At 38.8% G+C, this 288358-nt stretch overlaps 2 protein-coding genes, 2 long non-coding RNA genes and 1 pseudogene across 6 annotated transcripts; 2 read left to right on the forward strand and 3 right to left on the reverse strand.

The window, feature by feature from the left end:
- Positions 1-8089: 8089 nt before the first annotated feature.
- On the forward strand, positions 8090-115150 carry DPYSL3 (dihydropyrimidinase like 3). Of its 2 annotated transcripts, none has more exons than XM_081293265.1 (14): positions 8090-8688; positions 84233-84321; positions 88265-88449; positions 90675-90839; positions 93362-93423; positions 94309-94389; positions 98027-98095; positions 101245-101365; positions 104837-104993; positions 105643-105784; positions 107393-107563; positions 108639-108818; positions 109960-110122; positions 111741-115150. In XM_081293265.1, exons 1-14 carry the CDS (start codon positions 8308-8310, stop codon positions 111827-111829), a joined length of 2055 nt encoding a protein of 684 aa, XP_081149391.1. In that variant the 5' UTR covers positions 8090-8307; the 3' UTR covers positions 111830-115150. The 2 variants fall into 2 exon arrangements, with proteins under 2 accessions (XP_081149391.1, XP_081149392.1); XM_081293266.1 differs by lacking the exon at positions 8090-8688 and adding an exon at positions 58755-59195.
- On the reverse strand, positions 28613-51984 carry LOC308648526. Its single transcript, XR_014021847.1, has 3 exons — positions 51839-51984; positions 34133-34346; positions 28613-29915 (listed from the first exon to the last, which is right to left on the reverse strand). It is a non-coding gene; the product is annotated as an uncharacterized lncRNA (long non-coding RNA).
- On the reverse strand, positions 57928-62224 carry LOC308648519. Its single transcript, XR_014021844.1, has 3 exons — positions 59605-62224; positions 59166-59393; positions 57928-58726 (listed from the first exon to the last, which is right to left on the reverse strand). It is a non-coding gene; the product is annotated as an uncharacterized lncRNA (long non-coding RNA).
- A 6088-nt stretch (positions 115151-121238) lies between the features above and the next one.
- On the reverse strand, positions 121239-235223 carry STK32A (serine/threonine kinase 32A; the record flags this gene model as incomplete). Its single annotated transcript, XM_081303817.1, has 12 exons — positions 235157-235223; positions 205858-205913; positions 204665-204816; positions 180359-180532; positions 152249-152286; positions 144909-144998; positions 135112-135209; positions 126682-126798; positions 123970-124095; positions 122449-122577; positions 121756-121820; positions 121239-121332 (listed from the first exon to the last, which is right to left on the reverse strand). Exons 1-12 carry the CDS (start codon positions 235206-235208, stop codon positions 121239-121241), a joined length of 1191 nt encoding a protein of 396 aa, XP_081159943.1. The 5' UTR covers positions 235209-235223.
- An 8856-nt stretch (positions 235224-244079) lies between these two features.
- Positions 244080-244729, forward strand: LOC308654130 (GTP-binding nuclear protein Ran-like; annotated as a pseudogene). The gene has a single exon. The product of its transcript is annotated as a GTP-binding nuclear protein Ran-like (transcript).
- Positions 244730-288358: the final 43629 nt, after the last annotated feature.

Genomic DNA, 288358 nt, shown 5'->3' on the forward strand with positions numbered 1-288358 from the left:
TGAGTGAATAGTTATATTGATATTTTTTATAAGAAATAAATAATTTAGCAAATTAATGTCCTACTTTAAATATGAAAGCAATTCTTAGTGACCAGACAACATTAAGAATTAAATGAATTGTTAAACATCACAATATCAAAGCTGAATAAATTTTAATATGATCTCTGTTTTAAAAATGAATATTTAAGAACAATTTCTACCTTAAAATTTTAGTGTATGTTTATATAATAAGGTTAATATATGCATTTGATTATATCTTTGATCTAAGTATACTTTCAAGGGACAAATGTCTAAGAGTTTTATGATTAGAATAGAAAGTAATCTGATTTGTTTTCCCAAAACATATTTATCACTTTGGTCATACCTAAGACTGATTAATAATCAGTAGCTACACACTATACTCTGTTCTACCACTGAAAAACAAAAATTACAGATAATATTAACTCAACAGATGTCTATTGTTTTACTTATTAGATAAAGAAACTGGGGCCACTCTCCAAAGACAATAAAACAGTAACATTGTACAGAACAATTGCAACTTAGCAGGAAACTTCTCAATTTATTTTTCATTGCTTTTTTTCCCATTTTGATGATGAAGGAACCAAATAAAGTAATTTATGTAATTCCTCCAAATTCACTCATCCAGTAGTGCACCCAGAATTGTGATCCAGATTTTCTGACCTCAAGTTTCATGCTTTTTTAAAAGTCATATCACACATCACATAAATGCTGTGATATATCTTTGTAAGACACGAAAATTGTATCTAGATGTTTAGACTACTTGTCTGCATTTGTTTTTCTTCATGTTTCCAGTATGAATTCTGAAAGCTGGGAAATGTATAGGGGAGCCTGTTTCCTATCCATTCATCTTAATTATGACAGAACTGGAGGAAAAAACATTCAAGGGAGCTGCCTAGACAAGGCATTATTTATTAACAGAAATATGAAATCAGACAGAAGTACTGTGGTGAGAGGGCATACCGATGCATTTATGTTTTCTGAACCTACACATAACATAAAATTCTCAATGAAGGAATTATTCACCACTTTTCTATTTTTTCTCCCATATCTTTAGTGTCTGTCATTCATATAGTTGCCTGGTTTTTGCTGCTTGTGTTTGAGCCCGGATGTACCCTAATTTGGGGGAGCCAGTGAGTTTCTCTCTGAATCCAAAGAAGCTCTCCTTTCAGGAGGTCCTACTGTTTGACTACTTTTCTTTAAGTATAACTTATTTTAGGCTCCAGGAAATATGAAAAATGAAGGTTGCCTTTTTGAATGTTATATGTAACTCTCATGTCCAGGTTCCTTGAGCTTCCCCAAAGTATAATAAAAGAAAACATGTCCCCAGTAAACCTAATGTTATTGTTGCAAGCCTCGGTGTTCTAGGAGGGAGAGACTTCTCTACACCATCCCTGGCCAAAGATGATACTCAAAAGCAAATAAACTAAGATATTTGATTAAGTGGATAAAGAAAACAAGTATAAAAATTCTAATTAAGGGACCAGCTTCCATGAGAGAGCAGACTAAAGGAAAATATCAGCTATCAATATAAGTTCTTTTTTTATAGAAAGTGAGAGAGGAGAGACAGAACAGCTAAGGGATGCCTAAGGTGCATGAATTCTGTAATGTTTCGTCTCTTAAAAACATATGAGCAAAATACCATGAAAAGTTAGCATTTATAGATCCTAGACAGTGAGTACATGACTAAATTACTCTCTGCCTTTCCATATTTTTAAATTTTCATTGAAAAGGAAGGAAGGGAGGAAGGAAGTAAGGGGGGGGCAAAGAAGGGGGAGAGAGATAAACAAGGGATTCACTGTTATTTTTATCTTTGAAGAATAAAAGCTAAGAGAATCATTTTGTTTCAAATAATCAGAACAAAATTGTTATAATAATATTGTAAGTCCAATGGGATCGTTTTGTAAAACAGACAAAAAAATATGAAGAGGAACTGGAAAAATAAACAAAATAAGCACATTTTTTTCAAACGCTTGGAAGCATTGTGAATTATTGTGAGCCATTTTGACTGGCAAAGAGGTTGGACAGGTTTTTGGTTTGGGTTTTTTCTCCCCCATTACCTCCTGTAACTCAATTTACTGTCTGACTTGTTCTTAGAGATCTTCATTTAGGAGATTTAATTGCATCTGTGAGCAAGGAAAGTAGAGCATTAAAGCATTTGAAGTGAGTATCTTTTTTATGATATTGCTCAGCAACTACTTTAACATTTGTCTCCTTCCCACTTAAGGCAAAAGGAAATTCTGTTTGGAACTGGCTCTCAAATATTCGAGAATGATAAAATCAAAGAGACACACTCAGCGTAGAACATTGGAAAGAAAACCCTACCACTCCCCACCAGGAAGGTGATTATGTCATGTCCTATTAACTAATCCTTTGGTGGAAAGGATTTACCTCGAGGACATTTGTAAGCCCTCATTTCACATCCTCGTCATAATGGCCCTTCCCCACTCAGCTGTCCAACTGCTGATGTGTTCTGCATGAGGTAGTGACTCAACTCGGATGAGGGAACTAATTTTATTTTTATTTTTTATTTTGAATAATAGGACTTCTTGATACAGCAGGGAGATAACAGTTTGGTTCAATAATTCTTCATCAGCAATTTTTACCAGATTCAATCAATGTATTTTTATCTAAAATAACAACTTAGACACATATTTGGAAAGAACAATGTTTGTGATTATAAAAGTAAACTCATACTTAATATTTTGAAAATGGATGGAACTAAAGAGCATCATATGAGGTAAAATAAGCCAGACTCAGAATCTCAGTGTCTCATGTTTTCTCTACTATGTGGAAGTTAGAGAGGCAAAAGACATTAAAAAGGGATCTCATAAAAATAAAGGGGAGACTATTAGGGTACAGGAAGGGAGTTAGAGGAAGACGGGGGAAGGGAAAGGGAAGGTATTGGGTAGTGAAATTGATCAAATTATGTTATAAGCATGTACAAATATGCTACAATGAAACCCACTATTTTGTACAATTAATGTGCATCAATAAAATATATATAAGGCAATTTTAGGAAAACATAAAAGCACATAAAGGAAGAAACAAAAATTTACAATTTTCCTATGACTTATACTCTACTAATACAGTGTTTTGATACATATTCTTGTATGTTTTTTCCTTTACATGTGTATATTCATAAAAGAGGAGGGATTTTTATCTGCATGTGCAATTAGGATTACTGAAAATATTTTATAATCTAGTTTTACTGTTTTGCATCTATTTGGAAAATACCTTGTTTTATGTTTTTAATTAAGTCTTCAGTCACCAAATATTGAGACAAAACTCAATGGCAATCTGTCAGGAAAATTCAAAGGTTATGATGAAAGTATATGGAAGACAGCAGTCATTTTTATCGTCTATCCCAAACATTATTATAGTCGGTATCAATTTGTTCATAAAATTCTGCCAAATTAAAATTATAGAACACAGTCAAGCTCATTGCAAACTCTGTGTGAGATTAATGATGTATATATACCCTAAGGAAATTGGAACTAGGGTTTATTGAGTCCCTACTGTGTGTCAGGCAAGGGGTTGTCCATTTTTAAAACATTGTCTCATATGTCCATGGGTGAAAAACAAGGCTTCTAACTTTGGGGTCCATGAAATGGGGGAAAAAGATGATGTAGGTTCAAATTCCTGTAATCCAAGGAAGGAAAACAAAAAGGATGAGTTATGATTAGAAACATTAACATTAACTGTTAAGACAGAAACCACTGTCACCTGGAGCTGCTGGTTGCCAGGGGTCAGTCACGTTCCTCCACATAGCTGTCAACAGCGGGCCCTTAGGCCACCAGCTGCTTCAAACTGTTTGCAGCAGACCAAGTGCTAAAGGCAGCAGACCATTTTTGTGCTCTGAGCACTGAAGACAAAGGATTAGGCCATAAGTTTTCCTGGTTTTGCAGAATTATTCAAGTACATTTATGTGCTGGGATAGTGACTTCACATGCCATAATGGCATGGGAAGTTCATCTATGAGAAGAAGAAATTTGAGGATTAGAACTTTGTCCTGAAATATATAGGTCCTGGCATCTTGTTCATGGCAAATGTTAGGCTGAGCACAAATGGTTCTCATTTTTGATCTGTACCACCAGAACTCAGTGGTTGGACAGCAGGCAGATGACCTTTAGGACTGAGGAAAAGGGAATGGATGTGATGGAAGTCATGGTGGATTTTGGGTCTAGGAATGGCAAGACCAGCAACAAGGTCACCATAGATGACTGCGGACAACTGTAATACATCTAATTCATTGTTTTATCTCAAACAATAGACCTTCTGTAGCTCAGTAGAGCACCTCTTACTCTACCTGCTTGAGATATTCTATATTCTTTGTGCTTTTGATACAGTTGTGCTTTAGTTTCCAAATTTTGCTTATTCCTCTTCATGTCTAGCTGGATTGTAGAGTTAAGTTTATGATTATGAAATAGAAATGAAGTGACAAAAATAAATTCACCGTTGAGTCAAGGTAAACTTTATAACTCCTCTATTTCCCTCTTATTTTGAATATGGCAGCATGACCTTAGTGAATATTAAAATTTTAGCTTCTGATGGGTCAATTTTTCTGCCTCATAAAAATGGAGTGTAATTTGTTTTTACATAAAATACATTCCATGTGCTGGCATATCAAGATTGCCTGGTGCCACTGCTTACTGTCTAGGATTCTCCGCTTCCGCTGATCTATAGGTAATAGAAGATGCCTCCGGAATACATTTTCTCATCGGATATGCTCTGGGTTTCCATCACAAGTCATCTCAATGCAATGTGGCATGTTACTGCAGAGTTACAGGAAATGCAAATTTGATCTGGCATGTGACAAGTTGAAAACTCTTTTTGCTGCCTACGTTACAGAAATAGTTTGCTGTTTGAGCATTGTTTTATGCAATACCTTCCTGGCTAGTCTCAGTTAAGGAATCTATAGGCATACTGTTGCTCTTGTGCTTGTGAGTGACACCTTTATTCTCTAACTTAACTAATTTACATGACAAAATTGTTGTGTGTTTGTGAGATTAATACCTTTGAGAGTGTTAGGATATTTCTTTATATGAGTGTTTGTCTTAAACTTCTATCTAAGAACAACTTAAGTGCTTATTTTATTGGTTAACATGTTACCTTTGGTCTTCCCATGTATCATTTCTCTAGATTTTCATGAAAGAGCTATCAGAGCTCTGAACACAGGCTCTGAATCAGAAAGTAGAGGTTTGAATGTCAATTTGAAGTGCTAACAGTGCTACTTTGAACAAGGGACTTTACAGGTCTAGGCCTTGTTTTCTCCACTGGTTTATAAAAAGGAGGGGAATAATCATCACAGTTTATGGAGTCCTGATGAAAATTAAGTCGATGCATATAAAATTCTTTGCACAATGCCTTGCTCAGAGAATGAAGTCCTTAATAAACCTGTTAGGTAGGTGAGGCAAATACAAAGAAGAAAGACAAATAAATTAAGTAAGTCACTTGCCTAAGGCCACATACTTGCAGAACTAGGGTGAGATGAGCCATTCTTATTTCAGTCTTTTTTGTAATAGGCTGCTTTGCTTTCTTAATTTATCACATATGTGAATATGCAGCAGTTGACTTTTAAATGTGATGTTTTGTCAACAAATATAATTGTTGGGCATAGCTATAGCATCATATAGAGAGTAGTGAGGTAATGGAGCTGTTCCTCTAACAACAAAACTGGTTGTGTATCCCATACACCCACTTACAATAGCACTTGCATGCATGCACCAACATTCAGAATAGGCCCTTTCAAGGAACTCTTAGACCCTTCATACATATCTCATTTAGGTTATGACTCTGCCAAAAGTTATATAAAAGTTATAAAAAGAATAATAGTACATGATCTGCAGAATTATAAAAGCTAATAAATAGACTGCATGGTATGCCCTTTACACAGAGTCGGACACTACTAAATTCTTGATATATCTTAGCTAATTATCTTATTTTCTTCATAGCTTTTTATAGCTCTATGACTCTCTGCCTTGATTTTTTTCTCTTTTTTTGTTTCCCCCCACTAGAATTATGTTCCACAGAGGAGAGGACCTGCAACAGCAGTGGACACAAAGCAAGTGTCCTCCTACAAGCCTATAATTAGTTAATGACTGGAGAAGAAGTCAATAGCAATTGAAAAGGTGAAGGAAACCATTTATGTCAGCAAAGATGGAGGAAATGAGCTATATTACCAATTTTCAAGTGAAATTCTAGGTTTATCACTAATCAGCATTTGTTTAAAAGGAGAGGCTTCCCAGAGGAAGTGAGCTTAAGAAATCATGGAATAATTTTGATAGAGTGTAGGCTGGTTGGTGAATGCTTTTTTCCTCTTCACTGTGGGTAGGTATAACTTTTGTCAATGCACCTGTCTGTGCTGAGTCCAGGTCGACTTCCATGTTCCAAAACTTTGTGGCTGTCACAGGGATTCATAGTGTTATAATTCCTAGTGTCCTTGTCTCACTCCAAAACTGGAATCTAGAATTTCAGGTCATCAAACTCAGCTCAGATGCCTTCAAAGACTGTGCCTATAAGCACAGAGAAATGAGTTAGTATATATGAAAGAATTACATTTGCGATTGGCACATTATCAACAGCTTCTTAAATGTTCCTTGTTGTTATCATTTATTCAAAAAAGATTTATTGAGTACCTATTATGTGCCTGAATATGTCCTATTCACAAAATATATAAAGGTAAACTAAACAGACCAGATCTCTATCTTTGTGGAGCTTAGAAGAATGGGGGGAGTAGGATTCAGGGAATAAACTCAGAAAATAAACCCTGAATGATGGTGCCTAGATGGATGGCTACAACTACACTCTTGGTGGTCAGACATCATTTGCCTTTTTAACACTGTTGTTCCAGTATTTTGTGATGAGCAAGTGGGCCAATGAATCACTGGTTCTTGTTGGCTGAATAAACAAATCAATGCATACATTTCTGAGAGGAGATTCAGTTAAATTTGGGCAGCAAAGGGCAGCAAAGATTCTGGGCTTAGGCTATATGCACTGATAGGATTCAAGTTTTTCAAGTTTGTGGATTCTGTGTTCATGTGGCAACAACTGGGTCAGACAGCACGTATGGGTAGACATGAGGATGGGAATGAGATCATGAGAGCATGTATGCACATAAGTCTTTGTATGTTTAAGGTAACATGGAAGGCAAAGTTCTTTGGTTGTGTATTTTTTGAAATAAATCTAATTTGTGTGTGAACTAAGTGTAAGGTTCTAAAGGAGGTCCTAAAGGAGTCTCTGTGTGAGGTATAAGCCTGTAGTTTGTTGTATGATGGACAGATCATTTTGCAATGCAAAATCTATGCAGGTATGCATGTCTGTGATCTATAGGGTAATTTTGTGAGAAAAATTAAGGTTGGGTAAAAAGCACATTCTAGGATAGTATGTATGAGGTAGGAATGGGTTTATGTGAGTCAATTCTGAGTTTTTGTGAATGTCAATGAAGAAAGATGGTCTTCCCCTCTTCTGTGTGTGTTGTATTGGGTATGTGTAATTCAATTCAGGAATTTATCATATGAAGGTGCAGGTTTGCTAGGCAGATTCTGGAACTAGTATAGTTGTGAGACAACTCAAAATCAGGAGAAGGCCATCGGGGGTTGTGGGTAAGACTGTGAGTCTGTTCTAAATCCGAATTTGTATGTGTTTGTTGTAAATCAGGACTTGGCTTTGAGATGAACACACCTGGATCAGTTTGGATTTTGTGCATGAGAGAGTCAAAAAGATTGGTGTTTGGGAGGCAAACTTGGGAGCTAATGCGGGGAAAACAGTTAGTTTGTGTGCATATGGGAGTAAGTTCTCCGAGTGTGAGCATTTTTAAGACATCTGAATTGTGTCTAAGTATGAAACAAGTCTGGAGCTTCTTGCGTGAGGGGGGGAGTGTGTGTGTGTGTGTGTGTGTGTGTGTGTGTGTGTGTGTGTACGTGCGCGCGGCGCGCCAAGTTTGGATTTGTGTTTGTGATGGGCACCAACACTGCGCCAGCCCGCGAGCCCACGTTAAGGCTGGGGGTGCCTGGGGAGGTGCAGCAGGCGGTTTCCTCCCGGCGGGCGGGCGAGAGGTCCCCCCCGGGCGAGCAAGGGAGCTCCGGGCCCCTGCGCCGCTCGCACGCTCGCTGGCTGGCTGGCTGGCTCGCTGGGGACAGACAGGAATCGGAGCAGCACTGCCGCCTCTGGCGCGAAGGCTCAGGCGCCTCCTCCCGCCCCAGTCACTGTGGCTCGGTGCACGCTGCCGCCGGCTGCCCTTTCCGTCTCTGGGGAAGAAAACCAGCGGGCCGCTGTCGCGCTTGAACCATGGCCTCCGGACGACGAGGCTGGGACAGCTCCCACGAGGATGATCTGCCCGTGTACCTGGCCAGGCCAGGAACCACCGACCAGGTCCCACGGCAGAAGTACGGCGGCATGTTCTGCAACGTGGAGGGAGCCTTCGAGAGCAAGACGCTGGATTTCGATGCCCTGAGCGTGGGGCAGCGAGGCGCAAAGACTCCCCGGAGCAGCCAGGGCAGCGGCCGCGGCTCAGGGACCCGGCCCGGGGTCGAGGGGAACACCCCACGCAGAGTCCAAGCCCGGGAGGAGAGCAGTGAGCCCGCGCCCGAGTCGCCCGAGCCCGCCGGGGTGGAGATCCTGAGCGCCACAGGCAAGGAGGTGTTGCAGAACCTTGATCCGAAGGACAAGGTAAGGGGGCCCAGTTCCCTTCTCTGCCTGCCCTGTCCCCTTCACCAGTTCTGGCCGCCATGGCCGGGGCGCAACTTTCTCGCGCTCACTTTCCAAGGGGATGGGCGACTAGAGGGAGGAAAAGGGCATCCTGTGCTGAGCACATCGTGACCTTCTAGTCCCATCCCTGGGTTCGCACGTGCAGCATCTTCGTAAGCTCGTTGTAAGGGTCCCAGCCCCCCTGCCCGGCTCTGCTTCCCTACCCCTGCTTCCCCGCTGGACCGCTGGGCCATTAGTTCTGGGTGGGTGTGTCAGCCCAGTTAGCCTGGGCAATCTTGGAGATTTCAGACCTTCTCTCTGTCTGAGTAACCAACAGCACAATTGTCTTGGCCCACTCTGGTCCCAAATTAAATCTCAACCCAGGTCTTTAGGGCAGAGGGCAAACTGATTCTAGGAAATGGGGTCATCTCCATAGTGCCCGGATGAAAGTACAGGATGGGCGGTCTCCCCTTTCACTGTTCAAACATCAGCTCTGTGCCTGAAACTTTTGGGTGTGGAGCCACTAAACACTGGAATCTTTTTTGCCTCGCTTCTGTCATAGCACGTTTCACATCTGTTTTGTAAAGAGTATATTTGTACACAGCTTGGCACAAGACTGGGTATCACAAGGATCCAGCTGTCTCTGCAAGAATATTATTGTATTTTTTAAAATAGAAGAGGGTATTAAGGGTGCACGAGCTGTAAATTCCCTGCTGCTTTTACACGTGCTAAAGCCAATTTCTTCTGTATGTATTTTAGAGACACTCATGCCATACCAAACTGATGGGAAGGATGGCATTGATCAGCATGCCCTGATTTTTGTGACTATTTCATAGAAAATCAGAGCCATGATTCAGAAAATTTAGGGCCCAGGCAGGGCTGAAGGATTCAAAGTTAAAACAGACACTTTTGAATTGAAGAACAATAGTCATCAGATGCCCTTACCAGTGTCTAGGTAATGGCTGCAAAATCCATCCACATATATTATTCTGCTTTAATACAATCATGAATAATAACCTGAAATGGAAATGTCTCCCTCAGAACAATTACAGTTAATGCTTATCCAGTTCTTAGTTGTTTTTCCATTAAAAGGCAGTGAGCCAGTGAAAGGGTAGTATCTCTCCCTGATTGATTTTCAAAAGTTTAAAAAAACAAACTTTTAGCTACTGAGATGAAATATGGAAATCAGTACTGTTTAAAGGTACCGTTTGTGAAACAATAGCAGTGTCTCTTGGAATCACTCATTTAGTTTGAGATTTTCACATCTTCTTTTGAATGTGGCATTCCTTTAGGCCCTGCCCACATACACTTTGGGGAAAAGTTTTTGATATTTTGGAAAGGCTTTGGCTGACATCTTAACTGAAGAATAGCTCTTTATAGAAAAGTGATTGCCTGTTTTGGGGTGTGAATTGATCAGCACCAAAATGTTCCTTTCCTGTCTCTAAGGGGTGGGAGAAGTGATGGAAAAGGTCAGTAACAATTGCTGTGAGTCAGTCTATTCCCTTTGCTGGAACACCCCTGATGTAAGCCAGATAATATGCCTGGTTTGCAAGATTAAAGAATGGTAACTAGAGAAAGGAAAAATGTTTCTCCTTTAAACCCAGCAATTCTCCCGTTTTCCTCCCTTTTGTAAACCCTATACTTTTGGCTTCTAATTGAAAAATAATAATACAACCTAAGCATCAGCAGGATTTCTAGTGGTACATGGTTATTTGTAAGTTGAGGCTTGCTGTCAGCTTTATCCTGGCCATGTTATTATGTCTCATTTGGCTGAATCACACTGTTAAAAAAAAATCAGAGGTTATCAAGTTCTGAACTTGATTGCTATTTCTTAGAGGATAAGGATTGTGTGTTTGGATTTCTCTTTGTGACTGGAATGCCTGGCACACTGCAGGTATTCAATAAATGTTTGATACCTTGAACTCCCTTCATTAAGACATCTGTTTTGTATATAAATGTAAAATGATCATCTGGCCTCTCATCAAATACTGCCATCATTAGGGAGCTCACCACCTCATGAAGCAACTTTTAGATAATTTTTATAAAAAAAATTAAATTAGAAAGCCCCAATCTGCCCATCCATAGTTTCTACAAATTATTCTTTTAGTTCTGAAAATAGAATAAATATGTTTCATTATTCTGAGATATTCTGATGACTTTTTTTTTTTTTTTTGCAGGGGGTGGTGGGGGGGGGTGTGCTGGGGATTGAACTCAGGAACACTCAACTTCTGAGCCACATCCCCAGCCCTATTTTGTATTTTTTTTTTTTTAGAGACAGCATCTCACTGAGTTGCTTAGCGCCTTGCTTTTGCTGAGGCTGTCTTTGAACTTGCAATCCTCCTGCCTCAGTATGCTGATGATTTGAAGTATGTGGGCTCATGTGTGTGTCTGAAGGGGAGTGATGCCCTTGTAAAAGAAACAACCCTTGAACCTCAGTGGCTTAAACAAACAATAACAGACAATTTCTTGCTCCTGCCACTTCTCCCACATGGGTCAGCAGGGAAGTTCTGTTCATCATTGTCCCTCAGAGACCTCAATTAATGGAGGCTCCATCTCTGCACATCTGCAGTTGGGAGAGTATGTGGCAAGCTGTATGCAGACGCTTAAACTCTCTTTTGAAAGTGATGAATATGATGTAAGCTCACATTTCATTGGCCAAAGCAGATCATGTGACCATACCCAACTGTGAAGAAACAGGGGTGGGGGTGGGGGTGCGGAGTGCCATCTTATCATGATCCTATAAGACTACAAATATTTGGCAAATAGCTCTAATATCTTCCCCAGATTTGGGGATGGGCTACTGGGGGACAAGCTGGCCTAGCCCTTAGGAGTTGCAGCTTAGTTTCCTTGTGCCTCAGTTTTTTCACCTGCAAAATAAGGATAACTGTGTCTATTTTTTACATGATCAGTATTCATAATATATTTGCTATTAGAATTACTATTCAGTTTTTTATAGTAATTCATATGTTTGAAGCAGTTATCACATTTTTCCTAAATTTTTCTGTCAATCTTATTCCCAGTGTTTTTAACTCTCTTTCTTTTTTAATTACAACTTTTTTTTTCATTGTCAATGGATCATTATTATTTTTTTTTTATATGTGGTGCTGAGAATCGAACCCAGTGCCGCACACATGCTAGGCAAGTGCTCTAACACAACTCCAGCCCCTTCAGCAATCTTTTGAGCACTTCATCGTTCTGATTTCCATTTTAGGTTGTATTGTTTTGTAAATATTCTTCTGAAAATTCAGTGTCTAGAACTGAACATTATGCTCCAGATGGGATGTGTCCATGGCAAAGTGCACTAGGCTACTTAACTTTATGGATTTACATATAGCATATGCTTATGTAGTACAAAATTATACCCAATAATTAAGTATCTGTGGCCTGCTACTATTGTCCCCATAGTAAACTCCCTGTCAGTGAAGTTTTCAGAAAATTTTTTTCACATAAGCTGCTTTTAAGTCAGGATGGTCTCATTCTATGCTGGTACAAATAAATTTAAAGCAAAATCAAAAATTTAAAGAGAATTTAACTATGGGATTTTATTTTTTCTTCCCTCTGTATTTGTCACTATCTAAGCTTATTTCTCTAGTCCATCATAATGTTTTTGAATCTTCTATAATACAGCTCTTATCCTCAGTTTTGGATTATCTGCAAATTTGATAGTAAGTACCACTTTCTGAGCACTTTCTACATGCCTATTTTGTGTGTGTGTGTGTGTGTGTGTGTGTGTGTTGTTTTCCTTGTACCTATGTGGAAATTAAAACCCAGTGACTAAATGTTTAGTCCCAAGTCACATAGATGGTAAGTGGATTTACCTAATTCTGAAGTCCCTGCTCTTTGCAGATGGACACATCTTCATTATTGTAATTCAACCAGCCTGACCATTGTGTCAACTCCTGACATGTTAATATAACACAGGGCAAGGAGGAAGGTTCTTACCCCAACTCCTCTTGAAACCTTCTGCTATCTTGCCACTAGCCTGTTACTCAGAGAAGTTTTGAGACCAGTTCCTCAACCTGTGAAAACAATTGGTATGAATCTTTATTCTTCCAAGTTGATTACAGAATTGTCAGAAGAGATTTTTAAAAAACACCTTGATAAAATTTTAATAAACTTCAGGTCTGGCATACCATTTATTACTCCCATTTTAAGGAAATGGGTTTATTCAATAAATTATTTTTATTGGATTATTTTTGTTTATACATGATAATAGAATTTATTTTGATATAATTATACAAGCATGGAATATATCTTATTCTATTTAGGACCCCATTTTTTACTGAATTTATTCAGCAAATAATGAAGAGGTTAAATAAGTAACAAAAGCATTTGGCAAAATAAAAATGTAAGAATGTCTATGATTTATACACCAAATGCCCGATTTCAGGGTTTAAAGTATCACTAGGAGCTAAAACTGTAGTTCTGGACCTACCTGTAAACACTGTTTAAAAAGTAATGGATTTAGATTTTCTCGACGAAAGGCATTGATATTGGCAAAGTCCTCCACAGTTGTTTGTTTATAATTTTGACAGCTATTTGTTTACCATTTTGACACTAATTGCACAGAAAAGCATTTCTAAGCATAAAGTAAATATTTTTCATCATTTCTCAAAATGTTTTTCTGTGCATGTAGACTTTTCCAAGCAGCAAAAAAATTACTAAGAGGAGAAAATTTGTGATAAATGGTCTGTCGAGAGAAAAATGGTACTGCAAAGACTGACATCCAGTGAAAACAAAGTAATGACATTATGATTGCATAGATTTATTGATAATTATCTATCAGGAGCTTGAGTCATTTCTAGTTTCCTGCTTCCTATTTGGACCACTTTTGCACAAGATCTTTCTTTGGTGAAATCTGTAGGGACTCTGTGTAGAGGGAGACTACTTGAAACAAATAAGATGTGGCTCTTGCCTTTTTACCCTTTGCTATTTGTCTGCTTTTATCCTGGGCTAAAAGTTTTCAAAATGACTCTGAGAGATCAATGTTCTCCTCCTTACCCTGCATAGTGAAAGACTGCAGTTAATAGAATTCTAGGTTTCTCAAGGCCTCTCCAACCATCTGAATCCAAGTCTTGTAGTGTAAATGAATTTCACAAGGCTGCTCTGACAAAAGAAAGTTTGTATGTTGTTTTTAAAAAGTGCTCCTGCTTTCCTAGCTTACAGACACACTTAAATCTGGAAATGTGTTTCTTTACCCAAACTTGGAAGTGTTTGAAACTTTTCCGAACTTTGGTTTACTTTGACAGTAGGCATTTGAGGAACATAAAAAAAAGGGCCTTCTAAGTAATGCTGTGATTGGCAGAGTTCCCATCAAGTAATGGTCCCTGGAGACCAGATTTTGCTGACGGCTCTTGTAATGTTTAAGACCGCCAGAGTGCTGTCTGTAATGCTTTCTGTCAGTGACTCCCTTAGCTGATTCTCATCGTGATTGATTTCCAGTGGGCAATCCACCTGCAATAATGTTCCTGTGAGACTGGATAAAGCTTTCTAGGACCGGGAAATCTGGCTGAAGAGAACACAATCTGTGACAGCAAGCTTAGCCCCCCATTTTCTGGAGGAGACAGAAAGTCTTTTTAGGAGTACAAGCACTTTTAAAACTAAATGTCTAACAAAATCTAATGTTAAAAATGCATCTGTACTTTTTTATGTGGAATTATATGGCATTATAAAAACTGTTCTACTCCATCAAAGAACAAAGAAGCAGAGAAACAGTAAAGCAAAACTGGATGAAGTATGAGCAGTCTCAGCTTCCAGATCTGACCTTGAATCTGCTGTACAGCTTGAGCAAGTTACCTCCCTTCTCTCAGAGCCCTGGTTTCCTCCTTTCTAAAAGGAGGGTGGTGGATCACATGGTCACTATGGTAATAGTCTTTAAACTTATTTGATGGTTCAGCTCTATCAAAAAAAAAAAGAAATTGGACAAGCTCCATATTCCGTGTGTGTGAGTATATGAATATATGTGTATACATATGGATATATGGGTGTGTGTATAAAACATAAAATATTATACTAATATATTATGAGAATTAAAAATGCAAGTAAAATATAAACTATAAAAAAGAGATGTCATAAAAATACAAATACAAATTCTGTTATTTTTTTCCTATATCCTAATGGTTTGTCTTAACCCAACCATTTGGGTGAGTGCTTGGGTCTTTGATCTCTGGACCAAAGACATAACTGTTAGTGCTTTTAAGACAGTCATTAATTGAGTTCATTGTTAGTCTGAGTTATGTAGTGATATATGCCCATTTATTGAACAGTTTAAAGGAGAAAAGTTCAAAATTAGATGTGGTTATAAGGGTATAGATAAGATACTGGTATTTCCTTTTTATAAATATATGTGGGATCGGGACAATGGGGTATTGATTACTAGGACACTGTAAATGTAAGGAGGAGTCCTCAAATCTCCCTTTACTCACTGATATTTTTTCTTTATTTATTCATTCAAAACCAATTTATTAAATCACAATCAAAACAAAAGTTGGAAAAACAAAGATGAATTCTACAAAACTGTGTGCTGTGGTACTCAACTGTGGTCTCAGCTACTTGGAAGGCTGACATAGGATTGCTTAATCAGCCTGGTCTACAAACCAGAAACTACTACTACATGTCTCCACCATTGTAGTATCTTACAGAAATTTCACTGTACTAAAAAATCCCCTGTGCTCTGCCTGTTCAACCCTACCTCACCTGCATCCCCTGTCAACCACTAATCATTTTATTGCCTCCATTGTTTCACCTTTTCCAGAATGTCATATCCAGGTCTTCTCTAGTATCCTCAGGGGATTTATTCTGGACTGCCTGCATATACCCAAATCCATGGATGCTCAAGTCCCTTAAGTCTGCCTTCCATATGCATTTATATGGAATCCATGGATATAGAGCACTGACTGTAGCTGGAATCATATTGGTTTTCATGTTGGTTTCTTTCGTTTTCTTCGATGTCTTTCTATGGCTTGATAGTTCATTTCTTATTAGTACTGAATTATATTCTAGTGTCTGGATGTATTATAATTTATTTATTCACTTAATTCCTGAAGGTCATCTCAGTTGCTTTTAAATGAATAAAATTGTGAATAAAGATACTGTAAACATCCATGTGCATTTGTGCAGACATAAATTTTCAACTCATCTGGGTAACTTACCAAAGAGCCCAGTTGCTGGATCATATGAGAAAAGTATGTTGAGTTTTATAAGAAGCTACCGAATTACCTTCCAAAGTGGCTGTAGCAATTTTCATTTTCACCAGCAATGATTGAGACTTCCTGTTGCTTCACACTTTCAACATCAGTTAATGTCATATTTTGGACATTCTAATAGTTGTGTAGTAGATTCTTATTATTTTAATTTGTGATTCTTCAGTGACATATGATATGGAATATCTTTTCATATACTTAATTGTCATCTGTGTATCTTCTTTGAGGAAGTCTCTGTTAAAGTTTTTGGTCCAGTTTTAAAATCAGTTTCTTTTCTGGGTTGGGGGTTTTAAAAATTAGTGTATATTTTGAAAAACAGTCCTTCATCAGATGTATTTTTTGCGAATATTTTCTCCCACTGTGGTTATTCTTCTCCTTGTCTCGACATTGTCTTTCACAGAGCAAAATTTTTTTAATGTCAATGAAGTCCAGTTTATCATTTAGTTTTTTCATAAATTATACCTTACATACTACAAATAAAAAACCCCATCACCCTACCAAAGGTCATTGAATTTTTCTCTTATGTTATTAGAATTGGCAGTTTTACATTTTACTTTTATATCTATGTTTTATTTGGAGTTAATTTTTTATGAATGTTAGTTTAAGGTCTCCATTTAGATTTTTTTTCACGTGGATGTTCAGTTGTTTTAGCACCATTTTTTGAAAAGGCCATCTTTTCTTCATTGTATTGCCTTTACTTCTTTGCAAAGATCAGTTGACTATATTTATTTTAGTCTGTTCCTGGGATCTTTATTCTGTTCCATTAATCTATATATCTTTTTTCCCCCAACACCACACTGTCTTGATTTCTATAGCTTTATAGTAAGTCTTGAAGTTGGGTTGTGTTAGTCTTCTGATTTTGTTCTTCTTCATATTGTGTTGCCTAGTATAAATCTTTTATCTTTCCATAAAATCTTTATAATGAATTTCATAATATCCACAAAATAACTTGCTTTGGATTGTAATTGAATCTATAAAGAAATGACAGTTCAAAAAATTGAGTCTTATCCATGGACATGGAATAAATCTCCATTAATTTAGTTCTTCTTTAGTATCTTTCGTAGGAGTTTTGTAGTTTTACTCACATAGATCATATATATATATATATATATATATATATATATATATAGTTAGATTTGTTCATTAGTATTTTGATTTTGTTTGTGGGTTGCTATCGTAAGTGATAATGTTTGACTTTGAAATTCAACTTATTTGATACTGGTATATAGGGAAGAAGTCAAATTGTATATTAACCCTTATGTCCTAAAAGCTTACTCTAATCACTTATTAGTTCCAGGAGGATCTTTTTTTAGTCAGTCATTTGGGGTTTTTTATATAAGTGATCATATTATTTGTCAACAAAGATTTTTTTTTCCTTCTTTCCAATCTATATTCCTTTTTCTTCTCTTTTCTTGTCTAATTGCATTAGCCAGGACTTCCAATTTAATGTTTAAGAGCCATGATGAGAGGTTTTATCTTGCCTTGCTCCTGACCTTTGCAGGGAAGTTTGAGTATCTCACTATTAAGTGTGGTGTTAGTTGGAGGGTTTTTTGTACTTGTTCTGTGCCTAGTGGAGAACACTTCTATTAATACTTTGCTGAGTTTTTACCAGGAATGTGTGTTGGATTTTGTAAATTTTTTTTTTCTTTCTATATAATAGATGATTGTTATACTCATGCTATTTTTCTTGTTTAGCCTGTTGAAATGATGTAGCACATGAATTGACTTTAAAATGTTTCAGGCCAGCCAGAAGCTGTGCCACATGCCTGTGATCCCAGAAGTTTGAAAGGCGGAGGCAGGAGACTCTTGGGTTCAAACCCAGCCTCTTAGCCAGGCCCTAGGCAACTTGGCCAGGCCCTGTCTCTAAATAAAATATAAAAAATGCTCAGTAGTTAAGCGCCCCTGGGTTCAATTCCTGGTACCAAAAAAAAAAAAAATTCAAGCCAGCTTTATATGTCTGGAATAAATTCTGTTTGATTGTGGTATATAACTCTTCATACATTACTGGATTTGATTTACCAATATTTTGTTGAGGATTGTTTTTTTTACATCTATGTTCACAAGAAATTTTGGTATGTAGTTTTCTTCATAGGGTCTGTATATGGCTTTGGTTTTATAATGACATTGATTTTATAGAATGAGTTAGGAATATTTCTATGCTTCTATTCTTGGATAAGATTCCTTTATTTTATTTATTTATAAGTAGTGCTGAGAATCGAACCCAGTGCCTCACACATGCTAGGCAAGTGCTCTACCACTGAGCCAAAATCCCAGCCCCGAGTATCTTTTTTTAATTGGTTCTTTTTAGTTATATATGACAGTAGAATCTATTTTGATATAATTTTTAAAGTATGGAATATATCTTGTTCCAATTCAGTCTCCAGTACTTCTCCTTCCTCTCCTTTCTTCCACTCCCTATTCTCTTCCCTCTGCTGATTTTTTTGCTACCTACCCATAGTTATTTTTTAATTGATTTTATTTTTAAATACATGACAGCAAATGCACTACAATACTTATTACACATATAGAGCACAATTTTTCATATCTCTGTATATAAAGTATGTTCACACCAATTCATGTCTTCATACATGTACTTTGGATAATGATGTCCGTCACATTCCACCATCATTGCTAACCCCCTGCCACCTCCTTTCCCTTCCCATCCTTCTGCCCTATCTAGAGTTTGTCTATTCCTCCCATGCTCCCCCTCCCACCCCACTATGCATCATCCTCCTTATATCAGAGAAAACATTCAACATTTGTTTTTTGGGAGGATTGGCTAACTTCACTTAGCATTATCTTCTCCAACTCCAACCATTTACCTGCAAATGCCATGATTTTATTCTCTTTTATTGCTGAATAATATTCCATTGTACATATGTGTCACATTTTTTAATCCATTCATCTACTGAAGGGCATATAGTTTGGTTCCACAGTTTAGCTATTGTGAATTGTGCTGCTATAAACATTGATGTGGCTGTGTCCCTGCTGTATGCAGTCCTTTAGGTATGGATGGAGGAGAGGAATAGCTGGGTCAAATGGTGGTTCCATTCCCAGTTTTCCAAGTAATCTCCATACTGCTTTCCATATTGGCTGCACCAATTTGCAGTCCCACCCGCAGTGTGTGAGTGTACCCTTTCCCCCACATCCTCGCCAACACTTATTGTTGTTTGTCTGGAGAGAGATGATATCTTAGAGTAGTTTTGATTTGCATTTCTCTAATTGCTAGAGATGATGAATATTTTTTTTCATATATTTGTTGATTGATTTTATATCATCTTCTGAGAAGTGTCTATTTATGTCCTTGGCCCATTTATTGATTGGGTTATTTGGTTTTTTGGTGCTTAGCTTTTTGAATTCTTTATATACCCTAGAGATTAGTGGTCTATCTGATGTGTGAGGGGTAAAAATTTGCTCCCAAGATGTAGGTTCTCAACAGTTATTTTTATTTTTTGTGGATGTATATAATGGTGTATTCACTGTGGTATATTCATAGATGGGCATAGGCAAGTTATATCAGATGCATTCCACTGTCCTTCCTTTTCCCATCTCTTCTCCCTTCCCTTCATTCCCCTTTGTCTAATCCACTGAACTTCTATTCTTTCTATAAACCCCACCCCCTTATTGTGGGTTAGCTTCCACATATCAGAGAGAACATTCAACCTTTGTTTTTTGGGATTGACTTTTTTCACTTAGCATGATAGTCTCCAGATTTCTAATTTCTCCCTCCCATTCCTTGTATCTTACTTTCATTCATTTCAGTTATCCATAAACTTACATATGTATATATGTGTACATGATCAAATACATTATTGCTATTATAATTTTAAAATGTATCTATTAGACAAATTTTTATTTTACCCTCACTTATTTGTTCTTTGATACTCTTCCTTTATGCAGATCTGAGTTTCTCATCTATATCATTTTACTTCTCTCTGATGATTTTTTAAAAAAATATGTATTAATTAATTTACTGTGATGCTGGGAATCAAGGCCCAAGGCCTCATGCATGCTAGGCAAACATCTACCATTGAACTACACTCCCAGCCACTGCAGAATTTCTTTTAACATATCTTATAAGATTAGTCTTCAAGAAATCAATTTCCTCAAGTTTTGAAGTTTTATTATTATTATTATTATTATTATTATTATTATTTGAGGAAGTCTTCATAGCTCCTTCATTTCTTTCTTTCTTTCATTTTTTTTTTTTTTTTTTTGCCGAGGGTGTGGGGTACTGGGAATTGAACTCAGGGGCACTAAACCACTGAGCCATATCCCAGCTCTTTTTTTGTACTTTGTTTAGAAACGGTCTGAGTTGCTTAGTGCCTTGCCGTTACTGAGACTGGCGTTGAATTCATGATCCTCCTGCTCCTGCCTCCCGAGCTGCTGGGATTACAGGTGTGCATCACCATGCCCAGCTCTCCTTCATTTCTAAAGATTAATTTTACAAGATCAAAATTGCAGGTAGCTTTTTCACCCTCACTGATTTAAATATTTCACCCACTTTTCATTTCTGAGAAGAAAACTGTTATTATTATGTTTGATTTTCTATAGGTAAGGTGTCTCCTTGCTCTGGATTCTTTCAAGATTTATTCCTTGTCTTTAATTTTCTTTTTTTTTCTTTTTTTTTTAAAGATAGAGTGAGAGAGGAGAGAGAGAGAGAGAATGTTTTAATATTTATTTTTTAGTTCTCGGCGGACACAACATCTTTGTTGGTATGTGGTGCTGAGGATCGAACCCGGGCCGTACGCATGCCAGGCGAGCGCGCTACCTCTTGAGCCACATCCCCAGCCCCTTGTCTTTAATTTTCTAAAGTTTGAATAAGATAGACCTAGCTTTAGTTTTTTGGGTTTTTTTGGCGGGGGGGGGGGTGGTGGTGTGTGCATTATTGTTCTCTTTGTTTCCTGAGTCTGTTTGATTCCTGAGGAAATTCTCAGTCATTTTTGCTCTAAAAATTGTTCTTTCTTTCTTCTCCTTCTGGTATTCCCATCATGCATACACTATACCTTCGCAGTTGTGTCACAGTTCTTGTTGACCCTGTTACTTTTTCAGCCTTTTTCCCTTCTTGCTTTTTAGGTGTGGAAGTTTCTTTTGTCATATTCTCAAGCTTAGACTTTCTTTATCCACAACTAATCAGCCCACTAAAAACTCATTTCTGTTGTATTTTCATCTCTAGTGTTTCTTTCTTGATTCCTTCTTGAAGCTTTTATTGGTCCATTTATCTTATTTCTCTGTTCTTGCATGTTGTATACTTTTTCTATTTAAAATTTTTAAAATAAATGATCTGATAATTCCCAAATTCCTGCCATATCTGACTCTGGATTTGGTGCTTGTTCAGTCTCTATGCTTTTGCCTGTTAGTTTGCCTTATGACTTTTGTTCAAAGGTGAGCATGACATACTGGGTAGAAGGAAATTGAGGAAGTAGGTCTTTAGTAACAGAGCAGTAAGGTGTGGGGGAACATAAATGATTTATAGCCCTATGAGGAGGCCTCAGTCTATGGTGAACCTGTGCCCTTGAACTGTGAACTTCATCAGGGTCTCTTAGATTTTTTTTTATTCCTCTTATGGGATAGGGTGGATGGAGGGTTTGGGATTTATGTTTCTTTTCCCCCACTGGAAGTTTGATCTGGCTGGAGCTGGGTATTCCCCTGTTCCCCAGGTAGATTAGGCTTTTGTAAGATCTCAGCAGGTCAGCTCTAGTAAAGTCATTTCTCCAAAGGCAGTCCTTGTTATGATGAACAGAATGCTCTGCTGTACTTTCCTGCCAGATCTAATAAGGGTTATTGATTTTTCAGTTCATTCAACTTTTTCCTTATTGTTAGGATGGAATGATGACTTCTAAGCTTCTGTGTGCTGGACCAGAAACCCTAAACCGTTTTTTTAAACTTCAGTAACTATGACATCATCATGGAACAACAAAGATTTTCTAAAGTATAATTTCAATGGATATATGGTGTACGAAGTGTCACACACTTAACTACTAATTCTTTGTAATTTGATATTTCTATTTTTATTTTTGATTTTATGTTTACTTCCTCTTCTTTTGTTTGCAAACAAGAAGGGGTAAGCCTCCTTCCTGATAAACTATTGTGCCATTCATTTTATTACGATTTGTCAATGTAAAATTCCTGTAAATGACAGTGTGGGGTTAGACTGACGCCCTTTCTTCTTTCCTTTCTTTGTGTTTTCTTTCTTGATTCCTTCTTGTAGTTTTTATTGGTCCATTTATCTTATTTCTCTGTTCTTGCATGTTGTAAACTTTTTCTATTTAAAATTTATTAGCATACTAATTGTAGTATTTTTAAAATAAATGATCTGATAATTCTTTCTTCTTTTGTCTTGGATTTAAACGAGAATCTCATGCATGCAAAGCACATGCTCTACCACTGAGCTACATCCCCAGTCCCTCTGGTCATTTATGCACTGCAGAAACACTGGGCATGGGATGGATGCATCTTCCTTGTAATTTTAGGGGCAGGACTTGAGAGTGTACAAAGCAAAGGAATCTTGTGTATAAACGTTAAAAAAGAGAAGCCAGTTAGAGGCAACAGTAGATAAGATTCAGGAGTCACAAGAGCCAGGTAAATGGAGACAAAGTAAAACACATGGGAAGAGAAAAAAAATTTGAATCTTAACTGGAAACTAAAACATAAAAAGAAAGCTAAAATTGTAAAATGAGATCTAACTAAAATAAGAGAATTTTTCTCTGCCAAAGTAGCTCCCTCAGTAATCTCTCAGAATTTTACTTTTCCCTGAATCTGGGAGCACAAATGAGGTCCAACAGATAAGTTCTACTGGAACATTACATTTATGGAATGCTCATTTATTTGAGACAATGATGACCCACATCATCCTCATAACTTTTCATCCATAGCCCCATAATCTAGAAGAGAAACTGAACATCAAGCATCAAAGAGGTTACTTGAGTTTTTATAATCTTACAGCTAGGAGTGGACAGAGTTGGCATTGAAGCCCAAGGACTCTCTACTGCTCTCTGTGTGCCACTGTGCTCTTCTTCTCTGGTATGGTGGCAGCTACACATCAGAGCTGAATGGGATCCAGCCTTTGGGTTATTCAAAATAAAATCTGAATCAAAATAAGAAGCAGAATTTGCTCAAGTCCACAAGGTGAACACAGTAGCTGTGGCAGAAGACATCAGAAGGTGTAAGGCCCAAGGTTGGGAGGTAAAAGTAAGACATGGAAAAATGGAGAGGGACTCAGACCTGATAATAATGTTTATTGGGGGCTGATGCGATGGTCTGATTGAAAGGCATCCACTAAGGACAGATCAACCCAGGTCCATATGATCTTGGAGCCCACACACCACTATTCTAAATCATCTTCATTGATGCAGAACCATTTGGTTTATTTCCAAAAAGTTAAATTATGTCTAAAAATATGTAATACTTATATTTTGTTGGAAATGGGTTAGGGAGGAGTTCTTTTCCTTTGGGTAATATTCCCATAATCTACCACTAAGAGAACAATAAATACAACCAATGTGATGGAAAGTTGCATAACAAATGGGTATTGAGTGAGAAGGAAAATATGCAGTTGATGAATGTTATCTCATAAATTTGTTAGGGAGGGAAGACTATGTCCAGATATATAGTTTTCTCCTACTCACCACCCAGGGAGGATCAAGAAATAAGAATGTGGTACCCTAAGGGATATTTTTACTGAGATTACAGGATGAGGTGAAAAGTAGGGAATTTGAAATGGGTAAGAGGGGGTGGTAATGAAGGCAGTGTATCTGGCAATACATCCTGTCAGCTGAAAGTTTGTAAATAAATGATGAGCGCTCTCTCTCTCTCTCTCTCTCTCTCTCTCTCTCTCTCTCTCTCTCATTTATCTAGGGTAGGAGTGGGTAATGTTTTTTTTTTTCCTATAAAGAGCCACATAGTAAGAGTATTTTAGACTTTGCAAGCTGTAACATATTTGTTCCAACTACTCAACTCTGTATAGCAAAAGCAGGCATAGATATAGTATATCAATGCATGTGTGTGGCTGTATGCCAATAAAACTTTATTTACAAAAACAGGTGGAGGCTGGATTTTGCTCATGGGTAGTTTGCCAATCTTTTTTTTTTTTTTTTTAATACAAGAGAATGGGCACGTGTGTGTTTGTATGATGGACTGGAGTTCTAGAGTGAGTGGCAAAGTAAGACATAGCAATTTCTCAATGAAAAGATTTAGACATTTGAGGTAAGTGTGGTAACTAAGCAAGACAATCGGAAAGGCCCAGACATACTTGTTCCCCTTTCAGGATGCCTGAGATTGGAGGAGGAAATTAAAAAGTAAAAGCATATCTGAAGTGGAAGAGGAGAACAATGCAGGATATTTAGAGAAGGCAAATTTATGAAGCGGAGGCAAGGCTTGTTGAAGAACAAAGACAGGAGAAAGGAGGAGGTAGAAGAAGGTAACCTGGAAATGATAGTGGGGAGTCAACAATGGAAGTCCGAGGGATTAGGAAGAAGGATGTCAACCTGAAAATAACGTTTGCTGCTGTGCTTGGAGAAGGAGCAGCAGGAAGACAGCAAACAACTTGCGGCTGCAAAGGGGAGAGATGATGTGGAAAGAAATCCGCTTGGGGTTGTTAAGAGGATGTGACATTATTAAATGAATAGGGAAAAGGCTGGGCTCACTCACGCCTAGGACCTGTCGACAGTTTAAATATATGGAGACTGAGGAGCTGAAATAATGGCTTGTTTAATAAAAGTGTGGTTAAGAGTTTGCAGAGCATGAGTTGATTCCCCATTGCAAGGTGTGTTCTCACTGTTCAGGAAATATGACTTAGCGATCAGGAATTCAGCCAGGGCTAGGTCCTCTTGAGACATTCAGTGGAGCCAACGGCTTCCCCTGTACTCTTTCTTAACTTCATTTATTCTTTCATCCTTTCAGGATCCCAACCTAGATTTATTTACTGGGTGTCTACCATGAGCCTCTTCAGGGTCACCAGATGTCCATCATGAGCTCGAAGGGACTGTGTTGAAGTGATGGCAGCTTTCAGAACGAGCACCTGAAGGGCACTGGGCTCCTTCCGGCCAGAGGAGGGAGAAGGAAGGAAATTGATGGCCATGAAAATTTTCTTTATCAAGAGGCAGATTTGTCCAACTAGACAGTAGACTCAGAACTAGAAGCAATTTCAAAGAGCTTTATTTTTCCCCTCTCACCTTCTACTCTACAAGGAAAGAAAATGAGGCCTTGAGAAGGGAATAAGGTTGAAAAATAAAAACTGAGTGCTTAGTATATGGCAGGCCCTGTTTTTTAAGTTTGATAAAATATGCGTAAGGTAATACTTCTTACCTTTTTAAATGATTTTAAAGTACAATGAATGGCAAAAAGTACCTCTACAAAATTGTACAATCATTGCAACTGACTAATTCTAGAACTGTTTAATCTCTCAAAAAGAAGACTGTCAACGGGGTGTGGTTCGGGAAGCTGAGGCAGGAGGATCTCGAGTTCAAAGTCAGCCTCAGCAAAAGTGAGGCATGAAGTAACTCAGTGAGATCCTGACTCTAAATAAAATACAAAATAGGGCTGGGGATGTGGCTCAGCGGTTGAGTGCCTCTAAACTCAATCCCTGGTATACCCCCACCCCCCAAAATAGAAGACCTTCCCGGTCAAGCACTCTTCATTCTTCCCCTCCCTCCCCAGTCTCTGGCAATCACTGTTCTGCTTTCTCTATGGATTTGCGTCTTCGGTATAGTTTATATAAATGATCATATGGTTTGAAAGCTTTGGACTTTGGGTTTACTTGCTATAATGTTTCCAAGGTTCATCTCAGTTCCCATGTGTATCACTACTATTCCTCTTGATGGCTGGATAATATCCCATTATATGGATATATCAGATTTTGTTTCTCTACTCATCAGTTGAAGGACATTAGAATGTTTCCACTTTTTAGTTATTTTGAATAGTGCTGTGCCAGGCACTCTAAAAAATTTACATTTATTAATTTAATCCTACTCATAAAAATCCTCAGAAGGCAGTACTATAATTTTATCTATTTTACAGATGAGAGAAGAAAAATCAGGTCACTTGCCCAAGTTACAGCTGGTAGAAGGCAATTGGGAGGAGGGAGCCAAGACCCAGGTTTCTTCTTTCCCAGCAGAGTGCTGTTCCACTGTCTCTACCCACTCCTCCCTGGGCAGGAGACATGCTCTGCACTGCTTTTCCTCAGTGTGCACCACAGTCACAGGTGCTCATTATGTTCGATCTAAATTAGTTGAATCAAATTCATTTGCTGAATAATACATAGAAAACACAAGGACTGGTGATTATTTTTAAGAAGTACCCTGTGTGTTTTATTTAATAGTAAATATATAAAACAACTGAATATGAATAAGATATGGTAAATAAATCACAGCATATTTGTGTGATCAAGTACTATAGAGTTGTTAAAGATGATGCCGGAGAGGAATAATGTTGTGACAGACGTACCCTTGGTTTATCTAGTCCCTCAACCCTCTGAAGGTAGACTTTTTCAGTTCCTTAGGTAGAAAAACTAAGGTTTAGAGGTTCAACAGCCTGCACAAGTTCAAACAGCTTGCAAAGCCAGAATTCTTTCTATTCCTTTCAACCCACATTCTTAGTCAAGTCAAAAATGAAATGAAATAGAAATTTAACAAAACTTAGCAGGGGTGTATTTCTAAGCAGAGGGATAATTGGTAACTTGTGTTTTCTTCTATTACTTCAGTACATTTTCCACATTGTGTACAATGCTTTGTACTACATTTGTAATTGAATAAAGGCAGTACAATTTCTCTTACAAAGAAATCAATGTCAAGACATATTTGAGTAAAAAAAAATAATAAAATAAAAATTAAAAAAACAGATCAAAAACCTGTAATGGAACACAGCAAACTGTAAAAGTATAAAAAAAAAATAAGAGCCACACAAAAAGTCAGAAGTAATGCTGGTGGGGAAATCTAAGTGGAGCTACAGTTTTATGCTTACTTTTTTCCCATCTCAGCATTTGGAAACTATTAATGGGCGCTGACCACTCCTTTTCCCCAAACAAGCTTCGTGTTTCCCAGTTTCTTCTGCTGATTTGAGACAACAGTTAATAAACATTCCGAATCATAAGCAGTTGCAACCTCTCTTGGGTGACCCAGTGGAGATCTGAAGCACTCAGTTACTCCATTCTCTAACGCTTATCTAGAATTTTCCTTGGCTCTCATTTCTGAATATTGCTGTAAGCATTTGCACAAGGCCTGATTCTATCTATACTGTGTCATCTAAACAAAGGGTTTGAGAAATAATCTACCTTTGTATGATAATATTAGTTTGTTATTGTTTGTTACTGTTGATAGAAACAACTTGATGAAAACTAGACATTGTCTCTAAGGACTTAGGTTGTTGATATTGAATTCCAAATTTCCCCTTTCAAGTTCCTTCTTATTCAATCAGCAGTGATGTGGCTCCACAATAGCTGAAATATTGTCATAATTTCCATAGAAACCGTCTGTAATGCTGCAACACAGGATTACACCCTCCCTGCAGGCTGAGACAGGAAGGCCAGATGGGTTCTGAAGAGGAAAAGGCCCTCAATGAGACATAAATCACTTGGTGAGGGAAGAGGCGATGGGGGAGGAAATCACTTTAGGAGAAAAATTGTGTTTGGTGCCGTCTTTACCACAGGGTGAAATTCCCGAATGAAGTAGCCAGCACTGCAGGCGCCTTTCCAAGGCCAGTGTATGGACCAGGTTATTTGCTGGATTCTGGTGCTAGTGAAGCTGGAGACAAAGAATACTTCCTCTTTGGGCTTTTAGTTTCACGGGTCATCAGCTTCAGGCTGACAAACACAGGTCCTGGTCAGCTCCTGTGTGTGTGATGATAGACACAGAAAGCAAAGTCCAGTGCCTACCCTCGTGTGCTAGGCTGGAACTTCCTTGTGAATATCTCTCATTGCACCTTCAAGGTATCCCCAAGAGTAAGATAGCGTTATTCCCAATTTACAAGTGAGGTACTTGGACTACCCTCGCTCCCTTCCTTCACATTTCTTTTTCACTTTTAGTTCTTCCAGGGACTCTCTTTCCCAGGCTCTCAAGGCTGAATGCACCTCTCTTTGATAATTATTACTCTTAACTAAACACATTTGTTAACCTCATTTTCACTAGTTTGTAGTCCTTTGAGAGCAATATCCTTAGCACCTAACAATGACCTTAGCACCTAACTAGCACCAACCTGGCATTGACTCATAGTAGGTACTTAGTATGTTTCTGAATAAATGGATGAATAAGAAAGTTCCAGTAACCTATTCAAACTCCATCATTTTTGCAGTTGTATTCCCAAGAACTGAAACAGTGCCTGGCAGGTACAAAGCCTCATTAAATATTTTAGTGAAATAGTGAATGAACCATTGAGCTCCTTACCTGGTGTGTCAGTGACACTGAGGTATTCTGCATTTAGACACTGTGTTGCGTTGATCTGGCCAGGCAATTCAAAGAGCACAACTTCATGCTAGTGGTTTGGTACTGCTTGCTTTGGGAAGTACATCTCCTGATCTAACAGTTCTTACATTTAACAGAGAGCCACCCCCAGCGTGGTTGCAAATAACACATGTCTGAAAGTCAATAGAGCAAGGGTGAGACATGGTTCTGTTACTCACTATGTAAATTTGGTAAAATCCCTTTACCTTTCTGTATCTTAATTTTTCCAGTTTAGATTAAAAATCAAGTTAAAGATGAGACTGTTTTATTTTAATTTATTTATTAATTTAATTTTGGTATTGGGGATTGAACTCAAGAGCACTCAACCATTGAGTCACATCCCCAGCCCTATTTTGTATTTTATTTAGAGACAGGGTCTCATTGTCACTGATTTGCTTAATGCCTCACTGTTGCTGAGACTAGCTTTGAACTCTCGATTCTCCTGCCTCACCCTCCCAAGCCTCTGGGATTACAGGCATGCACCACTGTGTCCAGCTTGTTTTGTTTTGTTTTTAAAGACTGAGTCTTCCTTTGGTGTCTAGACAGGACTCAAACTTTTGGGCCATCCCAGCCTCCTGAGTAGCTGTGAACAACTTACCCTTCCCTTTTAGAAAAGCATCAGTAATAATCTTATGCATACCATCTCCCCGCAAAATTGAGGTGCGTGGACCATACATGTGTGGCAGTACAAAGTCTTATTAAATATTTGAGTGAAAACAGTGAATGAATCTCCCTTCACTGCCCCAGCCCCATTTCTTGGTACCCTCTGAGGAAGTTCACTGGGAAACAGGGTCCTTGGTGAGAACAGTGTGGTGTGTTCCAGTTCTGTCTAGTAGAATAGGTTATATTTAGGGTAATTCTGACTCTAAATTTCAAGAGTTCTGAAAAGATGGGAAAAGCCCCACAGATTATATATCCAGTCTGAGATGATAAATGTACCACTTATCCTTGCAGATAAGTCATCTTGACAGTGGAGATGAATGGGCACGGGATTTGGGGCATGATTTCTGAGGTTTGAACCCAGAACCACCACTTCCCCAAAAGTCATTTCACTTCTCTTAGCCAGTCTTCTTACCTAAAAAATGGAGGAAGGTACTCTTTCATGATTGAGTTTCATGAGATTCATGGTAATAGCTACCATTTCCTGTATAATTCGTAAGTCCTTGGTAAATTGCTTGAGGAGAGACAGTCTCTCAGGGCTTTGAATATGCTTGCATGTTTTTGCTAGTTGCATCAAATTGTGAGGCTCTGATGGCTCTTTATCTAGATCATTTCTCAAGGTTATGTTTTCAGTGAGCAATCTTGAGAGATGAGGTAATATTTCCCCCAGACAAAGAGCAGTCTTGTTACAGCTTACTAGAAAGATGGTGCATCCACAGGCTTTGTGGTCTCCTCCTGTAGTAGAACCCACCATGTGTGCAGCCATCTATCATGGGCCTTTTGCATCATCCTGGGAGACTTGGGAAGCATGGATGACCAATGAAAACCAACAGGAAGATCTGGCTAATGCTTTTGTCTTGAGTGATAAAGCCCTTTGTTCTTGATCCTGGTGTCTCCTTCCTTCTGCCAACACCTATGAAGTAGTGACAGGATAGCTGGTTAGACTGCAAGTAGTAAAACAATCTCAGACTCTGCCCAGTTCTTGATATACCTATTATGTTAATTAAATTATTATAGCAATCCTATGAGTAGGTAGTTCTAGTAACCATGTTTTATAGATAACAAAGCTAAATTTCAGCAAGGTTCAGTAACTTGTCAAACATCATACAGTCATTACATAGCAGAACTAAGCTTGAGCTTATATTTCTTCAAAAGTTATACCTTTAACTATAGTGCATTTCCTTCCAAATTATATCAAATGACTATTATGAAAACATACATGTTATTATTTTTTATTAAAATATAATTAAAATGTGAGCTTTTGGTTCACCCGGACCAGATGCTCATCAATAGATGAATAGATTAAGAAAATATGGTATATATACACAATGGAGTCTTACTCAGCCATAAAGAAGAATGAAATGATGGCATTTGCCCATAAATGGATGGAAATAGAGAACATTATGTTGAGTCAAATAAGCCATACTTAGAAAATCAAGCATTTAATGTCTTGTCTCTTATGTGGAAACTTGAGCAAAATAAGTGAAAACAGTGGGGGGAATCATACATAAAGATCAGTGGAGTATAAGGAGGAGATTGATAGGAAAGGAGGAGGGATGGGGAAAGGGAGGAAATGAAGAATGAATTTAACAAAAATCACATTATGTGTGCATATAAATATACAGTAGGGAATTCCACCTTCATAATTTGTAGAAAGCACCAATCAAAAATAAATAAATGAGTGAAAGGAAGATCAGGTACCGAAATGCAGTCAGTCAAAGCCCATGCATGTATGATTTTTACTATGTATAAATGTAATGCTGTAATTAAAAAAAAAAAAAGGAATTGGCTCATTTCAACAAATGTTGTTGGTTGTGAACCTTGCTTTCCACAGTAGACAAAGCTGTCTACTTAAACCTCTGTGGAAAACAGAAGTTGAGCAATGGCCATGCTGCCTACTAGCTGCAGGACACTGGACAGGGTATTGAACGTCTCTGTGACAGTCCAGATTCTGTCATAAGAACAGTACTACTAGGTACTTCAGTTAGAGGGGTCTAATGCAGAGAATTGACTGTATATATGTTGGAATTTGAAAAGCAACGAATGAACATAGAGGAGTACAGAGATAATAACTACAGGAAGCAGCAGCCCCCAAGGCTGAGTGAACAAAGAGGTGGGGCTGCCCTGCAGAATCTGCGCTCAGATATCTGAGGATAGATTGTGGCCCAGCTGCTCCTGGTCCTCCTGAGAGAGTATGACAAAACCAGGGGAGGAAGGTCAGAACTAAGCTGCAGGGGGAGACAACTGTGCCTACAGGGGTGATGCTCATGGGACAGAGGGACAGGAAAGAATTCTGCTTTCATATCTTTGGCCTTCTGTTCCCCAATTTCTGTCTTCTCTTTGTAGAAGCTAACAGGAAGGTAGCTGGTAAAGGGCCCTGAGCCATGCAGTTTATACAGTCCCCAGCCAAACAGAAATTAGAGAATGTAAAATAAGGGAGGATGGGCTTGGAGCTGAGAAGCAGGAGGCAAAACCAGGTCCAGTCACTGTCCGTGGTCCCATATCTGTGAAATGGGATAATATCTATCACATTAGATTCTTCTAGAGGAATCAATTAAATAACCACTCAGTTGCTTGAGACTCATTGCAAGTGTCCAGTCAATGTAAGCCTTTCTCATTATGCTAAGCTTGCTTTCTGTATAATCTGTGGCCTTTGCCTGTATTCCAGCGGGACTCGGGTGTTAAGCCTGCTGCAGCGATTATCAGGCCATCTGGGAAGCTGGCCTTCCTAAGCTCCATGTGGGGAACAGACTTCAGGACACAGCACTTGCCCTTGTGAGTCAAGACGGGAACCCTTTCCCCAGAGAGATTTAATTAGCTGGTTGTCAGAATGGTGTTGATAGATGAAATGCCTGTCTTAGACGGGATCTGTGGTTTTTCTGATGTGGGATTCTCAGTTTATTTCATTTGACATCCTGCTTCCTCTCTTCCCCCAAATAAAGCTCCCCTCGCCTTTTGCTTCTCTCTTTTCATTCTATCCTCAGATGAGATAAAATGCCCTAGATTCTCACTACCAAGCAGCTGTTCTGTGCTCTGGCACCTCATGCTGCACCACCTTCTCAGAATACACAGCCAAACGGGCCAAAGCTTGTGTTTCAGCAACACAGCCCAGGGTTCAGAATGTAGATTGTGGTGTAGACACAACCAAAACCAGGGTTCGGATTCTTTTTTTTTTTTTTTTTTTTATTGTTGGTCGTTCAAAACATTACATAGTTCTTTTTTTTTTTTTAAAGAGAGAGAGAGAGAGAGAGAGAGAGAGAGAGAGAGAGAGAGATTTTTTAATATTTATTTATTTAGTTAGTTAGTTCTCGGCGGACACAACATCTTTGTTGGTACGTGGTGCTGAGGATCGAACCCGGGCCGCACGCATGCCAGGCGAGCGCGCTACTGCTTGAGCCACATCCCCAGCCCTACATAGTTCTTAATATATCATATTTCACAGTTTGATTCAAGTGAGTTATGAACTCCCATTTTTACCCCGTATACCGATTGCTGTATCACATCAGTTACACTTCCATTGATTTACATATTGCCATTCTAGTGACTGATGTATTCTGCTGTCTATCCTATTCTCTACTATCCCCCTTCCCCTTCCCTCCCCTCCCCTCCCCTTTTCTCTCTCTACCCCCTCTACTGTAAATCATTTCTTCCACTTGTATTATTTTTCTCTTACCCCTCCTTTCCTCTTATATGTAATTATGTATAACCCTGAGGATCACCTTCCAATTCCATGCAATTTCCCTTCTCTCTCCCTTTCCCTCCCACCTCTCATCCCTGTTTAATGTTAATCTTCTTCTCAAGCTCTTCGTCCCCACCCTGTCCTTGATTACTCCCCTTATATCAAAGCAGTCATTTGGCATTTGTTTTTTAAGGATTGGCTAGCTTCACTTAGCATAATCTGCTCTAATGCCATCCATTTCCCTCCAAATTCTATGATTTTGTCATTTTTTAATGCAGAGTAATACTCCATTGTGTATAAATGCCACATTTTTTTTATCCATTCATCTATTGAAGGGCATCTAGGTTGGTTCCACAATCTTGCTATCGTGAATTGTGCTGCTATGAACATCAATGTAGCAGTGTCCCTGTAGCATGCTCTTATTAGGTCTTTAGGGAATAGACTGAGAAGGGGAATAGCTGGGTCAAATGGTGGTTCCATTCCCAGATTTCCAAGAAATCTCCAAACTGCTTTCCAAATTGGCTGCACCAATTTGCAGTCCCACCAACAATGAACAAGTGTACCCTTTTCCCCGCATCCTCTCCAGCACTTGTTGTTGTTGGACTTCATAATGGCTGCCAATCTTACTGGAGTGAGATGGTATCTTAGGGTGGTTTTGATTTGCATTTCTCTGACTGCTAGCGATGGAGAGCATTTTTTCATGTACTTGTTGATTGATTGTATGTCCTCCTCTGAGCAGTGTCTGTTCAGGTCCTTGGCCCATTTGTTGATTGGGTTATTTGTTATCTTATTGTCTAATTTTTTGAGTTCTTTGTATACTCTGGATATTAGGGCTCTATCTGAAGTGTGTGGAGTAAAGATTTGTTCCCAGGATGTAGGCTCCCTGTTTATCTCTCTTATTGTTTCTTTTGCTGAGAAAAAACTTTTTAGTTTGAGTAAGTCCCATTTGTTGATTCTAGTTGTTAACTCTTGCGCTATGGGTGTCCTATTGAGGAATTTGGAGCCCGACCCCACAGTATGTAAATCATAGCCAACTTTTTCTTCTATCAAACGCCATGTCTCTGATTGCTTTGTGACCTTGGGCAAATAATCTCTCAGAGCCTCACTGTTCTCATCTGTACTGTGACCACAACAATCATTGGTATGTTGTAGGTTCTTGGAAAAATAAAAGAAGAAAATCCCTGTTCCCTGTAACCTTGTAAATCCATCATACTTCATGCTTGTAAACCCATGTTGAGTCATAGGTGTTTTCATTGCATGGGTACACCATTTTTCCCTTTTATAAATGCTTGGTAAATTTGGAGTCAAATTTACTGATTTTTATATTCCATAAATATTTATTTCTCCCTTATGGATGCCAGATACTGTATACATAATTGGCAAAGAAAAATGAGCAAAATGTGAATCTGACCCAATTAAAATAGAATAATTCTTGACTTCAAGTTACTAACCGTTTGTGAAGCAGAGAGAGGGAGCACAGTAGACCCTAGTAGCTCAGAGACAGATGGAGAACTGGACCGGGACTTGGGGATCAATGAAGACTCCCCATGACCTTAATGCACATTTGAGATAGCCTGGGAAAATGTGTGTGCAAGTCATGGTGATGGAAATGTGTGCTGGTTTATGTGGATTGTGGGTGGTTGAAGGAAGTTCCAGGAAGAGGATCTATAAACGAGAAAGAAAGACATGGTCAGGAACCTCTCTGTAGAGTAAGGGCATAAGTGGAGCAAAGATCAAAGCCAGCTAGGTCAACAGGGCCAAATCTTTCAGGATCTTGTAGAGTGGGTGCTGTGCCCCATTTCTTGGGAGACATCTTGGATCCCTTGACAGCCTTGTTTCCAGAAGTATCTGCTTCTTAAACCACTCTTCTTAGATCTTATGGGCGTTTGCCTCCTTCTTTCTTACTAAGGCACCTCTGATTTTGTTGAGGGAGGAGATATGCTCAGATAGAAAAACTAAGCTTTTCAGTCTCTCTTACAGATATGATTATGCACTGCTAAGTGGAAATCCTAATTGACATTGATTTGTGCTGACTGGAGATGGAGTAAAAATTTAAAACTCAATGTGTGTTGAGAAGCTCTATGGAGATACTGTGTTATGCAGGGTGTAACCCAAGGTAAATCCTTTATTGAAAAACATTTTTTAATAAAAACAATAATTAAAAAGAGAACTGAAAATGGGAGGGCATAAGAAACATGAATTCTGATTCTAGTTTTGAAAAGTCTAATTGTGATTCCGGATGAGCTTTTAACTCTCAAATGATAGAATATCCCTGGAAAATGGAAACAAGAAAACTGGACTGCAGATCCCCATTGTGGGGATCCAGTAAACTATGGTAATAATAATAATAGCTGACACCTGTTGAATCCTGAATCTCAGGCAGTTTTAAGCATTTTTACATGTATCATTTTATTTAAACACAAAATATTATAATGTTAGCGCTACCATTGTGTAGATAAAGGAAATGAGACAGAGAGATGAACTAACTTGCCCAAGGCATGAAGCTTCTAGCAGTTAGAATCCCTGCCAGCTGAATCAGCTGCTAACCGATCAACTGCTCATGACTCAGTTCATCATATGGAAGAAATTTTGAAAAGCTGTAAACGACATACAAGGGGAAGGCTTTTAAAAATCATTTTCATTTTCATGGATTACTGAGAATTAAAACACAATAAGCCTTCACTTTGTACTGGATGATGTTTGATATTTCTTTAAAGATTCCAGGAGTCTTTCAAAATCTAATATGGTTTTAGAATTGTTATGGCTAGGTAATTCTAGGTAATTATTCTTTCTTTCAACTTGCATTTAACGTCTTTTTTTTTTCTTTCATTAAAGTTTACCAATTTAGTAAAGGTCTAGTTGGTTTTATTTTCCTTCTTTGAACTCAACATACTTGCCATTATCTGAGAATTCCATCTTTCAACAAAAATAGCCCTAAGTGATCCTGTGAGTATGGTCTCTCTCTGTTACCTCTCCTTTCATACCTGGAGATGCTGTCCACTTTGTGGTGAGCCGTTTCTCTAATGTCCAGGTGTTTTAACCTCCACACTGTTTTTGCATCTCTACCTTTGCCATGATAAGGGCTAGTTCACCATATTTATATTCCAACTCACAGATTTTCTCCTCAGATGTATATCATGTGCTGTTGAACCATTTGTGGAGTGTCTAATTTCACTGGGTCTCATCTTTTTTTTTTCATTTCTAGACATTATATACTTTTCTCTTTTAAAAATCTGCATTTTCTGTTTTGATATTCTCTTATTCTTACTTACATATTATTTGTTTTGGGAATTTCACCAATTTTAACATAACTGATTTTATCTTATCTACCCAACTGTTTTATTTTATGAAAGTTTGAGAGACTTCAAATACTGTGTTTGCCCCATCTTGCCTGGGGCAGATTTTTTAATGTATTTGCAACTCATGTAAGCTGGTGGTTTTTTTTTTTTTTTTTTTTTTGAAAGGGTCTCATGACCCTGGGTCAAGGGTGTCTCCTGTGGTTCTTATTTTGCTGGATATTCCAGAGTATCTTTGCTGTGGCTGTTGTTAATATTAATACTTCACTTCAGAAGCTGAATGGTTTGAAATAACACCCAAACTGAGGATCTTATCAGTGTTAAAAATTCTGAGACTTCCCTCACAACATATCATCCAGAATATGAGTCAAGACAAAAAAAAAATCTCCATGACATCACCTAATGTCCATGATAGATCTTCCTAGTTTCTTTTCTTTTTTAATCAAAAAACTGGGATTTATATGGAAGTCTCCTTTCCAATCCCTCCTTATTTGGTATGGACCTTGTCTCTCCTCCATATTGCTCACTCGTCATTATGAACATCAATTATTGGTGGTTATAAGAAATTGTCCTCTGATTGAACCTCAGATAACTGAATTTTTATGTTAATTCAAATAAAACCAGTTTGTTTCTTCTTTTAACCAGGTGATTGAGGAAATGATTAGTATTAGGGCTTAATTTTCCTTTTAAAATTATAGATTAGTATAATCCTTTATTTAGTTTTAAATTTCAAAATGGAATTTATGCCCATTTGTGTTTATATCAACTGCAATTCCAGCTCCACCAAATTAACTTGCTGTCTAAGCTTGGTCAAGTAATATAAAATCATTGTGTCTTAGTTTTCTCATTTGTAAAATTGTCCATAATGATCCTATGAACCACAGCAGATTTTTTCTTATTTTCTTTTTTTTTTTTTTTTAAGAATTAAATTACTTGATAGGTGTAAAGAATTCAGAAAAGTTCCTGGGTTTATAGCACTAGTAATTTGACTTATTGTCATTATTTTTTTTGGTCTATACAAGTAGTGTAATAATCATACATTCATTTTTGAGAATGTGTACATTGTTGCTACTTTATGATTATATTCTTAATCCAAATAAATTAACTTCAGAGTTTTTTTACTACAAATTCCCCTCTAAAATATTAAAGAATGTTTTCCTCATTATGATAATATGTTAGACAGTTCTTTACATGAAATTACTTTTCTACTTTCTAATTACTTTGGTTTTTGCACTTTTCATTGGGTAACTTTTCTTTATTCTTTCATTTAGTTTACATTCATATACTAGCTTTGAGGCTCTGTTTGTATTCTTCCAAAATGTTTTTTTCCATTCTCTTAAATATTTTTCCATTATTTTAGGATTTTTGATGTTTCTAATTAGGTCTTTCACAATGGTGATCAAGCTGTCTTGATCCTAAGAACAATCTCAAAAACCATATACTTGCCAACTTTCAGGTCTGGACATCTTCTTCAAAGCTTGTCTCAGCTTTGCTTTTGAAATGCCATTATTTTAACCTTTTAATTTTGAAAAGATTAGAGACTGACTCACAGGAAGTTGCACAAATAGTATATAGGGTCTCCTGAACACCTTCCCTCAGCTTTCGCTATTGTATAACAGTAGTACCACACTGTTAACTAGCTGGCATGGCCTTATTTGGGTTTCACCATTTTTTGAATGCATTTTGTGTGTATTAGTGCATCATGAATGTGGGTTGTGTATGTATAGTTGTGTGCAGATTTACCCCTTGTATAGATATGTAGCCACCACTATAATCAAAATACAGAATTGTGCCATTACTTCTAGAAGTCACTCATAGAGTATCTTAATCATCACACCCACCCTGTCCCTGTTCTCGGGCAACTACATCACTACATCATTTCCCATTACTACAGTTTTGTCATTTCTCAGGATGTTATATAGGTGGAATCTTACTCTGAATAACTTATTAAAATGGTTTTTATTCATTAAGCAGAGTACCCTTAAATACAAATCCATGTGATGATAGTATTTTATTTTCTGTTATATTGTGTGCATGCATCAGACTTCACTTATCCTTTCAACTATTCAAGAACATCTTAGCCATTTCCAGTTTTCAGCTACTATGAATAGACTTGCTATGAACATTCCTATGAAGGTTTTTGTAGGAATGTACATTTTCATTTCTCTGGGACGAATGCCCAAGAGTGCAAGTGTTAAGTTGTATGATTAGTACATGTAGAATCTTATGAGAAATTGACAAATTATTTTCTAGAGTAACTGTATCATCTTATATTCTAGTGAGCATATATGGAGAAGTATCATTTATTGAACATATTATCTCCTTTAAAAGACCTAATCTATGAAAATTTAGATCTTAAAAGTAAAAGATTGGGGCTGGGGTTGTGGATCAGTGGTAGGGCACTTGCTATCATGTGTGAGGCACTGAGTTCAATCCTCAGCACCATATAAAAATACATAAAAGGTATTGTGTTCATCTACAACTTAAAAATAAAAGCAAAGGTTTTTTTTTTCAGGAAACAAAAATGTTTCATCCTTTGATCATTGTGATAATTGTACAAATTTATAAAGACACTTAAAAACTTAGTGAATTGGACACTTTAAAGGGGTGAATTTCATGCTATGTGAGTTCTATCACAATAGATAATATGTTTTTAAAAACAGGATCTTACAAGAGAAGATCTAATTGTATTACAACACCTCATTCCTTCACTATTATTTGTAACTTATTAAGAATTATTCATGTGGTATGCATTATGTACATTGTTTTATATGTACATTACTGTTTGCAGTATAGTCATTACCTCCAAGCTATCATAAACAGTACTATGATAGAAAATAGTATAGAATGGTTACAGGGTGAGGTATGGCAGAGGACTGCTTGAATCCCAGTCTTGACCCATCCACCAACTAGCTAGTCGTTTTAACTATTGTATGCTTCCAAATCTTTTTCTGTAAATAGGAATAGTGTAAGTACCTCCCTTTGTGAGGATTAAGTGATATAATGCATATAAAGCACTTAGAATGCTGCCCACATAGTATCATTATCATTATTATTAAATCCATGAAAAGACATTTTCCTTTTAGCAGTTGATAATTGCATGGTAATAGTGTTATGAGAGAGTGTGCCATGTGTATTAATAAAAGATGACAGATTTCACATTGTGTATCTGGGAAGGCAAGGGAAGCAGCTGACATTTAGTGATCCCCTACTAGGCACAGCCACTATATTGGTCACCAAGATGTATATTAAGTCCAAACACAACTATATGATGAGTGTTATTTAGCCTCATTTTATAGAAGAGGAAACGAACTCAAAAAGGTTAAGAAAATTTCCCAGATTTATAAAGCAAGAATTTGATGTAGCCCAGATAGAAAACCAGGTCTTTCTGTGTCCAAAGTTCATGGGCTTCCTCTTTCACAGATGAAAGGAATTGATTTAAATGAGACTTTTCCAAACACTACAATTAATTTAGGTTATTAAGATATATGAAGATTTTCTTTCTTGTCTATTCAGGAGTTACATTTCAGCACTTCTAAGGTTGTGTTTAAAATGTAGACTAAAAAGAAATTTAAAGGTCTCAACTGTTTGAGATCTCAAATTTTAAAATTCCAATTGTTTAGATATTGAATCACAATTTAATTACAAAAAGGAAATCTGGGGGTGGGAAAGTCCATTACCAGGAGTGCTGGGAAAGAAACAAAGACATTCTAGAGATCAGAAGATGGAGTACCCCATGCCAAGCTCAGTTTAAAAACAAAAAAATAAAAATGAATTCCAAACTAAGAAAAGAAAATTGTTTCCAACAATACCTCATACAAACCATTTCTCAAGTTTATTCACCCATGGATCAGTCCTTGTGTTCTTTCACTTTTTTCTTCAAACTCCTTTCTCTCTAGAAACTGCCACGTGTTGAAATATAAGCAAAAAAGGGACTCTAATGCCAGCCAATTTATTATTAAAAACAACAAAGAAAGTTTTTTTTTTCTTTTGTAGTGAGCCTCAAAGTTTATGCATCCCATTCCTCAGGTTCATGGAAGAACTTGGCTGCAAGTCTCGACTGGAAAGAAACACAAGTATTTGGAATCCCATTTGGAAACCTTAGATCTTCCTGAACTTTGGATCAACGCAAAGATAGTATCACAGTGAGCACTCACACTGATGTGAGCAGAGAACTTTGGACAGGAACCTACTAATTTATTGTTAGGACTTTAAAAGTACCCTGCTTCATGGGCAGGCATTCTATTCTATAACTTATTTTACTTTCATTTTATTTATTTTACTGTGAGCAAAAGAAACAAGTTCTGGTTCCCATATGGTTAAGAAAAAAGAATAAAAGGGAAAAAAAAGACTCTTGAGTCATGTTAGAAGATTCCGTGAACCATGAGAAGTGACCTTAAAATTGTCTTCAAAACCCACTTGAGAATGAAAAAAGCATGCAGCAAGTTCCAGGAGGATGCTGCAGAGATGAGCTTCAGATGCATTTCATTTCGCATTGTTATTAATGGCTTGGAAAGAGGCCATAAACCTATTATGGCAATTATATCTGCAGATGAGGGTAAATAGGATGGTGTTACAGACACCAGTAAGGAAGAGACATAGTACAGAGCAGCCGAGAGAGATTAGAAATATGGACAGGAAATGAACAAATGAGATCAGCCTGGAAAACTGGAAACATGCATCTGGAGAAATATATAATTTGAAAAACAGAGAGGTACTTAAAGGCAGGTTCATACTTGGAAAGCATCAATTGTAAATAGGCCTTGAGTGGGTATCAGTCCTGGATATGTTTCTAACATGATTAAAAAATAATACTAAGGGCCTGGTGGTGTTCATGTAGCCTTTTAGAATGAAGTTGTTTTTTTCAGAGACATTTCCATTATCTCATTTGATCATCAGCCCAAAGAAGTTGGAAGCAAATAATGTATTCTTCATTGAAGAGAGGAAAGGTTAACAGAATTGCTTGAGATCAAACAATTTGTTAATAAAACAAACATGGTTCAAACCTGGGTCTTGTGATTCCTTTATTCCTTTCCTTTTTTTTCACTACAACACCTTGGTGTTATGTCTTGGATTTCACAAGAGTGAACTGTTTCTGCTTCATCATTCACCCATCTTTTCTCATATTGTGCAAAATTTTATTTCATTTGAAACTGACCTTAGTACTACTGAACCTTTGGACAGGGGAGGGGCTCCCATCCAGCTCTGTTTCTGCCTCTCTTTCTAGGAAGAAGTGAAGCAGAGTGTGATACAGGATGGATCTCTGAATTTGAAGCCAGAACCCTGAACTAACAGGGAGCTAGGGGTGAGCAAACCACGTGCCTTCCCTAGTCTTACATGCTGAACTGAATGCGTTGATTCCTTTGGCTTAATGGAATTGATCTGTTTGAAGATCTAAGAGATGAATGATGCTGGGGTAAATAGACAGAGACCATGATGCCTGAGGGAGAGGGAGAGAGAGATGTATGCATGTGAACATTTGGACTAAAAACATTTCTTAGTTTATGGCAAACAGATAGATCTAGATTTTCAAGAATAACCCTTATAAATTTTATCTCAATTTGTTTTTATGCTGTTATATAGTTTCTGCTATATAGTTCCTTGATAATGACATATGAATTTCTATGTACCCATATCTGCTCCCTTTGTTGGGTAGCAGGTAGGACACTGGACACCAGGTGTCTCTTTTGGATTCCTCCATCATCATAATGGCAGAAATGTCATTGTCTTTACATAGGTGACACCATACAGCTGTTTGTCATGTGATTCTACTATTGCTTCCCAATAGGTAATTAGATTGTAGATTCACTGTCCCAAGTAGAGACAATCAGAATCTTTCCAACTGGAAATTGGAACCAAGAGATATTAATTTTATTTTCTCAGAATGTGATTAGAATAAAGAAACATGGAATGGACAAATGTGTAGACAAAAAAGTAGCTAATGTAATTAGAGGTGTGGAGAAAGTGACCATATAGCCTCAGTGGGTAAAAAAAAGGACTGTGGCTGATAGATCCTGATTCCAGCCTGGCTGGATACTTACACTTGAATCTTTTTAACATACTTCCTCCTTTATTTTCCATTGTTTTACTGGGATTGTGAACTTAAACTTTTTAACAAGGTATTTTCACTAAGAGAATAGTCAACCCAGGTGATACCTCCAAAACTTTCTTTCACCCTGACCCATCAGTGCTTCAGAATTCTGCCTTCAATGGGCTTTGGTTTGAGTGTGTTTATATATGTTTGCCTCTGTATATGCATGTGGTGTAGATGTATGTTTGTTTTCATTCAAGGCAATCACTCAACTTGCATCTCATGAGTGTCATCTTCTACAGTCTAGATACCATGTGGGGCACAGGGGAAGCAATAAAGAGTAAAAAGAGCTGGACGTGGTGGTGCATGCCTGTAATCCCATCCACTTGGGAGGCTGAGGTAGGAGGATTGCAAGTTCAAAGCCAGCCTCAGCAAAAGTGAGGGGCTAAGCAACTCAGAGAGACCTTGTCCCTAAATAAAATACAAAATAGGCCTGGAGATGTGGCTCAGTGGTCAAGTGCCCCTGAGTTCAATCCCTGGTACCAAAAAAGAAAAAAAAAAATAAAGAGTAAAGAGAACCCCCTGCTCAAAGAACCAAGGGAGATGGTAACAAAACAGATAATTGCAACATATTTTATTAGGGCAGTCCTGGAGGTCAGCAGAAGCTGTCAGAAGCATCAGGGACATTGACAAGAGGTCAGAGAAAGCTTTCTGAAGGAGATAATGCCTGAGTCTTAAAGGATAATTTGGAGTTTCCCAAGTCAAGGAGGGTTAAACCGTTTTAGGCAGAAGGCATGACTTTGCAAGAGCTTGGAGACAAGAAACAGCATGATGAGAAAGAGGAATTCTTAGGTCCTGGGGTTTCTAGTACATGAAGGCAAGTCAAGGATAAGGGGGATAAAGCCACAGGGATGATCAGGGGTCAAGGCTGGGCAGCCTTGTACATCATATTAAGAATCCTGGGCTTTAACCTGAGGGTATTGGGGAATAATGGAGATTCACATACAGGTAGGTGAGAAGGTGAAGTTTCAGATAAGATCTGAATGATGAGAAAGAGCAAAACTGGTTAAGCATGATCTAGGCAGAGGGAACAGAGAGAGGAACAGCACTGCAGCCTGGGGATCAGGTTTCTGCTTAGGGTGACCAGGCAAAAGGAGCTGTCACCAGCTGAGCTGCACGGCCCTGCAGGAAGTGTAGGAGGGGATTCTGGAAATCTCTTAGATGTGTTTGGTGGTCCAGCAGCCCTGGAAACAAAAGGTTTACCAGGGACTTCTTTTAAGGTCAACACCAGTAGAGGGAAGGAAAGGAAAAAGGGTGGAGAAGGAACACAGCCTCAGCAGAGACTTCATCTGGCCCTGCAAGTTCTAAAGAGAGGATGAACCTTCAGCTCTGTCTTGAGTTGGGATAGGAAGGGCCGGCCTTTATGGCTTTGGTGTACATCATTGGTATCACTGGATGCGTGTCAACTCCCAAGGCTGTGTCATCTCAGGCAAGGTAGATGTCATTAGAAGAAGAGGTGTCCACAGATGGCTGGTGGCTGAGATCCTTTTGCTAGCAGCATGTGTGGAAGCTGGAGTCATAGTTCTTTATTTCCCAAAGGGGATCTGGGCTGTGCACATGGGGTTGAGCACTTGTGGTTCACTCTGGTAGAGATGCCCTGTACACAATTGGATTATGAGCCTGAAGCAGAGGCAACAGGTCTGGTGAGAGATAAGGATTAGGAAGCAATTTACATCAGTGGTGAGAGAATGCATGACGTTTTTGGGGTCTTTGAGAATCTGAAGCAAACTAGAAATGCTCCTCCTCAGAAAGATGTGTAGAAATAAATACCATGTAATCTCTGGAGGTTTGTCTTCTTGGCTCTTCTTTGACAGATTTCACTCAACAACCCTCTGATCCTGAGCAACATTAGGTAATATCTTAATTAATTTGATTGATTGATCGGTTTCTAGGAGGATCCACAAAATATCAGGACCTCTCTGTTATTCCACTGTGTGCCATATAACTTAACCACAGTCCCATTCTATGGAGGAGAAAACTGAGTTTCAAAGAACTTGTCCAGAGGCAACACAGGACACGTTCATTTTTGTCACTACAGGACAAAGCTAGAGTTTAAGCACATGTCATCATGACCAGCAGAGCTGGACTCCATTTCTTAGTTCTGTGGTTGAACCCATTGGCCCTATCAAGGCAAAAAATGGCTGCTTGCCAGGTGGGGAGGAACAAAGGGGGCCCAGCACTAGCCAATGAGGTTTATTGATATCAGTGTACAGCAGTTGTCAGTGATGTAGAGTAACGTGGGGAAGGAGAGGATTGTTGGCATCAGGCAGTTTCAGAGCTGGAGGTGGCCAAGGCTATCAGGGTATGGTGGTAGCTTAAAGGCATCCCAATATTTATTGGGGTCCCCCACTCTGTCCCTGGTGATGGGTGATAGGCTATCTCAGACATTTTTCTCTTGGTGTCATCATGGAAAATAGAAGGTCTGCATTGTGTTCTCAAGTTAATTGGCTTGTTGTGTTCTGTTACATGTTAAATGTCATGCGACTATTATTCATTCTGCCTATCTACTCTTACCATCTTCTAATACTAGTTAAAGAGAACTCAGTTAACAAGGTCATCATAAAATCGTCATCAGAAAGTTAACGAGTCAATGAACTTTCTATGGCAAACAGTTTCTACGTTTATCTGAGAATCGTTTACAGCAAATATTCTGACCATCTAATTTCTTGTGGTAAATTTTTGCAGATGCTTGAGCCTATTAAAATGAACTTTCACTAATGCAGGAACTTTCTCTGCAATTTTTTTTTAATTAGAGGACATAGAAACTCAACTTTATGGTGACAAAATAGAGAATATAGATTCAGCTTAAATTCTATGGACATGCATAAATGTTCATTAATCTTTTCCCCATCTTCCTAAACAAAGGCAAGTTGCTAATCCAGGGCATTGTATTTGTGAAATCACGTGTGACAGTGGTTTCTTAAAACTAGCCTTACAAGTGATTTCCAGGGTTCCCGCTTAGAAAAAGACAGTGGCCCTCTGATCTTTAATTTTAATTAGGACTGAATCAAAGCTATAGGGGTGTTAATGAGAATTGCTTTCCACAGTGACTTTAGTTTAAAACTCTCATTATAACAGAACCACTGTTTTAACTAGCATCTTTTTATGCTTCACTTTCCCTTGGGCTATGGAGTATCCCTGCTATGCTCTGAATATTGGTGTCCCAACCCAAATTCATATGTCAGAACCTAATAACCCATGATAAAGCATTAAGAGGTGAGGATTTGGGGGAAATGATTAATCATGAGGGCTTTAACCAAAGGTATGGAATTAGTGCCCTGATAAGAGGCCAACAGGAGCTAGCTTGCCCACTCTGCCCTGTGCGGTCACAGAGGGCACCATCTCTGGGGAAAGGGTCCTCAACCAAACCAAACTTGCTGGTGCCTTATTGTGAACCTCCCAGCTCTCAGAACTACAAGAAGTAAATTTGTGTTATTTGTAAATTACTCCATCTCAGATATTTTGTTATAGTGGTAGGAATGGACTAAGATAATCCCCATAAAAAGTAAAAACTAGTCAGGTGTCAATAACACAAAATGATTCATCCCTTTCAACATTACCTTGGGGTTTTAGGAAGTCATTGTAAATTAATTTGTGACTCTAAGGTAGTGAAAACAGGACCTGGTTGCTTGTTTAAATATGCATTAATTGGTTATGAATATTATGGCTTTTTGGAAAATGCTCAATATACTGTACTGCAAGTTCAGAAAGTCCTTATCTAATTTGGCATATGATTATAAAAATGAGTCACTGCTGGCTAGGAAGGGCAGGGGTCCTTCATTTTTTATTCACTTGGGCTATAGAGACTCCAAAATCTTTTCTCTTAATCACTCTGTGATATAATTATATATATCAGCAACTCCTTATGAGTGAATCAGTCCATAAGACCTTTCCCCTCATGATTGTGTCAGCATATCCACTTATCTATTATACTGACCCATTTTATAGATAAGATAAGTAAGCCCCAGTATTTCTTGAAATTCCAGTTGCAAATACTTTAAATGAATTTGAAAAATTAAGCTGTTTTTGTTTCCGTCTGGTTTTTTTTTTTTTTTGATGCTTATGTTCATGTTATCGATAAGAAATGAATGTTTAAAACTTTAAAACTATCCAAGTATTCTGGGGGTCTGGTGAGCATTTGATATTGGGCCTCCTGGTCAGAAGCAAAGGGTCTCATTTGGGAATCATAGTGTAGAGGTGACCAGTTCAATCAAGGAGTCCTCATTTCTTGGTGTGTCAGTTATGTGCAAGAGATGCCTGTTTCTCATTCCATGGCACCCTTGGGAATTTTCTCAGTGCAACCTGTGACATAGAACTCAGGCATATATCTCTGCCATTACTTCTTCTCTAAAAGGTAGGGAATCAGAGGCTGATGAGGCCCTGTGGCCTTGGAGCGATTGCTGTAGCTATGTACAGGAAACCAAAGAGAAACACACACACACACAGCATACAACCAAAGTTCCTTCCTGGAGACAGATGGGAAACATGGAAAATATAAACTGGAGTTGTAGCCTAGCACTTTGGGATTGGCTTGCTCTTCTGAGCCTTGATCCAGGAATGAGTCTCACATCCTTCATCTGGGAGTAAGCTCTTGTGCTTTGCAGGGGGAGGTCGGAAGCAAATCACATGTGTTTCCATTCACCCAGGGGGGAAATTGATTGCTCTTAACTGAAGATTCAGCAGCTCTACAACAAGCTCTCAAATAGGCTTTTAACAAAAGGTCTGGGCATTTAGAGATTCAATCTTGTGGTTTAGGGCTCAGTATGGGTGGGGTGGACTGGGGAGGAGGTAGTTCCCTGAGGATAAGTCACTACTACTTCCATTCTGAACAGGTACCAAAGACTTCTTTGGATTTGAACAACCCTCACATTTTGAGACACAAGGTCCCTATTCTATAATTTCTAGGTAACTCAGAGTCTTCAGTTGGTCTGATGTCAGAAATTCAAATGGCCAGAGACCATGCAGGTGACATAAGTAAAAGGAAGTCAGTCCTATGTAAAAGAAGAGGAGGCAACAGGATTTCTGGCTGGTTGGAGAATACATGTGCAGTCAGAAGGCAGCTGGTATTTGCCTCTCAATGATGGGTACTAATTTGTGTCCGTAAGCCTAGAATTGCCAGGACCTTTAATTTTTAAAGAAATCTAAACGTGAGTGTAAAAATCTATAAAATTTTAAATCCTGGCTAAATAAAAAACCTTTGTCAAGGTTTAATGTCAGTCTCACTGTTGCAGGTTGGATTTCCTGGGAAGCAGATAGTGAGATGGAGAAGCGGGTACAGGAAGTTCACTAGGGAGTGTTCCTGGGATCCACATCTGTGCAAGGGAAGGAAGGATCTGGCAGAAGGACAAGTTGAGCTGTGATGTGGTCTCATCAAAAACTTGAGCTGACTGCACAGGTCTCCTCACTGAAACTGGACTGACCCATAAGAGTTGTCGCCCTTTCGTGTGAGGAAGCAGGCCTTTATCTGCTCATGTTAACAAAGGATTGGATCAGGCTGCTCTTTGGGTGAGCAATTCCTAAATAAGGGCACTTGCCAGAGGGGCTAAGGCTAAGAGTTGAGAGCACCTGAGGGTAGGCTCTCCAGTCCCGACAAGGATCTGGGTAGAGCCCCACAGTGTCTAATGTAGACCACTCCTGGTACTGTTCAGATTCACTTCTTTGGGTAACTTCTGGGAGCAACTATTCTGGGATTTGGAATGTCTTCTCCTTTTAGGTCTCTAGGCTTCTTTTCTCATGGCTGATCTTAACACTAACCCCCTTTATTTATGACCATTCTGTATTCTTCTCATTCTTAGCTAGGAACTCTGCTGGTCCAGGTAATTTACCTGGGGTTGGGAAATGGACCCTTATCTTGAGGATCAGAGCCTGTTGGTGCAAGCCCAAAATGCCTATAGCTAAGCTCCCTCGCCAGAGGTTCCAGTGAGCCATGTTATAGTTTTAGTATGTAGCTAAGGTCATGAATCAGCTCTATTATGGTTGGTGTGTAGTCAAGGTCATAAAAACTCTGATTCAGCGTATGTACTCAAGGTCGTAAATATGTGTCCACTTATGGAACCTAGTGGCAGTGTGCCTTCTTTGTTTGCTTACATATAAAAACAGGCCTGTGTAAAGGACTTGGGGGGCAAAGTGGAACTGAATGGGGGCTGAAGCTGGAGTTGGGGGCTAGATAGGGAATATTGCCACCCCTGAATACTATCCCAACTGCATCTTGCGTCTTCTTCCTCCTGCTGGGATCCGGAATCTATTTCTTGGGTCTGAAATCTCATCTGACAGAGCTCCTGCTAGGGAGAGTTAGTACCTACAAGAACCCATGTGGTTCACAGGGTGTTGTGCATAATCCTCCCTGCCCTGATTGTGTAATAACAGTCCTACCTCCTGCCAGTCAGGGTCCTACAAGAATGTTGACTCTCTTTGCCTGATTATTTCCTGAGTACAAGAGCCCAAAGTACCCAGGTGGCTGCTGCAACTTGTGGTTCAAGGGTACTCCTGTGGGTCATGCTCCCTGATGAAAACATTTTCCCACTGAGGAAAAGGCACAAAATAACCCATAATTACAGAGATGGAAAGCAAGCATTTCCCAAGTTGGGTCCTTGGGAGTGAAGGGGAAAGGGTCAGTCATTCCTGCTTCTTCCCCTTGGTTCTTTTATTCATCCTTCCTTTTAAGACCAGCATCATATACAAGGCATTGATTTAAAATATACAGTGAATCCTGGAGGATGGTATTCTTCCCCTTACACAGAATCACCTTTACCTCAGTGCTTCAGTTTGGCCTTAAATAGGCCATTCCTTCACATTCAGGATCATAACTTCTGATTGATACGGTATTTGATATAACTCAATGAGAAGGGCTGATGTATCACTTTCATCTATAATGAATTGCTGATAGGCCACCTGATCATATAATCTGGGGAACCTGGCTCATGATGGGCATTTCTGGTTAAATGTTCACTTGATGACCCTGGTCAGGCTTCCTTTCTACCAGGGTCTAATAGCTCTCAAGGATCTATTTTAAAAATAATGCACAATTCTCTTGTGAGAGGAGTCTAAATTAGGATTCTTCTATTAGAACTTGCATAAACTCTATGTGGCATCTTTATCCACCACAGGTATCCCTGATACCATAGGTAATATTGGGTTTTATGGCCCATGTGGCAGGGCAATGAAACTGGATTAGCCACAGGGCCCATTCGGCTAGACACTCAAAAGTTGACAGCTTTTTATGTATGCGGGCTGGAACATGTTTTCAGGTGTGGAGTACATTGTCTTTAAAACTTGAAGAAGCCTTCCAGGTTTTTTTTTTTTTTTTTTTTTGCCTTCCAGGTTTTATGCTTCCTTCTTTGCAGAAAATGTTGCTTAATGCAATAATTTATCTTTTATTTTGGAGAAAATATCCCAGAGTACTCTAATCCACTGGACTCCTAAAATTTTACTTAGGATTGGGCCCTGAATCTTTGTAAACTCAATCTCCCACTCTCTAGAGTTTTTGTGTCTTACCAAAGTCTTCAATGAGCTTGTTATTTCTTGCTCATCTAGTCAAATTTATGATATCATCAATAGAATGTACCATTGAAATGTTCAAGCTGTATAGACAGGTCTTTTAGACTATGTTGTGATAAGGAATAATAGTGAACATATGCTGGGCTTGGGACTATTCATGTGTACTCTTGTCTGTTCTAAGTATGTGCAAAGTGCTTTGGATCCCCTTTTCTGATGGAAAAGCACTTTTTTCGAGACCAGTGGCTGTATGCAGTGTATGCAAGGCCATGACAGTCTTCTCCAGAAAAGTAGCTGTTTTAGACCATTACTTGATCAAGTCACACTTTGGGATTTGTCTGGCATTTATAGTGTGTAAATCAATGAATTAAATGGAGATACAATGGAGAACACCAGTCCTGAATCTTCATGTCTTTAAGTGTGCTATTTTAATCTCTGCCACTCCTCAGAATAAAAATGTTTTTGATTTACTATCTTAGGTTAGAATGGGGGTCAGTTTTAAAGTTTTCTCAAGACTTCCTTGTATGATAGCTCTTACCCCACAGACTAAGATAACGAAGTGGTGTTTTGCTACTTACCCTTGTCTGTCTATTCCAATTAATCAATGGCAGTCTGTGAAAATGACCCTTAGGTGCATACATGACCACAGAGGCCAATAGTAAGCCACATCTAGGCCAGGAACCCATTTATTACTTGCCTCCACATGTTTCCATTCTGCAAGTGATCTATGCTAATATTTCAAGTCTCTGAGTATCAGTGTCACTTGGGAACCTGTATTGTCAGTCCTCAAGATGTTTGATTGTCCCCTTTCCCAGTTAAATCACATCAGTGCGTGGCCTTTAGGATCTGTTGTGCAGGGAATAAAGGAGTCATTACCCTTTGTGCTGGGCATGGCATTGCAGGCTACTTCCTCCTGATGACTCAGCTTTGCCTTCACTTAATGGACTACAAGCCTGAAAACTAGCTCAGATTCAGAAATTGGGCCAGGATTCATGACTTTTTAGTGGGGTGACTACCCTTAGTCTCTTGATCATTCAGTGCTTGATTTACTTTTATTATTCCTTATAATAGTTTCTCATTACTCCTATAACAAATGACTACAATAGAGGCTGAAAACAGCAGTTATTCTCGTACAGTTCTCAGGATCATAAGTCTAATATGTGTCTATGGGGCTAAAATCAAGGTGGCAGCATAGCGTCTATCCTACTTGAAACTCTAGCAGAGAATCTATTCCTTGTCTTTCCCAGCTTCTAGAGGCTGCAAAATTTCCATGGCTCATGGTCATGTCTTGATGTCCTTGGCTCTGGCCCTCTCCTCCTTCGTCACAACTCCCTCCCTTCCTCTCTCCAACTCACTTTCCATCCCTCATAAGGCCTCTTGTGGTTACATTGGGCCCCCTCAAATATTCTAGGATTACTTTCCCATGACAAGATCCTTAACTTAATCACAAAGTCCATTTTACCCTGTAAGGTGACATCTTCACAGGTTGTAGGGATGAGAAGGACATGGACATTTATGGTGGTGGGGAGGGTCATTCTGCCTACCATCATACTTATCTGGGCAACTTCCATTCATCTTGCTTCTCCGACTAGTAAGTACCTATTAAGTGTCTTCAAAATTCTTCAGGTCATTTGTTCCTGGATACCACTGTGACCTTGGGGCTTCAGATAATTGTATCCACCTGGCTTTTCATGGTTAAGTGCTGCCACCTGCCTCTGTTGTGGCAGAAATGATTTCTAACATTAATCCTGACCTAAAAAGGGATTAAACAATATTTGCTAAATTTTATCATAGGTAAATAAATGATAAAAGTATGAATTTATATTGAATTCCAAATTCAAGTCCCACCACTTCTCAAAAAACATTCAGATATCAACTGAGCAGCATAGTTCAAAAGTGGGTTTAATAGGAAAGGAAGCTATTGCTCTAGGGGCAGTGAATGTTCCTACACTTATACCCACAGCTGATCTTAGATATTAAGAATGATATGCCAGGCTGACTTCTTTCCCAATGTCATGAATATAATTAGTCCAAAAACTGGGATTCTTTGATGAAAAGTGTCTCACAGCAGCAATTCTGGCAAAATAACATCTTAAAAATTCCTAAAGTTTAAATAAATCAATCAGATCATAGTGTCTCCCCCTATGATCTTCAAAGCAAAGCTTCAAGTTTTTTTTTTCCCCATTAGAATGAGTAGCTCACCTGTGTGTCTAGCATGTGCTGGATCAGATACAGAGATCAACATACAATAATTTATTCCTCCCACCAGAACTTACCCATAACCTTGACTTGTGGCTTTGAGATGAACTGCTATCGAAGCTCAGGGATCAGGCCAGAAGCTTCCAGAATCATTGTCTAATTGAAGAAAGGAATGAAAAACTCTATGTAGAGGCTTATACACTTTTGCCTGAGCTGGAGTGACCTTGATCTTGATTCATACCTTTTTGTGACTTACAATTTTTTTGGCTTCTGGGTATCAAAGGCAAGGTTGTTTGTCAGTTTATTTCCGTATTTAATATGCAACATCTAATAATAGCAGTGAATCACCACTTTGATTTTCATTCTCTAACACTGGAATTATATGACTAAGATTTCCTTTGTTTGAGTTGTAGGTAAATTTAATGACCCCAAATGACTTAACGGGCAGTTCTAAAATTAAATATTTATTTATATAACATTATAGTAGCTTGTATATTTCACAGAGTCCTGGTATGTAGATTTTCCCCCTTCAGTACTCCTCCATATTTATTTTGGAACTCTTTTTTTTTCTCTACTTTCAAATTAAGACCATGGGGAAATGTTTACCCATATTAATATAGCAAAATATAAATGTGTATATTTAAGAGTAGAAAATATTATTAGTGGTCAAAATTATAAATTATTGAACACAAATTTTTGACATTAAAACAATGAATTTTCTGGACTTTTCTATCTATGCAATTAACTTTCCCCTCATTGGTTTTATTCTATTCCAAACACTATAAAAGAACTGGGGACTGTAAAAATAAATAAGACATAGTCCCTGACCACAACAAGTTCAGCAAGTAATAATCAGAACATTAAAAATAATGGTAGGAACAACTGCCACGTGATTAACTTACTTTATTCTAAGAGCTTCATGTGAATGTTTATTTAGTCATCAGTGCGTCCACTGTCCTTGACTCCCTTATGCATGCGTGTCCTCCCTTCTGTTTTAACCAGCTCTGATCCTGTTCTTCATCCTCAATTTCCTTGAAGTTCTTTCTCCCTTCTCAGCACTCAGCTAAGGGAACCCATATTAAATTCTACACCCTCCCTACTCCTGACCTGCACATATGCTGCTACAGTGGCTGGAGGAACAGTCACAACCAAGTTTATCTATCTCCATTTAAATTCATGGCCACTAACTGAAGGGACTCCTGGGTGCTGCCAGATAATCTTGCCATTGCTTTCTTAATCCCTTTACTCTCCTGGAAAATAATTTCATGCCAATTCTTCTCTAACTTCCAGTACCTTCTCCCTCAGACTGCTTTACCTGACTGCAGAGAAGAGAAATGCAGTCAGAAGACAAATTCCATAAACTCCCTCCATGAAATTAACCTAGCTACTGGCCTCTGCCAGGATACTTTGAGTTACTACTGTGCAGGAACCATTCCTGTTCCCAGCTAAGAGGAAGCCCTGCACTTGAACACTAGATGTCACCTGTGTTGCCCATTCAAGAACTTCTATATAGCAGTTGTCTAATTTCTCGGCTGCCTCATGCAATTTCTTCTCATCACTGAATCACCCCCATTGACACACAACTGTGTTATTATTTCTGTGTCATGGGGTGACAAGCTACTGATCCATTGCTCTGTTTATAATAAAATCCTTTGAAAGAATTGTCTAGGATATGTTTGAAGTTTTCACCTTGATTTTCTCCTAAAAACACTCCAATGAGGTTTTTATCCCACAACCCCATTAAAACTGCCTGACATACATAGTAGATATTCAGTAAATGTCCCTTGAATCACTTTCTACACACACACACACACACACACACACACACACACACACACAATGCCCCACAAAACACTATGAGGCAGATATTGAGATACCCATTTATGTATATTCTGGTCAAGGTCTTTGTGACCTTGAGAGCACTTTCATCCAGTATCCATTCTCATCTTATTTTGCCCTTCTTTACAAAGTAAACACTGTCGGTATGTCATACTCTTATGGTCATGTCACTCCCTCACACTCATTTCCTTGGTAATTTCATCCACAATTATTGCTTTAAATGATACTCGTAGTTTGACAACTTCCAGATATTTATCTCTGGTCTAGATTCCCCCCTTACCTTTTTAATCTCAGATATCTACCTGCATGTTCAACATTTCATTTGCATGTTTAGTAGGAATGTTCACAAACTCATTCTGACCTTTTTCCTAATCCCATTCCTTCTTTGAATTTCCCATGAGTAGGGGCAAAGGGAAATCTTCCCCTTACCCTCTAAAGTTCGCTGGAAGAAGCTGACAAAGACAGATTAATTGGAGAAAAAGACACACAGATGTATGATGTGCATGGAAGCCATCACATGGTATGATTACCCACCAGCCCATCATGACTCAGAAACTTGTATACCTTATTCAATAGAAGAGAGGGAGAATGGAGAATGGAGATAATTTTTAGGGCCATAATAAGTGATTTTTTTTTGGGGGGGGGGACCATTGTGCTTGGAGAATACACAGTGGCCTGGGTTCAAGTCTGTTTGGCCCACAGGAAATGGATTGTTAATGGTTTTTATGGGACTGAATTAGATGACAGTGGTGTGACAAAAGAATATCCAAGTGTAGACTTCACTGAATCACCCCCATTGGCATACAACTTTTCTTCCCCTGAGGACTTTAGTCCTTGGTTAGTGAAATTTTAGTTTGAAGACTGAAGGCAACTGCATTTCTTTTGGCAGAGCTCCTCAGGTAGATAAGGGAACTTTGCAGAAAGCTGCTCTCTGTGCTAAGATGGGGAGAGACAAACAAAGGTCAGAGGGACCTTGATTCAGAGGTGGGGTCTAAAACTTCTTAGCATGTCAAGGCACAGGATTTGAGATCCCATTTTCTGAGTCCCAACAGCACTTTCACCTCCACTGAGATGCTTAAGTGAAAAAAAAAAAATTAAGTTTGGCCCTTGATTGCTATTTCTCTCACACTCCATTCGAATCTATCAGTAAACACTGATGGCTTTACCTTGAAATACATCCAATATGTGACTTTTTTTTTTAAACCACCTTCACTGTTACCATTTGGTTCAATCTACTGTTATCTCACCTAGTCTTCAGTGACCCCTGTGAGTAAAAGTCAGCCTATTCTCAGTACACATTGAAGACCATCCCCTCCCCTTCTCTGCTTTATTTATCCCTAGGCACTTACCACCATTTGAACTCTTTTATCTTGACTCATCTCTTTGACTAGGATATAATGTAAGCTTCAGAGAATCAGGGATTTTACCTGGTTTGTTCAAATATTTGTATCCTTAGTGCTTTGGTACACATAGTAGATATTCAATAAATATTAGTTGAATGAATTAATAAACAATCACAAAAACACTGTGAAGTAGGTAATAAAGTCTCTATTTTAGAAATGAGGAACCCAGCCAGGGCTCTGAAAGTTAGAGTAGTCTGCTGAAGATCATGGACAAAGGAAGTGGTTTGGAATGTGGACCAAGGTTCCTTTCACTCCCCAATCCAGGTCCTTAAACAGCACATCCTTCTGGATTATAGTCCATACTTTTTCCTTGGGATTCAATATTATTTCTTTAAAGAAAGTCTTTAACATATAATTTTTGATCTTCCCCATAGGCTTTGTCGGCAGCTTCTTTCAAAGCCACAGCCTTCTAATCAGTGCTCAGGTACTAAATATATTCTGCTGGGTCATTCTTTGGCCTATATGTTGCCTTGCAATTTTGTAATTATCATACTAGCAAAGTGACTTGTCACCATCTTGGATTCACCTGCTCTGAAATCTAGAATCAGGAAACCCAGGAAGCCACAGAGGAGCAGAAATAGATATTTTAAAATCTAGGTTCTAATTACCTGCTGTTTAGTTACAAGATGGCTCTTATTCCACTTAATTACCTTTTCTTCAGAAACAGATTTTTAAATTTTTACATTCACTCACCTAATAATTCTCAATTCTATGCAATTTCTATGGGCAAGAGGCCTACTTCAGGTGCTCAGTGAATAAAACCGACGTATCTCCTGACCTCAAGGAGCTTGCATTCTTGTGAGGGGAAGAAAGATAATAGATAAAACCCAATAATATATTAATATGTCAGGTGATAAACATTACTGTGAAGATAAATAAAGCAGGAAAGTGGGCTAGCAAATGACAAATGGTACTCTTTTGACTAAGGATATAAAGGAAACTATGAGATATGGGACATTTTCATCGTCATCATTATTATTCACCCTTGCGACACTAGCACTTAGAAAAAATAATGGCACAAGGTAAATGTTATGTGAATGTCATATGTCATGAGAATGCATGAATGAATGAGTGATGATGAAGAAAACAGCCCAGTTAGGAGGTTATACAGCAATCCAGTAATAACAGATGGTGGCTACGCAGGAAGAACTTTGCAGATGCAGAGATCATAGTATGGATATATATTGAAGGGACAGAACCAATAACAGTAGCTGAAGATTGGATATAGAGTGTAGGAATGTTATGGAAGGAGAGAAGTAGAGAATGGGGCCAAAACATTGAGTAACTAGCATAGGGTAGCCATCAAGTCTGGGAGAATGGCAGGTTTAATCATCAAAATCAACTTTCTTTGGGAGCTAAGTCAAGTCTCTGTTTCTCTGTGTCTCTCTCATATTTTCCTGAAGACCTAAAGCCAAGCACTGCTGTGTATCCAAGGAAAACCATTCAGAGTCATTCTACTGTGGAAAACATCCATAGTGGTTCCACTTCTCTTTCCCTTGGCCAGACACAGAGGCATCCTGTGTTGACTGATGGCTGCCTTTCTTATTCCCGGAATAGGAAAAGCATAGCCAGGGAAGGGTTTTTCCTTTAAATTCATCTTAGAGACTTTATTTTTATTTAAGAAAGTAAAAGATGATTGAAGAGAACAAAACAGGGAGAAATTGTGTGTTGTATGCTTCTGATGATGGCAACAGCTTGAACCGATTAGCTGGCTATTATGTATTCCAGTGCATGACTTGTCACAACAGTCAGATCTGAGGAGCACATCAGAATTCCTGTTCAGAATAGCCTCTTGTGGGCAAATATAACCTCAAAAGGTTTATCAAGTCTTGTAATTTGAAAACACACACACAAAATTATCAAGTGATTAAAAAATATATAGTATTAAGATATTTGGTAAAGAGTTTCTAAATTATAATGACCTTTTAAAAGAAGAGATAACTCAGATGTAAGTAAGGCAGATACACTCATGAAATTAAAGGGCAATTAAAAAAAAAGATGCAATGGTATTTCTTTAAGATTGTCAAAAGTCCAGTACATAACTTCACTTTTCTAAAGCAGAATTTGCAAGCTCCCTTCCAGCAAGTGTGGAGCAATAAAATATGTGGGAAAGAGACAGAGCTCTGCAAGGTTTCATAGTATGTAGCTAATTCTCCTTTTACTCTGCTCTAAATATAATCCTGCTCATTTGCATGCCAATCCCAGAATGCTTTGTAATTTCACAATTCCTGGCTAGTGGTCTCAGCGTTTATGCGTTAAGAACAAAGCAAAATGTTTAGGGCGTGCCTTTGGCCCAGTCTTTTCTTTTTTCCCCCCATGCATATTGCAAAAGAGTACAGGGAGGTGACCTTGCTTGGCATTCATCCTCCTTGCCAGACTATCACAGAAATCAAGTGGAGACTGCTGTGGACTTTTCCTGTGAAGACACATTAGTCCAGTTAACCATGACTTACTGGAAGCTTGGATTAACTCAGCACAGAGAGGGAGTGCTTAAGGGGGGTTAGAGTGCCCTTTGATTATGTCACCAGGCTGGCTCATTTCAAGTTTGTGGAAGGCCACACTATTGCATTCTGTACCCTCCTTCTGTGGATACCTTATATAGCTTCTCTACTGCAAGTGAGCCTTCAACCTATTGATAAGATGTCCACAACTGTGACCAGAGGCCTGATTTAACAGAAGTGTGCATTCAAGATCCCTAACAGATTTGGTCATGCTAAATGGCATTTACAGAATTTGTCTTTAGTAGGATGTTAGGATTGACAGTTGGAGAGTGGGGATGATAGAGGATTTTATAAATTTTGCATACACAGCCAAATTTTTGTTGTTATTTAAATTGTATGTTTGGGATTATTTTTCAGCAGATCAAAGAAAGCCCCCACACCCCAACCACCACTAAGACCCCCACCTATAGTGGCCTCTCCAAATGTTTCCTTTGAATGTTTCATTTTAGCACATAGATAAAGAACAATATATCTCAGTGCTGAAAGGCCATGTTTTGAGTCCTATAATCTCTATCAGCACTAAACTCAGAATTTTGAATAGTGCACATGGTTGATCACTGAGTGGCAGCAGTAGTTCTAATCACAAAATCAATGGCTGCACATCAGAACATTGCCCAGGCTTCTGTCTTGACACTACAGGTGTTTTCTACTTTTTATCCACAGAACACTAATGTTTTCTCTTGAATCCAACAATGTAGGCTTTTTTTTTTTAAATATGGCTGAGAATATTTTTTAAAATACAGAGAATAGTTAATGAGATACTGTGCCCCTCATCGCCCCCTGAGAGCAAATAACAGCTTTACGGTTTCTCAATATGTATTTTCATGGTCTCAGGATAACAGCAAATCGACCAGGCTGCATAAAGTCTGACCAGGTCTCTGCTTTCTAAAGGACTGCGCCTGCTGTTTACACACACTGCGACTAGCAGAGGCGGCGCCCAGCCCTTGGCTCTAACAAAGACAGCTGCCGCCACAGTCAGCCCGCGCGAGGATGGAGAGCGGGTTCCGGGAGGGAAGTCCAATGCCATCTCTTTGCTGAAACAAGGGTTGGGACGACGGAAAATCGGTCTAAGGGTTGTTTGAGGCGTTGGAGCGTCGAGGGGCTTGGCCCAGGAGGCTAGGGAGGGCGACGCTAGTACTTCTTACACCCGGAGCTGCAGCATCCCCGCCCGGAAAAGCCCCTCGCGCCCCCTGGTGGCTGTGGAGCAGGCTGCTCCGTTGCACTAGCCGGTGGAGGGAGGGGGGAAAAAAAGGAAGAAAAAGAAAAAGTGGGTGAGGCAGATGCAAAGAGGAAAATCAATAGGGATAAGAGAGAAGAGGGAGGAGTCGCAGATCAGCCATTCTTGTCTTACGGGGTCCCAGCTGGCACCACAAAAGAAAAAAAGACACAACAAAACCCGGGCGTGAACGCGAGTGGAGGAGGGTGTGTGTGGCGGGGGGGTCGGGGGTGAAAGGGGGACCAGGGAGATTTACTATTGTCTCTGGCAGCCACCGCGGGAGCCCGGGAGGGGGGCGGAGGCGAGAGGAGGCGGCGGCCGCGGCCAGCGCACCATTCGCTCCACCTGATCTCGGGGCGCTGTGCGCTGAGCAAGGCTCAGGCGAGCAGGAGCAGAAGGAGGGAGGGAGGCAGCTGCTGCAGCCACCGCCGCCACCATGTCCTACCAAGGCAAGAAGAACATCCCGCGGATCACGGTGAGTCCAGGCGCGGGAGCCGCTGCCACCTCCTCCCCGGTTCACTTGCTGCCCACTGCGCCGCGGGCGGGGCGGTTGGTCCTGCCGGTTTCCCTAGCCGGTCCCGGGGGAGAGAAGGGGACCCGCGGTCCGGTGGTGGGGAGCGGCGGTCAGTCCAGCCGGCGCGGCTGGCGCCACACAGACTGAGCGACCCGGGGGCTTGGGGGAAACAAAACAAAGAGGAAACCCAAACAGTGGCAAAGAGAACTTTGGATTATTTTTCCTCCTTTCCCACTGCCCATAGATCCCGAGGGCGCACGGGCTCTGCGTGGACTCCCTTTCCGCCCGGGGCTCGGTGCGCCTGCCCAGGTTGAGGAGTGTTGCTTGTTGAAGGATCCTTTGGATCGGACTGGGGTGTGAGAGATGATACCTTTCCTCGGGGGCCTGACCGCGCCCCTCTCCTGGCTCCAGTCCTAGGGCTCTGGCCCCCATCGCCGCGAGGGTGGTGGGGTGTCTGGACCACCAGTCCTTGCGCGTCGCCTTCTTGCCTGCATTCAGCGCGATTCATGTTTCCGTGTGTCATATTGGGGACCGGACAGATAACGTGGCTGCTGCGGGAATGATCAACTTTCTTTTCCCTTCGATTTATTTTATATTTTTTTTTCGTGTCATTTCTTTCTCACATCCCAAGAAAGGATGAGTTTTTAGTGATTTTAGTTTGTGGTCGCAGGCACAGGCTGTGTACATGTCGTGTCCTACTGCCATTGTGTGCAAGACCCAGCCACCCGGGGCTGGAGGGTGTCAGATGTGCTGGGCGTGCACCTAGGGCGGGGTGGAGAGGGAATGTGGCATTATCAGGTACAGAACCCACATTTTCAGCGGCGTCCAGAAAGGTGCTCTTCTGAGTAAAATACCGCGCCCCAACGTGGGATTCCTCAGTGGTGTGCTGCAATGATGTCCCTGAATAACACGGCCATATGGCAGTCTGGGATGGGCACTAAAACAATCAAAAAGCAAAAGCCACTGACATTTGTTAGTTTAGTATGAAACAGCATGGTTATGCTTTGTCTATAGTAAATAGGATTGTGTGTGTGTGTGTGTGTGTGTGTGTGTGTGTAGTGGAGGAATGGGTGGCTACTCCATCTTTGCAGGGCGAACAAAGGAAGTGATCTGCTGGCCCCTGGGAGGTTCTGCAGCTGCCCCAGAGCAGAGCTTTACCTGCCACCCCAGTTAATTTGCCAGGATCCACCAGGTTTTGCTGTGGGCTGGAGTCTGTTTGCTCTTGTTCCTTATTCTTGGAACACCCTGTGTGTTTGCTATTGCTATGCAGTACCTTACTCTCCACAGGCAGGAAGATGCCTCTCTTGCCTCTAGTGAGTGCACTTTATTGTCAACTGGTTTATTTCCATTGCAGCATCATACCTTTTTCATGCACCTGAGCTTCACTTCACACAAATACACCCCAACCCTACAGGCTGGTCCCAAGAAAGAAACACTCCAAGGAAAAGAGATGAACTAGGTAGGGATCATTTTCCCGGGGAAGAGGCTTTGGATTTGCCACTACCTAATATCATTCATTTTTCATTATCGAGGGACCATTGCTTTTACTGTGCAAAATATCTTTTCAGTGCCAATTGTCTATGCAAAGATCTGTAGAAGGTAACATCCAAATTCTTTAAAAGCTGATTGGGACCAGAGCTCCATTTTTATACTTATTTCTCTAACTCAGGAGATAGAAACACAGCTCTCATGCTATTACATCCTGGAGGTATGCTGCATGTATATTCCACTTATTTACATTTAGTAAGCATTTGCCAATTTTCCTTTTTGGGATATACAAAGAATCAATTGGTTGTTTTTCCTCCTAGTCTGAAACTGCAATGGTTCTTCTCATGGAAGATCTGTGACATGGCTTTGTGGGCCACGCCCATTCTTCTATGTATCATTTAAGACACTTTAAAGAAATATAAAGAGACTTAACCTTGATATAACTTGCTTTAGAAGCCCCAGGAAATGTAGCGGTGCCCTAATCTCAGGACCAGGTTTGCAGTGGGTTCCCTTTTGTTTCTGTTTGGATGATCTTCCCTGGGGTACATCCTTCATTTTCAGTGCGGCTCCTATCCTTTCTCTGGGCGTGGGGCGTGGTGCTGCATAGCAGCCTGTGCCTCGAAGCTGGGGCAATGTCTCCAGCAGCTTTAACAGGAGTGGACAGTGGTTAGGAATTTCTTCAAGCCAGGTTGCTTTACATTCATTGTTAAATCCAGAGGGATGACAAGGAAGGGTATGGCCAGAGCAGTTGGTCTTTGGGGATAAGGAATCTATTTGTAGATTTTTTTTTCTTATGCTTTGTGTTTGTATTTTCATGAGCAAGGATTCTAGTTTAGAATAGATTATTTGTGTATTTTTTGCATGTCTATAGAAGATGATAATTGTCTACGTACTATAAGGGTTGAGATACTGTATTAAGTATAGTTAAAAACATTAAAATATGGTCTCAGAGCTACACATAGAGAAAATGAGATTAAAGATCCAAATGTAACATCCATCGCTTATTGTCAATATCAGTCTAGTTAAAAAATGGTAATGTTCTGCAATTTGAATTAGATTTCCTACGCCCTCTCTTCCTTTCTGTTTAAGCTGCCCCACCCAGTTGCTGAAGTGTCAGTGTAATCTGAAGACTGAGGGGGGCAGTCTTTCCTGACCCTGTCCCCTTTTCCTCTCTAGTCACCACTTTCTGCCACCATGTTTGGTCCAAAGAAGGATTATTTTGTCATTTTTTTGTTTGTTTGTTTTTCTCCTTCCACTTATTTTTGCTTCTCTCCTGAGATTAAAACATGCCCACTAGCCTATGTTTATGGTTTCCTGGGTGCAGGGAGAGGAGACACAGTTCTCTGTCACTGGCGGAACTGGCTGGGCCTTTTCCTTTGAGTAGCTCAGGCCTCTGATCTTTTTTGTTCCCTCTCAGGGTATTTTATGGGTCATCTTTTCTACCTCCACACTAGTCCTTGCTTCTAAATATCAGAGATTGACCATTCTGGGTGGTTCATCAGATCAGGACAACAGACCTTGCATATACACTGTCTGGTCCAGTGCTTGGCACATGGATACCTAATAATTTTCAGTTAAATGACTGCATGATTTAAAAATAATTTCTAATAATAAAAAGTCATATCTATTGAATGTTAATTGTGCATCAGGAGTTGTGTTAAGTGCCTTACATGCATTGTCTCATTGAGTCTTTGAATCAATATTGACAGTCACTATAGCTATCCCTATTTCATGGATTAAAAACTTAGAAAATATCTTTTACCTTTTATGTTAAGTAAAACATAAAGACAATATTTGGGATGGTAGCCACCATATCAAGTTTACAGGGGGACAATTTTGGTAGTTGTAGTCATCGGTTTCCTCTTATATAAGCTATAACTTGAAGCTGACTGCAAGGGTGAGCACTTCAGTTCCAGTGCTTTATGAGTTTTCTAATTAGTTTTCCTAATTTCTAATTTCTCTGAAGTAAATCATCTCACAGTTAAGGAAATTGAAACATAGCTAGGTGAAGTCAGTTATCCAGTGTCATTCAGTGAGAATTTTGAGGCAAAGCTGGAGATCACACCCAGGGCTTGCCCAGCAACAAAGCTGAAGCTTCCCTGGTTCAACTCTGCCTCCCAGAGCCACCTGCAGCTGAAGGTTTTTGAAAGGTGTAGATGAAGAGCTCCAGAATTCCCTCTAGAGATGAAGTATAGAGGACTGACTGTTTGTAATTGGATGCTAATTGGATGTCTATAAATATTGTCTTTCAGATAATATGTTTCAATTGCATTTGAGGTTGAGTTGTGTGTCTGTTATTTGGGAACTGCTGGAAGAAACATCCTTAGTTAGGAATTCCACCTGGAGAGTTCAGTCTAAGGTGTGCAGTCAGAGCTCTGTGATCTTGCTTAAAAGTATTTTAGGTGCTATAAGGTTTTGGTTTTGTTGTGTTTTGTTTTTTTAAGAAGACAGTTCTTATGAATTGGAGGAACACCCAGCTCTTTGAAGCTATTGAGTTGGGGACCTAAAACTAGACTAGAACCTAAGCAAGTGACCAGGGAAGCCCCATCCTTGAATCTATACCTTCATTTTTGCTTCTTAGGGTATCACTTAAGAATGGGAGAAAATATTAGGAGATGAAGGATTAGAGTTGGAGAAACTAAAAGAAGGAGTTACCCCAAACCAGCTCTATCCATGTAAGGCATCTAAGAAGGGAAATTCCAGAGTAAAAGACAGAAGAAAAATACCAAACTCTGAGGAATGGAAAGCATCTTAGATATCTGATCGTGGAAATCTTGTCCAGGCCCTGCCTGGGGTGTTCACTGGTTACTTGATATTTTGAGCAGGTATGCAAGGGTTGCCAACCAGGTTTTCCTCTTTCCCAATACTAGCAAAATGCCTCTGGTGTATAAAGAGCTCTGGACGCTAGTAGCTGTGACTGAGCCAGCTGGGCACTTTGGAGAATTCTAGAGAAATAGATTTACTGAGAGAATTCAAGTTTATGGGGCAGAACCATTAGCTTATAAATAAAAATCCCCCTTTATTATCTCACTGGGCTGTTGGGAGACTTAAATGAGGCAGTGACCTTGAGAGTGGTCTGTGAACCCGGATGTTTTTATTTATAAAATCTCAACTTCTTTGGAATGTGGAAATTAATAAAAGACTTGGCAAAGGTCTGCTTTGGAAAGAAACTACTTGGGAAGCTTCTTTTTTAAAACAAGTTTTCACAAACAAAAATGAACGCGGTGTTATATGAAATCCGAGTTTTTTGCTTTGGTTATGTTACAGTGTTCTGCAGAATTGTACTTGTCATTTCTGACAATCCAGTGAAGGCCGTCAGTCTATTGTGAAGTTTGACCCAGGGACTCTTCCTGAACTTAAAGACAGGACACTTTCCTAATTTAGTTGAACTGTATTGTTTTTCAGTCCCAGTTGGCTTCCATCTTAGAGTGACACAGGTTATAGATGTTCTTTCTAAGTAATTATTCACAACAAGACTTTTAGTTGTTTTTCCTCTGTCCTTTTTCCTCAGTTGGAAAAATAAAAATGAATTTGAAAAAAGAACAAAAACCCTCTATATTCTAAAGGACCCTGTTTCTTTACCTACTGGCATGTTTTATAGAACCATTTATGTCTGTTTATTACATTTGAAAAGTTCAAACATTTTTATAAAAGTAAGGATGTGTTCCTAGGATGCAAATGTGCCTCTGTTTGTTTAAATCAATGCTTCTAATAAGAAGGGGCTTGGAAATTCGGATATGTTTTCAGTCCCTGAGTGATGTTAATAGGAGAGCCAAACTTCTCCCTGGTTACTCTCTCCTCAAATCTATGTGCAACTTCACCCTTTATCTCTTTTTCCTTAGGCCAATGGGAAATGAATGAAAAGACCTTGGAAAACCCAGAGAAATTGGCTTCTTTGCTTTTAGACTCTTCTGTGAAATCCTTCTTCTATTGAATCACACTCAACACACATCTATTCCAACCTATGAAATAGAGTCTTTCCCAAATCAAACCAAACTAGTTTAGTGGAATAGGATGAACCTCTCTGTCTGGCCTCTTTTGGTCCCTGTCTCTTCATGGAGTCTAGCATACTTGACTTGAGGAATGCTTCTTCTGTTAATTAGATTGCAGGGAGCTCAGTAGTTTGAAAGACGGAGCCACGCACAGTGGAGCTGTTACTAATATCTACCATTTACCGAGTGCCAAGCACAAACTATTGGGATTATTTAGTTCAACTCATAACAAACTATGTGGATAATTTCATTTAACTCACAACAACTCATAGGTATGATTATGAGCCACCATTTTGCATTCTGGAGAGAGGCTCAGAGAGATTAAGTGACTTGCCTAAAGTCACACAGCTGAAAAAGCAAGATCTTAGGATTGTTCCTAGGATGAAGTGAGTTTCGTAGGTAAGAAAGCAGTAGGTCCATATGCACAGGTGACTACTCTCTCCCTCTATCATTTCCAACTTCCCACACTTGGTAGCTCACAGATGTGGGCCAGTGTTCAATGGAAGGAAGTAGTGAGGAAGGTCTGACTGAGCCTATCACACATCACTGTTGGAACCACAATTGAGTGTATGTCCTCCTAACGGTGGTTCATTAATTTCTTCTGCCAGCTGTCTGCCTTAGCTTCTGGGTTTTGTCCAGGAGCACATGTGAATGCAGGATGGAAAAGCAGATGCTATTTTTCTGCCTTGCTTAAGTGTGGATCTGGGCTCAAGGCCCCTTCTCACTCTCTACCCTGTCCTTCTCCCAGACATAGGAGCCAGGCTCCCCATTCCCATTCAGCCAAGCAGAGACACACCCAGTACACTAAGCCAGATGGCGGAGCTCCGCAGCAGAATGATCCAGCAACCTATTTGGGACATCTGGAATTCAAGGACACATTTATCATGGCTTAATCTCTATTTTTTCTGTGAAAGACTAGACAATGAGATATGAAGGATGAAACGATATTTTATTTTATTTTGGTACTGGAGATTGAACCCAGGAGTACTTAATCACTCAGCATCCCCATCCTTTTTTAAATTTTTTCATTTAGAGACAGGGTCTCTCTAAGTTGCTTAGGGACTTGCTAAGTGGCTGAGGCTAGGTTTGAATTCTGCATCCTTCTGCCTCACCCTCACGAGTTGCTGTGATTACAGGCATGCACCAGCACGCCCTGCTGAGATTTTATTTTTTTTTTAAGAGAGGTGTCCCTGGGACTAGTGGAGCCAAAGCATCTTCTTGCTTTATGATGCAGTGCAAGAGAACTCTGGAGGAGAGTATCAGCATGTTGTGGTCAGACGTGCCCTTGCCTCTGATTGACTTGTGACTTTGGGGAAACCCGTATTATCCTTCTCAGCTCCTGCATGGATATGGTTTGAACTAGGTGATCCCAGAGATCCTGGCCAGTTCAGATGACCCTCTGAGCCAGCCCAACCTCAGTTTATTTTAATTTTATAGAGAGGAGTTACAAGTCCTTGCTGTGAGGCAAGAGTGAGCTGGGAGAAAATGGATGAGAACTGCAGTTGTTGGCTTGAACTCAGCAGGACCATCCAACATCTGTGTTGGATATAAGGGGCTTTGGTTGCTTTTTACCCTTAAAATTCCAGCCTTTTTCTCATTTAGGGAGCAGACTTAGTTAGCAGATTGTGTAGAAGAGAAACAGAATAAAGATGATTGATAGGTTCTTTCCTTATCAGAGCTCTAGTATTAATTAAAATGAGCATTTTTAAAATGATGCCATGATTCATTTGCAATCACAGACAGTCTTTCTTTTGCAGAAGGCTACTATTGATAAAGTCATAAAGGCCACAATCGCCTCAAATCTAGACGAGTCAAACAAGCAAACAAACAGAAAACAACTCTGAGTCTGTATATGTTTTCTTTTCAGCTGCTCTTGCCAATATTTTAAGTATGATGGCTACTCTCCATGGAAATAACCTACCTACCCACAAAGACCCAGTAATACCATGAGTACTGCATGAGGTTACCAACCAAAGGGAATCTCTTGCACTGAAGTCTTTGCCTGGCCCATATTAGGTCCTCTGTCACAATTTGTTGAATGAATGTATATAGCTAACATTTACTTGCAAGAATAATTCCAAGGAAAAAGATAACCTGAGAGTGCACACATTTGTTCTTGAACATCATCTTCCCTTTCATTGATGACTTTATAGAATATGAATTTTAAGACTTAAAATGAAGCCTATAAGAAACTGGCATGGGATCCCTGTGCCAAGAGAAACATTACAGCACTTTAGCAGGACAAACAATTATTATAATGCAGGTCGTGCCCTGGGCAGATGTGCCAGGGAGCCTGTCCATCATTTGTTCTTCTTTATTCCCTGGCCTCCTTTCCTCTCCTTCCAACTGCACCTGGGCTCATTCTGAACGTATTTCAGGGACCTACTTAGGTGCATCTTGCTTGCAAACAGTCACATCATTTCTCTTACTACAAACAATATAAAGAAGTAACATAGACCTTTAAGTCTCATTTCAAATAGAGGAAATTGTCACAAAGACTGTTTGACTAAGATGCAATGTAGATCTTAATTGAGGCCTCTTTCTGCCTTTGTACATAGATCACAAAGTCATGGGGGTTATTAGCAGCAATTAGATAGGCCAGTCTGCATTTGTACAGCAAACTTGGCCTTTTAGAAATATTGGCCAAGGAGCAGCTCATAGATTTTTGTTTGTTTGTTTCCATTGTTGGCCATTTAAATGGAATGTTTTGATGTTTGTGTGTGTGTTCTTTCAAAGATTTTTCAGTCTCTCACCCCACTGCATCTGTCAAATTTCTTTGGGCTTTTATTTGGAGCTATTCTTGAGAATAGCTTTCATTTTCATTCATTCTTTGCTTTGAAGGGCGGGGTCAGTTAAAACCAATTCTGCCAAGTTCATCTCAATATAAACCATATAGTTTATGGTCTCAATGTAATAATAATTCATTAGATTCTTTCAAAGAAAGCCTCTGAAAGGGAAGGAAAATTCAGTCAAATGTATTCATGGATGTAAAACCTTTGGTTAGAAATCATCTGAAGCACTATATGTATTATAATCATATCATATAATAAAAGCATATGTAATAAAAGCATTTTTTCTATTTTTTAATTGAATTAAAAGTGTTTATTGACCACCAGCTCTGGGCCTAACAGCGTAAATATTGGCATGGGAAAATCTAATCTAGATAAATACACAGGGAAAATTAGTTTAATAATAATAAGAATTAATATTTATTGTATTTTATTCAGAATCTCAATCCTCAGAAAAACATAATTAGATTTCCCACAGAAGTAATTTTCTTTAAGTCACACCAGCCTTCAGTGGTGAAACCAAAATTCAAACTTAAGTTTATCAGATTCATAGCCCATGTTATTTCTTCTTTTTCTTTTTTTTATAAGTGAGAATATAAACATTTATTTAAAGCAAGAAAATAAAGCATAACTAATTACATATTTTGACCATTGTCATATACCACAAATATCATGATAACTAGTGTTTTTTTTAAATAGATGACCACTCATGATACAGATGTATAATACTTAATTTCTTGGCAACATCATCTTTGTCTATTCATTAACCCCACTACATGGTGCTGTATTAAATTCTGCCTTCTTTTATCTTCTCCCACTTCTAGAATCCCAAAGCATGGGGTCCAGTCTGAGTTCACGTCTAGTCCAGGGCTTACTCCTCTGCGCCTGTTTCCCATCAGGCTTAAGTGGTTTAGCTGATGGGAGATGTGAAGAGCGGCCAGTTGCTGCCCCTTCTCTGCATGAGGGTTGGGCATGGGGAAGTTTTTCAGCCTTGCTGTTGGGTACAGTCTTGCTTTCCTGCATATCCATAGCAATTCCACACTGTTGGACTTACAGGAACAACTTGCTAGGGAGATGCCTCTCACACTCAGCTCCAAAAGCCGCTTTACATTGAATTAACAAAAATACCAATAAAGGATTTCTTAACAATTTGAATGCCAACTTCTCCAAACCCAACCTTGCATATTCCATCCTCTGAAATAAACCCTAGGCAAGATTTTGCTGAAGTTTGTCTTAATGTGATCTGAAAATTTATTCTTAAAGATTTTTTTTTTAAGTTCAGTCTCCCTTTACAGACAAGGAAACTGAGGCCAAATGAATTAGGTCTTTTTCTACTGGCTGGTTTACTGTAGCACACTGAGATTTTAAAAGTTAACTGAGACTCCCTCCCCCCCCCCATTGCAAAAAAAGTACAGTGGCTGTAGGAAAATTTACCAAAAAATGTAAACAAATTAATAAACCACAATGAAATTACTCAGAGACAACCATTGTGAATCCAATTAGTATCCTTGCTGAGAAGTTTTTTCTTATGACTGTAGGTGCTACTTATTAAAATAGCACCTCAAATTGTTCATGCTGTTTTATGTCCTTTTTTTCAATTCTACTATATATCATCGACAGCTTTCCATGTCTTAAACATTCTCCCGTAACATAATTTCAACTAGCTGTATATCATCCCATTGCTTGAAGGATGAAGGTAAATGAATCCCATTTGGTTTGTTTGAATAGTCTTGGTTGTTTCCAGGATCTTTGTAATAACAACAAAAATGAAATAAAAGATTTATTTTCAGTTGAAGTTTTTCAGTTAAAGTCCAATTAAAAGCCACCCCAAGATGAAAGGTTGAATAACTTGCTCAAAGCCACTCAGTGCAGGAGTCTCCGACTGTATGTAGACTTGCATCCCAATGTCATGTCTCTGGAATGTCTCCATGCAAGTTACTTCATCCCTTGTGCCATTTTCCATGGAAAACCGCTTTCTCTCTCTGCTTTCTTCAACTCTCAAATGAGCACATTTGTTTCCTCCACCCTGCCCCTGCCTGCCTTCCTGCCTTGTTGAGGCTGTCGACATGTATACAGGGACACAGTGTCCTGAGACCTGAAGCTGCACAGCTGGAGAGGAAACATGGCCGGGTTTTCTATTCCCTCTCTCCTCGTTGGCTTAACCTATAAGCTTGGAAGCTGGTTTTAATCTTACATCTTCTCTCTGTATGTGTGTTTGTTTTTAGAACTCTTCTCCCCTTAATTCTTTCAAGGAGACCTTTATTTGAAAACATGCTCTCTTTCCCTCAAAGCCAATCTGGGTCCCAAATCTTGATGAGGTTACTTTGTTTACGGATATTGATAAATTCAGAGCAGGATTTCTGGTTTATCTAACTAAGTAGGTTTAAATGATGGCCTTATAAAGAGAAAAGGCTTTAAGTAATTAAGAAGTTTGTAAAGCAATTGAATGTAATCCTCTGCTTCTAGAGACTTCATCCTGGGTTTATTTCACAAAGAAGATAGGTTTGTTTTTGTTTTGGTCATTTCATTGTGTGCTCTAGCATAGATTCCATTTTGCTATGAGAAATCATGGGGAAAACTTACCTTTGCTAGGTTAAGGGCAGGAAGAGAAGGACCTGTTATTCTGACCCCTTCATTTATATGATTAAGACTATGTGGGTCAAAGAGGAAAAATAATTTTGCCAAGGTCAAACAGTAAAATAAAGTTTTTAAAAAGGGGGCGGGGCTTATAAGATTCATCATCCCTTGCTTTGGTTCATGCTTTCCCTCACGCTTTTTTGAGGGAGGAAGACAAGAGAATGTTTGGGACAAATCATTCCCCGACAAGCCCCCTGAAGTTCATATGTTGAAGTTGTAACCTTCCGTACCTCAGAATGTGACTGCTTGGAAAGAGGGTCTCTAAGGAGATAATCGTGTTAAATGAGGTCATTAGGGTGGGCCTTACTCCAGCAAGAGTCTCATAGGAAGAGGGTTAGGTCACTGACACCCAAAGGGAGACACGGAAGGCACAGGGATAAGAGAGCCCCCAACAAGTCAAGGAGAAGGGCTCAGAGAAACAAGCCCGTTGACCCACGGTCTCAGATCTTAGCCTGTAGAGTAGGGAGAAGACATGTTGCTACTATTTAAGCCACCAGATCTGTTACTGCTTTATGGCATCTTAGCAAAGTCATACAAGGGAAAGTTAAGATCAAAGAATTTAAAAATCCAAAACTTCTATCTTGGGAAATTCTCAATGAACAGACCAGGGAGACCAAGATAATTAATATGTGTAATAAACAATACCAGGCCAGAGCCCATGCTAATTGATTTTTAATCATAATTTTCATTTCATTCAAGCCTTATAACATGCCTGGATTATAGTTATTATTAGCCCCAATTAATAGATGAGGAAATTGAGACTCAGGAAGCTAGTTTATTTAAATTACATGGTTATTAACTAACTGGTGGACTCAAGCTCACCCTCTTTTTGACTTTAAAATCTTCACTGACCACTTCCCCATAAGGAAGTTAGTCCAAGCTGCTTAGGAATCTTACTTATCAAATTTTTTATGATAGGAGAAACAAACAATGCCCTCCAATGTCTCCATGACCTGGAATCCACTTAATTGATTAGATAGAAAGTATTTAGCTCCTGGACTGGGGTTGTGGTTCAGTGGTAGAACTCTTGCCTCATATGTGTGAGGCACTGGGTTCGACTCTCAGAACTCTATATAAATAATAAAATATAGGTCCATCAACAACTAAAAAAAAAAAAATTTAAAAAGAAAGTGTTTAGCTCCTGACTTAGAATAAAATACAGATCAGGGAAATTCAAGACAATAACCAAGGTATTTGGGCTTTACTATAATCTCACTGGTGACATACTTTCACACGTCAAAATGAACAGTTACACCTAATGAAGAGCTAATGTTCACAGTGGTGGACTTCAGGCCCTGAAGAAATCTGATCTGCTGAAGGAGAATCAGTAACCCACTCTGGGTCATATTTAGTAATGCAGGAAATCAAACCCATACGTCTATAAGGTAAATAGACTTGAAAATTGTCTAGACGAGAGTTTACAAGGGCAGTTTCTAGAAATATTGTAAATAAGATGTGATAAACATTTAACCAACAAAATCCAAAACCAAAATAAAACCTGAACTCCCTGAAAACCCAGATAGATGTTACGACAGAAGAAATAGGAGGTACTTTAAATACTGCATCTAGATGGCTCTATAGCAGCACCTCCTCCCTGTCTTAAAGCTGTGTGGTCTGTCAGTTCTTAAAATGTAGACATTAGATTTAGTGGGAAGAAAACAATAGTCAAGTCAAGAGGTGAGTGGGCTTTGTTTTCAGCAGACACTGGAGTTGAGTCCCAGCTCAACTAGGTATACCTGTGCAACTTTCTTGGCTCTGCCTTTAGAATCTTTAATCCAAACACTTCATTTCTCATCACCACCACCACCTTAGCTCAAGCCTCTGTCTTGGTACTGCAGGAACTCCCTGACTGGTTTCTTTGCTTCCATTTTGCCTACCCCTAATTTATTCTGCACGCATAACCAGGGCTAGCCTTTTGAAATGTAAATCAATTCACTCCCCTGCTCAAACATCTTCTGTTGCACTGCAAATGAAACACAGGCCATGGCTCTGAGATCCTACTGGGCTGGCCCTGCCAACCTCTAGGTCTTCTGGCCTTCAGTGACTGGCCATTGGCTGTCCTCCCCTCTTGTCTTCCCTAGGATATGACTTGCTCAGGTCCAACTCAGAGCTTCTGCTCTCTGTTCCCTAGTACTCAGATCATTCAAGTCTCTGTTCAGCTGACAGCTTCCTAGACATGCCTTCTTCATATTAAAAAGCAGTTCCTGACTCTCCCTGGGTTCCCCCATGCCCTTGTCCTTTTTCTCCTCACTATTGATAGTATTGTTGACAGAAATCCATAGTTTCCACTAGGACACATTCCTTTTGCTGAAGCTCCACACTCAATTATTTGCTAGATATTTATGCCAGTTATCTAGTAACTTACTCAGTCCTTGTCTTTTCAATCACTACCATGGCAGGGAGTTTATTTGTCTCACTATAATATCTATAGTACTATAAACAGGAGACACTAATAAACATTAAATGAAGGAATGAATGGATAAATTCACGAATTAAAAGTGACACATCTCCTTCACTTGACACTAGTATGCTTTCCCTTGTTTAAGTGGTTTGGGAAGAGCAGGTGTCAAGTAAGAGGCATCAGAAGCCGACTAGACATCTGCTCCATGATGATAGGGACATCCCTGCATCACCAAGGCTACCCTCGAATAAGAGGAACGGTGAATAAAAGATGAAGATGTGGAGTAACAGGGACTCAGTGGTAGCCTTGGTGAAAACCTGCTGTGTCTGGGGTGTCCCACAAAGGTTGCATCTTGTTTGCTATTTTTTTAGACATCTCTTAATATACGTCACAATGAAAATCTTGCTTTGGTAAGCATAAAACATTGGCAACTGTAAACTTTAGCCTGCAACATTTATGAGCAGAGACACGTCATAAAAGATTCTTTCAGAATGTTTCCAAAAGAAGGCTTTACTCCTGGTGTTAGTCAATGAGTGTTAAATAATGATCAGGAAGAGAGAGGCACAATCTGGTGACTATGTGAGTAAGATCAAGTCTGTGTGTCTTTGAGCATAGGGGGCATATTTCTGTAATATTAGCATAGTCTTTGCAGACAGTAAACAGTCTTGTATACATTCCAGAAGGTTCCTGTTATGTGTAAAGCCTTGGAACTATGTTGAAGGTGAAGAAATCTTTTGTTTTAGAATTAACTACCCTCTGAGAGTTCTGATAAGGTTTAAGTGGTGCCTCCTTTGTGTCTAGTTCAAGAGCTTCTTTCATTCCAGGTCTGCCTGACCTCTTGAAGTCCTTGTTCTCGGAGCATCTGCAGTTTTCTCTCCGTATAACACAGGGAAGTTTGGGGCCCAAGAGTCAAAAATAGCCACTGCTTTAATAGCTACCTATCTCTCAAATGAAAGCAGAGCTATGGGAATATAAGCTTTTAAGCAGATGGAATGTGGTGACCAAGAGAATTAGCCATCACCACAGTCTGTTTCTTGTGTCAAGAAAGAACCAGAAAAAAGAGTGACTCTTTTTTCCCTCCCTGCTCTATGTTCCTTTTTAGGAAGTGTGTCTGGGTCCTTAATTAAGGTATACATATAAGTTAAATAGAAGTAAAAAGAAATGAATAGTCAAACTACTTTTCAAGGTTATAGAGAAATGAGGGTGGGCATCCAGGTGGATGTTTGTGACTTGAGAAGATTTGGGTTGTAGCCTTTAAAGGAAGCCCTGTTTATTGAGCATTTACTATGAATCTGGGCTTAATGGTCACTGAAGCCCTTTGGGGGCATATATCATTCTCCTCATTTTACAACCAGGACTCAAAGGCCTTTCTTCCCACCCTCTCCCATTCTGCTGCTCTGCTTTGATTGACACCTGCGTTCTTGGGCTGTGATGAGGAAGAGAAAGCTCCAGACTCAATCATTGATGTTTGGACTCCAAGGCAGAGCAGACTGGGGGACATCTTTCCTCCCATGCCTGCTCTTCAGGGCCCCCTTTGTAGTGGGATCTGGAGCTCCACAACTGTGTTATTCTCTTAAGTTCATCCACAGTGGGAGAGGTTTAGGAAGTTGCATAAGCCAGTGGTTGTGTGTTTTTACCACAATCCCCAAGAAGTCCCCACCAGCTTTAAAAGTATAATATCTGACTTGCAGAAGAATCCTTTTAGCCTCCACAAATAGATGGGGGCCACTGCCTGTCATTTGAAGGTGCCCACTCATACATTCCAAGGCCCAAGCCTGCATTCCACTTCTGGGAATTGCATTTTGGCCGGCTTTCAAATATAGTGAAAAGGTTTTTTGTTTCTGAAAAGCAGTAGGGTGGGAATTCACTAGGCTTCCCTGTCATTGTAAAGATCCAGTCAAAGCCAGCTGTCAGTCAGAAATGATCAAAGAGGAGAGCTGCCTCTTAAGAGGGAGGTGAGTACCATTCATCCACACAGCAGCAGAGAGAGGTGGTGAAGTCACTTTCTGGACACAGGGCCATGACCAGATTCCAGGGCTCCTGATTCCCATTCTAGGAGTCTTCTTACTATCTTAGCCTTTCCAGTATGGCCTTGCTCAGATCCATCCATTAACACATGACTCCTAAATCCCAGGCCCCCATTTCTACTACATATCTGTGTGGTTGGCCAGTCCCTCCAAATTATTTATACTCAGCAGGTCAGCTTTTTTGCTCCTTTTTTTCTATTCTCTGCTTGTATTAGTGAGTCCTTCCTGGACATCCTGCTTTGAAACTGAAGTTGTGTTTGACATTATTTTCCCTTCTCTTTCACTTCCTTAGATGCTTTTCTCTGATTATGTCATGCATGTTCCAATCCATATTCTTGCTGTCGCACTGGGCCATAGAAATCATTTAATTTTTTTTAATTTTTATAAAAATTTTCTTTATTAAATTCCTTCAAAAAGTTATTAAATGTCGTGTGCATTTTGCAACTAAAGAAATAATGTAAATACACAAATAGAGGAAAGGGAAGAAAAAAGTTCTCTATTCCTCCTCCTTTGGCATCCCTTCCCTTCCACCAAACCTAATATTAATATTATTGATGTACATCCTTCCAGATCCTTTTCCTGCTTGAACAAAAAACATGATGAACATATGTAATGTTTTTATTTGTTTTTGCAAGAACTGGAACATAGTTTGCCCATTATGCCATGGTTTACTCATTTTAGATATTTCTTCAGTTCAAGATATTTTCCAAGCGTAGTGGTACATGCCTGTAATCCCAGCCTCTTGGGAGCCTGAGGCAGGAGGATTGCAAGTTCAAAACCAGCCTCTGCAACTTAGCATGGCCCGAAACAATTTAGTGAGACCTTGTCTCAAAACAAAACAAATAAAAAATAAACAAAAATAAGCCACCAGATTTAACCAATTTAAGAACTTAAGAGCATCCCTAGTAGTAGTAATCCATAGTGGGACTATATTATAGCTTATTAAATCATGTTTCATTGTTGGACATTTCCAGACTAGGCTGACTATTTTCTTTTGCCTCTCCCACTAGTCTCTCCACCTCTGTGTACCATGTTCCATGCCCTGGAACTGTGAGGTCTCCATGAATAGGCCCCTTTGTCTTTGGGCTTTTGGTTGCCTTTAGTTCATGTGGCACCAGTAGGAGATTGGAGAGAAGGCAACCAATGGAGTCAGGGTCATTTTTTTCGAATGCCTTCCTGCAGGGTCATTGCAGGTTGGCTGTATGCCTCCACTTCCATAGCCTCATCAATTCATTGGGTATTTTATTGAGGATTAAATGAACGAAAGGTTCCTAAAGCTTCTAATAAATTTTGGCACATAGGAAATTTTCAGTAAATACTAATCATGAATTATTGTATCCTCACTCTCATCAGAACTGTCTTTGCCCATTCCAGTGTCCAAATTAGCCACTGTCCCCAAGATCCATGTCAGACGAAGCCTGTATGGATTCTTCCTCAATTACTGCCAGAAGGTTGTTCTCTTTCTCAATTAATAGACTGTTTTATTCAAGTATCTTCAGGTTTATTAAAAAAATCGGGCATAAATCTTGCATTGGTGTGATATATTTGTTAGAACTGATGACTCCTCAATATCAATAGCATTATTGAAGAAGTCCATAATTTCCATTAAGACACATTCCTTTTGGTGAATGTATGGTGTCATCTGTCTACCATTATAGCCTCATCTGGGTGGTTTCACTTCCTTGAAAATCCTGTGTTCCACTCACTACCAACTCATCCTTTCCTTCTCACCTCCAACCCCACCACTGGTAACCACTAATTGTTTTACTCTTTCTACAGTGACACTTTGTCTTTTCCTTCACATTCTTCTAGCTTACTTTTATTACTGGTTCATCTTTGCTTCTACATAATATAGAATATCTTGGCTAATCACCCTGCAAGTATATATTTCAGGAATGAGTTATTAAATTGGTTTATCCTTAGAATTGAGGCCTGGATTGGAATTCCAGCCCTTGCTCCTGGTGGAATAGACATTTGGCTTTTGCACAATCTCAGGGGCTAACAGGACAAAGATCCTTTTTGATGGAGGCTGGATCCCACTCCCCTAGGCTGCACAAGTATACATGCTGTCACCCATAGTGCATGGATTGGAGGCCTAAGAAGGAATAATGCAATAGAAAACAACAACAACAACAAAAAAAAAAATAGCAAGACACACACCATCACATGAATCTAGACCAATGAGACAAATTAGTTCTCTAAAGCACTGACTTTTCTTAGTTCATACTGGACTAGTCCTGAGCACCATGTTTCTCAGGAAGTTCATATATAATGATAATAGCTACCTTAAATTTCTTCTGCAGTTTGGATTTGACTTTTATTATATATCTGTATAATAAAAGTAATAAAAAAGAAATTGTAGCACAATAGTGGTAGTCATTTGTGTAATAGCTATTGCTCATGAGCCTTTTGAAAATGCCCAGCCCTGCATCATGCCATTAATTCTTGCCATAGGCAGTGACATAGGCATTCTTATCTGTACTTCATAGATATGTAAACTTTGTATAGATACATAACCAAGCCATGTTGGTTTATGTCCTCCCATGTTGGCCTGGTCCATATCAGCATGATATTTCTGTTGTTAAATCAAATTATTTCAGAAAGAGGGCATTAAATAACTTTGACTCACAATAATGGGAAATTTTTCCTCTTTTTCAAATCTTCTGATGAGATCAAGTAAGGAGTCTCAATTTGATGCTTATCTCTCATTAACACTTCCTTGATACTTGATATTTTTTTTTTAACAAAATGGGAGATCTAAACATCCTTTTTGAACTTTCCTTTTTTGGACTGGGGATTGAACCCAGGGGCACTTAACCACTGAGCCATATCCCCAGCCCATTTTTATATTTTATTTAGAGACAGAGTCTCACCAAGTTGCTTAGGGCCTCACAAAGTTGCTGAAGCTGGCTTTGAATTCAGGATCCTCCTGCTTCAGCCTCCTGAGCCCCTGGGATTATAGGCATGTAGCATGGCACTGGACTCCTTTTTGAAATTTTTTGTAGGTAGCAGAATATATGTAAAATTTACTAATGGTTTTATTTTATTTATTCTATGTTTACTATTTTTGGCAAATGATGCTGGCTTAGAATTTATAGGAATAAGGTGTTGTTTACTTTTAAAATTGTTTATTTAAGAATAATATTAAACAAATAACAGCACAGTTTGCACAGGATATGTCAAATATTATAAAGGAGGAGTGAGTGTAAGTAATTGAGATTTGGGCTGTGTAGACCCAGCTGACCTCCCTACAAGAACCAAATGGCTCCATGGTTCCTCCTGCCCAGTGCCCTCCCCCCATCCTCTTGCTTTTGGCCTGGTTTTCCAATGATGTCTATCATTTGAGCTTATCCATGTTTGGAACCCTCTTGAAAATTGACAGACTAATTATCAGGGGGCTGAGACCAAAGTGCCATCCACAGTTATTCCTTATCCACTCTGATCCAGGTCAGGTTACATCACTTGTCAGGCCCTTTGATAATTGCATCTTCAAAATGGTAAGCATGAGGTTTCGGGAGGGAAGAATGCACAAGACTGGCTTTGATGTTCTGTCCTGAAGGCTGACCAACCATTCTGCCCTGGTTAATACTGCCCTTGGCTACTCTTGTCTCCTCCTTTCGGTTTTCCCTGGCATTTTCTACCTCCAGGGCCAAACATAATACCTTGATACAGCATGAGCTCCTCATGTGCTGTGTACTCTGCACAGTGGGTTGCATTGTGAAGGAGTGCCCCACGTTCACTTCCATACTGCACTCCTTGGTGGGCACCAGTGTGTTTGGATAAAGAGAGAAATGAAGAGTGTGTTTGAGACTCGCAGCAGGTCAGTGGTTTGGAAGAGCCAACCCTGTTAAACTCTGCCTAGTTTCAATAAAGATTTGCAGACCTTTCTCTATCTCTGTCTCACAGGCATGCTGGTCATTGAGGGTCCCAAAGCGGTTCAATATGCTGGTAGGGAGGGTGGATGTGGGGTAATACCTTACCACCCACTCCCCTGCTGGAAGAGAGTAGCTTTTTATCTTTTCATAAGGGCTTTTTTTTTTTTTTTTTTTGTAGAGGAAGAATGACCTGGAAGGGCCATGGGAACTTGCCCTGTGCGGGTGGTTTAAAAGGAGAAGTCTTAGCTGGTGACAGGAACTCAGAACAGTTGGTGAGGATTGGCTAGAGACTGGTGTCTCCAGAATTCCCTTTATGGGAAGGTCTGTTATATTTTGATTAACAAAATGTTAGTTCAGTTTTTATTTCTGAGAAGAGTTTTACAGTGGCTTGTTATAATTATAAGGAATGATAATGTTGGTAGCTCCTACACATTGAGCGTTTACAGTGTGCCAAGCAGAGATCAATGTTTTATATAGAGTAAGCCCCATAATCCTTAAACCAGCACCCTAAGCCTCCCTTACCTAAGGTTGCATACATAATAAGGTTGCATGCAGGTCCTCTTAGAACCTTCTTAGAAAATCAACAAGATTTCACCCATGTGGTCTATCCATCCTGATATATTCTTCTTCTTTTTTTTTTTTTTTCATCTCGATATATTCTTAAGAGTGAGAGTGTTTTCTGAAAGTCAAATCTAATCACTCCAATGGGAATTTACTTAAAATAACCATCCACGCCTTCATCTGGACTTTTAAAAGGATTTTGAATCCCCACTGGGGCTCAGAGTCTGTGCTTTGTGATTTGAATGCAGGTAACAAATTATTTGATTCTAGAAGATTCATTCTCCACTTTTTATTCTCTCTCTCTTCATGAGATTATAGCTTGTATTCTGAGCTGCTGGAATGTCTACTGAGCATGGAACAGATGTGTCTTTAGCTCTGATTTCTTCTGGAGGCACATTCTCCTTACCTAAGATAAAGCCAGCAGCTTACATTCTTGACAACGAGAACTAGAGGAGGAAAACTAAAATGGGAACCAACATACCCAATAAGCTTGAGTTCCTGATGCTGTCTTCTCACTGGCTGTGCTAGTTGGAATCAGTCATCAGTCAGTGGTTGCTGTTCTTAACATCCTTGTTAAGGGTTTATCGCCTACGCCTTTGCCCTGCTTCTCTCCCCTCTTCTTTCCTTTTCCCCTCCTACTTTTCCTTCCCTCCTTCCCTTCTTCCTTCTCTCCTTTCCTCTCTCTCACAAAACCATAATTTTAAATTTTTCTAAACTTTATTATGCCCTAGTGAAGGAAAAAGAGGTTACACTTTTATCACACCTCAAGGACCTTTGCTACCCTGAATTGTAAATTAGATCCCTTTACTGCATTGACACATTTCAGGCCACAAGGGCAGGTTTAATGCATTGATTTCATAAGTTCTGGCTAGATTTAGTGTATTTGTAAAGTTACCTACTGCAGAGAACTGGCCTGCAGTTTGAACACTAAAACAGTCAGATTTGGTATCAGAGAAGAGAGTCCTGTCAGAAAGAGCCTTTTATTGTAAGGTTTAAATAGACTTGGTACAGTAGCCTCAGGGAAATCAATACCAAGAGGTGAGACATCTGCAACTGTAACTGATTCACTGAGTCTCTTGGTGTGAGTCACCTCTCTGTGTATGAATCCCTATTTGGATAATGGGAGCAATAATTTTCTTCAATATACTTCTTAAGGCTTTAAAAACAATTTAACATACTATAAATAATATTAATGGAAAACATATAACTGATATTTATTAGGTATACTACTGAGGACTAGGTATTGCATTCCTCCCCCCCATCATCCCCTAAATACCCTCACCCTCATTCCTGGCAGTGACTCTGGGAGGTAAGCCTAAGTATCATTATCACTCTGATCTAAAGAAAAAACCTGAAGCTCTGAGATATTTAGCCTGAACTTAAGATCCCATGCCTAGTCGTGTGGTCTAATTTTCCCAGTAGTGGGGAGAACATAGCTGGACTACAGCTTGCCAATTGGTGGCCTGATACCCTGCTGGGCTTCAAAAGGGTGAAGTACTGGCCCTTGGTGCATATACAGGGCCCAAGCAGAGTCCCCAGCTGGTTACACGAGGCTCTGAATAGTTTCATTTTGGATGCAGATACCCTCTAGATCACCCCAGCATGCCCTAGAAATGTCACCATTCCTTATGTATATCATTACATGAGAAAGACTGCTGAGCTCCAACTAGACAGTGGGTGCTTAGAAGCCTTAGCTGCCAGAAACAGAAAACAAAGAGCCCCCAGAAGCAATGCTCATCACTGAAGATGACATGTAATCAGAGATGTTGAGTGCTCATCTTTTCAGCTTTTGACCTCAGAATATGTTAATCTATGAGGCTGGTCCTTGAGTTTATAGACAAGTATTTCTGTGTCCCATGGCATTTGGTTTTATGTGGCCTGGTATGGTCAGTAGTTATGTCACACCCAACCCTCAAATTCCTCAGTGCCTTTTCAGCCTCTGTGACTCTGTGTTCTGGGCTGCCCTTTGTAGGAGATACACCATACATGGAAAGAGGTCAGAATCATCAAGTGCATTTTTAATGGAGAAAGAATGGAAAGCAAGCTAAAGACCCCCAAAGAAGCATTTTTAGAAATCTATGAGTTCAGGTTTTAATATTTCTGCTCTTAAAAATAAAGACTAATAATAATAATATCCATAACCCATTCAGCAGGAGTCTTTTCACTCCCCTCTCTGAGACCTACACCAGACCTATCATTCATCTTTGATTATTGAGCCAGAAAGAGTTTATTTAATAATCATTTGAAGGGTTTCCAATGACACTAGCTCCATGGTGTTAATTCCACTTGGCTCAGCTCCTTCTACTCCTAAGGTGTCCACGGGGCCTGAGAGGAGTCCCTCCCCTTTATTGACATTTGATGCTTTTGAAAGAAGTGATGATCACACTAGTGGTTCGGGCTGAAACCCTAGTCCTCGGCCTGGTCATGTTTCATAACTGTTCTCAGATTGGCCCCTTTCCAAAACCCAGTTTAGTTCAGCTCTTTGCTGGAAAGATAAAGAACATTAGAAAAGCATTGAGTCCTGAGAGGGAACTCTTATGGTTATCAAGGTATTACATTATGAAGCGTCTACTGGAGATTCTGCTGCCTTCATAGACACACAGAACTGTGGGGGGGACTGTGCTGGACTGTGACTCAGTGCAAGGCTGGCTCATGGCTGCAGAAGAGCCTCCTAGGGAACTTATGAAATACAGATGTGGTACCTGAGCAGGGACTGGGAAGAGGTATTTTTCTATGTGTACATGAGTTTGGAAGTGCAGACCTAGGCTGTCTCATACAGCCTTGCAGTACTGTTCAAACAGTAGCTTGCACCATCCTTTCAAATTTTTTCCCTCAAAGGTAAAATTTCATAGCCACTTCATGTGTTTTTTTATTGACTCAGATGCCTTTAGGTTATGCTGATATAATGTAGCCCCCTATGTCCCACCCTTTACCATTTCTTTGATACATGAAAGCTTTCTAAGATGGGTTTTAGGAACCAAGGCAAACAGATCAAGACACTAAAGGAGTCTTTGGACTAGTGAGAGGATAATAAAACAACATAAATCAGCTATTTCAGGACTTCTTAATTGTTCAAACTTAATTGCAGTGGGAGCAGGTGAAATTTGCTGAGAAGTTAGGTAATGCATTGGGGGTGGGGTGGAGAAACCCCTTGGCTGGAGGCTTGGCAAAGGAAAATGTGTCAGGTGAACATATAAGAAAGCAGAGAGAACATTTTTGCAAAGCTTTGGTGGCCAGGAAGCCTGATAGGTGACAAGAACTACCTCATTCATGGTTTCATCACTGCACAGAGTTTGAGGCAGTATATGCTAGGAATAAGGGTGGACATGTTGGCAGAGACTGGATCATGAATATAATGGTAGGATATAGGGGCTTTTACATCATGTTTGGTGGGAGTACGTTTTGGACCTTATCACCACAGCTTCCCTGCCCCATGTTTAAGGTTCTTTTTTTTTTTTCATAAATACTACCTTGATCTGTATCTTTTTAAAGTCCTCTCTCCTGACAATATGGCATGATGAAATTTCTTATTCTCTTGCAACACCTTGGGAACAGAAGCTAAGTAGTAATTTTCTATATCCCACATGGGGCCCTACTTCTATGTCTCATTTTCTGGCCCTGTTAACATGTTTGTATTTTGAAGCCAGAAGTCACCCATCTGTGGGGCTTCTTCCTTAAACTCTTTGGAAGCTATCTTATCAAATAGGGACCAGGGAATGAGCATCATGGGAATTGTGATGTTGGATAGTTCTGAATATGAGGTCTTCCTGGCCTTGACCCCTTGACCTGCCACCCTTCACCCCCAGAGTCAAAGAGCCATGGAGCACATTTGCCCCGAGCTTTGCAGCCAGATTCCTTTTCTACACAGGCATTCTTCACTCCTCCAATCATTGTCCTTCCATGTGTCTCAGTGTGTTTTCATTCAAACCCAAACACTTACCAATCCCAAGATGAACAGCTTTCCCACCTCTCAGCCTCATCTCAGGCGTCTGTCCTTGAACCTAAGCTCTGGCCACTTGATCTTCTTTTCAGATTTTCAAAGAAACAAGCTTTATTCCTACTTCAGACCTTCTGCACATGCTGTTCCTTCTGCCTGCAGAAGTTCTGCATCCTCACCCTGTCTAAATTGCTCAGACCTGGAAAGACTTTTTTTTACATCTTTGTTTAAATAAGCCCCCTTCCCCTATATTCTTGACACTTAATATGCACTTTTACATTGTTTTGAATTTTCTCTACTTCTTTATTGTTAGACTTTTCCTTTATGTTCCATAAAGCAGTGACATGTGTGCCTTATTCACAACTGTACCCTCCCCACAAGTTTCATGATAAATATTCAATAATTATTTGCTGTATCAGTGGATGGATGAGAGACAAATGGATAGATGGGTGGATGGATGGATGGATGGTCAGGTGGACACAGTTGAAGTATCTAAGTTGAATTCTTCACAAAACCAGCCAGCCAGGCTTTATTCACACCATAGCTCCACTCCTGGGAATACTTTTCTTCCCCATTAACCAACAAAGTTGCATCTGTTCAGTCACAAGCTCCTGCTTCAGTCTAAACTTCATGTGTTTAATGAAATATATGATCCATAGGGCTGACACTAATTTACCCACCTCCTGACCTATATAGAAAAAACATATTTTTTGTTAATAACCTTGGAATATATTTTCATTGTTTCCAGTTGGATCACTTATCCAAATTTCATCTAAGTAAAAAATTTTTATTTTTCTTAGGTTTAAAGCAATGAGGATGCCTTCAGAAATTGTGAGCAATACTGAGTATGATGAAGTAAATATGAATCCTGCATAATTTCTTCACCCTGAGTCAAACGATATAGATATTCTGTCTGTTTCTATTTAGTGATTTCCTTATACATCACAACTTGTGTGCTTGTGTACATACATATATGAATATCCTGAATTTTAAACATAATATGAGCTGAACGTGTCCTTGTGTCATTATAAATACTTTTAGAAGCCCGTGGCCATGATAGATTGCAGAAGCAAGATGTGAAACTCCATAATAATTTGAATTGGGTACAAACAAAAAAGTGTGAATCCCCTACAAATACACCCAGCTCAGACGTTGAGTGTCTTGGGCACATGAGATGTCTTTGTTAAAAACATTCCTGCCAGATTTCCAGAACAACAAATGGGGAAAAACTTGGCAGACCACTTTCCTCTGAAGAACTGTGACAATAACTCATGTTTTCTTTCTTTTCTAGAGTGACCGTCTCCTTATCAAGGGAGGCCGAATCGTCAATGATGATCAGTCCTTCTATGCTGACATTTACATGGAGGATGGCTTAATAAAGTATGTATATAGAACTTTTCTCTTTTTTTTTTTTTAACTTACTCTCTTCTTGGAGGCCTAGAAAGAAGTTTATATTGCATTAATGAAGTGAAAAATCTAAGTTTCATCAGCAGGATATTTCTCAAGACTGCTTTGTACAAGCTGTATTGATTGGCACTCTATGGGTCATGGGAAAGTGGTGTGTGTGTATTGCTCATAGTTTCTGAAGGCATCACTATTGCTTTAAACCTAAGAAAAATAAAGTCTTTAAAAAGCACCCTAGGGCTGGGGATGTGGCTCAAGCGGTAGTGCGCTCGCCTGGCGTGCGTGCGGCCCGGGTTCGATCCTCAGCACCACATACAAACAAAGATGTTGTGTCCGCCGAGAACTAAAAAATAAATATTAAAATTCTCTCTCACTCTCTCTCCTCTCTCACTCTCTCTTTAAAAAAAAAAAAAAAGCACCCTAAAAATATCTTGGCCTTGAGTAAAAGGTATCAAAGAAGTTGAAATCAGGATAAGAGAAGTACACAGAAAGATATCCATTTATAGGTAAGGTTTGGGGGATAGTGTATTTATTTATTTTCTCCAGATTTTTATTGGTGCGTTATAGTTATACGTATAGTAGGATTTGATATTACATATTCATGCGTGTACTCAATGTAAGAATATAATTTGACCAGTATCACTCCCCAGCACTGGCCTCTCAGTGCTAGAAAGTGTATTTAAGTTGAAGTTTGACAAAGGAGTAGGGCTTAGAATGTCAGGGCACAGATTAAACATGGATTTCAAGCATGATTTCCAAATAGATTCATCAGGGAGGTATAATTTCTTTAAAAATAGTTGGCTCTTAGGTACCTATAAGTGCATACCAGTTAATTTTTATGCATAAGTTCCTTATTTATGAACCTCAAAGAAGGATTTGATTTTTGCAGTCTTGTTTTTTAGGTCTTTAATCATGTACCACAAGTTACACCAATCACACTGATAAGATATTTTATAAAACTGGAGTATCCAATCCATCTTCTTAGCTACCTGTGATCTCATTCAGTTTTATTTTTATATTACTCAACTTTATTGGTTAGTTTAAGATTGTGATTATATGAGACCTCTTATTTATCTTTGAAAAATTAGCTCAGATATAGTTTTCTGTAGGGAGATAGATGTTCTCATCAAATCCCAAGCCTAAGCTGAGGGAGGGAAGCCTAAGCTTCCCTTTCTGTGTTCTCAAAACATTCTGTGCTTTTATCAATCACAGCAATTCTGTCATAGATCCCCTTAGAGCAAGGATCATATCTTGCTCATCTCTGTAGTCCTGACACTTAGTCCAGTGCTTTAGCACATTACAGATTTGGTTAGAGCTACCTTTTATAGCTACCTTTTACTATGTGCCAAACACTGTGTTAGATGTTTTCCATTCTATCTCATTCAGTCTGCCAGCAGCACTGTGGAGAAATTATATTGTCACCCTCTTTTCTTAGATAAGGAGAAAGAGACACACAGAAAGTAAATAAGTTGCAAAAGGTCAGCACATCTGTGAAATACATTGAATGGCTGGGTGAATGAATGAATGGATGAACAAATACAAAGATATTCATTCATAGTTTCCTTGCAAATTCACATTTTTACTCTTCTATGTTAGAAGAGAAGTGGAAATAACAGGCAAACCACAGTGTAATGCAACAATTTCTTGAAAATATAAACCAAAATTGAGTACATATTTTTCTATGACTAAAAAATTATATTGTTGGAGGTATGTGCTCCCTCACTTAGAGACTTTCAGAGATGGAAAAAAAATTTAGTACCTAATGCTTCCTCCTCATTTCAGCACTCATGACAGTTATCACTAATTGACCACACAGCTTTTTTGCAGTTGAACCTAAGATCTTCACATGTTATTTTAGGCATCCACAAGCAGAACTGAATACATAGGATGAATCTTTTTTCCATGTTTATTAGAAAGACTGCAAAGCCACATGTTGAGGATATTACAGAAGGAATTGACCATCAGTTGTTTGTTCTGTGATAGAGAGAAGGTTGGGTGAACATGATCTTTATCCAATCCTGAAAGTTTGTATATCTCCGACAACCTTCTAGCTCACCAAGTATAAGGATAGAAATAATCTCTTTAATTGTTGCAAAATACACACACACACACACACACACATACATACAGAGAACCTAACAACATGAGGTAATAGCTTATTTTATTTTACTAATTTAATACTATCAAGCATTAAATTAGAAAAATAGATGAAATTCAGAGGAGGGAGGGGGCTGGACATTAGTTAGTTATAGCAGCTGGTGATTATTGAACTGTAATATGCCTTTAGTCTTGTATAAGCTCAACGGAAACTAACATTTAATGTACATAACTCTATGGAGGACACATTACATTATACAGATGAAATAATTGAGGCATGGTGAGGCTAAGTTGCCCATGGTCACAGTGCTGGCAAGTAAGCTGCAAATGGGAAACCAAGTAGCCTCCATCCAGAGCATGGTCACACTCTTCATTATCAGACTGGCGGTCAATAGAAACTTGAAGAGGAGGAAATGGATGCTGAAACTTCCAAGAATTATGTGACATTGATCAGGATGGTGGAGAAAAAAGGAGAAGGCATTTCTGTTTCAGATTTGTAATGCTGAATGTCAAAATGGTGAAAATACAAATGCATGCGTGCATGCACACACACACACACACACACACACACACACACACACACACACACACACATACACACAGGCCAAACAGTTCTTTATCCCCTTGATTCTTAGTTTCTCCCAGAGGAAAACTGATGAGGAAGAAAAATGGGCCCAGAACTAGCCAGTATCTGGTCTAGAGTAGAGTTAGGATCAGAGTCTGCATTTTTTCCACAGTGTGTTTTGAATTGTGGTAGCTTTGGAATGATCCATGGTGATGTGGTAAAGTTGAACTCTTAGAGATGTCAGAAATACTTTAGATGCAGAACTCGAAAGTCTGGCAGGCCAGTGCTGGACTTCTTACTGCCCCAGGAGAGAGTCTTTCTAGCTGCCTGTGTACAGAAAGGAAAAGTACTCAAGCCACCAGTACTTATATATCCAAGGTAGGAGATGTCCAGTGATGATGTCGAGGCTATGCATCTGGGTTTTACCTGGACAGTTTTGACCTGCTGTCTAAATCCAGGGTGTGAAATCAACCAACCTTGGGTAGTCTGTAAGGAACAATGTGCAGGGAGCAGTTGCTATTGTCACTTTCCTGGTGAGGTGTGCCTTTGAGATGCTGGTCGGCTTACTCCACACCTGAGTCCCCATTGCTCTGAAGCTCCCCAGACCAAGCTGTGTCTTGGGGAGGTTGTCATAATCACCAACCTTGGCTTGAAGCTTCTACAAAGATGCTAACCACACAACAGCAGCTGGTGCTAGAGGCATCCAAATTTTTTACTTTATCCCCTACAAATCTACTACTGGCTGTGGTTGGTGAATCACCAGGGAAAGATCTGGATTGGCAGTGAGGACAGAGGTGGAAAATGACCCAGGCAGAGTCCTTTTGTTAGCACAGATGACCTGCTTAGAATGTAATGAAGTTCCCACACCTGTCCTTGAAATGATTCATTATCTTCTTCTGTCTCTCATAACAATCTAGTAGTTTACACTTCTTCTAGCCTTTCCAAAATTATTCTTCACCCTTAAATGAAGAACAAAAGGAACATGCTTATTTTTTCAAAAATGTTCATTACACACACTATATTCTAGACACTGTCAAACCACTGAGGTTATGGTCCAAAACCAGGACACATAGTCCCATAACAGATCATTTCATGTCAATAAAAACACATGTTTTCTGTATATATAGCTATCATTGTTTAAAAATTGCTAGACTTATGAGTCATTTGCAAAGACTACTTCAACAAATATATTACAATGTTTAAAATTCTATGTTTGTCTGGTCTTTTAAATTGCTGGTTGTTTCACTGTCTCACCAGGCAAATTGGAGACAATCTGATTGTCCCTGGAGGAGTGAAGACCATCGAAGCCAATGGGAAGATGGTGATCCCTGGAGGCATCGACGTCCACACTCACTTCCAGATGCCGTACAAGGGAATGACCACGGTGGATGACTTCTTCCAAGGGACAAAGGCTGCCTTAGCAGGAGGCACCACCATGATCAGTAAGTCTTCAGATTTTGCACATTCCTGATGCCCCAAGGTGTGTGCTTTACAACTGTACCGACCAAAGTGCTCCCTGATGATGTCTGGTATGCTTATTTCAAGACTTTTTACCTTATAGGAGCTGAGAAAAGCAGGTTGATTGAAGGAAATTGGCAGCTTACTGTAGCTGTGTAGAGGACAGTGATAAAGCTCATGATCATAAATGCAGCTAAGAGAATGATAATTCACAGAGAGAATGATAGTTCAGACTTGTAGTTCTTGGGGAAATAGTGGGCTTCAATGGATTTAGTGCTATTTCATCTGTGCTGTATTCTGACCAATTTGTATCTTTAAGATGAGGCAAAGCTGTGAGAGTGGTTTTCCTTATGTTTTGTTTTTTGGTTTTGTTTTGTTTTGTTTCTGGTAACTTGCGATTCCAAAGAAGCCCAGGGAGTTGCATGCCATTGGATTACCGAACCCATAGCATTCCAGGGCAGTCCTTCCTGTCCTAAAGCAATCTCAATGAATCGGGCCCTATTTCGGCACTGGCTCCAAACTTGGTCAACCAGAGCACTGTTTATTTTAACATCATATACATCCAACCCTGAGTAGGGAACAGCCTGAGCCCTAGAATCACCCACTGCTCATGCACCTCTTTTGGCAGGAGTACTAGCAGGGTTCAGCTTTAGCTAGTTGGGTGTGGAAGCCCAGGAAAACTGCATCAAGGCCATAAAAGGTGCAATCCAGGGAGATGAAAGCATTTCTCCAGTCCCAGGGGAAAGCAGCTGACTTCTTGGCTGTTGCTGCCCATGAAAGCCCTGGTGTTGCTCCAGACATTAGCAATGTCGCTGCATGCATTTGCTTTCCGATAAGTGCACTCAGGCTGCCTTTGACACAAGGCAGAGAAAGTGAGTGATCTTGGCTTGGCTTTCTGCCATGTGGGCGCACAGTGGGACCTGCTCAGCCAGCCTGAGATGCACATCCTGCTTGGACTTTTGTGTTAGGAAAGGGTGAAACCAAGATCTGGTGACAAGGGTAAAGCAGAGCAGGAGCCACAGAAAGCTTTTGTGTCCCTCACAGGTAACTTAGAAATCCTAAATATGCAAAATAAATAGATAAATAAGTAAGAAACCTTATGATCCCACATCACTGTTAGAGTTGGCTGTCTACACACATTTTCCCCAGTTAACAACAATAATCATCATATTTGTACTGTATTTTAGCCTGACATTTTCACTAAATTATATATCCCGAATATCTTTCCACTCTTTATTTTTTTCCCTACCACAATATTTAAAAACGGATGCCTAACCATTGATTTATGTATTTAAACAAACTTCCCTATTATTAAAGGCTTGAATTATTTTCAGGTTTTTCACTTATATAAATATATTAGCACAATCCTTGAAATTGAAATTTTGCATACATAATAATAAATAAGCCACACTTATTTCCATAGGAATAACTCTTAAGCATGGGAATAATTATTGAATCAAGGTATGGAAGATGTCCATATTTTTTATATATATTTCAAAATTGTTCTCAGGAGAGTTGTACCAATTCACATGTTATCTCAGCTGCCCAGGGGAGGGGGGAATATGAGAGAGGAACTTTTACATTATCCCCACCAATTGTAGATGTGGTGATTTTTTTTTAATTATTCATTGTTGCAGGGGAAAGAGTAGTTTTGGACCACAAAGAAACTAAATTCTTACCAGAAAATTCACATGTAAATGAGATCTTTGGGCCTCAGTTTCACTTACCTGATGCCGTCCCTTTTTGCATCAGTAAACAGAAGCACCTTGGTTTCTTGTACCTGGTGTAGCTTTAAAGAGCTTCCTCCCACCCTGGGAAGAGAGCCCAATTTTATCAACAGTGACTGGGCCCTGTAATAACAGCACCTAGTGGGCATTCATTGCTGGCTAACATTTACTGAGCACTTACCGGCATCGAGTAAAGCACTTTACATGACTTTTACCATTTAATGATATAACAAACTGAGATGGAAGATGCCATTACATCCTGTTGTCCACCTTGTCACCTGTTCCGAGGAGAGAAAACAGAGGTTTAGAGAAACTAGTAATTTGTCCCAAATCCCATAACTAAGAGACATTTAACTCTTCAGCATTGTGGAGCTACCAGGGAACACTTTCTAAGTTTAATTTCATAGTTAAGCAAGCAGGCACAGGCCTGGTAGGGGGAGCGGACCCCTGTCTAAGTCACCATCTGGGTCTCTATCGTCCAGTTGACCACGTGGTGCCGGAGCCTGAGTCTGGCCTAACGGAGGCCTATGAGAAGTGGCGTGAGTGGGCTGATGGGAAGAGCTGCTGTGACTATGCCCTGCATGTGGACATCACCCACTGGAACGACAGAGTCAAGCAGGAAGTGCAGAACCTCATCAAGGACAAAGGTCAGCCCCAGCGTGCCCTTCTCCCTCTTCCCTTGGCTTCTCCTGCCTCTCCATCCCACATTGTCCACCCAATTGAGTCACTTCTTGCTTAGAGTCTTGAACATTACACATAAGTACTGGACGTAGGAGTTCCACTTTGTTCCAGGCACTTTGTTACTCAATCTTACTTCCCACAGGATCCTCATGAGCTGGAGATCGTTACTCCTGCTTTGCAGATGGAGATGCTCAGGGTCAGAATAAGTGCTTAAGATCACAGAGTTAGTAAGCAGTAGATCTATCCAAAGTCAATGCTGTTCCCCTCTGGGGAAAAATCTAAGGAGAGTTTCACTTACCCTACAGAAGGTCACATGGTTAGCAAATATGAAATTAGGAATTTTTTTTAGCCTCTATCATTTTGACTCCAGAGTCATAAATCATTACTGTTAGATAATAATAGCATCCTAAGGAAAGGAGCAAAGATATGTTGGTACATAGGCTAGGAACATAGGATATGAAAAGTGTGTGTGTGTGTGTGTGTGTGTGTGTGTGTTCTCTCAATGAGGACATGATTTAGGTCCTATTATGTTATTAGAGTCTTCTGTTCTCTACTTCTTTCTATGATTTGGTCTTTAGCTCTTCAACACATGTACCCACATACCCCACACCTGCACACCTATGTACCATGTGCTCTGCACTGTGAAGCAGCCCAAAGGATTTAGGGAAGTGCAGGTGCCCCTGCTGAGCATCCAATGCAAAAGGAAGCTGTCCCAAGCAGAGCAACAGAACACATGCCTCCAGATGCAAGCACGGTTATCATATTAGTTGTCTAGACAATGCTCAGCAAAGAGTGTGTGCCCAGGTTGAGGGGAAATGATGAACTCTCAAAAGATGAGCTGTTCTTTCTATCCATCTCCTTACCTCCAAGCCCTACCCAACCTTTGGGGACACAAAAAGTGACATTAGCTCCCTCCCTTCTCTCTGTGTCTTCTTTTACTCAGGGTATCTCAACAGGGGTAGAAAGTTAAGTGGTTTTAACAACCACATAAGGTTGAGTCATTGCATGGGTGACATAGAGGCTTTCGGGAAGGGTAGTGTTGGGGAAAACTGCCCTGAGTTGAACCACTCTGGGTAGGGATGTTCTCAAATTATAATCCATTTTTGGCCTGGAACACTGTGGGCTGAGATGGCCTTAATGGTTAAAGAACAAAATTGTCTTCCTTTCCTCAAAATGATCCCCTATTTCCAAGTCCCACCTATTTATTTTGGGTGAAAATTAAATAGCTCTTTCCTTATAACTCTTATGACTTACATATTAAAAACTTGCTTTCTGCCTCTATTAGCTCTTCTAGTTCCCAAAGTTGGGATTGATCTCTCTCTCCCTCTCTTTCTCCCTCTGATACCAGAGATTAAACCCAGCAGTGCTTAACCACTCAGCCACATTCCCAGGCCATTTTTATTTTTTATTTTGAGACAAGGTCTTGTTAAGTTGCTTAGGGCCTAGCTACATTGCTGAGGCTGACTTTGAACTTGCAGTCCTCCTGCCTCAGCCTCCTGAGCTGCTGGGTTTACAGGTGTGTGCCATACTTGGCTGAAGAACAATTCTTAAAACCGCATGTAGGGCAAATATCTTTTTGTTATAAAATCATAAGGAGTATTATTAGGTTGACATATCCAGATTTGAATTTGAACTTTACTCTTTAAACAAACTGTAGAGAATGGAAAGCAAAAGTAGTTCTTCTGTTTTTGTTTTTTTACAGAAAACAGTATTTATAGATATAATCAGAAGTACAAATTTGTTAACAGAAAAGATTCCTATGCCTGCTGGCATCTTAGAAGCAGGTTTTAAAGAGTTTAATTTTGTTTCCTTCGTTCTCCTCTTGGACACCACACCCTGCACAGGCATGGTGGTGGAGAAAGCATTCATTAATAGTGAGATAAACATATCCCAGGAGACCCACCATGGAGACCAGCATTCTGTCAAAATGGGTGCTCAGAACTCTCCTTCAATGTGTTATCAACCATTGTGAACCACTGTTTTGTATCAAGTGTCCAACACAGAGGTAACAACACATGTCAATGTGCACAGCCACCTTATGAAGTAGGATATTGTTATTTTTCCATTTTATGGATGAGGAAATCAAGGCCCAGGGAGTTAAGTACTCTCAACTCACTGAAATATGTGGTGGATCCACTCACCCCAGTGAGTGACCACAGCTACTGTGCTAGACTGATTCTCCATGGTGCCTGCTGCTTGGGGACAATGTCTAAGTTTATTTGCTTCCTGGGCTGCTGTGCTGGAGGTGGAAGGTGAAAAGTAGGGCAGAAGAAGAGACCATTCTGCTTTGACATCATTTAGGAACTACTGATTTTTATAGGAAAGGGGCGGGTATAGTAGAATGTTCTTGAAGGATTCCAAGTATCAGCTTTATGTTGAACAAGCACCTGAGTAATGTGCTTAGGTCCCATGGGTGACAGAGTGGGAGTAAAGATGAAGGGTGGTTGTGATAATGTCTCCTGTTTTTTCTCCCATCCCTGTCTTGCAGGGGTTAACTCCTTCATGGTTTACATGGCCTATAAGGATTTATATCAAGTGTCCAACACAGAGGTAACAACCCATTTGCTATGTGGTTTGGGGTATTTTGACAAATTTCATAGTGTTGCTGTTGACCTTGGCCCTTCTGACATGAGTGAGTCACTGTGGTCACTGTGGGAGACTGCTGGGCGGGCAAGCGTGCTTCTTGAAGTCCTTGCAGTCCATGCTGCATTAAAAATAAGGTAATGGGCAGGGTGCCTGTGGCAAGACAGAGAGCTAGATTTCCACTGGGAGCAGCTTTCTTGAAGGCAAAGAGGAAGGGCATGCCTAAATCTTCATCTATAGAATGATCCCTTATAAACTCAGTGGAAATGTGGGGCTCTTTGCCTACAAGATCAGGGGCTCTTTGCTTCCTGCCATTTGGAGTAATTGTACCAGCTTGCCTCTGACTCTGTCCCTAAAAAGTCATGTCATGTGTTGGTGTTAGACCAATCTCCAGTATCACAGGAAATGTAAGAAATTAATTCCCATGCCTCCTGGTTGTGAAGGTAGGTCTGTCTTGAGTCGTTCAGTGATAAGGGTTTCATGTTTTGTGTTAGGGCTGTTAATGCCTTTCAGGAGCCCTTGTTGAGAAAGATTCTAAAGCTGTGTCTCAGCTCAGTAGAAAGTGATTCCATTAAAAATGTGTCGGAGGCAGAGGAGAGGGGCCCACAGCACTTCGTCACATGTTTGTCCTGCCTCTCCAGGAGTCACGACAGGTTCTGCATTTAGATAGGACTTCCGAGAGAGTTTCTTTGGACTACACTCCTCTTTGCTCATGCATATTTTAGTCTGTTTTCCTAGTTCCTGATATCTTCTGGTTTATTCCACTTATTTTAGCTCTGGCTTTAGTAATAGTCTTTATGTGAAGTTGCTCAAAGTGGCTGTGAAGGGGACAAAGATTCATTTCTATTTCAGCTCTATGAGATCTTCACCTGCCTGGGAGAACTGGGAGCCATTGCTCAAGTCCATGCCGAGAATGGAGATATCATTGCCCAGGTAACCCCGTTGCTCTCTGGGGCATGCTTTCTGTTTGGGCGTTGCTTTCTTGTTCTGCTTCCATTTGTTTTCTTATTTGTTCAGCATTGCTTTAGCTCTCAGCATGTGCAAGGCTCCATCACAAGCAGGTTACTAATGGCAGAACTTGCCCCGAAGAATCTTACATTCTACACAAAAGGTGAAAGGAGGGGGGATGAAGACAAACACAGAGAAACTAGAAGATGCTGTACAACAGGAAGCCATCTGGCCCTCCTGGAGAATCAGAATGGGAATTTTGAAAGAAGAGGCTTTCAATTTGGGCTATTTAATGGGAAGGCAGTGCTGATTCTCTCCTGAAAATGAGTCAAAGCTGTAGAACATTCTCTGTCCTAAAGAAAAACCCTAAGGCAGCATCTCTCAGAAGCCAGGAATCCAATCCAAGTCTGGTGAACCTGCTGCCTTAGACAATAAAATTTAGGTCTTGGGGAAATAAGACATCTCATGCATTTCCTGGAAATCACATTGAAAAACCAAGGAAAGAGTGATGAAAGCAGAGGCCCCAAGGCCCAATTGACCATTTGTAAGGAAGCAGAGAGCCACTCCCACTCCATCTCCTGGGTTGCTTAATGGAATAGATGAACAGATGTGTCCTAGGCAGGGTTTGCTTTATCTCAGGAACATTCAGCATTGGCCTCTGCTAGGAGGAAGCAACCAAGATAGAAGAGGGAGCTCTCTCAGTCTACTGGCTAGCACCAGTGAGAACCATCATTCATTCTTTGAAAGAGTGTGTCCTGAGTACTTTGCATCAGGCACTGGTCTATAAAAGTGAGTCAAAGCAGATGCATTCCATACTCACAAGTACCAGGCTGTGCCTTCATTTCAGATGTCTGGGACTTGGTGAATGTGACTGGCAGTGGTGTGGAGCCATGCGTAGGCAGACCCTCATCTCAGACCCATTAGCTTCCTAGCAGATGCCGTTTGGTGAACACTTTCTACTGTGTGCCAGGCACTGAGAGTGCTGTAGGGTTTTTGATTTAGTTTTCTTCCAGACCTCCAAAGATGCTACTATCCTCCCTGTTTCATAGACAAGAGCATTGAGGCTCAGAGGGATTGGCCCAAAGATCACAGGAGATAACTAGGAAAAATAGATGTCAACTTCTAAAGTGATTTGCCTGGGGGGGGGGGCATCTTTACCCAGAGATGGTGTATCTGGGGTACCTTGCTTCTCAAGCCCAGTCTCAGGCCCCCTGTGGACACAGTGCCCCTGCAGTGCAGGGCTCCAGCTGTTGTGATTTCAGACTGAATGCTCTCGCTTGTAGGGGAGAGGAGCCAACTGTGCAGTTTCCTCTCACTTATGACCAAGGAGACTAATTAGGCCCCTAGCAGTGCATCCCCCACATACTCAGACATAGTGAAATCATTTTCCATAGAGGGCCCTCCCCCTTGCTCCCGGGGGAGGCGCCGTCAGGACTGCTAGTCCTAGAGGTCCCAGCCCGCCCCCCAGCTGGAATCCAAACTCTTGGCTCCTTCATTCCAGCCTCAGTAGAGGCAAAGGGACTCCAGCCCTCAGACCCTCGTCTCAGCTCCTTTCCCCTTGTGGCCTCTCAGGGCAGACGTTTGTTTCTCTGGTCCCCCTACACCCCTACTCTTCTCCTACCTTGGGGAGATCTGTTCTCAGTCAGGAAAGGAATAAGGGCATTTTTCCATTTGGATGAGTTTCTTTGTGTGTGTTTATTAAATTCAGCTTGAGCTGAAAGATTTTATCACATTGTCTAAATGGAGACAGCTGCTATACTGAGTTTCTTGCTGCATTTCTGCAAGTGACTTAAGAGCGAGAAGTCTTTTCCTCTGGGTACCAACAAGGGCAAGTTTCAAATTTTCAAGTTGGCAGATAGTCTGAGAGGCCTACTATGTGCCATGCCTTGGAGAGGGAGGATGAAGAATGGGCTCCTTTTCTCACTGGCACAAGCCACAATGGTTCCATGACCACATCTGATATTTGGTTGTAACTGATGAACGCCTCACTGCCCTGGACCCCAATGTCAGGTACCATTGATGGGTCTTCATGTTGCCATCTCTAATCTTGCAGCTGTAGGAGAACCATGGATTTTAGAGTAGGGCTTCCCAACATGAGCAGTACATTAGAATCACTAGGTTTTATGGATTCCAGAGATTCTGATTGAGTAGTTCAGTAGTAGGGTTCAGGAAATTGTATGTTGAAGATGTATCCCTGGTGAATGTATCTGGAAATGACTGCTTGAGCTAGCTTCGCCTTCTGCATTATCCTTGCATACCTGTACCATGCAGAAAGCGACTGTCATGTAATTCCCAAGATGCTCTGGCTGTGAGCCTTCACCTTTAATTACTTGTGGGCAATTCAGAATGAATACCTATAAGAGTTTGGAAGAAATATTATTCAGTCCAGACTCGACCAATGAAAACTGCAAGAATGAAAAGTGGAGGTGCTTCACCAGGAAAAAATCAGTTTCTGACCTTGTTGGGTTTCTTTGTTCTTCCCTTTTTATATTGGTTTTAGTATCCGCATTTGCATTTTCCTTTTTATTCCATAAAAAAACAAGAGGAGTTCTTTTCCAGGTGGTCAGAATTCTTTCTTCTAGATCCCACAGTTGCAAACTGAGACAAGGCTTGCTCCATTTACCATTTCCCCTTCAATACCAGGATACTCCCAGGCCATTAGGCTAGACTTGCTGGAGCAGAAGTTCTTAGGAACCAGTTATTTCAGAGTGAATGCCAGCAAAACTGTAGATGTAGTGGCTTAGGGTTTCTGCCAGTTCCAATTAGCCCCTGTGTGTGTTCACTGCCCAGCCACCTGCTTCTTTGTGAAAGCTGGCCAGAAGTCAGAGGAATTTAGCAACCAACCACGAGGGGCAGGCAGTTCTGCAGTATCCACAACGTAGTTAAATAGAATTTGAACCAAAACACTAATTTAAGTAATGCTGTCTAGAGGCATTATTTTGTCTGGTTAAATTCTGAATCCATTAATTTAAGCCATGGTGTTAAAGCATAAAAACTGAGAGGGGTTTGTTAACTGTAGATTGCTAGGATTCAGCCTTGCATCTTCTGATCTGAAGGCCAGAATAGGGCCAGAAATCCTCATTACTACAAAAGCATCTCAGGTGATTGTGATGTAGGTGGTGGGTGAACCACACTTTGGGGAATGCAGCACTAACCCGTAAACTCCGTGAGGTCAGAGGCTATATCACTTTAATTCAAGTGCTTAACCCAGAGCCTAGCATGAAGCTGATACTCAGCCCATTTTGTTTAATAAAAGGGTTTAAAGTGCATGAATGAACAAACCAACAAGTTAAGCAAGCATATACTCAGAGGCAGCTGAAATAGATGACAAGTAAGTGATTTGATGTGACTTCTGATGCTTAATGCAGACAAAAAGTGGGCCCTTTAATAGACTCACTGTCTTCCTCCTAATAAAAGGAAACCACGCTTAAATTTTCCTCCCCACTTTTTAGTTAAGACTCTACCCTATATTGTAATTCTAAATATAGAATTAATATATTTGTTTCAGAGACATTTTTTTCTTCTCAAGCACATTTTTTGATCAGAACATACAAGTGTATTTTTTTTTTCAAATCTTAGCTAAACTCGTTGAAGAACTTTAAAACTTTTTTTCTCACTCTAGGAGCAAACCCGGATGTTGGAAATTGGGATAACTGGCCCAGAAGGACATGTTCTGAGCAGACCAGAGGAGGTATGTTATAGGGCTGGAGGCCTAGGGGTTGGGGAAGGGGGAGACAGAAGCAATAGCAATGGGGGCTCTCTTTTTTACCAGCATCTTCTGGGAGACTCTTCGTATCACAGTCCTGGCCACCTAGCCATGGCCTGCCACTCCTTTGATTTTGAAGTGTTTCTGTTTGATCTGTTTTCCTGAGCCACACGTATATCCAGGGTAGGAGTAAATATTGCTGAAAGGTGGTGAGAATTTATAAATACCAGACAGCAGTATTGGAACATCTCTTTCAAAGACCACTTTGGACTGACCCTGGCTCAAGGGCTGTGAGAAAATTAGAAAGGAATGTAAAGGAGATACTTCCTTTTGACCCCTTAATCTCTCTAAAGATAATACAAGTTGCCGTGTCCTCTGGATTTTCAGTAGGAATGTTAAGTTTCTAATTTCTTTCTTAATCATTGTGAATCTTGGAGACATTTGTACTTACTCTTTATTTCATTTTGTGTTTTGAGTCTTGCAAAATTTTGCCCGTGAGTTTTTCACAGGGACCATGCCCATTGATTTGCATAAGGTTATGATTATATCCTGGTATGGAAGTTTCCCACATATAAAATAAATGATGATGTGCACCTATGTTTAGCAGCTGAAGAGCCAGTAACTAGTGACTAGTGACTAGTGACTGATCACATTTCTCTGGGATGTCCATAACTTACCTGCTGGCATGGGGCATAGAGCTGAGGCTGCCCATATGGCTGACAGCAACTTGGCTTTGGGACAGCAACCAAGGACAGGTACCTGGAATGAATTTAAAGCTCTTCATGTCAGTGAAGCAAATCCTGTTCCTGTTGTTGTTCCAAACTATACAAGAGGTAAAAGAAAGAATCAGAACCAGAAAAGATGCCATTCCATTACACATTGCTTCTAGAGCTTTTTTTAAAAATTGAAATGTAATCAACAGATACAGAAAATTGTTCCCGTCATAAGGATGGGATTGCTTTTCACAAATTGGATACACTTGTTCAAGAAGCACACAGGTGGTGATAGAGAACATTATCAACTCCCAGAAACTCCCTGGTGTCTAGTAACATTTTTGTTGCCCATTGAAATAATGTATAAGTTTGTGATCGGGATTCTAATTGTACAAGGTGTTCCTGAGAAGTCTGTCTCTTTAGTAATTCTGGGTGCTTTGGAAAGCTTACACACCCGAGTCTGTACTAACTGCATAGATTACCTCAGTTATCCTTGCTGCTGCTCTAGGTAGTTGGCATTGTATTGCACAGGTAAAGAAGCTGAGGCTCAGAGAAGTTAAGCCACTGACTGATCATGTTTGAAGGATTGGAAAATCATTTACGCAGTGTGAGCAGGCCAGAATGATCAGCACTGTTTGTGAAACTTTGTAAATGCTGGTCACTGGAGAGATGTGCTGGCAAGACGGATTTCTTCAGCAGCAGCCAGGGGATTTCAGAACAAAGTCTATTTTTGTTCCTTGGTTTGTTTTTTCAACCTCCTCTCCACCCCCACCATCCCAACCTTGTCTCAGTTCGGTCTCCTTTTTAGTAAAAAAAAAAAAAAAAAGCCTCTGAACTGCAAATCTCTACAACCCTGGAAACCCCTTTGGGTGAAGTTGGAAGGTGATGTAACCTTCCAAAGATAGTCATGCTGTTGAAGTGTGGAAGAACCTGCAGTTCTGGAGGGAATGACATCAAAGAGGTCAGGGCTGAGGTCAAGGGGGAGCTGAAGTGGTCAGCAAAGGTGTGAAGGGGTAGGAAGGAGTGTAGGAGGAGCTGACCCCTCTTCAACTCAGAGCACACCCAGATTCCATCTCAAGTGATGCTGTTCAGAGTAGAACCCCAGGCACAGAGCAGCCACTCCTGGGTAGGGCCTCTGGGTGCTTCAGATGGGAGACTGCATTCACCTGCACTAAGGCGCCTCCAGAATCTTGTCTGCATGGAATGAAGTGCAGCTTGAGGGTCGCCAGCTCAGTCATCAAGTTCCTGGAGCCTTTCTACTGATCTGCATCCACCACAAGTAGTCACTGGTTTGCATTATACAACCACTGGGCATCTGCAAGCTATTTTTGGTGTTTTTTTTTTTTTTTCAAAGCACTGGGCTGCACAGGCAAACCAGAAAGTCATATCCATACAAAAGGGATCTGTTGCTGATTGAATGGAAAAATGCCAATGTCTCTGCTCTGGGCTAAATTGAACTAACTGGGGCTTTGGGTAGTAACACAAACTCTCACCTGGTCAGAAACTGTGATCAGCAGTAAGACCTAGAGCCACTCCTTAAGGGACACTTGCTTTGGCCCACGAGTGGAAGGATTAACTCATTTAATCCTCCCAGCAGCTCTGGTTGTCAGGTCCTGTTAGTATCACCACATCAAAGACAAGGAAATAAGGTATTGAGAAGTTGTGCAAGGTACCTGAAGTCACACAGCCTGAAGCAGAATCAGGACTCAGAATCAGGACATGCAAGAGAGCCTGAGCTCTTGGATCCTACTTTGTTAATAAAATAAGGAAAAACACATTACTTCTTGCTTAATAAATGCAACTGGGTTACTTAGCATATTTGAAAACATGAATTCTACACTAGGATGGGATGGAAGAGATCAATAATAAAAGAAGTCTTTGTGCTGAGAAGCCTGGGAATTATTTTTATAAGAAATGCCTCCTCAAATTAACCCTTTGCTGACCACCTATTGCTGCAGGGAAGGATCTGAGGAGCCACATGCCTAATTGCCTTTATTGGTTATTCCAGAGTGGATGGTGTAGTGATTGTATTTTCCCAAAGAATTTGCCCTGAGAAGAGTGGGGAGCAGAGGCCTCTGTTTGGGTGCAGTATTTGTAATACCTCAGGGAAAGGAGAGAGAGGAGGTACAGGGAAAACTCTGGCTTTCGGGAGATCAGTACTTACTCTGTTAAGTGATGATCTCAGGCAGCAGTCCTGTGCTTCACCCACTCTTACCTCCATTTTACCAGGGAGGATGGAAGCACCAAGGAGCTAAGTGAAGAGACACAGCAGGAGGGGAGGGGGTGGGTCTGAGACCATTCTGTTCCAGACCCTGCCAGGGTTTGAACCTTTGCATAGCTCACAGTATGTGGAGGTGCTGCGTGACAGGGGTGAGGCTCAGGTTCCTATTGACTCCTGGAAACCTTCTTTTTCTCCTGCAGCTGGAAGCTGAGGCTGTGTTCCGTGCCATCACCATCGCCAGCCAGACCAACTGCCCCCTCTACATCACCAAGGTCATGAGCAAGAGTGCAGCCGATCTCATCTCACAAGCCAGGAAAAAAGGTGATTTGTGCTTCTAAGATCTCAGAGCCAGTGATGTACTGTAAAGCCTCTTTCCTCCCTGGCTGGTCCATCCTTCCTTCCCTAGCTGGTCCATGTAATATCAGTGCTCACTGCCTTATTGCCTTGCTCTCTAGAGAGCCTCTGCTACACCCAGGATCCTGAGATTTCTTCCACCTGGTATATAAGCAAACAGAGGCAGTGATTTGTCTAAGACAACACAGTTCAAATCAGTTCTTCTGAGACTCAGTGCATCTTCCTTCCTCTTTTTGATCTGTCATTTTTGGTTCACATTATCTGAACTTTATAAATGGACTTACTAGTCTCCATTGCACTGATTACCCCCAACTGGCTTCAACAAGCAAACAGAAGTCAGTGGTTGGTTGTGGGTATTTCAGGCATAGCTCGATTGAGGGGCTTCAACAGTGGCATTAGGACTCTATCACTCTTATTCCCTTCTTGACTCTCTTTCCTGCCTGATGGCTTTATGTTCAGTATGTGACAAGAACAGAAGCCAGGAGACACCTTTTTTCCTCAGTTCTTGGTGAGACATGATGGAGAAGTAGAACACATCTTTTGCAGCAGCTCAAGCAATAACGTCCAGGAGCATGTGAATGTCTTGGTTGTGACCATATTCACATCCCTGCACCAAAGACAGCTGTGGAGATGGTCTAATGTGGCCAGGATTGAGGGCAGAATGCAGGGACAGGGCCCCACTGCCTGAGCACACAGTTTAGCACAAGGTATTTTAGCAAAGGGGTTGAATGGGTCTCCAGAGATTGTCTAAAACCATGGCTTCATGACCTGGGGCTCTATCCCTGTCAGCTTCTGCCTTCTCCTTTTCTCTACTCCTGTTTACTTGGGTTTCAGTTGCTTGGCTCGTGCTTAGCTTAAGTGTACTTCCATTTCAAAGCTCTCTGGTTTTGGTCCCTGTCCTCAGTGGCAGACTAATGGGCTTGATTGTGAAGTCGGGGAAATGAACGGTATGGTGGAGAAGCTGGAGATAAAGGTTCTGTGTTTGGTTGTGAAAGAGAATTGACCTTGCCTAGTTGTGCAGTAGCTACTGCTGTGTAGTGTCAGTGTCCGCCCTGGTGGTGGAGAGACCCAAGATGAGTGATTCGTCTGCCCAACTAGTCTAAAAAACTCCATGTGTGGGTGAGTGACTGGAGTGGCTAAGATGGCCAGCTGGGTTTTCAACTGCCTGGCCTCTGGCTGAGGGTAGTCCCTTTCTTATGGGAAGGAGTCTTGCCACTTGTCTGAGGTAGGTTCTGAGGCATCTTCAACCTCCTCATGTTCATAGTAGACTTGCTGTTTTCTCTTGCAGTATTTAAATGCCTCAAGTGAAATAGCAGTTGTTCCCCTGGGTGGTGTGAGTCATTGGAAAGCAGGAAAGCAGCCCAATGTTCTATACCCATTCTTGGTGGTGGAGACAGGGAGAAAGAAAGGAGAAACTGTATGGGGGCCCCCATTCCTACCACGCTGGCCATAAACACCCACCGTCTTCACCCTCTCATGCCTTTTGTCTGATGGCTTTATCTTGCCTGGGACTCATCACCAGGATATCCTGGGCACCCCCGAGCATGGGATGTTTCAGTTGTATGCTGGTCTCATTTCAAACTTCATAGAGAAAATTCCTCCTCCTTAGTCTTCTGGCTCCTGATTCTCTGGCAAGAGAACTTGTGCAGCTGTGCCTCCAGGGTGGAAGGGAGGTCCTATTTCAGTGATGAAAAACTGGCTGCTGAGATTGAAGCCAGTAAATATCTCATAGACTGTCATTCTCAGGGAAGAGCCTTCCAAGCAGGAAAACAGAGGCTCACAGTGCTTACTCTTCCCTTCCTGACCATGTTTCTGTTTAAGTTCTTGTAAGTTTAATCACCTACCACCAGGACTCTTAAGCAGCTCAGCATGGCTGCTCAGAATTAATATTAAAAAGCTACAATTTAATGAGAACCAACTCTAATACCCAGCACTGAGATAAATACTTTATATTTATTATTATGCAGAATTCTTAAGGAACTCTGAGGCATGTGCTGTGGGCACTGCCATCACCCTTTTCATTTGCAGGAATTATAATATGACCTGTTTAGATGTCCCAGGTAGGAGGGCTAGTACTCATAATGACAATCTTTGCTTTTTATATTTCCATGCTAAGTGTAGCCCAAAGAGACAGTTCCTCCATTGTTAAGGTTGCATTTTTTCTCAATAGTAGTTGAGTGCTTGCCTTGAATTTCATTTTTTCATTTATTTGTGGTCCTGCATACTTTAGTTTGGTCAATATCTTTAGAGAGCTCTTGAAATTCTCCTAAGTTACCTGTTGATCCTTTTTATGGGCACCCCATAAAAACAGGGCTGCTATATGCAAATCACACCATTGCTTTCTTCTTTTGCCTATGGCAAACATCACTAATCAATCAGAAATCTATTTTAGTGAGACCAGAAGCATTATTAAGATTCTTCACTACCTATAATTCTAGTTAACCATTACCAATTGATTGGAATTGAAACAAAGCAAAATTTCTTGATAATCCTGGCCATAGAGCCTCCCAGAATGTGACCATATACAAACTTTGATGGTGAAAGATGGATGACCAAAGACTCAGGCTTTATACAAAGCATCCTTGGCCCAAAGTGCTGGCATAGATTAACTTGGTACCAACCAACTTTCTATGAGACATCTTTTGCCTTCTGTATCATTGTCTCTTCTTCCTTAAGAAGCTCAACTAAAGCTTAGATCAGTGTATTTTCTATTTTCCTTCCTCACCTGATTCCCCTGGTTCCCGTCACAGAATTCCAGAAGCCAGCCTCATCATCTATGGCCACATCTCAGGTGTTTGGGTCTCCTGGAGCAAGTCACTTCTTTCCTTAGATTAAGAAGTAACAAACTCAATGAAAAATACTCATGAGAGCTCATGGATTTGACTTTCTGGAAACAAAAGTGTGATCTTATAAAAAAGAATCTAGCAATTTCCATTGATGCATGGCACATTCAGGGCTTTGAGCCCTATAATGGAAAAAAAAGTGGAAGGTAAAGAAATATGTATTTCCTGAGAATCACCTGTGTGCCATATCCTTCATATCTGAAAAAAATCCTTTGATTTAACAAGCCTGGGAAGTAGATATCATCTCATTTCATCCATTCTAGGACGCACCTTGCATTTTAATATTTCTGAAATAAGGATGAATCTTGTAATAAATATATATTTTTCTTATATTTTCTTTGCCTCAAATTTTAATTTGCCTCAAAATTTGTGGATCAATACTGCATCTTACATTCTTTCTATCCAAGTAATATGAAATTGCTCACATTTAGCACAAAGAAAAAAAAAAGCCTAGAAAAGGTGGGAATGTGGACTTGAACCCAGATCTGCCTAACAGCAGATCCATAGCCTTGGGTAGGCTTAGGAGCTATGATTAAATATGGCTCAGTGCAGCATATACTTAATGCAAATCCATTGCCTATTTCCCCCCTTCCAGGAAATGTGGTCTTTGGAGAGCCCATTACTGCCAGCCTTGGTACAGATGGAACCCATTACTGGAGCAAGAACTGGGCCAAGGCGGCTGCATTTGTGACATCCCCGCCTCTGAGCCCTGACCCGACCACTCCTGACTACATCAACTCCTTGCTAGCCAGGTTGGTGCAGGATTGTAGAGCTGCAGGGGTTTTGTGGGGGCATCTTGGGGCCAGCTGGGATGGGGGCTGCAGTTGTTCCGTCCACCAGCTAGAAGTTCTCCTGCGGGCTTGAGTACAGAACACAGGCTCTCCCCCATCATTTTTCAAATGATAATATAGTCACAATGTGGGTAATGGTCACAGCAGTGAATACCTGTGTGTGCCCAGCTAGGATGAAACTCCACACATGATCTCACTTGCTCTTCCTAGCAACTTTACAAGTGAGGCTCTGCTAACCCCAATTTACAGATTAAGCAACTCTAAGCCAAAAAAGTTTAAATAATTTGCCTAAATTCAAATAGTCAACCATGATGACACTTAGCCAAAATCACAGGGATACTCATTTGTTGCTCTGTGTACATGTAAGATCAGGCCATCACTCCTTTGAGGTCCTTTGATTTTGCTACAAATGAGATGATCTCATCCCACCCCCTCACCTTCCAGATGAGGTAACTGAGCCTACAGAGGGGAAAAAAATCTCATCCAAGCTCACACAAGACAGTAAGGATTAGGAAAGGGATTTCAAACTCTGGCACTGGACACTGGACTCTGGTCCCCGAGGGGCCCGAGCCATCTCACCTGTTCACACAGAGCTCTTCTCCTTTTCCAGCGGGGATCTTCAGCTCTCTGGCAGTGCCCACTGCACCTTCAGCACTGCCCAGAAAGCCATTGGGAAGGACAACTTCACTGCCATTCCTGAGGGCACCAATGGTGTGGAGGAGCGGATGTCTGTCATCTGGGACAAGGCCGTGGTAAGGGACGGAGGTCATGGGAGGGTGGCCAGGACCCAAATATCCATGGGCCAGATCAGAGCCTCCTGTACCAACCAAGCCTGAGGCACAGCTCCTCCATCCTGCCCTGGGGAGGGTGCTCAGGATGTGGCCAGGTGGCTCAGGGGTTTGGGGACTTCTAATGATGAGTCCTGAGGTCTAGGATTCTAAGGAGACTTCTTCATCTAGAGTGTTAAGAACTCAGAACCACTAACACACAGCTCTTTCACTTCCCTGCATGAGTCATCTGCAGTTAGAATACTAGTGAATTAATTCTTTTCATTTGGAGCGTTCTATGGCTTCTTTTGAAAGGTCTACACATAGCACTTTGAAATGGTAAGCAATGATCCTGTGCCCAGTCATCCTGCTCATCAAGGATGCCCTGTATTGCGAGCATGAGATCATCCAGGCTGCTGTTTACCAACGTCTCTGGCAAAGTGGCCTCACTTTTTAATTTTCCTCATTTACATCACAAGGGCCGGTAAAAGAAATAGCCAAGTAAATAAAGACCTCTCCAAGATTTTAGTAAATTGACTGAAACATCATTAATAATAAATTCATTATTAAGTCAATTACTTCCCTATATTCAGCATCAAATAGAATACATATGAGCTAGTGCCCCATTCATCTACATAATTAACCCATGGACTCACTTCTCTTCTCGGTCCCCAAGAAGCTCAAGGCTAGCCTTTAAATGCAGTTCTTTCCATACTCAGGCTTTTTATTGAAAAGGTAAAATATGAAACCTTTTGTCTCTTCTTTCACATAGTTAAGATTCTGTATTTTTTTTACACTGTTCTGTATTTGTGAATGTATGTACATATGTATGTAGGTATGTGTGCATGCTGGCACTCTACGGATTTGTTTAAAAGTAATACACACCCTCCTGTGCTGCATAATGACATTTAGGTCAATGATGGAGTATATAAATGGCCCTGTAAGATGATCTCACTTAGTGATAGCCCAGCTTGGTTTGTGTAAGTTCACTCTATGAGGTTCACACAACAACAAAATCACCACCAACAGTTTTCTCAGAACATATCCTCATTGTAAAGTGATGCATAACTATATTTTGGAGTTGCCAATGTAATATGTGCTCAGTAAAAAACACTTGGAAACCTCAGACAAGCACGTACATGAAAAAAAAAAGAAAAGAAAAGAAAAACACCTCCAAATTCTGCAACCCAGGGGTAACTATTATTGTCACGGAGGATCTTGTATATTTGTCCTGTGAGCACATAAATACACACACACATATCTAAAAAGTCACATCAGAATCACATTTCTTTTTACTCTGAACTCTCTCTAATCCTTTTTAGAATTATAAGAGGTAAATAAATAAATATATATACATATCCAGAAAATGCATTCTGCGGGAGCATTAACTTTCATCTTAAACCACGTGTTTACCCTCTTTGCCTGGTTAACATGACAGCCCAGCTCTTCCTCCAGCTTGCCTGGTGAGGATTTGTGCTTACCAACTCATGGGTACTTCTTTGGATTTCTGGTCCTCTTCCTTTGAGCCCAGAAGCCCCAAATTTGTTGATATAGAGAAAGAGATGGATATATAAAGTTTTTGTATTTCAATAGGCCACTGGGAAAATGGATGAAAACCAGTTTGTGGCTGTGACAAGCACAAATGCTGCCAAGATCTTTAACCTGTATCCCCGCAAGGGAAGAATATCTGTGGGTTCTGACAGCGACCTGGTCATCTGGGATCCAGATGCTGTGAGGATTGTCTCTGCCAAGAACCACCAGTCGGTGAGTGTGGGCTGGCCAGAGTGGAGGGATGGAGAGTGCCTGCACAGAGCTTGGCCGTGAGAAATTCGTTCATGTACTGTACCAGCATACGTAGTCCAGGGAGGCTGCAATAATGACCCATTCCCAGATCTTAGTGTCTTAAAACTCAAACTGTTTGTTTCTCATTTCTGCTTTCCAAAGTGGCACGGCAGCAGAGGGACTGTGTCACTCAGGGATGGACAAAGGTGTCTCCACCTCTGCCCATACTCCTGTGATTGCTGAGACTTAGACAGACTCTATGTTTTGAGAGGAAGGGAAAATATAAATATTTTTGTCACATTCCTATTCATGTGGAAGATAATAATCAAACCTAATACCTTCAAAAGGTACTTAATATTTATTAGTAAAATAGCTAATATTTATAAGCATTTATGTTTCAGGCACTGTGCTTTTAGCTCATTGAATTTCCAAAACACTCTCCCACAGGTAGGTACTTTTATTACCCCCATTTTATAGATAAGGAAATGGAAATACAGAGAGATTAAATAATGTATGCAACAAGTCAACAGTGACGCTAACATTGAAACACCCAGACAATCCGACTGCAGCTGATGTCCTTAACCACTTTGCAGTAATGTCTCTCCCTTGTTGCATAAGCAAAGCAAGTAGGGAGAAACCCATTCTGAGTGGTAACAGTCTTTGCTTAAACATCACGTCATGTCACATTACGTGATTTTGAGCCAGCAGGGACCCATGTATTCCCTCAATCCATGCTCTCTACACAAGACTCCATGTATAGCAGCCCTGGTGGTTTTTCAGTTTCTCTTTGAATACTGCCAGCAACAGAAACTGACTGGTACTTGAAGATCTTAATCAAGTTTGGACACTTTTCTTTGCTAGAAGCCCAGTCTTTACTTTGTAAGCATCAGTCTCCCGGTGCCATCTACCCATGACAGCTTGTAGACACACTGTGAGCTATTCCTGGCTTACCTGGTGACCTATTTCCTAGGGACACTGAAGGCAACACAAAAGGTAACCGTGGTCCTCTTTTCCTTTCCCTATACCCGTGCTGTTGCTTTGCCTCATCTATCTCTAGGCTGCAGAATATAACATCTTTGAAGGGATGGAGCTGCGTGGGGCGCCTCTGGTCGTCATCTGCCAGGGCAAGATCATGCTGGAAGATGGCAACCTACACGTGACCCAAGGGGCAGGCCGCTTCATTCCCTGCAGCCCATTCTCCGACTATGTCTACAAGCGCATTAAAGCCAGGAGGAAGGTAAGGAGCAGGTGGAACCCCAGAGGTGGGGCAGGGGCTGTGTGTCCCTTTCAGGCTCAGGTATAGTAACCACCATGAGTTTGCAGAATTTGAGCTCCACACTCCAGGTTTTTCCTGATTGAGAAGGGAATGAAACTCAAACTTCCCTAATATCAACTCTTTCTATTAATGTGACTTAGATTCTAAAACCAAAGAAAAGCTGATGATCTGGAGTTCTTGGTTTGGGGAGAACAGATACAGTCATCATTCCATGTGTCATTAGCATCTGCAGATTGATGAGCTTGGCTCCTGTGCCTGCTCTGAGTCACTGGCACGGAGGGAAGGATGGGCAGCAGCACCCCCTTGGAGTTCTGCACTGACCCATGCTGGACTGTCAAGTGCGCCTAGCAGTGTGTCTTCCCTGCCTCCCTCAAGGCCATGCTAAGACCTAGGTGGAGGTTGCCAGCCGACTGTACTGCTGCTGTGGGTGGTCTGGCAGTGTTTGTCTAATAGACTGTAAGCCCCTTTGGGGAAGGCACTGTGTTTCATGTGACTGTAAACCCCAACCCTTGGCACAAGGCCCAGCACAGAGTACTTGGTGGATGTTGCTGGCTGGCTCCACAGTCCAGGGCAAGTTCACAGCCACAGCTAGAGGTCAGTGGGTCAGACCACAGACAGACTCAAACTTCAGGCCCAGCCAGCTCATCTCTGTGCTGAAGAGGAGCTCCCTTGTGATCCCATCCTGGCCAGCATGTCCAGCCTCATCTGAGACTGCTGCCCTTCCTAATCGCTGCACTGCAGCTGTGTGATGTTTCTTCCACCCCACAACATCTCTGCGTTCAGCTCTTGGTACTTGCCGATCCTCTGCCATCCACACCACTCCTCTGCATCTCCCCACTGGCTTCTCCCACCTCCAATCCCTACCCCATAACAGGGTCTTTGGATCCTTCAGAGGCAAGCTTGTCTTTCTAGAGGGCCCCTCAATGACCTCCTCCATGACACCTGCTTTATTTTGCACTAGTTCTCCCTTCCTTGAAAGTACCTTCATTATCATTATTATATCCTGGTGCCCAACCCCCCACACATACTATTCACCGATACACTTATGCAATCTAGAGCAGACCCTAAATTGTTGAATGCTGATGTGTTTCTCTGGCTGCAGATGGCAGACCTGCATGCGGTCCCAAGGGGCATGTATGATGGACCTGTGTTTGACCTGACCACCACCCCCAAAGGGGGCACCCCTGCGGGCTCTACCCGGGGCTCTCCCACTCGGCCAAATCCACCTGTGAGGAATCTCCACCAGTCCGGATTTAGCCTGTCAGGTGAGTGGGACAGGTTGATCCAGGGAGGAGAGAAGGATGAGGGGAATGTCAGTGTTCACCCTCGAAGCTAGAGTGTGATCCTAAGAGCTCAGCCTGAGTGGGTTTTCCAGCCCAGAGCTGGGCACAGTCTTTAGGGAGAAGGTTACTAGGGCAAACAGGAAGGTTTGCTCTATCAGTGAGGGTCAAGTTAGAGATCAAGTTCAAACGATGACAAATTCTGCTCAGAGATCAGACCTGGCTGGGGTTAGAAGCAGGGCAGAGGAGTTGATTTCCACTATGAAGTGATTTTCTACATTAACCTATGAGAATCGGGCAGTATGTTGTGTGTATGGGGTGTTTAAAAAAAAAAAACTGTTCAGGGTTAAAGAACACTCAGACTATTTTTATCCTTAAATAGCAGTAGCTTCTTTTAAAAAAAAAATTGTTTTGGTTGTTCGATGGACCTTTATTTTATTTATTTATACATGGGGCTGGGGATCAAACCCAGTGCCTCACACATGCCAGGCAAGTGCTCTACCACTGAACCACAACCCCAGTCCAGCAATAGCTTCTTTTAATGTAGGATTTTTATTCTAGTCTCCCTTCCCTAGTAGTAACAATGCTAATGGTAGTTTCGATTGATTGGACATTTGCCATGTGTTGCCTATATTATTAATCTTTTATTTAAGAACTTTTCTACAAATAGAAAATAATCATTCAAGGGCTGGGGCTGTATCTTAGTGGTAGAGCACCCACCTTGCATGTATGAGGCACTGGGTTCTATCCTCAGCACCACATAAAAATAAATAAAGATATTGTGACCATCTACAAATATATATATATATATATATATATATATATATATATATATATAAATATCATTCAATTGCTCCATAATGAATAGTCTTCATATGGGGAAAAATGTAGATTTGCATCTCTACAACACACTATTTAAATGTGAGAGAAGCAAGATAATATGAAAGAAAAGATATATTTAAAGGGAAAATCCCAGCCTATAGGGAAAGGAAAATCAGTGAAGAATGGAAGAAGCAAGTAAAACAGGGAGGAAAAGAGATGAGAGAAGTAGAGAAAGACAAAGGAAAAGTGCTTAAGATTTTATGAATCTTTGCCAGGGGTCCGGACGTCCCAAGAAACTTCGTATGTGTGTTGGACTCATTCCATTGCTCCCTGGCTCCTTTAATCCTTAAGCTTTCAATTGCTCCTTTCTGAATGGATCCAGGCACAGGTTGATGCTTTCTTTTGTGTAGCTGCATGGACCTGACCACCCCACTTCAAGCTGTGGGGTGTTGGGCAAGTGACTGCAGTTCTCACACTGGTGAGACTCCATGAGCTGTACCCCTTGAACTCTTCAACATGGCTAGCCACAATAATGCAAGCAGCTATCATTGTTATTCTTCCTAGTATTATTATGAGGCTTAGATGAAATCTAAATAAGAACTTGGCTGTTCCTACCAGAAGGTCATTTTCCAGGGGCTAGGGGAGTGCATATGAAAAGTTAAAAAAAAAAAAAAAAAAAAGCTCCATCTAAGTTTCTTGGGAGATGAGGCCAGGGAGACATTTACTCTCTTACATTCTTTAATCAATTTATTTTTTTACCATTACCCCTTCTCCACCACAGGCACCCAAGTGGATGAGGGGGTCCGCTCGGCCAGCAAGCGCATCGTGGCGCCCCCTGGAGGCCGTTCTAATATCACATCCCTGAGTTAAGCAACCTCTCCCTGAAGAGAGGGGCAGATGCAAGAAGAGATTTTTTTTCCAAGCCAAAATGGTACACCAATGTTTAAGAAGGAAAGCGAATCCAAACGGCTGTGATCTAAAGAATCAATAAGCCTCAAGCCTTATGTTTCTCCATGTTACGCTCGCTTGCCTAGCTTTATGAATATTGCTTTGTTTTCTGTTTATGCATAGCCTTGGTTTGTTTGACCCTCTCCCTCATTTACATGCATGCAATCAGACAGGCCACTAAGGTAAAAGAGTCTGCTATATTATAGTGTTGAGAGCGTGTGTAGTGCTGCATCTTACGACAAGGGGACAGACAAAGCTGGGATGTCAGGAAAATGAACAAAAGGGACACAGGTTATTTGGGGTGAGTGGGTGGTGGGAGCCCAGAGCAAGATGGAGGGTGCAGAGGGCTAGGGTAGGGCGTGTAGAAGGGAGGTGGGTGGGCCAGGTGAGCTGAAGGGGTATCGTGTATTGTGTCCATGAAGTGTGTTTATTTTCATGAAAGGTGGTCACTTGTGGCAGCCCTCACTTTATCACAGTGCCCCAGGGTCTGCAGAGAAGGCGGGGATCTTTGGGTTCTGGACTTTGTCACGTCCCTCCCCAGTAGATTTTGTTCCTTTGAATGCTAATTAAAACGCCAAAACCCAACCATTTCTTCCACCTGCTTGATTATGCCAGTGTTTGCTGGGGACTCTTTCTCAATGTTGCTTTCAAACCTCCTTTCCTGGGGTGGGAAGGCCAAACTGGGAGAGAGCAAATGACACTTCTCTTCCTCTAGTCCTTTCTGTCTCTTTGGTGCTCTTGATAAGTAGTAGCTGAGAGCAAAGCACAGGCCTTCAGCATGGAGGGCCGCAGAAGCCTAAGTTCACTTCCCTATAGACACAGGGAAAGTCACCTCTCCACAGAGGAGAAGAGCATGCGTCTGGCATCCTGAGTCCAGATTTTAGCTTGCGTGGGACAGAATGAAGGGCCTGTCTTGGCAGCAGTGAGTGATGCTCTTGATCTCTTGAGATCAGGCACAGCATGACTAAAAAGGAGTTATTCACCAACTTTCACTATGAAGAGGTAATCTCAGCTTATGTGGGGGTCAAGCAGGGATTTGAGAAAGCCAGTCTGGAGCAGAGGGAGCTCATTACATAACCTGGTTCCATTTTTCAATTCTAAACCATCTATTTCCTCTTCCATTAGCTGATCCTTGGGGGGGACTTTTAGTTTCCGTACTAAAATCTCTGAGGTGAGTGGAAGTGACGTGACATGGCCTTCCTGGTGGTACACATAAAAGAAAGTAGCACCAATGTGTCCATTTCCTCTATCAGGCCACCTCTGAAAACTCAGTGATGGACCAAGTTCTATGAGCAAGGCAAGGATGTACAGAACTGAGAGACCCTTATGCAGGAAGAAAATATTCAACCTGGGATCAGACTTCCATGCCATGGGGAATACATCTGGTAGAACCCATAACTCTGTGTACTAAGTACTTTGAAGAGAAGAGCAGGCCTCAGACACCTTTTCAGTGCTTAGGAGAAACCATTACCTCTGACTACATGTTCTGATTTTTTTGTGTGTGTGAGGTTTTTTTTGTTTTGTTTTGTTTTTGTTTTTGTTTTTTTGTCTGTTTTTTCTCTCTCTCCCTCCCTCCCTGCCTCTGGTGCTGGGTCTTGCACATGCTATACAAGCTCTCTACCACTGAGCCACACCCACCTGCCCCCTAGGCCTGTCTGCAGGTTTTAATAAGTTGAGAACTAGAGAAAAGTGAACACTTGGCTACAAAAATACTTAGAAATATCTAAGGAAGAGTGTTTCTCCAAGCAAGCTACTTTCTGTTCCAGTCATGAAAAAAAAAGACTTTCACCTCATAGTAGGGAATCTTGCTATTTTAAGGCTCTTATGGTGCTTTTTTTTAAGGGAAACTTAAATAAAAAGTAAAATGTAGCTTTAATTTACAATTCAAATATTTGGGGGCCTTTCAAGGAACTCAGAATGACTTTTATGTACAAAGGGAGTTTGCCAGATCTGAAACATACCTCAGGAGCCAGGCTGGGCTTTAGAATAAGTGGCAGTACCAGCCATGGCCACCAGATGGAGGAAAATACACGTAAATAAACTAGTCTGAGCACGCACCTGTTCACCACCATCTGCTCTGAGATTACCAGTCCCTGACCCACTAATCCTTCCAAGCCCTCTCCATGCCATGAGATAAATCTTCCATGAGCAAATGGGTCATCTGCACTGCACTGGGAGTATTCACCCAGAACTTTCTATTCTATACAAGCAGTCCATTCCGTAGGAAAAAAACCCTTGATGCTCAAGATGGGCAATGTTGTAGGAAGCCTCCCAATCTCTCTTGCCATTAGTAACATTTAAGTACAGCAATTCCAGAGAATTCCTTGAATACACATTTTCAATGTATATTCAATTTTATTCTGTTCTATAGACGCATTGAACAGCCCTATACAAGGGGCTTGGGGGAGAAAATGGCAATGAGTCATGGTGCTCTTCAAGTTCACTGGTGTATCATCCAAGTGTGAAGGGCTAACTGGGTCTTCAGTCTCACTCTCAAGATAGCTTTTTCCACCTCATCTCTTGGCCTGGCCCATCTCTGAGGATGGCTTTGCCACCCCCCAACCTTCTCTCTTTGTTTCTAAGCCCAGTTGGAAATCCACTGGAGTCCTGGCTGAGAGGGTCACAGGTGTGGGTAGTTGAGGGGTTGTCTATAGAACTGTTGAATCAGCTACCCTAGTATGAATGTTTCTTTTTCTCCTAAGTTTCCTAAAACTAGTAGGATTATAGTTAACCTGAAAATGGCTTTTTTTCAAAATCCAGTCATCCTTTGGCCTTTTGCTTTATGACTGTACCCAGAGAGTCATTCTCTTTTCACAGGGCCTGAATCCTCCTTAGCCTGGACTCCATTTTGCTCACCCTGAGATACCCCTTCAATGGTTCCCAATCTTGGTTCCTGCCATAAGACTCCCAGGCCTTCTCCCCTGCACAACCCCAGCTTGAGTCCCAGTTGCGCTCATGGGCTGTCCTGAGCAGCCAGTGTTCCTCATAAGCTCCCCCTTTGAGAAATGGTGTGTGGGTGTTCAGTCCTGTACCTGGTGGATATGGACAGACAGTAAATCTCCCTGTGATCTGTGCTAGCTGTGAGGCAGCTCTGGAACGTGAAGAGCTGTTTGGTTTGAACCGTGAAGAAAACTGTGTATTGAATTAGCTGAGATTAAAGACAAAAAAGAAAAAGAAAAAAAAAAATTCATCAAGTGACTGTTAATGTAAACCTGGTTATTAAAATAACTATAAAATTACCAACATTGTTTCCCAGGACCCTTCTGTGTGTGATGTGTCTTTCTATCTACTACGTTAGAATTGCACAATAAGACTGAAATGGTTAGTCAGCCAGGCAGGTCTGACAAAAACAGTTATCTGGAGGAAAAAAAAATGTGTGTCTTATCTCTTCACTGAGTTGTTAGTTTGGGCCACAGAATTTGATGACATTATTGAAACTTTAGCAAATGATGAAATTTTTCTTTATGGACCATCAGAGTCAGTATCAGTTTTAAAGGCATCACCATGGAGAATTAACCTGGCAGAGTCCTGGACAGAACCTAAAGGGGTTGTTTTGTGGGTATTATTATTATTATTATTATTTTATCATCCCTTAAATCCTCGATATTAGCTTGCTTTCTAAGCATGCTCCACTTCTTTTGAGAAACGTAGATTTTGATTAAAAACACCAACTAAGCATGTGCCAAAGTATATTCTTTAGCAAACTGATCTCAGGGGTCAAATGAGTGCTTGAAAGGATTATTTGCTGTGTCTACTCCTAGGAGAACAGGAAGGTACATACCACAAGTTGAAGGCTGAGAAATCCTATGATGGAGGAGGCTTTAAAACTTTTTCCAGGGCTGGGGTGAAGCTCAGTAGATGAGCACTTGCCTCACATGCACAAAGCTCTGGGGTCCATCCCCAGCACAGCAAACAAACACCACCCCCCAAAACAAACAAACAAACAAACAAACAAAAGCCTTGTCCAAATCAGGGCTCTCAAATCTTTTGACTACTGAATTCCTCTACCCTGTATCATCTTTTCACCTCCCACCAAACTGATTGTGCCACACCCTTGTGGGGAAACCCTGCTGAATCCAGTTCTAACGTGTGCAAGTCATGTTTTCACTGGAAAGGTGACACTTGCAGAAGGGCATGAGGGTGGAGGGTTGAAAGGAGGAATTTCAAAATCTGCAACAGAAAAGTCCGGGGATGGGCAGACTTAAGCCTGGCTGGGGGAAGTGCTGAATGCTGACATCTGAATGCTGCCTCTCCACCTTGGCCCTGCCTGGCTTGAGTGGGTGCTTCCTTCTGACTAAAGCTCTTTCCATGAGGGGACAAAGCTGGTCATCGGCAGCCCCAAACTTTTGTTTTACCTCTTAGTAACCTCAGAGGAAGGAGGCAGTTTCCCTCAGCAGTTCAGAAGAGGTTGACTCTGATTGGTCTGGTTGGATCACATGTGTGCCATGAACCAGTCACTTGGCCAGAAACGCATATTGGATTACTTGCCCACACCTGGTCACATGCCCAGCCCCTGAGTCACCTAAACCATGTGGATTCTGGTATTTGACATGCCAGAAAAGGGGATACATGCTGGGAAGGCTCTAGCCTCACTCTCAAGCCTGCAAGGCATGAATGTTTAACCCAAAGATGGGTCTGGTTGTAAGTTGCGATAGGTGGGGGAGGAAATGGGAGCCCTGGGGATGGTAATTTCTAATTAATTGCTTTTGCATGTAATGAGTCCCTCTTGATTTGGTAGGACAATGCTTTTGATAAAGGAGCACAAAGTGAGTGTGTACCTTTTAACACAGAAGCTCAGAAACCAGATCCAAAGCTACTCTGAACATATTAAAGTTATTTTACCACCGAGGTTCCCAGTTTGATGTTCAATAAGCTTTAGTCTGTAGTCTCACGAATGGCTCAAACTCAGGACTGGCGGAACACCTCTCCCTGCTCCTGACCAAGGAATGAGTGGGCTTTTCTAAGGATTTAAGAGGGTTTAAAGGGAACAGTCAATGTTTACAATGAACTAAGGGTGCAGGACTCCAAAAGGAATGAGTGGCTTTCAGAGGTGCTGGGGAAAGATACATAGACACTTTTGCACCTCTGTAGGCCAGAGATATTCAGTGGCAGAGTCATGTCTAATTAGGTGGGAATGAAAACACTGAAGAGTAAAATCAAGGCCCTCTGGTTCCAAGGAACCTTCTGGAATCAACTCTCCTAACACCAACCCATCACAGCAGGGACACAACCATGTGCAAGAGATGGAGATGACAAAAGTGACATCACATACTTAAAAATCTAAAGGGTTCTAGACCTTGCCCCTTGTTCAGCTGGCTGTTCAGAACAGCACAGCAGGACACTTAATATGACCTGACAATAGGGTTTTCAGGATGCAGGACTTGAGAGTCCACAAGAATTGCCTGCTTTTTCCAGCCTATGGAGTAAGTGTTTGGCTGGTTGCTGACCTACTCCGAGTTTGGAGGTAGTGGAAAACTCCTTTACTCTCTCATTGCCGGAAGTTGCTCTTAGCTGCAAGAGTTCATAGGTGCCTGTTACCTTCCTGTCCCAAATTATGGGATTTGGAACATCCACCAGCTGCCCTCATGTGTGCAATGGGACAGGATGCTGAGAAAAGATGCATGAGCTATCTGTGAACTTGAGGACACCGTGAAAGGCAGAAGGTAGAATTCTGGACTGTGTTCCCTGAAGTGTGCATATTAAAGGAATCAAGTGTTTTCGTTTTTGTATATGTGGATCAGTTAAGATGTGCTATGTTCCTGAGTAACAGAACATCGTTTCTAACACCAGCTCTCTCTGTTAGGGGACCTTCCTCACAATAAGAAATGGAAGTAAGAGCAGGTAAATTTAGACACCCTGATACTCTCTTTTGGGAAAACAAATACACACACAAACACAAACGTGACAAAGAAAGGTCAATGGCTTACTGTTACATAAGACATTTTAATGCAAGCAGGCACAGTGACATTGCACATGCTACAGCTCAACAGAAGCATGTTTTTCTCATTCAAGGGCTGCCAGGTCAGCCATTGGTTCACAAAAGCACAGAAAACCAAAGTGTGCATTTTTCACATCAATGTTTAATATCAGCCAGACACACACTGAGCTTGTAATAACAGTAACCACAGGTGGACAAAAGTAGGAAACAGGATTTTCAATGGACAAATACCGGGACTGAAACAAACTCACAATGCATTCCAAGCCTTTTGGTTCAGCCTCTAAAGAGCTGAACCCCTGGCGTTTCTGCACCAGCCAAAAGCTGCAATGCTGATGAATTAATAGCTACATTAATGCTCTTTCTTCCTAATTATGTATTCACCCATCCAATCTAGGACTATAATGACAGAAAATTGAGTCATTTCTGATTAAAATTTTCCTATCAGATGAAACCTAGCCACTAATTAGATTATTATAATCAATCTTGTAATGGTCTGTGCTACTTGAAGTTCACGCTGCCCTCACAATGACCTCAGCCAAAACTAGTGCTGCTTCAGAGGGGGTGTTAGTCATTAGCAGAGCATTTATTCCCAAGGAATTAGGGTCACGGTCAGGGTTGCAGGGCTGGGCTGCCCCACTTCAGGGGAGGTCACGGAATATCCTGGAGTTGGAGGCTCTGCTGCCTTGCAGGAGTTTTAGAAGCAGGATGCTCTAGTCTTCAGAATCTGCTAAGATGCCTCAGATGCTCTCTATAGGTAAGGGAGGATGCTGTTGGAGAAAAAGCTTCCAGAAAGGCAAACCAAAGGATGCAGGTTTCTAAAATTCTCATCTGTGAGCCTTGTTCCCAATCAAATGAGACATATTCCATTCAATGGGGAATTGACTATTAGCCCAAATTATGGAATAAAACTAAAGGATCTGATTTCCATAACTAGCAACCACCATAAGAACTTTGGGAAAGGTTTACAATTTGTTTTTGGAAAAGTTTTTCTTGTCTTTAAAATTCACATGGTAGGAGGCAGTTAGAATGACTTACTCCATGCTACCAGATGCAGTGCCTTTTCTTGTTTGTTTTCTGTGGTTCTAGGTTTCAAACCCACCATTGAGCCACAGGCCCAGCCCGGTGCTTTTTCTTTTCTAATATGAAGCACACTGCGCATCAGTCATTTGGAGAGCACTGAGCTTTCTTCAGTGTGTTCATGATTCGGAAAGTCGACTGCAGTGTTCTGGGTATAGAAAGTAGGGATTCAAGCTACAGAGATCGTATGGGTTCCTACCCTACCTTAAATTGTACAGATGTGCAGCCCCACACGTGATCAGCTCTCACCATCATGGACAGCTTCCTGGTCCCACTGTCCTTTGGTAAGCATTTCTGAAAAGCCTCTCCTTTGGGGGAATGCAGAGGAGGACCCAGGTGACAGGAGAGGTGAGTCAAGGGCACATCAGGGTTTGAATAAAGACAAGCATAAGAGGGAAGCTGGTAACTGTGCACCTGGCTCCTGATTCACCAGAGGTGGCCAGCTGTGAGCAGAATCTGGTGGCCTTCTGATGGCTGCTCTTTTCAACCCACCCTCCACTCTGAAAGTGGGTCAAGCAAGTGCTTTGAGTTTCTAGTGTTTGGAGAAAAACAAAATTGCACAGACAAATAAGAAATGGGAACTGAGGGAAAAGGAACGGAAGAGGAAAAGAGCTGTATTTCGATTCTTTAACCAAAAATATGGCTGTTCTCAAATCAGAGAGGCACTATTTCATAGCGGTGCCAGAAATCCTGGGCCCATTAACTCAATGAGGAGAAAACCATGAATACTCAACTGTAGTTCAGCTCTGGCTTCCTACCCATGCTTAGTCACCCCCATGCAGCCCCCCTCTGGCAATCTCTTTGAGGCAGGCAAGCAGCCATATCTCTTACTTCTCTAGTCTAATTGCACCTGTCTGGTTTCCCAAGTGGGTGCAAGTCTGGTCTTCCTGGTTGCCAGGTTACTGGTGAGGCCCTACTGTCCCTTCGCAGCCAAGGTTTAGATGATCTGAGTAGCAGAGATGTGAAAACAATCCTGCTAAAGCCTGTTCACCTCTTGACTCTACCCAAAAATAGTTCTGCAAAGATAGCACAGTAGAGTTACATGCACACTTAGGTGAATTAAACTTGGCAAATAAATAGATAAAATGTAAAGAAAAAGAGAAACCAATAATATTTTAAATAATTAGGCACTTCTGCCTGCCAATTTTTCAGTCGTCCTAAGGGTAGAAAACATGTTCCTGCCGTTCCCATGGTGAGTCTCCATGAACTTGACCTCTCACATGGGTGAGCATCCCACTGTCCTAAGGGTAATTCTAGACTATAAAAGATGTTCAGTATTTTAATTCACCTAGTATTAGCCAAAATGAAACCAAAAATAAAGAGCAAAAGAGTGACTTGTTTCTTTACAGAATGGCAACTCACTCCTTAGGCTTCATTGAGAAGATATTTCCCATATATTGTGGGTAATGAAGGTGTTTTTCAAAGGCAAGTCTTACATCTTCCAATTGCACTTCTAACTTATTATATAACCACCCTGTACAGTGCGACTTCACTGAACCATAAAGTAAACATTGTCATGTAAAGATGTTCTTGATCCTATCCAGATGCAGGCTCTGCTAATCTTCAGAGGACAATTAGCCCTCAAGGAACATGCATACTGGAAGAAGGCAAATGGTGTGCTACTATTCAACAACTGGCTTGTTAAAAAGAAAAAGATGCCCTGATTTGTAGCATTTGCTCATTTCCCATGGCATAAATCCTCTCATCATCACTGATTACAAGGTGCCAATATCATCTCACTGAAAGGAAGTTAGGGAGCCATGTGCACAGTAGGCTCTTACCAGCTGATAGAAACCAAGGTGGAGCTGACCCGGCACCCTGCTGAAGGTCCTATAAACCTGTTACTTCTATCTGACCCTATGCATTTCTTCCTCATGGGATTCTTTATTTCTATCCAATTGGTCTTTGGGATTCTGATGTCTTAGGAAGTTTTCCAGCTCTGAAGAGGCTCATTGTGTCCGATGTTCATTTGTCACAGTGTAGTCAGAGGAATGGAAAAATAAATCTGCAGATCTTCCTTTTAAGATAAAGGCCATTTAGAATAACAATTGCAGCACTAAAGGCAAGGTGCAGGTCCTCCAGTACAACCCTTTAGTTTTAGATGAATAAACTGAAGCACAGAAAGTGGATAAATGACTTGGCTCAAAGTCACACAGTGAATCAGTGGTGAAGTCAGATCCCAGGGGCTCAGGCCCAGGACTTTCCATGGCATGTTGCCCGCTTCACAGGATAGTCATTGTCACATTGTCTACATCATGAGGTGTGGGGTGGCAAGAATTTGAGAAGTCCCAAGTCAGAAAGAAGATGTAGAGGCCTTTACAGGTTGTTCTTGTGGCCATCCTCTTCTTGCGGGTTTTTGGTTTGTTCCAAGGCTAGATTTGCTTGACTTTTATTAAAGTCTCTTTTAACTCTTAAAGAAAAAGAGAGAGAGAGAGAGAGAGAGAGAGAGAGAGAGAGAGAGAGAGAGAGAGAGTTAGTTAGTTAGTTTTATTGTTTGAAATCCATAAGTTTAAACATTTGAAATGATAACAAAGGTCAACAATTTATAAAGAGGTGTGAGTCGAGAAAACCTTAAAATGTCATTGTATTTATATCCCAATTCGTCCGCCCTTCCCACAAACAAAAAGTTGATGTGAGGATAATTTACTATTGAAAAATTCTTTTACAAATGAAAAGCTTCCTGAATTCTCCAAAATTTCTATAATAGATGTGCATCATTTTTGTCATTGGAAAAAATAAAAAATGTTAAAAATAATACATTGAGTTTCTGCAAACAGAGTCTGGCTAAAACAGCATCATTTTCTAAACTGTTGTTCCCCCAGCAGTTACTTACTTTTCTCTGTTGAAAATTATAAACTCCTTCCGGACAGACTCAAGGTGCTCTTGAAGAAGGCATGTCTTTAAGGTGGACATTGAAAAACAATAGAGTGTAGTTAGCGGATGAATGAGGGTCCTCACAGCCAATAACCTACCAAGTTTCTATTCAACCGCATTTAAGAAGTACCACAGTAGCTTCAAGATGGAACCTATATGAGGAAGATGCTGGAAGATGGCAGAGTAGGGATCTCTCTATCTAATCAACTGCCCTAGCAGAATCTGTCTGATGAAGGTCTATGGAAGGTATATTGTTCAGGTATATTGAGGGAAGGCATGGGTGGTAAGATGGTTACTATGAGTTTCAATTCTTAGCATAGTAGAAGCTACCTGCTGTCCACCCTCCACCCTGGCACCGAGCTGTGCCCATGTTTCTGGAGCTGCCTGCATGCAGCTTGCAGGAGCCATGGTGGGAAATTAGGATTATGTCCTCCAAATATGGGGATCTCTGTTCTGATCACTGATTGCCACTTCTGATCACAGAGGTGCCAGAAGGCTGGTTGCCACTGTCATATCTCCCTCTCGACAGTCACAAGTCCCTCTGCGTCAGGCAAAATCAGGGTGCCAAGTTGACCTCCTAACAGCAGCTCTCAAAGGAATAGCAGTCATCACGGGATGCCCATCACCTGGGGTTTGGTGGGGTCCTCCTCACCTGTGAGGAATCACATTTCCTCATCTCCTTCTCCTTCTTTGCCAGACGCTTCTTTTTCTTGTGAAGGGGTTTGGACTCCAAAATCATTTCTTCGAGTTCAAAGGTAGGGTCACAATTCAGCCTGCCTCTCTACAAGGGAGATAGGTTGGCTGAGTCCTCACGTTCCTGTGTCATAAAAACACACCAGACCCCACGTGGAGGAAAACACCTGGTCCTAAACAGCAGTCCAAGAATGATAAGCTCGGATTCCTACTCCAAGTTTTATATCATTTTTCATATCCTTTGACTTTTTATTGTATTTACTCTTCTAAACTTCCAATTACTTCTCAGGGAGTAACAAAGGAAACCAAATGAAAATAATTTTTCTACAGTTTGAGCTTTCAGGTCTCTCAAAGTGTGTTCTAATAGATCAGAGTCACCAGAGTGGCTTCTTTGACTTCCTAGATCTCCGGCCAGGTTTTCCAAATCAGGGCTTCTGAATAGGAGACCCTACCTACCCTTTAATAATGGCCTCAAATGATTCAGTTTCATAGGAGCCAGAGAACTGTGACAGAGAGCTTATCTCAGGGCAACATGCAGCTAAGAGAAGAACAGAATCAACAGGTGGTACCCAGACTTGCATCTTGTCCGCATCAGCCAGGCACAAGCTGCCCCATAGATGCTACAGAGTGACAGGTAGGAGTTTCAGTTCCCTATTATGTTGCTCCATAAGGTGGAGATTTCCATGCTCAGGATCCCACCACACTGTGCTTCTCCTTCTCTGCACTTCCACTTGACCCTCTCGCTGGCACACCCCTGCCCAGCAGTTCACTCTCAAGGTCACATCCCCACGTGCCCATAATGAAAATCTCTGAGTTGTTTCTTTGAGTCCCTAATGGGGCCATTCTTGTTCCCAATAACCCCACAACTGAGTGTGTTACTGAATGTGTGACTCAGGCCTCAGGCCGAGAGAAGAAGTCGAGGCCTCACTAGGGCCCCGGCCTAAGTTTTCACCAGCAGTCTGTCACGGGACACAGATGTCCCTTGGTCAGGTACTCACTCAGTGGGAAATATTTCTCTTTGGCTATTGATCCTTAAAAAATAAAAATCCACAAGATAAAACTAGCAAAGAAGGAGGGGCAAGTGGTAACAATGAATTCCTCCACAGTTTTCAATCCTCTGACTAAGAGATCTCTGTGGACACAAATTATGAGGACATCTTTGAAGTCAGAGAAAACTTTTTCTTTTTCCAACTAGCAGATTCATGGAAATGACTATTTGAGGGACCAAAAATCCTTTCCAATGAAAGCACAGCACAGAGAGTGCTTAGGATCTAGATCCCCAGATGTGACCAGACCTGGGTTAGAATCCATCTTGGCCACTTGCTAGGTGACTTTTGGTGACCAACTTACCCCGCATGTGTTTTCTCATACAAAAATATTTGAGCTCTGTTATACAACACTGGTGTGACTTTCTGATCAGGCATGCAGAGTGATGATGTAACAGAATGGGAGTTATGTGGGCTTGTTAGGATTGACTCACATTGGGAATAAATCCTGGAATGAGCCGCTTCTGCAAAACCGCATCCCAGTTCATGTCATTCATATATGGGAAGTTCTGAATGTCCGTCAAGTGAGAAAATCGTTGGTCTGGATTAGGTTCAAGTAGCTGCCAATGGAATAAAACATTAATATCATGAGGAAGGTCAAAACAGGGGGACAAAGAATACACTCAAATCCCCTCTCAGTGTTGTCATGTACAGGACTGAAGGGGACAAGGTCATGCCCCCTTCTCTAAGTCCACATGCTAATAATACCCACAGTGTAGAGTCACAATCAACACTAGGAGTCAGGTTGCCATGTAACAAATACAAACAGCTCTTCCAACTCATTCAAACACAGCTTTGATTCCCGACTTTCCTACTTACTAACTATGGCATGTTTGTTTTCTCAACCTCAGTTTACCAATCTGTAATAAAGAGATAACAGCTTATTTCACAAGGCTGTATCTGGGATTAAATAAGGACATGAATATAAAAAGTTGTTCTCATTAAGTGGTAAATGTTCACACATTTTTACAAGTGAGACGAATTTTTCCCCCACAAAAAAAAAATTTAGCTGTTTTTACAATTAAATTCAATATCCATTACGTGGCACAGATAAGGTGTAGCTAGGTTACTGTTATAGTTCTTTCTGGGTTAATAACTGGAGTTGAAGATTTTCCCTGCTAACCACTCCATCAACAGTGTGGCTCAAAGGGGAAATGTCAGTTTCCCCTGGGAATGCTCCTGGAGAGGACAACCGTAGAAAGTCAGGCTGTAATTTGGGGGTGACGTGGGGCAGTCTTACAACTGAGAAATAATTTGCTATGAAAAATGCCCCCCCCCATTCTTTGCTTTTGACATTACTAGTAGCAATGTCCCTATTCTAATAAAGGGAACTTGATCTCAAAAACAAGAGACACAGATTTGGAATCTTTAGCTCCTTGATCTCTTTCCCTTACCAGCACAACCTGGGAAATTTTCTCTCCTTTAAAAACAGCAACAACAGCAACCACAACTATCCTCTTGGGCACCTCAGCATCTGTTTCGTGTAATTGTTTATCATACACTACTGAGCTCCTACTATAATTGTGTTTAGTCTTCTTGGTGAACATGGGTGCCCTAAAAATCCAATAAAAACTATGTACCTCATTCATTCAAATACCACATTTTCAGCCAGGAGATGCTGAAAATACCATGGCACACAGTCAGACATGGTCCCTACCTCCATGCAGCTTTTGAGAGAACAATCATCAACCCAAGGATCACACTAATGCTACGTGTAATTTCAAACTGCATAAATGCTATGAATGACAGGCTCCCCAGGGAAGTGCTATTTGAGCTAAGAGCTGAAGCTGTTTCTCCAACTATGTAGAAGAGCCAGTGTTTTTTGTTTGCTTGTTTTAATTTCTGACCCATGCAAACTAATATGTGGTCTCATTGTGCCCATCCAGTGTGCAGCTCCACACCATGTACAGCCTGTAACTAGAGTTCAACATCAACTAAACAAGCTGTAGACTATTCAATGAGACAGATCCATTTGCCATGTGCATAGACACTACAGCAACATCAAACTTCTATAAATATTTCTAAACGCTTCTCTTAATATCTGGTATTATAATGTACCTATAATGAACTAAAACTAGTCAATGAATCATGTTGAGTATTAGCAATCTCAGGTATGAAGTGGGAGGGACTGCGACTGGAGTCAGTGCTCCAGGAAGAGAGATGAGCATGTGCAAAGGCCATGTGGTCAGTGGGAGAATGTTATGGGAGGCCAAGGAAGGGGAGGTGAAGGAAAAGGAGAAAGCCAAAGCAGTTATATATAGGGAAAGATAAGGACAACAGTTCAAACACTGTGTGTATTATTTTGGTCTTTATTCTAAGAGCAATGGGAAGACACTGCACTGTCCTTTGAACAGACTACTACAGGGCAGAGTGGAGGACAGAACAGAATGGCAAAAGCATGTAAGACAAAACTGGGAAAATAGGAGTGGAGTTGAAAAGTAAAAGATTCAAACGATATTAAAATGTCAAATTTCAGAACTTGGTGGTGATGGATTGGACAGGGAGATGATGCATGAGTCCTGGTTGCTGGGTTGCATAAATGGAGTATGGAGGGGCCAGTCACTGAGAGAGGGAACACTGGAAGAGGGCCAAGAAATACAGAGATCAAGATTTCCATCTGGACAGAATAGTTTTGAGACCTCCAGGGGTACTTGTGGACTGACTTAATGAAGTCATGTATTTAAAAGCTGTTAGCTGCACATCCATTCTAGAAATATATATTATTGTGAATGACTGCCCCAATGTTAAATTCTAGCTTTTTAAACCTGAAACTGGAAAGCATGCTTTTTTTGTTTGTTTGTTTGTCTTTTCTTTTAGTGGTCCTAGGATTGAACCCTAGGACATTCTGTGGAGGTACATCCCCAGCACCCGCTCCTTTTTTTTTTTTTTTTTAGTTTTAACTGTTATTTTGAGACAGAGTCTCACTAAGTTGCCAGGATGGCCTCAAACGTGCTTTCCTGCTGCCTCAGTCTCCTGAGTCACTGGGACTGCAGGTGTGGGACGTGTCACCCAGAAGCTCATTTCCTTTTGACGTGCAGTCTTCCCTCTTACCATTTTCTGTGGGTGCATAATAATTATGCGGAACGCTGGTTTTCAGTGTGGCCTATAACATAATTTGATCACTTTTCCCTCCCCGACCTTCTTACCTTTTTAAGAAGTGACACCATTTCCTGTGACCAGGCAGAAGGGTAAGTTACAATAGCCGTCTCAAACATGTGCACAATTTCCTTGCTGGATGTGCTGGAGCGAATATGATATGGTCTCTAAAGGGAGAGAAGAAGTAAGAGTCTTCATTTTTTATCAGGCAAAAGAAAAAAAAATCATGTAAATATTTCCAAGCTAAGTTTTCAACCAATAAAATATCTGTATCAATTACCACCCCATCCAGTTGATTATGTATGGCATATGTGGTCAAGCATTGCCAGACCTCCCGCTTTTTAAAAAAGAGAAGCCAGAAACTTCTAGTTTCTTATGAAATATCACAAAATTTTAAAAGTTGGTAATTCCACTAATCCAAACAAAATATTTCATGAGGTGAATCAGCCACTGAGATGAAACTGGCTTATAAGGTAATTTATATAAATATTTACACAAACTACTGAGCATGTGCCTAAAGTTAAAAAAAAATTCAAAAAGTTATATAAGAGTTGATTATAAAGAAATCCAAAATTTTGCTAGGCCCTTCTTTTCACTTGTTTTAAATATAATGAGGGAAGTTCAGGACAGAAAGCTCCCCAGAAACCATCAGCCTCAGCCCCAATTATATTATGAAGCAAAACAATATATATATATATATATATATATATATATATATATATATATATATATATATATATATATTTTTTTTTTTTTTTTTTTTTCCCTTCCAATTTCCCGGAGAACCAGGTTCATCCATAGTTTCAACTCTGGGAAAAGAAATGGAACTATGGATCTGTTATGGTTTGCACAGCTTCTCACTAGAGGGCAGCATTTATCCATATTGACTTCTCTATTTCATAAAGGACTCACCAACACTGGAATTTCAGCTCTTCTGTGTGAACTGAAACCAGGAAGTATAATACACTCACATTCTTGTCCATGCGACCTAGCACCTAGCAGGTGTTCAATGCACGTTTGTTGAACAAACAAAATTTCTACATTAAATTAACGGTGGGACAATTAGTATGTATACACACACTTACCACCTGCCTGGCCATTTCCAGATGTTTAATAAATGACTGTAGACTGATGAACTAAAGTGAGGGAAAGGAAAGGTTTTATGTTTTTCCATGTGGTAAATCAGTATTAAGAAGTAATATAATGAAATAAAGGATTCAAGGATGGAGGAGAAAGGATTCGGGTACTAAACTCTGCCACTCAATTTCTGGATTTCAATTTCTTCATCTGTAACATGAAGATACCTCAGCTGCAAAATGAACCACCTCATGAGATTTCTGGGGGAATCAGAGAAGATAATACTGTAAAGTTCTCCATAGAGTGGCAAACACCTACTAGATACAACACAGGAGAGCTGTTTTTATCGTTACTGATACAAGTGTAGAAAAGGGCAGGTGTAAATGTGAATAGTGATTGACAAAATGAGTCTTCTGTAACCACGATGTGAAGAAAGACTTAATTCTACTCATAAAAAGTCAACAACGTTAATTACTCTGGGAACCAGGCAGTGCCAGAAGGTGACCTCTAGGAGAAAGAGTAGGTAGAACTTTTCATTCTTTTTAAGTAAGGTCTCAAAACAACTGCAACAGTTTTTCCTTCCCTCAAGACTAATTAAAGGACCATAGCTAAGCCACTTGTCTCAGTAATAATATAGGGAAATAATATCTCAACTCAATATCAGAAAAGAAGTGCTAGAAGCTTCATTTCCAATATTTATTGGCTATTACTAGCCTCAGGGCAATGTACGGTCTTCCACAGGACTCATCCACAATCCACCACAACACAGGAGTTGAGCCAGGCTTAGCATATGCAAGAGTCCAGGGTTATATGAATTTGTACATGGATTTTTTTTTCTTTTTCCTAAATTTCATCTTTATTTCAATTCATTGTTGTTTCTAAACCTGGTATCTCTTGGCCATCTACAAAACAAAACAATTGAAAGCCTTGAATGAATTAACCTATGAATTAACCTATGAATGCCATAAGCAACTAGGTTAAAAGTGTACGATTTTCTTTATTTACTTTACAAGGCCACATGACTGAATTTCACATTTTAAAATAATCTCCATGGCCTGTCAGATCAAAATTTAAAAAAAAATAATCAAACTGTCTCTATCTTATTCATTAACTTACTTTTCTAGTTCTAAATTTTAAAAATTTATTTTAATTAATCAATTACCAAAAATACATATTTATTCATCTAACAAATATTTTTTGAAAGCCTACTATCTTCCAGTTCCTCTGTTGGGCATTGGAGATACAACACAGAGCAAGAGATTTGTGATTTCTATGTTGGAGCAGCCTAAAATCTACATATAGAAATATATAAATACTTATATGGATCATACACACAAAGAGAAACACACACATTTCAATAAATGGGATACAATGTATAAGAAACATAAAAGTTGTGACATATTACAGGATCTAACAATTTTAAGGTAGCATATACATTAAAGGTGAAAGTACAAAGAATGAACAAGATAGAAAAGTAAAATGTTAGAAGTAAATGATATGTTTTGATTATAGTCATATTTTGGGAGTTCAAGACATAAAGAGCTGCAGGGAAGAATGTACGATTTTGATGCAAGAACTGCGGAGATGCCTGTTGTAAATTAATCCTTATGGGTAATACGAAGCTATACAAGCCAGGGATCCATGGCTTTCATTGGCAATGGGATAACCAAGAGACTTAGAGACAGGCCAGCAGGTTAATAGTTAAGGGACCCCTTTACCAAGACTGCCATCAGTTCAGAAACTGCAGGAATCATTTTTAAGTATATGTTCTCTTTGAAGCATGTATTTTTTTCTGTAAATAAGAATTTGTAAATATGGAGGAAGTCATTGTTTATCAAACTTCCTCTGAGGTTTAGCAATGATGATATTTGTAATTAAATGCTAGTATTTCCCTTTCTTCAGATTAGCTATATTTTAAACATAATTACATATAACCTCCTCAGTGGTTGTTTCCTAGAATGTGTCAAAATTGATCTGAAGTGATTTGTTACTCCATTCATTCAATACACATTTATTATGTATCTATCAAAAATTAAATGCTGGGATAATACTGAACTATATAAGATATATTCCTCACCTTTAGGAAATTAACAATCTATAGAAGACACAAGGACATAAAACTAGATATACCTGGAAAAATTTTTAAGAGCTATATATTTACAAAATGAATTTAATCCCAAAAAGTAAAATAGGTTTAGGTGTTCTGATCTAGAAAGTTATACATTTTATGTTATATATGAAAAAAATAATAAATCTCAACAGAAAGGTGAAGCATGATTCTGTTACTGAGAGATGGAAATGATCAAAATATGTTCTATGAATGTACAAATATGCCAAAATGAAACCTATTATTCTGTATAATTTATACATACTCATTAAAAATTCAGTGAAGTAACAACAACAAATTATATTTATTTCCATATATGAAGACAGATTATCCTTATGACAACAGAAAAGATTTGAGAGTAAATATAACAAACTGTTAATTCTTGAAGGTGGGTCTGAAGGTCACAGGGGGATTGATTTCTTAACTGTAAATTTTCTTTGCCTTTAAGGATGATACTGGTTTCTTACTTTCATTTTTGTGGTTTTCTGTATTTTTCCAAGAAGCTTAAATTCAGAAAGGTCATAACAGAAAATACCTAAACATTTGACAGAGAGTCAGGTCAGTTTAGTTGGAGAACTCACAGAAAGGTCCTCTGGAGGAAGTGCCACTTGTCATAGGCAATAAAGTATGGGCAGGATTGTAAGACAAGGAGATCCGGAGAAGGCCATTCCCACATAAAATTGAGGTAGCTGAATAGCACATCCTTTCATAGAAATAATAGTACACATTGTATGTAAATCTTTAACTTTATTCAAATTCAATTTAGCATTTCCCAAATGTATAAAGAGTGACTTTTTAAGAAGATGAGGGCTTGTCTTAGAAATATCTTTATAGGCAAAGAAAGAAGAGATGAAAAAGCCTGAGGCATGCTCCAAGAACAGGAGGAAATACAGAGGCTTCTGTGAGTTCCTGAGGGGTCAAGATTATTTGAATGGAAGCAAAATCTGAAAAGTCAACCTAGTTATAAAGACCAAGAATGCCAATTTACGGCATATTAAGGTGTGTTTGTGTGTATGTGTGTGGGTGTGTGCATTCGTAAAGAACTGGGGAGCAAAACATTTTTGTCTTGAAGGAAAGGTCATATCTGTGTTTTAGAAAAGTAAATTTGTCAGTGTTGTTAGATCACAGGGAACTAACTTAGAAATAAAATGAGAGGGGGTAACTATTTTCTTAGCAAAATTCTTTGCAGCCAGGCAAGAAGACCTCTTATGAATATGTGATAATTAAATACAATCCCAGTTCTATTTAAAGAATATTAGAAAGTTGCTTCCATTTTTTAATTCATTGCTCAGATTTTGTTTTGCTGTGTGTTACAGCAGATGAGGGCAGAACACAGCTGTCCTGAACCAGAGAGGGTGCTAGATAAGGAGCCAGGGGAAGTCGTCAGGGGAGAAAAATTTGAGGGTGAGATGGGAAAGAACGGAGATTTTCTACAATCTAAATGATATGCATCTCTTCCCTGTTTGTTTGTATAATAACTTTATATCTACATATTCATTAGCTATTTTTAATAAAACAGAGGAAGGATAAAAACAGGCCATATGTGAGGCCACTCATGGAGGACCCACATGTCTGGCTTATAGAAGTGGTCCACCTCCATTAACATGAACAACTCACCAAGATTGGAATCTGCTTAACCAATAGTGTTATGTGATCTCCAGGAACAGAGGAGTGAGAACAGTGAACAAATCAATGTTGAAGTGTGAAATGAACCACATGGAGTGAATGAATCCAATCCAACTGTGAAGTCCTTTTTTTGGTTGCTACAAAAGCAAGTGTTTGTCTTTGCTTCCCTGAGCAAATTGAAGCCCCAACTTCTAACAGTTATTCTTCTAACAGTTATTATAAGATGGGAACAGGCCAATCAGTTGTGAAATGGAACTCTTAGTGTAGAATTTATGGTGCAATGATATAAGGCCAGGACAATGGCTGCTGACTAAAGCAGAAAGATCAGCTCCAGAGGTTAGACTAGCTGCAGTGTTTGTATGATAACTTGATACCCAGTTCTGAACCTGTGGAGATGAGTGAGTTCTGAAAGTTAGGGAGGCAACATTCTTCAACTCCTGGGTCTTGGAGGAATCTCAGTTGCATCCATTACCAGGATCCTGATAGTACACAGCTACTTATGGATTGAATGCTTGTGTCCTGCCCTCCACTTGTATGTTAAAGCCCCAACCCTCAATATGATGGTATTTGGAACAGGAGCCTTTGGTGCATAATTAGGATTAGACTAGGTCATGGGGGTGGAGCCCTTATGGTGCTTAGTAGTCTTACAAGAAGAAAAACGAGAGAGAGAGAGAGAGAGAGAGAGAGAGAGAGAGAGAGAGAGAGATATGTTTCTATCCCCATCACTTGGGGACACAGTGAGAGGCAGTCATCTGCAGACTAGGAAGGGATCCCTCACCCAAAGCTAACCATCCTGACACCTTGAACTTAGAGTTTCAGCCTCCATTACTAAGATAACAAATTTCTGTTGTTTATGCTCCACAGGAGATGTATTTTTTTTTTAAGACAGCCATGGCTGACCTAATAGATATAGGTACTGGGTAGTGGAGTACTGCCAAAACTACTCAAACATTTCCAAGTAACTCTGAGGCTAGTTATTGGGTAGAAGCTGGAAGAGGTTTGAGGTATACGCCATAAATATGGATTTTAGGAATAGTTCTCATCATGTCTTAGACAGAAATGTGGAACATGTTATCAGAAACAGAAGGAAAGTGATCCTTATTATAAAGGGCCAAAGAACTTTCTGAACCATGTTCCAGTTTTTCATGGGAGGTAGAACTTGTAGCATTAAAATGGAGTATTGACCAAGAAGATTTTTAGACAACATGTTGAAGGAGTGGCTTGGTTTCCCCTGACTACTTACAATAAAATATAAAAGAAAGGGGATGAATCAAAGAAGAAATTATATACAACAACAACAGAAAAAGAACCAGAAATTGAAAAGCTGCAAAACTTTTGGCCTATATATATTGCAAGAAATGAGACAGCTTGTTCTGAAAAGAACACTAAGGATATAGTTGAACAACCAAATGAGGAAGAGATGACATGTGTGGGTCAGGAATATCATAAGATATCTCAAAAAAAAAAACAACCCAGAGATAGAGATGGGATTATACCACAGAGATACTCATGGTTCAAGTTAAAGGCCAGAGAGAAAGTGGGATGGAGTGAAGGAAGACTAACAGACTTCTTAGATTTCACAAGGCAGGACCATAGAGCTGTCTGGTTGTGAACATGCACTATCCTTCCGGTAAGGGAAGAAGACCCCAAGGGTGATTCAGAGACCATTAGGGCTGCAACTCTGACCACAGGTCCTGAGTGCATTGGCTTGGGGTCAGGGTTACCTCAGTTCCAAAGGGCAGGACCACCACCTGGCAGAGTCCTATAAGTGGGATGGCAGATACCTATGGACAGAGCCCCTGAAGGGTCACTAAGTAAGTCTCCCGTCCCTTACCTTCAGCCATGAGAAAGATGCTGCCAGCCAAGGAGGCCTGGAGGGAAGATAACCAAGCCAAAGAGGATTGTGCTTTTATTCTATACTTAATTGACTTATAATATTTGCGCTTATTTATAGGGCGTGATGTATACAATGTTTGAGGATTAAATCGGGGTAATTAGAATTTCTATTTCCTTAAATGTTATCCTTTCTATGTGTTGGTAACCTTCAAACTCTTCTCTAGTCATTTTGAAATGTATAATTAATTGTTGTAGGTCATAGTTACCCTACTGTGCTATGTATACACCTACACTACTTCCCCCAAGGTATTTTGGTACTCTTTCTTGACCCGCTATTCACCTCTCCCACCCTTTGGAAGCTCCTGGTATCTGTACTCTGCTTGCTACTTCTCCCTACTGTGATCAATTTTCAGCTTGCACAAATGGGTGAGAACATGTTCTATTTGTCTTTCTGTGCCTGGCTTATCTCATGTAATATAAGATCTTCTAGTTCCATCCAAGTGGCTGCAAATGACAGCATGCATCACTTATTATAATCAAAGAGGATTATTCTTGAGACTTAGGATTTAATGGACTTTGACCTACTATTCCTTCCTTGTTTCCCACTTTTCCCTTTTAGAACAGACTGTCGATCATATGTCTGTGCCACCATCATACTTCAGGAGTACAAAATTTGTATTTTTATAAATGCACAAAGGGAAAAGAATTTTGCCTCAAGATGAATCATCCCTTGAGTCTCTTCCATACTTGATTTAGATAATATCTGGATGAGATTTTGAACTTTAGGTTTTAGTTTGGGACCAGATGAAGAAATTTTGCATGTGAGAAGGACATGTGAGAAGGGGCTGAGAGTGAAATTTCATGAACTGAATGTGTCCTGACCCGAATTCCTTTACTGAAGCTCTAACTTTAATAGAGACAGATCTTTGGCAGGTAATTAGGGATAGATTAGGTTATGGGAACAGAACCTTCATGATGGGATTTGTGACCTTAAAAGAAGAGAAAGATATCTCTCTCTTCCACTTTTTTTCTCTCTCCCCCCTCTCCCATTCATGAAGACACAATAAAAAAAGTCACTGTCTCATGACATAAAGATAGACCTCTCCAGAACCCAACATTTCTGGCACTTTGATCTTGGAGTTCTAGCCTGTATAACTGTAAGAAAATAAATACCTATTGTTTAAGCCACATGGTCTATAGTATTTTGTTATGTCTGAACTAGCACACTCAAAAGGATATCTGAATTATGCAATAGTTTATCAAAACCAAATAGAACATAATTTTCATAGCATTTGTTTGATATTCATCTTTTCTTCCTAGAAAAAGATATCTTGGTTTAAGAACTATTTCTTTAAAAAAAAAGGAAATAAAAACTAATTTTCCACTGAATCCAGAATCCTGGAACCAAATGACAGACAGCATTCCAACAAGATAGGGCATGAGTTGTGCTGTATTAATAATTCACACTTGCCTTGGCGAGGTATATCTGAATTAGAGCTCTGTACTGTAACTACTAATGACTTTCTTTAAACAAACACACATATTTACTCAAAATATCTAGTGAGGTAAATTGATTTTTCCCTCTTGGGGAGCTTATAATATCCATATTATTCATTTAATTTTATTGGTAAAATTTAATGTTAACTGACATGGTTGGTCCCATATGTGGGGCAGTAAATTAATATGTGCGGAAATCTCAAGAGGTGTTATCAGCATCACATGGCTGTTTTCAGCTCTCAAAGGAACTGCTTGGTTCATAGAAAACAATACATTCTTTTATTGAAATAGAACATACTGGAAGAATAACCAAAAAGGACATGCAATTCTACTGTACCCGGCCTCTCAATAGCTCATATGCTGTCACACCCAGGGACCACCAGTCTACAGCAAAGGAATAGCCTGCTTCTTTTTTGGAGTTGAACATCTCAGGTGCTGAAAAACAAAGAAAAGTTAGGCAAGGTTTATGCTCTAAGACATTAATAAGCCTATTTTCCCAACATGTTCCTCCAGAGGAGAATTGCCAGCATAAAAGGTATAAACACTTTTATGGATGATTATTATCCATTGCTAGATTGCTCACAGCAGGCAAAAATTTCTAATTTTCTTAGCTCTTTCAGTAGCCTTCTTCATCAACCAATGCACACAGGCATGTACAGGCCTTAATAGACAAACTCTTCTCTTAGTTAGATCATGCACCTATTTCAAATTGGGTCCTACAGGGTCTCAAATATGTGATTAACTCTGAAATAAAAAAGGCTGAGAAGATGTTGTCTTCATTTGGAAGGCTTGCATTAAAGGATCTAAATTCATATTATGGTTGCAAACAATGCTCAGTATTTGAGTCAAGCTACATTGGATTGGCTGTCTATCCTGGAGCCACCTGGGAGCATTTGAAGACTCTTACTGGGGGTAAGGAAAGGAGAAAGAGGGAGTAGGCGTTCTAGGAAATATAAGGTTTTGAAACAACTGTGGGTCATTCACACCTTGTAACCAGGGTTCTCTGAATTGACCACAAAGAAAGGTAGGGCCACACACAATTTTTCCCCTGGAGATGACTCCTTGTTCACACATGCTCTAAGCACTTTGCCACACTGCAAACTTTCTATATACCTTTTCATGAATATTCATAAACCCTAAGGAGTGGAACAGAGAGAATTAAACACAAAGCAAGGATAGGTATGTTATCTATTTGCTCAAAATGACATTCCTAGTATCTAATACAGAACCTGTCAATCACAGTCCATAAACAGAAATTTGTTATGTGAATGAATGGATAAATCAACTACTTAAGCCACAAGTTGTGATCGTTAGCTCTGGAGCCATGCTTCCTAGGTTCTGATTCTGCCTCCACCATTTATTGTGCCCTTGAGCAAGTCAGTTGGCAGAGCATAGCATCCTCATCAGCAAAATCAAAATAATAAGACAATCTTTACAGAGTTAGAAATTAAACAAGATAATGCATGTCAAAGTCTCAGCATAGTGCCTGGTACTTACAAAATGTTCAAATACATCTGGTACTCTTGGTTAGAAGCAAACAACCATGCAAAAAGAGGAATTTACCTAGGCTAAAGGTACGCAGGGTTGGTCCTAAGCTGCCTGTAGAAAGGTGCTGACTCTGGGCAAAGGAAACTGATATGACATGGGACTTGCATACACTGACTTGCCTGCCTGGTACACTCAAATTCTATGGACAGCATCCAATTAGAAAGGTTGAAGTTAACATCCCAGTGCCCAGGCATGACCCTGACTACGAGCTTGATCCAGCAGGACTCAGTGAGCCTCATACCCTGTGAATTCACTTTTCATGCTTCACTGCATCCTTTCTGCAAGTAGCAGCTCCCAGAGCAGCTGGGGAGATGATGGCCTTGACCTCGTAACATTCCCACAGACAGGATGGAGTGGACTACATTTCTGCTTTCCCCCTTCAATCTCACAGCAGGTCATCTCAGATAGTCCCCCAGGTGACAGGTGACAGACATCTCACTTAGAGAAGCTGCAGACAATTTTGAAGAAAAACCAGATCCATTGTGCTAAGAAAATGCCAAACAAAATAAGCATTACTCTATAAAAGTGGTGTCTTCTGTCGAATTAGATCATCCTTGGATTTTATGTGTGTGTTCTTTTTTCTTTCCCAACTTCACAGAGTGATGATTCCTTTCTCTTCTGCTTCCTCTGTTTTCAGACAGAAAGACATTTGGATGCGCATGCATTCACTGGACAAATATTCATGATGTGAGAGGCACTGAGTGATTTTGGTAGGACATTAAGAACAGAAATCATGGAAACATATAAAAGCATAGAGTTGGGCTGGGGCTGCAACTCAGTGGTGGAGCGCTGCCTTGCATGTGTGAGGCACCGGGTTTGATCCTCAGCACCATATAAAATAAATAAATAAAGGTATTCTGTCCATCTACAGCTAAAAATATTTTTTAAAGCATAGAGTAATCCTTTGGGTTCTCAAATAGCAGAAAATTCAGGGCAGAAAGATACTGAGGAGCCCTTCTTCAAAAAGAACCCTACTCCTGAAAAAGCAGATTGCCTGGGAGAGGTACTACATTTCCTTCAAAAGAGCCACTATATATTTTGCATGGTGTTATTTTTAAGTAGTTCTATTCAGACATCCAGAAAAGTAATTAAAACATCAAAGGAGGATATAATGATTAGCTATAAGCAAACGTCCATGCAACTGTCACACAAGTCAGGAAGTAGAATTTCACCCCAATTTTCTATGTCTTGACCCTCCACTTCCTGAGATCTCACTGTTCTGAACTTTAAGTTAAGGATTTTCTTTATTTTTTCATATAGATTTGCTCTCAATGTATGCATTTCTAAACAATGGTTTAATTTTGCCTATGGGTGAACTGACTAAGGAAATTCCTAGCTGCCTAGACTTTGATTTATTTCAGTGCTTTACAATAAAGAAAACATTGTTAAAGTGCACATTTTTTTTTTACTCTATTGCCTGTATTCTTAAATCCCATTCCTTATACTTTTTGGTTTCTTGTTTTTCTCTCTCAATAATATTTAAGATTTGTGCAAACTGCTGCATGCACTTACTGTTTATTCACGTTTAAGGCTATATGAGTATCCCATAACTTACCTACGACTCCTATTATTGACAGCTATTTTCACCTTAGGAATACTGTGAACAATACTTTTTAAAACATTCCTGTACATGTTAGACACCTATAAGAATCTTTAGGTCCATCCCAGTAAGGGGGACTGTTCTGGATGGGGATGTGCATGCTCACATGTACTAAATGATACAAACTTTTCACCAGTGTGGTTTTGCCAGTTCACACTATGGCCAGCAGTGAATCAGAGCTCCTCTGTTCATCTACTTATTCACACTTGATGTTACTGACACTTTGGTTTTTGCATATCTAGTGAGTATAAAATTATATCTCATTGTGGTTTAAATTGGCATTTCTCTAATTGCTAATAAGCTTGATTACATTTTAATATGTTTACCAGGTATTTGTATTTCCAACCTTTGGTTTTCACAGTTTAAAAAAAAAAAAAAACTAGACATAGGCTGGGTGCTGTAATGCACACCTGTAATCCCAGTAGCTTTGGCGGCTGAGGTGGAAGGATAGAGAGTTCAAAGCCAGCCTCAGCAACAGCTAGGCACTAAGCAACTCAGTGAGACCCTGTCTGAAAATAAAATATAAAATAGGGCTGGGGATATGGCTCAATGGTCTAGTGCCCCTAAGTTCAATCCCCCGGGTACCAAAAACAAACAAACAAACAAGAAAACAAACCTAGACATTAAATTTTGGTCAGGATATAAAGAAAGGGCCCCAAATTAAATCTATAAACTTAATATATTAGGAATAATGAATGCATAAACTTTACAAAAATGATTCTAAACTTCATTTACACAAAAAATAGGGATAATAAAGATTTTTGAAAAAGAATAAAGAACTTGCATCCCATGTGTTAGTCTACATTATAAAATTATAATTAAGATTTGAAAGACTCAGAGAATATTGATTTAAATACACAAAGTTATTTAGTTTATAAGAAACACATTTCTTTGTTTATTTTTTATTTTTTCATTTGTTCTTTTTAGTTATACATGATAGTAGAATGCATTTTGGTCTAATATACATGCATAGGAATACATTTCAAATAAGCATGGGAAGAGTCTTATTTAATACCTTGTCCCAAAATAATTATTTAATAATCTAACAAAAATAAAGTCAGATACTTTCCACATATGTTTAAACAAATAGTGGACAACCAGATTGTTACATAAACTTATTAAAATCTGGATGTAAGACAGTATTTCAAAGAATAGAATCAAAGATAGAAATATAAAGCACAAAGACGAGGGGACTACAGATAAGGTTCAGTGTTGGAGCATGTGCAATGCCCTGGGTTCAATCCTCAGCACTCCACCCTGAAAAAGACAGTATGAGAAATTTGATGATACTAAAAATAACTTATTTATTTTTTAAAAAAAAAAGGTCATAAAAAGCCAGGTGCATTGGCACACACCTGTGATCTCAGCAACAGGAGGTTCAGACTGGAGGATCAAAAGTTCAGGGCCTCAGAAACTTAGGGAGACCTTGTCTCAAAATAAAAAATAAATAAGAAAGGCTGAGAATATGACTCAAGGTAAAGTGTCTCTCGGTTTGATTTCCAGTATCAAAAAAGCCCCTAAAAGTGAGAGATCTTATTTGTACCAATAACTTATAACAAATATAATACATTAGAATTTAAGTATTTATAATACACTAAGGCAAAACTTTGTCATATAACCAATAAGAAATAATAGAAAAGGAAAAAAATATTAATACCCACATCGAATACAGGCAAAGATTATGAATAGGCATTTACAAAAGAAGAGAATGAAATGTAATTTTGGTCGGTGGGGGTGGGGTCCTGAGGATTGAACTCAGGGGCACTCGACCACTGAGCCACATCCCCAGGCCTATTGTGTATTTAATTTAGAAACAGTGTCTCACTGAGTTACGTAGGACCTCACGGTTTCTGAGGCTGGCTTTGAACTCGTGATCTTCCTGTCTCAGCCTCCTGAGCCACTGAGATTACAGGTGTGCACCACCGCACGGGGCTGGAATGCAATTTTAATATCACAATGTGGTATCATTTTTGCTTATTATTTGGGGAAATTAAAAATATGTTATATCAGTGGCAAGGATTAGGGAAATGACTGTCTCACATACTTCCCAGTGTAAGTAAAAATAAACACGAACTTTCAGAAGGGAAATGCATTAACATGCATATATCTTTCAATCAAAAATAAATTTAAAAATTAATTAAATTTAGTTGACAAGTAAAGATAATATGTGTGTGTGTTTATTGTGTACAACATGGTATTCTGAAATATGTATATATTGCAGAATGGTCAAGATATTTACCGTATCCAATACCTCACATACCATGTTTTTTGTGATGAGAACACATAAAATTTACTCTCGGTGATTTTTAAGAATAAAACACATTGTCATTTTTTGATGGAAATTTATCACAAACAAATGATTAAGTTGCAGAAAATTATTCTACTAATAGATTTTTACTATAAAATTATGTTTCTTATATAAATAATCTATATATTTATTTATTTCAAACGAGGACAAACTAATGTTCAATAGTAAGGAATAGGTTAAATAAATTTTGGTGCCATCCTCTATAAAATATGTCCATTAAAAACAATAGTTAAGGAGTTGGTGAAGTGGCTCAGTGGAAGAGCACTCGTCTAGCATGCTTGAGGCCCTGGGTTCAACACCCAGCAATGCAAAAAAAAAAAAAAAAGGAAAGAAAAAGATAGTTATATTTACTGGCACAAGAAAGTAAGCAGTGCCAGTTGTCAAGATCCAAACTCTGGAATCAAGACAAAGGGGCTTCAGCAGAGGCCTGTTTACTGACTTGAACAAAAAAAGCAGTATAGCAACATGTTGAGTTAGGACTCTGAGCTGAGCCCAGTGGTGTGCACCTGTTACCCCAGATATTTGGGAGGCTGAGGTACAAGGACTACAAGTTTGAGGTCATTTAGTGAGACTCTGTCTCAAAATAAAATTTTAAAAAAGCTAGGGATGTAGCTCAGTGGTAGAACATACCTGATCCCTGGTACCACCATGAAGGAAGGAAAGAAGGGAAGAATGGTCGGATTTGGGTGCTGGCAACAGATCATTATGTTGCAGCTAAAATTTTCTAGCTGCTCAGCTGCCTATCTCTAAAGTAGGAAAAACAATCATTTTTGCCTCACAGAATGGATTCTAGTTTAAATAATGTAATGCATGCACTGAGAATAGGACTCAGCATGTGAGGAGAGCTCAGTGCATGTAAGGCATTATAGTTTTATCATTGTCATTTTCTTCAATGTCCCAAGCTAGATGCTTCCAGACTTGGGCTTAATTTCATCCTCTGTCAATCACTTGCCATATGGCTTCACTTCCTCTCTCATTGAGCCTGATTTTTAGTCTATGAAATAATATTATAGTAAAACCTATTTCATAGGGTTGTTTAGAGAATTTAATGATATAATGAATGTTAAAAACCTAGTGAAGTTTCTGGTACATCATAAATGCTCACTATGTGATTCTATTATTGTTTTTACTACATTATGAAGTGAAAATTTACATTGAAGAAATTTAGCATGATCCCATTTTAAAAATGTGTGTATATGTTTGAACATGGAAGAAAAGAAGATCTATAAGGGAGCTATAAACATCTATTGGTAGAAGAGTTAACTTATTTTCCCTTTTGCTTATCAGCATTTTATACTTTTTCCATAGTGACATTATGAACACACACGCACACATGCATGCACACACACACACACACACACACACACACACACTTTTATATATAAAGAATGTTTTAATCAGCAAAATTCCAAGTGATCTGGATTACGTTCACACAGATGTAAGATTATGGGGAGCAGGAAGGACTAGAGTGATCAGTGGAGTATGGAGGTAGGAGATTATGAAATGTGAAAAGCAAAGCTTCCTTGCTGTGTTGGAGGTAGTAAAGACTTGGCAGACAGATCATTCTCCTTTCAGAGTTCTGCAATGCTCCATGCCATGCTTAGCTCCTCATTCTACTAGATATGGTGCATCTGCTAACCTTCATTTAGCATTTATTTCCTACTTTTATTTCTTCTATCTTTTTAGATTGTTTACTTTCTGGTTAATTTCTAATTAGTATGCTACATAATCACTGTAAAGAGGACACTGATGAATGCCTGTTAGGTAGATTTTACCCAATTATTCGGTACATAATTTTTAAAAAGGGAAAACAAGGCTTCAACCTACAACTGCCCTTTGAAAGACTTCTATGTAAAAACCAAAGACAAGGGCACCTCTGGATAAAGAGATATGCTATGACAATCAAATATTCATTTTGGAATAAACTAAGGAACATTTCCAACATGGTAGCCTAAGTTGGCTTAGAACCATTTAAGAACTACAAATAGCAATATTTAAATATATTCTCTATCTCTATCTCTTTCAAGTGAGAAACCTGAGTTTGACTTAAATCTAAGCTTCTTCATGCTTAGATAAGTAATTATTAGCCATGTGATCTTTGGCAGATTACTTAGTTTCTGATTGTCTTCAATTTAAAATGATGACAAGTCTAGTCTGTCTCACAGGGCTATTGGGAAAAGGAAATGAATAAATGAATATAAAACATTTAACACATTGTTTGGGCTACAGAAAGATCTTAATAAATATTGTCAAATTGTTAGCCATAAGGGGGAAAGTAGGGAGGTGTATGAAATCTTGTCTATATTCCAATTTCATAGTTCATCTTACGAAAAGACTAGCATTACCAATTTTTTAAAAAAAATTGGATTACAAAGATATTGTAGCTAAAATCACTGAGGAGAAAGAAAGGTGGCCTCCCTTTCCCCTCACCATGGAAACCAGCCCTAGAAAACCCAGATGCACATTTTCTGATTTGGCTCCAAGAAAATAGCCCTTAATACGGAAACGCAGGAAACCTGGGGAATAAACTCATCAGACCAGCAGGCTTGGATATTCCCTTTTATCATTTAAGGGCCATGGGTTTTAGGTGGAAAATTGGCTGAATTATATGTGTCCATTATTTTAGAAGTGACAAAAGAGATTTATTCCCCTCACTGGTAATTGAAAGCCATGAAATTTCCAGTTGTTCAAATATCATATAAAATTAGGTTTCATTTTTTTCCCCATATATTTCTTTCTCTTGACAGTAAGGTGGCCCTTCATAGGGAGGTTCTCTTATCCTCCTTCTCTCATTACACAGAGGAAGAGAATGAAATATTACAAGAAATTGGCATGGTCTTTGTCCTTGATTTTTAAGTTCACCTATTTTGCCTGTGAGTTACTCTAACTGTATCTGGCTATTCAACTGATTCCACCCTGACTTAACCCAACTAGTTTAAACAGCAACATCATCTGCTTTAACATCTTAATTAGGAAAGAAGCAGGAGTAGCTCTTAGTCTCTGTCATCTTCCAGCAAGGGTGCAGTGACTGAGCTCCTGTTTTCTGGATAGGGGCTCCTCTAATGATAGCTCAGTCTATGCTCATTACAGCACTGACTTCAGACAGTTTAAAATGCACTCCTGTGAATTTTGAAACTAATCTCATATCTGAATCAAAGCTCCTCCACTCACTCCACAGGACTGGATTCTGCAGCTTTGGTGTGGAGATGGAGGATGGATCTGGTGCTACACATCAGTTTCCTACAAAGCACTGTTTGTTTTGGGATATGAACGAGGAATAGCAGAGGCAGAGGGAACCGAACATAAATGTGCTGACCCTACCACAGGTTTGGCCAAGGTTGTCAATCCTCCACACTGGAACTACCTACCCAGCTTTAAAACCATCTGATTCCTTGGGCTACGTCCTCAGAGAGTGTGACATAGTCAAGGTGTCTTGGGACTGTTGAGCCTCTGTTCCTTCCAGCCTATACCCCCGCACTGTGGGGGCATGGCTTGTAAAGCTAGATCGAATCCTCTAGCTGCTCCCCTAAATAGATTCACACCCACTACATACCTCCATCTCCTGGAGTAAGGAGTAAGACTTTTTCCCAAACTCATCAACCCTCCATGGGAAACTAGGCCCTGTTAGCTTAGTTAGGGACCAATCCTCAAGTCCAGTGACTAAACAGCCATGTAACCAAGAATGGAATGCCGGGCCCTTCTTCTTGTAGTCACCCCAAGAATTTACAGATCATTAGTTGAGATCTGACTCATTTGTCTTTGGAATAGTAAGAAGGAATAATTCAGAGTAATGAATGTGTCCCAAAGGGTTACAGTTTGCTTCATGTTTTTTTTTTTTTAAGGTGAACAAAACTAAGACAAGTTCTGCTAAAACCCTGTCTATAAAGAGAAAGCAGCCTCTAACAACTCATCCGAGAATTTTTAATTGATTTGTTTCTACAATTAAATGTGAGACCTAACTGGTAATTTGCCACCTATGCCTACCCTATTCCTTACCCCTTAACAATTGCAAATATCAAGATGAACATAGTTCCTCGATTCACTGCAAACAATATTATGTGAAATCATTTAACCTGTCTGAGGCAGAATTTTCCCATCTTTAAAAAGAAGAAGTCATGGAATTGTGGCAAACAAATTGAATCTAAAATTATAACTGGGTACACTTTACAGTCCTATGCATGTAATGCAGTTTTATGTAAATGAATAGTTAAAATGATTATTTTATCACTTATTACCAATCTACTACTTCTTCCTTTGTTGTTTCATTGTATTTTTATCATCTCCTCCCACTAGTATGTATGCTGCATGAGGTAGAGACCTTGTGTGTGTTGCTCATTACAGGTTCACCAGTATCTAAAGCCCCAAGGATACACAAGACAATTAGTGGACACTAATTGAATTAATTAATATTTTTGTAAGGAAGTGGGAAAAAACCTATCTTAATTAGTGCTTTCAAAATGATATCCATGGCCCTCCTGAATTCAGATCGCCCTATGTACTTACTGATAGAGAATAGTGAGGTTCACCTCAGACCCATCAAATCAGAAGCTCCCTGGGTAAAGTCAGAGGGGAACTTGTCCATTCTCACTGCAAGTCCCCTGCAGTAAATTTTGTCTACAGGAATGAGAAACTATAAAGCTTTGCTCTTAGTAATTATGGCCACTCGTGAGGCCCATACCCATGTAAGGCTTGGTGCCGGCCATGGTGGTGATCCGCATCTCCTTGGGCAGCATGGCAGCAATGTTGAAATCTGTGATGTGCACGTGTCCTGGGGAGAGAGAAAGACCACAGAGATGTTAAGTCCCATTCAACCCAGTGACATAATCGTTTGTCTAACTGAAAGCATTTATAAACTTGGTCTTTCTTATATGCTGGGTACAGGCAATAAAAGCTTACTTATTCCATTCTCACGGCCACCATGATCTTAAACCAGCAACTCCTCAGAAGCCAGAGCATGACAGGGCATTGACTAGTCGCTGCTTTGAACTTGAAATTCAACCTCCGAATATCTTAACCTTAGTAGTTGAGTTCATGTTCTGGTAATTCTACTTAGGCAAATTTTGTCTATTGGCAGCATTTTAAGTTGTTTAGGCTATGAGTATCAAGAGTGAGACAGTCAAGAGCTAATCAAAGTGTCACAATCCCAAGCATATCTTATGGGATCTTAAAAAAAAAAAAAAAAAAAAAAACAGAGGCAAAATTACAACAAGCCAGCAAAAGCATGGGTATTTTTATTTTTAACCAGGAAAGAATTCTTGTTCTCCTTGTTTTTCTGAAATGCTTTGTCTGCTTGTTTGTTTGCTGTTGGAAGAACTCAAGTTGTCACACCATCAATCCCCAACCAAGTAACTATTATAAATGGAAATCAGGGGGCAAAAAAATAAAAATAAAAATCAACTTTCATCTTTAAAGGGACTCTGAGGAATACTAGACTGGGGTCCAGGAGACCTGGCCTCTGCCTGAAAACCACCCCTAGCACATAGTACGTTTTACATCCTTTTCCTAGGTTGGGCCTAAATTTTTGTTTATTAAAAAAAATGGGTAGATAAGATGGTCTCTAGGGTTTCTCTCGGCTATAATGTTCATAGTGACACAGTATGTTTCTAACACTTAAGTTTGTCAGGAACACACTCTACAAAGTGTCTAGGGTCCCTGCATTTATAGCAAGAAAGAAAAGAGCAGTGCAGGAAGCCAAGGCAACCACACGAATATCTGCCTTCAGAGGATCTTGAAGGTTCTGCATTTCCAGTTATGTGTCAGTGGCTTTGATGAGTCCAGGACGCAATTGGAGGATGGGGTCCAATTCTTTTCCCATGGTCTATAGTTCTCACTCCCCACAGTCTGCTCTTTGATAATATTTAGTCCATGGCTAAGGATAAATCTCACTGCCTTCACTATGGGGGTTTTATTTTGTGCAGAAACTGTGTTTTCTTTTTGTTTATGTGATGATATTTTAAAAAAGTAAAAGTAGCACTCATCTAATTAAAAATTAAGGTATTATTGCCTTAATGGCACCAATGGTGATTTCAACCACTCTCTCCCTATGACAGTTTATAGCTTTTTTTTTTTCCTGCACCCTTTTTTTCTCCCTATGGTTTACACTTAAAACACCAGACAGTAGTTCATAAGGTTTGATGCAGATTAGGTGGGCCTGGAAGATTTGTGGTTAACAACTTGTTCTCTGGAATCAGACTGCATGGCCTTAGGCCTAGTTTCTACTACTAACTGTGTAACTTTGAAAAGATCACTAGGCCCTCTAACAATAGCAGGGTTCTCAGAAGGTATGGCTACTGGGAAAATGAAATAAATTAATGACTCTGGGAGATTTAGCACAGCATTTGGCAGAAAGTAAGTGTTTTGTTGTTGATATTTATCATTATTAGAAATTTCAGTGTAGTTTTGCAAAACACATATGCCTGGACTTTACTCTCTTGAGAATCCAATTCAGTAGGGTGCGTAGAAGAGTTGGGCCTCAAATTTCACAGTTGATTCAGAGGAACAGCAACCTTCTTCTCTTGCCTGAGTAGATTTTCTAAGCTTAGTCCTAAGATTATCTATGCTAGTGCAGAAGTAGAAGGTAAAATATGTCAAGACAACCTGATTCCTACAGACCAGGAGCATCAGTCATCTGAGAGCATGTTAGAAATGCAAATTCTTGGGTTTCCTCCAGCCTTACTGAATCAGAAACTTTGGGGCTGGGGCTCTGAGTTTAAACAAACTCTCCAAGTAATTTCAAAACCTCATAAAATCTGAGATCACTGTTTGAAAGATGACTTGGCTTAATAAAAGGAACAGACCCTAGGAAATATTCATTATATATTTGTTGAATTTGAGAGTTGAATGTTTGTCTTTTAACTATTTACATTAGTCTGATTAATTCAGCTCTTAAAATGCTGTCACATGAAGTTTTCCCTTTAACTCAATGAGGTGTTCTCTATTTTATACATGAATTGTTTGTGCTATGTCCACAGGGCTCAGTAGTAATAGAGTTCAAATTAAGATCTAGAATTTGTTGTAGAGCCGCTCAGGTGGGAGTTATGAGATTGGCAGAAGCTTTCATATCCTGAAAGAACTACTTCCTGATTGGCTCAGAGTTGTTGGGGTTTGTTTGTTTGTTTGTTTGTTTTGTTTTGGTTTTTCTCCTGCCAGAATGCCTAGTACAAAATATACAGGAAACATTTGAGGGCCAGGATCTAGAGGAAGTTTTAATCTAGTGCTCTTGGGCTGAACATTGAAATCAGAGTTTTACAAGGCCCACAGATGGTGGCCCTTCAACCTCAGCTCCCCCAGCTACTACTACACTTTGCTTCTGCTCACCCTGATGACCATCTGCCAGGTTCCTTCCTGCGCTGCAAAAGTGAATTTGAGTGCTGGGTCACAGGGAGGGTTCAGCCTCCTGCTATTGAAGTGCACAAGAACCATCTGCAAAGCACTTTCCTAGTATGAAGTTTTTCGGGTACAGGCTAAGAACTTCCTGATCCAGCACCAGCAGGAGATGGGTGCCTTTCCTTTTTGCCTCTGTGGCTTGAGACAGGATCCCCTTAAAATCTATATTCATTTTACTGAGTCATTGAATTTAGCCATCCTTGTTCTCATGATCTGCGCTCTGACCCTGCCTGCTCAGCACAAGGACCTTTCTTATTAGCGTGGACTCTGGGGCACCATAATCAATCAGTTGCCATGGCCCTCAACTTTAAAACTCTTTCCTATTTGCAAATGTTCAAAGTATGCACCTCACATTTTACCTACAATGCTTTTTTAAAAAATATTTATTTTTTAGTTGTAGTTGGACACAATACCTTCATTTCACTTATTTATTTTTATGTGGTACTGAGGACAAACCAGGGTCCTGCACATACTAGGCAAGCACTCTACCGCTGAGCCACAACCCCAGCCCTACAATGCTTTTTAAAAAGGCATATCCTTAGGTACTACCTGAGACTTAATAAATCAGATTATTGTGGGACTGGGTACAGTATTCTGAATTACATATGTTTTCAAAAGACACCATCCACTTGATTTTTAGGCACACTTTGGGATGCTGTGGGAGAGAAGCCATTAATATAACAGGCTCAGTTCTTCCTCATCCCCAGATTGAGGTTTTGCCTTTTCTCTTTAGATGATATTAAGAAACCTAAATTAGAAGATTCCACAATTGTCATAGTCTCTGATATGCCAGACATATATTATTGTTCGTCTGAATGCAGCATTTATTTCTTCAATAATTAAAGCACAAGAATATTAAACATTATGGAATTGATAGAATTGGCTGATGTCCTTAAATTGGTAAAATGTGAAAATATATATCAGGACAGTTCGTTATGAGTCATCCAAGACCTGCCTGAACTAGTAAATAAAACCCCTGAGAAGAACAGTGGCAGGTATGCTCTACATTAAAAACATTTTTTCTAGTCCAATTCAGATGGACAAGGAATGTTTATTCACATGCTGGTAAAAGTTGATATTGCAATCAACTCTAATAAATGTCAATATTTTTAGCAACCATCAGTAATATGAATCAATACGAATAAATAAAACAAAGTGCTTGCCTGTCACTAAGTGGTGTGGATTAAAATATAAGCTGCATAGTGTAATACACAGCTCACTTGGAAAGACGAGTATAGGAAGTGTACAAAAAAAGAAAAAGATTTTAGCTTTTGCTAAAATCCCCATGTAAAAGCCCCATGGGATGGCCTGTCAAGAGTGAAATAGAATTATAGAGGGAAAAGATGAACAAAGCTTTCAAATTAGAGCTCCATACAGAAAAATCACACTAGGCATTGATTTGTGGTCCAGCTGATTCTCATAAGAACAACTACACAATCACCTGGAGGGGGAGCTCAGGGATTTATTCATTCAAAAGTGGTTAATTATGGTCCCTGAACAAAGTCTGAAGTCCTAGTTTTTCGGAATCTAAATAAATAGAAATGAACTTCAAAAATATATTTTTTTTCCAGAAAGGGACTCCTAGGACAATGTTTAGAGAATGGCTTTTAATCTTATTTATTGGAATGGTTCTATTCCATTCCTATACAATCCTTCCCAAAGCAATTTTTCTTTTATAAGCAGGAACAATTCTCCAGTCAAGTTCAGGATGGGACTATAATAGAGAAAAGCTCCTTTGAATTCATTGTTCAAGCCCAAAACTTGAGAGTGAAAGGGGTCATCGTAAATAATACACCAGAAAACAGTAGTGCACTGGAACTGTCTCTCGGGCAGATTGGGGTGGCAGCTCCTACTTCCTAAGCAACAGAGCCCCAGCCCCACCAAGACTAGACCAAAGAGGTCACCAACATTGGTCTTAGCCCATTGTGCACATGCAGGAAATCAGGATGGGAGACTGAAGGTGGAGTTATCTGAGGGTTAAGAATTAAATGAAAAATGTAAAGCCAAGATGTAACAAGTAGATAAGCAGAATCTTTGACATGTTGCTCCTGAAATCAAAATAATTATTTTAGGAAGACAAGTAAGTACTCTGTTACAAACTTGATGCATATCAGATATATCCTGTCACATATATAGTCACAAAAAAAAACAAGATGTAGTCCAGGTTTCCTTCTCCAGAACAGAAAGCCTCCACTACCTCATTGGAATCGTACTCATAGTTAACTTTTATTGAGTGATTTCTTTGCAGCAAACATTGCATTAAGCACTTTATAAATATTATGTTGGTTAGTTTTTATTATGACCCTAAGAAGTAAGTATTCTTTTGATCCTGAAAAAAAAAAAAAACCTAAAACACAGTGGATGTTTAGGTACCATGTTGAAACTCATAGCTAGTGAGTGAGTAAACTGGGTCTGGAAGAAAGGCAATCTGACTCCAGAACCCTCCTCTTAACTACACTATAACAGAATCCATATTTTACAAGGGAAGTCTCTAAAGGTGATTAAACTTGATGATTAATTGATTTCTCCACCTGCTTCCTCATCTATCATTACCAAATTGCCAAGAAAATAATGGGAAGGAAAAAGTTGACGGAAGGAGAGTAGGTACCCTCGTGGTGGAAATAAGATGAAGCCAAGTCTGAGACCCAAGACTAAAACACTGTTCTTGGAATGAAAGACAAATCTTAAAAGCTTTTGGCTGATAAGATCAGTCTGCCTCTACTCAGAGCTTCTGAAAATGATAGAGCAACAAATGTGTTGTGGTTTGCATCTGAAAAGTCCACCGATGGCCCAGGTGTTGAAGGCTTGGTTCCCAAGGCAGTGATGACCTGAGGTGGGGCTTTGAGAAAATGATTGGATCATTAGGGCTCTGTCCTCATCAGTGGATGAATCCATTGACAGATGAAAGCCAGAGAAAACAGAATATAACAGAGTAGTATCATCAAGTTCTAGGCAGGCAGGGCATGGTTTGGAGGAATGAGGTCACTGGGTGCATGCCTTTTGGGACATGTCCTGGGCTCCTTCCTCCCCACCCTTCTGTTTCCTGGCTGCCACAAACTGAGCAGCTTTCTTCCACCATGCCCTTTCCCCTCAGGTCCAAAGCAATGGAGCTGGCCAACCATGGATGAATACCTTTGAAGTTGTGAAATTAAATAAGTCTTTCCTCCTTGAGGTTGTTTTCATCAGGTATTTTGGCCACAGTGATGACAAGCTGAGTGACTCAAGATACCATGCACAAAGTCGCCTGGCGGAGGGGGCAAATGAGGACTAAACCACTCTAGTTGACCAACATGCTGGACCAGCCTTGTTCTGTTAGAAAGCTGGGAGCACTTTTTTCCTTTCTTGCTAAAAGGTGACCTCAGTAGGTCACATTTCCACAATTATGAGACTTCACAGGGTGTATGTAAACCAGAACAAGAGATGAAGTTGCATCCTACTCCAGGCAGGGATAGCTGGTATTTTTCATGAAAGTCACCTTCATGCCAAGTCTCAACATTGCTCATATTTCTGAGACTCGGAAATCTGTTCCCAAATGTCAGAAGCAGTAAAGGTAAAGGAGAAATAAAGTACTGGAAGAAAGTGGAAAAAATCTTTTTAGACAGTCCATAAATAAATAATGACCCTGAGCTTTGAGATTAGAGGTCATACACAAAAGTGTTTCTAGCCCTCTGAGCATAGGTGGGGTCTGACAAATCTGGTTTAAAACTAAATGGAGTAAATAAATAATGAGCAATGGATGGTACTTGGAGTTTCAGTCCTACTTTAAAGTCTTGAATGAGTAGAGAGCTTTGCAGATTTAGGACTCTCATCCAGCAGCTTTCTGGATATAGAACATTGCCATGGTAACATTTATAACACTCAGTCTGTGCACCTACAGGTCTTCCTTGGTGTAGTACCAATAAATCCAAATGTACATGAAAACAAATATTAAGAGACTGTCCATATATGATCACTGATGACAAAAGCTTGTTCCCGAAGATATCTAATTAGTTTTTAAACTTCAGGCTTTCACTTACACCTTCACGATTGTTGCCACATCCTATATCAAGTTGGGTATCATATACATATGTAACTCTAATTACTTCATATTTTCTATAAACCCACTGATATTTTTAACTAAAAGTTTTTTTTAATAGAATGCTTAATATTCCTCTACAATGTAAAAGTAATTTTCCTTGATAAGAAGGAAAGCGTACATGTAGATGCAATGATAAAATAATATCACTAACTTGGTGTAGACTGATATCTACCAAAGGCTCTAAGCTTGAGAACTGCTCTGTCTTTATGAAAAAAAAAGGAGGTGATTGTGTATAATACAATATTAAGGCAAACTAAGACCAAAACAACTTGTGATGGTTTTCTTGAAGAGAAGTAATCATGGAAGAATAGGTAGAGAATGACTTTCTCATTACATACATTCAATATCATCTAAGGGTGTTTTGTTGTAGGAGCTACTACTATAAATCATAGTTTCCCCACATTGTCCTTCCTACCCATAAGATGGAGTTTATACATATAACTCAACTGCATCAAGCAAGACACCTTTTCCATAAGTGATATTCCTTTGCTGGGGAGAATGATTTGTTTTATATGCATGCCATGCAACTGATTGCAAATAGATCATTTACTCACCATGTTCATCAAGTAAAATATTGTCAGGCTTCATATCCCTAGGAAAGTAAAAAGAGAAAGTTGTTCATAATAAAACAAACAGAGCTAAAGGATAAAGGTGAAAGTGCTGAACAATGCTAATTAGAGCTGAAGCCAAAGGATTGCATCACTCACCATCTCCTCGAATCTGAGACAATTACTGCTACTATCCCTAGATTGCAGATCTGAAAACTGAGGCTTCACTCAAGGTCAAAGAGCCAGTAAAGGAAAGAGCTGGGCTCTGGACCTAGGTCTCTCTCATTCAAAAATTCAAACTCTTAACTGCTGTTGCATATTGTATCTAAGCATGTAATTATTAGTCCATAGGATTATATGAGGCATTTCAAATGCCATAAAGTAGCACTAGTAAGATTAGTCATCATTTTCCTATGTAACCCAGAGTTACAGAAATGATGTAAACTTAAAGACCCTATAAAACAGGGGAAATGTGGTTATATTTTAAACTTGGAGAGTTTATACATTTTTTAGGATGATGGCTTAATGCCCACAAGTTACTTAGTAATTATTCTTGGGGTAAAGAGACCAATCTTCCATGCACTGGTATATGGCATGATGACCTAGTTATCATACTTCAGTATCACATATTGAAAATCTGATAAAAGAGTAGATTTCAGGTACCTTCACCACAAAGAAAGAAAAGTAACCATGTGAGGAGATGGATATGCTAATATGCTTGACAGTACTATTCATTATGTAGATGTCTATCAAAGCATTGTACTGTATACCTTAAATATGTATACCATTTTTATTTTAAAAAAATTGAAACAGAAAAATAAAAACAAAAACCAATCCATAGGGGGGAACAAAACCCTCTCTCTTCCAATAAAGATAGAAGGCTAATGTAAGAGTAATGGCCGACAGAGTTTTCAAAGCTCTTGTGTAATGATTATAATTGTAAGCAGTACTCCTCAATTAGAAAACAGCATTGTGGTTCATGACAGACCTCATTTCTCTACTCTCAGATTTTCAGTCCCCTTCCCTAATGTACCATTAAGGCCCTTCAGCCTAGATTCATAAAAGCCATTAGGAAAGAAATTCTGAAACAGGGTTGGGAACACATTTTCAGTCTGGTCAAGTGGGCTTTTGTGTTACTAGAATAAAAAAGTGACCTTGGTCTTTGATAGACCAAGACTGCCAGCATCTTCTTTTCTTGGCAATAATGACTAATAATCCCTCACTCGAAAACAGAAACAAGAATATGGCACACCAAGATTCAGGTGGAACAGATTATCTTGCAGATCTTGAAAATCTTCTCATTTAGTTGGTTAGGTTGTTAAAATTAATTCTGGAAAGGATTCACGTATCAGTGGCAAATTTTTCTCTGGTGCAGGGAACAATTTACTGAGAAGATAGTATAAGAGGACATTAAATTACAGGTTTCTGGGGCTAAGTATTCTCAGTATTGAAGACACACCACAAAACCTTTGACAAATCTCATTACTTCAGGAATTATCAGGTCCAAACTTATGTGGCATAAAAGCCTTTCATAATCTGACTCTGTTCTAGTCACACAGCTCAAGGGGTCCTCTAAACACTCCCTGTGTCTGCTCACCTGCACATCTCTACACCTGCTGCTGTTCCCCCGCCTGAATCATGCCCTTCACCACTACACTCAGACAACACAGACTCATCCTTAGCCTCATGGGCCAGCGGCCATTTCCTGCAGAGTAACTTCTGTGACTTCCCAGTGCTGGATCAAATATTCCTGCCATGTGTTCTGACTATACATTGTACCTCTCCATCTGAACAATTATCACATGTGTTCATTTTCCCGTATCACACTTGCCTTCATGAGCTCCACGATATTGGGGATGGTTTCTTGGTTAATGGCGTATGCCATCCCACAGTCTCATAGAGCCTAGTGGGTTCTGAGTAACTAAAAGACACCCAGAGAAGCCTGATCTTAATAGTGTAGACACAATGCTACCAGACAGAACCAAACCTCTCCACAGTTTGCAGTTAGAGATAAACCAGATGTTAAGCACTTTCCAGCTTTTAAAAATCTACATCTGGTGGTTTTCAGTCTGCCAGGGAAGAAATAGGTCCAGGAAGGAGAGAGCTGGGTATAGCAAAACCAGCAGCAAAATTTCTTGGCCTGAATTGAGAACTTGCTGGGAGGAATGTATTGCTGTAGATTTAGCAATTTGTTTTTGAGTTTACTATTAAATCTCTGAGCATTCTTTTTCTTTTTTGGGTCTATATATCATTATGTCTACTAGGTTTCCTAGATGTTACCTTGAAACTTAAAGAGATAAGATAAACAACAGTTAGTTTAATACTTACTACTTCAATCTTAAATTTATTCATATGTTTTGGTAAGTCACTGTACTCAGATAACATAAAGATGAGACACAGTTCCCTCAGGGATAGAGAGGGTGAGAAAGGTTCATAAGGGACCATGCCATAAAGGCCTATAGACGTAATGAGGCATGTTTACCACAAGTTCAGAGAAAGAACATGAGAAAAACTAATAAAAATGTGAAATAAAGTAGATTTTGAAACATCAAAATAAATTACATAAGCTGAGATTCTAACTACACAGTTTCTCTAAAATGTGATAATGTAACTTCTAAGTCACTATGGGGAAAACTGCAATATGATAAAATTGTCTATTTGTGTACCAGAAGAAGAAAAATGAAAAGAAACCCAGTATGCTATATTAAAATTCTAGAAGAAGTTGAGGATTTCTAGCTCTGAATTTTAGCTCCATTTCTTTCCTTTAGTGCCACTTCAGCCTTTTGGAGTAAATCTAAATATGACATAATTTGTTCTAAAATGTTTCTTTCATTTCTGGCTGTCTATAGTATGATTAACTTAGTAATCAGCAAGCCTGGATATGCTACAGAATCACCTAGAAACTTTGGAGTAGTGAGGATTCTCTGACCTAGCTCAGTCCTAAGGCATCAGACTCCGTGGACAGGACCAAATATCTGTGGAAAACTAAGAATCCTCTAGGGCACTCTGATGTGAAGTCATTCAGAAATACCATCTAGGCACTGTCCAAATCCAACATGTTAAGCTAATTTTAGAAATGAATCTCTTAACGGCATATGTATAATTGAAAAGGTGTTAGAAAAGTGCAACACCTACCATTCACTGACAAATTCTTCTGTTGAAATATGGTGGGGTTTGGTTACAACCTACATATCATTAACAGATAGCAGGTGATGCTACTTGTCATTCTTGATCAACTTAGTGTCTCTGTGTATGCTCCATCCAAGTCCCTGGGCCCTCAGTTCTCTGACTTACCTCCAATCATCTTTTCATTTATCCTACCCAGCTGTTTTCTTATTCCCCCTTTCCTTAATCATCCTGAGTCATTACCATGGCCTAACCCCTGACCAGCATGACTTTCTATACAATATAATTCCCAAATTGTCTTATCTACTACAACAAAACCACCCAATATTGACTCTATAATTTTTTCCTTATAAATCAAGACTCTCAGATAATTCTTGATTCTTTTCCATTGTCCATTATTAACTTTCTTTGGGGAAAAAAATAAACCTTTCTTGCCTTCAGTTGTACTTACCTAGTATAATCCTTAAGTTATGGAATTGTACTCCCCCCAAGTCTTCTTGGCTATAACCAAGCACCTGAACTTACCTAGAAGAAAAGACATAATAACCCTCACTGTTCTCATTCAAATAAGCATCAGTGTGCCAGGCAATGCTGTGATCCTTCCCTTCTCCAAGGTGACCACTTGACATTTTGCTTTGCTCCTCAAACCTCTCTCCATCTACTTTCTCTCAATCGATGGCCTCCCGACCTCACAAAGAGAAAAGAACCAAGGCTTGTGGACTCACCTACCACCAAGTCTACCAACCTTCCAATTTGTCATTAGTTCCCTCCAGTTATGTTGCATGAAGAGTCCCTGCACCTATTCCAGACCAACTCTTCTACTGGGGCTCTGATCTACTTTCACCTTCTCATGGATTTCCCTCAGGAAGTGTCTTTACCTTCTCCTACACCATCTCCTTCTCCTTATGTTATGATTGGGTCTCCTAAAGCCACTGCCACTTACTGTCCCATCTTACTATTTTCCTTTATAATAAAATCTCTGGATTGTGTTACGGACAGGTGAGCAAACAGAGATGGCAACTGTTGTCTTCTTCTCCACCAACCTAAACAGGCTTCCATCTCCTCCACTCCCTGCAATTACTCTTGTCAAGTTCACTGATGACCTCCAGCATGCCAAATCCAATTGCCACTGTTACTTACTGGGATTAACTTCTCAGGAGATAGAGCACTACTTCCCCCCCAACACACTTTATTTTCATGGCTTAGAAAAATCCATATTTTTACTGTTTTTTTTTTCCAACATCAGAATCCCTTCTTTAATCTGCAGTACTGGTGCCTTCTAGGTACAATTTTTTTTTTCTCCAATGTTGGGATTCTCCAAGTTTCAGTCTCATACACAACATAAATAGATAGACACAGTGACATACATATACTTTAATAATTTCATTAAGTTCCATTATTTTAAACATTATTTTATTGCAAGTAGTTATGTGTATCAAATTTGCATTTCCAGTACTGACCCTGAAGTGCCAGATTAGTACATAAAACTGCCTGCCTGAAGGTTCCATCTGATTATCTAGTAACTGAGACAAATACAATATACCCTCAACAGAATCTTTGATAGTCATCTGCAACCTTACCCCAAATAAACACCAAACTCTTAGTCCAGAATTCCTTACCCCAGTGTATGGCCCCATTTTAAAGGTAAAAATCTTGAGACTATTCTTAATTTTTTTTCTTGAAACCCAATGGCAATCCCTTAGAAACTCATGACAAGTCTAAAACATAATTACTGAAAATAATATATAGATTTCTCAGAATTACCATTCAATCTTTAATGAGTATACAGAACTTCAGTTTGAGATGATGGAAAAGTTCTGGAGATGGATAGTGGTGATGACTATATAACATTGTGAAGGTACTTAATGTACTTTGTCACTTAAAATGGCTAGAATGGTATATTTTATGTCTTGTGTATTTAAAAATATCAATCAATAAATTACTAATAGAATTTACATATCTGCTGTTACACTCATCTCTTGGTTGAAGTCTTGCAGCAGTACATTTTTTCTTGCTTGTCCTCTTCTCTTCTGCAAATCCACTATCCACAAAGCACCCAGAGTGGAGTTCTCCATTGCACACATCTTCCCTGCCCAACAGCTTCCATTGCCCCCACCCTGCACCTGGAATATGTCCTATCACCCTCTTCCCTGGTCTCCTGTGCTCCACATGTGCCCTAGCCTGGCTCTCCCACCCACACAGCAGGCATGCTCCGGCCTCACTGACCCCCTTCTCTCCTTTGCCCAGACTGTCCCCTGGCCTGCAGTCCTGATCCCAGGGCCCTCCTATGGCTGACTTCTCCTTGGCATTCAGATCTAAAACATCATCTTCTCTGAGTTCTTTTCTGACTATGCAACCAGTGCCCTACTCCATCCTTAGCTCATCACCTTCAACAGATTTTAGAATAACACTCCCACTACTTATTTTTTTTATTAGTTTATTTTTCTCCCTTCCACTAGTATGAAAGTTCCAAGAGAAAAGACATCTTTGCTGCATTGTTCAATACTACAGCCTTTGGGGCTCATAAAAATTCCTGAACAAAGTAAATGTTTAGGTAAATAATAACCATAAAAATGAATTAGTAAATCCTGGTCCCTTGGTTTTTATCAAACGTCTAGATACGAAGCCCTGCAAAAACGGAACAACCCAATCAAAAACAGAGAAAGAGAAAGAAAGAAATTCCCAAACAGACCCTCTACTTTCTTTCATTATATTTTGGGTTAACTAAAATATCAACCGCATTTAGTGTGTCAGTGTATATTAGTGTAAAAGTGATAAATGAGCTGTACAGTTTGAGCTTATATTTTCAGAGAGGGGCTATGGATTTGGAGGTGGTAAAGAGCAATTCTTGGAATAAACACATTCCAAGACTCTTCATTCCATTTGATTTTGATGGTTTAGAAAGAGCTGTGTCTTGCTGAATTAGCTATTCCATCAGAGAACTATAAATAGCAGAGTAGAAATACAAAGCTCCCTGTGATGGAGTCCAAGGCGGAACTGATATACCTGCCATTCTCACTTGAATGGCTTTACAAGACATTAGTGGAGCTCAATAGGCTAATTACATCCCTTCAAGTGCCTACCCTGGAATCAAGTTGCTCACCCTGAAACCCAACACGGGGTATGTGAAACGGGGAACAAGCATGTGCAAACCAAAGCCAACTTCCTCAGTATCCCACAGCTGGTCCACAGTGTGTGTTTAATTCTTTGTCACATGACATTCTTTAGACTGATCATCTCCAAGTTCTTGAGAGGGGGAAAAATATACATATAATTCTGCAATATATTACTTAGGGCATCACACAAAAGCTCTTGTTCACAAAAACAGAACTAAATTAAGAGAAGAGTGGAGTAGGGATGGGAGGGGTGAGAGAGGAAATTTTAAGCACAACAGGGCTTGGAACAGGAAGCAGGAGTAAAAAGCTTCCAGGACTGGGTTATTATGGATCAGGTACCATCCTGATGGCACCTCACAGTCTTTGGTTGTAATCTTGGCTCTGTCAGTTACTGGTTATGGAATCTCAGACAAAGAACTTAAACTCCCTGAGCTACCCCTTCTTCATCTGCAAAAATTATTTCTATGTTATAAAGCCATGGTCAGGAAAACAGGATATTTGTCTATCAAGTGCCTTGCACTTGCTCTCTTTCTTACCAGTGGCTGCTGCTTTTGCTCAACTCAGCCTTACTCACAACTCATTCAAGAGAATGCCTGAGTTACAGAAGTCATTACAAGGGGATCTGGGGCTGTGTGCTTTCAGGTACTGCTATGAATATTACCAATGCTCAAAAAACGTGTTGCATATAATTGCATATTCATTTTAAGTACAACTGGCTTTTCATAGAATTATTGCTTAATATTCTTTATCCCAAAATACATAATACATATCTGATTCTACTGTATATTAATTAAGAATGTGGACTGTACTCATCATCATGAGGTATCAAGGACAGGGGTTTTACTGTCCATGAAAATATCTCTCAGAATTTATGTTTCTTTCCCAAAGTGTAACTCAAAATACCAGCACACTCATCAATGCTTTCCCACTCTAAGGAGTCTTCTACAGGTTCTGAATTTCTTCTCAATTGCCCTGACAATTTATTAAACATACCCACTCAACAAAGCGAAAGCTAGCTTATTCGATTCCCATCTCAGGGTTTCACTCTTCTCCACTCCCCCACAGTCTAACCAGCTTACCAAGATAATCACCCAACAAAGATGTTTCCCCAGCAGAATGGGGACGGACAATAGGGAGCAGCTGTTGAAGGACCATCTGATGAAAAAGATTAAACTTCTTCAGTAGAGACAAGTTGGGGTAGTGACAAAGAAACACTAAGGCAAGAAATGAGAAAGAACTTCTTATCAGACCTGGATATCTGCAGTTGGCATGAACCACGTGGAAATCTTAAAATGTGGCACAGATACTGTCACAGAGGCTGAGTGAGCACTTGGCAGCAATACATGCAAGTGAGGAGTGCAGCAGAGAGACCAGCCTGACCAGCTGACCCTCAAAAGCCTTTAGGCCTGCTAGGTGCATGGCACATGCCTGTAATCCCAATGGCTTGAGAGGCTAAGGCAGGAGGATAGAGAGTTCAAAGCCAGCCTCAACAATTTAGTGAGGCCCTAAGCAACTCAACAAGATCCTGTCTCTAAACAAAATACAAAAAGGGGCTAGGGATGTGTCTCAGTGGCTAAGTGCCCCGAGTTCAATCCCCAGTACAAAAAAAAAAAAGTGTTTAGTCCTAACCTTCCCTGCTTTTCCCAAAGGAACCTCCTGAAAAGCCAGTTCTCATCATTATCATTGATTTGTCACTTAGATAAATCAGCAAAGAAAAGCTGATCACCAATAAAGAAACAGTTGACTTGACCACAATCACGCAGCTCATAAATGGCAGAGGGGGACATGAATTTCATGCTGTTTCTACAATGATTCACTTGGCTATTTTAAGTAGGATGGCAAGTAGGTTCCAATTCTACTTAATTGTTAGTATCCTGCTTGTGTCGATGAGCAAGTCCTTCATATTCAAGGGGAAGAAGGGCCAAGATTTATTAGCAGTTTCTGTTATGGACACAGGAAGGAATGTTTAAGGAGAATCACCAAAATTTCTGAAACTGTAATACCTTCCATGAGTGATGACAATGGCTAGAGCTGCTGGTTACTCTCCATGCTGTGTCAGTCATTTGAAGGCAACTTATCTTTTTATTCCTCATGATGGGTCCATTACATAGCTATTCCACTCATTTTTGCAAAAAGGGGGAGTCCAGGGAGTTTAAATTACATGTCCAAGAGCTCATGACAAGTAACTGATAGAACTGAAATTATAGCCAAAGACTGTGAGGTACAATCTTGGGTCGTATTTCAAGTTTATATCTTACTTCTTCTAAAGAGAGAGAAGAATATCCTCATATACTCAGAGGTCCGACATATGGTTCAAATTGGCCTGCAGCAAGTTTTAGATTTTATAGTTTTGTATGGTGTATTTGAAGATCGTGTAGATTTTGCATTCTGTAACATGCTGCTGCAATGTGGATTGGTTTGAGTGTGTCACCCACAGTTCTGTGTGTGGGAAGCTTGGCCCCAGAGCAGTGGTGTTAATAAGTGGTGGAACCTTTAAGAGGAGGAGCCAAGAAGGATGCTGTAAGACTGTCCCCTCTCCCTCACTTTGGCTTCCTGTCTTACCATAGGATCTCTCCTTCTCTCACAGGCTCCTGCCATTGTGGTGCCATCTGTCTGTCACAATACTCTAGAGTTAATGGGGCCCTTGTCAGAGCCATTGTTATGTTGTGTGGCCTGTTGTGAGCTACATAAACCTCTTTTCTTTATAAGTACCCAGGTTAGGTTATTTCATTACTGTAATAAAAAAGAGACTAATATACATACCACTCATGTCTCTATCAATATAAAAGTAAAGTTCCAAATTTTTTTACTATGGAGAAAATTCTGTTGGTCTAGGAAAGTGAATTCTGCTCATCCTGATATTTCATATCCCCAATAGTACAACAGTATAGAAACCTCATCTTGAGAAGTATACCAGTATACCACAGTTCCAGTAATGAGATGTTTAACCATCCTGCAATCTTCGGAAACATAATATTTATATGGCAAAACATCCCCCTTATGGTCAATGTTCATTCATTACCATTATTTCCTTTGATTCAGATTCACGCAGATGGAAACCCAGGTCATAGTTAATGCATTTTACAACTTAGGAAGCAAGGACATGGAGCATTAGAGAACCATTCCAACCACACAGCCACAGAGACTAGACTGCACTCAAGGCCCCTGCTCAACCCCAGGAGGGTGTAAGTAAAGAAACATGCAGGTCAGAGACAGGGAAAGCATTTTTACAAACTACAGGGAAACAAAAAGGAACAAGATCAACCATGGTCTCTTGATAATAATTAACTGTTATGAGTGTGCTTTCAAAAACATTAACTAATGGAAAGGAGTATTCCATTAATGATTTGCTCCATTTTGACTCCGGGACTAAAAGTACCCACTCTAGTAGTACAAAAAATAAACTTGTCATTTAAAAATGAGGCAAATTAACTTTCCTAGGCACCAATTTAAAGAGAAAAAAAGATAAAACTGAAAGAACATCTGAATCTTTCCAAAGTAGACTGTGAGTCTATTAGCTTTGGGCTATCTTAGATATGAAAGGACTGGTATGTCAGGGTCTATACCTAGTAAAATAAAGTTGCAGAATACGCCCATCTAGTGTATTCTAGACCTAAGATGTTTTGCTTTACTATCCTGTAAAGCACACAAACTTATAATAAAGTGTCAATATTATGTATCACATGCCAGAAATCATGCTGTTTTACAAGTATTATTTCATTGCTCTCTGCCAAAAAAATAAATAAACTATCTGTGCACAATTATTATTACTATCTAAACTTCACAGGTAATGAAATTGAGGACCAGAGAGACAAGGACACTTTCTATGTCACGTAGCTATTGAACAGTGGTCCCAGACTGGAACATCAGTTGTGTAAATCCAGACCCCTGGCAAAGGAGACGGAGCTGAAATTGCAGACGGATAACTGATGTGGCCATAAAGTCCAATAGCCAGCAGAGGAGGGACCATACAGGGGAGACCCAGCATCAGAGCCAGCAATACTGCAGGAAAAAAGGAGACTGCTGGGTGTGGGACAGTGAAAAGAAATTAATACCAGGAAATAAGTCTCCCGACAGGTGCTACAGCAAGAAGGCTAAGGGAGGAACGTGCTAGTATAAATTGCTTAAATGAGTAAAACTGCAGTATGGAGATGATTAGTCAGGGCTTGTATCAATTAGTGTGGTGGTTAGGAATGGGTTTTGTAACAAATGACGAAAAACCAGACTCTCAAAGGCTTAAGCAGAGAGCATGCGGGTGCCAACAACAGCCTTGACATGGACGCACTGGGAGCTGCTCTGGTGTATGGGGCCAGGCTTTGTGTTCTCCTGCAGGATGCCAATGCTGGAAGGCTGCTTTGTGGCAGTGATCAAGAGGGAGAAAACAGCCATGCAATCACTCCTGAGCACCAAAGCAAGGTCACTGTGCAAACTTCAAACTGACCGCACATCCTCCTCCTACCCCCACCAACCTGGTTAACAGGAATGACCACTGTGTCTATCAGTGACTGTCTTGGCCTGCTCTCCCCTGGGCAGGGGAGGGGTGTGGACTACTAAGGATGCCCAATCAGGGCCCCACTCTCTGATAGTACCCAGTTCTAAGGAATAGTATGCTCCTTCCCTCCTTCTTTGGGTCACTCAATAGCCCAAATCCCACGCAAGTCCTTCCTGGCATTGTTTCTCAGAGGCTCCATAGTTTTCTAAGTATGCAACAAACCCAACTTTGTTGAACTACAGGTATGTTCCTTCGGCAAGCAGACATCAACTAGTGGTATGCTCTTCTCATAAACAGTCTGTGGGAGGAACAGGCAGTCCAGGGGTCTTGTGGTGGTTCCATACTAGCAAGGGAGACTCCATCTCAGTCTGTCTCTCCATCCTGCCAATTTAGCAATGCTTTTTGCTTAACAATTTATTTTCTCCTGATCTCAGAATTGTTGCTCTAAGTTGAAACAGAAGCTAAGGAGAGCAGCACCAACCAGGGTTCTCATCTTTCACTGGAGAAGCAAAAGTTTTTCTGGAGCCCCCTTAGAATACAATCCTCCTCAAATCTCACTAGCCATGCCCAATATTAAAGGAGGCTGATGGGAATAGTATTTTCATGATTGATTTAGGCCAATCCCTCACCTAGGGTTAGGTATGTTGCTGCCAAACTGGGGTTCTTAGAGGGCAAGCTGAATTTTGCCCTCTCCTGTAGCAGTATGGGAGTGTGGAAAACAGCAGAGCCATTGGCACCAGAGGACCTTAGATTGAATTCCAGCCAGTTTGTGTTTGACCCTGGCAAGTAACTAAACCTTCCTATGCCTCATTTCCTTATTGGTAAATTTGGCTTTTTATTAGTATTTACTTCACAGGGTTTCTGTGAGGAATAAATATAGTAATATTATAAAGTACTTAGAAAAGTTCCTAACATACAGTAACCACTGTATAACTGAGCAGTTACTAGTAAGAGGAAATTGTACATATGTATAATATGTTAGATTTTATTTAAGCATAATAGGCATATGCAACATTCTATATAACCATATGTGTTCACAATGGTGACATTCAAAATATTTAAAAACTAGAACCCCGCAGTCATCAAGCTTATCAGAATGGAAGTTGGGAGCTAGGGTTATGTCTCAGTGGTAAAGCGCTTGCCTAACACATGTGAGGCATTGAGTTCGATCCTTAGCACCATATATGAATAAATAAAGGTCCATCACCTACTAATAAAATATTAAAAAAAAAAAAAAAGAATGGATGGATGCCAGTGGAGACCCAGGAGCACTGCCCCAAAGGCTCCCTGCAGGTCAGGAGTCAGCACTTTAGGTGATGAATTGAGGGAGATAATACAAGTGTATTGCTGTTATGGACCAGCTATATGGGCAATGACCAAACAGACTCCATTTTGCCCTGAGACTCCACGTCATGTAAGAAATGCTTCTCCCTGTATAACCAATGTGATCCTGCAATCTGTATACGTGGAAAAATGAGAATTCATACCCTATTTGAATCAAATGTATGATATGTTAAGATCATTGTATTGTCTTGAACAATAAAAAAAAAAAAGAAAAGAAATGCTTCTCTCATGGGAACACCACTCCTCTGTACCCATTAACAGTTGCTTAGCATAGCATATTTGGCAACACAAAATGGCAATTCCTATACAATGTAAAATTGTTCTCTCTTTGGTTCCCATTTTCTTGGACAATGTACCCTGTCAGAGATTGATTTTCTAGATATTAGTAACCACTCTTTAATTTGTACTCAACTAGGTTTGGCCCACTTCCCTTTCTGCTTATCATTTAAGATCTCATGACATTTGTTTATGAATCATAGCAACAGGCACTTATGATTAATATGGTTTTGGACTATAAAAGGTACACTAAAACCCTGGGAGGGGGAGTTGAAGGATGTAGACTTGCACCTCAACCATGGCCCTCCAGCTGGTGGATCGGAACTGCCAGCTGGTGAATAAAGTTTCCGTCTCCTGCTTTAAGATTGACTTGGTGATTTATTGCAATCTTGCCGTAATATTGTAGCAGTTTTACAACTGGTATGGCAAGACTAATATATGGACACTATACAGAGTAATATATACACATGAGTTCTGAGTATGCTATACTATATGGAGTGTGTGTACTAATTTTATAAATATGTTTAATATGATTTCCTTATATATCATATACAAAAGTATATATTTTAGTAATAAACAACCTAACATTCAGTATACACAGAGTTATGTTGACAACTATCTTAAATACAAGTGGTCCCATCCAGCCCAGGATTTTTAAGTTCATTTGAGAAGAAGTAGATGGTAGAGATTGAGTAAGGGCTTTGTAGTCAGATGACCCAGGTTAAAATTCTAGCTCTAAAATTTACTAGTTAAATAAAATATATAAAGCTCTCAGTATAACATTGGGCACATAGTAATTATTTTAACTACTTTTTTATATCTTTATTTTATTGATTTAATATATATGTGTTGCTGGTGATCGAATTCAGTCTCTCACAGATGCTAGGCAAGCACTCTACCACTGAGCCACAATCCTAGCCCCTTAACTAACTTTTAAAAATATTGAACAATAAAAAAAAATCAATAGAAAGCATCACCAACAAATTAGATGACTTGGAAGACAGAACTTCAGACAATGAAAATATGTATCTTAAAAATAAGTTGACAACACAGTGAAGATGGTAAGAAACCATGAACAGAACATTAAAGAATTATGAGATAATATGAAAAGACCAAATTTAAGAATTATTGGGATAGAGAAAGGCATAGAGTCATAAACCAAAGGAATGAACAATCTCTTCAATGAAAAAAATATCAGAAAATTTTCCAAACAAGAAGAATGAATTGGAATATCAAATAGAAGAATCTTATAGGACACCAAAGGTACAAAATAATAACAGACCTACACCAAGGCACAAAATGCCTAGCATACAGAATAAGGAGAGAATTTTAAAAGCCACAAGAAAAAGGAATCAGATTACATATAGGAGGAAACCAATTTGGATCTCTGTAGATTTCTCAACCCAGACCCTCAAAGCTAGAAGAGCATGAAATAATACATACCAAGCTCTGAAAGAAAATTAATGCCAACCAAGAATCTTACATCTAGCAAAATTAAGCTTTATATTTGAAGATCAAATAAAAACCTTCCATGATAAACAAAAGTAAAAAGAATTTACAGCTAAAAGCCTGCGCTACAGAACATCCTCAGCAAAATATTTCACAAGGAGGAAATGAAAAACAACAATGAAAATCAGCAAAAGGAGGTATTACACTAAAGAAAAAAAAAACAATCAAAGAAGAAACCAAGTCAAATTAAAAACCAAAAATAATCAAAAATGACCCGGAATACAAATCATGTCTTAATAATAACTCTGAATGTTATGAATTAAATTCATCAATCAAAAGACATAGACTGGCAGATTGGATTTAAAAAAGACCCAACAATATGCTGCATTCAAGAGACTCCCTCATAGGAAAAAACATCGGCAGACTGAAGATGAAAGATTGGGAAAAAACATACCACTCACGTAGACTCCGTAAGCAAGCAGGGGTTTCCATCCTCTTATCAAATAAACTAGATTTCAAGCCAAAGTTAATCAAAATGGATAAACAAGGATATTTCATACTGCTTAAGGGAACCATACATCAACAAGACATGACAATTATAAATATATATATCCCAAACAATGGAGCATCTACATTCATCAAATAAACTTCTCAATTTCAAGAATCAAACAGACCACAACACAATAATACTGGGTGACTTTAACCCACCTCTTTCAACACTGAATAGATCTTCCAAACAAAATTGAAACAAAGAAATTATAGAACTCAATAAACAATCAATAACTTAGACTTAATAGACAATATAGACTATTTCATCCATCAATGAGTGAATACAGTTTCTTCTCAGGAGAAAATGGATTGTTCTTTAAAATAGACCATATATTATGCCACCAAGCAACTCTTAGCAAATACAAAAAAGTAGAGATACTACTCTGCATTCTATCAGATCATAACGGAATGAAATTAGAAATTAATGATAAAATAAAAAATAGAAGCTACTCCTTCACCTGGAGACTAAATAATATTCTATTGAATAATGGATTACAGAAGACATCAAAGAGGAGATTTAAGAATTCTTAGAGATAAATGAGAATAATGACATAACATATCAAAACCTCTGGGACACTATGAAAGCAGTACTAAGAGGAAATTCAATGCATGGAGTTCATTCCTTAAAAGAAAAAAAGTCAACAAATAAATGACCTAACATTACATCTCAAAGCCCTAGAAAAAGAAGAAATCAACACCAAAAGTAGTAGAATACAGGAAATAAATAAAATCAGAGCTGAAATCAATGAAAGTGAAAAAAAGAAACAAATGGAAAAATTGACAAAACAAACAGTTGGTTCTTTGAAAAAAATAAATAAAATTGATAAATCCTTAGCCATGTTAATGAAGAGAAGGAGAGAGAAAACTCAAATTACTAAAATCATGACGAAAAAGGAAATATCACAACAGACACTACAGAAATAGAGAAGATAAGTAGAAATTATTTTAAAAATTTGTACTCTAATAAAATAGAAAATATCAAAGACATCAACAAATTTCTAGAATCATATGATTTGAATCAGGATAATATACACAATTTAAACATCAATTTCAAGCAATGAAATAGAAGACAGCATCAGAAGCCTACCAACCAAGAAAAGCCCAGGACTGGATGGATACACAACTGAGTTCTACAAGATCTTTAAAGAAGAACTAATACCACTACTCTTCAAATTATTTCATGAAATAGATAAAGAGGGAGTACTTCCAAACGTATTCTATGAGGCCAATATCACTCTGATTCCAAAACTAGGCAACATCACATCAAGAAGGAAACTTCAGACCAATATTTCTAATGAACATAGATGCAAAAATTCTCAATAAAATTCTGGCAAATAGAATACAAAATCATAGTAAAAAGATAGTACAAGAATCTTATGATCATCTCAATAGATGAGGAAAAAGCAGTTGACAAATTACAGCACCCCTTCATGTTAAAAACACTATAAAAACTAGTGATAATAGGAACATATCTCAACATTGTAAAAGCTATCTATGCTAAGCCCCAGGCCAACATCATTCTAAATGGAGAAAAATTGAAAGCATTCCCTCTAAAAACTGGAACAAGACAGGAATTCCCTCTTTCACTACTTCTATTTTACATAGTTCTTGACACTTTAGCCAGAGCAATTAGACAGATGAAAGAAATTAAAGGGATGTGGATAGGAAAAAGAACTCTAACTATCACTATTTGCTGATGACATGATTCTATACCTAGAGGATCCAAAAAACTACACCGGAAAACTTCCAGAACTAATAAATGAATTCAGCAAAGCAGTAAGATATAAAATCAACACTCATAAATCAAAGGCATTTCTGTACATCAGTGACAAATCTCTGAAAGAGAAACTAGGAAAACTACCCAATTTACAACAGCCTCAAAAAAAAATTAAATACTTGAGAATCAACTTAAGGAAGGAGGTGAAAGACCTCTACAATGAAAATTAGAGAATGCTAAAGAAAGAACTTAAGACCTTAGAAAATGGAAAGAGCTCCCTTGTTCTTGGATAGGAAGAATTAATACTACCATTAGAACTATTGACCATACTTCCAAAAGTACTATACAGATTTAATGCAATTCCAATCAAACCCCAATGACATTACTCATAGAAACAGAAAAAGCAATCATGAAATTCATCTGGAAAAATAAGAGACCCAGAATAATCAAAGCAATCCTTAGCAGGAAGAGTGAAGCAGGTGGCATCACTATACCAGACATTTAACTATACTAAAGAGCAATAGTAACAAAAATGGCATGGTATTAGCCCTAAAACAGACAGGTAGACTAATGGTACAGAATAGAAGACACAGAGACAAACCCACCTAAATACAGTTATCTCATACTAGGCAAAGGCACCAAAAACATATATTGGAGAAAAGACAGACTCTTCAACAAATGATGCTGGGAAAACTGGAAATCCATATGCAGCAAATGAAATTAAGCCCTTATCTCTCACCATGCACAAAACTCAACTCAAAGTGGATCAAGGACCTAGGAATTAGATCAGAGACCCTGTGCCTGATAGAAGAAAAAGTAGGCCTAAATCTTCATCATGTCGGATTATGCCCTGACTTCTTTAACAAGAATCTTGTAGTGCAAGAAATAAAATCAGGAATCAACAAATGGGATGGATTCAAACTGAAAAGGTTCTTCTCAGCAAAAGAAACAATCAGTGAGATGAAGAAAGAGCCTATAGAATGGGAGCAAATTTTTACCACACACACACATAAAATAGAGCGCTAATCTCTAGGATATAGAAAGAACTCAAAAAACTTGACACCAAAACAAACAAACAAATAACCCAATCAATAAGTGTGCTCAGGAACTGAACAGACACTTCTCAGACGATGATAAACAATTAATCAACAAATATATGAAAAAATCTTCAACATCTCTAGCAATTAGAGAAATGCAAATCAAAACTACTCTAAGATATCATCTCACTCCAGTCAGAATGGCAGCTATTATGAAATCAAACAACAATAAGTGTTGGCAAGGATGTGGGGGAAAAGGTACACTCAGACATTGCTAGTGGGACTGCAAATTGGTGCAGCCAATGTAGAAAGCAGTATGGAGATTCCTTGGAAAACTGGGACTGGAACCACCATTTGACCCAGCTATATCCCACTTCTCGGATTATACCCAAAAGACTTAAAAATCACATACTGCAGTGATGCAGCCACATCAGTGTTTATAGCAGCACAATTCATAATAGCTAAATTGTGGAACCAACCTGGATGCCCTTCAATAGATGCACAGATAAAGAAACTATGGTATATATACACAGTGGAATATTTCTCAGCATTAAAAGAGAATAAAATCATGGCACTTGCAGGTAAATAGATGGAGTTGGAGGATATTATGCTAAGTAAACCAATTCCCAAAACCAAAGGCATATGTTGATATGTGGATTCTGATCCATGATGGGGGTTGGAGGGAATGGGAGGAATGGAGGAACTTTAGATAGGCCAAAGGGGAAGGAACATGGGAGGAGGAAGCATGGTGGAATAAGATGGACATCATTGCCCTAGTACATGTATGAAGACATGAATGGTGTGACTGTACTTTGTGTACAACCAGAGAAATAAAAAATTGTGCTCCATCTGTGTACTATGAAGTAAAACACATTCTGCTCTCATGTATAACAAATTAGAACAAATAAATAAAATTTTAAAACTATTGAACAAATAATTAGACAAGTGTCCAATATAGGAAGAGCTAGATAGTGAGATACCAAGGATAAACTGAAGATTTAAATGATGAATAGATATTTCAACTCTCACCGAATGGTTATGACATAATAATGATAGGTTTCATTTACTAAGCATGAGAAAACAGGCTAGGCCCCTTTACCTACTTTATTCAATATTATTTTCTCACAACCTTATTTTAGTTCTATTGGAGCACAGTCATACTCATTTATTGACCTATTGTCTCCAGCTGCTTTCACTCTTTGCCATGTTGATGGGTTTATGACAGAGACCACAGGGCCTTTGAAATCTAAAACATTTGCTATCCAGCCTTTCCCATGAAAAACATCTCTTAAACAAGGTAAGCAAGGTACACTAGCCATCTTACAGTTGGTCCTTGCCCCAGGGTCCAGAACAGCTAATGGATGCCATTTTCTACCCTTCTCATCCTTATTTACTTACCATCCACTGTGAATGCAGTACTCCTCTCCAACCTGATAGCAAATTCAATTGCATACCCTTCCCTGCAAGCTCTGCATTCCAATAAAGCACAAACAGGAAGCAAGATTGTGCCCAGTATTAGCTTGAATGAGTGACATAATCTGACTGAGGTCCTGTGGCTTCTCCCAGGTGTCCAACTTTACCCTCTGTTCTGCCCAGGACATGATAAACTTCCATACTAGATGCTTCCATGTTTGGCTCAGATGCCGGTTCCTTAACCAGGACCCCTTCAAACATAATGCTGGAGTACCTCCACTTCCAAACCTGTGCTCTCTTAGATCCTTGATTTTTTTCCCCATAAAGCATAAAACACAACACATAATTAACATGTTTCTTAGTATTTGTTTCCTTGTTCATTGTCTTATCTCTTCAACTAAATTGTTAGGTCCAAGAGGACAAAGTCATGCTTTTGTTTTTCAAACCTCTATTCAGAGCCAGTACCTGGCTCACACCTATGTGGTCAATACCTTGTGTTAAATCAGTAAACCTGAAAGAATGAAACATGATTTATATTAAGATGCATGCTGTGCAAAGTAAAACTTCATTTGGAACAAGTCACAGGTTGCCTACTAATTATATTTTTAACCTTATGGATATTATTGAAATCCAGTGTAATCTAGTTCAATGTTAACCTTAAACAAGCAGTTAGTTCTTTGCCTTTTTCATGGTGGGTTTTCCCAAGTGGGTGGCCTTGTGTGACAAGCACAGTTTCAAGGCCCTTTTGAAACTGCCTAACACAAAGAAGGCAGATTCTCCTGTTTTCACAGTGTGTAATCCATGCTCATTCATTATTCCGCAGGCTGGGAGCAGGTGCTGAATAGAACACATCAACTTAATGCCCTCATTAGTGCACTGCGTTTTGTTTCTGAGGCTCAAGTGGCCCTTCTGCTACAGGAGTAGGAAAAAGGGAGCAATTGCAAAGGCTTGTGACACACTGAAGAGAAGACTTAATGCAACAAAAGGAAAGGGCAGTTTCTTAACTATTCCACAGAAGGAAGGTTGTAGCCTGAAATCCAAATCTGATATTTCACTGTAAAAGGCCTCAAGTATTATCAATATGCTGAAAGGAAGAAAGAAAACATCAGGCAGACACACTCGCCACCAGTAACCACATAATCTGTCATCATTTCAAACTTCTAATTTCCTCATAATGAGCATATCACTTTAGTTACTTGAAAAAGATTTATCCTTCTATACAATATATAAAAACAAAAAAAAAACACCATGAACCAAAGAAACGGTATTAAAAAAAAGCCACAATATCTGATATATTTCAAATACCTTACCAAATCTAAAATACAAGAACAAGCAAAGAGTCCCAGGGCAACCTGAAATAGGTTACTGTCCATGAAAGCTCAGCTTCATTTACTGAATATTCTCTTAGGTAACTCCAATTTTACAAACAATTCTAACAAATGTTATTGTGTCTCCCATCTGATAATATATCAGAAGGAGTAAATTGGAAGTGGAAACAGAAGATGGCCTCAGTAGAACCTGCCAGAGAAGCAAAGTTTGAAATCCTAGAAGCCAAGAAAATTATTTTAAAATATTGTATTAGTTTGCCCTGGCTGCTGTAACAAAGAAGCACATACTGCCTAACTCAAAAATATCCAGGATTTTACTGTCTCACAGTTCTCAGCACAGCTAGACCTAAAGCAAGGTGTCTACAGGGTCATGCTCCCTCTGAAAGATGAAGAGAGGGTCCTCCCTTGCTGCTTCCAGTTTCCACTGTTTTCTTCTGGAAATCTTCGGTGTTCTTTGGCTCATAAGCATGTCACTCTACTCCTCCATCTTCCTCGGCCTCTTCACAGCATCTTCCCCATGTGTATATGAAGAACATATATAGAAGAACATCACTCATGCTGAACCAGGGTCCACTCTAATGATCTTAGTTTAACTTGATTATTTTTGTAACGACCTTATTTTCCAAAGAGTCACACTTTAAGGAACTGGGGATTAGGACTTCAATATGTCCTTTTTTAAAGTGGGCACAATTCAATACAACACATTTCGACTAAAAATATAGTTTGCTGCAATTAGGTAAACAGCTCATCCCTTCTTGAGGTTATGTTATATTCATGAGGGTGGAACTAAGGAAGTCAGTATTTAGAAGAGGACTTCACATTTGAATTTGACCCCATATATATTAACCTCATTGTCGACTTTCAAACTAGGCAACATGTGCAATATCTCTCTATTAGCATAGTGCCTACTTCTTGGTATATTTCCAACCAATGATAGCTCTTGTTAAGTCATGGATGCAATGACATGTGCATGTTGTGATAAAAATTAAATGGCTAAAAAATATTGATGAGCTGAAAGAAGTAATGCCTTCAGGATTTAGAAAAACATCTCACCAGATGACTCATTTCCAAAGGCTTCAGAGAGCTGGGGTGTCACGTGTTGGCAATTTCATTCATTAGCAGCCCATCTGTCACTCAATGATCACTGACTAAAATGATTTGCTTCAGAAAGACCTTATTTCTTTCTACAAATTATCATCTGGAGAAAATACAATATGACTACTGAGATACTACAGTGTCCATGGGTCAGAGGCAAAGGTGCAATCCCAGCCCAGATCTCTGCCTGTAATAAACTGAAGAAGTTGGTTGACAAATACTTATTTGGAAAACAAACATTATTTTAGTTCACGGCTGAATTGCCAATGATCCTTGATTAGTAAATGTGCTAATGGCTGTTTGTCACACCTCACGGTCACATGCTCCTTAGACAATTCATTCCAGTCTGCAGCCTCCTCATAGGAGAGTGGCTATGGGATAGAGAGCAGAGAAGCCATGAGATCACACTTTGAAGACTGTCCTCAGACAGCTTAAAGAAAACCATCCTAGAGGCTTAGGCATGAAAGAATCATTTCTGATCCCTTCATCAAACCTCCTCACTTCTCCATCACAGGTCAAAGAGAAAATGGATGCAAACATACTTTATGGTGACTCCATGATCTCTACTCCATGATCTCAACTCAGAGACATTCTCTGTCTTGCTCATCAGTGTAACCTCAGCACTGAGAACATCAAACCTCCTCACTTCTCCATCACAGGTCAAAGAGGATATGTGGCAAACATACTTTATGGTGACTCCATGATCTCTATCTCTTGTTGTTAATGCCCTGCATAAGTCATGGCCCCTTAGTATGGGCTGGTTCTGTGGCTTGCTTCTAACCAACACTGTATGACATATGTAATGCAGGGTCACTTTAGTAATTGAGTTACATTATATAATATTAATGCCATTATTTAAGGATATACACTCTATTGTGCTAGTCAGCTCAAGACTAGAGTCATTGTTTCCTTGTTGAATTTAATCAGATAAGCTGCTCTGAGTTCTACAGACATAGGAAATTAATTCTGTCAATATCCTGCCTGAACTTGCCTAGTCCAGTCTTTAGAAGAGAACTCAGTTCTGGCGAACACCTGGAAGGAACATGGTAGTTGGATTCTCTAATCTAGCTAAACTGTGCCAGGCCTCCTAAACCAATGAAATTGGGAGCTAAAAACTGTGGGTTAAATCAGTAAGATTTGTGGTAATTTGTCATACAAGATCCAAAACAAATAGAGCATGGAGAAAAGGCAGCATGGACAGAGAAATATGTGAAAGAAATCAAGAATTTGCTGCAGAAAACATCATCCACAGCAACTTTTGCCTTCTACACTCACCCATGGGTCACCAGTACATTCATTCATTTCTTCTGTCACTGAATTATCCAGCAACCATCTGGTTCAGATACTATGCTAAATTCTGGGTTTTAAAACATGAGTGAAATATAATCCCTACCATGCAGTGGGTCAGAGGCAAAGGCAAACTTTAGGAAAATATTTTATAAAGAATACTGTGGTTCAGAGGCAACAATTAGAAGTGCAACCATGACTTTGTGAAGAAGCAACTGTGAGTAATGTGTGTGTGGGTACATACAACTCAGGATGGACGCATGACCACTCATATTCTTTATAGCACATGTACAAAATTTTAAAACCTTTCTCATATTCAGTTGAACTGTTTGATTACTTATCAAGCTATGGTGCTATCAACTGAGAGACATTCTCTGTCTTGCTCATCAGTGGAATCTCAGCACTGAGAACATATCTGGCACATAGCTGCTCAATAAATAGTTTTTGCACAAATACTTAAGATAGAAGCATTGTTTCTTTATTTTCCTTCACTGTCAAAAGTATTAAGTTCTAGCAGAATGATAGAAATCTCTCACAAGTAGTACTTTAGTCTGAGAGGCAATGTGTGGGGATTAATTTCTGTCTGTATCTTACAGAGGCTCCTTGATGGATCTGAGTATCAATCACTGGTTCCTTGGTTATAGCACAGAAGACAAAGGTGATAAGTACAATCAGGATCCTGTGTTTTTCTTGACAATGAAAAATTTTCTTTTGTTCCTCTTTAACATTTTTGCCATCAATGGGACATAAAATTTTTGCAATTGTCTCTGTTGTACTGCAATTATTTACATGAATTGCCTAGTTGGATTTTTATCTCATTCCTATAGAGATTTAGAAAATGGTGAGTTATAACTTCATTAGAGTGGGGTAATTCTTAGAAAAACAGTCAACCATCTACTCTACTCGTATGGTATTTTGATCCAAGATGACTTACTAATAATGATCCTACACAATTCATCTCATTATCTTAAAATCATAATCGAGTCCCTAACATCTGACAAGGGAATGAATACAAATTTGTTTTTGAACCATAATAATTAGTTTCCATCAGATTATTCATCAGGGATGCTGTGGCAATCAAATCAAATAGTACTATCCTCAGAGGAATTAATTTTGTTTTTCTTATTTTTTAATAAAAGCAAATAATAACTTTGTCCACATTTTAAAGCCTTCACTCACTGATTTAATGTACGCAAAGGGGGATATTCAACTAGAAACCGGAAACACTTAAGAAAGTCAGGCTTATTTTCAAACTGTGCTCACACACACACACACACACACACACACACACACACACAAAATGTTTGACTCCTTGACTAACAAGGAAATTGTCTACTTGTACAATTCAAAATTAATGTTTATTATGCAAGCTCTACCTTTAGTAACTATAGAAAAGATTCTGAAGTTGATGAAAATTACCTGAACATTCTACATATATTAAAAACACTAAAGTCAAATCTGTAGATTAAAAAATCTGCAAACAAAATTAAACAAATCCTTATTTTTGTCACAATTGGAATTTATGTCAAAAACAGGACCTATGGTATTTTAGAAAAACAAGCTGGACATTTGGGTAAAAGACTTCTTAAGCCCTCAACATCAGTAGGGTACAGAGTGGTTAAGAGCTCTTTCTCTCCTCAATGAACCTCACTCTACCTACTAGCCAAGCCACCTTGGGTGAGATACTTAATTTCTCAAAACCAGAGTTTCATTGACAACACCATCAACCTCCTGAAGTTGTGGGAAGAATGAAGGAAATTACTGACAAGTGCTTAGTGGGTAGCTGATATCCAGGAAGCCCTTAATAAAGTGCAGTGTATTGCTGCTCCTGCCCCTTACCACATTCACTTACTGCTTGTAGATAATTCTGAAATCTTCTGCCATGTCCAGAGGCCAAATAGTTTATCCTCTGAACTTCAGAATTTCAACATTTTATTATTATTATTATCATCATCATCACCGTCATCATTAGGGATTGAACCCAGGGGTGCTTCACCATTGAACCAGGACCCCATCCCTTCGTTTTTCTGTATTTTATTTAGAGACAGGGTCTCACTGGTTGCTTAGGCCCTTGCTAAGTTGCTAAGCCTGGCTTTGAACTTGCAATCCTTCTGCCTCAGGCTACTAAAATGCTGAGATTACAGGCATTGGCCACCACGCCTGGCTAGAAGTCCCACATTTTAGATCTGCAGTGGTATGTAGACGGTCTCTCCTCACCTGGGGAATTTATTCTTTTTTTTCCATTTACTCATCTGCTATGAAACTCAGGGTGTGTTTTACAATCTAGTCTTCTAAGTAACTGAAAGATACATTGTTTTGTTATCTCAATCAAACAGTATTAACTTTGCTATTTTTTGAAGGTTTTAATATATCCCTTGAAAAATTTTTATTATATATCATAAAACATCCTTAGATAAATAAATATTTGTTGTGATAATAAAGAAATATTTTGTTAGGAGACTTTAGTACTCAGAAGCGTGTATATCCTCTATACTGCTCTTTCTGCTTTTAACTCTGCTCTATGAGCCCTGGCCTCAGAATGCCACCATTATTATCATACCTTAGATAAAGAGTACTGCTTATTTTACTGTGTACATGCTTAGTTTTTTTTTTTTTTCCCAAGCCATCTGACACCATTTCAAACTGACATGTCATCAAATTGATTTCTAGTATCAGAATTTAAATGTCTATGTGGACTGGTGTCATGAAAAGCCTGGATAATGATGATATACATCCTGAATAGCCCAGAAAATTCAGGAGTTTTGATTGTCTTCCTAGCATTAATAATAGCACCCTCTTTAGCTTTCAGAACTACCCTAGATTAAAAGGTAAATTATATGATTACCCAATGTAAAGACCATGGTAGGTCTGAAATCTTTGTCCTTAATGTACTGTATTTTAAGGTTGTCTTTATTATTTATAAGCCTAGACTATTAGTCAATCATGCATGTGATTCAGCCAGTGTTCAATTGACACAACCTGGTATTATAATGGAAAGCTACACACACATACTTAAATCATAGTTTACAATTTATTACAGGAGACAAATGAATTAAGTAATTATACACCAAAAAGGTCAGAACTCCTCAGGAGAGGTACAAGATGCTATGATAGGTTATAAAATATCACTCACAGGAGGTGGAGTATGGCAATAGAAATACTCCTGAATCATCTGTGACCCTAGAAGGATGTCTCATTATTTTAACACAGCATTTAAAATGTCACTGTGTTTTCTTTTTTTATTCGCCCTAGAAAGGAGACATTTTAGTACAAAAAGGCCCTTTGAAGACAGACACTAATTAAGACCTATGAGTATGTAAAGGGTAAGGAACAGGAAGTTAACCTTGGTTTCTGACTTACATGGCAAAAAGATGATGTAAGCAATAAAGAGTGAGGGAGAGGAATTCGGTTCCTATGCTAACATGATGGAGAGTTGGGCCTACTTTTTCTTCTAGTAGATGCAGGGTCTCTGGTCTAATGCCTAGGTCCTTGATCCACTTTGAGTTTTATGCAGGATGAGAGATGGGGTCTAGCTTCTTTTTATTACATATGGATTTCCAGTTTTTCCAACAATACTCATTGAAGAGGCTATATTTTCTCCAATGTATGTTTATGGTGCCTTTGTCTAGTATTTATGTGAGTTTTTCTCTGTGTCTTCTATTCTGTACCACATCTTCATGTCAGTTTGGGGGCCAGTTCCATGCTGTTTTTGTTATCATAGCACTGTAGCATATCTTAAGGTCTGGTATTGTGATGCCTCCTGCTTTACTTTTCTTGTGAGGATTGCTTTGGCTGTTCTGGGCCTCTTATTTTTCCAAATAAATTTCATGAGTGCTTTTTTCTGTTTCTACAAAGAACATCATCAGAACCTTAATAGGAATTGCATTGAATCTGTATAGTTGTTTTGGTAGTATGGCCATTTGACAATATTAATTCTGCCTAGCCAAGAAAATGGGAGATCTTTCCATCTTCTAAGGTCTTTTTCAATTTCTTTCTTTAGTGTTCTCTAGTTTTCATTGTAGATATCTTTCATCTCTTTTGTTAGGTTGATTCCCAAATATTTTATTTTCTTTGGGGCTATTGCAGAGAGAAAACAGTATTTGATATTGGTAAACTCCTGAGAGTGAAAACTGTATCAAGTGTTCTGGTTTTCTTTTTCCCTCCTGAAATCTTCTTGAAATATCCTTTTGAATACAAGATAAAATGCTCAGAGCATCTTAACTTGTGATAACAGAGAAAATGAAGACTAAAGAAAGAAGACATGAATTCAAATCAGAGCAAGGAGCAAGCCAGAAGGCAGTCTAAGGCCTTGCAGGCTTCTCACGGTCACTGTCTCCTTTCTGATGTCTTTGATGTCAGCAGCCCAATTGTGACTGGCACCTTTGGGAGGATAAATGAGTGTGGAGGTTCTGGAAGGGACGCCACAGACTTCAGAAAGATCTATGAAGGACCAGAGGGCCCGGACAGGAGAAAGAGAAAGCTTGCAAACAAGATTTCCGGTTATTGACAAAACACCAGGTGTGCAAATTCATTTCCGAGATCCTGCCTGATTAACTGGTCTGCTTTCCATTTAACTGTTGCCTGAGCACATTTCCAATACAAATAGCCTCTTCCAAAGATGGAAAATTAAACAACTACTTAAGTGTCTAGGGTCAAGGTAAAAAAAAAAAAAAAAAAAAGATTTGTTCACGGTGCCCGCATACAAAGTGTGATGTGGTGCTACATCTTCACATGAAGACTCTGTACTAAGTCAGGTAAATTATAGATAAATATCAAGTGATGGTGGTCAAATATTTTATCCAGCTAAATTTCTGTTAAATAACATATAATTGTGCCTAAAAACTCAGAGATATTTTTTACAAAATGAGAGAAGACAGTGGCGGTTACATGTGCTGATCTTTTACTCAAAGCATGTATTTCATACGTGTAATTAATGCAAATTGGTATAACAGAGCTCTGACTTCAGAGTCAGAGATTTAGGTTTAAATACTGGCAGTACCATTTGTTAATCTGGCAAATCTATGAGCCACAGTTTCTTTGTAAAATGGGGAAACTATAATGAAATATGGAGTCCTTTCTGAGGCTTAAGGATTTAATAAAATGATGTAGTAAAGTACCTAGTGGTGCCTGGCACATACTAAGTCTCAGTAAATCTGTGGCTGATTTGATGATTAGGTTCACATTGCTTATAAATATGCCTGGGTGATAATTACTCTACGAATCATGGTTTTCTCACAGTTAATACTGGTCTATCTATTTCTTCTCTGATCATTTATCACAGATTATTTTAGAGATCAAGTGGGATACCACATATGAAATTATCATTAAAACTACTACTTTCTTTACAAAGGTGAAGCTTATCCATTTCTCCCTATCACCCCTGTGGGTTTATATCTTCTTATGTTGCTCATGTGTTTCTTATCACAAAGGCCCCAAGTGCAGGAAACATTGTTCTGGCTGCTTCTTTTTGCAGTACACATGTTAAGAGAGAGACCTAATATACAGGGCATAATACAGGGGGCATGACAAATTTTGTCCCCAAAGAATTTTCTCTCTTCCCATCCTATTTCTTTCCTCCACTTCTATTTAAATTAATTCGTTAGGTATTCAACTTCCTACATGTCACCTTTTCTCCTCTCCATTAGGCTTAGTTATAACAAAGTACCAGTAATCCTTGAATCTCATCTTGTAATTTACTGTGTTCTTAAACAAATTAAGCTCTATATGCTCAGCTTTTTTTTTAATTCTGCAAAATGGGGACAATTAACCATCATCAGTGGACTGTTGTATGAATTAAATGAACACTGCAGGATTTGTTGAAATGTATCAGGTTATAGATTCTCTGCTGTGCATTTAGTTCCAGGCTATCTCCTGGGATTTGACTGACCTGTGAATAATGCGCTGACTCTGCAGGTAGTCCAGGGCCATGGCGAGCTCACAGATGAAGAGCTTCACTGTGTCTTCCTGGAAGCGAACGTTCTGCTGCAGGTGGTAACGCAGGTCCCCACCAAGTAAGAGGTCCACCACCATGAACATGTCCTCTTCATCTTGGAAAGAATACCTGAAATGGCATTAGAAAAGGAAGCATCAAATATCTTTACACACTGAGGAGTTCCAGAGGCAAAGGAGACCTTAGAGATCAGAGCAGAATGTTCTTGAGCTGAGAGCTCAGACTTTGGGAGTAAATGGTCTATCACAAGCTCCATGACCTTGGGTTCCAGTTTCTTCCTGAGAAAATGAAAATAAGAATGTCCACCATATTTGATCATAGTGAAGAACAAATAGGGTAAGTATAATATTATTATCAGGCTCAGCATATAGTAAGCACTCATTAACTGGTTTACATCACTATAAAACCCAGGAAATAAGGAGAGCCCCCTTAATCTACATATTTTTCATATCCTAACCATACTGTCACAGGAGGTCCACATAATATGAGTTACAAGGCCTCCTTAAGCCATTCTTGTGCCCATTTTCCCATAATAACAACTTTGCTGCCCACCAATGTGATAACAAACCATGTCCATATTAATAATAAGAAAAAGATTGTTGTAAAAAAGGAGCAATAAAAGTATGGTGAACAGTACAAGAAAATAATTTAGTCTTTGGGATGGGGATTTAAGGCAAGTTTGTCACCAAAGATAAAACCTGAGCTAAATTTTGAGAGATAGTGATTAATAAAACTGACAAAAAAAAAAAAAATCCAGGTAACATCTCCTGATGTTTTGCTGAGTGTCTGTGATGGAGCTGGCTCTGAAGCACTCAGCAAGCATTTCCTTAGCTGGACTCCACATCACTGTCATGCTCTCACTCTCATACAAGGTAATCAAGGTGCAGTAAAGTTTAAGTGCCTCGCATAAGGTCAGAAACCAAACAAGTGGTAGAGCCAGAGGGTTTTCCAGGTGCAAAAGTGAATTTTGAAACAGGAAAATAGCATGTATTCAAGCACACATGGGGGAGGGAACCTCAGTGGGTGGGGAAAAGAAAACCATTTGAATTTGTTCAAACAACAGGTATTGATCAAGAAGCATGAGTCTGGCAGAGAAGATCGCCCTGTGACAGGAGCACATAAATGAGTCTGTAGGTTCTGGGGAGTCACTGCAGGGTTTTAAGCAGGATGTATGTCCAAACATGAGCTTCCCACCTGAAGAAGCGTGAGGCAGAGGGCCTACAAGAGGAAATGAGACATGCAGAGAGGAGAACAGACTCTGCTTTGTGCAAAGAGCCTCTTGTAAAAACCCATTCCTATGTGATGATTTGCTCTGTTTTGCTCAAAGCACAGACATGATTTCTAGTCACAATGAAATTCTCTCTATCAGCACTGTTTTGACATTTTTGTTTTTACATAATGTCACTTACATCATATTTTAAAGTTTTGTTTGAATTAAAGAATTAAGTGACTGAAAGCAGTACACAGGGATGCACATTAATTCCCAGTGATGAATTCTTTGCTTAGGAAATAGCTAGAATATCATTGATGGGACAACCGTACTTAGTACATTTTTCTACTTTATGATTCCCATTGTGCTGAAGAAGGAGGGGATTACTAACAAACAGCAGCAACAACAAAAAAGCAGCAAGGAATTCAGTGGAGCATTAACATAAGAAGGGCACATTCTATTGAAGACTAATAGTCCCTATGCTTCCTTGTTCAAAACAAAACAAAATTTTGTTTACCTCTGAAAACTGATTCACACAGATGTCAGAAATTATGCTTTGGGGGAACTTAGAAACACAGAAAGTACTTTGTAAAAATTTGAAATATGCATGCTTGGGATCATCTTTTAGAAAAATGTATCTTTTATTTCCATGTAATTACTGGCTAGGCATCTTTACTAATGGGAAAGTTGCTGGGTCTAGGCAACTTGGTTTGCAATCCTTTCAACTGCACCAATATGGATTATGCTCATTGTGTTCTACAGGTCTTCCAGTAAGTAACATTGGGCTGACAAATACATAATCATATCCAGGACATTAGGCTTCTTTCAGCTATAGCACCAGGAAGCATGCTTGCTCATGAGGTGTGAGCAGTCGTTGGGGTGGGTGGCAGACAGGGTAGAATGGTACAGTAGGTCAGGGCTGGTTACCAAAAGGAGGAAAAAGAGAGAGCTAGCCCCAGCATAAGTAGCTGTCAGTGAAACAACCAACCCAGACTGGGTTAGCTCACAGAGCAAGTCTGATTTGCTCCCTTCTCCCTCCTGCTATTAATTGTCTCAAGTCCCCAGGTATGGGTCAGCAACCTGGTGACAGATCAGAGGATTTCTCTCCTTTCATTCCACTAAACTCTACAGGGGAATAGTGGGAGTATTAAATTCAGCCTGAATGAGCAAACATTTTTACTGAGACTTTGCTTAAGCAATTTTTTTTTTAATTTGAAGAATAAACTGATAGAGGAGCTACTTGTGACAAGTTAATAACAGTGTCCCATCATGTAGGAGATTATTAATCAAAGAAAGAAGAGGCCAAGGCAAGAGGCAACATGCTTCCCTTGGGGCCAGTATAAATATAAACTTATTTAGCCATGGAAGCAAGTTTGGCTGCTAAAAATCTCCATTTTTTTTAAGCACACCAGACCTGAATCCCTCCATCTCAGATACTTAGCTTTCAGAAGAAGAAGATAAATATTTTATTTCCCAAAACTGCACCCAACAAAAAATATGTGCGGTAACAAAATTTGGTGATACCTAGAATATTCAGATTCATGTCATAATCTGATTTTAGATAAAAGAGTAAGAGCTTCTTTTTACCTCAATAATTTATCACCTAGACTTAGTTGTCATATTTATGTAACTTTTTTTTTGGCTTTTTAGTATGCTATATCATGGTTTATCTATTTCTTAGTTGACAGCTCCAAAATTAACAACTCTGGTCCCATTGCACCTGAAATTTATTGCAAAGTATATTAGTAAAAAAAAGAGAAAATGAACAAAAGACCACCAGCCTACTTCATACTCTTTTTTTTACCATGTCTGATCCAGACCACTGCAAAAGCATAAAGATTGTGCTTGCTCACTCCCGACCCCAGCCTCTCCTTTCTCTATATATACATATATATTATCTTGGGCCTCTCTAATCCATTCTCCACACTGCAGCCACACTTCTTAATTGTGAGTTTTATCATACTACCCATCCTCCAAAAACTCTCCAATTTTTCCAAAGATGACAGGGACCTATTCTATCTGGTCCTATTTATCTTTACAGCTTTAAACTGAAGACTTTCCTTTCATTTCAACTGGCAGTCCATGCCACCTTCAGCCTTGGAAGCTCATGATGTGCTGTGACCTAAGCCTGCCCTCACAACGCTGTCCATGGCCTGGTGTTGTCCACTCATCTTTCAAAACTCATAAGTCTTCTCTAACACTCATATTAAGTTGAATACGTCTGTTATTACCAACTACATACATCTTGTTCACAGAACTGATCATAATTTGGAAATATCTTCCCGTATGCCTTCAGACCAACTCCTCTTCCAAGGCGATTAGGGTACACATCTGCTTTTCCTGACACTGACAGCTCAGACCCTGCAGACTGCCTGAAATGTAGACTCTAAAAAGTGGGGGTGGGGGGAAGGGATAATAAACTGACCAATGAACTAAAGAAAGGAAGAAGAGAAGCAAGCTTTGGGTGAGGCTGAGTTCTTTAGGTTCTACTTTTAGATATCAAATGGTTCTCAAATAAGTCCAAAGAGTCACTCATGTGCTTCAAGCTGTCTTATGGAAAACAGCTCGAGATAAATCTTACTCTGAGAATTGGAAGATATCTACAATATTCTCCAATGCTGGATTTTTCAAGTTTGGTTCATTGTGACAAGCATATTTTTTTAAAAGACAGAAAACAGACTGAATAACAGGATAATGCTATCAACATAAGAGTAAATATTATTTATGAAATTTTGTTTTTGTGAATACAGGGTGTCTCTGTGAGAATATCTAATGAATTGTGATGAAAGTGTACATTCTTTTGCTATGGACTGCAATCAAAAAGCTTGAAAACCATGACATTAGAAGGATCTACTTCATATTGTAACTGTTCCCCCAAATCCCTACTCAAACTGTACCCGATCAAAAGTCACTTCTGATATTCCCATCTAGCAAAGCAAAAGAAAATGCATGATTAACTCTAAAAGCTCTGAAGTTTTGTGAAATATGACTTAATTGATTCATCAAGGATATAACCAATTAAAAATATACCTAAGGAAAATAGAAAGGCTAAACACAGATCTCATATCACACATGTGAATTTGGAGCAAATCTCTTAAAGGAAACTGAAAGTCAAGAGAGGATATCTGTACATTGGGAATAATTTTATGCACCATGTAGAAAATGTAGATATAATGTTTGTAGAGTGACTAGCACATGGTGTGGCACATAGCACAGTGTTAAAGAACCTGGCCCTGGAGCATGATTGCCTGTGTTCAAATCCCAGCTCGGTCCCTAACCTCTTTATTACTGAAGCAAATTCCATAAGCCCTTAGTGTCTTCATATATGATGACACACACTTCATAGGGTTGTTGGGAAATGAAGTCAGTTACAATTTATAAAGGGCTTTAAAATAGTGTCTGTAAGATAGGAAGTAATGATTAAATGTTAGCTACTATTACAATTACCTTTCTTATGACACCTTCGAATATGGCAGGACTATGGTATTAACCCAATCAATTTATTTTATAAAGTTGTCCCTATTACTTTATATGAGGTAATTAAATGAAGATATTTTTGTCAAAGGCACAATTAACACTATTCCCACTAATTTAGCTCTTACTATGCATCAGATACCATGCTAGGTACTTCATGTGCATTATTACGTTTAATTACTTCCAAAAAACCTACAAGGGAAGTAGTATTTACCCCGATTATGTTAATAATAAGAATCCTTTAAAAAATATTAGCAAGCTAACTCCATCAACATATAAAAAAGATTACATACCATGACCAAGGATGATTCATATAAGAAAACCTAGTAATGTTATATAACTTTCTAATAAAAGACAAAACATACAACCATCTCCATAAACACAGAAAAAAAGCATTTGACAAAGGAAAACACTCTTAACAAATTTGAAATAGGTGGTAATTTCCTCACCCTATAAAGGACAACTACAATGAACCCTGCAGAGAACTTCATACTTAATGAAGGAAGACCAAATGTCTTCCTTCCGATGTTGAGAACAAGGCAAGAACATCTGCCCTCACTTTCTATTAGTACTAGAGGGGTTAGTGAAAGAAAGATAAAGGACATCCATGTTGGAAAAGAAGAAGTAAAACTGCCTTTGATTACAGACAACAGAATTCTTCACATAAAACATCACAAGGGAATCACAAAAGAACTATTAGAACGAATAAACAGGTATAATAGAGTTACAGGATACAAGATCAATATACAAACATCAATTATATATTTCTATTGAAGCAACAAATAATATGAAAATGAAATTAAGGGTATAATTACATTTGCAACAGTATCAAAAAAGAAGAAATACTTTAAAATGAATTTAATTCAAAAATGTAGAAGGCTTATACACTGAGAATTACAGAGTGTTGCTTAGGAAATTTAAAGAAGATATAAGTAAATGGAAAAACACTTTATGTTCATAAATTGGAAGTCTCAATATTGCAAATATATCAATTCTGCCAAAATTGAGCTGTAGATTCAATGTAATCTCTAAATCTAACTTTTTGCACAAACTGAGGAGCAGACCCTAAAATTTATAAGAAAATTACAAACATCTATCATAGTCCAAAAATTAAAAAAAAATCAAACTTTGAGAATGAAAAAAGTAGGAATTTTCACTTCCAAATTTCTAAATGTAATAAATGTTATCAAGATAGTGTGGTGTTAGCAAAAGGATAGACATAATCAGTGGGACAGATTCTGGCTCTGTGGAAGAGCACTTGCCTCCCACGTGGGAGGCACTGGATTCCACCACATGAAAGTAAATAAACAAAATAAAGATACTGTGTCCATGTATAACTAAAAAATATTTTTTAAAAAAAGGTGAACGTGGATTTCTATAGCATACATTACAATTAACAAAAATGAACCACAGACTTAGTGTAATTGCAAAATGAACAAAGCTTTCAGAATAAAATAGGACAAAATTCTGAGACCTTGAATTAGGTAAAAGTTTCTCAGATATAATATCAAGAGCATAGTTAGCTGGAAAATTGATAAATTAGATTTGGATCAAAATTAAAAACTTTTGCATTTCATCAAAGAAATGAAAATGAAGGGAACTGAGTGGGGAAAATATTTACAAAATACATAAATAATAAAGGATTATATTCAGAAGTTTCAAAGAACTACAACTCAGTAATATTACAAACAACCCAATCTAAAACATGGGAAACACATTTTACCTAAAAAAATATTTATGCATGAAAAGATTCTGAACAACACTAGTCACAAGTAAAATGCAAACTAACCACAATTTTACACCCACCTGAATGGTTATACTAAATATGACAAACAATAATAAGTGTTGGCTAGTACATAGAGAACAGGGAACACTCATACATTGCTGGTGGAAAATGTGAGTGCTGCAGTCACTTTGGAAAATAGTCTGTTTGTCAAAAAGTTAAACATAAAACTATCATATTGTTCATCCATTCTACCCCTAGGTGTCTACTCCCAAAATATGAAAACATATATCTGTTCTAAAATTGTACACAAATGTTCATTATATCCTTATAATAATTGCCAAAAACTGGAGAGAAACTAAATGTTTCATTGGCTGATGAGTGTAAAGACAAAATATGGTATATCCTTGCATTGAGTACTACTATTCAGCATTAGACATGAAGGAACTCCATAAATACATATCACAGTATGGACGAACCCTACATACATCATACTAAGTGAGCAAGCCAGACACAAGACTACAAAATTATAATTCCATTTACATGAAATTACCAGAAAAGGCAAATTTATGGAGACTGAAAATAGATAAGTGGTTGTCTAAGGTTCAAGGTAGCAGTAGAAATTAACTGTGAATGGGGATGAGAGATCTTAGTGGGAAATTGAAAAAGCTCTATCGCTGATTTATGGTTGTGATTGCATCACTCAACAAAATTACTAAAGCTCATTGCATTGTATACTCTGAATAGGTTAATTTTATGATATGTAAAAGATGCCTTAATGAAGTTGTCATATTTTTTATAAGACATCACACATATAAAAAAAAAAAAGGAATCATAGTGTAGCGAGGCTAAATTGTTGTTCAAGAATTACATGTTAGGAAATTATGGAGCCAGTACTGTGTCAAAAACCCTGCACTTAACACACAGGCTGAGCATACCATAGTCAATGAAATTCAGTGATAAACAGCATCCAAAGCTCATAATAAATCTCTCCAGCAAATTAGATGATTACTTAAATGTCCTTTAATTCAATTCTCAAAATTTAATTTATATGCCTTCTGAGTAGTCACATGATGGAACATTTCTGATTTTCAGTCTGTTTTTAAGAACTAACTTTGTCCTAGCTACTAAAACCATAGAACAGTGAAACTGCATTTTTCAGACTTTGATCAGAGAGTGCTCACAGCAGGCTTTTCACATCTTAAGAGAAGCATCATCCCTCCCAAGGAGAGATCTCTGAGGACGAGGCAAGGAGGAGGTTAGGGTGCACAGACCTATTAGTTAAGCACAAAGTTAAAATCTTAAAACTTTTCTTCAGAGTGCTGGCTCTTTATACCTCTTTTTTTTTTTTTTTGTGGTTCTGTAATAATTTCCCAAGGTACATTTAATGTGAAATTCATTTTAAAATATTATTTCATCAAATTCACCATAACACAGAAAACCTATTTGCAGAAGTCAGATTTCAACAGTATATACAAACTATACTCATTATTTTTTTAAGTGAAGTACCACAGTATGACAATGTGAGGTACAAGAAAGGTTAATGTCTTGGACAACATGAGAACAACAACTAAATTATCTCCGCTTTTACTTTGGAGGGAGACAATTTACACTCTAATCAAGTATTTTCATGACTTCTACCCATTAATGTATGCAAGCAGGAACGTCTCCATCAAGGCTTGGTGAGGGTCTCTGTTGGGAAAATGTAGGAAAATGGGCAGGCACTCATGTATGCCCTGGATAGAGGGTCATTTGCTGACACTTCCTTCAGGACAATTTGGAACTATCTCCTTAAAAAGCACATATTGGCAGTTGTTTTTTTGGGACTGGCTAACTCCACTTGGCATTATCTTCTCTAACTCCATCCATTTACCTACAAATGCCATGATTTTATTCTCTTTCATTGCTCAGTAATATTCCATTGTGTATAAATGCCACTTTTTTATCCATTCATCTATTGAAGGGCATGTAGGTTGGTTCCACAGTTTAGCTATTGTGAATTGTGCTGCTATAAACATTGATGTGGCTATGTCCCTGTAGTATGCTGTTTTAAGTCCTTTAGGTATTGACCGAGGAGAGGGACAGCTGGGTCAAATGGTGGTTCCATTCCCAATTTTCCAAGAAAAAGGAGGCTGATTCATAGTGGGATAGGGAGAGGGAGCATGGAAGGAATAGGTGAACTCTAGATAGGGCAGAAGGGTTGGAGGGGAAGGGAGGGGGCATGGGGTTATTAATGATGGTGGAATGTGATGATCATTATTATCCAAAGCACATGTATGAAGACATGAATTGGTGTTAATACACCATGTATACAACCAGAGATATGAAAAATTGTGCTCTATATAAGTAATTAAAATTATAATGCATTCCACTGACATATATGAATAAATAAATAAATAAATAAATAAATAAATAGAGGCACACGACAGCCTGGAAATGTAGCTCAGTGGCAGAAAATTTACCTAGCATGCACAATGTAAAGTCCTAGGTTTGACTACCAACCAGCACCATCAAAAATGAGAAGAAAAAAAAAAAGACTTCGAACTCTGTAATTTCATTGCAAGAAATTTTCACTATAAATATACTTGAAAAGTATGCCAGGATGTTCTTGTAAAGACACTTTTTATTACATCACATAAGTATTTTTAAAAAATTATACACCCATCAGTAGGGGAGCATGCAAATAAATTCATGCTACAGATTATACAGCAATTCCTTAAAAGAGGCAGATCTATATTCTGATCTTAAAATATTTCCAAGATATTAAATTATGAAGGCAAAGGGAAGAAAACAATATTTATACTACAGTATGTGGTAATATATGAAGATGCTCAGTGCACATAAAAAAAGATATTTTAAAAAACAGTACATGCACAAATACAAAATAAAAATAGATATATGTCATAAATATGCTGCAATGTGCATGAAACTTTTCTGCAAAAATCTAGTTACCTAGATGATTGGATTATAACTCTCTTTTATTTGTATTTTAAAAGGCAAATAAATATAAGAAAAATATTCCTTCTACTCACACACAATATATGTTGTTGCCTCATCAGGAAAGGAACTAACAAAGACAAATGAGCTTCTATATTGTATAAATTATCTAGGCTAGTGGTTTTCACAGTTAATATTCACATTTCTCTGATTATTGTACAAATGTTTCATAAAAAAAAGCTTTTATAAAATGTTTGTGTCCTATAGATAAATTCAAACAAGATGATTTTTAAATCTTTTTTTCCTATAGATTCCCAGACCAACTTTTTTTTACTCCTAGCTAATTTTTGTTGAATAAACCAAATCATTTTTGCTGTAGTATTTCCAACACTTGGTATTTTTGCAAATTGCATTCATGTCATGACTTGCTACATGATCTAAAACTCTCTATACTCTATGAAAATTGTGGCTAGATCAGATTCAAGTTAGATTTATTTTTTGGCAAGACTACAGATGATTTGGGCACTTTTATCAGGAGGTAAACAATGATGTCTGTTTTGTGGTAGTATCAGACATTAATCCTTATTGCCTAATGCCAAAATTTCCTTAGAGTGGTGAAATTTAATTTCTATCATTTCTTCTTCATATTTTATCTGGAGTACTTTTATAAAAAGAATCTTGATTTCATCAATTAAGTGGTTACTCTGAGGCTTATAAATGAATAGTAAAATAAATGCTTAAATATTTCCTCTACTTACCACTTTTTAAAATGATTTGTTGGTTTCCTGGAATCCTCCAAAAGCAATTGAGACTTTATAAAAATACAAATGAACTCATGGAAGTGAACGCAAAGCATTTTGTCCTTTTGTGTTTGGCTTATTTCACTTAGCAGACTGTTTTCCAAGTATATTCATGTGATAGCATACATGAGAATTTCATTCTTTTTAAAGGCTGAATAATATTCCATTGTATGTATATACTATATATTGTTTATATATTAATCTGCCGATGGATATTTGGGTTTTTCCCTCCCTTTGACTATTGTGAAATGCTGCTAATAACATTGGTGTGTAAGAATCTGTACCAGTCTTTGCTTTCAATTATTTTGGGTGTATTTTGGGTATATACCTAGAATTGTTGGTATGGTAACTCCATATTTAACTTTTTTTTTTGTACCAGGGATTGAACTGAGGGGCACCCGACCACTAAGCTACACCCCCAGTCCTAATTTGTATTTTATTTAGAGACGGTCTCACTGAGTTACTCACTGCCTCACTCTTGCTGAAGCTGGCTTTGAACTTGCAATCCTCCTATCTCAGCCTCCCAAGCTGCTGGGATTACAGGCATGCACCACCAAGTTTAATTTTTTGAGGAATTGTCAAACTGTTTTCTGCAATGGATGCATCGTTGTTCATTCCCATCAGCAATGAACAAGGATTCCAATTTATCCACATATTTTCCAACACTTGTAAGTTTCCATTTCTAAAATAGTAGTCATGCTAAAGAGCATGAATCTCACTCGGTCTTGGATTTGCATTTCTCTAATGTTTAGTAATGTTGAATATCTTTTCCACATGCCTATTGGGAAGTTATCTTTTTTGATAAATCTCTGTTCTGATTCTTCATTGATTTTAAAGCTGGGTTACTTCTCTTTATATTATTGGGTTATAGAAGACTTTTGTACATTCTAGATGCAAATATTTCTTTCAGATGTATGATTTGCAAATATTTTCTCTCATTCTCTGTGGTGTCTTTTCATTTCTTGATAATGGTTTTGAAGCACAAAAGTTTTTAATTTTGATGGTGTACAGTTCATCTTTTTTAAGCACTTGTCCCTTTTATTTTATACTTAATAACCTAAGAAAAAAGGGTCTAATGCATGGTCTTAAAAAAATCACTTCTATTTTTTTCCTAAAAGTTTTATACATTTAGCTCTTACATTTATGTCTATTATTTATTTTTCATTAATTTTTTATGTTGTGAGGTAGGGGGCCCAATTTCTTTTTCTTTTTCTTCTTCTTCTTTGTTTGCATTTGACCATCCAGATGTCCCACCACCATTTGTTGAAAATACTACCCCCCCCCATTGAATTTCCTTGATACTTTGATAGTTTGGTTAAAAGTGAGTTGACTATAGTTGTGAAGGTTTTAGACTCTCAATTCTGTTTCTGGTCTATTTTTATGTCAGTATCACATAAATACTGTCTTGATTACTGTGAGTATATGGTAAGTTTTGAAATTGGCAAGTGTGAGTCCTCCAACTCTGGCATGTCTTTTCAATATTGTTTAACTATCCCATGAACTTCTTAAATTTTGGATCCCTTGAATTTCTATGTGAATCTTAAGATCAGTTTGTGAATTTCTGCAAGGAAGCCAGCTAAAATTTGGATAGAGATTGTGCAGAATCTATAGGTATATTTGAAGTCACATTGCTTGTTCAGTTAACAGTATTTTCTGGAGAGCAGACATAATAGTATATAGAGATATCTGTTATTCATTTTCCCATCTCTGTGGTGCCAGAGTGTAAGTATATCATGTGTTTACTCAAACTGTCCTTTATTGATGGAAATTCAGTTTGTTTCTGGGTTTTTGCTATTACAAATAATGCAACCATGAAAACCTCATAATATGGCTTTTGTATTCTTGCCAGTCTTTGTTGTGCATTCCTAGAAATGAGTTTGCTAAGACAAAAATTTGCTAAAACAGAAAGCAAAGGTATTTATAATTCTTTTTGACAGATATTGCCAATTTATCTCCATAGTGTGCATATCATTTTGAATTCATTCCCATCAATATATGACAGTGGTAATGTTGCCATATTCCCTCTCTGGGATATGTCAAATTTCCAGAGGTTTATAACTTCAGTACACTAAGAAGCTTTGGAACTTCAGGAGTACTTACTTCTCTGTCTCATTAGTAGTGTTACAAAGTTCTCTAAGGATAAAATGCACCCTAAATACCTTCTTCAAAACACAGGTCAACAATCTCACTCCTGTGTATCTAGGTGCTTCTCAAGATTAAACCCCCAGAAGCTAAAATGTACACACATGGATAATTTAGAGTTTGGGTAGATTTGGGGAGGAGCAGTGGATAGAATGAAACTGAGAGAACTACCAGGGAACAATTATAATAAATGTCCCCTGAAACTTCCTTTTAGCAAGGAGAAACTTTGGTATCATCTCAGAGACACAAGACTCTTGGTCTGAGTTTATCTGCTCTCTTCTTAGTCTTTCCTGGTCTGTCCTTGCCAAACATAAACGAGATGTCAGCCTCAATATCTTCCTGCTCTGCACTTCCACAGCACCCAGGAAATTTCCCTAAGATACAACATTTCAGGACCCTGACAGTAGATGGCTGTACTGCATTTATACTGTATTTGCACCATTCATATATATTCTTTTACCAGAATTCTTCACTTAACCGAGTAATTGGAGGATTCTGTACCTTGCTTATCTCTGTATCTGGACTTATAGCTTGGTATATAATGGGCACTTGTTTATTCAATGGCCAGTTTACAAGTATGTATTATCTCTGTCCTTATGCAAGGTACTGAGAATAAAGGAGTAAACCAAGGTCATGATTTTCCTCTTCTTGATGCCAGCCATCTATAAAAGATAAATGAGTATTTACACAAGAAATATGTAATTGTAAAATGTGGTAAGAGCTATGAAAGAAAAGTATAGAGTGGTATGATAGACACTAACAGAAGGACCTAAATTTTATTGTAGGGATCAAGAAAACCTCACAGAAACTATTATATATACTTGTGGGATTCAAACCATAAACTATAGCCTCAAGCAAAATGTACCAAAATCTAAAGTTCACACAAGGGAAAAGATGGTGTGACATTTTAAAGTCACAGGACAGGTTGCAGATTACTTTTCTGATGTTCTGATGTCACCGTTGATTTTTCTGAAGACTGACCTTTCTCTGGACACAGCTTTGAATAATATTTTTTTGACCCGTCAGCTCATGTGTTCTGATTCTGGAGACGTTATTTTGTAAAGACTTTCCAGGGGGAAATTTGGCTCTTATTATTTTCTGTGAAATCTCCTGAGACAGTTACCTTAGAGAATAAGATAGACAGTAAACAGCCAAAGGGGAATAACATTGTCTTGCTCCCCGTATAAAAAGAAAAGCCAAGACGCATGCTCAGAGCATAATGAGGAACAATTAAATCAGACTTACCCATGAGCTTCTCAGGGGTCCAGAAAAGAAAAATTAAGTGTTAGAAGTTAATAGTTTTTGTGCTCCTTGACAATAGTAGGCTAACTGCAGAGAGACCAATCCAAGTTGGTGAGCTGGGGTCCTTGATGGGATTAGAAATGGCCACTTGTGATTCTGAGATGGCTGGGCACCCTGGCTGGGATGACCTGGTGCAGAATGTGCTGAGTCACATTTGTTGGTTAGCTTTTCTCTAGAGTGGGCACAGAACATTCATTGGGCACCCTGGATTGTCCACCCCTCTGCCTCTCCAGCCAAGAAGACAATTAATTTCTTTATTGACTAAGGCACACAACTCCGAGAATTCCAGGGCATGGGAAGACTTCCCAGCATTTACCAAACAGTGATTCTTACTCTGCCCTTCATGCTCCTCCCAGTGCCTCCATGTTAGTGCAACCTGTCTCCTTCACCTGAGTAGTGATTCCAGCCAAACCAGGCCAACTGGGTCTTCAGAAATGTCTTGATCTTTCATGACTCTGCCCTTATCTCAGGGCCTCTACTATCACCCCTATTTCTGATACCTGGCCATTGAAACTCCTTCAGGGAAGCAGAAAGAGAACATAACTTTTTTTCGCAGACTAGATTATATTAAAGGACAAGTAGTGATTTTTGTTTCACTCAAACATATCATTTATCAAGTTAAACCACTATTTAAATTTTTTAATTGATTTGCATTCATATTTAATTTTTAAATGTTTGGTTTTAAAGTTGTAAAAGTAATGATACATATGTAAGTAAGATTAAAATGAAATCAAAGTTGATACTGAGGGTCTTAGAGAATCTGGGGAGTGGAAATACAATTTTGCCATAACATAATGTGTCATCCATCATCTTACTCATTTTTATAAAGGAATAAATATTAATTCTCACCTTAAAGGAATGTATTTGAAGATATATGAGATTATGCATATAATAGTTTAGTGTGGCACCTCAAAAATAATAAACCCTCAAAAGTGTTAGCTGTATCAAAACTAGTGACTTCACATAGGTATGTCTTTGTGAAATTTCCCCCAAGAATCTTCTTCTTGAATATACATCCCATGATTGTACTTTACAATTCACCAAACTGGGTCATAGTGAGGATACCTGTAAGGATTGCCTTAGGCTGAGCCTAAGCAACTCCATTTTAAAAACTCCAATTTGAAACCTGCGGTCTCAGATGGCACACCTAACAGAGCCCTCCAGTATGGCCCTCAGACATGTCACTTCCCCTCAAACAGAGTGAAGCCTCTGGCAGGCTGTCCTAGCCTGATAAGAGGGAAAGGCAAGAAGATCAGGATGGAAGATCAGATGTTTCTGACCCCAGGGTAAATGATGTCATGGAGAAATCCAGTGGTAGCTGATAAAGATTGAAGGAGGGGTCAAAAGCCCCCAAATTCAGTATAAATAATGGAGCTAATGAATAGGGATTCAGTCAGCCAAAACAAGGATGCACTAGAGCTAGAGAGCCTGATGAGGACCTGGATTGACATGCCATCACTTGTCATCGTTTTCTTGATCCTCTGAGTGATCCTCACAGTCCTCAAACTCTACCACCTCGTCTGGACTCTGGTGAGAGCCATAACTTCCCCATATGACCCTCTCCTCAAGCAGTCATCCACTCCAAACCAGGAGAAGCCTGCTTTGGTCCCCGGGACCTGATCACCGTGGTCTGAGTGAGTGTGCATCGGCTGGACTTGGAGCCTAAGGCTAAGACTTTTGATTTGACATTTGAGCTTAGCATGCAGAGGGAATGTCTGTCAGGAGCCTGTCATGATTAAGTGTGTTTGCTGTGCTTAGAATTAATCTAGAATTGTTTACTGAGAATTGATTATGTCTATTGCAGTGCCTAGCATTAAGGATTGTCGTTTTCTTGATTAAGAACCTATAGTGTGAAATTGTATTGAGTAATTTGAGTGGATAAAGCATTGAAAAGGGCAGAAGCGCATGGACATTCTTTATTTCTCCCCCTCGACTGTATCGTCACAATTTTGCCCTCTCACAACAGTACTTCACCCAATTAAACTGCAATCCTGTTTAAACCCACCAATATGCTTAAAAACAGCAATAAAACACACTAGCGCCGACTAGGTGCAGTCTAAAGCAAAAAAAAAAAAAAAAAACCAGACCTGTGCTGATCACATTCACTTTAGATTTATAACAAGAAGTCAAAAATGGATTCTTAGAAAATCCCATTCTAAGTCTCCATTAAGTTCACACTTTCTTCTACTTTGGAGCATCTCTTCAAAATTTCCTAAACTCTGCCCACCTTGCAGATGACATCAAAGGGAAACAGAGGTAAGGGCATGAGAACTTCTTCATCAGCCCATCAATAAACCCACCCGCCCACATGCAGGTACACTTATATCCTCTCTTTCCTCTCCTAGGGCAGTGAAAGAAATGTCCTTACTTCCGCCTAAGGCCAGCCAATCACCTGTACCCTGAGTCACCTGCACCTCGTCACCTACAGGATCTCACCTGGTAATTGTCCCCTTTCTGTCCTATTTACCATTTCCTCCCTTAATTGGCTCATGCCCTTTAGCATTCAACCTGTTTATGCACGTCTTAAAATATATATAAAAGTTTGTAAATAATATTTTTATTTGTAAATCTATAAATTTGTAAATAATAAATACTATTTGCAAATAATAAACACTATGAATAATACATAATATAAATTAAGTAAATGTATAAAATTAAATATTTAAAAATGTATATTATAGTCTGCAGTGATACATATAAGAAGGGAATGGAACATGACTAACTAGAATTTATTTTGGGGAATCATGGTTGATTTATGATCTGCAAATCAAACTTTCTTCATCATGCAATAGAAACGATCTCAATAAAAAAGAAAAGGTATTTGATAAAATGTAGTTCACATTCATGTTTAAAACTTCCAGCAAGGGAGGAAACTCCCTTATCGCAATAGAGAATATCTACAAATAGCCTACACCAAACATCAGATGAAATTTAGAAATATTATAAAAGCTTCCCTGTGAACTGAGGAAAAGACAAGGATGTCCATTATCATTTATTCACTCAACAATGTTATCAATGCACATGCCAAGGGCATAGAAATAAAAGGTAAGAAGATTGGAAAGCAAGAAATAAAGCTGTTATTTTTAGTAAATGACATGATTGTAAACATTGAAAATCTACAGGAGTTAATAAGCAAATTTAGCAAGGTCACTGAACACAAGGTTAATAATAAATTGTATTTCAGATACAAGCAACAAACTACTAGGAAATAAATTTTTGATAAATAATACCACTTGCAATATTATCAAAAACATCAAATGCCTAAGAATAAATCTAAAGATAGATATGTTAGATCTCTATGCTCAAAATTACATTAAAAACAAAGAAGAAAATTAAAGGATACTTAAATAAACCAGGAAAAATAAATAATGTATGAATTGAAAGATCAAATATTTTTTAAAATGTTAATTCTCTCCAAATTAATCTATAGAATTAAGCTATAGATTCAACGTTACCCATTATTAATGCCTACAGTTTAAAAATACAAACTGAAAAGCTAATTATGAAATTGCAAAATGCCACCTACAGCCAACATAATAAAAAAATTTTATTATTACTGCATATTCGGTATAAAGTTATAGTAATTAACAGTGTGGTAAATGTGCCAGGGAATATAAGTAAATGAATGGAAGACAGTCAAGTAACCCATCCTTGTCTGGTGACTTGATTAATAACACATGTGGTACCACTGTACTGCTGGGCTGTTCTTATCTGGTTCCCTGAATCTTCTTCTTCATGAGAACTATTAGAGCCTTCTGGGTCTAGTCCTTAGTCTGTGGCTTCAACCTCATCCCTCCAAAGGTCCTTCCTTCCAGTCCTTGGTTTAAACAGCATCTACAGGCCAAGGATTTGCATGTGGGTTGTTGGACTTCTCCTTAGTCTGAACTTCTCTCCTGAACTCCAGATTCATCTCCTATTCAACAGCTCTATTTGAATCACCAACAGGCAGCTCAAAGATAACAAGGGGAAGATAAATTTCCTGTTTTTCATGAGGAATCTGTTCCTATTCAGATCTCTCTATCCCAATGAAAGACACAGGATCCTAGTTGCTCAGCCAACAATCCAGAAGTCATTATTTATTTTCCTGTTTCTTTTAGCGGGGGGGAGGGGGGGGGGCAGGCATATTTTCCAAACAAGGCCAACTGGATTCTCTCCCAGCACTTTGTTTTTTTTTGTTTTTGTTTTTTAAAAAATATATATTTATTTTTTAGTTATAGTTGGACACAATACCTTTATTTTATTTATTGATTTTTACGTGGTGCTGAGGATTGAACCCAGGCCTCCCATGTTCTAGGCAAGTGCTCTACTGCTGAGCCACAACCCCAGCCCCTTTGAATCTTGAGTAGGTGACACAATGTTAGACAATTGGTTGGAGCTGACTCATCTTGACCCAGATGGCCTCAAGAGCTTTTCTATTAGTCCCTGCTACCCTGATTCCCAGAACAATCTTTGTCCTCAGCCCAGCTTCTTCAGCTTTGCTTCAGCTGTAAACCATCCCACATCTTTACAGTGAATTGCTTTTTTGCTCAAATTTCTTTTTCTTTTTTTTCCTGGTACCAGAGATTGAGCCCAGGGGCACACAACCGCTAAGCTACATATCCAGCTGGGGTGTTTTATTTTTTTGTTTGTTTATTTTGTTTCATTCTGTGGGTACTAGGGATTGAACTCAGGGACACTCTACCACTGAGCCACATCTCAGCCTTATTTTGTATTTTATTTAGAGACAGAGTCTCATCGAGTTGCTTAGCACTTTGCCTTTGCTAAGGCTGGCTTTGAACCCTCAATCCTCTGGCCTAGACCTTCTGAGCCACTGGAATTACAGGTATGTGCTACCACCTCTGGCTTTAGCTCAAATGTTGAATGAGTCCTTGTGTTGTTTTCAAAAAAGGAAACTCTTCCAAAGTGGATAAGAAAATGATAAGTCAGTGCCTGTATTATAAAGACTTAGCTAACTTCCTGTTCATTAGTCAGTCAACTGTATTTGGCACGATTACTATGCATGGATCACAGGATGACACTACTTCTCTGCCAAGGTTTTTTCAGGGACTTCTCTCCATTTTTCTCCATCCAAATTTATCAGGGTCATACCAAAGACAAATTCTGCCTTGAAGCCTTTCAAAGAGCCATAAGAAATCAATAACCTCAGGGAGCTCTCAATTCCCTCAGTAGTTTTCTGGGATTTTGTTTTTGTTTTTTGTTACCATTTACTCGGTCATTTTGTCAATTTTTAAAAATGTTTCATGTATTGTGGTGGATTATTTGTAAAACTAGCCACAACGAGTCCTCAGCCTGGCCTTGGCAATACTGACTTTGCCAAGTCTCCCACCAGAGGTGGAGCCTATTTTTCCACTCTTTGAATCTGAGCCTGACCTCATGATTGGCTTTGGCCAATCGGATATTAGAAAATATGATTCAGGCCGAGGCTGAAAAAGCACTTACTCATGAAGTCTGTTTCCTTCACTGCTGGGAACCCTTCCACCCAGGCATGAATACAGGGCTATTAGCAGAAGTGAAAGAAGCAGCAAGTCCCTGGTAGATGACTTTAGATGGCTGATTTGATATTGTATATAGCTTCAATTAAATTGGCTCAGATTAGAACTTCCTGACCAGTCCACAGAATCATGAAAATAAATATATTCTGGTGATGGGGGCCAAGGGAACATTCCATTTCTGGGAGGAGCTTATTAAGCACTTACTTTGTGAGGTACTTTATACACATATTTTTATCACTCATAGTCATGTCCTCTAATGCAAGTATTGCAATTACTCCTCCCACTCATGGAGAAAACCAAGAAGAATACCTAGCGCGACTGGCCTGATGGAGAAGGGATTAAAACCCAAGTCCTCTGCCCCCCAGTGCTGGCAAAGAAACCAAAGTGGGCAATGATTATATGTGGGTATGTTTCTGAGTGTGTGAAGGGTAGCACTGATGTAATGGGGAGAAGAGCAACAGATCAGGAACCAGAGGCCTGGTGCCACCACTGACTTTATTCATTCACTCATTCAACAGATATTTCTTGAGCCCTTACTGTGTGCAGGGTAAGAGTCAGGATGAGGCAGGAAAAAAGACAAACACACCTGCCTCATGGAGTTTATATTCTTTTGGCACATGAAAGACAACAAACAAAATAAATTCTGCTTCTTAAGTTTCACAGGACAGCTATAGGGGCTGGTATGGGGGGAAGAACAGGGACTTTGAAGTAGGGATTCTTGGGTGTGAGTACTGGCTCTGTCAGTTTCTGTCCATGTCACTGTGGGAAAAGCCCTTGGCCTCTCTGAGATTTTGTTTCTTCAGGTATAGAATGGGACAAGTATCCCCACCAACTAAGTTTGTTAGGATGAACAGAGGCTACCATGTGTGTAAAACCCCAAGTAACAGGCACCATCTATAGGGAAGTTATTTTTTTTTTAAAGAGAGAGTGAGAGAGGGAGAGAGAGAAAGAGAGAGAGAGAATTTTTTAATGTTTATTTATTTTTTTTAGTTATTGGCGGACACAACATCTTTGTTTGTATGTGGTGCTGAGAATCGAACCCGGGCCGCACGCATGCCAGGCAAGCTCGCTACCACTTGAGCCACATCCCCAGCCCTATAGGGAAGTTATTAATGACATTAGTGACACTGTGGCCCTGAAGCCCACCGTCAATGACTCCATGAAGTGACTCCAGCACTGAGTGCAGGCAATAAAGGCTGCTTCCAGGGGACCTGTATCTGGGCCGCTTTCAGCCATCTGAACAGGCCCCTACAGCTCTCCCAGTACAGGTGTTCTTTCCCCTTAAAACAGAGGATCTTGTCTTATTTACTGAAACCACTCAGGGCCCCTTTTGTTCACCAGGACAAGGGGCAAGAGAGGCCCCAGGCCCCCTGTACAGCTGCAGGCTTACTCTCAATTAACAAAAGCCACCCAGGGAGCAGGTGCCAGGGATGGCTTGTTTGTCTTCGGGATGCGGGTTGCCAGGGCTCTGTGAACAGCCCTCAGGGAGAAACTTGCAGGAAGATTTTATTTCCTTTTTTTAGATGCCAGCCCTGTCTGGCAGCCTTCACTTGATAACCTGGCCTCTTTCTGAGGACTGTGTTCCTTCTTAGGGCCAGGTCCATGGAGGCTGGTAAGATAGAATTTTAATTCTGAGTGTTCTTCCCCCTTTAATACCACACATTGAACTCTTTCCCTGAAGCACAACACCACACACACAGTGCACTGTGTCACAGTTTACATATTCAGATGCCACTTGATTAATAGATCTCTCCCAGTTAATAGCACTATCAGGCAGGTCAGGACTCAGTCCACTCCTGCTCACCACTGAATCCCCACAGCGTGGGTCTCTGCTATATTAGTGACCAGACTTAACAAACAAGTACAAGATACCCACTTGAATTGGAAATTTAGATAATTCAGGAAAATATATCTTGGGTGATACTTGGGACATAGGCTAAAAATTATTAATCATTTATTGGAAATTCAAATATAACTGTGTATTTTATAGGGCAATCTTTCTTATAACTGGTTTCAACGTTCAGTACATATATATATGAAAGAAGAAATGGATGAGGCTAAGGCATGAACAAAACTAGAAAACTAAAAGCACACATTTCTCTGGAAGCACACACTCATTTTAGGAAGGTGCTGCCATTTTGAAGGATGTTGGTAGGACTACTGGAGAATTTTCATTTTTCTATTGGATTGTTTTTCTAATTGCCTGCAATTGCAGAAAAGTTTGCAAATATCATATATATATATATATATATATATATATATATATATATATATATATGCCTACATATGCACAGACTAAACATTAGTATAAAGCTTGTTTATAAAAGAATTTGGGTTTTCTCTCAGTCCGAAACTGTATTTTTCTAAACATCTGTCCAGAGGTTAGGGTCATTTTGAGCATGGATGAGAAGTTTATCCAAAACAATATGGAAAAGTCTATAAGCCACAGCAGTAAAATAGACAACACAGGTAAGCAGGAGTTAAAACCATATTGCTGTTGTTTTATAAACAATTCAAGACTTCTTAGGAAAAATCAGCCCCCAAGTCTCTTGGGATGTAAAGATAAATCTAACGGTTAAAACCAGAATACAAGTCTTGATTAAATTGCCTATAATATACAATTTGATGTTTTCAGTTTGATTTGCAAAATGAGAGTAAAAACAAAACAAAACAAAACAAATAGCATAGCCCTAGAAGAGAATGAATTAAAGACATTTGCCTCCCCCCTAACTTTCCATGATGCTTTGGGAATAAGCATCCTTCAAATTTGTTTTTTGGATGACCTTTATATCCATGGAGCAGGGAACTATAAAACTAACATTTGTAAGATACTATATGCTGGGTCCTGAGCAGAGCATCTTATCACAGTCATGAAAACAACCCTAGTTATACATGTTATCTTCTAACCATGTGATCTAAAATGACAAATTACTCATAATAACACTTTTATAAGCATTGCAAGATGCTCCTTAGTTGTGGAAAGATTCACTTAAAACCACTATACCGTACTTAGTGGGGGCAGAAGATTTTTTTATCAAAGCTTGAAAGGCAAAAGAGTTTTCTGCTATACTTTTCAGAATGACCCATTCTTGGTGGCCAATTCTAAAAACATGAGATGTGTTTGTGGGGTAGAGATGGGGTCCTCTTCTCTTCCTCTACCAATGTTGAGATGCCCAATATTGTTCTTTTGTGAGATTTGGTGTGAGAAGAACAAGAAAAGAATATACATGTGCACACTCACACACACATATACACACATATATGTATGTATATGGATTTATACCACACATATGTATGTATGTGCATGTTACATATGTATATATGTACGTGTGTGTATGTGTACCTATATACATACACATGTAAGTGTGTATATCATGGTGTCACCAGGTCAGCATTCATGGAGAACAGAATGTTTTCTGGGATGACATCAAGTTGGCAAATAACAGAATTTTTAAACTTTGTCCAGCTTAAAGTCTTATACACCCATGTTTTAGAAACATGGGAATAGAATGATATCAATTTTGGTCACATAGCAACGAGGGACAGACACAAAAATGCAAAGTTCTTACAAAGTGTCCTTAGCTTAGAAAAGAAAATTGGTTGGTTGAACTTTTAAAGAAGGAAAATATGACTTGGAACAAAGGGAAGCTACGAAATGACAGCACCTTGTCATTCTTAGAGTGAAGGGGAGGGGGAGGCAATTTGATAAATGCTAAAGAAGACAGAGCTGTATCCATTTTAACTTTTTACATGGCAGCATTTTGAATAGGCCATTCTAAGATGCTGATTAAATACACTGAGGCTGAGTCAAAATTAGACTTTTACCAAGTCTAAGTAGTGCATGAACTATAATAGATCTATTTCCAAGTCGCACAGAACCATCTTCTTTTCAACTGTGGCACAGAGGCTTTGAGAAAATTGTATATTAAGTGAAACTGTGTTAATTAAAGATGGATTGAGGCAGGTTTTATGCACTGATTCCTCCAGAAGGTTGTCCCTAAACACATAGTGAAATCTCAATTATTTTTCCATTAGCATGCTCTAGATAAAGACTTTTTCCTTCCTTTGCTGGTAAGTAAGAACTGCTTGGTATGCATATTTAAATAACAGTCTTACTGAGTTAGCTTTAAGAACTGGCTCTTAACATAATGGATGCATTACAATGTAGAGTAAAATGAAGGAGAAACATAAAGACCTCTAAGCACAAGAAAAGAGCAGGAGGTAATAGATATTGCAAGCTTCCAGCCATTTTCTAAGCCTTGAATTATGGTAATGGCATAAGTTAGCTCTAGCTCTGTTCAAACCCACTGGGCAAGAAATGGCACCCAGCCCTTTCCAAGTCACAGGTATATCTGTGGCTGCTTATGAAGCACACTACACAGAAAACAGCTTAATTGCCTATTATTTTAATGAGAAAGTGCTTTGTACAAGTTTCAAAGAACCAATTTCATGTTAACCAAAGAGGCCACACTTTGCACCCAGTCTCTGTCCCACAGGGATAGTTTTATGCAAAAAACCATCATTAGAGTGGAAGTCATCAAACTATTACTTTTCAGTCCATTTAGTTACAATGCTTTAAAAAAAAAAAAAAAAAAAAAAGTAGGGCAAAGGGAACTCTGATGACCGAACTAAGGTGTCTTTATTTTAGAGCCAAAGAAACCGAGGAGATCAAAAACCCTTAAGGAAGATCTATAAATGGATGGCGTTGGAGAAGATAATGCTAAGCAAAGTTAGCCAATCCCCCCAAAACAAATGCTGAATGTTTTCTCTGATATAGGAGGCTGTCTAATAGTGGAGTAGGGAGGCAAAGTGTGGAAGGATTAGATGAATTCTAGATAGGGAAGAGGGGTAAGAGGGAAAAGGAGGGGGCAGGGGATTAGCAAGGATAGTGGAATGTGATGGACATCATTATCAAAGTACATGTATGAAGACACAAATTGGGTGTAAACATACTTTATATACAGAGATATGAAAAATTGTGGTATATATGTGTAATAAGAATTATAATGCATTCTGATGTCATTTTTTTAAATCAATAAAAAAAAGAAAAGATCTAAATGAGCATTTTGCAAGTACACACCTGCCAATGAGATGTGTTTATGTAATCGTATTTAAGGATGAAATTGGAGTGTCTCTTTTCCCAGGCTCTGTCAAATCACTTACCACAAGTTTACCAGGAAAGGGTGCTCCAGGCCCTGCATGATCTGTAGCTCCTTGAAGACGTTCCTCACTTCGTTGCGCTCCACACACTTTTGTTTATTCATGTACTTCATAGCATACATCTTCTTGGTATCATTCTTCTGCACAATGCAGACCTAGGGGTGCAAACCCAAGTGAGCAAGTGACTAAGGACACAATGGAATGTGGCTATGAGGGACAAAACAGGACCTGTTCCTTAGCATGGCTGAGGTGCCCCATCACCTGCAAATTCTCTGATGTTAAAGTCCCCACTTAGCTCTGATTTCAGAGCAAAAATTTCCTTTTCTCCCCCCTGCATCAGATAAATTCTTGAATCACTGCTTTCTCAAACAAGTTGGCCTAGCTTTGCTTCTGGAATTATTTGGACAGCATTTAAATCTGCCTCCATATCAGGAATTGTCTAGTAACAACATCCTTATTCCTGCTTTAAGAGGCTGCAATGGGCATGGCTACATTGTCAAGTTGAACAGTACTGTGCAAACAGTGTCTGTTTACCCCCATAGGGGATGTAAAGAAAAGGACTCAAAGCACTAGAAACATCAAATACAATGTCCGTGTTTGTGAAATTTCCTTAGAGACCCATATAGTAGCTGATAAAGTGAAATGCAAATTTAATCTGAAGTATGAAATATTATTCTTAAAATATGTCTCCACTGAGAAACTAATAATCGGGGTTTGAATCTGGAAAGTTCTTACAAAATTTAGACTGTATATTTTTTTATGGTAGATTTTTGAAAATAAAAGCATTGTACATCTGGGAAAAATAAAATTGATATCAGGTGCTTCTTTTCTAGTGGAAAGAATTAACTCCACACTGACAAGATAACTACTACTGGAGATACAGCTGGTACAATTTGAAAATCATTCCACAATCTTAATATCCATTAGAATAGAGAGCAAAGAGTAGAGAACTCTGGAGAAAGTAAACAGATTCGACTTAAATGAGACAATTCTAAAAACAGGATATAGTTGTCATGTAGCTGCATTTCACATACTTTTTTAAAATTATGGTGATAATTTCATAAAAAAATCAATTATAAAACTTCTCTGAATTGCTTTTCCAAATGATCCAAATAACTCAATAATCTGAATGTTCTCAAACCCTCTGTTTCTTAAGCTATGCTGCTCTGCTGGTGGTTAATCAATTTGGTTCTCACCTTCCCAAAACTGCCTTTCCCAATGGCTCGCAAAATTTCAAAGTGGTCAAAGTTGACTGCAAAACAACAAAAAAGAAGAACATTATGAGTGATTATCAATTGCTCTTTAGTAGCTAATCAGTAATAAACAAAAATTGGTCTAAGCTGAAATACCATGTTTAAACCCACATGCCAATTACCTTAAATGCCAATTTATTCATCCAATAAAGACTTATTGGGCACAGTGCTCAGTGCCTAGGAGATATTAATAATCAAGTAAAAATAAAATATATGCTTTATGAAGCCTAAAGTAAATACAATAGGGGATCTATATAGATAGACTTATGGATTAAATAGTCATAAAATAAATGGAAAATTAAAACTCATGCAGAATGCTAAGAAAAATAGAGGTTGTAGAGCTCAAAGCACATAGATCAGGGGGTTGGGCACAGGCAGCAAGGTCAGGAGAAATACCTCTGAACACAATGATCATGAAAAGAGACCTGGTGCTAAAAGGACAGTGGCTCTACATAGGACCAGCACTTTAAAAATATTCTCCTTGTCTACTCTGTCCCTACAAACACTCCTTTTATCTAAATGATTTCAGTTTCCCAAACAGGAAAGGTCTATGCCCATAAGTCTGCAGAATAAGCTCATCTCCAACGCATAGAGAGCTAACAGATAAGGATGTTTATGTGTACAGAAGTCCATTCAAAAGTGCTCTGAAACTGAGATGACCATCCACATGTGCCAGTTTAAATCTTTGGCTCCTAGCAGTAGGAAGCAGCAGAGGTTTAGTGTGCAGGCTGCAAGGTCTCTGAGGTGAATGCTCATGAATGCTTGGTGATGGGAAGAAAAAACTCTATAGTTTCTCCCTGACTGGTGACAATCTTTCCTTTCTTGCCCTGATGACCTTGAAAAATATTTGACCTTGTTTACTGGTTCTGAAATAAGAATATAGATGGATAAATTCATATGAGCAATTTCAAGAGTATTTTCAGAAAATATAGTGAAACTCTACAAGAGGCTACTCATCTCTTTGAAAGACCTGCTTTGTCCCTTTTTTTTTTTCAAGAATAATTAGATTATCCCCTTCTGAAGAGCAAAGAGGTGGTAAGGGGTCAGCTGGAGATCTTGCTGAGTTTTCTGAAGGTCAAAAATTTTTATTTTTATAAATGGCTTCATTGCCTCCTCTTCTGAACTTCCAAATAAAACCCTACTCAAGCACGCAGGGAGTCTGTATTTTATATATCTTACTGGATTTGGAGTCAAAATAACCATACGACTTGAGATAAAAGATAGTCTTTTTCCTCCCCCTGGATTTCCTGCCCCTCAGAACACTCCCAACTCATGTAAGGAGAGGCAAACTCTGCAGTTCCCAGAGTCCAGCACAGTAATTCACACTAGGTGAGTTCCCAGAAAATCAATCAAATCAAGCTAAAAGGACGCACAAGAGCCCTCAAACAAAGGCTTCTTGTAAATATGAGCCATGTAAGCATCTGGGTCCCCTAAAGCCGTGTCTTCTAAGCTGTTAGAAATAAAATCAGCAGTCCTAAGAAACAGTAACCTTTTAAATGAAATAGAACAGACTAGAAAGTACCAGAAATGCCTCAAATGAGATAAGAGTACTATTACCTGGAAAACTTTTGTTTTAGTTTTATGTATGTGTATAGATACGTGATTTTTTTGAACTTGAGTTGGGATCAAAATAATTTATACAATACTTTTATACAGTTTCTCTGGAGTTTCATACTAAAATAAGAAAAGCAATATTTTCTGTACACTTAACGTAAGAGTCTGAGTTATTTACCATAGTAGTGCTGAAAAAAAAAACTGATCAGAATTTATCTAAGAGTCCAAAGTTTTATCTTGAGTAAATCCAATATCTCAGTGTGATTTTTCAACTAGCAGCCTAGACTCCAATGCTGTAATGATACTTTGAATCTCCAGGCATTATATCTAATATCATTGTTATATTAATCCATTCCATGAATCATGTCTATTTATAAAGCATTTTATATTTTAATGGAAATAATAAAGGATTACATATTAGGTTCCTAGTAAATTTGCACTAGCAAAACTGCCTAAATTAATGTATCCTCCCACTTTTTCAGGTCTTGGAAAAGTGACAGGCCTGATTTAGAGAGGAGGCATCTCATTTATTTCTTTTTGTCTAGTCGGTCAAAGAAAGAGCAGACTCTGGTCCAAACCACACTTCCACTTATAACAACACAACCTAGGAAGAGAGCCAGTGGCAGGAGAGAAGTGACAGGAGAGGCTTTTATTGAATCCTTTCTTAAATGCCCAACAACAGAATCACTAGTAAGGAGGAAGCTAATTTGAAAATGGAACCAAACCCCATAAATTCTGACAAAATAAGAAAGGGGGGGTGGGAGGGAGGGAGGGAAGAATTCAGAATTATGGATATTTTGTCAACAGAAATCCAATAGTATTATAGGTATACAGGATGTGCCTAAGGGGGAAAACTTTCTGGTCCTGGACCTGAGCTCTTATGCACTATTTTCATGGTTGTCTTTGTGTTATTCTTAGGGTGTGTCTACTCATCCCAGCAGTAGAATCTGAAGAAGCCACACAGAACTTCTACCTCTCTCCTTTTAGAATTTACATGAGTCAAATCTGATTTTCCAAGACTTTCCCTAAACATAAGAATGTTGATTCTGACACCCAGGTTTGATGCTGTTATTTTCTTTCTACTATTTTTGTTATCACCTCCTAATCTCAACATTTTATGCAATCAACAGTTTTGAAGGAAAGAAAATAGAAAACCCATTTTACAGTTTGGAATTTCACCATGACCCCTGGAATTTAGAACATTCTAGAAGGTAAAGCAGAAATTCTATTTCTTCTTATTTTTGAGGTGAAAATATCTGAAAAACATTTTATTTATTTTCCTAAAAAAATTGATTCCAGCTTTAGTAAGGACCAAATCACAAACATATGGGAGTCTGTTGAGAACAGTACATCTTGCTGTTTATGTAAATCTTTCTATTGAGGACGGAACAAGGACAGCAGCTGTGTGACCCTAGATGAGTTGCTCAGTCTTTCCAAATCACAATGTCCCATCTATAAAATGAAGCTAATTAAACCTAACTCACATGTGGCTTTGAAGATGAGACACTAAACCGGAAGTGTAATGTCTGGCCTACTGAAAACTAAAAATTGCAAATCATTTTTTAAAAAGTACAATTATTCAACGAAAATTAGGCTTCTTTCCTTTCCAAATGTTCAGTTCCTCCCCACAAAGCCACCACTGCTAACAAACTCTTGCATATCCTTTAAGAGATTATCTCTGCATATGTGTATTTTTTGACAGCAAAAGCAATATGCTGTCATTTTCATAGGACTATAGACTGCTAAGATCTTTCTAAACCTATTGTCTCTGTCCATTCATACCATCCCTTACAAATATTTTAAACAGCTCCTTTGTTTTCTATTATGTAGTGTAGCATAAAACAGTTTTATCAATGAGATTTGAAAGATGATTTAATTACCACTATTACCATCAATACTATTTCAGATATACTTGATGAGCTCTTGTGCATTTTTGTGGACTAAAATTTATAGAAGTAAATCTGCTGGCGAAAGTGTATGCAAATTGTATAGTGTAACAGGTATTGTCAGTAGCACTCCAAGGATGTAAAAAACGTGTAATACAGCTTTCTATCCACCACCTTGCCAACACTATGACATCAACTCTCTAGGATTTGACAATGAAAAAGACTGAATTATTGATTTATCATATGTGTCTTTAATAATCAGCAAAGCTGTATATGAGTATCCATGTTTTTTCCAGAAATCTGCCTATTCTCATATTTTTCCTATTGTTATGAGTCATTGGCCTTTTCGATTTGCAAGTGCACTTAAAAATATTAAGTAAGCTGGATGCGGTGGTGCACACCTGTAATCCCAGTGGCTGGGGACACTGAGGCAGAAGGATCACAAATTCAAAGCTAGCCTCAGCAACAGTGAGGCACTAAGCAATTCAGTGAGACCCTGTCTCTAAATAAAATACAAAATAGGGCTGGAGATGTGGCTTAGTGGTCAAGTGCCTCTGAATTTAATTCCTGATTACTCCCCCCCCAAAAAAATTAAGTAAATTAATTATCTCTTTTAACATCTCAGAAATATTTTTTTCTAAGCTGTCCATTTGGCTTTAAAACATTTTAAGATTGTAGGAGTTTCAAATTTTATAGTCAAATGTATTCATCTTTTCCTCTTGTCCCACTGTAACTGGGTTTTTTCATCTTCGAGATTGTTTTGAAAACATGCGCTTCTCTTTTAAATTAACAGTTTTGACATGGAGTTTTATAGTTGCAAATGCTTTCATTTTTTAAATCTTTTACTCAAATATTTACCTTACAGTAAATTATGTTGCACTTACTCAATATGATCAGGATATAAGTTTCTAAATTCCAAGTTTTCAAAACAATTGGTAATTTCTTCATATGCATTCATGCCAATGTGGGTGCTAAGAAGTAGATGCTTCTGAAGTGTTTTGCAAGAATATCCTCTTAAAGTACGTCCCCTGAATCTTGCTTATGCTGATAATTTTTTAGTAAATGTTTTGCTTACACAGTACAATGTTAAATTCCAGTGCTATATGGTCACACTTAGTTGCAGGTTAAACCAGTGCAGTCTGATTAAGTAAGGAGTTCCAAAATCAGGTAAATTCCCCAGAGGAGAGGAAAAATAGTGAATCAAAGTCTTAGCTACCCTTTTTTGTGTGTACTTAATTTGTTACACAATTTTTCTACTTAAATATGACACTGCTTAGGGCTTATAGCAAAGTCAGTTTAACATGAAAGCAATAATTGCTTGGCTGGCCACAGGTTCAGCTCTGCTCTCCAATCTAGAGTACTTGATTTTTCTTTTCTTTTTTCTTTTTAATTTTTTTTCTTTTTCTCCACAATAGCAAGGCTCTGAGAGTAGTGCGATAAAGGCACTGAGACATGGCTCCTTGAACTCAGTTCTACATTCACTGATAACTCATAATTACTGATTGCTCAGTCAACAACAGCTGGGTATTGTGCTAGGTCCTGGGAGAGACAAATCCAAGATTATCTGCCCACCTGGGGCTTACAGTCTAGTGGAACAAGAGAATAATTTATCATAATCAATATTCAACCTTTATGTAAGGGTATCTACCATTATTCCAAGCACGTTACACAGTTTATCCTAATTTTTTACTAGCTCTATGAAATGATACTACTATTATTGCCATTTTCTTAGATGGAAAAACTGCAGCCCAAGGACACAAAGTAATTTTCTTAAGGCCAAAGTAGGTAACTGACAGAGCGTAGAGACCTGTTCAATAGGATTCAATAGCTGCCCTCAAACATTGTTCTTCACCGCATTCCATAAAACACAGAATATCAATTGTGCTTCTCTTCCGTTCATAGAAAGAAATGGTACAGAACCAAGCCAGCCCAAATCCCAACAATGTTCCTATCTCTGCTTCTCCTGTTTTGATGCAGGCACTTTCATTTTTCATGGACCCTGTCTTACAACCTAAGTCCCACCAAGTGCTTGCAGTCACTGGTACCTGTCACTCATCACAACCCAGACCCCAAGCTGGAAGCCCTGGTCTGGATGTGAGATTATCACCCAAGCCATTCCAAACTTATGCTGGATTTACTAATTTGGAATCAATGTTTCTTCCTCTGTCACAAAATTTCCAGAACATGAAAATAACTGAATGAATGCAGAAAAACAGGTCAGCAGGTCATGAGAACAAAGCCAATACATGACATAAAGCAGAATCAAAGACAAGAGGCAAGCCCTGATGGCATTAAAATGTCTGGCTTCATATCCATATAAGTCTTATTTTGATTACTCTGCAGTATCTCCAGTGTCCTTCCAATAATTCAATTTTTTTTAAGTAAAACTAATTCAAGTTCCACGCAATGCAAGCATCACCGCTGTAAGGAGAAGATCAGAGTGTGATGGGAACATAGAGCAGGAAAAGCCAACCTAGTCCAGGGGATCCAAAAAGCATCCTGGAGGAGATCATTCAAACCTGAGAGAAACGTTGCTAAGGATTTGATCCCTCACTTCTTTCCTATAAATCTTCTTCATTTAATTCCTGCATTTGCATCTTATTTTGTTTTCTGTTGCTATAACAAGATATCCAGGACTAGATAATTTATAAAGATGCATGATTTGTAGTCAGGGAAGTCCTAGAGCATAGCTCTGACATCCGGTGAAGTCTTCCTACTGCATCACAACATGGAGGCAGGCAACACATGGCAAGACAGAGCAAGTGTGTCAGCTCAGATCTCTCTTCCTCTTTTAAGCCACCAGTCCTATCATGGGGACCCATCCTGATGACATATCTAATTCCAATTACCCTCCCCAATGTTCTACTTCCGAATACCACAACGTGTGAATTTGGGTATTAGGTTTCCAACATCTAAAATCTGAGGATACATTCAAGCCACAACAATTGGTGTATCAGCAAGATAATTCCCCAGGAAGACAGATGAAGTAGATAACTGTAATATAAGTAATGTACTGTACTGAGAGCCACATGAGTAGTCCTACAATGATTCCGAATTATGTTCACCCATCACCTCAAATGAATACTGTTTTAAAAATGCATACTCGTGGACCTCATATGAATCAAACTCTCTTGAGGCTGGACCTGGGAATCTGATTTTGGTAGTTCTTGGGAGGATTTTGATAAAACCTTCCTGGAATCTGTCTGCAGATATGTAATTAGGAATCATTGCACCAAACAGTAAAAGCCACAGGATTTCTAAGGTGGGAAAAATCTCTTTCTACTTCAGAAGACAAAAATCTTCATCTAGGCTTGGCAGAATAGGTAGTAATTCAATAGGTGGTCAAGCAGAGGAGGGCAGGAAGATTGCACTTACTGAGTGACCTGAACCCCAAGGTGAAGACATTCTCCATTGACATGTATGGATTGAATTGATTGATTTTTTTACACATATAGAACATAATTTTTCGTATCTCTGGTTGTACACAAAGTATAGCCACACCATTTGGGTCTTTATACATGTACTTAGGGTAATGATGTCTATCTCTGAATTGATTGTCTTTAATTCTCCCCTTCCAACCTCACCCCCATCTCTGTCTCAAGCAGATTTATACTCGTGTCTATAAATGATTAATATTGCACATCTGTTTTCTGCATGTGCCTCAACTGAGGTCACAGATAATGATGCTAATCCTGTCTATTAAGTATTACATGTAAGGTGCAATCCAGTGACTTTAATATGTATTATTTTATTTAATCCTTGATAAAACAGCATGAAGTGGTAATAATACTATCAGTATTTTATAGATGAAAAAGTTAACTCCTCCCAAGGATTGGACTTAAATCTAACTTTGTGTGGCTCCAATTTCTATAATTTTGATAATATGATAAGTCCCAAATGTTTCAGAATATAATGACTCTGAACATGAAACTTCAGGTTTGGGTGTTTGCTGTACTATTTTCTAGCAATTAACTTTAAATACATTACTTAATGTCTCTAAATTTCAATTTCCTCTTCTGTAAAATTTTGACCATATATAGCTTCCAAAGTTATTATGAGGACTAATGAAATAAGCCATATCAAAGGTGCTTATCAAGTATTTTTGGCAGAAAAAAAAGGAACTCAATATATACATTATTAATATCACCATGATCATTATTACTATTTCTGTTTTTGTTATTACTGTAGTTATTAGATGAGCTACCTTGGCATCGGCCCAGAATTATCACTTTTATGGTCAAAATATTAGGCAAAATGATGTAGGGACTTCCCACATCACCAACAGTGCCAAGAATATAGATTCTGAAGGCAGACTCTGGGCTTGTCTTGTTCATCCCTAAATCCACACTACTAGAACCATTTTGTGCATGTAGCAGGTGCATAATAGACACTTGTTAATTAAGATAGGAAGGAATGGGGTATTGTCATTCGTAGAATTCAGATGGCTTTGGAGGGAAATGTTTAAAGACCTTTTCTTTCATATTGACTTCCTTAAACATCATCATTTACAGTATGTACTTCCCAACAAGAGTCTTCTAGAAGACCTACTATCAAGAGACTTCATAATGAAGTAGGTAACAAAGTCTCCACTTCTCTGCAGACAGTGGATTTATATCCCCAAACCTGAAGGACTGACTATTCATTCCTTGAGCTCAGAAGTGTTGAGAACTGCCATTTCCCACACCATCTACCTCGTAATAACCATGTCTCCTAATTGAGGACATGAATGGAAACCCTGCAGCAACAGAAGGATAATTAACAGCGGGAGTCAGAGGGTATTTGCTTTGTCAGAGCTGCACGATCTTTGAACAGAAGTAAATGTATCTCACTATGGTAACAGAAAGGCACTAACATTAAATTATAGTCTACCAAGCCATGGTAGAATCAGCCTCTTTTCTAAGTCCTTCTCATTTTTAAGACTGAACACTGTATAGTTTGCCAAGGAAAGGAGAAAAGGGACAGCCAAAATTTAAGCACTGATTCAAAAAGACTCCTCTTCAGGTTTTGCATAAATTAGATGACTGTTTCTTTTGTCACGCTGCATTCCCAAATGGAATCAGTTATAAAGAAAGGCGCACTTATGTCCTTTTAAGACAGCCAGAGCAAGATAGGAAAGAAGATGGAATCACAATTCCAGAAGCCCCAGCTTTGCTGGCAAATCAAATCAGCATTCACAGAGCATCTGTGGGCCCTGACTCGGCTAGGTCCTGGTGGGACTCAGTCACATCCTCAGAAAATATACACTCTCCAAGGGGAGGGAAGACTGAATTGTCTGTGAGAAGATTCACTCAGCAAACTAAGAACATGAACCTGAATAATCAAATACCCTTGCTCATTTTTTATTATTTTATTTCATTTGCTATTCTGCATGTATCTTTAGAACCCAAACTCTCACCTTTATGGAAGCAAATACGCGTGAATAAATAGATAGGTTAGACAGGTAACAAAGAAACACCTGAACGCAATCCAGTGTTAACTCACATGGTGCACAAAGAGGCACTACAGACCTCCAGAGATGTGGGAGAGTGGCAAGGCATAATAATTTTGTTTTATGGGTTTTAATGACAATTGACTGCTTTGATGAAAGATAAAAATGACATGAGTTAGTGAAGGTAGCACTGGAATCCTAGAATCCCACCATTGACAAGACCTACGACATTAGGAAGTTTATCTGGTCTTCCTGAGATTCAATTTCTTATTTGCAATCAAGTTTATTTTAAAAAATAAAAATTATGTTTGACATAAAAATACAGAAAAGTAAAGAGAAGAAAAACAAAACCATGAAAATACAGTCATATTTTGGTCTACTTCAGTCCTTAAAGCATTTTTGTTTTTATCCAAGTTATGTATCTACATCTGTTTTCGTATGTCATTTTAAGGAATGAAATATTTATAAAAGGTTTGCCATTTTAAAAAACATAAAATAACAGTCTCATGATCCACTCGTCCCTTCTCTCTGCTAAAGGGCAACCCCTTTACCTCTTAGTTTAATATTCAGTAGTTTCCATCGTATCTTTAAATGATATAACTTCATTGGCCTTTCTTTTCAGTGTTAGGCATTAGTACTGAATTTTCATGAAGATAACGATTCAGCTCACTTTCTTGCTCTTTGGGTTTTAATCCCCGCCTGCTCCCCTCTTTCTAATGTAGCTGTATCTGGCATACTGATTTGGATGAGATCATCATTCTACATTCCCGTTCTTCTGAGTACATAAATGCCATGCTCCGTGGAGTCACGTAGTAAACTATGGTTAGTTATTGTGCTCCATTCTTGCACAATGTTCATCTTCCCTGTTAATAATTGTCTTGTTTATACATGTGCTTGCTTTTCTATATGTTTTCCCCTAATTCACTCTCAACCTCCTCTCTAGCCATCCAATTCTCTCTCATTATGTTCAGTCTCCTTGGTCACACTGTCACCCTGCTGAGAATGCCTCCCAGAGCCCCCTGACCTCCTCCAGGCTGGACTGTTCCTCTATTGCCAAGCAGTTGTCTTCCATCACATCACCTTCCTTCACATCACCCTGAGGTCCCTTTGCTCCTCTTTTAATGTCGTGTCTCTTACTTCACCCTCTTATTAATGAGCACATCCACAACAGCCTTGTAAGAAAGTTTACACAGGAGATACATTTTCAAAATATTATATATATGAAAAATTCTTTTATTCTACTCACCCTTAATTGGTAGTTTGCCTAAGTATTAAATTCTAGGTTGGTTATTACTTGCTTTGAGAAATCGAAATCATTGTTCTCCTTTTCCAGCTTTGCATGTTGCTGTTGAGAAGGCTAAAGCCATTTTAATGCCTGGTTCTTTGGACATAATAGTTTTCTCCTCTAGAAGCTTCAAGTATCAAATATTTGATGTTTGTTGTTTTGGTTTGGTTTTTGGTACTGGGGCCAGGGGTGCTTAACCACTGAACCACATCCCCAGCCCTTTTTAGTTTTTATTATGAGACAGGGTCTCACTAAGTTGCTGAGGCTGGCCTGAACTTGTGATCCTTTTGCCTCAGCCTCCCAAGACACTGGGATTACAGGTGTGGACTAATCACCTAGCTTCCTATATTTGTTTTTAATGTTTTGAAATTTCTTGACAATATGGCTGTTGGATTCAGTGTCAGGTCTTTCCCCATTAATTATATAGTTCCCCACCTACTATTTTCTCTTTCTTTCTATATATTTTATTATTTAGAAAAAAAGAATTCAGATTGGCCTTTAAATGTTCTTGAATGTACCTTTTTACCTCCTATCTCTTTGTTTTCTCATTCTGATAAATGTTCTTAAGTTCATCTTGTAAACCTTTGAATTTTTTCACTAAGGTTAATTTTTTTTCCTCAAAATAATTTTTTTGCTCTCTGAACTTTATTTTCCTGGTATCCTTTTTTTTTTTTTTTTTAATTTTTTATCCTGGTTGTTTGTTGTATCTTTCCTCCATGTCTCTGAGAGTTTCCCTTAGATCCTAGTTTTTTTGTTGTGGTTGTTGTTGTTAATTTGTCTCTGTCTCTATTGGTCTTATTAGAAACCTTTCCCAGATGTCTGAAGATTCTGGCTGTCTGCTCATGTTTAAGGAACGCAGCCCCTCTTGGGGAAGTGCCAGGCACCTGGATGTGCTCCAAGTACAACTTCCAGCTGTGGCTAGGGTGTTGAGTTAGAAAAATTCCCACATCCATAACCTTGGCTCTTCTTTCTTCCTTCTTGGGTGGGTCAAAATCTCCAGGAAAAGATTCTGTCACATCCTCTTGTCTCAAGGACATGAATGTTCCCACACTGAGAGGTAAGAGATTTGAAAATTGCCAAGTGGGAAGAGAGGGCCAGGGCCACAGCAGCTAACAAGTACCCACCCATTTAGCTGACCTCCCCATCTTCTGCCAGGCATCCGCCACACTCTAATATGCAGGCTCATTCCTGGTAAGAAAACATACTTTGCAAAGAATAAAATATGGTGGGCTTCAGATACCTCAGGATCGACCACGCTGCAGATCCTCAGAAAACTGGGAATGGAACCACCATTTGACCCAGCTATTCCACTCTTTGGTTTACACCTAAAGGACTTAAAATCAGCATACTATAGTGATGCAGCCACATCAATGTTTATAGCAGCTCAACTCACAATAGCTAAACTATGGAACCAACCCTCAATAGATGAATGGATAAAGAAAATGTGGAATATTACTCAACCTTAAAGGAGAGTAAAATTATGGAATTTGCCAGTAAATGGTTATAGTTGGGGAATATCATGCTAAGTGAAATAAGCCAATCCCACAAAACCAAAGGCCAAATGTCTTCTCTAATATGTTTTCTCTAATTCACAATGTCAGGGGGCACTAGGGAAGAATAGCGTTACCTTAATTAGGTAGAGGGAAGTGATGGGAGGGGAAGGGAGGGGATGAGGGGATAGGAAAGATAGCAGAATGAAACAGACATTATTACTGTATGTATATATGTGACTACATGACCAATATGATTCTGCAACATGTATGCTCATAAAAATGAGAAATTATATCTCATCTATGTATGGGATATATCAAAGTGCATAAATGCATTCTACTGTCATGTATAACTAATTAAAACAAATTTAAAAATTAAAAAAAAATAGTGGGGTAGGTTTTTTTTTTTCTTTTATTCCTTTTGCTGTGGTGATAGAAGAGCCATGGAAGTTTCTAGATGTATTTACAAATAATCCCTACCTTAGATCTCCCCTTCCCCGCTCCCAAGGACTCTGGTGTGAGCCTAGCTGTGTCTCAGCTTTCCCTACAGGCAGCCTGGACTCTGTTCTCTTGGTTCTTCTTGTCTGTCTGCTTTCTAGCTTCTGCAGTGTTGATAGTGACATCTTTTCTACCCTTCTCTTCATCTTTATGGGCCTTGATCTTAAAATAGATTTTTTGTCTCCTGTTAGTGGGATTTCCAGAAGAGAAGAAAAATGGAAGAATGTGTTCCATTCACCATCTTTCTCCAGAAGTTGTACTTGTCTTTTTCTCATCTATAAAATGGAAATTATAGTACCCACCTTATAGGGGTGAGTGGGAATTAAATGAAATATTGTATATTAACACACACCAAGAGTTTAGTAATCACTCAATAAATAAGGGCTACTTTTGTTTTTGAAAGAAAGCAGTTCACAGCAGGAGTCACAGGCAATCACCTCTACCATTCTATGGCTCTGTGACCTGGCTAATGGTTTTTTAAAAAGTCATTTTAGAATCATATTCTTATTCAAATAAAGGATGATAAAAGCTTTCTTACTTGTACCTGAAGGGCATTTTAAGAGTCAGGTTGGTAAGAGGATGAGCAAATCCTAGAAGTGCAGAGCACCCTCCCTGGACACTGGTGGCAGAAGGCCTGGGGGAGGATCCGGCTCCTCCTCTTCTAGCCTGTGAACTCACAGGTTTTCTCACCTGGATGAGTCTCAATCCTCTACTCTGTCAATCAGTGTGGCTGACTGTCTCTTCACACTATCTGATGAGATTAAAATGAGATGAGCTGAGAAAAGTACCAGGTTTTGAGACCCACTCTTACACACAGAGGTCTCTCTTATTCTACCTGGCAGACGCCTCTGCATTCTTCTCTGACTCAGCTCTAGCTTTTCTAGATTGAAGATCTTCTGTGAAGCTCCCCAAAGAGAATAGTGAACTGCTGTGTATGACTGCAAGCACATTTTTTGACATTCTTAGTGTATTTTAATTATACAAAATAATGGATCTCATTGTGAAATATTCAGACATGTAAATAAACATATTAGATCATATCCACCTCCACTATTTGACTTTACCCTCCTCTTCCCTTTCTGAAATAGGCTTCCTGCTACTTTCATATCATCTCATTTTTACCTAGACGCCACACAAGGGAAAACAGGTGGTACCTGTCTTTCTGTGTCTGGCATTACATGATTTCACTCTTCTTTATGGTTGAATAGCATGCCGGGGTGTGTGTGTGTGTGTGTGTGTGTGTGTGTGTGTGTGTATCTCACATTTTCTCTACCCTGATGGGCATTCATCCACTGATGGGCACCAAGACTGATTCCATAACTTGGCTATTGGGCCTCCATAAATGTGGGCATCACACAAGCACATTCTTAGGTTTGGGACAAGATGAATTCCTTTGATGATTCCATGGACCCATTCTCCAAAAGGAAAAAAAAAAAAAACACACAAATATACAAACTAATCTCTGAAATATAATTTATAGGGTTTCTCAGAATTCTATTTATGAATCCCATGTTTAGAATTAGAGGTGCTCACCAGGCATGGTGGCACATGCCTATAATTCTAGCTGCTCAGGAGGCAGAGGCAGTGGGACTACAAGTCGAAGGCCAGGCTCAACAATTTATCAAGACCCTGTCTCAAAATTAAAAAGTCAAAAAGGGCTGGAAAGTAGTTCAGTCTTTTTTTTTTTTTTTTTTTTTTTTTGCGGGTGGTGGTGCTGCGGGGTGGATACTGGGGATTGAACCCGGATTTAACCACTGAGCCACATCCCCAATCCTTTTTTTTTTTTTTTAAATTTTGAGACAGGATCTCACTAAGTTTCTTAGAGCCTCACTAAGCAGCTAAAACTAATCTCAAACTTGCAATCCTCCTGCCTCAGCCTCCCAAGTCATTGGGATTATAGGCTTGCACCACCACCGCAACCTGCTGTAGTTCAGTCTTAAAGCACTTCTCGGTCTAATCCCCAGTACCTGCTTCCCCCTCCAAAAAAAAAAAAAAAGAAAGAAAGAAAAGAAAGAAAAGGAAAGAAAAAATTTAGAGCTCCTCTAAATGAAATAAATATTTTACCTTCTAAACCAAAATCCTGACATAAAGCATTTAACATAAACTCCTTCACAAACCTAAGGATTATCACATTTGTTAGCACTTTGGAATTCATTGTTTGTGAAGCAATATGTTAGACATTTTATTTTCATTATTTCATATAATTCTTATTGTCCCCAATACAACTTGAAGAGATCAAGGTCACAGAGCTAATCACAGTGGTGCTATCACAAACCAAGGAACACCTGGGTTTGCCAGATGTTGGAAGAAGCCAAGGAGTGTCATCCCCTAGAGGGTGTAGAGAGAGCATGGCCCTACCAACAATTTGACTTCTTGCCTCTGGATCTCTGAGACAATAGATTTCTCTTGTTTTAAGCCATTCCACCTGTGATACTTATAATAGCAGCCCCAGGAAACTAATGCAGTGTTTGACTTCAAACGCTAAACTCTTTGCCACTAAACAGCAGCACATCCTTTTCATATCCAACTCAAACCACAAATGTGGTTAAATGTTAAAAGGCAGAAGAAATACTGACTAGTTGTAATTCCAATTACATATTCCTAGAACTCAATAAAAAAATGGAAGAACATTCTTCCTGTTTGAGAAGTAGACTGGAGAAAGCTGTGAAGCAGAGCAAGAGAACAGCTGTTAGGATCCTCAAAGACAGGGTTTCTGAATTCTATTATATCTCCCGTGTTTCACGCTCAACACTGGAGGAAGGCTAAGATGAAGAACTTCTGTTGTGCATTATTTCTGTTCTTAACTGAATTTGCTGACCATTGAAATTGCCTGTGGTCAGCACATTCTGAATAAGAAGAAAAATGTTATGTCCTGGCCTAAGCACCCAGTCCTTCAGTGTAAGTGAGCAAAAGCTGCGCATGACTGACAGTGACATACAGACTACAGATTTGGGCATAATTCTTAGCTGTCTATGGGGTTCCTTCTTGAAAAATATTCTGCAGGAAACAGAAGCAGTCTAAGGATAAGGATAAATGCAGTGCAGCATGGTAAATGTCCGAAATGGCTGAAGTTTAAGAGTTTTCTTTGAGCAATTCCACTCCAAGATTTATACTCCAAAGCTTTTAAAGCAGACTCAAGCAAATACTTGTACACGAATGTTCACAGCAGCATTGTTCACAGGAGTTCAAAAGTAGAAACAACCCAAGTGTCCAGAACACATAAATACATAAGCAAAAGGCAGTATACATGTAAAATGGAACACTATATAGCTATAAATAGGAATGAAGTTCTGATACCTGCAACAACATGAATGAACCTTGAAAGCGTATTAAATAAAATGAGTGAAACACAAAAGGACAAAAATCAGATGATTCTGCTCACATGAATTCATAGGGTCAGAAAGGGGAATTCAGTTATCAGTAGCACCGGGTAGAAGGAACTGCATTATTGTTTAGTGGTTACAGTGATTCTGTTTGGTAAGAAGAAAAATTTTTAAATATGGCTGGTGACGGTGGTTCCACAACATTATGACTACTTAATGCTGCTGAATTGTAGACTTAAAAGGGTTCAAATGGTAAATTTTATGTTATGTTTGGTTTTCCATTGTAAAAAAAAAGCATAAAACCATTTGAACCATTTTTAAGTCTACAATAAACAGTTTTTAAAGTCAGCTTTGATTAAGTGGTAAAAGAACATCACAACTCTTTTGAGTGGCTGTACATATTTTTGAAGTAATATTTATAGTTATAATCGATCCTATCTAAATAAACCAACCAAATTTCTTTTGAATATTATTATGCTATAAAAGTGATTTAAATTTTCTAACATAAGAGATATGCATCTCTTTCCTCCTTCTACAAAGATTTTTAGGAGTAAAGAATTATTACGTCACAAAATTGCAATACAAGAGAACTTGCCTGCATTTTAGCACCTATGTTTAAAATTATATATGTATGTAAGTGAATTATAGTATTTTTATGTTGTAGAATTTCTTAGCCATCAAATTATACTTTCAACAAATGAAAAATTTTAAGGGATGGAGATATGGGGTAAGCGAAAAATTAAGGATACATAAGTACATACAGCATCACTCTAAATGTTTCAAATGCCTTTTATCCATAAACACAGATTTTAAAAAGACCATCAGTTCATTCATGGAGTCCACAAGGTAGGACCCTAGGTGAACAAAACACACAAGAATCCCTGTCCCTCTGGATGTGTACTTTTCAGTGAGAGGAAAAAATAACGAAATTCATTTTTAACAAGGAAATTTAAGTAAGTAATATGGAGGAAAACATAGGGGGGAAGACAGATGATAGACGCTAAGATGGAAAACAGGGTTCTAAGAGGAGATACTCTAACATATTAGCGTGGTTATCTATAGGTGAAGACATTGTGGGTAAACTTTTCCTAATTGCTTTTATTTCCTAGGCTTTCTACAATTCACAGGCATTACTTTTATAACTCTCAAATGTGCTTTGAAAAATATAATTAAAGGGGCTGGGGTTGGTGGCTCAGTGGTAGTGTGCCTGCCTAGCACGTGTGAGGCACTGGATTCGATCCTCAGTACCACGTTAAAAAGTAAATAAATAAATAAAATGAAGGTATTTGTCATATGTGTGTGTGTGTGTGTGTGTGTGTGTGTGTGTGTGTGTGTGTATATATATATATATATATATATATATATATATATATATCACCTAAGAATATCCCAAAGTGTTAACTCTAGGGAATATTGGGATTAAAATCCACTGAGGACAGCAAACTGGACACTTCTAGTTAATAGTTAAAAACAAGAGACCTAAACAAAAATTCTTTTTTTTCTATTAATTAACTTTATTATTGATTCAACAAACATTTATTGGTTGACTTCTACATCCAGTGAATCTGGCATTATTCTACACATGATATACAGAGAATTTGCATGTTCTCTGTTTGAATAAATGTATAGCCCAGTAGAATTTGCATGTAAATAAACAAGAGTCACAGAATGTCACAGGCACTTTGTTAGGTGTATGGAAAAAATAATATGATATGTCAAGAATTATGTAATGTTTTGAACAACTAATAATAAAAATTAAAAAATAAAAATAAAAAATAAATTTAAAAAAAATGATACCTCTGCCCCTAGTAAGGTTTTTATGACTTGTCACCTGAAATTTGACTATTCTTTTGTCTGTACCCTGATCTTAATTTTTCCATACAAAAATTCTTTTTAATACTTCACCTGAGCCTTATTTTAGAACATTTTTCCTGGTGTGTTATATCCTGGGGGGAAAAATGAAGTATTAAACTGGCAATGACTTCAGTATTTTATAAATGTAAATATGAATTATCCCATAAGGCATCCTGAAATTAACTGGACCTAAAACAGTTGAAGACTGATGATGGGGAGGGGGGGTAGAAGGGGGAGGAGGAAGAGGAGGAAGATGGTGAAATTAGTTGTGAAACACATGGATGAAAGCCATTGCAACTGCTCTTAGAATCCAAATGGGTAGAGAAATTCAAGTGAAAAATCAAGAGTCATGCTGAACTGGAAGACTAACTCCAAGGAAGAAGAGGTGTTTGATGGGAATCCCCAACACTTCAGGAGTAACACAGCATGTGAGCTACCCAAGGGAAGATGAGTGTTACCCAGAAATGACTTCACCCTTAGCTCCCTGAGTCCAGGATTCAAAGCCAGGCACATACTGGGTGTTTGATGGCCCTTGTTGAAGAGCAATCCCCCACGTTTGTTCATTTAATTCTGTAAATTCATTCTGGCTGTCCATCCTGGGACATGTATAACTGAGATAAATGAGATTCATCCTCAGGCGTGTCCACTCCCACTCCCACTAAGAAAACTTCTGGGTGGCAAGTACATTTTCACATCATGTGCTTCCAACCCGAACTCCCTGAGACATTCTGTAACTGGAGGTGAGTGGCTGAGAAGCCGAGAGGCAGTCTATCTGTCCACTCACCAGATGGACTTCCAGCCTGGGCAGTGAGCCATTGGCATGTGCTCCCTGGGGATGCGATGGTGGTGCTTACCCCCAACCACACCTGGATCAGCACACAGACCCTTCTGTGGATGGAGAGGGCAACGGTTTTGTTTCCAGGGAATAGCTCACGAGAGCCCTCCCAAGAGAAGCAGCAGGATATGAACCAAGGCTCCATCCTCCTGAGTATGGTCCATTTTCCCATCTGGCTTCTCTAGTGAACCCAAATTCGAAGATTAAATTAGTAAGAATTCAGAGAGGGTGACTTCAGAGAACTTAATGCCCTTGTGTGGTGCCCTATTGAGCTCTAGGCCCTCTCTGGCCTCTAGGCTCCCACACTATGGAAGCCAGCCCTGGATCCTCATCTCCTGGGCTTCTTGTCCTTATACTGTTTGATTCCCGTGCACATCAACATGCCCTAGGATTTCCTCTGGAAGAAAAAATAATAATCATTCTTTGTCTTACATTATATTCTGCTTCAGCCGTTGGCTACTCTCTCAGCCTCCCTTTAGACCAAACATCTTGAAAGAGTCTCTGCTGCCCGACATCCTCGCCTCCCATCCACTCCTCACTTGATCCAGCCTCAGTCAGGCCCGCACAGCCCCACAGAACTATCTCTGCGGAGGACACCAAAGCATCCCTGCTACCTGCTCACCTGGACATCTCCTTCTCCTCAGCCACCATGAGTGGCCACTCCTTCTTTCTCAAAGCACTCCTCCTGTTTAAATTTAAGGACAGATATTTTTTTTCTCCCTCTCTGCCTGTTCCTTCTCAATCCCTAAGTTGGACTATTCTCTTCTGCCTGACTTCTCGATTTTAGGGAACTGTTCTCTTCCATCTCTCTCCTCTCTCCCAAGATGGACTCATCAGTCCTCACAGAATTAAAACCCATGTCTTTGTATCTCCATCCCGAATTTTCCCCTCATTGCTGGACCCTCAGTTCCAGGCTCCTACTTGACATCACCATTCAGATGTCCTAGCATTATCTTATGTCACCAGATGAGAACTCCAGGCTGTTCCTTACAATCTCAAGTCTGCCAGCACCCACTCTTCTCCAACAAACACTGGGATTCACCCTAGCTTTTGTTCTTTCCATTTTATCCCCACATTCAAACCATCAGTAGCTCTTAATCATTTTATAGAGAAAATATATATTCCATATCCACAGCCACTCTGTTAGTTCAGGTAGTATCATATTGCACTTAAATGAAGATGATGGTCCTAGATAAAATAGGTTATTTCTGATTGTTTTTTTTCCATCTCAGATACTTAAATAAGTTCTCAAGTAACACATATTAAATATTATAATTATACATGTGCATTTCATAGATCAGAAAATTCCATCTCCCCCCAAAAAAGTCTAGGGAAGAAAAGGAAAAACAACATTGGGTGATTTTTTTTTTATTTTTTTATTTGCCAAGTAAACGCATTGAAAACTATGATTGTGATAATTATAGTGAAACTAGCTAACATTTATTGAGCTATTACTATGTGCCAGGCACTAGTTAAGCGCTGTACACAGATTTTCTCTTTTTATTCCCACAAAAACTACATGAGGCAGGCACTATCTTAGTCCTCTTTTAAATATGAGAAATCAGGATCAGAGGGGGAAATTGCTTGTCTCATTTCTCACCATGAAAAATAGCTTCTATTTTCACCATCCTTAAATACTAAATAAGCACATGCAAGAACAGTCAAGAAAGCACATAATCTTAGAATTTAAAATTTTAATACGTTTAACTTGGTAAAAGGCTTATTACATTGTCCTTATTTTCTCTCTCCTCACAGACTAAGAAAAACTGTCATTTTGGCACACATCTGCAAAGGCTGTCCAGAAACCACTGATTTAACCTGTAGCTCTCCTACCCTGTGATACAAGCTAAGGTTGGAGACCGGCTCTCAAGCCAACACTTACGACCCATTGATGAAAAATTACTTAACTGGGTCTCTAGTCCTTCATCATCCTAAATGATTGACAGCAAATAGTTAACACTGCTACATGGGGAGCCTGGCAAGTTCTTTAAGAATATAATTGGAACTTGTCCAGAGGAGTGGCCTCTAAGGCCATCTGATGGCAGTTGTTTGCACTGTCAGCATTTCCCTTTATGAGACGTGGTGCCTCGGGAAGTCCAGGGTTTGCAGACACCCGCTACTGGTGCCAAAAATCAAGCAATGGGCACAAACAGTTTTTCTTGTCTTGCTGCCTAGACCCCAATTCATAAATTTGCTTAGAACTCAGAAATACATTGTCACTTTCTTTAGAAGAAGTCACAAAGTAGAACAGTGGGGCAAGATGAGGGGTTAGCATTTCCAACCATTGGCTGCCCTTCTATTAAATAAATGTCCGGAATTCTGTCTACTCCTGTTTCCAATGCACTGCTATTGTAACCATTGAACTGAACCCAGCTTGTACAGCCATCAAATAAAATATGTCACCAATGAACACAGTTTATCTTCTAAAACACGAGGTTTACTGGTCCAAGCAATTCCAAAGGCTCACTCTGATCAACAAATGAGAATTATTGAAGAGTAAATTTATGAAGCATCTCTGCAGAACAAATTCCAGTCTCCTTGCCCTGATTTGTGGCTTAAGGCCAGAGGATTATGAGTAGATATCAGAAACGTTCCCAGAGCATGTAGATAAATGTCTGCAAGATGCCATAGAGCAAGGGTTAGCACAACACAGCCCATGGCCATATCCAGTCCTCCATCTATTTTGTATGGCTCAAGAATTAAGAATGAGTTTTTACATTTTTAAATGCAAAGAAAACCAAAGAAATAATATTTGATGATAACTGGAAATTTTCTTTTTTTTTTTTTTAAAGAGAGAGTGAGAGAGGAGAGAGAGTGAGAGAGAGAGAGAATTTTTTAATATTTATTTTTTAGTTCTCGGCGGACACAACATCTTTGTTTGTATGTGGTGCTGAGGATCGAACCTGGGCCGCACGCATGCGAGGCGAGCGCTCTACCGCTTGAGCCACATCCCCAGCCCCAACTGGAAATTTTCTGAAATTCAAATTTCAGTGGCCACAAGTAAGCTTTGCAGGCAGGGCACCACCTGCATTTGTTTCTGCCTTGTCTATGGCTACAGCAGCAGAGCTGAGTGATTGTAACAGGGCTGCCCGTGCTGCCCACAAAATATAAAATATTTACTATGTGGCTCATCGCAGAAAAAGTTTACCAACCTCTGCTTTACACCAGTCTCATAAATAAATCTGAGCTGCCAAAGATACAGACAACTCAAGTATAAAACAAGGTTAACTTCATTTATTTTAGCATAAACATGCCTTCAGAAAGGAAAGAAAAAAAATAGTTCAAGAGGAAAATGTAAAATCTGTGTCAGGCTACTGAGTTCAAAATCTATGATACTAAATTTTCCAATCTTTTTTCTTTTCCCATATAAACTGTTTCTACTTAATAAGAACATCATTCCATCACTGGCTTTAAGTTTCCAAATGAAACTTCTAGGAATGCTCACAAGGCACCAGAGAGCTGTCGGGAATTGAAGCTAATAAGGCCCTGTAGTTAAGGTAGCATCTACTAGGTGAACAGCAGATGTTGGCTCTCTATACCCATTCTCAATGAAGATTTTAAATGAAGTCTTGCAGTAAATGATCAAATTGTCTGAATGCTGAATCTTACAGATTTAGGTTTTCAACATGCGTAATCCTAAAATGAAAATTTAAAGTATCTACAGTTTTGGATAAGGCAAAAATTGTAGCATCTTGAGTATTATTTAATGATCAGCAAAGACTACACCAGAATTTGTTTATAAGATACTCTTTCAATTAAAATGTTCTTGATTTTAAAATAATAAAAGCAATGAAGTTTACCAAATCCAATTCCTACTTCATTCAACTAAGAACATGCAGCATCCTAGAATTAAAATGAGCTACCACATTACTAACTTTGTTGGCTTAAGTAAACATAAATCAAGGACTTTAATTAGGAAATCTTACAAAGGAGCATAATCACTCTTTATCATGTAGTATAAAAATTCCATTATTTTCATATAAATTACATTACAAATGTTTCAAATGTAAAAATTGATTGCCATTAAAACTGTGGGGAAAAATCAATGGGAAGAAAGGATGTTTCCAACAACAACACAATGTGTAGATATAATCACAAACTCTCATTTTCCAAATTGAGACCACAAAATATTAATTATGTGCCACAAGATTAAAAGATTGTTTTTTTACAAAAATGGCTTAATTTTGAAATAAGAAAAGCATCAGAAGACTGAAATTTCAATTTGCAGCTCATTTTTCAGAACATTTAATATGCTAACAAGAAGGTTGATCTCTCAAGGCAAGATGTCACTTTCCTAAATTTGTTTGAGTAGATTCTCCTAAACATGTATTCATAATGCATCACTCAGGATACACGCAAATGGGAACCACTAGCTTTGTCTTTGAGGTCTGTTTTCTTGGCTTTACAATTTGTTTTCTCCTCACTCTTCCAAACCCTTTGCATGGAGAAATAAAGCCCTTCCAAGTTAAAAAATGTTGCCATAAGCATTTGGACCTGAGGTTATTTATGGCAAATGCCTTTTACTAAATCTCAGACTATCCAAGATGATTTAATTTTTAAAGAAGCCAACATTGCTGGAGAATTTTTTTTAACTTTTCCAATCATTGTAATGCAAAATAATAAATATAAAATAACAACAACATTATTCAAGTAATGTTGATAGGGGAAAGTCTGAAATTCATTTGCCTGCCTACTTTGGTACAATCATGGACATTAAAATAACAAAGGAGATTCTTGAAGTCCTTCACAGTTGGATTCAATTCAGTAACCTCCCATTTCTTTTGGATTGCAAATCTGTGGCCAATTTTCTTGGCCCAAGATTTTGAAGGACCCCATTGCCTCTGTCACTGAAAATGCTGGAAAACTGGAAACAGACACATATCCTAGGAGACAAGCATTGCCAAATGAAAGAACATTGAGTTTTCAGCAAGTTCAAAGAATAATGTAATAATTGAGCTCTCTCTGCAAACTCAGGACATTGATGAACTCCCTAGAGGAGATTTTTAAACTTAAGGCTAAATTTTCTTAGCTATGTGTTCCAGAAGAAGGTTGTCTCTTAGTTTAACTAAGCGACTTCATCACCTCTACATTGTTTACGCGTGGAAACAGATTATTCCTAATAATGGCAAGTCTCCCTCCTGCTGCTCAGACCCTAAATTGTAAACAAGGCCACTTTTTCATGTAAAAAATTCTCCTCTGTGTTAGCTTGGAAAACGCCAATATGTTTCCTCCCTGTTCCCGCTTATGATCCCAGTTTGCTCAAGCATGTCCTGTGATGTGGTCAGGGTGCCCTTTCTAACAGGTCATGTGGTGAGCTCACCTGTTTACTGCATACTTTCTACTTTTCATAATCAAACCTTAGGTTATGGGGCTGGGGTCTTTCAACTGGACTTTGAAAATGTTGACTTTTAAAAAATAATATAAATACAAAGGAAAAATAGCAACAGAGAAAAGAAAACTAAAACAAAACAAACTCAGATAGAGGAAGCAAAGTAGACTTAAAGAAAAAAGTTATGAACATTAAAAACAAGTGTCACTTGCACTCTTTTCTTTCAGAAAGCTCAAAATGTTTTCCTGTCCCAGAATATGCATATGGCCATTAGGTACAGGGGAAATGTTTCATTATGTCTGCTGATCAAATGAAATTACTTTAATAATCAATTTTAGTCTCAAATAAGAAAAAGTAGAGTTCATTGATGTTTATCTTTGATTTTACCTTAAATGAAAATACAATCACCCCAGGGGAGATAAAAGAGAAACCAGGTAAGACTGTGCTTTTGTGTAATCAATAACTTGCTTCTTTTAAAGGGCTTTGTATTGGTTTCCATGGAATCTATAAAATCTGCCATTCTATCAGTCTGCTTTGATTGGTAGAATCAGGAGCAAGGCATATTGACCACAGCATCTACTGAGTTGCCGTAAGTCAATTTTGTTTCTTTCACAAAAGGAAGTATTTTGAAGCATCCATGCTAAGAGACTCTGATGCTAGTAAACAACACTATTCGTGTTAATTGAGTCGTTACTTTAGGGTAAATACCTTGCTAAGTATTTTACTTGCATTATTTTATTTCATCCTCACAATTACCCATTGAAGTATGCCCTATTGTGTTTTACATATGAAAGAAAGTGAAGTTCATAGAGGTTGAATAAATTACCCAATAGACCCCCCCAAATTAATTCATTAGTAGTTATTTAGGTTTTGAGACTTTTCATGGTACTCTGAAAATATATACAACATAGAGGTGATAAAGTCACTTAGTTAAACCTTTAGAAAACCTTGAAATTAGTCAAAGTGACGCTAGAGTCTGATAAGGGTTCATTGGGCTACTTCCCCTTTGATTTTTCTCATAACAACACATACATCAATAGTATGTGGCAGAGCTGATATTTGAACCTGGGTGTGTTTCCAATATTAGAGCTCATGTTCGCCTATCATTCCTCCCCAGCTAAAACATGTGACATAATTAGGTAGAAGACAGTATAGGGGTTCCTCAGAGAAGAAAAAGCAATTAAGCATATGATTCTGCAATTCTACTTCTAGGTACATGCCCCCAAAGAATTGAAAATGGGCTTGAATGGATATTTATGTACTAGGATTTATAATGACATTATTTACAATAATCAAAAAATGGAAACCACCAAATGTTCCTTGATTGACAAAAAAGTAAATAAAATATCATATGTATATACAAAGGAATATTATCAAATTCTGACACATGCCAAAGCACATATGAACCTTGAAAACATTATGCTAAATGAAGTAAGCTGGATGTAAAAGGATGAATTTTATATGATTCTGTTTACCTAAGATTTTCAGAACAGCCTAATTCATAGAGACCTAAAGTCCAGTGGTGGTTGCCAGGGTGGGGAGGAGTGAGAAATTGGAAACTTATGGTCTATGGACATAATTCAGTTTAGAAAGAGGCAAGGGTGCTTAGGAAGAAGATGGGTGTTTAACATTAGGAATACACTTACTGCCAGAGAACTGGACACTTAAAATGGTCAATATAGTGTGTTTATTTTACCACAAGAAAAAAAACAATTAGGACTTAGGTGTGTACTGAAATATAAAAGCTATAACCACAAAAGTCATCATTTGCCACCTACTTTCTAAAAGACAACAGGAACCAAATAAGCAGACCTTGTTCAGTTCCCTGAACTATAAATGTCATACTTTGTGTTCACTGAAGATCAACATAAGCAACTACAAGAATGACTCTTTCAAGATCAGCTGGAACCATAAAATGCAAGTGTCAGGATGAATTCTTGCAAGAACAGCTTATTTTAAGGGACAGCCAACACCTTATCTTTTCACTCCATAGTGAACAAAAACACTCTAAGAAAGAAATCTTGAAATGATAACCGAGGAACCAGTTTAAAGGGCACAATGGCACGCTCCTGTAATTCCAGAGACTCTGGAGGCTGCGGCAGGAGGATTGTAAATTCAAGGCCAGCCTCAGCAATTTAGTGAGGCCCTAAGCAATTTAGGGATACCCTGTCTCAAAATAAAAAATAAAAAGGGCTGGGGATGTGGCTCAGAGGTTGAGTACCCCCAGGCTAAATTCCTAGAACCAAAAACAAACAAACAAACAAACAAATCTTTTTCTTTTCTAATCTATATATTGTGAGTATCAAATAACCTGAGGGAAATATTAAACACCTTTTTTGGTCACATATTGGGATTCTTATCTGCAACATTTTTAAAGTAATTAAATTGGCTCATTTTAGTGCCCTAGATTCTGGCCCAGTTTGATCATTGTAAAAATATAGCTATCAAAAATGATATAGACATTACTGTTTCTTGATTAGTAAGTTGTTTCGTGTTGTTTCTGCCCCTCTTGGTCAGAAGCTTCTCAGCAATCAAATGAAATTTACACCATGCTCAATCCAGAACCCCACAAGAAGCCAAACTAACCTTATAAGATTTACTGAATAAATAAGCCAAAGTATATTTTTCCTTCCAAACTTCAAGAATCTTACAAACAAATAAATTAATATGGAAATTAAATGCAGTATCTTTGACAAACTCATACTCATCAAAGAATGTTATGATATAGGCAATTATTCATTGTTAATACATTAACTCCTGAGATTTCAAATCCAAATATCTCAATAAAATTGACACTGGTGCATTAAAATAGGTTGGACATTGTAATCTAGATAGTATATATTATTTTACTAATCAATATTAACTGATTAAATTTAATCTATAATATATTGTCATATTAATGTTAATTAGTATAAAATATTATAATAATTATATTCTGATCGCATGATTATGTGATATGTAACATAATCATACAATATAATATAACCATATCATATAATATAACCACATTATATATTGCATACTATATTTCAATTTTTATAGGTATTCCAAATCTGGGACAATAGAACAAAATGGATTTTAAGAAACATTTGGCTGCTTCTGAAGCCTAACTCTCTTCCAACTTAGTTTTTTTTAATAGTCCTTGAAGACAGTTGGAAAGTGACACCTTATTTTCCAGTTTTCACAATCTTTGGGTACCCTATGCGAACGGCTGGCTGCATTTTCTCATCATAATGCTATCCTAGTATCTTCAAATCACATGTATCCCCAGCAAATTATAAGCGTGAAGCTGGCCTTTCCTTTCCATTCTGTTCTATGAAGGCCTGCCTTGTGCAAAAAACAAGCATTAACCCTTTTGAAGTTTTTTTATTTTGAGACAAGGTCTCCACTAAGTTGGTTAGGGCTGCACTAACTTGCACAGGCTGGTCTTGAACTTGTGATCCTCCTTCCTTAGCCTCCCAGGTTACTGAGATTAACAGATGTGGGCCACAGTGCCTGGCCAAACATTAGTTCTGAAGCCATAGGGAGCAGAGTGAACCAAATAAATGAAAAGCATGTTTGACTTGTCTTTCCACTTCAGAGACAGAAAAGTCATGTAATATCATCGATCTCTAGATCCTTGCTTTTACTACTTGGTAAAACAAAGTAAGGCAACAAAAATAACAATGGAAAGTGTTTTTTTCTTAAGGTCTTTCCAGCTATGTAATTTTGTGGTCCTTGTGGAATATCTTATGTAGGCAGTAAGGATGCAGGTAGTAAGGCTGATAGTAAATAGCTTGAACAAGGCACACTGTTCAGTTATATGGTTTGCATTTAAAGGTGGTTCCATCCAAATATTCAAAACTAAGATCGTGTCCCTCGACCATAGCAAATATAACTGTTTTGAAACTATGATGAACTGCTGATTCTCCCCTTCTCTTGTCATAAAGAGAACTTCTTATTTTTAGAAGGTTTGTGACCACACAAGATAACACACCAGTTACACTTCCTGGTCTCTCTTATAACTAGATAAGTGCATGTGAGTGAAAGTGACAGGACAGGTCAAATCCTTAAAAGGGGTGAACATAACCTCCCTGACTGTTCTCCTTTTTCACTGGCAGGAATTTGAATGTGGAAGTGAGCTATCCTGAGGCATGAGGGTGGGCACCACTGCAGAGATGGAAAAAAGCAAGGCAGCTAGAGCCAGGGTCCCTAACCCTTTGTGGCCCCATACCCTGGAGTCCTTATGTCTGGATTGTCACACAGAAAGGAAAAGCACGTCCTTTCTGGATCAGCTGCTGCTATTTGCAGTCTATTTCAGCAGACACACAGGCCAACACCATAAACTTACCGTGATGATTTAGAGGCTGCTTCATAATTTTGCAAAGTAGGTTCAAGACCTCAGAATGATCCATTTTTCAATTGGAAAGGACCTTGAAGTTTACCGGATCCCCTCACTTTATTGATGAGGAAATTGAAGATTAAATGAGTAAATAAACTTCTGGAGCCTCATGGGTAACTGGAAGTAGGACTGGCATTAGATCTCCTGAACTTGAGCTCATTCTTTCTCTTTGTGGTCCAATTAGCAGAACTCCTGGAAATTATTCTGGAGATTCTATCTTGGAGGCCTAAACAACTTACTCTCTGGAACCTGGGACTTTCTTTTTCTAAGACAACCTACGAACAGCTGCCATTCTACACACTCCGACAAGGCGGCTCATGCTTCCACTACAAGAAGAAAACATGGCATGGGGAGGTCCAGGCCTGTGACATCATGCTTCACTGGGGGATGACAGGAAAATCAGGAAGACTTAGGGTTTTACTTCCTGTCTTGCTGAACCTGGCCTGGGAAGTTTCCCTTTTCTCCAATAAAACTGATTTTTTTTTTCTATAACTAGCATTTGAGATTTGTCTAGAACCCTGAAGCATGACAGCTGGAAACTCGGAATTATTTATTAGACAGAATTATTATAATACAGAAAAGTTATACAAGGTACAATAACTTGTATTATAAAGCATATCAATCATTCACATTTAATTTGATATTACAAAAAATTATCTATAACTAGCAATGAGGGTAACTTCAGCTGTCAAGGGAACAACATAGAGAACAAACAAATCATTGAATTCTCCACCATGTGCCCAACCACAGCTCCCTTTAGACAAGGGAGGACATTGGTATAGTTGTGATTAAAAACCTGCCAGTTGCATGCAGTGACACAGGCCTGTAATTCCAGCCATGTGACAGGCTGAGGTAGGAGAATCAAAAGTTAAAGGCCAGGGGCTGCGGTTGTGGCTCAGTGGTAGAGCGCTCGCCTAGCATGTGCGAGGCGCTGGGTCCGATCCTCAGCACCACATTAAAAAAAAAAAAGAAGAAGGTATTGCATCCAACTACAACTAAAAAATATTTTTAAAAATAATAAGAAGAAGTTAAAGGCCAGCCTCAGCAACTTGGGGAACTGTGTCTCAATATAAAAAAAAATTTAAAAGGCAGTGTGTAGCTCAGTGGTAAAGCATCCCTGGGTTCAATACCCAGTACCACAATAAATAAATAAATGAATAAAAGAAGTCAATCAATCCATCAATCTGCCAAAGGTCCCACAGAAAGTGAAAAGTCCAATCTAACTGTAGCATACAGGGTCCTTGACCTTACTTTTGCAATTGTACCTTTTTCCTTAAAGGGCCTATAGACCATGCTTGCATTTACTTATAAAACTAAAAGTTTATATTTGAATGTCACAAAATTCCATTTTTTTCAAGCCACTGCCCCACATCTCTTACCATCCTCATTTTCATCAAACACTGGTGGTTTGCTTGAGGTATTGGCTCCCATGATCAAGTCTGTCCAAATCTGGACTCTCCAGTTACATCATCCAGGAAGAAATACTCATCTTTGCTCAAAACATGCCCCAGAAACTTAGCTGGGTATCTAGGAAAGAAAAAGAAATGATATCTTTAATATATGATATACTCTAGAGGCCCTGAGTAGAGGCTGGCAAAATATTAACCTAATCTGTATCACTGCAGTGGAAATTTTTGTCCTTGCAAATTATGATTTTAGAAGTAATAAGACAGAAAGCAATAGAAGAACCTGCCACATGGCTTCATCCTTAGCAAACCTGGACTTACAAAGTAGGAGGAAAACAAAATAATTTTCTAAGTATGAAGAAAATTTTAAAATGAGCCTAGCAATGATTTATTTAAGTGTAAGACAAAATAATAATTGTGAATATTTATATACTTTAGAAAATATGCTAATTTTATATTTTCTTTTTATGTTATATGCAACTTCACCTTTTTAGTCATAAGGCTGCATTTGCCATGTTTTTCCTCCTGACCCAGAAGTTACCTCACAGTAAAAGAAGCAAGTTCTGAGTTGGGCTTTACCACACCAGAAAGTGGGTGAACTTCTGTAAATGTGTTTCATTTTTTTCCTTCCCCTGAACTTGGAAATGATAATGGTCCTTACCTCAAAGGAGACTTAAATGTGATATACATACATTCAACTCTTCATAAGTGTATACACATATATACATAAGTATATGTATACATATATACGTACACATATATACCCACGTGTGTGTGTATATATATATATATATATATATATATATATATATATATATATATGTAATTTTATATATGACTAGCTCCTATATGACTAAATGTTCATTATATAGTATTTACATATATGTTACACCATTTATGAAAATACATGCCTTTATGTATTGAGGTACATAGACATAGCCTAAGATACATTTATTCAGCAAAGTGTTTTCAGAGCATAAGTGCTTAGTAATTGTTGTCTAAAATTAAATGATATATCTGAGAGATTAAAATCCTTCAAAATTATGCAGTTATGGCTTTGTTCCCCTTTACAACATAACAATGAAGAATCTTACTTTCTCTGGAGTTGGTAAGGACAGTCAGCAAGCCGTGTTCCAGTACTAAAACTGACAACGATCACAGCTTGAGAACAGTTACTTAGCCTCTGGCCTCCAGAAAGGGGAAATAACTTGTCTTCCTCTGGAGTCTCAAGTTCAGATGGCTCTAAGTGGCAGGCGTTCATGCAAATGAGCAAACCAGATCAGGTATTGACCACTAGAGCATGGTGAGGACTTAACTATTCTAAGATCAAGAGATCGTTACCAAGTAGAAACATGGGACCAGAGGACCAGATCTTTCAATTAATGAAAGAGTAAAACTGACCATTTTACAAAATAGTATTTTAAAATTCAGCTCAGCTATATGGTCTGAGAAAATTTCTTGATTGGGACAAAGATGGCTCATGGATATATTTAATGAGACAATTTCTACAAGGCGATTAACATGATGCTTGGCACATAGTACAGAAAGAATTAATATCAGCTCCTGCCACTTTGCTAATAGCAGTTTTCCATAGTGGTGCATGATTTTTTTAAGTGTTGACACCTGTCGATTGATTGCCTCTTGGACTTTTTACACACCTGTTGATTGATTTCCTCTTAGACTTTTAACACTTGAAGGAAATACAGATTGGAGGCAGAATTGAAGCAAGGGTCTAACTTAACATGCATTGTGGATGAATTCTTGAAAAAGAACTTGGGAAGCCCCTCAGCAAGTGTAGAAGAAAAGCTCATTTCCCCATTAGGAAAATGTAAGTACAGCTTTCATTTGGAAAGCAGACTCATTAAGGAAATGCTACTTTTCATACTAAAAGCCAACTGCTGGCAAAATGCCTTATAGACTTTAAAAAGAATCATTAAATGGAGAGCAAAGAAAGAGTCAGCAATTAGGAAACAACCAATTAAATGGGATGAAAGAGAGGAGGATGGGGGCAGGTGGTAATAGGTGGCTGAAGGAAGCTCAGTGGAATTATTGAGACCCAGGAGGACAGAAAAACTCAACTGTCTTTCTAGATTAAGAAATCAAAAAGACCTTAAACTCTTGCAGGAAAGGCAATCAAGAAGCAAGTGGGATGCACTTTGTGTCTCTAACTAGAGGGGAATAGTATAAGGATCTAATGAAGTGATTGGTCCTAAGGAGAACGGAGAACATGAATTTTAAGGAATTGCAATTGTTAATGTTATAGACTGGGACTATATTCTCTCATTTTGTGCCTAAAATCTGTGTACTTGTAGCTTTTACACCACACTACAGTCCTATCATTCTTGTATTTTTCTTCATACCTGAGTTTTTTCTCAAGTAGCCGGTCTTGCTGTGACATAAAAGGTACCAAGCATTGACCTTGCAAGTTGTCAAATCAGAAGGAAAAAGAGGAAGGAATGTTATCACAATTTTTCACATCAAAGAGTTTCATTCTGAGGTGCAGACAATTTGTTCACACAGACTCAGTGATTTTTAGTGAGAAGAAAATACATAAATGGGGAGACCACTTTTGTGGATGTTTAGAGGAGGGGCAGCAGGTTGGATTATTGGGTGATGGTTTAATATCTTCTCCATTGGGCCTAACCTACACAATCCCGTCTAGGATTGCCCTCCTCTGTCTCTCCCCCAGTTAAATTTAGTTAATTAAATTAAATTAAATAAGTTAGCCTCATATCCAAAAAGAAATCAATCTTCCTCTGGCTGGAAAAATCAAGAGGCATTCTTTTCATTCTGAAAAAAAAAAAAAAAAAAAAAAGCCAGTAGAACTGTAGGTCTCTCTTCTACCAAATACCCTACTTTTCCTCATCTTCTAGTTTTAAGTTGACAGCATTAGATAAGCATTAAGAGGGCTGCCTCCATGCATAGAAATGAAAATCCTAAATGTAGAACACATAAAAAGGAAGAGAAATTTGTCTTGCAGGAACACAGGGAGTGTTCAGATTCTACCACGGCAAGGCCAATTTTCAGATTATTAACTGCAGACTAGTTCTCCAATATCAATATTTCACCTTTGGACAATACTCTTGGGATTTGGCAGGAAGTGAACTTCTTTGTGCAGCTAAGGCTTCTGGGTAAAGAGGTGTCATCTTCTAGAACTGGAGAACATGAAGTGTCATGCAAGAAGGCTGCAACTTCTGATAGAGCTGTTTAGATTGCATTGTCACAACATGGGCAGAGATATATCTTATTTCTCTTTATTTGGGCACTTTTATTGAGAAATATTTAGAAATAGATGGGTTTTTTTATTCTTTTTAGTTATACATGACAGTAGAGTGTATTTTGACATATCACATACATGGACTTCCCATTCTTGTGGTTTTACATGATGTGGAGTTACACTGGTTGGATGTTCATATATGAACATAGGAAAGTTATGTCGGATTCATTCTCCTGTCTTTCCCATTCCCATCTCCCCTCCCTTCCTCCATTCCCCCTGTTCAATCTAGTGAAGAAACAGAGTTTTGAAATAAGAAAATATTATGAAAAACATCCAAGTTAACAACACACTTAGTAATTTTTATTTGTATTTTCAATCTTGCTTCATTATTTTCAGATATCAAAAATTATAGGTAAATATTATTTCCACATTAACCCTTGTGCCATATTGATTCCCCACCATACTTCCCAAAGATAGCCACAATCATGAATCTGGTGTACCTTTTACACTCCACTTTCTACAATTTTACATGTCATATGACAAGTGTCTTAGCATCTTGCTATGCTCATTTGCCATTATATTTTTAAGATTTAGGGGTACATATATGTTGATTTCTGCTTTCTTTTTTGGGGGGCGAGGGGGTAGGGTACTGTGGTTTGAACCCAGAGGCACTTTACCATTTTGCTACATCTCCACCTTTCATTTTTAATTTTGAGACAGGGTCTCTTTAAGTTGCTGAGAGTATTGTTAAATTGCAAGGCTGGCATAGAGCATGCGATCCTGTATTTCTCTGGGTTACCACCCCACCAGACTGATTTCTGCTTTTTAAGTGACATATAGCAGTCCGTTATGTGAATACAACATATTTTACTCTCCCACATAAAAATATTCAAATACTGCAGCCTTGTGGGGTTCTGAAGAAAACCATCAAAAGTAGATTTTGCTTGTTTTGAAGTTGGATAGGGGAAACAAGAAGAAATACTTCTCAACCTAGCAAATATTTATTGAAATCTATGTCTGGGCCTGAGTCAGTGTGGGGCTCAGGGAGCAGGTGAGGTGCAGAGTAGCTAGGATTCGTCCCACCTTGCGTCTGGTCGCGTGGATTATCTCACCCGGCTGCCTTTCTCTTATCTCTCTTTACACTTAACTTCCTAGTTTCGCAGTAGGGCCCTTATTATACAGTAGGAGCAGGAGGAATATATGCATCTCACCACTCACTTGGTCCCCATTCATCCTTCACTCCTCCCATGCAGCTCAGAAAGATGCTTCCATCCAGGGAGCAGGAGAAGAAAACTCAGACAGCAAGGAGATGAAGGAAAGGCACCTACCTTCCTGGACACAGCGGCGGCGACTGCGAGCGCGGGGCAGGGCGACGTGGCGCTGCGTTGGGGATCACTGGCACCTGCAGCTGCGGAAGGGTCCGAGCGCCGCCCGAGCGCGCGTGGAGGTGGGGCGGTTCCCCGACCCGGGAGGGAGGCGAGGAGCAGCTGGCCAACCCGCGTCCCAGTCGGCGCCCTCCCCAGAAACCGTCGGGCAGTCGCCTGGGTGAGAGCCAGTCGCCGGGGGACCGTGCGTCTCCCGCAGAGGCCGGACAAGGGCCCCGGGGAGAGCCAGGCGGGAGGAGAGGGCTGTGGGCGCGGTTCCAAGCCGACGGCGGGGATCCAGCGGCGCCCTGGCCGGGTCCGGAGCCTCCCCGTCGCAGAGCGCTCCCCAACTTCCCGGACTGGGGCGGAGTTCCCCTGAAGTGACCCCCGGAAAGGACCCGCGTAGGGCTGCGTTGGGGGTGGATGTGGTGGTGGCAGGTAGCCGCCTGCAGATCTTAGATGCGGAGAGGCAAGACTTCCCTTAAGACTTCTCTGGGGAATGGGGAAAATCCAACAGAATGAGAATTTTACCGGTTCTCGCAGGAAAGACCCTTTAAGGAGTATGGGGCTGGTATATGTATTCATTTTATTGCTGAGGGAATTGTGGCACAGAGACAGGAAATATTGCCCAGTGTAGCCTAACAATGAGAGGAGAGAACATTGTGTAGACCCACATATCCTGACTCCCTGCTCCAATTTTCCCATGGTCTTCATTACCTTCACTCTCTCTTTGTGAAAGTGGGTGCCAGGGATAAGAAGTGCAAAGAAGATGGCAACGCGGGTGTAAGTGTTCATATTCTCTGCTATGACTGCTTCCTCTAATTCTCTTTGTAATGACCAACACGGTGGAAATAACTTGTTATTGCTTTACTCTAATCCAGGAGTGACACACACTTAAGTCAAGGGAGAACTAGCTCATCAGTTGCTTCTAAAATGGTGAGGGTGTGTGACAGGGACTGTGGTGGGGCAGAGAGACTAGGACAGTGTGAGCCTAGTATGGGGGTTTGGGGACTGTGGTGGGGCAGAGAGACTAGGACAGTGTGAGCCTAGTATGGGGGTTTGGTGGGAACTGCTTCTATGCAGATTCACAATTCCCTGCCACGTGGCAATGCCAGATACTCAGATTTATAAAGAGAAACTGAAAACAAGACTTTTGTATTCCATTTCCTTTTGGCAACTTGAAAAAAAAAAAGTTAAACTGTGTTGGACAAGCAGTTCATGTGTCTGTGGTTGAATGTCTTTTTCAGACTCCTGCTGTTTGATCTATCTAGATGGAAACTTCCAGAGAGTACAGAAGCTCCACGGGCCTGGTACACCATTTTTACAAGTAACTCTTAGAATGGTGCTTGATGTATCTTAAATATCTCAAATAACTGTGAAAGCACTGGTAGTCTACTGAGTCAAGTCTCACAATGTACTCATTAAAGGAATATTTCAGGATAACTCCATTGTCCTCAAAGCCTCTCCCTGTTCTTTTTCTCATCTCAGACATAGGTTAGTTCTTCCCTAGTATTTTACAATAACTTTCAACTGTAGTTAATTCACTTGCTTATTTTGCATTTGGGGTCCAGAAGAAAGGATTTGCCAAAGTGAGTTAGTGACAGAGCTGGGTAGACACTTACTTGCCATGTTGCTGTTCTTTGTACCTTTTGTTGTGGTACAAAGATCCTGTCTGGAAGATTTGATGCTATAAATTAACATTTAATGTGAAATTGGGGCAAGATGCAAAAGAGAGCTAAAATCAGTCAATTTCAGGAAAAAAGTAGACTATTTAAGGGATTTATTTTTTGGCAGAGGGTGTGGTTTTTAAAGTGGATATCAGACACCTGTCAAAAAACTTGTTGTTTTGTGTAACTTTTAGTAGTTCACAAAACTAATTATCTTCATGGCATTGGGCATGCTATATAAATTTGCTGAACCTATTATTATCTTTTCACCCTGAGGACATACTGATATTCATTTAATCACCAAACAAACGGAAACTTCAAGAAACTGGGCTGAGACAGGACCTGAAGGCCCTGGAAACTTCTTCAGTGTGGTATTCTGTTTGGTGTGGAGGGTTTAGAGTCACAGTCTCACCAAATGCTCACACGAACACTTAAGTCTCTGACATAGTGGCCAATTTAGAGACCTTGATCTTTAGTTTTATAATTTCAGTAAAGGGACCAATGTCATCTCTGTCACCTGTGATTGATGGAAGATTAAATGAGATATTATATGTATATAATGCATTTTACATATATGTATGCATGTTCATATAAAATGCATTTGATAGGTTGTTAGGCAACACAGAGTAAGCACTCAGAAACTGGCAATTATTAAAGTTGTGATTTCAATGAACAGACAACCAGGTTATGTACTAATGTTTCTCATACCTGCTGTATAAATCATTCTTCTGTTGGTTCAGTCACTTTCATCAAAAAACGAATCAGTTCTAATGCATGTACAGGCTTGATATATCATAAGTTTTATAGAAAAACATGATCCTTTTTACTCTATAATTTGCAGTCTTTTCAATGACTGCAGTTTAAAAGAGTGGATGATGTTTTAATCTTTTATTCATTCAGTTATGCTCACTCTTTTGTTGGTGTTCCTGTCTTAAACAGCTGTTGGAGGCTGCCACAGCGAAGATACTTGGGAGAGGAGGCCACATAATATCATGACAATCTCTGGAGCCCTCTAGTGGACAGAAGGATGAAGTAATAAGAAAGTCTTTGACACAGTCTTGTCCAGATACATAGAATTTTTAAGATGTAAAATCTAAATCATATGGCTCTCAACACAAACTTTAATAACAGACAGATTCGACCATGTCATTCTTGCCATAAATTTCTCCACTGGGTTCCATTGCATTTAGAGTAAAAGGACACTCTACTCCAGGAGCGTGGCCTTGTGTTGTCTGTCCCCTGCCTCTCTGTCCAGTTCATCTAGGGTTGGTGTTCCTCTGCTCACTCCATTCCAGCCCACCTGCCTTCTGCTATTTGAATATCACATCTAATTCGCCCCACTGTGGACATTGAATAGCTCTTCCTTATTAATGCACGTTTCCAGAAACCTCAATTGGCACCATCTCACCTTCCTCAGCTCACATTTATTGTGACCTTATCTCAACCTTTATCCTGAAGTTGTTTTCCCCCCGCCATTCCCTCCGTTCTCCACTGTAGACCCTAATTTCTTGTCTCACCACTCTTTAGGAGCTATATTTTGTTTGTGTAACTCCTTTGTTTCCCTCATTGAAATATTTTCCACATAGCATCATCCTGCCTACCATTAAATGTACAACACTGAACTCGAGTTTGGCACAGAGGAGTTATTCAAGAAAATCATACATGTTAATTTATTTCCATCATTCTTTTCATTGAGAAATTCAGGAGGAGAATATAATGAAGATATATTCTACCACAAAGCAAGGGCACTCTATCACTGAGTTATGTCACCAGCTATTTTTAGTTTTGTTTGTTTTTTAAAATTTATTTTTAAACAGGGTCTCCAATAGATTGCCAAGGCTGGTCTCAAACTTATGATTTTCCTGCCTCAGCCTTCCAAGTGGCTGAGATTACAGACATGTGCCACTGTGCCCAGTTGAAGAACCAAATATAGTATGAAAAACAGCTTGAAGTTCTAAACATGACAGTGGTAGGAAAACTTTAGATGTGTTAGCAGAAAAAATAGATCTCATTGGAGTATAGTTTTAGTAAGGTCACTCTGCCCTATGTATATAAGATAAAGCTTTATTTTTTCTTGGTCTGATATGCAAATCATGTTGTTATTAGAAAGCTGAGGTTTTATAACAATAAGAAAATACTCCATAGTTATAACCAGGTCCTAGTACAATGCCTTGTAGTTAGGAAATGTTCCAAGATTTACTGAATCCAACTCAGTGTTCAGTTGTATCTAATTTGTCCACTTCTACAAACACAATCACTTTGAGAAACTGTATATATAATAATCTCCCGAAAAAAATATTTTTGTTTTAGATCTTATCTTGGCAAAGATCCTCCATTTTATTCTCTAATTTCATTCCATGATTGAAGTTTACTGTTTCTATGGTTATGAATTCTGTCACTCAAGTTCATTATCTCTTTAATAACTCCTTCCTGCTGTGTTGATCCTTTATTTACAGTGGGGAAGGCTCCAGGCCAGGAGATGGAGACAAGAAGGTGGACAACATAAAGTGCTGTCTTATTACTCAGCCTGTGAGTTGGCCGTGGTTTACCTAAGAGAGAGGGAAAAGATTCTAGGAAATTATGGGAACTTTTTATTTCTACAGCCTCAAATAAAAGATAGACATAGCATCAAAATATTCCCAGCTTCTGGAAGGTTCTCTGCGATGGCCACACTGGGGGAGCCGCAGACGCAGTACAAGCTCCTGCTGGTGGGTGACAGCAGCCCAGGGAAGAAGATGTTAGTGAAGCACCACCTGACCAGCAAATTCGAGAAGAAGTATATAGCCACCCTGGGCAGGGAGTTTCCATACCAACAGAGGGCCCATCAAGTTCAACGTCTGGGACACGGTGTGCCAGGAGAAGTTCAGCGGCCTGAAGGATGGCTACTACATCCAAGCCCAGCGTGCTGTTATCATGTTTGATGTGACATCAAGAGTTACTTACAGGAACGTGCCTAACTGGCATAGAGATCTTGTAGAGTGTGTGAAAACATCCCCATTATGTTGTGTGGCAACAAAGTGGACATTAAGGACAGGAAAGTGAAGGCAAAAATCTGTTGTCTTCCAGGGAAAGAGAATCTTCAGCACTATGACATCTCAGCCAAAAGTAACTCCAACTTTGAAAAGCCCTTCCTCTGGCTCGCTAGAAAGCTCATGGAGACCCTGACTTGGAGTTTGCTGCCATGCCTGCTCTTGCCCCACCAGAGGTTGGCACGGACCCCGCTTTGGCAGCGTAATATGAGCATGATTTAGAGGTTGCTCAGACAACTGCTCTACCAGACAAGGACCATGATCTGTGAGGAGATGAAGCTGAAGCCCAGCGTCAGAAGTCTAGTTTTATAGGCAATTGTCAGTGTGCTGCATGTGTGCCACTTTACTAAAATCTAGCTGGGCAGACGTGTGCTTTATTTATGGAATGCTGAAGGAGAAGAATGGGCTTCAGAGCGAATGTTAAAAAAATACCTGCATATTTTGGACCTGCGTAATTAGCTGTTTGGAATGCACTTGTTTCTTTCTTGAGTTTCGAATATGACTGCTACTGTCACATCACAATGTTCAGTGGTGAATCTTGTTACTGTCATTCCCATTCCTTTTTGTTTAGAATCAGAATAAAGTTGTATTAAATATCTAAGCTAGTGAACTCCTCCCTTGTTTATAAGCACTCAAAACCAATAGAGTAGGGCAGCTTGTGCATCTCAGTTTCTAAACTGTCATTGATGTGTGACTTCACTTGAAGTCCTGTGTCTGCTTTTATGCCTGTTTGAGTCATGTCACACAAACCAGATGTGACTGGTTAGGAGTTGAGAGGTGTAAATATAATTGGTGCTTGGGTTAGAGCAACGTCTGCCCCACCTTCACCCTGGCTAGGTGAGGTCACCTGGGGAAGAACTCCAGCACTCAGGAGACTGTCAACATAAAGATAATAGACATTTCAAAAGGTGGTTGTTGCTTTTACTTGATGGCAAAAGTGACTGACCCCCTTTTAAAGTGAGCATTCAGAAATTGAAGGAAACTGCAATTGATGGGCCACGTGAAGTTCTGTTAGAAATGAGTGTGAATTTCATGTTGCCTTTTTTCCTCAGTGTTAAATGTCCAAAATCAGTACTCCAGGAAGATGTTCCATGTTTACCTGCTGCTTTCAAGTACTCCCAAACTTTTAAATATGGATTAAAGGGAAAGACGGTAGGGCTTTTGGTGTCCACCACCCCAAAGAATATTTATAGATAGTGTTAAGTAAATCAATAGCTAAGAACATTACCACAATGCCCCGTAAGATGTGAAGCCTATTAGATTGAGCCTTTATCTTGCTTGATGTTCCCATGTTTGAAGATGAATTGGGGAAGAAATCAATTAGGTCTGTCTTGCCTAAGGAATTTGATTCATCAAAACTTCCGTAGCATTTAGGAATCTCATTAATAGCTCTTTATTCTAATCCAATAGCAAAGTTCTTAAATGTCAGATTATATTTAGACAATATCCTACCTTGGAAGAAGGTAGAAAGGATCACTTTTTAATGAAATAGGGTGAAAATAAGATTTAATGTAGTTACTATATAAGCTTTCATGAACAGGTTTATTTAAAAATCCAATTTGCTGTGTATGCTATGCTATGTTCAGAGCCAGGTGTTAGCAGCCTGTGAGATGAAGTTTTCCCCTAATTGGAATGACACATGTTTGTCACCTCTGAAATGCGAGTATTTATGACATTCTGAGTCTCATGTAACAGTTAAAATTTGGACACTGCTTACCTGTTCAATATGTGGAGGGAGAGTACGTATAAGTTATTCATTGGAAGAAAATTGTTACAAAATATATTACTTTTGCCTGGATTTTCTGTCATTTCTAGTATTTCCTGTAGGAATAGTGAGCATAGATCTTGGTTCTGTGAAAAGTTAGGTCTGCTACACAGCAGACTTTCTTATTTGTGTGGGGTACATAATTTTGTCTGTATATACAAACAGGAAAGGTTCTCCCATATTATAAGAAGTCAGCACCTGATGGGAAAGTCTTGGAAGTTTTATACTGCACAGTTACTACTAGAAATTGTTTTATTAGAACAAAATAACTTTAAGGAAAAGTACCATGTCTATACAGGAAAAAATATGGAGCATTTTTGCTATTCGAATTTGTTTTGAAAAAGGTAATTTCAAACCCAAGTGAACTTTGAGATTTCTAAATCATGAAATGTCCGGGAAAGAGCAAAGATTTCCCAAAATAAACTATACTTGCAAAGAAAAAAAAAATTCCTGAATTCATGCTTATTAGAAAATAACTGAAGGGCTGGAGTTGTGGCTCAATAGTAGAGTGCTTGCCTAGCATGTGTGAGGCATGGGGTTCAAGTCTCAGCACTGCTTATAAATAAATAAAATAAAGATCCATCGAAAACTAAAAAGGAAAATAATTGAAAACAAGAAAGAGAAGAAAATGGGTATGAGTTACAGCTCAGAAGAAATGAGTTTTTATTGTTATAAATATAAATATATATCCCTACACTCCTTCATTCCACACATTAATTGAGGTTTCACTGGTTCAACTACCCTCCAGAAAACGTGTACAGTAGAGAGTCATTGTTGAGCAGTTATTGTTAGCATCAGATAAAACTGAGGTTGTTTCCTGATTCTGCCACCCAAAACGTCATGCCCTTGTGCAAGTAATTTAGATTCTGAGATATGTACTTCTTGAATTAATGATATGAATTTTGGTAGTATCTACTCCTAAAAGGTGTTGGAATGACTAAGTGGGATGATGTGTGGAAAGTGCTCATTGCAGTCCCTGTGTCATGAAGGTACCCAAGAAGCATATAACTGTTATGCTAAATATCTCTTCTGAACAAAAATTGTAAGAAAGTACATCTCATTGCCTCTTCAGCACCACTGTGGGTTTTGAAAGGTCATTGCTAGGAGCCACAGCTACAACATTGAACAATACAGATTATTTTAAAGAGTTTGTCGTCTACTAAAAAAACAGACAATTCTAATGCAGAGTGATAAGGCCATGATGGTAGAAGTCAGGGTGCTCTGTGAGTGCATAATTGAAGTTCACAATCCAGTCTAGGGCTGCCAGCAAAGGTGTCATGGAAGAGTAGCATCCAAGCAAGACGCTGAAACTAAGTACAAGCTAGTTGTGCAAAGGGAAGGGAGCAAGAGTGGAACCAGAGGGAACAGCCAGAACAGAGGTGTGGGCAGGAGGGTGTAGATATGTTCAAGGAAATGCAGGAGCTGTGGGGTGCTCGGTAGTGGAGGAGGAGGGCACTCAGAAAGCAGCAACTTCAATAACCTGAATGTGACAGAGGCAACGAGCAATCGTGTCACTATATGTGATTTGCACGGCTAACCCTTAAATCCTGTGGTGTTGCCATTTGCTTTCAGAACAGGAAACAAAAACAAGTAGTTAAGTTTTCCAAACTCTCAGGTCTGGTTTACTGAAAAGCCAATTTCATTTTCATTGCAGTATAGATTTCGTCTTTGTGTGGTTTCTGTACGTGTGCAATGTTAATCTCTTTTTCCATGCCATAAATGTAAAGATGATAAACTATAACCTTAAAGAGAGAACATTTCCAAGAAGTTGTTTCAAGGACAGGATATTTACACTTGGCCTGTCCGATGTCAACTCCTCACAATATTCTACCAAATATTCTATGAATGGCAGCTCAAAATATTAAAAAAAAATAATTTGTTAAATAAATTCTGTATTATGAAGAATGTTTTCACTATAAAAAGATAACTGTGTGAGGACATAGAAAAGTTTTAATATTTTACAATGTATCCATGTATGGAGATATCATTAACATGTACAATTTTGATGTATCAATTAAAATTCAGAAAATAGAAGGAAAGAAAGAAAAAGAAAAATCAGACACGTCTTGACTTAGATCTTCACATCATTAGTTTACACCACTCTTATGAGAAATGGAATAATGTCATGATATAGAAAATGAGAGGAGGAAGTTATGGTACTTTCTTATGAAAGCTAATTTGATTATAATTCCCTTGGTTCTGGCATCCTCCCCAGCCCCTCCCTCCCTACAAATACACACGCCCCTTACACAGTCATACAGCAGCAGATTATGGTCTATGCATGCTGTAATGAGATGTATTCACACCTGTTCTGAGATCCAGGAGCACTTGATATTTACCTAGAAAGCATAACAAACTAATGAGCACACTACCATTTTCACCTTTTCTCCTAGTGGTTTTGTAATAGTGATGTCTTCACATGGAGTTGGCTTCACAATGACCCTCAAATAAAGAGAATAACAAAGAGTTGTTCTCTGACATTAGAAAACACATCTAATGATATTATATTTCTTTTTTAATTGCCTAGAGAGACATTTAAAAATCATAAATGTGTAAATACATACTTTTCATGTTTAGGGTAAACATTGTTTCATCAGATTATTATTGTATACATTTCTAAATAATGGAATCCTGGGGATAATTTTAATTTACCTATTAGGAAAAATGCACTATTTAGATAAAAATTGTTTTTGAGTCTGGCCTGTGTATGCTGTAATGAGACATTTTTCCCCAGAGTTGTTATGACTTTTTTGGGGGGGATGGGACTATTTCTTTGAGATAGTCTTACAAATGGCAAATATGGACCAATCCAGCGTGCCAGTCAAACCAGGAAATTGTGAAATATCTTAAAGTATCTATGTAAATTAAGAGTAAACTGTTGTCCTTTGCCTTTAAAAACAATTCTCAATTTGATGCAATCTAAGAAAGGGTGCTGTGGCCCTCAGAAGCCATCTAACTTGGTTTGCTAAAATTCTGTTTAATCTGTCATTTCAGAAATTCCTGAGTACAGAGGTGACTTTCGTTTTATAAATTATAATATTGAACTATAGAAGAAGAATGGAACAAAGAGAAATAGTGTATTTTGCTTTCTTGTATCCAAAAGTAGGCCTATTCTTCCAAATACTATTTTATTCACGAAGCATTACTTCTCAATCAAAATTTACTTCTGCAAACCCTATTTTTGTATAAAGTCATTTCAACTACACAACATCTTTATTTTAGGATGACAAGTGCTCTTGAGAATTTGGCTTCTAATGGATCAGGTTATCGTGATGGTGGTAGAGAACCACTAGTTTTACGGAGTGCCTTGAAGCTAAAATACTAGCGGTTTTCTCACAGTTGTCATATTCCAAGAGGTATCTTTTCAAAATAGGGGCTGGAAGTTATTCAGATCAGCATGACACAAGTGCACAATGACTTCTTTCAGGTAAATTTCAAGTATGAAACACTGTCCTTTGATGTTTTTAAAATCCATGTGATTTCAGTGAAAATTTGAGATAGAGTCTTGTGTGTGTGTTTATTTCTTTTTGTTTGTTTTTTATTTGTTCTAATTAGTTATATATGACAGCAGAAAGATGTAGAGCCTTAATTACCTCCTTACTCTAGTAGTAAACCTTAATTGCAACGAAGAGGGTTATATTAATAGTGGGGATGAAAAATGGGTGAAAACTAGCAAGAATAACAAATTGTTTTTTAGTGTTTTTATGTGCTGAGCACTGAGCTCAGCATTTTATTTTCACCCTCTTGTTCAGTGCTCACAGCACCAATGCTCAGGCAGAATACCAGGGCTTTGGCAGCTCAGGTAGCTTGCCTGGAGTCACAGAGAAGAAGCCTGGGTGGTCTGGTGTCAGAGTCCAGGCTTTTTGCCATTACAAGAATGTTTCCTTCTGTGTGATGTTCTCAAATCTGAAATTAGCACAGTGGAGCTGACCTTCACCTGAAACAGTCCCTGGGGTTAGCTCTGAATTTGTGGGGATGTCTTTAGCCCATACCTAGGCTCTGGCTTTCCGTCTGCAAAATGAAGAATTTGAAATAAGTAAGTTTCTGTGGTCCCCTCTAATGCTGCCATTCTATGAAGATGGAGCATGTCCTGTGACCAGTGGTTGGGGTGACCACCATCTTGGTGTGCTCAAGATTGAGAATGATACGGAGTTACAAAGAGGTAGGACTTTCACTCTGGGCAAACCTGGACTGTTGGTCAACCTACCAGGATATCTGATACATTTACCTTATTTTTCCACACATCACCCTTTAGAGGAGAGTTCTTTGAACTTTAGGAACTTTTTGTTTCTTAAATTATTTTTTTTTTAATATTTTATTTTTTAGTTCTCGGCGGACACAACATCTTTGTTGGTATGTGGTGCTGAGGATCGAACCCGGGCCGCACGCATGCCAGGCGAGCACGCTACCACCTGAGCCACATTCCCAGCCCTGTTTCTTAAATTCTTAAGGAACTAGAACATAGGACAATGGGACTATTTGCTTCTTAAACCATTGAACACTGAAAGCATGGGGTGGGTTACTCAAGGGACCTAGGGCATGCTATTTTCCTCTTGTACTTGTTATGCTTGAGTTTTTTGTTGGGATGATTTTTTCTTTCTCTCCTTTTACTTGAAACCAGTGGACTGGCTCATTTGATAAAATTTGCCTTTGCACTGATATTTGAGAAATGTGTACTGACAAGGTTATGAAAATTGTTAATTCATTGGAAATTATCTCTGCTGATGAAAGGGAATAGAGGTATAGCAATGATCACTTCATTTCAGTATTTCAGGTAGCCTTCGTTATCCATGCATTAAAGATAAAATTCCAAAGTTGCATGTTTGTTGATGTTAACAATTAAATCAAAGCTGGGATTTGAACTATGACAACCCTAAATCAGAGATGCTGTTTTCCCTATGCAAATGGTGATTCCTGAGGCTCAAAGCAGCTAAAACATCTAGTTTATTTGCATATGAGTACTATTTATTTTCCTAAAAATTCCAAATGAAAATGTAGATTTCTGGATTTTGCTTTGAATTTCTGAGTTTATTTCCATACAAAAAAAAATGGGATAATTTCTTCAAAAGATATGAAACAGTAGCCTTGAGTAAGTCAGGCAAGTAACTTAAGCAAGTTACTTCTCCATTTCCCCAAACTTTATAAAGTTTCTGCTTATCAAGACAGAGGACCATATCTAGTTATTGTTAGAGTAAACAAAGATGCATTTTTTTCATTAGAATAAAAACATGATAACAGGAGAAAATTTCTACAAATCTGTATAGTTCAGGCAACAAGAAAGAAAGCACAGTATTTAATAAAATGCGTATTAAACTAAAAATTTAAATAATATCAACTCCAAAATGCATCTGTTTCTATCTAGCTTATAAAGTTAGACAGTCCATAACTCTAAATATGAAACAGATGTAAATATTATTTTTAAATTTAATGATTAATTGACTTTGACACAATTTTGCAGTGTCTGAACAAAACTTTAAATTATGGAAATATTACAAACATTTATTGCTTGCTTTCTATTTGAACTTAAGTTTCATAGAATCTTATGAAGTGAATGCTCTCTCCCACTGAAATTACACAGAATCTGAAGTTCAGGTTAAGTTGTGTGACTAACACATATTAGAGACCATATGTCTTGATCCATCTGATGGCACTTGGGTATATTACATCAGAATTATCCAGAAATTTCTTTATTTTTTAATTGTTTGTCTGGAATGCTGTACTACATTGAACCTTATTAACTCAGGCAAAGTTACTACTATGGCTTTGTTTAAACTATTCAATACATTTTAGTTCATTTATTGTTGATCTAGATTCTATAACATGTCTCTATGTAATTCCAAACACCCAAGTTACTCAGAGGCAAGTAATTAGGAGTTTATAAAATTTATGGATTATTAACTCAGTTTTACTATTTTCAAGTGTTCAGCTTCCTGTAAGTATGATTTATTTCCAGCTTCTTCTATCTTTATCAAAGAGCCATCTTTGTTCCAACCACTTTGTTCTTCTTCATGATTTCCATGATTTTATATGATTCTAATACTTACATAGTGTATTTCTTATACTGCCTAATCACTTCTTTCTCTGCCAGTTGTTCTTTTCCAGTAATAGGAACTGAATATTATCTAAATATTATTAATTGCAAGCTAAAGAAATTGCAATTTATGTATAAGCTAATGAGATTTATATTTCTTTCTAATTATGTGGAATATTAACAGCTCCAAAGTCTTTTAAAACAATAAAAGTCTAGTTTGAAAAGATGATAGAATACAATTAGTTTCCAAATTAATCAAAAGTTGACATATTATCAGTTAATATTTAGCACTTTTTATTTTGCACACATCAAAACTTCGTCACACACATAGTGGTTAAGTTGGCATTGTTTGTTGCCAACTCAAAGACTCGTTAAGGCACATGTAAGCTATGATTAAGCCCATTTAAAAATGGGTACCATGGTAGGATGCTACCATTCAATATAAGTATTTATTAGTTTTTGTACTTTGATTAAGAACATTTTTCCTTAAAATGCCTTCTGCCATCCCTGTGAGGGAAGGAGGAATTTATTCAACTTCTGAAATAGGTTAGAGAAATAAAGTTTGCTTTTAATGATTGTAAAATATTTTAATTAGTTAACCAAACAAGTTGAAAAATAGAATAGAATTCATTTTTGCAAATTAGAGTATTCATTAAGCTTATATCTTGGTTGAATTATGAAATACTGACAAATTTCATGTTAAATTTATATCTTGGAATAGCCTCTGTCATATAGCTCCTAGTAAAATGTCAAATTTCTCTTTATAGTCTCCCATAAAGGGCTGGTTCCTTTTTTATTTTTTAAGTTTGACAATATATCTTATAAAAATTTTTACAACAAAATAGTAACAATTTTATAATGAAATTCACCTGCTAAAAGTATACCATTGGCTATTATGTTTAACTATGGTGCACTAATAAATACATTTTTTAAACTACAATTGGCTTTTGTATGGCTTTTGATGGGCTTATTTTGCTTAACATGATAGTCTCCAGATCCATCCATTTACTGGAAAATGTGAAATAAGCCAGTCCAAAAAAATAAAAGTCAAATGTGCTTTCTGATATGTGAATGTTGACACACAATGAGGTGGGGATGTTAAGAATAGAAATTCAGTGGATTAGACAAATGGGAATGAAGAGAAGGGAGGGGGATTCAGAACAGGAAATACAGTGGAATGAATCTGACACAACTCTCCTAAGCACATATATGAATACACCACAGCGAAATGTCCACATCATGTACAACCACAGGAGTGGGATCCCAATAAGAATAAGATACCCTTTTTGTTTGTGTAAATATGTCAAATTATACTCTTCTGTCATGTTTATCTATAAAGAACAAATAAAAAAATACAGGTCTAAAAAGAAAATTGGATGAAATTTGGATACCTGTGCTTCACACCTCTGATTAGATACCAAATCTTTTGACCTGGCATTCAACCCAGAATTTTTTTTTTTTTTTTTTTTTTTTTTTGGTACCAGGGATCTGGAGATTGAAACCCAGGCCTTGTAGGCCTTGTGCATGCGAGGCAAGCACTCTACCAACTGAGCTATGTCCCCAGCCCCCAAACTTTCTTATCATACTCTAGTCCACACTTTTTCCTCTAAAGGATCAATTAGTAAATATTTTGGGTTTTGTAACCATATGGTACCTGATGCCACTATTCAGTTCTGCCTTCTAGTGGGAAAGCAGCAATAGAAAAGATGGAAACAAATGAGCATGGCTGCTTTCCAAAAAGCTTCACTTAGGAACACTGACATTTTAATTTGACACACAATTCTGCCTTTTTAAAAAATTGTTTCAATGGTTTAAGTATGTAAAATACATTTTTAGTTCTTGGGCCAGATAATAAGGGTGGAGTGGATTTGATCAGTGGGTCTAGTTTGCTGACCTCTGCTGTAATGTGAAGGCTCATAAAGTCCTAGAATTTTTGAGTAAGGTCTGGAGAGCATCTCATTTAATGCAGCTCAAAAATAGCAAAGGATACTAAGTGGTTAAAAAAAAATAACACATGGCATGTCAGAGAGGCTACATTGGCCAACTGGTGGTGGCTTTCTAGAATACAGTGGTTGGAAGAACTATGAGGTTAAGCTGAGCCTGATGTGAGAAAAATTCTGATTGATTGGTTATGACCACTTTGAGTGATACACTGTAATCACACCAAGGCATATTTAATGTATGCAACTTCACATGTTTTTGCTCTGCTAAAGGAGGCATTGGGGGAAAGAGGGAGATGGATACTTAAAAGACTGCAGGCTTTTCTGGTTTCAATTACAACTCAGTGGGTACATTTATCTAAGCAAGTGGGAGAACCTGGATGAAATGTTCCTCAATTAGGAACATTTCTTCATATAGAGTATGGATCTAGACTTCAAAGATTTTTTAAAAATGCATAATACCTCCAAAGCAAGCTACATACCTAATATAATGTTCAATTAGTGTGTGTGTGTGTGGGGGGGGAACAGTGTGTTTCAAAAGGGGAGAAAAATTTGGCTCTATTGATTGAAAAATGTATTATTTTGGATCCCATTTAAAGGGGATCAAAAAGGGCAATTTTGACTTGATGCCTTTGTATGCATGTTATATACTTACAAATCATCTGTTGAAAGATGTATCTTCTATTGTATGTTACAGATTCAATATATGCTAGTAAGTCTAAGGTAATACTGGGCATTAAAAACCCCACTCCTACTTAATTAGGACCCTCACCAAAAGGGGCCAAGTGATTGAAGATTACATGAAATGCTTAAGAAAATATGCTGCATTGTCACATTTGGGAGAAACTAAATCAACTTTTTGAGCTCTTGGAATCCTTTGAGTGACTTTCTAGACCAGTGTCCTTACATTTTTTTATTCTTCTTCTGAGGTTTTATTATCTAGAGTAAAGAAATAGTCTGCAGGCCCAAAGAATATTATTTACCTTTCTGATAACTTTATTGAATGATCAAATACTGTTTATGTCAGTCATTCTAATGCCTCTTCACCAAGGACCCTCAGCTCTAGTGATGTAAGCTTAGGCCCTCACCCAGGGTCGACCTCAACGAGGCTGTCAACACACAACCACACTGACAACAACCTCCAGGGTTGTGATTTGTAGCTTCCATCTGCCCATGCTCAGCATTTCTCCCATCTTAGGGGATTTTGTTACCAAATGGAGATGGATCCTCCACACAGATAAGAATTCTAAATATCATTCCTTCCCTTTACCCCAATTTCAGATGTGTCCCTAAAAGCATTTGAAAAGTAAAAGAGTGACATATTCTGAGTATAAAAAGATCTCTGCTTTCTATTTCAGCCTCTGTCTTGGGTGCTGGTCACAGTCAACATCTCCTTTATCTGTGTGAAATGAAGAGGGCATTCTATCTTCTTTTTTTGGCACAAGAAAGCTAGAAGGATAAATTGTGATTCCGTTTAATTCAGTTAATTCTAACACTATGTAAACATTCCAATAATAAACATTACCATTACTGTCACATAATTATTATCTGTGGTCTATGATGGAAAAGCTTACTTTTTCCTAATTAGTTCTAATTTAACAGCAGACACCCTTTTCTTCTTAAAGCCTACAACTATCTGCCTAGTGCATTCTTCCAAATTACTGGTTTCGTAAGAACAAAAATCCATTGCCCTCACTGTAAATTAACTTGATAATATGGCACAAATATTCTTTGTGTTATAAATAGTTTCCTTTCTTCCCAGATGCAGCTAGAAAGTCAAAGAAAATAATGTGGTAGATGAAGAGAGCTTTCTTCCCATTTTCTGGGTGAGCACAGGGCTGCCAGTGTTCAACATTTTCTTTTCCCTTTCAGATCTTCTATTGACACTGTGATTGTGTAGCCCTGATGGTTTTCCATAAGAGGCTTGCCAACAGCCAAAGGATGACATTTTTTTTTTTCTGGAGATGAAGAGAATAATGGCTCTCTTTTAAAACCTGAAAATTCAATAATTCCCAGTTGTATTTTTGGCTGCTGGCCAAGGTAAAAATCTAAAATCTTGGCATTAAGTTCATTTAAAAGTATTATGTTAATATAAGGAGACTTCTTAATGAAACATGTTATTGAAGAAAATATTCACACAAAAAAATTGCGAATATCATAAATATACTATGGTTTTATTTTTAAACTTTAGTCCTATACAATATGATGCTATATTTATAATTTTTTCCATAACATATATATTTTTACAAAATTGTCCCATTACTTGACACTTGGAAAATTTAGGTAAAAAAAAAAGAACCCATATCTTAAATTTTATAATTTGAAACTAACATGCTAGTAATGTTTTTAGCAATCATTTGTTTTGTGAGACTAGTGTAATTTGCTTTTTTCAAAAAAAAATCTGTAATTTCCAAATTATCTTAAGTTAGCATATATTGCTTTTTTAATCATGGAAAATATCATAAAATTACAATGAATTTGAATCCTCTGAATTGAAATGTTTGTCCTTTTGGGGGGTTACAAATGAATTTTTACAAAGTATAATAAATTCTCTTGACATATTGAAATTCCTTCTTCATAATTCCATTATTATTGCTGAATCTAGTCAAGTCCTCACTAGAGCTAAGTCAGATCTTGGCATATATAAATATTTATTCATTTGACATAGTTTTGTAGGAATATTTCCGTTTACAAAGGGACAAACTAGAGTAATATTTACCATATTTAAAAGTTGTGATCAAGTACTCTATGATATTGGTCCAATCATTCTCTAAAAATGCCTCAGAAGTTACTAGTCTGAGCTGAATTTACTTATTTCTGGAATTTAAATCCTTACTTAAAAAGATATGCTATTTCTGATAATTATATGCTAATTCACTTATAGATATCCTGTTATTTCTCAGAGGATGGACTAAAATTAGCTTCAACAGATTCTCCTGCCAATAGGTACAGATGCAGATTGCTAGGTTTCCATTCAGCCTAACTCAGGAAAAAAAAATGGAGAATGGGTCATACTCTTCAAGGGATTAACTCTGGTGCACATATTTTAGTTCAAGTAATCTCAACATTTTTCTCAAGAGCTAAAAGCCAGTCTATATTTAAAATTTTAAGTAGAATTCCAATATATAACATAGTTAAAGGGGAGTCATTTAAATTGCAAAAGCTTCACCCATTGACTCTCCTCCTTCTGAACTCTACCTCTCAAAGTAACTCTTTGTCTTCTCAGTCCATTTTGTGCTATTAAAACAGAGTGGCTTTTTTTGCTATTTTTCCTTCAGTCTTCTTTATTTATTTATTCTTCACAGTTCTAGAGACTGGGAAGTCAAAATTCAAGGTGCCAATAGTTTAGCATCCAGTGTTTTACTTCTAAGATAGTACCCTGAATGTTGAGTCCTCCTGAGGGGAGAAATATTATGCATTCATGTAGCAGAAGAGCAGAAGAAAACCAATCCACTTGCAATCTTTTGCTCTGCCCTCAAGACCTAAACACCTCCCATTAAGCCCCACCTCCCCACACTGTTGCAGGGGATTAAGTTTCCAGTATGTGAATTTTGGAGAGGATACATTCAAACCATACTACCTCTGAAACACAAAGTTGAGGAGCCTCAGAGAATTCAGCATCCTCAAAGATTCAGAGGTCCACAGTAATTGACCTAAGCAATAGAACCCTTTACAATCACAAACATCTCCAGTATATAGATCATTTCTATTTTGTTCATAGATTCCCTCACATACAGCAGAATACACAGCAGAGAGTACACCAACATCTATTTGGTGAATGGAAGAAAAATTTACGAGTATCTAGTAGTTAGCCCAGATTTTTGTCATCTTTCTGATTGTGGTATTTGAGCTTCTATTTACTCCTTTGTTTGATGACTTTTAGACTGGATGGTCCCTAATGTCCCCTTTTTGTAAACATAGGTGATTTTATGAACAAAATTCCCTTGTGATGTCATAGAGCCCAGGTTAGATAGATAACAGGGTATTCAACCCTGTAGACTTGGCTGTGTCTTCAGTTTTTATAACATGGGGGCTAGTACTTTTGGAATGAGTGGGCCTGAGATATGTTAAAATATTGATTGCATTTTTAGTATCAAAGTATTATCTACTCATATTTTTTAAAAAATTTAAACCATGCAGAAAGAAACAGAAGAAAGTAAAGTCCTTCACTATAAACTTTTCTCTCAAGACAAGCAGCCCTTAACCATTTGGTTTATTTTTCTTCTCAACATCTGAATGCACACAGTGTGGTTACTATTAGTCCTCCATTATAGCAGAGATCTTTGGATTTATTTTCTCATTAGTTATTTCAACATTCAAAATTATTTTCAGGAAAAAATCTGAGAACTTCATTAGTCTAAAGCTATTTTATTGTCCAAACTAGAGATAAATTGGAAAAAAATAAAATACTCGTACATAAATTTTTTATCCTAAAAAGAAAAAAAAACCTGTTTTTATCTTTATTTATAGAGATGCAAAATAAAAAGTGTAAAAATCACCCATTATCTCAATATTCTGATAGACTACATATTAAATAATGATAAAAGACTACCTTTATGGTATGGTATGAATATCCCCTCAAATTTATGTGTTCAAAACTTGATCCCCTAAGCATCAATGCCACTATAAAATGAGCCTTCAGGGAGCTGGGTGTGGTGGAGCACATCTGTAATATCAGTGACTCAAGAGGCTGAGTCAGGAAGATCCCAAGTTCAAAGCCAACCTCAGCAACAATAAGGCACTAAGCAATTAGGGGAGACCCTGTCTCTAAATAAAATACAAATTAAGGCTGGGGTTATGACTCAGCAATTGAGCGCCCCAGAGTTTAATTCCTGGTCGCACCCCCCCCACCACACACACACAAAAAAAGCCTGCAGGAGTGGATTCATTCTCTCTTGCTCTTCTGCTTTTCCCCTTGTAAGGACACAGCAAAACACAGCAACACCACCAGGTGCTGGCACCTTGATTGTTGGTTTCCCAGTCACCACAATCTATTTTTAAATTATTCTGTTTCAGGTATTCTGTAATAGCGGGGGGGGGGGGCAGTCTAAGACACTTAATGATCACACTTTATTGATTTCAGGGAAGGGAAGAGGTGGAACAATATGTTATTACAGCATAGATCATCTATTAAATGGCACTGTTTTTAGCCACTAAACATGAATATCTGGATGTATGGATGGACGCACTACTAGTACAGAGATTCTGATCATGTTGTTAAGCTGTATGGACCACTCTGTCCATTTTGAGAGGCCATAAAGCCCGAAAATTTATTGTTTTGACAAAGAAAGAAACACTTTAAGCTAAGGAAATTAATTTCTATTCATGACAATTAGATTTGAGCCACATATGAGAGTAATTTCTAAGGATAAGAGTCTTCTGAAAAAAGATCATGTAGACGGACAATTATTTTAGTTATTTTAAGCCTGCTTTATTTGTTCCACTGTATAAAAAATCACCCTTTAAAGTATATATAATTTCCCATATTATCTTTCAACACTAGCTATGTCTTTGGTCACATGTAAAAATTAGTGTTTCCAAATATAGAACAGTTGGGTGCATAATGTATATCATAGTAACATAACTAGCAAGTCAAATCCTTGAAATAATGGATATTCTTACAGATAATGACACTAAATAGGCTAGAGAAGCATCCACTTGATGTACCAGTTATGTATTTTTCTAATAACATAAATGAATCTTTAAAATGTTTTAAATTGTGAATCTAAAGTTACCACCTATATAATTATTGCAATGTTTCACATTTGGGGACTCACTGACTTAGTAACAGCTTTCCATCAAGGTCAATATGATTTCCAAGGTGTTCATGGCAGTCAAAATGGGCGGGGAATATGGATGAAAGCCACAGATCAGTCACACAAGATATATCAAACCCAAATCTGACATTTTGCCCTTTCTTAACCATGTTCCTTTAATTTGTGAGTTTCAGTGTTCTCGTATGTGAAGCTGGGTTAAGCACATCTATCAGGTAGTCTAAATACAATGAAACAGTATATAAAGTGTCAGCATGTGGCGTAGGCTACACATGCCAGATCCCACAGGCAGACTGTGGTGCAATTTCTGGGTCCTTTGAGAAAACAAGAAATCCCACTGTAACTATCAACAGAACTAGTTATATATGTTGGATAAATTGCAGAAGTTTTTCTCTACATAAAAATTGGATATCATTTTAAAATATCTTAAATTAAAATTTCAACACCCTCACTAGGATGGCTTCATCTTGAAAGAGATAGATATATAGTGGCAAGTGTTAACAAGGATAGGGAGCAACTGGAATTTCATATCATAGCCACAGTATGTTCCTTACAGAAGGGAATATATTATGGTATAACTGCACTGAAAAACACTTTAACAATTATTTAAATGTTAAACATATGCCTTCCATATGACCCAGCCAGTTCAAAATGTCTTATAAGCCTTCTCCAATTTTGTTCTGTTTCTCAAATGAGTATTGATATGATTGCCTACAAAATTTCCTTCTTTCTTTCAGGTTTTATAAAGGGCAGGCAAAAAAAAAAAAAAAAAGAACGTTTCCCTGTTTTGTTAGCAATCTTTGATTATTTCCTTTTCCTGTCTAGGCTTTCTCAGTGTTTCTTTTAAATAAGTTTTATCTTTTTTTGTTATTGTACATTTCAGGCACCAGAAAAGTATAAAGGTTAATATATTAGCTTTCCATCACTGTAACAAAAATACCTGAGATAATTAACTTATAATAAAAAAGAGTTTATTTCAGCTCACAGTTTTGGAGATTCTAGTTCATGATCAGTTGCCCATTGCTTTGGGCCTATGGTGAGTTAGCACATCGTGGCAGGAATGTGTGAAGGAGTGAAATCATTGACTTCATGAGCTACGGTCACTTCATGACTCTGGAGTGGTTCAGGGTCTCATGATTCCCTTCAAGGTCTCCCACTAAGCCCCTCTTTTGCATATTCCACAACCTTCCAGTATATCACCCTGGGGATTACAGCCTTTAGCACATGGGCCTCTGGGGGACATTCATTTTCCTGTGAAAGTATGTATACATAAAACTTCCATGTTTGTATTTATAAGACTGTGAGTTATATTATTTTCTTTAAAAATACATAAATATATATGTATAATATATATATATATATATATATATATATATATAATTTTTTTCACACACAGTCTATGACTGCTTTTGTGTACTGAAGCAAATTCTTTGCGACACAAACTATCTCCAAAAGTTGAAAACATTTACTATTTGGTAAGGAAAGTTTAGCAGTCCCTGGAATAGTACATACCCATAAAGTCAAGTGTAATTTTATACTGAAGTCCAAAGCCCAGAAGAAATGACTTCATTATCAAGATGAAATCTTGAAATTTCTTCCTGGTTCCTCCAAGTAATAAAAATACAGCAGTGCTGTATTTCCTAATTTTAAAATGCAGAGATAGTAGTTTCTTTTTATTTATTTATTTATTTATTTATTTATTTATTTATTTATTTATTTTATTGTTGGTCATTCAAAACATTACATAGTTCTTGATATATCATATTTCACAGTTTGATTCAAGTGGGTTATGAACTCCCATTTTTACCCCGTATACAGATTGCTGAATCACATCATTTACACATCCACTGATTTACACATTGCCATACTAGTGTCTGTTGTATTCTGCTGCCTTTCCTATCCTCTACTATCCCCCCTCCCCTCCCCTCCCCTCCCCTCTTCTCTCTCTAGCCCCTCTACTGTAAATCATTTCTTCTACTTGTATTATTCTTCCCTTACCCCTCACTTCCTCTTGTATGTAATTTTGTATAACCCTGAGGATCACCTTCCATTTCCATGCAATTTCCCTTCTCTCTCCCTTTCCCTCCCACCTCTCATCCCTGTTTAATGTTAATCTTCTTCTCATGCTCTTCGTCCCTACTCTGTCCTTAGTTACTCCCCTTATATCAAAGAAGACATTTGGCATTTGTTTTTTAGGGATTGGCTAGCTTCACTTAGCATAATCTGCTCTAATGCCATCCATTTCCCTCCAAATTCTATGATTTTGTCATTTTTTAATGCAGAGTAATACTCCATTGTGTATAAATGCCACTTTTTTTATCCATTCATCTATTGAAGGCATCTAGGTTGGTTCCACAATCTTGCTATCGTGAATTGTGCTGCTATGAACATCGATGTAGCAGTGTCCCTGTAGCATGCTCTTATTAGGTCTTTAGGGAATAGACCGAGAAGGGGAATAGCTGGGTCAAATGGTGGTTCCATTCCCAGCTTTCCAAGAAATCTCCATACTGCTTTCCAAATTGGCTGCACCAATTTGCAGTCCCACCAACAATGAGCAAGTGTACCCTTTTCCCCACATCCTCGCCAGCACTTGTTGTTGTTTGACTTCGTAATGGCTGCCAATCTTACTGGAGTGAGATGGTATCTTAGGGTGGTTTTGATTTGCATTTCTCTGACTGCTAGCGATGGTGAGCATTTTTTCATGTACTTGTTGATTGATTGTATGTCCTCCTCTGAGAAGTGTCTGTTCAGGTCCTTGGCCCATTTGTTGATTGGGTTATTTGTTATCTTATTATCTAATTTTTTGAGTTCTTTGTATATTCTGGATATTAGGGCTCTATCTGAAGTGTGAGGAGTAAAGATTTGTTCCCAGGATGTAGGCTCCCTATTTACCTCTTATTGTTTCTTTTGCTGAGAAAAAACTTTTTAGTTTGAGTAAGTCCCATTTGTTGATTCTAGTTATTAACTCTTGTGCTATGGGTGTCCTATTGAGGAATTTGGAGCCCGACCCCACAGTATGTAGATCATAGCCAACTTTTTCTTCTATCAGATGCCATGTCTCTGATTTGATATCAAGCTCCTTGATCCATTTTGAGTTAACTTTTGTGCATGGCGAGAGAAAGGGATTCAGTTTCATTTTGATGCAAATGAGATAGTAGTTTCAAGAGAAAAAGAAATTATGATTTATATGTGGTAAACACAAACACATATGTACCAGGAAACACCTGAAAAATGTTAACTGAGATATCATTTATGTAGAGAACCTCGAAAAAATTCCAAATATCCATCAATAAGGGAATGGATAAATAAAGGATGGTACTGTATCCTTTTTAAAAATGGAATGTTATACAGGAATAAAAATACATAAATAATTAGAACAAATTTAAAAAATGCATAAACTAATATACATATATCATTAGCATGAATAAAATCTCAGAAACATATTAAATAATATACACATTGCAACCAAATACATACACACGTATGGTAGTGGCTGTGCCCAATAAAACTTTACTACAAAATCAGGCAGTAGGCTGGATTTTCCCCACAGATCATTGTTTGCTGAAGTGTGTGCTAGTCCATGGAGCTAAAAGTTTCAAGGCCAGATACAATAATGTCAGATCCCAATTAACTCTTTTTAAAAGGACCTGGATATATAACTGTATCTGACTTCTCCTAACAACTCCTAATTTCATTACTTAGAGTGTGCAGCCCACTCTCCTACAAAGCATTAGGTTGTACGGAGCTCCCATCTTGCTCTCTAACAATTTTATCTGGAAGGTTTGCCTTATATCATAATTTTGCATATTCCACAACCTTCCAGTATATCACCCTGGGGATTAAAGCCTTTAGCACATGGGCCTCTGGGGGACATTCATTTTCCTGTGAAAGTATGTATACATAAAACTTCCATGTTTGTATTTATAAGACTGTGAGTTATATTATTTTCTTTAAAAATATATAAATATATATGTATAATATATATATATATATTTTTTTTTTTCACACACAGTCTATGACTTGTGTGAAAAAAATTGGGGAAGTTGTTAGTTTTATTTATAAGGTGATTTCTTAACTAATAGAGAGGATGTTCTAAACTGAATTTCAAATGGTGATTTTTTTTCTACTTGAATAAATTTAGACTGATTTTTCACCCCTGAACTGATGCTCAGTTACAATGTTTCTAGTGTTATCACAAAATTAATTGAAAGGTCACAATTTCAGGTACTGCCACATGGTCGGAGTGCACGGCTGTCAGCTGGAGAGGAAGAGTGTCTTTTATTTTTTTTTAGCACATTTTAATTATATAGAAGAATGGGTTTTATTGTGGCATAATCATACATGCATATGACATATCTTAATCATATCTGCCCCCCCCCAGAAGGTGTCTTTTCATTAACTATTATGCAATGAATGTCGGTGCCTCACCCCCAGGTGACGTTAGGAAATCCTAACCTCCACTGTGATAAGATTGGGAGGTGGGGGCCTTTCGGAGGAAACTATATTTTGAGGGTGAGGCTCCTAGGATGGGATTAGCATTTGATCATATAGGAAGAGGAAATGAGTCAGTCCTCCCTCCCTGGTGGCTTTCTGCCATGCGAGGGTACAATCAAGTCAACTGCCTGCAACTGTAAGAGCATCTTCATCTGAATCCAACCATGCTGGCTCCTGGATCTCAGATTTCCAGGCTTCAGAACTGTAAGAAATAAATTTCTGTTGTTCATACACCACCCTGCTGTGGTACTTTGTTAAAGCAGCCTGAAGCAGCACATTAACCAAGACAATGATTACAATGGAAAACTTATGGATGTCTGGTTTCTGAATAGTAACAAACTTTTTATACACTGCCTCCATTTCTGAAGCCAATAGTTAAAATGTAATTGATTCCCAACCCATCATTACAGTACAAACGGATGCATATGAAAAGGGAACCAATAAACTGTTTTGCCTAACCTTTTACATTCATGACCCAATAAGTTCATACTCTTCAGGTAAAAGTTGAAATATGACCCATTAATGTGAATATCCCCAAACCATTCACAATTGGTGCTGCTGAATCTTCTAATTATCCTTCCATGAAGCTTGTTGCCTCTAGAGAGGGCATGACATAGAGTGGATTGAATGTGCAATTGGAAAAGCTTATTTTGTCTCTGACCTTGTACTTTCTAAGTGTAGGAAAGTCAGCAGGAAACTTTATTGTTCTGAATTTGCTTCTTCATCTGTACCAAGATCTTCCTTGTATACTTCATGGCCTAGCATCCCCATCCAGCCCCATGCCACTCTTGAACTTAACTGTGAAGGGTTTTCAGTACATCAATGTGTATTCACATCCTACCCCCAGTCCTCAAGGGAATGAGGTCAGCTGTACTGTGGCCAAAATCTCACGATTTGTTGCTTCTGGCTTTCAGTTGCCTTTTCTAGGGATTTTTGGGTGGGGGGACGGGGGTACCTTGAAAATAATGTGATTTAAAGAAATATCTCAAAGTACCTCAAGACAAAAAGCAGCTTGGGCAACATATTGTCAATCATGACAGTACTGCAGCAAGCTGAGAGTGGCCAAGGAGACCTGTCTCAACAGCCAGCTGCAGAACAAAGAACTTCCCATTGTGGGCAAAAGACAAATGAAACTGCCAGAGAAGTTTGCATTCCAGATGTCCAAAGAGCATGTCACAATTCCCAAAATATAGCTAATAGTGTGGGGGACTTTGAAACTGGATAGGAGTCCTGGGGTGCAGCTACAACTGCTCCCCATGTATGGGAGTGTGTGTATCCATGTGCAGTGGATGGAGCCCCTTTGGTGTTATTCAGATTGGCTGCAGGATTTCTCTAAGCTAGCATGTGAGTAAAAATTGTCACTCCTCAAAAACATTTCATATGTAAAACTTCATAGGACTAAAAATCCACTTTTATCATAATATTTGTCAGCAAAAGACAGAGGAGCTATTAGAGCTTTTACACACAAACTGATTTTGTGAATATCTGAATGGTGTCTAACATAATTGAAGAGATCATCTGTCAAAACATCTTATTCCAGAATTGTGTCAGCACATAACTGGCCAGATGTCAAGTGTAGAATGAACACAGACTGACTTAGAATTGCCTGAGTTGCCTTGTGATGAGCTAATTTACCGGACATTTAAAGAATTTTCAACAAAACCAGAAGAACAATATAAATTTGAGCAACTCTAATAGCTTGAGCAGTTTCCACAAAAACCTACTAAAGGCTTAAAAAGCAAGGGAGCACTGTAGACTCCCTCTGTCATGAGAAAGGATTCACTGGTGAGGAATCTTTTTCAGGAGTAGTATGTAATAAAGTTGGCCATTTTCTTTCTTTCTTTTTTAAAAATAATTATTTTTTTACTTTAGCTCTATTATTATTAGTATTATTATTTGCTTTACAATTCTTAATACACCTTTATACCACAATTTATCATATCTCTGTATACAAGATATGTTGACACCAAATTCACATCTTCATACATGTATTTTGTACAACAATGAGGGTATCCTTCCACTACCCATGCAATTCCCCTTCTCCCTCCCTTTCCCTCTCACCTCTCTTTCCTATCTAGAGGTAATCATCTTCCCATGCTTTTCCTCCCTACCCCATTTTGAGTCACCTCCCTTATATCAGAGAAGACATTCGGCATTTGTTTTTTGGGGGATTGCTAACTTCACTTAGCATAATCTGCTCTAATGCCATCCATTTCCCTGCAAATGCCATGATCTTATTATTTTTTTAGTGCTGAGTAATATTCCATTGTGTATGAATGCCACATTTTTTTTTATCCATTCATCCATTGAAGGGCATCTAGGTTGGCTTCATAGTTTAGCTATTGTGAATTGTGCTGCTATAAACATTGATGTGGCTGTGTCCCTGTAATATGCTGTTTTTAGGTCCTTTGGGTATAGTCTGAGAAGAGGAATAGCTGGGTCAAATGGTGGTTCCATTCCCAGCTTTCCAAGGAATCTCCATACTGCTTTCCAAACTGGCTGCACCAATTTGCAGTCCCACCAGCAGTGTATGAGTGTACCCTTTTCTCTGCATCCTCGCCAGCACTTGTTGTTGTTTGACTTCATCATGGCTGCCATTCTTACTGGAGTGAGATGGTATCTTAGAATAGTTTTAATTTGCATTTCTCTGATTGCTAGAGATGAAGAACATTTTTTCGTATATTTGTTGATTAATTGTATATCCTCCTCTGAGAAGTGTGTGTTCAGGTCCTTGGCCCATTTATTGATCGGATTACTTGTTTTTTGGTTGCTTATCTTGTTGAGCTCTTTATATACCCTAGAGATTAGGGCTCTATCTGATGTGTGAGGGGTAAAAATTTTTCCCAGGATGTAGGCTCCCTTTTCACCTCAATATTATTTCACTTGCTGAGAAAAAACTTTTTAGTTTAAATCCATCCCATTTGTTGATTCTTGGTTTTAATTCTTGTGCTATAGGCGTCTTATTAAGAAAGTTGGAGCCAAGCCCCACATGATGGAGATTAGGACCTACTTTTTCTTCTATTAGACGCAGAGTCTCTGGTTTAATTCCTAGATCCTTGATCCGTTTTGAGTTAACTTTTATACATGGTGAGAGATAGGGATTCAATTTCATTTTGTTGCATATGGATTTCCAGTTTTCCCAGCACCATTTGTTGAAGATGCTATCCTTTCTCCAGTGCATGCTTTTGGCACCTTTGTCTAATATAAGGTAGTTATAATTTTGAGGGTTGGTCTCTGTGTCCTCTATTCTGTACCATTGGTTTACCAGCCTGTTTTGGTGCCAGTACCATGCTGTTTTTGTTACTATTGCTCTGTAGTATAGTTTAAGGTCTGGTATAGCGATACCACCCGTTTCACTCTTCCTGCTTAGAATTGCTTTAGCTATTCTGGTTCTCTTATTTTTCCAGATCAATTTCATGATTGTTTTTCTATTTCTATGAGGAATGCCACTGGGATTTTGATCAGAATTGCATTGAACCTGTATAGTGCTTTTGGTAGTATGGTCATTTTAATAATATTAATTCTGCCTCTCCATGAGCAAGGTAGATCTTTCCATCTTCTAAGGTCTTCTTCTATTTCTCTCTTTAGGGTTCTATAGTTTTCATTGTAAAGATCTTTCACCTCTTTTGTTAGGTTGATTCCCAAGTATTTTATATTTTTTTGAGGATATTGTGAATGGGGTAGTTTTCTCATTTCCTTTTTAGAGGATTTGTCACTGATATACAGAAATACCTTTGATTTATGGGTGTTGATTTTATATCCTGCCACTTTGCTGAATTCATTTACTAGTTCTAGAAGCTTCTTGGTAGAATTTTTTGGGTCTTCTAGGTATAGAATCATATCATCAGCAAATAGTGTTAGGTTAAGTTCTTCTTTTCCTATAGTTATTCCTTTAATTTCTTTTGCCTGTCTAATTGCTCTGGCCAGTGTTTCAAGAACTATGTTGAATAGAAGTGGTGAGAGAGGGCATCTCTTTCTTGTTCCAGATTTTAGAGGGAATGCCTACAGTTTTTCTCCATTTAGAATGATGTTGGCCTGAGGCTTAGAATAGATAGCTTTTACAATGTTGAGGTAAGTTCCTGTTATCCCTAGTTTTTCTAGTGTTTTGAACATAAAGGGATGCTGTATTTTGTCAAATGCTTTTTCTGCATCTATTGAGATAATCATATGGTTCTTGTCTTTAAGTCTATTGATGTAATGAATTACATTTATTGATTTCTGTATGTTGAACCAACCTTGCAACCCAGGGGGTGAATCCCACTTGATCATAGTGCATGATATTTTTGTATCCGATTTTCCAGAATTTTATTGAGGATTTTTTTAAAGAGAGAGAGAGAGAGAGAGAGAGAGAGAGAGAGAGAGAGAATTTTTAATATTTATTTTTTAGTTCGCGGCGGACACAACATCTTTGTTGGTATGTGGTGCTGAGGATCGAACCCGGGCCGCACGCATGCCAGGCGAGCGCGCTACCGCTTGAGCCACATCCCCAGCCCTTATTGAGGATTTTTGCATCTATATTCATTAGAGATATTGGTCTGAAGTTTTCTTTCTTTGAGGTGTCTTTGTCTGGTTTTAGAATCGGGGTGATATTGGCCCCGTAGAATGAATTTGGAAGTACTCCCTCTTTTTCTATTTCCTGAAATAGATTGAAGAGTATTGGTATTAGTTCTTCTTTAAAGGTCTTGTAAAACTGGGTTGTATATCTGTCCAGTCCTGGGCTTTTCTTGGTTGGTAATCTTTTGATGACTTCTTCTATTTCCTCACTTGATATTGATCTGTTTAAGTTGTGTATATCTTCCTAGCTCAATCTGGGCAGACTTAAGGAATTTATCGATGCTTTCAATATCTTCTATTTTATTAGAGTATAAGGTTTCAAAATAATTTCTAATTATCTTCTGTATTTCTGTAGTGTCTATTATGATCTTGCCTTTTTCATCCCGTATGCTAGTAATTTGGGTTCTCTCTCATCTTCGTTAGCATGGCTAAGGGTCTGTCAATCTTATTTATTTTTTCAAGGAACCAACTTTTAGTTTTGTCAATTTTTTCAATTGTTTCTTTTGTTTCAATTTCATTGATTTCAGCTCTGATTTTAATTATTTCTTGCCTTATTTGCTGCTGATTTATTCTTCTTTTTCTAGGGCTTTGAGATGTAGTGTGAGGTCATTTATTTGTTGGCTTTTTCTTCTTTTAAGGAATGAACTCCATGAAATGAATTTTCCTCTTAGTACTGCTTTCACAGTGTCCCAGAGATTTCGATATGTTGTGTCTGTGTTTTCATTTACCTCTAAGAATTTTTTAATTTCCTCCTTGATGTCTTCTGTAACCCATTGTTCATTCAGTAGCATATTTTTCATTCTCCATGGGATGTAAGAATTTTTCTTCCTTATTTTATCATTTATTTCCAATTTCATTCCATTATGATTGGATAAAATGCATGATAATATCTCTACTCCTTTGTATTTGCTAAGAGTTGCCCTGTGGTATAATATATGGTCTATTTTTGAGAAGGATCCATGTGCTGCTGAGAAAAAAAAGTGTATCCACTTGATGTTGGTTGGTATATTCTATATATGTCAATTAAGTCTAAGTTATTATTGTGTTATTGAGTTCTATAATTTCTTTATTCAACTTTTGTTTGGAAGACCTGTCCAGTGGTGAGAGAGATGTGTTAAAATCTCCCATGATTATTGTGTTGTGGTCTATTTGACTCTTGAACTTGAGAAGAGTTTGTTTGATGAACATAGCTGCACCATTTGTTTGGGCCATATATATTAATGATTGTTATGTCTTGTTGGTGAATGGTTCCCTTGAGCAGTATGTAGTGTCTTTCTTTATCGCTTTTGATTAACTTTGGCTGGAAGTCTATTTTATTTGCTATGAGTATAGACACCCCTGCTTGCTTCCGAGGTCTATGTGAGTGGTATGATTTTTCCCAACCTTTCACCTTCAGTCTGTGTATGTCTTTTCCTATCAGATGAGTCTCCTGTAGGCAGCATATTGTTGTATCTTTTTTTAAATCCAGTCTACTAGCCTATGTCTTTTGATTAGTGAGTTTAAGCCATTAACATTTAGGGTTTCTATTGAGATATGGTTTGTACTTCCAGCCATATTTGTTTATTTTTGTTATTTAACTTTATTTATTTTTCCTCTCTGATTAGTTTTTCCTTTACTGTACTATCTCCCACTGTTGATTTTCATAGTTATTTTTCATTTCCTCTTCATGTAATGTTTTGCCAAGGATGTTTTGAAGCACCAATTTTCTAGCTGCTAATTCTTTTAACTTGTTTATCGTGGAAGGTTTTTATTTCATCTTCAAACCTGAAGCTTAATTTTGCTGGATATAAAATTCTTGGTTGGAACCCATTGTCTTTCAGCATTTGAAATATGTTGTTCCAGGATCTTCTAGCTTTCAGAGTCTGTGTTGAAAGATCAGCCGTTAACCTAATTGGTTTACCCCTAAATGTAATCTGTTTCCTTTCTCTTGTGGCTTTTAAAATTCTCTTCTTGTTCTGTATGTTGGGCATTTTCATTATACTGTGTCTTGATGTGGATCTCTTGTGGTTTTGTACATTCGGCATCCTGTAGGCTTCTACAATTTGGATTTCTGTTTCATTCTTCATGTCTGGAAAGTTTTCTAAAATTATTTCAATGAACAGATTGCTTATTCCTTTGGTTTGGACCTCTATACCTTCCTCTATCCCAATAACTCTTAAAATTGGTCTCTTTATGCTATCCCGAATTTCTTGGATGTTCTGCTTGTGGTTTCTTATCAGTCTCTCTGATCTGTCTACACTCTTTTCAAGAAGATATACTTTACTTTGTCTTCATTATTTGATGTTCTGTCTTCTAAGTGTTCTACTCTGCTGGTGATACTCTCATTTGAGTTTTTAATTTGGTTTATTATTTCCTTCATTTCCAGAATTTCTATTTTTTTTTTTTTTTTTTTTTTTTGTATAACCTCTATCTCCCTGTAGAGTTCATCTTTTGCTTCTTGGATTTGTTTATGTAATTCCTTGTCAAAGTGATCTTTCATTGTCTGCATTTGCTGTCTAAAGTCTTCCTTGAGACTCCAGATCATGTAACCCATGTATATCCTGAAATCTTTATCTGACATTCTTTCTGCTGTAGCTGTTATGTCCTCTAATGTTGAATTGTCTTGCATCGTTTGTGGTCCTTTCTTTCCTTGTTTCTTCATGTTGCTCACATTTCTTTCCAGCTCTGTGTGACTGTTGTGTTATTGTTTTTTCCCCTATAGATTTGTATTGCTCTTGTATAGTTCCAAAATCTCTCCTTTGTGATGGGAGACTATGTAAACAGTTCCCAATATCAACTATACATCATCTATGAGCTAGTTTTTGTTATTAGTATATTTATAGTTATTCTCTATGTCTAGAGATGTTGGATTCAATTATAATTTAAAATATATTTAATAGCTTCATAAAAGGCATACAGTTTCTGGTGGCGTATAGAGAACTGAGGGTTGGGCGTAGGACTTTATGTTAAGGGGAAAAGATGTGAGGGTATGGGGTTAATATATCTTAGCTACTTTGGAGGAGAACTCTAATGAAGGGGGTTATTAGCAGGAGAATAGACAGGAGGTATTTTAAGGTAGTTAAGTACATGGGAGGACAATAAGAAACATAGAAACAAAGACCTATTTGCATTTAGTAGATTACACGTAGTAGAAATAGTAACACTTGAGAGGTTGGGAGAGGAAGAGAAGGAGAAAGAAAAGTAAAAAGAAAAGCAGAAGAAAAAAGGGGGAGAGAGATAGACAGAAAGGAATGAAAATAGAGAGAGGAAAAGAGAAAAAAAAGATACAAAGAAAAAAGAAGGAAAAAGAAAAAAATAAGCACTCTTAGATTTCTGTTTTATTCTCTTCCATTAGGTGGCATTGTGCATTTCGGGTTGAGTCCCTTCCCTCAGGGTGGTGGAAGCAAACCGTGTGAGGCAGCTCTCCCTCCCCTACCGGATGCCTCTCCAATTCCGGTCTCTTTGGGTTGCTTGTGGTCTCTATCTCCTCTCCTCTCCTGCCCACCAGGACCCAATTGAACTATTTCTTGTCCACAGCCCTGAGTTCACTCTGGGCATGCGGAGTTCTGGCCGCCCTGAGCCCTTGATCAACTGAGCGCTATCTCTGTGTTGAGTAGTCACCTAGTCATCACAGCTGTGGAGAGGGGGAGTTGGCAACCGCCAACCTGTTCTGTCATATTCCCTCTGATAGCCATGCCCACAGAGAGCTGGCAAGAAAGGTTTTGGGTTATCACAGCTGGGGGAGGGGGAGTTGGAGATCAGGCACCTTCTCAGTTGCGCCTGGCTCTGATATTCACGCCCACCGAGAGCTGGTGAGAAAGGTTTTGAGTTATCACAGTTGAGTAGAGGGGAGCTGGGAATCACACACCTGTTCAGACACCCATTGCACTGTCTGCTACACCCGCCAAAAGTTGATGAGGTAGGTTTTCCAAGATGGCAATCGTCCGTTTCCCGTTTGCGGAGTGTCCAGTGAGGTGGAGGGGGCTGGGCTGTTCTCTTCCTACACTCTGTTGAGAATTCGGTCCTCTGTCTGGTGCCCTGTGGTAACTCGGGTTGTAGTCTTACCCACTCCAGCCCTGAAGGATCAGTAACCCTGCATTTTCATGGTTCCAGAACTCCGCGGGGCTCTACCTCTGCTGGTCTGTGGCGGGTCCCAGCTCTGCGCTGTTGGCCGGCTTCCTCAGCAAAGAGTGACTCTGGTTTCCCAGCATCCTGGGCTGGGCTTTCAACAAACCACTGTTTAAAATCCTGTCACATGCTCCATGAAGCTTAAATTTGTAAATGGGAGCCCCCTGTGAGGGAAAACATCCCACCACTCAGAGTCACTCCAGTAACCGGGTTCTCCTCTACTCCGCCATCTTGGAGTCCAAGTTGGCCATTTTCCAAAGCAATTAGACCACATTGTCCTGGATCTAGTCCTTGGCACTGGGCTCAAAAAGGCAATATTTGGTTTCTCCAACTCAACCAGTGTTTTTGCTCTATTTCAATGCAAAGTCTTTGGCCTTGACTTTAGTCTGAACTTCACATAACTTCAGATGATTTTCTCTCGTCTGCCTTTGAAAGTAAGAATATTACTGTTCCAATAGAAAACAAAGGCAAAATAATGCTTGAGGTCTTTCCGAATAAAATAGTCCCAGTGTGGGTGGTGGGGATTATCTCAAGAATGGTAAAAAAAAAAAAAAAAAAAAGTTGTGAAAGACTGGTACAGTTGGGGGAGGGCTGGGGTTGTGGCTCAGTGGTAGAGCACTCACCTAGCATGTGTGAGGCACTGGGTTCAATCCTTACCACCACATAAATATAAATAAATAAAAATAAAGATATTGTGTCTGACTACAACTAAAAAAAAATATTTAAAAAAAAGACTGGTACAGCATGCGTTCATAGCAGAGCAAGACTCACACCAGAGTAAAAGATCAAAGGGAGACTTCTACAACAAAAGCCACTGTTGATGAAGCAGATAGCTCTGAGGGGAACATTTGTAAAAGGCACTCACCAGATTTATGCCCCCCTCATCCCTAGAGGACCCATTTCCTGGTCTCTCAAAAGGTGGGAAACAGCCTCATGAGGTGATTTTGAGGTTCTTTTGAGAGAATTCATAAGAATGTGCTATTAGTAGCAATTTTCACAACTGTCTGTAGTTAGGTCCTCAACCCAAGCCAATTTAGTCTCCAGATACTTCATCAATATTTGCCTGAGTGGCCACAAGTGTGCGTGCGCGCGCGCGCCCGCACACACACACACACACACACACACACACACACACACACACACTTCTTACTCAAAATGTTAAAATCATTTAGAGTCAGGTAAACAGAAGACAATTTCTTCCAATATAACAGTCTAAGAAGACATGATCCCCCAAATTCCTTACACTAAAACTTAAACAATTACAACTACTTTTTAAGTTGTTTGTAACCAGGAGAGTAAAGAGCTAAATAAGAGGGAGCAATTGGCTATGAGTGTCCCACCTTCTCTTTGTCTCCTGTTTTTTTTTTTGGGGGGGGTTGGGTGTGGGGGTAGGAAAACTCTTTATGTATCCAGCATGTTTATTCTATTTTGTATGATGTGCTCTGTTTTAGCCATGTAAGCTCCTAGACAGCAGAAGCAACTTCCAGAACTCTGGAAGGAAGTATTCATGTGTTGGATGATATCAATTTTAGTTCTCTGAGAATTAATGTACATGACTTTCTCAAGTCTCTACAAAGTAGGTAAGGACAGCAGGGCACTGAAATCATGACTTCCATTTAGAAAACAGAGGCACTAAAGACGTTCACAGTGACTCTGAACATTCTACTTCTAAAATGTATACTGAGTTCATCCACTTCCAATTCTATTGTCCTCATCTTTTCTTAGGTAGCCTCAATCCAAGTCATCATCATCTGTCTTCTGCACTATAATAATAGTTTTCTAACTGGTTGCCTGTTGTTTTTTGAGTGTTGTCTCTCAAAATTTCATGTTGTGACTTAATTCCCATTGTGGTAGTGTTGAGAGGTGGTGTTTTTGAGAGGTGACTATCTTCTGAGAACCATATTCTCACAAGTGGGATTAATACTCTTTAAACAAAAGCACAAGAGAACCATTTGACCACTGTTTGCTCTCTGTCCATCCCACCACATGAGGACACAGTGTTTATCCCTCCTGGAGGATGTAGTGTTCAAGGCGCCATCTTGGAAGCAGAGCCGCAGACCTCACCTGACACGAAACCTATCAAAGCCTTGATGTTAGACTTTTAAGTTTTCAAAACTGTGAAAAATAAATTTCTATTCTTTATAAATTACCCAGTGTAAGGTATTTTGTTACAGTGGTAGAAATGAAATAGAACACCTCTCAATTCCCTACAATGAATTTCCCACATAGCAACCAGATCACTCTCAGAAATATAAACCAGATTATATCACTCCAATGCCTGAAGTCCTATGATTTCCTACCTTACTTGGAATGAAACCCAAACTCTTTCCCATGGTTTACTAGGTTTGATGTGATCTAGCTCACTGAGGTTGTCTCCTGCCTGCTCCTGTATGTAATGTGCTTTAGCCACACAGGTCTGTTTACTGATCCTTGAGTCTGCCCAACTCTGGTATAACTCAGAGCTTTTATACCCAGAGTTCCTCTGCCTGGGATTTCTTCCCTGGGACACTCCTAGCCAACTGCTCCTTATTCTTTAGCTCTTAACCCTCCTGGTTACAAACAACTTGCCTGGCCATCCTGATTAAAGTAGCCTTCCACGGCAATTCACTAAGAAATTGCTTCACTGTCAATATAATCCCATGTTTAGAACTTATTCCAACTTGAAACTATCTTGCTTACTAATTTGCTTCTGAATTTATTTTCTAACTTTTCTGATGAAAGATAAACTCCTTGACAACACTAAGCTTGTCTCCTTCTCTCACTGGTAAATCCCCAACAATAGTTACCTTCTATATCAAATAGCCAGTCACACAATTAATTACTTGCTGAATGAATAAATGAATCAGTGAAATGTACAATGCCAAACACTCTAAAATAGCTATAAGTTTGTTGGGGGCAGACATTCCCATGCTGGGAAATAGAAAAGGAGTGAAAATTGCTAAAATGTACACGATCCAATGAAGAACTCTTTGCCAGTTGGAAGTAGAGGCTGTCAAGAGAAAAGGAGATCAAAGTAGGATTAAAATCAGAGACTATCTATCTCTAAAATCCATGGTCTCTTCAGTGGATAGCACTGGAAATAAGTGGGCAGGTTTCTTTCACTTAAGACATTATCTCATAGCATAGTGGTTGATATTATTCCATAATTATTTAAAATTTCATCAGTCTCAGATGAATATTAATGGTATTTGAGAATCACATTCTTTCTTATAAATATTATATCTTTCTTCCTCTGAAATTATTCCAAGTGACTTGCTAAACCATGAATCAATAAAATGCTTAATCCCCGAAGAAATAAAATGATATCTGTAGCAAATTTCCTTTGTCCTGGTCCACAAAGACAGGCAAAGATGAGTAAAGTAATAATGCATTTAGCTGGAAATAATAAATGAATTCTGGGAAACCAATATAATTGCCCAATTGGAAGGTATCCCAGGTTTTGAGAGTTACTCTTTAAAATAAAAGAAACATGCTTTAAGAAATTAAATGGCTGCATATAGGCCATAGTGATTTCGCCTCTCATCTAAAAAATCATGGGCCTTGTTGTATAAGAGGTAATTTCTCTCCCCCCATCTAGTAAATACTCAGTTGAGAATCACAGTCAGGCAAGCTGGGCAACAGTCTACAGAGGAACCCACTCTTCCTTTGGATAGGCACTATCTTTCTGTGTCTTATTGTTCATATTATCAGTTCTAGTCTGTTCTGTTGTGCCAAGTACTTTACTAAGTGCTTCTTATATTATCTGGTTTTATTCTCACAGAAGCCCTATTCTCCCATTTGATAAATTATGAAACCAAGTCTTAGGGGAGTGAAGTGACTTTCCCAAGGTCACACAACTAGGAGATGTTGGAATTGAGAGTCGTCCCATATGGTATGATGATACAGCACAAACTATAAACCACTCCATTATGCTCCCTAAGTTTGAAGAGCACTGCAGTGTAAGGCCACATTCTCACACCGGAGAAATGTGCTCTTTCTGAGTGGGAAAAAAACTTACAGCCAACCAGTTTACTTAAATTATTTTTATTATAATGTTGCTTATTATAAGAAGAAACACACATCTGGGTATGTTTTATGTTAAGATATCATATGAGGCTATAAACGAAAAATATGTTTGTAAATTAAACATAAACAAAGAATAAAACCAACAAAATTCAAATTAACACAATTTAATGGGGGAAATAAATCTCATTTTACTAAAACTAAACTGTCACAGCAGGGATATGGTAGGGATTCTGTGATGGAAAGTCCATTTGATTCAGCATACCTCTAGGACCGTGGGCCATCAGGACTCTAGCTACCACTTTTCCCCATTAAAAATATCAAGATGCCTTTGTAGCTCGAAGCATTTGTCTTTTACATAGCTTGGGTTTGCCCATTCTTTTCTCTTTAGCCTATGACCATTAAAATGGCGCCATCAAGTGCCAATGTAAGGCAAACACAACTGTGAATGCAGTGAAATTAAGGAGCAGCCAGTTTAGAAAGGATCAAACATTCCAGAAGGGTTGAGGGGACATACTTAAGAATATAAAAGTGAATGTAAGAGGGGTGGGAAAAAGAAAGAACTGGGGACTGAAGTGGAACAAATTATATTCCATGCATGTATGATTATGTCAAAATGAACCCTTATATTGAGCATAACTGTGATGAACTAATAAAAATATTTAAAAAAGAAAACTAAAAAAAATGAATGCAGGAATAAAAATTTTTTAGGAAACTTGCAGACACCAAAAGTATGTCCCTGGTATACGAAGGTTCTGCAGATTCCGTTTTGAATAGCCCTGTCTGGAATCGATCTACTTGAGTTCAAATTAGAACACTATCAGTTTACTGTGTAAATTACACATAAGTTAGTTAATTCTGTTTTTCCATCTATAAAATGGGAATAAAAATAATTCTGTTCTGTTAGAGCTGTTGTGCATATTAAAATGACACAATGTTTATAAATGGCTCAATCCCTGAGGTAAAGGAAAGGGTAAAAGCTTTATAAATATTTTCTAATATTGGTCTTAGTATTAGGTGATCACTGAGGAAAGCAGGTGTGCATACAACTAACAGGATGCAGGGGAAAAGTGCTTTGCATCTTCATATACAAAGCACCCTTTTAACAGAGAGAAGACTGGTAATACAAGATGAGCGTTCCTTTTCAGAACTGACCAGAAGTGTTTTAGATTTTAGATTTTTTTCAGACATTATAATATACACATGAGATAACTTGAGGATTCAACCAACGTCTAAACATGAAATTCACTTATGTTTTATATACACCTTAGGCACATAGTCCAAAGGTAATGTTTAGCAATATTTTTAAAATTTGGCCTGCATTTCAACAGTGACCCATCACATGAGATCAGGTGTAGAATTTTCTATTGTGGCGCTGGATTGGCTTTCAAGAAATTTCAGATTTTGGAGCATTTTGGATTTCATATTTTGGGATTAGGGGTGCTTAACCTATAGCAAATGTATACAGATGATATAAGTGGAAAAACTGGAATTCCAACCTGGGTAGTCTGATTTCATCAGGTGTGTTTTTGAATTCTAGAAGGAAATTTAAAAGGTAGATTAAAATAAAAGAGAGAAACACTGGTAATCAGCAGAGCTGATCCATCTGACTTTAAAACCCACACACTTAAGCACAGTGATCTGCTGCCTCCTTAATGCCTCAGAAGCCTCAACTCTAAAAGCCCCATTCAGTCTAGGAGCACTCTTCTTTCTGGCAAATGCAGCTGTTGCTGTGGGGTTCCTCCCACTTCCGGCACTACATTCTGAAAGATGGTACACCCATGCAAGGACCACATAGTTTTAGCATGTGTAAGCAAGAGCACTCAAACTTGTCTTCCACTGCCCACCCCTGAGTTTGCTTGCCCCAGAAAAATAATTTTAAAAGTTGAACTAGTGGTCAGCATTTAAATATCTCAGGTGGGCCAGGTGAACCAATCAGCCAATCATAAGTAGTTATTATTTGAGTCACTGGCTTTTACACAGTGGCAACTAACTGACAAGGAAGCAAGGGCTAGTTATGCCCCATACAAAAGATCTGCAGCATAAGCTGATATTCTTGGGAGTCATCAAATTCAACATTCTTTCTCGGCAAATGAAGCTTAACAGAAAGTTGGCCTTTATGCTTTCGTTTTATTTATTTATTTTTTTGTTATTTTTTTCTTTTTTAAGTTGTAGTTGGACACAATACCTTTATTTGTTTTTATGTGGTGCTGAGGATTGAACCCAGGGCCGCACATGTGCTAGGCGAGCTCTCTACTGCTGAGCCACAACCCCAGCCCCTAGTTTTCTTTTTTTAATGTCACTGAATATATATATATATATATATATATATATATATATATATATATATATATATATATGACAGATATAAAAAGTCAATAGAAAGAATATTTAGGGTCATAGAAAATCAAGGTGAATGCACAGAAATTTCTTATACAAGTCAGAGAATGTATGGAAAAATGCACATAACCTTACATCCTAAGATAATTCATTAGTAATTTTCCCAATTATTAATACTTTTGTCATGTGTATATGAGTTTACCTTTTGCACAATTACCAAGATTGAACAGGAACTTTCCTCTTCCTTTGAACTTAAGGTCATAACTGAGCTGAGAAATTTTTATTCCTACCCACCAGAGGGCAGTCTGAGCCAGCATTTACTTCTGAAATTAAGGCTGTCTTGGGAAGAAGCCTGCTGTCTTCCTTTCCTGGTGGTCTCCACCTTCATTTGTATAGCTGTTATGTTTTGTTTTCATTTTAAATGCTTAGTGCTGTTCCAGATTTTCAGGGGACAATCCTTTTTCAGCTAGCAGAGTGATGCTGTGGAAACATTGGCGGATAAAATACAGAATACTAGTTAATCTGCGCTGACCTCTGGAAATCACCCAGCTTTTTGAATCAGATTCATTTATCTAATGAGATGGTGAGATTGAAAGAGTTTTAAGGATTGCTGCAACTCTCACCTTCTACAATTTCTAACATAGAAGGTGACATGACTCTTAACATTGTACAAACAAGGGCATATGAGAAACATCACATTTGCTATTGTTCATAAATCAAGTTAATGTGTCTAGGTCCCCATCATACATAACTTCTCCATTGCAGGAATCTATAAGAATAAGATAAGAAATGCAATCTCTCCCCTCCTGTCCCTATCCCTAGTTACCTAGCTGTCCCAGGTGTCTTACAGAATACCATAGGGTCAAGGAACAGCCTGCCTTTGGAGCTTCTTTCTCACAGGTTGCAAGAGAGTTGTTCCTTCTCCAGTCCTGTCTGCTCTCTTGAGATCAAACACCTGCTGCAGCATTTCTTGTTTGGATGCTCCTTGCCTCCGTTGGGAGCCTAGGGCCCCACTTCCCAGGTATTTCTCAGAGTCAGGTCAGCTTTGACCAACATCAGGGAAAATGTGTGAGAGATGGAAGCCATGTATGGCTGCTTGCAAAACTACTTTCACTGTTCCTGCCCCCCCCCCACACACACACACTGTGATAATTCCATTCACCAGCTCAGATTTTTACTCAAAGAAGAAAGAATGCAAAAAGAAGAATAAGAGGGAAAAGAAGAACATTGTTCTCCAGCAACCTCCATTATCCCCTTGTAAAAAGTTCTAGGAACAGGAAATATGAAGGACCTGGCCATCATCAGGAAAGGGTGAAGGAAACCATAAGACTAAATATTTTAATGTTTAAATACATAGTGCCCTGCCACTCCATAGGAGAAGAAGCACGACAGGGAGAGAAACAGGGTCTTAGGCTACATTGTATTATCCACAGTGCTGAAACTGAGAAGTCACTCAGTGATATTAGGCAGCTAGTTTTCTTCTTCATTCTGAAAAAGAAGAGGAAAAATGTGCAGCATCAGTTTCTGAAACAAGATGACTGGAATTTAAGCCATAAGTTAAGCGCAGCTATGAATCCTGGCAATACCGCTTCCTGGCTGTGAGACCTTGGGAAATACTGACTCTTCCTTCTCCGTTGCAGAAGTCTACAAATTCTGGGCCCAGAATTTATAAAGAAATTTGCTGATTGCTTGACGCTGGCTCAGCATCCTTCACCTCCCACCCCTGGATGAGGCTATAGACACTTTGACAGAGTTCTGCAGCCAGGCTGGAGAGAAGCTTGGGAATTCTTCCCTGCCCCATTCCTCTGTCCACATGTCCAGACCTCCTGGCCTATCCCTGGGTTGATGCTCTTCCAGGATGGCCTTTTTACCAGATAACTGCTTTGCTCTGAACACATCCTTTTGGAACTCATGTGGTCCTCACTCTGTGAAATGAGATCTTATTCCATGCTCAAAAACTGTAAGCCAAACTAATAGTGCCAAGGTCCCCCAAATGGTCCATTAAGAGAAAAAAAAAAAGTCTGCTTCACTGAATTACCAGCACCAGGGTATATTTCCATGAGCACTATGAAGGGGACCATTGCTTCCATCCTTACCAACAGTTACTTCCTACTAACTGCCATTCTGGTCGGGGAGATGCTGCTTTTCATTGTGTATGTGTGTGGGGGAGGGGTTGTTAATCATTGTGGTTTGGCATAAGATGTATCCCCTTAACTCTCTTAAGAGTACAGTGCATTTTTATTGTGATTTTAACTGGCATATATTGATTGCAAAGAAAATGTATCATGTTCTATGGAGTGTCCTCTTTGGTGAATGGCTGTTCTAAAAACCTTTACCCATGTTTCTGGATGGCTTCCACCCAATCCCAGCTGTTATCGTCAAAAATTGTGTATGTAAGTCTTTATTTTTCTAATCTCCCATCTCCCCTCACCAGGAACCTGCTAGTTTGGCAGCACTGGTCATGGCACAACTAGTTATTCATAAGAAAGATACTAAGATGATTTCCTTCCTCACTCCATACACCAAAATCAATGCTAGGGACTTCTGAGCATTGTATATGGGGGAAAAAAATTAGAAGACTATAGGAAAAAATCCCTAACTTTTCCAAAATTTCTTTTTAAGTTTAAAATTTTGGAAAAGTTTGACTCCACCCTATTTTTCCAGATGGTATGATCTAATATTGTCACTCCAATGAATGCATATCACAGAGCAGAGATGGGAAGCAGAAATGGCCACATATATGGGTATCTGTAGTTGGGAGCAGACCGTGAAGGGTCTTGAACACCATGCCATGATGTGGGGATTTTATCCTGAGGATAATAGACAGCCTGTGAGAGGCTTCGTGCTTGGGAATGTTGTGATCATCAGACTTGCTTTAAGAAGCACAGTTTTGGCAGCCACAAGTGCAGAAACTGGAGGAGGGAGAAACAGGATGGTGGGGAGGAAAGCTGAGACAGTGATCTAGGTGAGAGTGACAGGCCCTGGATTGTAGTGAAGCCAGAATTAGACAGGCAGACAGGCAGATCCACAGAATGGAGGAATTGAAATGTTAATTCCTTCAGAGCCCTTCCTCCACCCTTATCAAGATAACCTGCCTCTGCTCCAACCTGTTGCTAAGGTAACCTGTCCCCAGGATTATCCTCCCTATAGGAAGTTGTTAATTATGTCCCCTTCCTGCCCAGGTTACTCTTTCCCCCTCCAGCCCACCTGTTTCCCACCTTTTGGGCATTCTACCACATTTCCTGGGCCTAGTCTTGTACACAGGAAGGAGAGAGATAAGGGAAAGAGAGCAACATAACAAAGGAAGCCTAAGACATCACTTCTTGGGATACCAGGATACCAGCTATGGCCCTCTTCTCCACCCCCCACCCCCCAGGAGAAGTCTTTGTTACACCTTTTAAAATGATCCTTGCTTTATATGCTTGCCTCCGGGTGCCTTTCTACTGTGAGGAAGCAGGACTCATTACCTCTAACCAGAGGAATCAGTAGCAGTGGCTGCAGTCATGGATCAAATGTGTGGATTTGAGAGCTTTCAAAGACAGAAAACTGCTGGGAACTAGTCAATGTAAATTAGTTTTTTCCTGACCACAAGGACTTGGCCACATAGAAGTATAAAAATTGGGGATAGAAGATACAAATGAAGAAAGCCAAAGTCTTCCTATGAGGGCCACTCCTGGGGTGGAGCAAATCGTTCCCACTTATCTTTATTTCATACCTGAGATTGAACTCAGGGGCACTGGAACATTGAACCACATCCCCAGCCCTATTTTGTATTTTACTTAGAGACAGGGTCTCACTGAGTTACTTAGGACCTCATGGTTGCTGAGGCTGGCTTTGAACTCAAGAGCCTCCTGTCTCAGCCTCCCAAGATGCTGGGATTACAGACATGTGCCACCATGCCCAGCAAGGAAAGTATTCTGTTGAAATCAGTGTGCAGTGCTATGACCACAGGATTTAATACTAAAATACTAAAAAGCAAATTATTTATCTGTTTTTTCAAGTATTTCTTATTTCTGGTAGAAAAATTAAAATGCAGGCTTACATGGTCACTGGCATTTTCTAGTGCAGAAAAAGATGCTTTAAGTTTAAAAAGTCAGATGAAGCCTAGAGAGAGCAATTCAGGGTCAGGGAATCACACTTAGCAAGTAGGAACTAGTAAAATCTGGGCACTTGTGGTTCTGCTGGTGTGTCTTTTCTGGGTGGAAGTAGAATGGAAAGAAGCTCATTACCTGTGCCAGAAAACACCTCTCCCCACCCCAAAACCAGCATGAAAGTTTATGAAATGGGATAGTAGCTAGGTAAACCGGAGGTTACCTTTTCATGCAAATGTGTTGATGAAATAATATTGACAGCTTCTATAGCGGGGATGAATTAGAAACAGAATATAAAGGTTGACATAAAGATGTCCTTTAAAAGTTACCTGTAAGAAGGACACAGGACCACTAGATGGACAAAAACTGTCAAAAGTTTTAGCATAATCATATAAATCACTAGTACTTGTTAAGCTTTTGGCACTTTCAATAATGCCCATACCACTTGTGAACAAGCCCTTACAGTGGATACCATGGCTTCCCATCTGCATACCACATCATCAATAAGCAAATTATCTTTAATTTCCTGCCTAGAAGATGTGCTGCTTGTCTTAAGTGAAATCTGCTAAAAGGATCACTCTGTTCACGGGACAGATCATTTTCATCAATTGAAAACTGCCAGGGTCTACTCTTTCACTTGGGGATGAAAACAGCTTAGGCAATTCTGAAAAAAGGTTTGATGCTGGAGCCACAATCTGAGTCTTGTTATGACGGAAAACAGGGAATGCTTTATTATTCACAGCCTTATAAGCACAAGCAGGAGAGAGTTGGCTTTTTCTAATGGGTGATGGCAGGTAAGGAAACTGAGCTGAAATATGGGTGCCCATATGAATCCCTATGTCTCTACTTTTCTCAAAGTTCTTTTACATTGACTCATTTGCTCTCCATAAAAACCACTGAGGTTTTCAACAGAGAAAATATGATTCTCCTTTTGCAGATGGAGAAACAGAGGGTGAAAGAAGGACTTGGAACCACTCCATTTTAGCTGTGGTCTATGAAAAAGAATGTGGCCAATTGAAAAATGCATAGATTTTGAAGTTAGATGGCTCTGGTTTTTCAGGCAAGGGATTTGACCTCTCTGAGACTGAGTTACTTCATCAGTGAACAGGGTTTACAGTACCAACCACAAATGACTGTAGGATGGAGGTTAAAGCACTGATCACTGAGTAATTCTGAAGACAGGTATGGACAGGCTAAGAGTTCAGCCACCACAAACGCTACCTGAGTCCAAATCCCAGGACCCTCATTTACTAATTCCATGACCTTGGCAAGCCATTGCTCTGAGCTTCAGTTTTGTCATCCATAATATGGGGCTAATAAGAAATGATCTACCTTAACAGAGATGCCGGGAGGATTAACTGAGGTGGTGAATGTAAACTACTTAAGGATACATAAAGCACTGGTAAACTGGAGATTACCTTTTCATTCACCTTTGAGCACCAAAGAGGCCTCAGGTGTTAAAATTGAGCACAAGGTAACAAGCACCCTCAGTCTAGGTGGTGTGATTGTATCCCCTTCAATACCTGCTGAGGTATTGAAGTATTTGTAAAAGGATGAGCCAGACTAACAAATGTTCCTCTGTTTCCAGAACACGTTTGATTCTGATTTCTTTTACATAATCTTGGATTTTTTTTTTTTTTTTTTTTGGTGAGATATTGCAGGAAAGCGTGTAACATTTTGGTTATTTCTGTTTTATCGCAAGCTGAGCCGGATAGCAAGTCATGGAAGCACTGCACACCCACGCCAGGCTGGCTGCTCCAAGGCGAGGAGGTATCTGCACCAGAGAGGTGAGTGAAAAACAAAAACCCAACACAAATCACGCTTTGATTACATCCATTCCCGATAGTTGGGGGAAGGCTGCCGCGCTGTGTTTTCCTCATCTGAAAAAGCAAGTAGAACATTTGGTGTGAAAAAGGCAGTGGCAAGAAAGACATGTTTGGACAGCTATTTCACACTCTTGCTAAAGGCATTAGCTCTTCTCCAGAATCAAAAAGGCAGAGTGGAGACCAGCCTTATGTCTAAATGTCAAAGAGCACCGGAATTCAAATGCGGTTTGTTAACGCTCAATTTATAGGGCGGTTTTGCTTTTTGTCATCTGAGCTTTTTGTCAAGCTCACAGCGGATTGGGATGTTGTCCTGTTTTAAAGTTATTTTTCTCAAGTAGGTCAGATACAATATGGTACAGAGAGGTGCAGCACTGAGCACATTTCTGATTATGTTTGCTTCTTAAAGACATAGCACAGTGGATTCGTTGTCAATATTTATTAGGGTGGTGACTTTCAAAACTACTTATTAATTCAACAGATTCATTAAGAGCTCATTATGCTCACTAGGGAAAACGAAGCACAAAACACAAATAAATAAATTAAAAACAACCATTACCTCAAACTGCCAATTACTCTTAACATAGAATATATATATTTCTACTCATGTATGTTTTTATGAACATAGAAAAATTTTTAATGGGTGGTGCCTATGTATGTTTGTATGTATTTTTCCTGTTTACTTATAATACATCCTATTCTAAACATCTTTCTATGACTGCATGAGATTTTTCTTCCTTTAAAATTTATTAATTATTAAAATATAAAATTTATTAATTATTATAAAGATATGTATTCTAGACATGCAAAAAGATATCAATAACAGTATAACAAACACTAGGTATCCACCACCAATCAAGAATAAAGGTCTGCTTGGTGTGATGGTGCACACCTATAATCCTATTGACTTGGGAGGCTGAAGCAGGAGGACTGCAAGTTCAAGGCCCTGTCTCAAAATAAAAAATAAAAAAGAGCTGGAGATGTAGTTCAGTAGTTAAGTGACCCTGGGTTTAATACCCAGTACCAATAAAATAAAAATAAGGTTCATGATCAATCCAGCTCAATCTCTTCTCTCACCTGCATAGGTTAACTATGAATCTAATTTTTATGTGTATCATTTTATCAGCTCTCTACATACTTTATTACATATTTAGGCACTTTGAGCATTTTTAGTTTTATTTCACTTGTTTTTTGTTTGTTTGTTTTTATTTTTATTTATTTTTATTTATGACAGAAGAATGCATTACAATTCTTATTATACATGTAGAGCATAATTTTTCATATATCTAGTTGTATATAAAGTATATTCACAACAATTCGTGTCTTCATACACTTTGGATAAAATTGATCACATTCTACCATCATTTATAACCCCCTGCCCCTCCCTTCCCCTCCCACCCCTCTGCCCTATCTAGAATTCATCCATTCCTCCCATGCCCCCTCTCCCTATTTCAATTGTTTTTAAATTTTATATAAATAATGTCACTTGTACTTTTTCTGTATCTTGATCCCCTGTCCCAGTTGATTTTTTTGTCAGGCCCATCCATGTCAATACCTGCACCTCTGGTTAGTTTTGCTGCTGTATAATATTTCACTTTATAAATATGCCACAAATTCTTTGTCTACTCCTCAGGTGAAGGACATTATTGTACGTATCTCCCTGTTTGTGTGGAAATAGTTCTATATTCTTTGGAAGTGGAATTGTGAGGGTATAAGGCATGAATATCCTCAATGATATGTTGTCAAATTGTTCCCCTATGGGTTTATCAATTGACATCCATCAGCATATAAAATATCCTATTCCTTCAAATCCTCTCAAATTCCTTAAATATTTTTGCCTACATGTAGATGTGAAGTGGTTGTCCATGGTGGTTCTAATGGTTACTTTTATGATTGCTAATGAGGTTGAACATATTTTATTTGTTATTCATTTAAGTTATGTGCATTGGCTTCATATGCTTTATTGGTTTCAAATTAATTACTGTTCATTTTATAGATATAGAGAAAATATACATCTATGTGTAGGATACACAAACTTTACATATGTATATGGATTTGTGTGTGTGTGTGTGTGTGTGTGTGTGTGTGTGTGAGTATACTAAGAATTGAACCCAGGGATGCTGAGCTCCATTCCCAAACCTTTTTATTTTGAAACAGTGTCTCCCTATTGTTCATACTAGTATCCATCTTGGACCCTTCCTGCCTCAGTCTCCTGAGTAGCTGAGATTATAGGCTGTGTGTGACCATGCCTGGCTATAAAAACAAATCTTTTGTTGTCTTATTACTATCAGAATTTTTTTTGCCTTTGATATGTATTGTATATATTTTCTTGGTGTAGTTTGATAAACAGAAGCTTTTAAAAAGTGTTAATGTAATTGAGTTTATTAATTTTTACATATGTGCTTTTTAATTTTTTTTTACTTAATCAGCCCTTATTCAGGGCTGTCATAAAATTGGGTTGTGCATTTTAAACATTTTGAGATATTGCTTTTCCTCTTTGGATCTTTATCAAGAATTGGGTTTTAATTCAATATATGGTAAGAACCCAGTTTTCATTTACCCACAATATGTCTCAGTATAATTTGTAGATAGTTTTTGCTTCTCCCCACTGGCCTGCAACACCTCTTCTATTAATCAATTAATCTGGTTCTGAACTCTTTGTTTTGTTCAACTAGTTAACTTATCTAAATCTACCAATGCCATCTTAATTACTATAGTGTTATAATAAGTTTTGATCTCTAAACATAGTTTTATCAAGAAGTCCAATTTATATCAGATGCTTTGCATTATACATAAATTTTAAAACTGACTTCTCAAGTTCTATTTTAAAAGTCCTGGTATTAGTACAGCTGAATTTATGAATTAATTTCAGAATAGACATCTTTCCTGTATTGAGTCCCCAATTATTTCTTCATTTACTTAAAACTTAATATTTTAATAAAGTTTATGATTTTTCTTTAGAAATACATCTTTAGAA

This window comes from Spermophilus citellus (genome assembly GCF_964194105.1).
Source record: "Spermophilus citellus genome assembly, chromosome: 1".
Classification (NCBI taxonomy): domain Eukaryota; kingdom Metazoa; phylum Chordata; class Mammalia; order Rodentia; family Sciuridae; genus Spermophilus; species Spermophilus citellus.

Bases quoted from the DNA above. Each gene is read 5' to 3' on its own strand.
- DPYSL3 (XM_081293265.1), top strand. From the start codon at position 8,308: ATGGCCTCCGGACGACGAGGCTGGGACAGCTCCCACGAGGATGATCTG. The intron at 108,819-109,959 runs GTAAGGAGCAGG...CTCTGGCTGCAG, and splicing joins GCATTAAAGCCAGGAGGAAG to ATGGCAGACCTGCATGCGGT. The intron at 110,123-111,740 runs GTGAGTGGGACA...TCTCCACCACAG, and splicing joins GTCCGGATTTAGCCTGTCAG to GCACCCAAGTGGATGAGGGG.